Source organism: Megascapheus bottae, chromosome 34, assembly GCF_031878675.1.
Source record: "Megascapheus bottae isolate mThoBot1 chromosome 34, mThoBot2.hap1, whole genome shotgun sequence".
Lineage (NCBI taxonomy): Eukaryota > Metazoa > Chordata > Mammalia > Rodentia > Geomyidae > Megascapheus > Megascapheus bottae.
Genome location: NC_143542.1, coordinates 3970558 through 4239667, shown reverse-complemented (window position 1 = coordinate 4239667; position 269110 = coordinate 3970558). Strand labels below are relative to the sequence as shown.

Below are 269110 nucleotides of genomic sequence, written 5' to 3'. Positions count from 1 at the left end.
GCCCCCGCCCCGCGCCGAGCCCCCCCACTCCCCATTCCCGCATCGCCCTACCTGGCCTGCCGGGCGCGGGCCCCCCCATGCCGGGCTCCGCCCGGAGCAGGAGGAGGGAGGAGGAGAGACAGAGAGACAGCGGGGAGCAGAGCCGGGCCCTGCCGCAGAGACGGCCCCGCCTCCGGGCCCGCCCCCAGACCCGCCCCCGGCCCCCAGCCCACCCCTCCACACCGGGGAGGACGGCGCGGCAGCGGGGCGCCGCGGGCGAGCCCGGGAGGGCGGCGGCGGCGGCGGCGGCGGGGCGTGCGCGCCCCCTGCCCGGCCCGGGCGGGGTCCCCGGGTCCCCGCGCGGAGCCGAGGGTGGCGGAGCGCGCGTGCCAGCGGCCCCCCCCCCACGGCGGGCAGCCCGCGGCCCCCCGCGCCCGCCCCGCCGATCCGGCCCGCGCCCTGCGGCGGCGGGGCCCCCGCGTGCAGTGAGGCCGCGCGGCCCGCAGGGGGGGCTGCGCCCCGGGGCCGAGCGCTCGGCGGGAGCCGGGCCGCGCCCCCCCCACCTCCCCAGCTCCCGCCCCCGGCGCCCGGACCTTGTTCCATCGGTGTCCGGGCGCAAAGTCTTCCCCGCACGTCCTCCCTGCGGCCGGCTTGGCCTCGCGATCCGAGTCACCCGCGACCTTCGCTCCGCGCGCGGCCGGGCGTCGCCGGGCGGGACCCCCGCGCCGCCCCGCTTTGACCTTGACTTCCCCCCCCGGGGCCCCCCTGGACCTTCCTCCCCCCCCCCCCGTGCCCTGGGGTCGCGCCGGCGGCGGCCGGCCCCGGGGGGCCGTGGAGGACGGAGGACGATACCTCGGTGGCTGCGCTCGGGTCCCCGATCGCCGTGGAGGTGTTTGCAGAGCCCGGCGGGGGACTCGATCCCGCCCCGGGCCGCGAGCACCCGGAGTCCACGGGGCCCCCCGGGGAAGACAGCCGTCCACGCCGCTGCGGGGTCACCCTGCGGGGGTCACCCTGGTGCCTCCACCGGGAGGTCGTGTTACACCTAAGTGTGGGCGGATGCCCCCAGAGTCATTCAACACACATCCCCCCAGGCTCCCACCCAGGGTCCCCGGCCTCGACACGTGGAGGAACCCGCGTGTGGAGCTCAGGTCTGAGGCCGAGGAGGGCAGGATCCATCCAAAGGCGCCTTCAGAAAGTCGGGAGGAGCCCACCCCGAGGAAAGAAGGTCTGGGAGGGGAGGGGAGGGGTGGAAGGAACCAGCTGAGAATGTTTGGATGGGTGGGGGTGAGTCCTGAAGGGGGCGATGGCTTCCTGGCTAAAGGGGAGACAGGCCGGGCGTGAATGCATCTTTAACAGATGAAGGACAAACATATGAAGGAGGCAGGGTGGCATTGTTGTGCTTTTTGCCTAACCTTCAAAGAGTGGTTAGAAATCTCCTTGAGCTCAAGCAGGGGAAGAGGAGAAAGCTGTAGACTGATAGACCCACTGCCAGCATAGTGGCCTTGGGCAAATAACAGGATACTTTCCAGCCTCAGTTTTCCCCATTAGAGCTCCATCCACCTCTCCCTCTGGAGCTGGTTTATTGTGAAACGAGAGTCCCATAGACTTTTCTGCCTGCCTGGTTTCTAGCCTCAGTCCTCAGACTCCTGAAGAGCTAGGATTATAGGCATGACACACCAGTGCCTAGCTGAGGCCTTTTATTATACTCCAGAGTTGTTCCATTGGACAGAAAATTAATTAGAATCTGTCTCCTTCTGAGCTTGGGAGTGAAGGCAGACACAGATTTTCGGAGTTGGGGAACATCTGGGTTGCAGCTGTATAAGGCCCAAGAAATCATTTAGTAGATGATGGTATAGACTCCTATGTTTCTCGCATGCTTGCTATATGACTGAATGGCCCGTAATGCTGTTATAAATATACAAAAAAAAAAAAAAAAAAAAGCTTCCTCATTCCAAGTAGATTCTGCCATGGCTAAGAGTCTCTCTTCCAAAAGATGGGGGGAAATGGCTGGGTAACAGTATAATCCTAGCTGTGAGGAGACTGAAGTGTGAAAATTGTGGCTCAAAACCAGCCTAGGCAGAAAAAAATCCATTGATAATCTTATCTCCAATTAGGCATCAGAAAACTGGAAGTGGTACTGTGGCTCTAAGTGGTAGAATGAGCAAAAAGAGCTCAGGGACAAGCCCCATGACCAACCAACATACAAATAAACAATACAGCAGATTACTCCAGGCTTATACCTGTAATCTTAGTTGGAAGGCTGAGGTCCAAGGATTGAAATTTCAGTGAAGCTAAAGGAAGACAAAACTGTGAGACTGAGATTCTTATCTTCAATGTAGCAAAAAAAAAAAAAAAACAGTAGGAAAGATGTGGCTCAAGTGTTGGAGCACCAGCCTTGAGTGGAAAAGGTAGCACGAAAGAGGATCGGAGCCAGGAGTTTGGCCTAGTGGTAGAGTGCTTGCCTAGCATGCACGAAGACCCAGGTTCGATTCCTCTGTACCACATACATAGAAAAAAGGCAGAAGTGGTGCTGTGCTTCAAGTGGTAGAGCTCTAGCCTTGAAAAAACCCAAGGACAGAGCTCAAGCCCACAAATGGCCAAAGAAAAGGAGAGAGGAGAGAAGAAGGAGGAGGAAGAGGTGGAGAAGAAGAAGAGAGAGAATGTGAATATTCCTGGGCTGAGACTATAGCCTAGCAAGCCTAGAGTGCCTAACATGCACCAAGTTCTGGGTTCCATTCCTCCATATCATACACAAGAAAAAGCCAGAAGTGGTGATATGGCTCAAGTGGCAGAGAACCATCCTTGAGCAAAAAGTGTAGCTCCAGTACGGACATATATTCTCTCTCTCTCTGTCTCTCTGTCTCTCTGTCTCTCTCTCTCTCTCTCTCTCTGTCACACACACACACACACACACACACATACACACACACACACACACCACCCCTTTATCTGTAGGTCTTGGTAGGTATGTCTCTGCCATGTAGTTGAGCAAGAACTACACAATCTTCCTGTTTTACTACTAACACTTAGGATTTCCTGCATCCCAGTTTCCACATCTAAGAAGGGGAGTAACAGGATGTTTTAGATTTAATTTCAAATCCTATAGCAAAATCTTTTTCTTTCTTTTTTTGGTATTGCTCCTGAGCCTTAAAATCAGGGACTGGGTAATGTCCCTGAACTTTTGTGTTTAAGGCTAGTGCTTGGGCCAGGAGTGTGACCTAGCAGTAGAGTGCTTGCCTAGCATGCATGAAGCCCTGGCTTTGATTCCTTGGTACCATACATACAGAAAAAGCACTAGCCTGGAGAAAGCCCAGGGATAGTGGCCAGACCCTTAGTTCAAGCCCCAGGACTGGGGGGGAAAAAAAGGTTAGTGCTCTACCACTTGAGCCAAAGCTCCATTTCTGGCCTTGAACCAGCCTCGGATCTCAGCCATCTGAGTAGCTATGAGTAAAGGTGTGCGTCACCAACAGCCAGATCCTTATTTACTTTTGTGTGTCAGTTGTGGGACTTGAACTTAGGGCCTGGAGGTTGTCCCCAAGCCTCTTTATGTGTAAGGCTATGACTGTTGTACTGCTTGAAACATGAGTGTCACGGGACATTTCTGCCCAGGCTGGGTTCGAACTGTGATCCTCAGATCTCAGCCTCCTGAGAAGATTATAGATGTGGGCTACCTAGGCCCAGTTCATTTACTTTTTCTTTCTTTCTTTCTTTTTTTTTTTTTTTTTTTTTTGTCGTGGGGCTTGAATTCAGGGCCTGGGCTCTGTCCCTGAGTTTTTTCAGGTCAAGGCTAGTACTCTACCACTTTGAGCCACAGTGCCACTTCCGGCTTTCTGGTGAAAACCAGAGTCTCATGGAGGCCAAGAGCTGGTGGCTCATGCCTGTACTTCTAGCTACTCAGAAGGCTGAGATCTAAGGATTGCGGTTCAAAGCCAGCCTGGGCACCAAAGTCCTTGACACTCATCTCCAATTAACCATCAGAAAACCAGGAGTGGCACTGTGGCTTAAGTGGCCTTAAGCTGAAGAGCTCAGGAACAGTGCCCAGGCCCAAGAGTACAAACCCCACAACCTACAAAAAAAAAAAAGTCTCCTGGACTTTCATGCCTAGGCTGGCTTTGAACTGAGATCTTCAGATCTGAGCCTTCTGAATCGCTAGGATTATAGGAACGCGACTTCTTAAATTTTTTTGTTAAATTCTTTTTTTTTTTTTTTTGCCAGTTCTGGGTTTGAGCTCAGGGCCTGAGCACTGTCCTTGGACTTTCTCAAGGCTGGAGCTCTACCACTTGAGCCTCAGCACCAAGTCCAGCTTTTTCCTATGTATGTGGTATGGAGGAATCCAACCTGGGTCTTCATGCATGCTAGGCAAGTGCTCTACCACTAGGCCAAACTCCCAGCTCTTTTTTTTTTTTTCCTAGAGCTAGGGCTTGAACTCAGGGCCTGAGTACTGTTCTTGGGCTTTCTCAGGATTAGAGTTCTACCTCTTGAGCACCACTTTCTCCTTTTTCTGTGTATGTGGTATTGAGGAATTGAACCTAGGGCCTTGTGCATGCTAGGCAAACACTCCACCACTAGGCTGCACTCCCAGGCCAAATTAAAAAAAATATATATATATATATATATTAAGAGGGGCGTATTGGCTCAGGCCTGTAATCCTAGCTACTCAGGAAGCTGAGATCTGAGGATCACAGTTCAAAGCCAGCCGGGGGAATGAATTTCATGAGATGCTTATCTCCAGTTCACCAGTAGAAAAGGGGAAGTGGCTCTGTGGCTTTAAGGGGTTAGGGCGGTAGCCTTGAGCTGAAGAGCTCAGGGACAGCGCCCAGGCTCAGAGTTCAAGTCCCACCACCGACCAATACATACATACATACATAAATAAATAAAAATGAAAACAATGAAACATAGAAATAAAAATAAATCAAGTTAGAAGAATAATAATAATATAAAAGGAGGGAGGAGGTGGAGGGAGTGACAGTGACACTGGCCTCAGCTGGAGGCCCTGAGTTCAAACCCCAGAATCACCACCACTACCAATATAAGCATAAAATTAAAAAAAAAAAATAGGGGGTGGAGGGTGGGCCATTGCTCAGGCCCATCACCGGGAAGACCTGCGCCAGGGCATCCTGGCCCCGCCCCCCGCAGGCCCCGCCCCCGCAGACGCAGGCCCCGCCCCCGCAGGCCCCGCCCACTCCCGCCCGCCCCCGGGAAGAAGCGCGGCGCGGCCGGCAGGCGTGGGGTTAAGGCGGCGTTCGGGCCCCGGCGGCGGCCACTGCGCGCTCGCGGCTCGGCTTGGCGCGGCCCCAGCTGGCGGCGAGCCCGGGCGGGAGGAAGGAGGGGCGGAGGGAGGAGGAAGAGGGGAAGGAGGAGGAGAAGGAGGAGGAGGAGGAGGAGAGCGCCGAGCAGGCCCGCGGAGGCAGGACTTCCTGGTGTGGGGGTTGTCAACAGCCCCGACAGAGCAAAGCCCGAGCGGAGCGCAGCCGCGGGGCGCCCCGACCCCGACCCGCCGCGGCCACGCCAGCAGCCCCGGGGAGCCCGCACCCCACTCGGCGCCCGGACCGCGGGGCGGCGCCCGGCGGGGGGGCGGGGGCGAGGCCCGCGCGGGAGGAAGCGCGGGGTCCTTCTTTTTATTTTTGAATTTTGGACACCAAACTTCCTCACGGAGATGCCCGGCAGGGTGGGGGGCGCCTCTCGCAGGAGACTGGGGAGCTCCTGATCCGCCGCCTCAGCGGCCCGGACCCGGGAGGCCCCGGGAAAAGTACAGCCGGACATCTTGGTCCCCGGACCCCCCTCGTCTGGCTCCGAGCGGCGCCGAGGCCTGAGAGGTAGGACTTGGGGCTGGGCGGGGCCTGACCCCCCCCATGGATGTGGGGGGGCTGGGGGAGGGGAGCCCTCCGGGTCCCACAGACTCCCAGGGGCGGCCGGGCCGGCCGGGGTCCCCCCCGGGCCCCGGCGTTTCAGTGCTGTCGGGACAGTGGTGACCTGGGGAGTTTGCATTCCAGGCGTGCAGTGCCCAAACTTTGTGGGGCTCAGCTGCCACTTCCGGTCTTGTGCGTGCCCTCGGTGGGGGGGGGAGGCCCTTGCCGTCCCCTCCGTCCGGGTGTCTGTCATCTCTGCTGCTTGTCTCTTTGTCTCTGGGTCTCTGGTGGTTTCCCCTTCCTCCCCATTCTGCTCCCCTGAGAGGAAGCCCCAGAGGTGGCCTCTGGTGCGGGCGCGCTCGCTCGCTCTCTGTCTTGTCTCCTACTTTCTCACCACCACCCCCCCTTCTCTCTCTTTCTCTCTCTCTCTTTTTTTCTAGTTTGCAAACTCAGCTGTGGATTTCGGCAGCGACAGCAGCAGGAAAAACCTGCCCCGGCCCCCACCCCCCTGCGGCTGCCTCCCCTCCCCTGTTCTGTCCTGTCACCAGCCCGGAGACACCCCCAGCTCCCACAAGGCTTCTCCTGCCATGTCGCACCCAGACGCTGCCAGGGGTCCTGATGTCCCTGTCATGTGGCCCCCTTGTTCCAGGGGTGCCTGAACCCCTTCCACGACCCCAGCCCCTTCCCCCCACCCCGCCCCAGCCCACTCCTGCGCCCCAGGGACCATGAGTGGGGGCAAGAAGAAGAGTAGTTTCCAGATCACCAGCGTCACGACAGACTATGAGGGCCCAGGGAGCCCCGTGGCTTCAGACCCCCCTCCTGGATCTGTGCCCCGCGTCCCCAATGGGGAACCTAACCCAGATTCTGGGGGGCGAGGCACCCCCCGGAATGACTCCCCACCACCTGGGGCCCCTGCCTCTCGGTTCCGAGTGGTGAAGCTGCCTCATGGCCTGGGAGAGCCTTATCGCCGAGGCCGTTGGACTTGTGTGGATGTGTATGAGAGAGACCTAGAGCCCCCCAGCTTTGGGCGGCTCTTGGAAGGAATTAGAGGGGCCTCGGGGGGCACTGGGGGCAGATCTTTAGATTCCAGGTTGGAACTTGCCAGCTTGGGCTTGGGCACCCCAATCCCACAACCAGGCCTGTCTCAGGGCCCCACCTCCTGGCTCCGTCCACCTCCCACCTCCCCCGGACCTCAAGCCCGCTCCTTCACAGGGGGACTGGGCCAGCTGGCTGTGCCTGCCAACAAAGCCAAAGCCGAGACATCCCTCCTATCTGCCTCCCCACCCCAGCAGCGCCCCCCAGAGTCTGGCATTGGCGATAGCTTGGGCATATCCCTGGCAGCCACGCCCCTGCCCTCCTTGAGGGTAGATGTGGAGCCTGGGGGCTCAGCAGGGGGGACCCCTCCTCTGTCCCGAAGAAAGGATGGACCCATGCGGCTGAGGATGGAATTGCTTGCTCCAGAGGAGACAGGACAGGTAAGAGTTGGGATTTCAGATTGATGGAAGTGGAGGGCTGGTGGAATCCTGGTGGGCTGAACTTGGCCTTTTCAGTCCTGGTCTCAGGTCTAACACTTTTGGGGGGGGGGGAGCTTCTTGCCTCCACCACCATCCTCCATTCCCTACCTCCATTGTCAGTTGCCAGGTGGGTCACATAGTCCTCACTTTTCTTTCCCTGTTTTATCTATTCATCTATTTATCTATCCATCCATCTATGTCTTGTCATTGGGCTTGAACTCAGTGACTGGGCACTGTTCTTGAGCTCTTTTTGCTCAAAGTTAGTACTGCTCTTCCATTTTGAGCCACAGCACCATTTCCAGTGACTTCCCGGGTTGGGGCCACTGAGGCATTGGATCAGAGGCTCCCCAGTGTTCTCTGAGGGGCACCCCCCACCCTGTTAGGCATCTCCCTGAAAAAGTTTGGTGTCCAAAATTCAATTAACCATTTCCATGGTTGATTGGAGATAAAAATGTCATGGGCTTTCCTGCCTGCACTTGGCTTTGATCCTCAGATCTCAGCTTCCTGAGTAGCTAGAATTATACCCAGCTTGTCTCCCTGTTCGTGCGTGCTTTGATTGGTTTAGCTGTCTAGCTCCCTTTTCCCTTTTATATTCTGTGTGTGTGTGTGTGCACATGTGTGTGTACACATGTGTACATGCCTGTTAGCATTGGGGCTGGAACTCAGGGTACTCTTTTTTTTGCTCAAGGCTGGCACTCTACCACTTGACCCACACCTCCACTTCCAACATTTTGCTGGTTAATTGGAGATAAGAGTTTCATGGACTTCTGTCCTGGTCTGGCTTTGAATCACAGTCCTGTCATCTCAGCTTCATAAGTAGCTGGGATTACAGGCGTGAGCCACCAGTGCCAGCTACAACTTCTTTCTTCCTCTTTGGCCTTTCAGTTGTTGCTCTTGGCATTGACTCTTTCCATGATGTCTATACTATGTAAGTCCTGCTCACCTCAACCTTTACCTTCTGTCTCCATCACTGTCTCAGCCCCTCAGGCTGCAGGTGTTGAGAGTGAAGGCCCCAGTTGGGTGTCTGGCTGGGCCCCTGGCGGGAGGAGGAGTCACCGGTGTTTAGGGGTGGCCATAAAAGGTAGGCATTCCACTGCAAGTCTCTGCCTTATAGCCCTGTCCTGGGCCTTTGGAGTGGGGAAAGGAAGGTCTTTATTCTTCCATAAGCCACCATCCCAGCTCCATCTCCAGTTTGGTTACAAGCCAGGTTTCTGTGAGGAACTGAGAAATTGGGTGTGTGTGTGTTGGGGGGGGGGAATGCATTGCAAGGCCTGGGGGGGTATGAGGCAGCCTGGCTGGCTCGTGTTTTTTTCACACACACACCCCTGGTCCTCTCTTCAGGATTGCTGGCTAGGGGTGAGTTCATTTCAGTAAAGGAGGAGAAAACCGGGAAGCAGAAGGGAAGGGGTTAAATTGTCTGCCTTTTCTCTGTTTCCTGTCTCCAAAAGAGGAACGGGGCTGGGGGGGGCAGGATGCCTGGGTCCCTAGAGTGGGATGGGGTGAGATGAGGGGGTGGACAGCCAGGGATGTGAGAGTTGGATACTTTTACCCTGGAAGAGAAAATAACACCTTGGCTGCTCGAGGAAGGCCGGCAGTGTGAGGATGAGGGTTCTTCCCTCTTCCTGGCCATGGGATAAACCACAGTATAAAAATATCTTGAGCCTGAATGTCTGGACCCTGTCAGGACTGGTCAGGACCGGCTCTCCCACCCGGTCCTGGCTCCCAGTTCTCTTCTCATACCTCCTGCCCCCACTTTTTGGGAACTGTTTTCCTTTGGTCCCTAACCTTAAACAAGAAGCTGTGGTTTCCCAGGACCTGTCTTCACACCCTTTCAGAGCCAGCCCCCTTGACTAACATCTCTGATCTGCCCTTAAGCTACACATGAGCTTTCCCTTGGGTCTGGCAGACCCTGCCCCTCCGTCAGCAGTGGCCTGACCCCGCCCCCTTTTCCTACTGTGTTTGTGTGTATGTGTGCATGTGTGTGTGCTCTGATGCGTGTACTGTGGCTATTTCTCTTGGCTTAAAAGTTTTTGATTCTGTTATTTCCCCAGGGCCAGGGGAGATCTGACTGTGAGCTGGGACTATCACCTGGGGCCCCCTTCCCTAGCTCTGTTCCTCTGAGCCACCCTGGACTCTCTGTTCTTGGCTTTCCGAGAAACTGGGGCCTCCCGGGCCTCACAGAGGCTTCTTGTCTTGTTCCTGTCGCCCCCGCCCTTTCGCAGCCGCCCCTAGCGCCTGTTGGGCTCTGTGGGTCCACGCCCAGGCTTCGCCTCTTGCCCCCCTCCCCCACAGTACCCCACCCTACCCCCAAAGCCGGGTGGATGGAGAGCATTTGATGTTTTCACCTGAAACCCAGACAAATTTAAGAAGAGACTTAGAATGACAGGGGTAGTTGGGGTGTGGAAGATTAGTTTCTGAAGGTTCATTCATTCTACAAATAGCCGCAGATCAAACTTTCTTTACCATCTAGCAGGGGAGGCACAATAAATACTTTTAATTTTGGATATTAGGTGCTGTAAAAGAAAGAAGAAAAAAAAAGTTCAGTGGATGACCAAGTGATAGGGAATTGCTTTTGTAAGGAGATGACATTTGGATGGCCTTAAAAAGGCACAGATAAGAGGCCTGGAGTTTGGCTTAGTTTGGGTTAGTGGTAGACTGCTCGCTTAGCATGCATGTAAACGGGTTTGATTCTTTGGTACCGCAAACACAGAAAAAGCCAGAAGTGGTGCCATGGCTCAAGTGGTAGAGCACTAGCCTTGAGGAAAACCCAAGGCCAGTGCTCAGGGCCTGAGTTCATGCTTCAGGACTGGCCCCCCCCAAAAAAGGCACAGATAATCTGAATAATCTTTAATTTAGGATCCCTGGCTGAGGGCAAAGAGGGCTACAAGAATGTAGATTGAATCCCCTGTCTAAAACCCCAGTACTCAAATGACATTCCTGCTCAATGCTTTCAGTAAGGCTGAAGGCAGGACTCTAGAGGCAGGACTTCCTTAGGTCCCTTGGAAGAAGGTGGAGAAGGTGGGAAGGTAGAGATGACAGTCTAGGCAAGTTGTAAGGTGGCTGTATTCTCTGTCTCTTTCTCCCCCCACCTTTTTATTTTGCTAATCTTGGGCCTTGAACTCTGGGCTGGGCACTGTCCCTAAGCTCTTTTTGCTCAAGGGTAGCACTGTACCACTTGAACTATTACTATAGTAATAGCCACTTAGGGCACTTTCTGTGATTAACTGAAGATGATATATGCAGGGACTTTCCTGCCCAGACAGGAACCTCATATCTCAGCCTCCTGAGTAGCTAGGATTATAGGAATGAGCCACTGCCCCCCCCATCTCCCCTATTAGACCTTTTGATCTCTCTCTCTCTCTCTCTCTCTCTCTCTCTCTCTCTCTCTCTCTCTCTCTCTTTCTTCTTTTCTTTTTTTTTTTTGGCAAGTCCTGGGGCTTGAACTCAGGCCCTGAGCACTGTCCTTGGGCTTTCTCAGGGCCAGCACTCTACCACTTGAGCCACAGCACCACTTCCGGCTTTATCTGTATATGTGGTACCCAGGAGTTGATCTCAGGGTATGCTAGGCGAGCGCTCTACCACTAGGCTATACCTCTCCTTTTCCCTCCCTCTCCCTTCTCCCCCCCCCCCCAACAATTCTCAATCCTCTGCCTCCAGGTACACCCACTTGACTCTCGACCCAACTCCCCGGCCCTCTACTTCGATGCCAGCCTGGTTCACAAATCTCCTGATCCTTTTGGAGCAGCTGCAGCCCAGAGCCTCAGCCTGGCCCGCTCCATGCTGGCCATCAGTGGTCACCTGGACAGCGATGACGATAGGTAGGTGGGTGGGTTGGGTCCATATGGTTGGCACCTGGAATGGGCTTCCGGCAGGTGTGCCCCCCCCCTTCCCAGGGGAACTTGGAGAGGACTTCTGAAACTCAAGGGACCTGGCTAGCACATAAGCACTGGGCCACATTGATTTGGGACCCACTCCCTCTCTGTGGGAAGAGCTGGGTGTGACTGCCCTGGCTTAAGCTGTCAAGTCAAAGGCTTTTTTAGAGTTTGAAGGAACTCATTGTTGTCAGATTCCCAGAGCTCTTGTAGTTTGAGAGGTCACTTAAGCTAACTCTAGGAACCCACTTGGGCATGTGTGGCTTTCCTCTCAGCTTTGTCTGTCTTGCCCTCGCTCTCTCTCTGCCCCTACATTTAAGGTCCTCATGAGCTGTGAGGTGACATCTTTATAGTCTACACGGACTCCTTTAGGGCTGAAAGACATCTAGTACCAGGAAAGTGTTGCTCTAAAACTCTGTTGCCTGAGGGAACATGGTGAGTGCAGACCTGGCTAGGAACATCACAGGGGCAGCAGTGTCCGGGAAGGACTTAAGCTTTGTTCCCTTTGGGTGGCAGGGTGAGCAGAAATTTTCTGCTTCAGGGATGTCTCCACATGCATACGAATGGCAGCCTGCAGACAGGGGAATAACAAAACCTGAGACTTCTGGTGGCCGGCTGTGGACTGATAGGAGTTGGGAGCGGGAGCCAGTACTTCTGTGGGAGAGAGCTGTGAACTTCCTGTAGATGGCCTGGGAGGGGCGGGACTTCCTGTTTCTAAGGAAAAAGGGGTGGGACTTCTTGAGTGGGTGAGTGGGTGCTGGAGGGCCCCATTCCAGGTGTGTGTGTTGGGGAGAGATCAGTCCTTCTTGGCGCTTTCTACATGAGGCCATCCCTAGAATCAGGAACTGAGGCTCATGAGTGAAAGGAAATGGAAAGGCACTGGGGACAGTGGGTATCTACAGAAGAAAAAGAAGGGGGCAGCCAGGAGCCCATGGAGTGAACAAGGGGCTGGGGCCAGGCAGGACAGGGCAGGGCTGGGTGGCTTTTGCCCTCCCTCCCAGCTGGCTCCCAGGAATGTGTGAGGTGTGAGGTCGACCAGGGCCAAGGCCTGGAGAGTCACCTGCCCCCCCATGGCTGCTATTCTCAGCACTCCCCCCCCCCCCCCATTTGGGAGGTTCCTTGGCCAGAAATTGCCCTGCCCTTCCTCCACCCTGAGTTCACAGCCCAGCTTTCTCTGTCTGGAAGAGTTCTGCCTCCTGAGGCCTCTTTAGGCTTGTCCCCTCCTCTTTCCTCCCTCCTCCTTCCCTCCCTTCTGCTCTCCCTCTCTTTTACTCCCTCTGCACACTCTAGTCTGACCGGTCAGGCTCCCAGCCTCCTCTTGAAGCTGCCCTGTTGTAAAGCTTTGGGGCTCATGCCCCACCCTGCTAGGCTATCGGGTTTGTGTTGGGCCACCCCCTGACCCCAGGGATATGGAGCATGGAGTCCCCATGTCACCTGTCACCAGGGTCCAGATGGCGTGGGACCTCCCTTTTGAGAAGGAAGGTGGGCTGGAGGCATCCAGGGAACTGGAGGTGCCTTACCAAGTCATTAGGATAGCTGATGAATTCAGACTGTCCACCGAAGGTGTCCCCTACACCCCATGGGAGGCTGGGAGGGTTGAGGGATGAACTGGAATGTGGCTGGCCCAGCCGTGGGGTTGGGAGGTCCTTGTACGGAATGGATCTCCTGGTAGATTTCTCTTTATCCTGTGCCTTCCCAGGATCAGATGCTACATCTTATCTCCAGCAACTCTTAAGAGTCACAGGATTCTTCTCTTCCAGATAAACAAAAACAGAAAGAACAGACTCCTGAGTTTTAGAAAAATTTGTCCAAGGTCACTCAGCCATAAGTGCCCTGGAGTGCAAAGGAAATCTGATCCTAACTCCACCCCAGCCATACTTTTTCCTCTGTTGGGATTTGAAGACAGTTTCTAGTATGCCTTCTTCCTAGCCAGGCTGGGACAGCTCACCCACCCCCACCCGCAGTGGCAGGAAGCCAGCCCCTCCCCTCCTTGGCCTGGCCCCGCCCCCAGGCTCCACAGATCCGGGAGGGTGTGTATGTAGACTGGGCTCTTGAATGCTACTTTCTTGGCCTCCTGCCCATTCCCTGGGGGGCTCCAATGACACTTCCAGGGAGCTTGGCTGACCCCTGTCCTCAAGTTATGAACCTCCCTACTTCTCCTAGAAGTTCTGCATCTTTATCTGATCTTCAAATGGAAACTTTGATTTGACCTTTAGTTGACCAGTCTGTAGGGCTGTTCTCCCCCCTCACCCTGGAGCCCTTCAGAGCTGAGTTCTCCTTGGGTTCCATACTGCACTGTTCTAGGGGGTACTGTGTTCACATCTGAAGTCACTAGTGGGGTTTTTTTGTTGTTGTTGGTTTTTGTCAGTCATGGGCTTGAACTCTGAGCCACAGCACCACTTCCAGTTTTCTAGCGGTTAATTAGAGATAAGTTTCATGGACTTTAGTGCCCCGGCTGGCTTTGAACCGAAATCCTCAGATCCAAGGCTCCCGACTAACTAGGATTACAGGCATGAACCCCTGGTACCTGACTGCTAGTAGGTTTTTGTTTATTCATTTTTTGTGCCAGTAGTGAGTCTTGAATTCTGAGCCTTGGGCTGTCAGCCTTTTCACTCAAGGTTGGTGCTATCACTTGAGCCATACCTCCATTTCTGACATTTTGCTAGTTAGAGGTAAGAATCTGTCTGATTTGTCTGCCTGTACTGGTTTCCAGTCATGATCCTCCTATCCCAGCCTCCTGAGTAGTTAGAATCCTGGGTTCTTAAAGGGCAGTTATGGGTTGCTGAAGTTCTCGTGCTTTCAAGTGTTAATGCAGAATGTCACAACAAGGTAAGTGCTGTCAAAACTCTCCTGTGCTAGGCAAACCGGAGGCAGTTATCTGTCAACCACCCAATGTTTATTGTTGTAGTCTTCTTTTATTTCTGGCAAGGATGAAAAACTGTGTTGGCTTCTTTGCTCAAGTGTCTGCCAGAGGCAGGGCCTGTGTTCCTAATCTCTTGTGCCTGTCCTTCTTGGTCTGAGGGGGAGGGGCTTAGTTTTTGTTTATTTTGGTGCTGGCCCTGGGTCTTGAACCTCAGGGACTGCACTGTCTCTGAGCATTTTTGCTCAAGGCTAGCACTCTACCACTTGTGTCAAAGCTCTGCTTAAGGCTTTTTTGGTAGTTAATTGGAGATGAGTGTCACAGACTTTCCAGCCCAGGCAGGCTTCGAACTGTTACTCTCAGATTTCAGCCTTTTAAGTACCTAGAATTACAGGCATGAGCCACCAGCACCCTCCCCATTGAGTTTTCTTGTGGTGATCTGTCTCCAATCCTGGTGTCCAGGATTATAATAGCTGGAAGGTGGCCTTTCTTTCTTTGGTTGCTGTGGGGCTTGAACTCAGGGCCTGGGCACTGTCCCTGAACTCTTTCACTCAAGGCTAGAGTCACAGCTCTACTTCTGGTTTTCTAGAGGTTAATTGGAGATAGAGTCTTACAAAGGTGGATGCTGTAATCCTAGCTACTCAAGAGGCTGAGATTTGAAGATCACAGTTCTAAGCCAGCCCAGGCAGGAAAGGCTGTGGTGACACTCATCTGCAATTAACTACCAGAAAACTGGAAGTGACGCTGTGGTTCAAAGTCGTAGAGCACTAGCCTTGAGCACAAAAGCTCAGAGACAGTGCAGAGGCTCTGAGTTCAAGACCCATGACCACCACCAATAAAAAGAATCCCTGGACTGGCTTTGAACTGTGACTCTGAGATCTCAGCCTCCTGAGTAACTGGTATTACAGGTGTTTTTGACACATACTGTCCCACCCTCTCCTCTGACACATCGCAAGGCCCAGGTGTCCTTCTTTACTCTGTTCTCCCAGGTCCAGTCACCTCATTGGTTGCTCTACCTGTCACCCCAAGCTTGGACAGGCAATGGAAAATTCCCAGCTCTCTCACACTCCCTTCCCTAGTGGTAGGGCCTCCAGCAAGGGTCACCTTGGGCAGAGGGCTGATCCCCCTGCTGGGAGGCTGGCAGGCTGCCTGGAGGGAGGGGCCCACTGGGGGCTGTGGAGTATTGCCGGCACCTGGTGGGACCATGGCTCGGAGGCTGTTCTGGCTGGCACAGCCCACCACCCTGCTGGACCTTATGACGCAGGGCATGCTGGGCTGGGTGGTGGACCACAAGGTGGAACAGGGGGCCTGGGTTTGCAAGAGAGAACCTTAGAGGTGGGGCAGGTCCAGATGGCCTGAAGAAAACTCCGGAGGCTTGAGAAAAAGCCAGGTTCTGAGACCCAGAGCTGGGTATTCCTGGGCCAGCTGGGATCATAGCCCTGGGGAACGCTGAGCCAGGCCTCTGTTGCCCTCTGGTGGTCACTTAACAAACATCCAGGCCTGCTCCTAGTTTGGCTCCCTTAAGTTGTCCCCCTCCCAGCTCCCTTCAAAGCTCTCCTGGGATTCCCAGTGTCCTACGTCCAGCCTCACCTTAAAGTCCTGAGATCTTTTTAATGTTCTGGGATCCCTCCAAGACCCCAGACTCAGACATCAGGTCCATAGGCTGTCTTTGATATACAAGGCTCTGTTGCCATGGTAACCATTCCCATTCCTCCTCTCCTTTGTGGTGGGAGGTGGAGAGACACTCTTGTCCCGAGGGTCACCTGTGATGCGAGCTTTGTGTTCTGGAGGGTTCTCATCAGAGCCTCCCTTTCCCACTCTTGTCTGAGGCCTGGAGAGAGGCCAGTGTTAGTCCAGAGCAGGTAGACAGGGTGAGTGGTTAGACGAGGCTGTCTTAGGCCTCACCTTGACAGCTCTCCCCAGCCAGACCTCTTACCCCTCAGCCCCTCCCCTGTCTCAGGCCACCAGCTGACTTCCCTCTGTCACCCCCCTTCCCTCCACTCTGGGATTGGTGCCAGGGTGAAAAGGGGACACTGGCACAGACTGTGTGTGTCTGGGAATTCCCGCCCACCGTGGAGCCAAAGGAGGGGGGGGTCCCCGTGTCCCTGGGAAGCCAATAGCAGCCAGGCCTTCCCTTGGGGCTGGGGGGGGCAGTGTATATCTTTCAGGCCAGCACCCTGTAGATCCTGTCTCCACTCTGCCTGCCTGGTACCAGCGAGACTCTGCTCTGCCCAGGGGGGCTCTGAGCCCCCCAGGCACTGGCTCTGATACTGCAGGGGGTTGGGGGGGGTTGAGGACCCTTGGTCCTCAGGGATGACTCAACCAGGGGTTTCTGTCAAGTCTCTGGTGTCATCTTACGAGACTCGAGTGGTAGGGATGGCTCCAGGGCCATCCCGGAAAAGGGGCTGTCTCTCCTCCCCCTGCTCTCCACGGGGAGCTTCTCCCATCCGAGGGGCACCTGGACCCCCATCCCACCGAGGCCGAGGGGTGTCGGGCCAACGATCCTCACCTTGCCGGGGGATGGACAAAAGCCTCCTCCCTCTGATTCTCTACTGCCACAGGTAATGGTGTGCAGGCCAGAGGCTGAGCTGGAGGAGGCTGGAGGCTGCTCCTGGGAAAGCTGGGCTGTAGGGACCCTTGGCTCCTCCCTTTCCTCACCTGTCACCTTCCTCTGCCTCTCCAGTGGTTCCGGAAGCCTGGTTGGCATTGACAACAAGATCGAACAAGCCATGGTAAGTGGAAGCGTGGTCTCTGTCTACTTCTGTTTATCCTACTGCTTGGCAATGGTAACCCAGCCCTTGACCCCCTCCCTGGTCCTTTGAGCCCCTGTCCTGTACCCTTGACCTCCCCCTCCTATTTTGGAGTGGGCAAAGGAATCTTCCCAGGCACTGGGGCAAGGGATGCGTCAGCGTAGCCTAGCAGTTATGACACCTGTTTTTCTTTTGTTTTGTTTTTTTGCCTATCCCTTGCCCTGCAGGACTTGGTGAAGTCCCACCTCATGTTTGCAGTCCGGGAGGAGGTAGAGGTGCTGAAGGAACAGATCCGTGATCTGGCAGAGCGGAATGCAGCACTAGAGCAGGAGAATGGACTGCTACGAGCCCTGGCCAGCCCGGAGCAGCTGGCCCAGCTGCCTTCTTCAGGGCTTCCTCGGCTTGGGCCCCCCGCACCCAACGGGCCCTCTGTCTGAGCCTCCTTTCCCTCACAATGTGCCTTTGGGGGGCTGCCACAGCTGCTGGGCTTTGTACCAGCCGCCTGCCCCCTCTTTCTATGCAGCTTTAATGCCCCCTCCCCAAATTCCTGAAACTGAGGTTCAGGGCTCAATGTTGGCCTGTTCCCTCATCCCATCCCATCTCCCCCTACTCCCCAGACCTCAATGGAGGAGGAAAGGCTCAGGACAGAGTGTTAGACGGAGCCCCACCTCCACAAGAGGTCCTACCCCCTGTCGTCCCTCCCCCCCTCCCAGGTATCAGTGTTCTGGGCCCCCACCTCCCAGTAGATGGCTTTTGAGAGAAAGAATCAGAAGCTTCCTAGCAGATCCCCCTACACCTTGTTTCCTCAAAGTTCTCCCCCCACCTCTCCATTGCCCAGGGGAGGGCACTATGGACAGTATCTGGAAGTTCTGGGATTCAGGTTGTTATTAAAATAATAATTATAATTAAAAAAATCTGAAGAAACTTGAACTTGGAGGTTGGTATAGAACTGTTTGCCGGCCAGTGTGAACTTCCCTGCAGATCCTGTCCACTCCAGGATGGGGGGGGAGCAGTTGGGGAACACAGAGTGGATCCAGAGAGGTTTAGTACTGGATCCTGGGAAGAAGGGCAGGCAGAGAAAAGTGTGGTGAGGGCAGTGTCTGCCCACGTGCTAATGGGGGAAAGAGACACAATGAGGCCTTTGGTGAAAGTACAGGATCCACCCCAGCTTCCCAGCGTGTCCCCTCTGCAGGCTTGGGGGCAGGGTGGACGACCCTGAATGGGCCCCTTGTCTTCAGGCTGGGTGTAGGCCAGGCTCCTTAGCACATGGTGCCCTCGCCAGGCCTGGCTGGCCGCTGCTGTGGCTTCCCCCCACCCCCCCATCCCTCAGCTGGCTGAGGATGGGCCCTGTGGGTGGGCAGGCCCCTCCCTGGCAGCCTGGACTCCTGTCCTAGACAGTGTCATCCAGGAAGATCACCATCTAGTGGAAGGAAAGGGACCGTGGGAGCAGCAGCCAGGGCTCAGTCGGGACCTGGAGGAATGGTGCAGAAGCTGGTATTTGGTGGGCAACCTGAGTTGGAGCTCTTTCAAGCTCTCTAAATTTATGACTTTGGGAAAATTCTGTACTTTTTTTTTCTTTTTTTCTCCCTTGTCAGTCATGAGGCTTGAACTCAAGTTTGTTCTTTTTTTTTTTTTTTTTGGTGGGCCTGAACTTATGGCCTGAGCACTGTCCATGAGCTTTTATGTCCAAGGCTAAGCACTCTACCACTTTGAGCTACAGCTCTACTTCCTATTTTCTGGTGGGTAATTGGACACAAGGTCTTACTTTTCCTGCCAGGCAGTGGGACTGGCTTCCAATGGTGATCCTCAGATCTCAATCTCCCAAGTAGCTAAGATCTCAGGAGTGAGCTATTGGCACCTGGCTGAACTCAGATTTTCTTAGTCACCTTGTGGGTAGGGGGGTGGCACTGACCATAAAATGTATCTTGAAGGGAACTTACATGACATTATCATGGGAAAGGCCTGGCACATACAAGCGTTCAGTTATTATTCTCTTGGATTTGGGGCTGGTAAAATCAAAGCGATGAGTGATTGGCTCTGTGGGTGCTGGAAGGGCCGTGGGGGTTGGGGCCAGGGTCCTGGCAGCTCTCACAATGGGCTAGAATTCTCCCTTGCTGTAGGTTCTCATCCACTTGGACTCCTCTCCCTGTCCCAGGGAGGGGAGGAAGAGCCTCGGACGAGTCACTAGGAAATACAAGGGGGACCTTGTATTTCTTGCTTCTTCCTTCACTGTTGTTTGAAGCTCCTCAACTTCCACGAGCCCCCTTCCACTGGCAGCCATTGGCTTGTAGCCTGTCCCCTTCCTTGCTCCCAGTGCCGGCTCTGCCCCTACTTTGAACGCTTTATATCCAGTCATGGTCTCAAGGTTCTTCAGATGGGTTAGGCGTGTTTGGCAAAAGGTGAACAGTTGGGTGAGTTTCATACACATCCTGGAATAAGGGCTCTGGCCAGTGGCATCTTGGTTGTGGTATACACCACACACACCCATATCCCTTCACTCCGACAGGAGCAAAACAAAACAGTATAGGTGAGGGGGAGGATTTTAAAGGGCTGGAGGACTTTTGGGAGGGAGGCCAGTGAAAGTCACTCCTGATTTGTGTGTGTGTGTGTGTACTGGAGCTTAAACTCAGGGTCTGGTTACTGGCCCTTAGCGTTTGTTTTTTGTTGTTGTTTGTTTTGTTTTGTTTTTTTGCCACTCCCAGGGACTGAACTCAGGACCTGAGAACTGTTCATGGGTTTTTTGTTGTTGTTGTTTTTTTTTTTTTTTTTTTTTTTGCCGGTCCTGGAGACTGAACTCAGGGCCTGAGCACTGTCTATGGACTTTCTCAAGGCTAGAGCTCTACCACTTGAGCCATAGCACCATGTCCAACTTTTTTCTATGTATCTGGCTCTTTGTGCCTGCTAGTCAAGTACTCTACCACTAGGCCAAACTCCCGGCCCTGTCCCTTAGCTTTTTGTTCAAGGCTGGTGCTCTACCACTTGAGCCACACCTCCATTTCCAGCTTTTTTGGTGGTTAATTGGAGACCAAAGTCTCACGGCTATCTTTGAGCCATGATCAGATCTCAGCCTCTTGAATAGCAGGGATTTCAGGTGTGAGTCCACTCTGGGCCTGAACTCTGGACTCTGAACACTGTTTCTGAGCTCTTCAGCTCAAAGCTATTACTCTACCACTTGAGCCACAGCCCCACTTTCAGTTTTCTGGTGGTTAATTGCAGATAAGAATCTCAGGGGGGCCGGGAGTTTGGCCTAGTGGTTAAAGTGCTTGCCTAGCATGCACGAAGGCCCGGGTTCGATTCCTTGGTACCACATACATAGGAAAAAAGGCTCAAGTGGTAGAGCTCTAGCCTTGAGAAAGTCCAAGGACAGTGCTCAGGCCCTGAGCTCAAGCCCAGGACTGGCAAAAAAAAAAAAAAAAATCTCAGGGACTTTTTGTGCTTGGGATGGCTTTGAACCTTGATCCTCAGATCTCAGCCTCCTGAGTAGCTAGGATGATAGGTGTGAGCCACCAGCACCTGGCAAATTTAGAGATTGTTGTTGTTGCTGACGGCTACCTCTTTTCCGGGTTGTGTTTTGTAGGTTTTCTTCTGGAGGCACAAACCTGAGTCAATGCTGTTGGATAGATCTAGCTCCAAGAAACTGGCGTTGAAGAAGACAGAGCAGACTCCCCCGGAGCTTTCGACATCCAGATTAGTTGAGACCCCGAGTCTGAATGCATGTGCCAAGGTGCTTGAGCCTCGTGCGTTGTCTACTACCACGGAACAGTCAAGGGGAGTCCGTGAGCACCGCTCCTTGATGCGGTTGTCGCGCACAGCTGTCCAGTCCGTTTCCACCCTCATGTTGTCTACCCTGCAGTCTGGTTGGCAAATGTGTAGGTGGAAGGTGAGTACTTCACCAGTCTCCAGTGACGCCTTTCTCCCTCCAGTCACTGGTCCAGAAATTCTTTTTTGTGTTCTTTGTGTTGCCAGGCACTGCTGAACAGGGTTTGTCAAGGATGGGATAATAGGCCTTGCTGGTCCAGCATCTTAAGGGGGCTATATGGTGGAGGTAGAGGGAGCTACCTGTGCTTGATCACCTCATGAAGACCTGGGGACAGAGAATGCCCTTTCAGAAGAAGAGAGTGATATAATCCTAGCTACTCAGGAGTCTGAGATCTGAGGATTGTTGTTCTAAGCCAGCCTGGGCAAACTATCAGAAAACTGGAAGTGGCACTGGGGCTCAAAGTTGTAGAGTGCCATCCTTGAGTGAAAAAGCTCCAGGACAGGATTTGGGAGCGTGTCCAAGTTGGTGGAGTGCATGCATGAAGCCCTGGATTCGATTCCTTGGTACCACATACACAGAAAAAGCCAGAAGTGGTGCTGTGGCTCAAGTGGCAGAGTGCTAGCCTTGAGCAAAAAGTATCCAAGGCACAGACCTTGAGTTTGAGCCCCAGGACTGGCCAAAAAAAAGGAAAAAGAAAAAGCTCCAGGATAATGCCCAGGCCTTGAGCTCAAGGCCCCACAACTGACCAAAAACAAAAACAAAAAAAAAAGTCGGGCATGGTGACTCACACCTGTAATCCTAGCCATTTACGAGGCTGAGATCTGAGGATCAACAAAAGGACCCGAGTCTCATCTCCAATTAACCCCTAGAAAACAGAGAGTGGAGCATGGCTCAAGGGTAGGTCGGTAGCCTTGAGCTGAAGAGCCCAGGGACAGTGTTCAGGCCCAGTTCAAACCCCATGACCCACAAAAAAAAAAAGAAGTTGGAATAAAAGAGTTCACTTTATTTGGGTTTAGTTTGGGAGAGGATTGTTAAAGGGAGGTGGAAGGAAAGGTTCAGGAAGAGAGAACTGCAGGTGTGTACAGAGATGGCCTTTGGGGTCTCAGGGGTGGTGAAGCAATCCCAGAGCCCACAGATAGCTCATACAAGGCTGATAGATGGTCAGGTTGTAGAATCTGATGGTTGTTGTATCAGTCCTGGGGCTTGAGCTTTCACTTGGCTTTTGTGCTGAAGATTAGCTCTACCACTTAAATCACAGCTTTACTTTTGGCTTTTGGGTCTTGAACTCAGAGGCTGAGCCCTGTCCTTGGACTTTCAGCCACAGCACCACTTCTGACTTTTCTATGTATGTGATACCAAGAAATTGAAACTGGGTCTTGGTGCCTGCTATCTACTACTAGGCCAAATCCCAGCCCCACTTCTGGCGTTTTGATGGTTAATTGGAGATGAGTGTCCCCCACTTTGAGCCACAGCACCACTTCCGGTTTTCTGGTGGTTAATTAGAAATAAGAGTCTCATAGACTTTCCTGCCCGGGCTGGCTTTGAACGACTAAGTCTTCTGAGTAGCTAGGATTACAGAAATAAACCATCAGCTCCCAGCTATCATCTTTTATTTAGCTTAGTCACCATGAAATTCAAAGATTTGATGTGGAGATTCAAAAAGAGCAGTGTTCCAGGAGAGTTTTTGAAATAAACAGTACATAAAGTGTGTCACAATGGGGCAGATAGCAGAGGCTTTTGGAGGAGGTGTTTTTGAGTGAGTCTGATGGAGGAGGTGGAATGAAGCCCTCGGCCCTTCTCTGTCTCTGGGTGATTCTACCTAACATTTTGTCTCTGGACCCAGGGATTTGCATGCATGCATGCATGCCATCTTTTTCTCTTGCAGTCTGTAAGTTCTTCCTCAATTACCTCTCAAATGAGGGTCCGGTCCCCCTTGGATACGCCGGAGGCTGAGATGCTACGAGAGGTATACCTTGTGCTGTGGGCCATTCGGAAACAACTGCGACAGCTGTCCCGCAGGCAGGAGCGGCGCAGGCGACATCATATCCGGACCCACACATCTCCCCCCACTGACCCAGTGCCAGGCCTGAAGCAAGATGCCCAAAGTCCCCTCTAGGTGGGGGACCCCAGAACCTCAGAAATCCCCACCTTGCTCTTAGGTAAGGTGGATAAAGAGGGGTCAGGACAACAGGCCAGAAGTTGTGGGTAAGGAGATGACTTCCCACTGGGAGCCCCAAGGCCAGGCCTGGGGGGGTCCCACCTACTCCCCTTCTCTGTGTTTTTTCAAGTTGTAAAAAAGATTATCAAAGTATTGCTTAATAAATATCAGATATTTCTGAGTAGATGAGTGAGCTTGTGAATAGAAGACCTTTGGGTGGGCCCAGATGGGGTACCCCAGTTTGGAAATCCACATATACGATGGAATGACCCTGAGTCTGTGATGAAGCGGGGCTTAATTTCCTCCAGGCAATGCTGCCTGATGGGTAACCATAGCAACAAACAGCCATTGAATATCCTTTGCGCATCTGATAATGTACCAGGCAATCCGCTAGCTACTTTCTCTGGCAGTATTTCAAGACAGGTATTTAGGGTGGGTCCCCCACCCCACCCCACCCCATGCCCTTCTCAGGTACTCTTGGCTTTGGCCATGGTATGGACTTGGAGGCTGTAATTTTGGTTCCATTGTCCACATCCTGCCAAGAAGCTTAGGAAACTACACTTCCCAGAATGCCTGGCTGTCATGTGGGCTCTGGATAGGAAGCCTACCCATGGGGCTGCAGAAGTCAAGTGGGGGCTGTGCTGATTCAACAGAGATCCTGCAGGGATGGGATGGGGAAGTCCAGCTTGGCACCGGGAGACCATTTCTGAGGAGAGCCATGTTGATGTGGAGGTTGTGTTTTAGAAGCTCCAAGATGGGACATCCTGGAGCTGTCAGTCTTAGCCTGGCCTTTGGCCACATCTGGGAAGATTCAGAGCTTGTTTTCCAGGGTAAAACAAGCATTGGAGGATTTGAGGGGGTCACACAGTTGGGGGTGGCACCATTGTTGCTGGAGGAGATTGGGGAAGAGAGGAACGCAGAGAACCGGTACTACAGCTGTGTTAGGTGATGCTCAACTTGTGACTTGTTGAGGAGTGACAGGCAAGGATGGTTTTCTGGAAGTCATTAAAAAACTCACCCACCCCTCATAACTATGGGAGGGGGGGCCCTCTGCACCTGTCTCTCAGTACTTAAAGCAACAGTACTAGCACCCCCTACTTAGGAAGCCTTTATAATAAGACGGTGGTTGAGAGAGCTGCAGGACATGAAAACTTCCTGTTCCCTTCTTCCCTCCCTCCCCGCTTCCTTCCTTCCTTCCTTCCTTCCTTCCTTCCTTCCTTCCTTCCTTCCTTTTTTTTTTGTTTGTTTGTTTGCGCTGGTCCTAGGGTTTGAAATTAGTGTCTAGGCACTGTCCCTTATCTTTTTTTTGCTCCAGGCTTGACTTTCTACCACTTGAGCCACAACTCCACTTGCTGCTTTTTGTGGTGCTTGAGTAGAGAGAAGGGTCTCACAGACTTTCTTGCCCTGGCTGGTTTTGAATTTTGATCCTCACAGTAGAGGCATGAGGAAGTGAACTTCTGTGTTCAGCGTTTCCAGAGAGGCCGCACAAGGTAGACTGAGGCACAGTGACTCAATTTTGGAGTTTCCAACTGCCAGTCATTGGCCACATCTCCAGTGTATTCCAGAAACCATCCTGAGGTCAACCAGCATGGTGATGGTTCTAGGAACCCTGAATATTACAGATCCCAGGACTCTTGGAGTTGCATCCGCCATCACCATTGGAGAAATGAGCTTTGGTTTACTAAGAAGAATCTCAGTTAGAGTGAGAAGGTCAAAGCATGGTCTCTTGTAAATAATCTCACAAGTGGCTACAGGCCCAGGAAACAGCCAGGCCTGAGACGAGGGGCACATGGAAAGGAATCCTGCTCTCATTTTTCCTTGGCTTCTTCAACGTCATTGGAGTGGGAGGTGGAAAGAGGAGCGTGAGTTCAGCCAGCAGCCACAGCGAGCCACTGGTACACCCGACCTCTCCTTCCCCAGTCCTGTCTGGGCTTGGCCCAGGAGCTTGAAGGAAAACTTGTTGAAGGGCAAAGGTGGCTGCACAGAACTGTCTCCCTACTTGGCCTCCTTCCTGACTCGACCTGAGGAATCCTAGCCAAGAACTCTGGAGAAGGACTGTGGGATGACCAGAGCAGAAACTACCAGACAGGAAGACAACATGTGGAGTCTCCTGGGGTGAGAAGAGAACAGTACTCAGCGCTTAGGAGGTGGAGGCTGCAGGACTGCAAGTTCAAGGCCACAATGGGCTACAGAGACATAATTAGGGAAAAAAAAAAAACCCAAAACCCAAAACCCCAAACAACAACAACTGTATACCAGTGGCTCATATTTGTAATCCTAGCTACTCAGGAGACGAGATCTGAAGAACCTTTGAAGTTATCAGGGCAGGCTAGTCTGAGACTCTTGAGTTAACCACCAGAGAACTGTAAGTAGAGCTGTGGCTCATGTGGCAGAGCACTTAACTTTGAGCAAAAAAGTTGAGGGAGGGGCTGGGAGTTTGGTCTAGTGGTAGAGTGCTTGCCTAGCATACACGAAGACCTGGGTTCGATTCCTCGGTACCCCACATACATAGCAAAAAGCCAGAAGTGGTGCTGAGGCTCAAGTGGTAGAGTGCTAGCCTTGAGAAAGTCCAAGGACAGTGCTCACGCCCTGAGCTCAAGCCCAGGACTGACAAAAAAAAAAAAAAGTTGAGGGAGCAGGCATGGTGGCTCACACCTGCAATCCTAGCTACTCAGGAGGCTGAGATCTGGGAATCGAGGTTCAAAGCCAGCTCAGGCACAAAAGGACCTGAGATTCATCTCTAATTAACCTCTAGAAAATGGGAAGTGGGGCTTGGCTCAAGGTAAGGCAGTAGCCTTGAGCTGAAGAGCTTAGGGACAATGCCCAGGCTAAGTTCAAACCCCATGACAGGCACACAAACAAAAACCTTGCTTTTTGCCCAAGAGGTTTCTGAGCATGTCATTTCTTCATGGACTTTCCCCAGATCATGTGACCCAGAGATGGGGAAAACCCTCCTTGAACCCTACATGTCATGATACTTTTTTTTTTTTTTTCCTGGTTGTAGGACTTGGACTCTGGGCCTGGGTGCTGTCCCTGAGCTTTTCAGCTCAGGCTACACCCTACCCGTGAAGCCACAGCGCCACTTCCGGTTTTCTAGTGGTTAATTGGTGATAAGAGCCTCACAGTCTTTACTGCCCGAGCTAGCTTTGAACCTCAGCCCTCAGATCTCAGCCTCCTTAGTAGCTAGGATTCAGGTGTGAGCCACCATGCCTGATGATGTTTTTTATATTTTAATAGTCACTTGTACTGATATGATCCTATTTTACTAGCTTGTGTAAAATGTGAACGTTGCCAGAACAAAAATGGAGTCACTTTGTGCTGATCTTTTCTTTTTCTTTTTCTTTTGTTCCAGCATTGAGACTTGAACTCAGAGCCTCAAGCTCTTGCTTAGCTTTTTTAGCTTAAGACTGGCACTCTATCACTTGCGTCATACTTTGGCTTTTTGTTAATTGGAGATGAGTCTCATGGAATTTGCTGCCCAGGCTGGCTTCAAACCACAATCTTCATATCTCAGCCTTCTGAATAACTAGGATTGTAGGTGTAAGCCACTGATGTCTGGCTACATTGATGCGCGCGTGCGCTCTCGCTCTCTCTCTCTCTCTCTCTCTCTCTCTCTCTCTCTCTCTCTCTCTCTCTCTCTCTCCTTTACCAGTCCTTGGGACTTGAACTCAGGCCTGACCACTGTCCTTGGGCTTTCTCAAGGCTAGAGCTCCACCACTTGAGGCACAGCACCACTTCCGGCTTTTTCTATGTATGTGGTACTGAGGAATTGAACCTGGGTCTTCATGCTTGTTAGGCAAGCACTGTACCACTAGGCTAAACCCCTGGCACTACATTATTGGATTCTGAGTAAGGCGTTTGCTTTATGCCTGGACAGCCTGTTTGTTTTTTTTTTTTTTGCCAGTCCTGGGCTTGAGCTCAGGGCCTGAGCACTGTCCTTGGACTTTCTCAAGGCTAGAGCTCTACCACTTGAGCCTCAGCACCACTTCTGGCTTTTTTCTATGTATGTGGTACTGAGGAATCAAACCCGGGTCTTCATGCATGCTAGGCAAGCACTTTAACCACTAGGCCAAACTCCCAGCCCCCAGCCAGGGTTTTGATCTGTGTTCCTGAAGGGTGGTAGATGTACTAGCACCCAGCCATTGTGCTTCCCTCCTAGTTGGCTGAAAAGATATGTTGTTAGTTTGTGAGCTTTTATATCCAGGCTGGCCTCAAACCAGAGTCCCTTGATCTGTCTCTCAAGAAGGGAGCCTGCTAGCTGACAGTGGCCCACGCCCATAATCTTAGCTACTCATGAGGCTGAGATCTGAGGATCAAGGTTCAAAGCCAGCCCAGGCACAAAATAACCTGAGACTCTTACCTTCAATTAACCTCTAGAAAAGGGGAAATGGGGCTTGGCTCAAGGGTAGGGCAGTAACCTTGAACTGAAGAGCTTAGGGACAGTGCCCAGGTCAAGTTCAAGCCCCATGACCCACAATAACAACAACAACAACAACAACAACAACAACAAAGGAGCTTCCTGGGTACCCAGCCTTCTGGGTAGCTGGAATTATAGGCATGAGCCACTGGTAGTGTCTGGTTTGTAGGTGTCATTTTGTTTGTGGTTCTGATGACTGAACTCAGAGCTTCAGAGCAAGCATCCTGCTATGTGAGCCACATCTCCAGTTGCATATATTATTTATGAAGAAGGCTTCAGGGTGCAGACCCCAGGTAGGAGTAGCAATGTCTTTTGGAGATTCTTGGAAACGCAAAGGCTGAGGATACATGCCCCAAATCTCCTGGATCAAAGCGCTGGGTGTGGCCCAGCCAGCTATCTGTTTTAACAAGCCCAAGGAAGTTTTCGAACCACTGCCACATTGCATGGGAATGTGGACTGTCAGGATTTGGAAGCCAGGCCATATCACAGTTGCCTACAAGCTCATTAAAAATATTTCTAGCTGGATACTGGTGGCTCATGCCTGCAATCCTAGCTACTCTGAGATGGATTATAGTTTGAAGCCACCATAGCTGAAAAGTCCACTAGATTCCATCCCCAAAATAAGCAGGAAGAAGCTCAGTTATGCGGGGCACTGGTGACTCATGCCTCTGTATTCCTAGCTACTCAGGAGGCTGAGATCTGAAGATTGAGGTTCAAAACCAGCTCAGGTGGCTGGGAGCATAGCCTAGTGGTAGAGTGCTTCCCTAGCATGTATGAAGCCCTGGGTTCCATTCCTCAGTACCACATACTCAGAAAAAGCCAGAGTGGCACTGTGGTTCAAGTGGCAGCGCACTAGATTTGAGCAAAAAGTGTCCAAGGAGAATGTCCAGGCCCTAAGTTTAAGCCCTAGGACAGGTGGGGGGAAAACGAAGACAAAAACTCAGCTCAGGTAAAAGAAGTCCATGAGGGGAGTGTGGCCTAGTGGCAGTGCCTGCCTAGCATGCATGAGGCCCTGGGTTCAATTCCTTCCTTGGTACCACATACATAGAAAAAACTAGAAGTAGCCAGGCCTGTGGCTCATGCTTGTAATTCTAGCTATTCAGGAGGCTGAGATCTGAGGACCAAGGTTGAAAGCCAGCCCAGGCACAAAAGAACCTGAGACTCTTATCTCCAGTCAACCTCTAGAAAACAGGAGGTGGGGCTTAGCTCAAGGATAGGGCAGTAGTCTTGAGCTAAAGAGCTCAGGGACAGCACCCAGGCTGAGTTCAAGCCCCATGACCCACATACAAAAATAAAATAAAATAATAGAAAAAGAAAAGGCCAGATGTGGTAGAGCATTAGCCTTGAGAAAGCCCAAGGACAGTACCTCAGGCCCTGAGATCAAGCCCCAGGACTGGAAAAAATAAAAGTCCATGAGATTATCATCTCCAGTTCACCAGCAAAAAGCTGGAGCTGTGGCTCAAGTGATAGAGTGCCAGCCTTGAGCAAAAAAGCTTTAGTATCTAGGCTTCATGTTCAAGCCCCAGTATGGGGACAAAAAATAAAAAATAAAAATAGGAAGGGTGGAGGTGTTATTTAGCTAACAACAAGTTACCAGCTGGGCAAGCTGAACAACTGTGAGGGTGAGTTCAACACACACACACACTCCTGACCTCAAAGCCAGACACTGGGTGAACCTTGATCCTCAGTTCTCAGCCTCCTGAGTAGCTAGGATTGCAGGCGAGAGCCACCACTGGCAGGAATCTATATTTTAACCAGAAATACTTTGAATATTCTGTACCACTGTACTGAGGGAATGTCACAGAAGCACTTGGAGGCTCAGAAAGCTCCAGCCTTGAGATGTTAAGGTTGCCTCTTGGGTATTTAGGGGATGCAATACTAGAGAAGGTGGAGCCTCAAATTCCCACCCAAGGTGTATGTTGTTCTCACTGGGCGGACTTGAAAGATCTATGAGCACATTTTCCCATCAGATGGCAGTAAAGGGCTTTAAGAAAGAAGCACATGTTCTAGTTTGCTCCAAGCAGTTCTCCTGGCAGCTTTCCATGTTTCCTCCTCTCGCTAGTGGTGTGATTCCACACACAGCCTCAGAAAGCCTGGTTCAAGAATCTCTCCCTCAACTGGGGTGCGGGGTGGCTCCCACCTGTGATCCTAGCTACTCAGGAGGAGGCTGAGATCTGAGGATCGGGGTTCAAAGCCAGCCCGGATACAAAAGGACCTGAGACTCCTATCTCCCAATTAACCTCTAGAAAATGGGAAGTGGGGGCTTGGCTCAAGGGGAGGGTGGGAGCCTCAGGACAGCGCCCAGGCCCAAGCCGAGTTCCAACCCCGTGAACCCCCCCCCATAAAAGAATTCCCTGTTGGGAGATCCAGACAGAAAACGAACACGCTGAGGCCGTCGGACGGAGACCGGTGAGGGCGAGGACGAGGATGCCATGGAGGACTTTGTGGTGAGGGGAAAGCTGTCCTCGCCGGGACCCTCAGGACTTCCGCACCGGCGGTGCCAAGTCGTGGAGCGGAAGCGGGGGGCGGGACAAGGAAGTGACGTCACGCGCCGCCGCTGGGGCGGGGATAACGGCTTCCGGTCGTGGTCTCCCGGGGTGTGTGGGGGGGCGAGGCCGTGCGCGGTGCCCCTCGCCGCCCGCCCTCCCGCTGGTAGCCTGGATGATGGACTGCGCCGAGTCCGGGCCGGAGGTCCTAGGAGGCAGAGACGCCCTGGTGGCCCCAGGGCCACACCCAGAGCCCCCAGCCCCGGAACCTCGCGTCCCGGTGCCCGAGCCCGGTCTGGACTTGAGCCTGAGCCCGCGGTCCCTGAGCCCCGAGCCGCAGAGCCGCAGCCCGGGGCGGCGGAAGGGACGGGCGGGGTGGCGGGGCACGGCCCGCCGGGGGCGTCAGGTGAGCTGGGGTCCGAGCCGCCCTGGGGACCCGGACGGCCCTGAGCGCGGCCGCTCACCGCTGGCCCTGTGTCCCCAGGTCCGCTTCCGCCTGGCGCCGCCCTCGCCGGTCCTCCCCGAGCCTCCGCCCGCCGCCGCCGCCACCGCCACCCCGGGCGAGGCGCACGAGCTGGAGGCTCCCGCGCCGCTGAGCAGCCTGGCCTTGACCGCAGAGCTGCAGGCGGCGCGGGCCGCAGCCTCGGGACCCTTTGATGCCGCCAAGGCCGTGGAGGAGCAGCTGAGAAAGTCTTTCCAGACCCGCTGCAGCCTGGGGGAGAGCGTGGCCGAGGGTGAGGGGGGCGCGCGGCCCGGCGGGCGGGGGGCCCGGGCCGGGCGGAGCCGTTGATCGCCCGCCCCTCCCGCGCTCCCAGGACTGAACGTGCCGCGCTCCAAGCGGCTCTTCCGAGACCTGGTGAGCTTGCAGGTGCCGGAGGAACAGGTTCTCAGCGCGGCGCTGCGGGAGAAGCTGGCGCTCCTGCCACCGCAGGCCCGAGCCCCGCCCCCGAAGGTGAGGGAAGGGACCCGGCCCCCCTCCCGGTGTTCCCTCGTGCATGTGCGTCGCAGATTGGCCTCCACCCACCCCCACCCCCCCGTCCCAGAGTGTAAGCTTACTTTTGAGCCCAACTTCAACAGGAGCCGCCCGGGCCAGGGCCAGACATGACAATCCTGTGCGACCCAGACACACTGTGTTACGAATCTCCCCACCTGAGCCTGGACGGGCTGCCCCCTCTCCGACTCCAAGCCCGACCTCGCCCTTCGGAGGACACCTTCCTCATGCACCGGACGCTGAGGCGGTGGGAAGCTTAGACCTCAGAGCTCTCCGGATCGCCAGTGGATGATTTGTGTTCAAACCTTTTTTTTTTTTTTTTTACAGAATAAAGTGGTTGTCAGGTAAAGGGACTGTTCTGAGGAGCCACAAGCACAGCTAAAACCGCCCCAAGGATCCCTCCCAGGCTGGAAACTGCCCAGAAATGAACTTTTTTGGCCCTTACTCAGGCTATTACATAGCAAGATCTAAAACAAAACAAAAAAAAAAAAAATCCAGAAGCAAAAGCAGTATTTGTGGTAGGGAGCAGGTAGCTTTACACATGTTACCCTAACTCTTCAGGAAGCTGAGATCTCAGGATCTAGCTGGTTCAAAGCCAGCCAGACAAAAGCTCAGGGGCAGTACCTAGGTGAGAGTTCAAGTTCCAGGACACACACACACATACAAAGGTATCTCTAGCTGGGCAGATGTAGTTGAGTGATCTTAACATGTGCAAAAGCCCTGGACCCAATCCATAGCACAAACAGCTGAAAGTTCTTTGGTTTTCCAGTTGGTATATGTGGGGGGGGGGTTAGGGAGGGGGAGAAATGTAGCGGTTTGCACATGCTAGTTAAGTGCTTTACCATTGAGCTACAACTCCATCAATTTTTTTTTTTTGGCCAGTCCTGCGGACTGAACTCAGGACCTAAGCACTGTCCTTGGGCTTTCCTCAAGGCTAGTGCTCTACCACTTGAGCCACAACACCACTCCCAGCTTTTCTATTTATGTGGTACCAAGAAATCAAACCCTGATCTTTGTGCATGCTAGGCAAGCATATTTTCTACCACTAGGCCAAACTCCCAGTCCCTTGAAATGTACTCCTCCCTCACCCCCATCCCCCAATTCTGGGGCTTGAACTCGGCTTGGGCAGTGAGTTCTTTTGCTCAAGGCCACTGGTGGCTTTTTCTGCTTAAGATACTGAGGAATTGAACCCAAGGTTTTATGCATGCTAGACAAGCATTCTATCACTAAGCCACATTCCCAGTCCCTATCAAGCTTTTGTTGTGACTTGGCTTACTGAAGTTTTTTTTTTTTTTTTTTTGCCAGTCCTGGCTTGAACTCAGGGCCTGAGCACTGTCCTTGGGCATTCTCAGGCTAGAGCTTTGCCATTCAAGCCACAGCACCACTTCCACCTTTTTCTATATATGTGGTACCAAGGAATCACACCCTGGTCTTGGTGTATGCTAGGCAAGCACTCTACCACTAGGCTATACTCCCAGCCTAAAGATTTTTGTGTGTTTGTGGGTCATGAGACTTGAATTCAGCCTGGGCACTGTCTAAGCTCTTCAGCTCAAGGCCACCACCCTAGCCCTGGGCCTGGGCACTGTCCCTGAGCTCTTCAGCTCAAGGCTGCTGCCCTACCCTTGAGCCAAGCTCCACTTCCCCTTTTCTTGAGGTTAATTGGAGATAAGAGTCTCAGGTCCTTTTGTGCCTGGGCTGGCTTTGAACCTTGATCCTCTGATCTCAGCTTCCTGAGTAGCTAGGATTAAAGGAGTGAGCCACCACATCTGGCTTATTAAAGCTTAAAAAAAAAAAATCAGAAAACCAAAACCTTACTTTGTGATCACCCCAAAGGTGGGGATTGTAATTCAATATTGCTTAGCTTGAACTTGGGGCCTGGGCACTGACACCAAGATCCTTTTGTTCAAGCCTAGTGCTCTACCACTTTGAGCTACAGGGCTACTTCTGATTTTCTGGTGGTTAACTGGAGATGAGAGTCTCATGGACTTTACTGCTTGGGCTGGTTTTGAACCGTAACCCTCAGATCCCAGCCTCTTGAATAGCTAGGATTATAGGCGCCAGCCACCAATCAGTGCCCAGCTTGCTGTTTTTATTAAACATAAAGGGTTTCTAGTAGCCTTTGACATGTCACTGAAGAGCTTCCTGTTGCTAAACACATGATCTAACATCATAGAAAAGAGGAGGGTCCCCGAAGCAGGTTGGTGGCTCTCAACCAAAGTATTATTTTTTTGTTGGTTGTGGGACTTGAAATCTGAGTCCCACATCCTTTAGTGCTTGGGCTGGCTTTGAACTGTGATCCTCAGATCTCAGCCTCCTGAGTAGTTAGGATTATAGGTGTGAGCCACTGCACCTGGCTCAAGGTATTTTTTAAAGCTCTCAAATTCAGTTTAGCTAAGGCCTCAGCCCTCTTAAAGCTCACCACCCACATTCAAAAAGAACTGAAGTTTTCTGTCCAGGGAAGCAAGTTGGTAATCATATTGCAGGCTCAAATGGTAAAAATACTGCCTATAGTATGCTCAAAGTCTTGGGTTCAGTTCCCATTGCCATCAAAATACATCAGGGTGCTGTGTAACCAACCTGTGTAGATTTTATTAGCATTTTTTTTGGCCAGTCCTGGGGCTTCAATTGGGCCCGGACACTCTCCCTGAGCTTCTTTTGCTAAGGGCTATCACTTGAGCCACAGCACTACTTCCTGTTTATGTGACACTCAGGAATTGAACTCAGGGCTCAAGCATGCTCTGCATACCATTAGGCCACATTCCCAGCCAGCAGTTTTCTTAACCACTGAAAATTCTGTCCTCTTCCTTGAAACCCTAGGACGGACAAAGAAAGCAAGCATTTGTTCTGCCGAGGGGCTATCCCTTCCTCAGCCAGAAGGTGCCAGACACAGGTGTGGGGCCACTGCCCTAGGTATCAAGTTTATTGTGCTGTTCTTACATTCCAAACCCAGTCCCCTCTCCCACTGGGGACAGCAGCAGGAAGGAGTTTTACAGTATCTGTGTGCCTCCCTGCCAGGCTTCCCCCTCCAACCCTTAGTCCATGTATCTTGTGGTCCACTGAAATGCAGCTAGGGACAAAGGCCAAGAGGTGGGAATCTTTCTAGAAGAACAGGAGGAAGGGGCTATAGAATGACACTCCCACTTTCCCATGCCCAGGAGAACAAGAGTCAGCAAAACAGTCCATGCTATCCAGCCCAGCAGGCCAGGCGAAGAGGATGACAGTAACTTCAGCCCAGCTGGGCTTGCTGCTCAGGTGCAGGAGATGGGAGGAGGCTGGGGCAGCAACTTAAGAAAAAGCCTTCTTTGTAGAACCAAGGAAAGGAAACTTTGGAGTTGGGAAGGAAACACCTCATCACCCAGGTCTTCAGGAGCAGCAAGGGCAGCCTCTTCATGGTTTCTCTTCAGGGGGCCACTCAGTGGCTGGGGGAACGGGCCTTGTGGAACAGGTACACAGGACGCTGGAAGCCTGAGGGGCAGAGTACACAGGAGGCAGGTTGGCAGGTCCTCAAAACCCCGCACCCTCAGCCAGGGCCAGCCTCCCCCAGTCATGAGCCAAGCTTACCTTTGGAGGTATTGTGGGGTGTGGCCACAAGCTCATAGCTGGAAAAGCCCACCTCTGGGGATGTCAGATAAGAACTGAACTGTTCTGGCTTCAGCTGGATTCGATAGTAATTCTTGTAGATTGTTTCCTGGAGAGAAAGACAGAGAAACACATTAGCTAGCTGCCTTCTCCCCCGTCCAATGATGCCCACTCAAGTCTTTTCCCCCTGCTCAAAATATTTTTCTTGTCAGACAGAAGCTGATGGCTCATGCCTGTACTTGTAGCTACTCAGGAGGCTGAGATTTGTGGATTGTGGTTCAAAAGCAGCCTGGGTAGGAAAGTCTATGAGATTCTCTAACCACCAGAAAACTGGCAGTGGTGCTGTGGCTCAAAGTGGTAGGGTGCTAGCCTTGAGCAAAAGGGTTCATGGATAGTGCCCAGGCCTGAGTTCAAGTCCTATGAGTAGATAAAAAGTCTGTCTTCCTTCAACCAAAGAATGATTCCCCTTTTCCACAGAAGCCTACCGTGAGAGTCTTCCTCTTGCCATAGGAGGACCATGGCTGGGGCTCCAAGATCAAGATGCCCCCGGGGCGCAGGTGCTGGTAGATCCGGCGGAACATGCGCTTCAGCCCCTCGTCTCCCCAGTTCAGATGCACCCACTTGGTGAGGCTGAGGCAGAGCACCACGTCATACTCCGGGGTTTGGGCCTCCACTAGCTCATCTCGCTCCAGCACATAGTTACCCTGAGAGAGAGAGTTAGTGATGTCAACAGGACGTAAACACCCATGCCCCCAACTGTTCTCTGCCACTCCGCAGCCCCTTTCAGTTTAACTCTCTTCTTCCCTTCTTTTCTCTGCCTTTTAGGGTAAAGCCAAACTGAAAAAGGGAGCCCTGTGTTTTAAAACTGAGTAAATTAACCAAGAAAATTTCCCACTTGGAATCCAGACTGTAGCGAGCGAATGCCGGAGAACACCTGGACGTAGGGCAGGGCCTCCCTTTATACAAGGAGGGCTCGCAAATGACAGGCCTATTTTTTCTTCTTTCCTTTCTCTTAGAGAACTCAAGAGCCACCCAAGCCCCTCCCCCAGGAAACCTTTTCTAGACGATACGCTCATCACTGTCCTCGGTAAAGTCCTTTCTTCAGGTTCAATGCGGCCTAGCAGTGAATATTACTGCAGCCAGTCCAGCGACAGTTTAATGGGGAGCTGTATGCACTCAGGACGTACTCCCCCCCTCACACTACCCAGAGTCAGTGTGGAGAAGACCTAATGCTGAGCAGACCTGTGCCTGGCCCCTGACTCATCAACTCTATATTCTAAGGAAATAGAAGTGGCCTATGCAAACAGGGGCCTTACCAAAAGAAACTTCAAATAGTAGTCTTACTATGGAGTCTCCCCCAATACATTCCCTAACAGCCTCCTGTCACTTCAGTGGGTTTGAGGACAGGGTTCCATCAACTGAATCCCTTAGTAATGGTCACCCAGAAGACAAGGTGGGCCATCCTGGGTTGCAGTCAGTACTGGAGCAGGCAACAGGAGTCAGCTCCTAGATGAATCCTACCTCTCCAGGTCATAGGAGGAGAAATCTACCCAGGGGAAGAGATTCTTCACCTCCTGCCCAGGAGTGGGGGCAGGGAACTGCCTCTGGGGTCCTGACCTTTCCCTGACACACTCCTCCATTTCACTGCATCTTCATACCTGGCCCCTATTCCAAGAGCCTTCTGATATCCTTACCGTGACGAAGACGACATTGTTGGGGAAGACAGAGGTGTCCGCTCCATCCAAGGGCACTTGGGGTGCAGCAATGGGACCCCGGCTGGCTGGCAGTGAGGCTGGGAAGCAGCTTCTCTTTCGGATGGTGGCAGTCCCTTCCTCACCCTCTGCCCCTGCATCCCCCTCAGAAGTCTGGGGTGGGAGACGAAGCTCCTCAGAAAGGTAGTGACGGATATTTTGACGGGCTGCGTGAATCAGCCGGGCATCAATATCCAGTCCCACCATGCGCGATGGTCCCCACTTACAGGCAATACATAGAGTCAGATGGCCCACATTGCAGCCCAGATCTAGAACGTCCCGGCCCTTAAACCATTCAGGCTTCAGCACCCGCAGGCGCCCATCCTCACAGGAAGGATTTCGGTACCCATAGTACTTGCAATAATTCCCATACTGGAACTTGCGCTGTTGTTTCTTGAAGCCTGCAGCAGGGAGCGGGTGATGGTGGTGGTGACGGCCTCCCCCACTCCCTCGGCCCTTTTCCTTGGAACCCTGACCTCCACCCCTAGCCCCTGCCTCCGACTTGCTGGAAGTCCTGCGACGTTTGCGATGTCGGGAGGAGGAAGACGAGGGTGCAGAGGTAACTGAGGCAGCTGAAGGGGCTGAAAGGGAGCCTGAGGAACCCTGCAGGGCAGATGGAAGGGGAGACACGACCTCATCCCTGCAGTTGATGGCTGTGTTGAGTTCATAGGGCTGGGGGGCATCTCGGCTCTGGCCCTTGTGCCGCTGCTGTTGCTGCTGCTGTGTGGCGCCCTCCCCGTGGAATGAGGGGGTGAGGGGGGCTGTGGGCAGTGCGGCGTGGCTATCGCTCCCTCCAGACGCCTGCTGCTGCTGCTGCTGCTGCTGGTGGTGCTGTCCCCGGTGTCTGTGCCTCTTGCGACCAGTCTTGAGTGGCGAAGCAAGAACTACGTGGGCCTCATCAGTGCAAGTATTGAGACTGAGCGGGTCAGTGATATCTTTGGGGATGAGGATCTCCACTGGATCGCGCCCCTTGGCCGGAAGTGGGGAGGACTTGGGGGTCTCCGCATTGAGTGCACGACTCACTTCCTCATCCAGGAGGCTATTCAGGTTCAGTGGATCAAAGATATTGCCCCCCAGAAGGAAGTTGGAGGGTAACACAGAGTCACAGTCCGAGTTCACCCGCCGGCGCCTCTTGAAGGCCGGGTGTTTGAAGCCCCCCCCTACGTTACAGCTATTTCTCCTTTTGCCCCCGCCTCCCCCGGGGGGTCGGTGGGGCTGGTAGCCATTGCGAGGTCGAGGGGGCGCCGGGGGCCCCAGTTCCGTCCCGCCCCCCGCCCGGCGCTCCTCCCCCACGTCCTGGGGAGCGGCTCGCCCCGGGGTCTCGGACGAGCGGGCCTCGCCGTGCGCCGGCGTCGGGCCGCCCCCTCGGGGCGGTGGGGCCGGGCCGCCTCGAGGGCTGGCCGTGGTCCCCGCCGAGTGCGCGCGAGGCCCCGGCCCGCCGCGCTCCGCCCCGCCGCGGAGCTCCCGGGACCCAGCCTCCCGGTGCAGCTGCACCGCGGGGCCGCCCCCTCCGCCCGACTCATCTTTGAGCGGCGGCGGCGGGGCCGGCACCAGAAACGGCTCCTTCTCCGCCGCCATCTCGATCATTTCCTCCCCTTATTGCGTCCCGGTCGAGGGTACCGACGGGGGGGGGGGAATCGAGGAGGGGGGGGGCGTTTAGCGCCCCGCTTCCTTCCTAAACCCTGCTCCCTCCCCACCCCCTCTCCCGAGTGCGCGCGCAGCTCCGCTCGCCGCGAGCCTGAGTGCCTCCCGCTCCCGCACCCCCAGCGCGTCCCACTCGCCCGCGAGACCAAAACAAGATGCCCGCGAGACCCGGGCAAGCCGAGGACTCAACCGCGCGTGCGCCGACCCTCGTCTCCGCCGCCACTACCTCTCCGTCGCGAGCGCGCACGGCCGGCGCGCGTTCCGCTCAGCCCGCAGCCACGCATGCGCACTCGGCCGCCACCCTGGCTGCGCGCGCATCGGAGTACGAACCAACTTAACGGCTCCGGGAGTTTAAATATAGCCCCCCCATCTCAACCCCCCCCCAGACCCCCCCAAGAAGCCCACCACCCCAAATGGACACCTACTTCCCTTTGCAGCTAGGTCCGGCCCTACTGATATCCTTTGTCTCGGCCGCACGCTCCCACCCACCGTGGGCGAGGGACCGGGAGCTGGTGTGAAAAGGTCTCCTTGACACCCGACCCTTGTTCCAGAGGAATGAGTCTCAGCGGTCTCCACCCCGCTCCAAACCCAACAACCTCCCCACCCCGCCTCCGGCCTCCCCCTCCTGGGCAGCGCCTGCGCGGTACACCCTGTTAGGCTTGCGCGGGTAGCTGCAGCACGTGTTGGCGACGATCCCCGCCCTCCGTCCTAGGGGCGGGGACTGTGACGTCGTTTCCTCAGGTTAGAAACACGCAGAGTGCGTCAGCAGGCTCGGAGGGGGCGTGGCCTCCCCGGGAAAGGGGAGGGCCTCATGAATTATTCATGAGGGACTCGCACGCTTCCTCCTCCCACTCCGGAAGGGCTTCCGAGAGAACGGAGGGGACGGCGACCGTCACGAAATGTTCCTAGTGACATGCCGATAGGTCAAGTGAACACACACCCCCTCCTCGGGAATATTCTCTACCGAACTGAAACAAACAAAAGCACGAAAGCAGCGGAGGCTGTCCAGCTTGCTCTTTTCCCTCCGGGACCAGGGCACACCCCGCCTCTTTCTCCACCTCCACACCTCGCCCCGCGCCCCGCGCCTGCGCAGTGGGCGGCCTAGTCCCGCCGCGCGTCCACGGCCATAGCTTGTAAATGTTGGCCCTAGTCCGAGTCCACACTGCTGCGGCGCTGGGTGGCCTTATTTAAAAAGAAAAAAAACAATCACATAGGGACGGGGAAAGGCATTCGGTCAGCTTTGGGTTCCTGCTTAAGTTAAACGGACTCAGGAGCGGAGGATGTGGCGTGGTGGTAGAATGCGGTCCAGTCTGTCCAGCATGCAGTATAGCCCTGGGTTCGATTCCTCAGGACCGCATGCACAAAGCCTGAAGGGGCGCAGTGGGCCAAAGAAGCTCGGGGAGAATGCCCCGGCCCTGAGTTCAAACCCTAGGACTGGCTAAAGAAAAAAAAGAAAAAGGGAAGCGGGACTAAGCTGGTTTCCCCAGGATGATAACATGCTCGCATCATCTGGCTGAGGGGCGGTGGCGATGAAAGCAGGGCTCAGAGTAGTCTCGAAAGAGTAAAGGCGTGAAGAGAACTAGAAACAAGCGTAGGAATTACGGAAGGAAAAGGCAACCGACGACAGAAGAGCGCGACCAGGAACCATCAGGCACTGTTGGCGGACGCCTAAGGCCAGTGACGCCAGGAGGATTATGGGATATGTAGTTCTCCGGGCATTCGTTTACAAGATGGTGGAACTACTTCAGCCGCGCCCACGCAGAGGCGTCTAGCCTCTGCGCATGCGCCTTTCCCCTGCCGCCGCCCGCCCCCCCCCTCCCGGGGGCGGAGCTTCTCGGCGTCCTCGCGCCTTCGCCTAGTGGCGGGAAAAAGCAGGTCGAGGTTGCAGAGAGCTTCGCTGGAGGGCTGCGAGGACGCACGCTGCTCCTCGCCCTTAAGTTCCGGCTTCGCCTCAGAAAGCTGGCTTTTTCTTTTTCCTCCCACGACGGAGGCACAGAGTGGACGCGACCCATCCCCGGTACCTGTCGTCTCTAGAGGAAAAACTCCTCCTCCGAGGGACGACCAATATTTCACCTCAGAATCTCCAGCCGCCCCGCCGCACCTCGGGGGTGGGTGGGTGGGGACGCCCCGGTGCCCCGGCGGGAGAAGTGGCTGAGGGGAGGGACGGGGGAGCTGGCGGGGCGGGGAGGGTGGAGTGCCGGTGAGATGGTGAGCGCGGGGCGGAGCGGCCACGGTGGAAAATCCCGGGCTCGGGCTCTGAATTCGCGGGTTCTTTCCTGGAACGGAGGAGTGGAGTGTGCGCCGAGCGTGAATCCAGAATGGTGGCACTTGTGAGGGAAAGCGGGCTTGTGGTGGGCGGCCGCTAGCTCGACTCGTTTTGTTTTTTCCCTTTTTTTTTTTTTGCCAGTCCTGGGCTTGAGCTCAGGGCCTGAGCACTGTCCTTGGACTTTCTCAAGGGTAGAGCTCTACCACGTGAGCCTCAGCACCACTTCCGGCTTTTTCCTATATATGTGGTATGCAGGAATCGAACCCGGGTCTTCGCGCATGCTAGGCAAGCACTTTAACCACTAGGCCAAACTCCCGGCCCTGGACTCTCTTAAAGGAGTCTTTTTTCTCCTTCTTTTTTTCATTTTCTCCTCTCTCCCCCTCTCCTTTTCTCTTCTCTCCCTTCACATTCCCCCCCCCCAACACTACCTTTCCTGTCCCCTCTCCTCCCTCTTCTTCCCAATTCCTCCCTGTTCCTTCCATTTCCGTTTCCTTTCCCTTCCCTCTTCCTCTGCCCTTTTCCTTCCATTTCCTGCTTCCTCTTCTTCTTTCCCAGACCTTCCCCCTCTGTCCTCCCTTTCCCTGCTCCTCCCCTCCTTTTTCCTTTCCCTTCCATTTCCTTTGCCCTCTTCTCCTTTCCGTTTTTGCCCCTCCCTCCACATGCCTTCCCCATTTCCCTCCTTTTTCCTTCCATTTCCTGTCCCGCTCCCTCCATTTTCCTCCCTTTCTTTTCCCTCCCTTCCCCTCCTACTACCCCTCTTCATATCCTCCCTTTCTCCATCTCTTCTTTTTTTTTGGGGGGGGGCAGTTCTAGGGCTTGAACTCTGGGCCTGGGCACTGTCCTTGGGCTTTGTCAAAACCACTTGAGCCACAGCACCACTTCTAGCCTTTTCTGTGTATGAGGTACCAAGGAATCGAACCCAGGATTTCGTGCATGCTAAACGAGCACTCTACCACTAAACCACACTCCTGGCCTCTCGATTCATTTTACAGCCTAATTTTACTATATATTATATATATATATATATTTTTTTTTTTTGGTCAATTGTGGGGCTTGAACTCAGCCTGGGCACTGTCCCTGAGCTCTTCAGCTCAAGGCTACTGCCCTGCCCTTTGAACCACTGCATCACTTCTGCTTTTCTGGTGGTTAATGGGAGGTAAAGAGTCTCACGGACTTTAATGCCTGGGCTGGCTTTGAACCTTAATGTTCAGATCTCAGCCTCCTGAGTAGGCAGGATTATAGGTGAGCCACCACACCCGGCTTTTACTTTCTATTTTTGTTTAGGATTACACAGATGAAAGAGACCCATTTTGCTTCAGGGCTCTCTAAAATTTCACTCAAATTTTCATGTTTCTCACAAATGGAAACAGTGAAAAAATAATTATCTTTCCAGTAAAGGAAAAGTTAACTAAGCCAGCTCCAACCTGTAATCTTAACCATTTGAAAGGTGGACTTTGGGTTGTCATAGTTTGAGGCCAGTATAGGCAAAAAAAAAAAGTTTTGCTCCATAGTGATCAATGGATGCTCATGATGCCATGCACTTGCCATGTTGGCGACATAGGTCTATTGCAGTCCAGGCCAGGGTGGGCTTCATGTGAGACCCAATATTAAATATCACTAACCCCAGAAGGGTCTTATGGAGTGCCACAGGTGGTAGAGAGCCCATCTAGCAAACATGAGCTGAGTTCAAACCCCAGTAGCACCACCAAAGAAATAAAAATAAAGAGGAAGGCAAAATAGTTGTTTTAGAACAGTATGCCTGACTTGCTCATGTTTACAGAAGAAGCAGAAAAGAAAAATATCAAAGGATGCTGTAAGGGATTGAGAGTTCCAGTTAGCCTTGGCAAATCATTGAGGCCCTGCTTTAGAAAAAGGGGGCGTGGTCTAGGGATATAACTCATTTGGAAGACCCCTAGCATGAGTGAGACTCTGCGTTCAATCACTTACAAGTACCCCAAATAAAAAGGTGAAAGGGGGCCGGGAGTGTGGCCTAGGGGTAGAGTGCTTGCCTAGCATGCACAAAGACCCGGGTTCGATTCCTCAGTACCATATACATAGAAAAAAAGCCAGAAATGGTACTGAGGCTCAAGTGGTAGAGCTCTAGCCTTGAGAAAACCCAAGATCAGTGCTCAGGCCCTGAGCTCAAGCCCAGGACTGGCAAAAAAAAAATGTGAAAGGATAATTTAAAAATATTTTTGCATTTAGCTATTTCTCAGTACTCCACCACCCTGAGAGAGAGAGAGAGAAACAGACAGATAGACAGACAGACAGGCCAGGCACTAGTAGAGCACCAGTCCTATTTATTCAGAAGGCTAAGAGGATCACAGTTTGAAGCCAGCCTGGACAGGAAAGTCTATGAGACTCTCATCTCCAATTAACAACAATTAACACTGGAAGTGGTGATGTGACTCAAAATGATAAGAGTACCAACCTTGAGCATAAAAGCTCAGGGACAATGCCAGGGCTGTGAATTCAAGCCCTGTGACTGACCAAAAAAAAAAAAGTTTAAAATTACATTTAATCAGTCATAAAAGTTATTTTCTTGTTTTCCAACAGCAAAGAAAATAGAATTTCTTGGTGGAAAAATGGCAACATTGCAGAAAAAGGAAGGTGAGTGAAGAATAAGGGAGGTCTATTTGGTATATTTCTCTCTGCTTCTGAATAGCTCATTCTTCCCACCAAAGGGTATTTTAGATCACATATATTTCCCATTCACTTTATTCAGATTATTATTTTTCTAGATGCTTTGAGCAAAACAAATATAACTTAGGAACAATCCTGCTCAAGAAATTCATAAACTCATAGAAAGGGGAAAAGAAACTTAAAAATTTATAGCATAGGTCATCCCTGTAATCCTAGCGACTCAGGGTTCTGAGATCTGGAAGCCATCCTGGCCAGGAAAAGTGAGGCTCTTATCACTAAGAAATTACTCAGAAAAAGTCTGAAGTGGTGCTGTAGCTCAAGTGGGAGAGTATTAGCCTTGAGCACAAAGAGGCTCAAAGACAGTGCCCAAGCCCTGAGTTCAAACCTCAGGATAGAAAAAAAAATTACCTAAGGTTAAATGTGGTGGAAACACCATCAGAAAGGTTTGAAGTATTACGGAAACTCAGAAGAAAGACAAATATCTAGGAAAAAGTTGTATTTTTTTTCTTTACAGTGGAAGTGTCATGAGACTGGGTTATGAATGATTTGTAGGTTTTGAATAACTTTAAGCTAATTTCTTATAAAATTTTAATCCAGAGTTAAAGCAAATTAAACATATTCACAGTTGAATAATCACCTGCTACCTCCTTGTATTCTTTTTCCAACATAATCTGTTAGAATCAACTAGTCTTATAGAGTTACAGATTTCTCAGCCTCACTCTGAACTACTTTGTCATAATGCTGGTGTTAGGGGAGTGGATAGTAATACATAGGGAGAGGCCTAGGAATCTGAATTTAAGAGCTCTGAAATGGTGTGTGGTAATCTCTTGTTATGCTGTATGCTTTATTTGTTCAAATTTCTTTCAGAATGTGGAAAGGGTCCCAAGAAAAGCCTTGCTCCACCTACACAAAAATTGCATATGGTACCTCAAGGTCCTGATTCACCACAGGAGCACATGACACTAGGAATGAGACCCTCAGAGAACATAGCTGAGCCAATCAGGCTCAAGACCAAGTTAAAGAAGGAGAAAACAACCACAGAGAATGGGTCAAACAGTGGATGGGAGATAAAGGGCAAGGCCCAGGATAAGCCTGTGGTAAAGAAAGAAAAGGTATGAATTACAGTGATGAACTCTGGTAGGACAGTTCCTTCAATTCTGTTCCCACCCAGAATAGATAACAAACTTTTTCCAATGGCTAATTCATTCTGTAATTCATTCATTTTTAATAATTCTACTTCCTCCACCCTCTTTCCTCCTTCCTTATTCCTCTTTTCCTCCTTTTTGGTGTGATATGAAAATTAAATCTAGGATCAATTGAACATGCTATATAAACACTCTACAACTGTCCTGCACCCTGTTCCTCCCTTTTTTTTTTTTTGTCTGCATGTGCCATGCTAAGGTTTGAACTCAGAGCCTCATGCTCTGTTTACCTTTTCATTCCAGGCTGGTGCTCTACTGCTTGAGTCATGTCTCCACTGCACTGCCACTTCTTGAAACCGTTTTTTTTTTTTGTGTGTGTATGTCGGTTGTGGAGCTTGAATTCAGTGCTACATAAACAGCAAAAGTCAGAAATGGTGCTGTGGCTTAAGTAGTAGAATGCTAGCCTTGAGCAAAAGAAGCTCAGAGACATTGCCCAGACCCTGAGCATGACTGGTAAAATAGAGTGAAGTGGGATAGAGGTTGGTGTGGATACAAATAGAAACTTTATATAAACGATTTCTTTTTCTTTGATGCCTTTTATGTCCAGGAGATCTGGGATGAAGTTGATAGACCCCTTATTATGTTGTTACTGTGAGCCTAACAGCTTCATCTAAAGGAGGTATCTCAGGATAGGAGAAAACTATGGACAGACAAGCAGTTTTCCTTCCTTTCTTTTGTCTCTGCAGGAAAAAAACAGTCTTACCAACGCAGAATTTGAGGAGATTGTCCAGATTGTGCTACAGAAGTCCCTCCAAGACTGCTTGGGTATGGTGTATGGTGGGCAGTGTCACTGTACTCTGAAAGGTAGTGTCAGTAGATAATACTTTGAAATATTTCTTCTCCTATTAATACAACCATAGCTAAACAATCAGATTAACGGTACAGACTTTGAGGAAAGTAGAGGCATTAACTTTAGAACATTAGCCTCACTTAAAATTTAAAAATGCTTCGAATTAATTTTTATGTACTTATGGTTTACTTAGGGAAAATAATTGTTTTCTGAGATTTATTAGATTCTGCTTTTTGTTTTGGTGGGTCATGGGGCTTGAACTCATCCTGGGTGTTGTCTCAGAGCTCTTCAGCTCAAGGCTACAGCCCCTACCCCTGGGTGCTGTTCCTGAGCTCTTCAGCTCAAGGCTACCACCCTACCCTTGAGCCAAGCCCCACTTCCCATTTTCTAGAGGTTAATTGGAGATAAGAGTCTCAGGTTGTTTTGTGCCTGGGCTAGCTTTGAACCTTGATCCTCAGATCTTAGCTTCTGCTCAGGAGTTTTAGAATAAAGAACTCTTTCAGGCAGGGTGAAGTTGATAGCTCATCCTTGTAATCGTAGCTACTCTGTAGGCTGAGATCTGAGGATCATGGTTCAAAGCCAGCCCGCGCACTAAAGGTCCCTGAGACTATTATCTTCAATTAACCACTCGAAAACTGGAAATGGTGCTGTAGTTCAAGGGTAGAGCGGTATCTTTGAGCTGAAGAGCTCAGGGACAGCGCCCAGGCTAATTTCAAGCCCCATGACCCACAAGAAACAAAAACAAAAACTACTCAGAAAGGCCACAGTAGTGCTGTGACTGAAGTGATAGAGCACTAGCCTGGAGCACAGAGACTTAGGAATAGTACCCAGGTCTTGAGTTCAAGCCAAAAGTAATTATATATATATATAGAACATATAATTTTATATATAATGGGTATATTAATCTGGAAAGGCTTATAAACCCTGATATGGATTTGGAGCTTTATTGAATTTTTTACTATTTATTTTTATCTATTAATCTTTTTGTCCAGTCATGGGGCTTGAACTCAGGGCCTGAGCACTGTCCTTGGGCTTTTTCAAGGCTAGGGCTCTACCACTTTAGCCACAGTACCACTTCTGGCTTTCTCTATGTATGTGATACTGAGGAATCGAACCCAGGTCTTCATGCATGCTAGGCAAATGCTCAACTACTAGGCCAAACTTCTGGCCTATTTTTATTTATTTATTTAATTTTGTACTAGTCCTGGGGCTTGAACTTAGGGTCTGTGTGCTGTCCCTAAGCTTCTTTTGCTCAAGGCTAGCTCTCTTCCACTTGAGCCACAGCTCTAGTTCTGGCTTTTTTTTTTTTTTCTCAAATAAGAGTCTCCTGGGTTGGTTTTGAACCATTGTCCTCACTTAGAATTACAGGTGTGTGCCTGGCCTTTTTTTTTCTCCTAAATACAATTACAGATGGGTTACCTTTTCATAGTTTCCTGAAATTTTAAAGGTTTAAAATTCTGTCATATGACTAGAGGCCCTCCTGGGCAGTAAGGAAGAAATATTTTAATTATAGTATTATAATCAGTAAATACTGGAGAGATCATTTTTCTTTATTGCTTCTAATACTTTGTTTCAGGAGGGGTGGGATCTGGCCTTAATTTGACAGAGACTTCCTGTGCCCAATGCATAGTATGTACCCAGTTACACACAAAACAAAGAATTGCTTCTCCTACTGCTAATGGTAATGCCAATGGGTAAGTCTATGCTAGGAAGGTAAGTAGAACACAGACTGGACTTAACATTAGGGAATGGTGATCTATTTTTTTCTGTCTATCTAGTCATTTATCATATTTCTATTGATTTCTCTCAGCACAGGAAAAATACTAATTTGGATCTGGGAAAAATGATAAAAGTAAAAATAACTTCAATAGGTGTAATAGTTTTATTTACTTATTTTTTTTTTTTTGCCAGTCCTGGGCTTGAGCTCAGGGCCTGAGCACTGTCCTTGGGCTTTCTCAAGGCTAGAGCTCTACCACTTGAGCCTCAGCACCACTTCTGGATTTTTTCTATGTATGTGGTACCGAGGAATCGAACCCGGGTCTTCATGCATGCTAGGCAAGCACTTTAACCACTAGGCCAAGCTCCCGGCCCCTTATTTACTTATTTTTTTTGGTACTAGGAATTAAACCTAGTGCCTTGTGTATGGTAAGTACATGTTCTATCACCAAGCTATACATTTAACCTTAGTCTCAGGTTCTTCTATTTTCTTTTATCTTTGGAGTAGTTCAAAGTATAGACACTGCAAGTGTCTCCCTTTCAAAAAAATTTTTTTTGGCCATTCCTGAAGCTTGAATTCAGGGTCTGGGTGTTGTCCTTCAGTTTCTTTTGCTGAAGGCTAGTGCTCTACTACTTCCAGCTTTTTTTGGTAATTCTTTTGAGATAAGAGATTCATGAGGACTTTTTTTGCCTAGGCTGGCTTTGAATGTTAATCCTTAGATCTCAGCTTCCTGAGTAGCTAGGCTTACAATTGTGAGTGAGCTACTGGCAGCTGGCTTCCCTTCAATTTCTTTATCTAAGCAATATTCTTTTCAGGAATCCACAGATCTCAGCCTCTGAAGAAAATGAAGTTGTCCCTCAGATAGGGACATCTCAGGCAAGTCAACTAATTCCTGAACCTTCTGAGAAGACACTTAGTAGCTTCCCTGAGAGCAGTAGAAAGATGGAAGCTCGTAAGTATTGTCAGATATGTTTTGATGTTTGGCTTAAGTATTTGTTTTAGGAAATTAGGAGATTTTCAACAAGCTGATATTTTTTCAACCTAAGACTTGAAACTCTTGGGTAGTGATTTTCTTTTCTTTTCTTGGCTTTCGGTGTCTACAAAAAAGTGTTGTTGTTGTTTTTGTTGTTGTTGTTGTTTTTCCCTGATCATGGGGCTTATACTCAGGGCCTGGGCATTTTCCCTGAGCTTTTACATTGAAGGCTATCGCTTTGAGCCACAGCACCATTTCTGATTTTCTGGTAGTTAAATGGTGATAAAAGTCTCATGAACTTTCCTGCCTGAGCTGGCTTTGAACCATGATCCTCAGATCTCAGCCTCCTAAGTAACTAGGATTACAGGCATGAGCCACTAGCACCTGGCAGATTCTCTTCTTTAGTTCCACCACCTCACAGGTGCTTTGTTTTGCCTTCCTAAAGATGAAAAAAAAAATGGGCCGGGAGTTTGGCCTAGTGGTTAAAGTGCTTGCCTAGCATGCATGAAGACCCGGGTTGGATTCCCTGGTACCACATATATAGAAAAAAGCCGGAAGTGGTGCTGAGGTTCAAGTGGTAGAGTTCTAGCCTTGAGAAAGTCCAAGGACAGTGCTCAGGCCCTGAGCTCAAGCCCAGGACTGGCAAAAAAAAAAAAAAAAACAAGATGAAAAAATGGAGAAAATCCAAAGTGGACATGATCACAGGCAGAAAGACCAACTGAAACAAGTAATTCAGAATCATTCTCACAGCAAGGGCCAGACAAAAGGAGAGGAAAGTGGTTTTGGTGAGTTCAGCCATGTTGTGAAAATGTACTTGGGCTGAAAATTCAAGATGAAGAAGAGAGACAAGAGTTAGGATATTAGAGGAGAAAACAAAGACTCATTTTTTTTTACCACTCCTGGGACTTGAACTCAGAGCCTGGGTACTATCCCCAAGCTTCTTTTGCTCAAGGATAGCACACTACCACTTGAGCCACAGCACGACTTCCAGCTTTTTCTGTTTATGTGGTACTGAGGAATTGATTGAACCCAGGAATTCATGCATGCTAGGCCAACACTCTATCACTAAGTCACATTCCCAGCCCTCATTTAATTCTTATAGCTGCCTGTTAGAGGATATGCTACTAAGGAAGAAGGAGGAAGATTTCATTCATTCAGTTATTTACCTAATGTATAGTTGTTGGTACATATTGTGTTCCATGCATTTTAGAGAAGGATAATTGATGGTAGAGATGGTAGATAACAAAGTGGTAGAGAAATCAGGAGAGTGTGATATCATAGATGCCAGAGGAAGAGAGAATTTCAAGAGATAAGACATGTTCAACTATGTCACATGCTATTATGGGAAAGTTAAAGAGTATAAAGATCTGAAAATACTCAAGGTCATAATGGGAAGTCATTCAGATTTTGATTACAGCTACTCTATGGGCTAGTAAGGTAAATGACAGGCTATAGTTGTTTAAAGATTAAAAACTTTTGCAATGAGTCTAGATGTGAAAAGTAAGAGTGAGAAAATGGTAGGTGAAAGGGAATGAATGGAACCCAAGAGTAGTGGTTCATGCGTATAATTCTAGTTACTCAGGAGGCTGAAATCTGATGATAGAAACTTGAAACCTGCCCAGGCAAACAAATTTGAAAGACTTTGACCTTCATTTAACTAGCAAAAAGCCAATACTGGAGCTGTGAGTTAAAAGTCAAGCTGAGTAAGAGCTTGAGTCCTAGCCGGGTGCGGTGGCTCATGCCTATACTCCTAGCTACTTAGGAGGCTGAGATCTGAGGATCAAGGTTCAAAGCCAGCCCGGGCACTAAAGACTGAGAGACTCTTCAATTAACCACTAGAAAACAGGAAGTGAGGCTGTGCCTCAAGGGGTAGGGTAGTAGCCTTGAGCTGAAGAGCTCAAGGATAGCGCCCAGGCCTAGAATTCAAGCCCCATGAAGGTCAAAAAAAAAAAGCCCCCCGCCCCATACACACACCACACACACACATACCAAATGCATGGGTGCATACACATACACACACACAACTGGGGAATTGCGGAATTTTTTTTCTTTTACAGTTTTTTTTTTTGACAGTCATGGGGTTTTAACTCTGGGCCTGGGTGCTGTCTCTTAGCTCTTCAGCTCAAGGCTGTTGCTCAACCACTTGAGCCACAGTGTCACTTCCAGTTTTCTGCTGGTTAATTGGAAATGAGAGCCTCATAGACTTCCGTGCCTGGGCTGGCTTTGAACTCAATCCTCAGATCTCAGCCTCCTGAGTAGCTAGGATTACAGGTGTGAGCCACCGTGCCAGCTCTATAATTTTCTTTTAAAAGAGAGGATTGAAACAGGCACCTTGAGCGAAAAAGGAGCTCAGGGACAGGGCCCAGACCCAGAGTTAAAACCCTAGGACCAGCACCAAAAAAAAAGAGAGAATATTGGAAAATGTGATATATGTTTATACACACACACATATATCTAAAATTGAATTTTACTCATTCACTAGAAAGAATAAGATTTTATCATTTGCAGGGAAATGGATAGTCATAGAACAAATCATGCTATGAGGCAAGCCAAACTCAGAGAAACAAACAGCATGGTTTCTCTCCTATGTAGAAGATAGAACTAAAATATAACTTGAAATATCAATCTAAAATATAACTCATGATAACCTGTACAGGACTCTAGGCACTCACACTCCAGACTAAAGGAAGATACCTTAGAGGAGGAGCACAAAGGTGTAACTTCTCTGAACATTTAAAATATTATTTATAGAAATGAACTCCATAATTTTTTGTTGTGGTGGTATTTGTTCTTTCTTTTAGGAGTGGAGGTAGGAAGGGTGAACAAATGCAGTTACACTATTCAGTATACACTATGTGAAAAATGACCTATGTAACTTGTGAGCAGGGATGGGAGAGGGAAACTTGGGGAGAGCAAAGGGCGATGACATTATCCAAAAAAAAGAAATGTATTTATTACCAGACTTAAGAAATACTTTTCTGTGCAACACCTTAATAATAACAATAAAATGGTATATATTATGTTATGTATCTATGAATGAATGACAGGATTTTTTTTATAATTCAGTAATTGATTGCTTGCCTAACATGTACAAGGCTCTTATTGTGATGCCCAAGATGTCAAAAAAAAAAAAAGAAAGAGAAAAAAGATTCAAGCACCAGTGGCTCATGGCTGTAATCTAAACTATTCAGGGGACTGAGATCTGAGGATGGTGGTTCAAATCCAGCCCAGCCAGGAAAGTCTGTAAGACTCTTACCTCCAGTTAACCACGTAAAAAGACAGAAGTAGAGTTGTGGCTTAAGTGTTAGAGCACTAGTCTTCCCCAGTCATGAGGATTGAACTCAGGGCCTGGGCACTGTTCCTGAGCTTCTTTTGTTCAAGGCTAGTACTCTACCACTTGAACCACAGCGCCACTTCCAGCCTTTTCTGTTTATGAACCACTGGTATCAGGCTTGAACTAAGAAAACCCAAAGCAGTGAATAAACAGCTAGTGTCTCATATGTACATATATGTAGTATATAACTCTTAATTTGAAGGGTGGTACTGATGCTTGAACTCCTCCCTCTTACTGCTGAGCGCTTTTGCTCAAGGCTAGCATTCTGTCACTTTAGTCACAGCACCACTTCAGATGTTTTCTGTGTATGTGGTACCAAAGAATCAAACCCAGTGTTTCATGCAAGCTAGGCAAGCACTCTGCCACTAGGTCACACTCCCAGCCCCTTCTGGTTATTTTTGAAGTGGAATCATTTTCATTTTGGTCTGGGCATGTGCCTGCGGGGATTCCCCTGTGTTATGCTTCCTGGTAGCTAGGATAAGGGGCATGCACCACTGTGTCCAGCTCTTAGTTGGGAAGACATCTCAATTTTTTTTGGTCCAAGCTGACCTGGAGCCAACAATCTTAGCCTCCCAAGTAGCTAGGATTACTGGTGTTAGCTGTTAGTAGCAACTTAGTACATACATAGCTTTAATTATAAAAGTAAAAATGTGACACTTAGAGGAAAACTCTGTAAAGGCCTAACAGGTAGGTAGTCCAGATCAGTGAAGTCTTCTTATAATGACATCAGAACATTGTAATGAAGCTGGAAATATCTCAGTTGGACATTCAGCTGTCTGGAGCTCAGAGCTCCAGATAGGCTTTTTTTTTCTCAAAAATAAATATATATTTTTTGCCAGGCCTGGGCGAGAGCTCAGGGCCTGAGCACGGTCCTCGGGTTTTCTCAGGCTGGAGTCCTACCACTTGAGCCACAGCACCACTTCCCGTCTTTTTCTAGGTATGTGGTACCAAGGAATCGAATCCAGGTCTTTGTGCATGCTATTCAAGCATTCTGCCACTAGGCCAAACTCCCAGCCCAAAAATAAATTTTTTTTTTGCCAGTCCTGGGCTTGAGGTCAGGGCCTGAGCACTAACTACCCTTGGGCTTTCTCAAGGCTAGAGCTCTCTACCACTTGAGCCTCACTCAGCACCACTTTCAGCTTTTTTCTATGTATGTGGTACCGAGGAATCGAACCTGGGTCTTCATGCAGGCTAGGCAAGCACTCTACCACTTGGCTAAACTCCCAGCCCCTGAAAATAAAATTTTTTAACTGTAAATATATTTTTTTGTCTTTTCTTTTTTGGTACTGGGTATTGAACCCAGGACATTGCACTTGCTAGGCAAGCGCTTTGCCACTGAGCTACATCCTGGCCCTCGAAAATAATTTTTTATGAGAATAAGTAAACTCAGATGTTCCTTGTTGAGAACTCTGGAAATACTGCAGTTTCTTCCAGACTGATCTCTTATTAGCCAAAATAAGCTGGTGTCCTCAGGTTGATTTCACTTGGTCTACTTACTACACCTCAGTGTTACCCACAAGATGAGATTTTTAGATTGGCACGTGAGAATTTATTCTCTAGATGGCGCTCCTGAGTTATGATTGGAAGGAACGTCAGCCCTTTGCTAAACAAACCAGTTCTGTGTCTTGCAATTGCTGAGGAGAGATTACTGGAGTAGGAAGTAGAAAGGTGCATATACAGTACCAATAAATATGGCCTGCAGTAGGTACTGTGAAGGCAAAGCATCACAAGGGGGAATGATGGAAATAAGCTATGCCAGTCGGAGAATACAATTTTAAGGAAATTATGTTGAAAGTACTAAAGGAAGAGAAGTCCAGAGTTAGAGAGGTTTAGGGGCCAGGAGCTTGGCCTAGTGGTTGAGTGCTTGCCTAGAGTGCACGAAGACCTGGGTTTGATTCCTCGGTACCACATACATAGATAAAGTCAGAAATGGTGCTGAGGCTCAAGTGGTAGAGCTCTAGCCTTGAGAAAGCCCAAGGACAGTGCTCAAGCCCTGAGCTCAAGCCCAGGACTGGCAAAAAAACAAAACAACAACCCCCCCCCAAAACTTATGCAATCTTGTCATTGGAAATTCCATTCCAATCCATAAATGTCTAGTTAAATATCATTAGGGCAAGTTTCTTCCCACGTATTTTCTTTAACAATTTTTAATTGTTATAAAAGTAATGTACAGAGGGGTTACAGTTATGTAAGTCAGGATAATTGTCACACCTTCTCTCATTCCCAGTTTTTTCCTCACATCCCCGCCCACAAGTTGTATAGTTCATTTATTTATTTTTGGTCAGTTGTTGGGCTTGGACTCTGGGCCTGGGCACCGTCCCTGAGCTCTTCAGCTCAAGGCTGCTTCCCTACCCCTGGAGCCAAGCTCCACTTCCCATTTTCTAGAGGTTAATTGGAGGTAAGAGTCTCTGGTCCTTTTGTGCCCAGGCTGGCTTTGAACCTTGATTCTCAGATCTCAGCCTCCTGAGTAGCTACGATGACAGGCGTCAGCCACCATGCTCAGCTAAGAATGTTCTCCTTTTGTCTCACTGTGTGTGAATGCCTAGATCTACTCATTTTTTTTGTAGGAATAGGTATTACTTTTAGAACTCTCAATTTGTAGTGACCTCTGTATTATTTGTTATGGTTTTCTTTCTGTTCCCCACTCTTTTTTTTTTTTTGGTCAGTCATGGGACTTGAACTCTGGGCCTAGGCGTTGTCCCTGAGCTCTTCAGCTTTCTGGTGGTTAATTGGTGATAAGGGTCTCACAGACCTTAGTGCCTGGGTTGGCTTCGAACCATGATCCTCAGCTCTCAGCCCCCTGAGTAGCCAGGATTACAGGCCTGAGCCACTGTGGGAGGGGCAGTCCTGGACTTAGGCTCAGGGCCTGAACACCGGCCTTTGGTTTTCTCAAGGCCAGAGCTCTACCACTTGAGCCACAGCACCACTTCTGGCTTTTTTCTATGTATGAGGTACTAAGGAATTGAACCTAGGGCTTCATGTATGCTAGGCAAGCACACTACCACTAGGCCAAACTCCCAGCCCCAATCCCCACTCTTTTTTTTTTTTTTTTGCCAGACCTGGGCTTAAGCTCAGGGTCTGAGCACTGTCCTTGGACTTTCTCAAGGCTAGAGCTCTACCACTTGAGTTTCAGCACCGCTTCCGGCTTTTTTCTATATATGTGGTACTGAGGAATCGAACCTGGGTCTTTGTACATGCTAGGCAAGCACTTTAACCACTAGGCCAAACTCCCGGCCCCTCCCCACTCTTTTTAGTGCTGGTACAGGGGCCTAAGTTCAGGGCTTCAGTGCTGGCCTTTAGTCTCCCCCCCCTTTTTTTTCTGGTCTAGGGGCTTTAAGTCATGGCCTGGGTGCTGTCCTGAGCTTTTTCACTCTACCTCTTGGACCCATAGTGCCACTTCTAGTTCTGGTGGTTAATTGGAGATAAGAGTCTCATGGACTTTTCTGTTGGGGCTGACTTTTGAACTGCAATCCTCAGATCTCAGCCTTCTGAGTATCTAGAATTTCAGGCATGGGCCACTGGCACTTGGCTTCTGTTAGCTTTTTCACTCAAGTCTGATATGCGATATGCTACCATTTGAGCCATACTTCTTGCTAAGAAAAATGAACCCTAGACGTGGTAGTCTTGCAAGGCCTCAGAACTTTATGTGCACAACAGAGATGCTAGTTAGGCCTTCAAAAGAACTTTCCAGTAATATAATGCCAACAGAGAATGAGGTAGTATCTGGAAAGACAGCAGGAAAACTCTGTGTGTGTGTGTGTGTGTGTGTGTGTGTGTGTGTGTGTGTGTGTGTACATAAACTCAGTATAGCAGACAGTTTTAACAAATATCAGGAAGCTGAAATGGGTTTGAATGGAAGAAGGCTGACAGGAGGGGGCAGGAGGGGGCGGGTAAGTGGAAAAGGGAACAGTGAAGAAATACAGTCATAATACTTGGTGTAAGTGTGAAGAAGGAAGTGGGAAACGTTGTGACTGGCAGAGGAAGGGACTGTAGGAGGTGGGGAGAATGATTAAAGAAATGATTCTGATTACATAAATGGATATGTTAAATAGTAACATCCCCTACAACTCCACCCAGCCTGCCTGGTGCTGGTGGCTCAAGCCTGTAATCCTGGCTGCTCAGGAGGCTGATATATGATATGAAGATTGTAGTTCACAACCAGCCTGGACAGAAAAGTGTGTGAAACTATGTTTAACCAGTCAAAAGCACTAAGTGGCAATGTGGCTCAAGTAGTGCCAGTCTTGAGCAAAAAAGACAAGCAAGAGCTTGAGGCTCTGAATTCAAGCCTTAGTACTGACACCTAAACATATATACATATATATGTGTACACATATTTGCACATACACATGTATATGGAGCCTCCTCATATAACCATTAATGATAAACATTAAAAATTCATGTCAAAAGTGAAAATACTTCCTTCTTCCTGGTATAAGGAAAGATCAAGTGTGGACTAATCGAGTCCTAATGGTAGTTAGTGCTTCAGAAAGTCTCAGCCTGGATTTTACCATTTGTAATTCAGGGATTGGACTTCCTGTAAGGGTCAAATGGAAATGTGATTCAGATGGTAAGTAGGAAAAGTTTATTGATTTTAGTTGGACTGAAAAAGGAAGAACATATTTTTGGATGTCTTATTTTAATTTTTGTTCTGTTACAGGTCATTGTTTAGTCTGGGTCCAGTGTTCCTTGCCAAACTGTGAAAAATGGAGGCGGCTGAGTGGGGACATTGACCCCTCAATTCTCCCTGATTACTGGATCTGTGACCAGAATCCAGGTAAAAAAGAAGGGAATTGCTTTTTTTCTTGTGTTGGTCATGGGTCTTGAACTCTGGGCCTGGGCACTGTCCCTGAGCTCTTCAGCTCAAGGCTACCGCCCTACTCCTTGAGCTACAGCATCACTTCTGGTTTTCTATAGGTTAATTGGAGATAAGAGTCTCATTGACTTCCATGCCCAGGCTAGCTTTGAGCTGCCATCCTCAGATCTCAGCCTCCTAAGTAGCTAGGATTATAGGCGTGAGCCACTGCACCCAGCTAAAGATTGGAATTTCATGTTGATTTGTATTGATTTTCCTTCCCTTCCTCCCATCCTTTCTCCCTCCCTTCTTTCCTCCCTTCCTTCTTCCTTCCCTCCCTCCCTCTTTCTCTTCATTTCTTCCTTTTATTTTTTTTCTTTTTAGTTCCAGTCCTGGGACTTGAACTCATGGTCTAGGCATGGTACCTAAGCTTCTTTTATAGCTGGTGCCCTATCACTTGAATCACTTTTTGTTTTTGTTTTTGTTTTGGTTTGGTGGCTAACTGGAAAGAAGAGTCTCATAGACTTCCTGTTCAGACTGGATTCAAATCACAGTCCTCAGATCTCAGGCTCCTGCATCACAGGAGCTAGGATTACAGGTGTGAACCACTAGCTCCCAAAGATGGTATAAATGTAGTTACATCCAAAAAGGAGTCCTTGCAGTGACTAGAAGCAAAGAATGGTCTTCTTGTCATATGAATACAAATCTGTACATGAGTACAATCAACAGGAAGAGAGCTAGCCGAGTATGGTAGCTCATGCCTGTAATCCTAGCTACTCAGGAGGCTGAGATCTGAGGATGACAGTTCAAAGCCAGCCAGAGCACTAAAGACCAAGAGACTCTTATCTCCAATTAATCACTAAAAAACAGGAAGTGATGCTGTTGTTCAAGGAGTAGGGCAGTAGCCTTGAGCTGAAGAGCTCAGGGACAAGCCCCAGGACTCACCCCCCCCCCCCAAAAAAAAATAAAAGGAGGGCTTTCCCTTTCGTTCTTTTTTTCTCTTGTCAGACTTGGCTTATAATCGCTGTGATATTCCTGAGGAGGCCTGGACAGAATCTGAGAGTGAAGTGGCCTATGCTGCCTATGTCCCAGGATCCATGATCTGGGCCAAGCAATATGGCTACCCCTGGTAGGCATTCTTCCTGAGCATGGGAATGCTGGGTCCAAGAAAAGAGGGAAGGAAATGGAAAGATTTGCAATAGATACTCACTTGTAACAGGTACTTACTCTAGAGAAAACATAGGTGGTGGAGAGAGAAAAAATACAAAGTACTAAGCTTGGAGGTTTTGAAAGTGTGCCCTCTCTGGAGGTTTCAGAATAGAAGTGGTATCTGTCTAAGAAGAAAAAGTATCTGACAGTGACCCCATCAGTGGGTAAAATAAGGAAAGATCTAAGGCATTTCTGTTTACTTGTTTTTTGAGACAGAATTCTATTCTTCTAGCATATACTGGCCTCAAACTCACAATCTGTCTGCCTCAGCACCCTGAGTAAATGGTATTATAGGAGTGTGTCATGATGCCTCACATAAGGCATTTTTTAAATATTAAGGCATGAGAGCCATTTTATACTTAGCCCTAGCCCTAATTTTCCTTCCTTCCTTCCTTCCTTCCTTCTTTTCTTTCTTTCTTTCTTTCCTTTTTTAAAAGTGTGTGTGTGTGTGTATGTTCTTGGGCTTGAACTCAGATCCACTGTCACTGAGCTATTATGCTACCATTTGGGCCACATCCCCACTTCCAGCTTTTTTTTTTTCTTTTTTTTTTCTATGTATGTGGTACCAAGGAGTCAAACCCAGTTCCTCGTGCATGCTAGGCAAGCACTCTACCACTAGGCTAAACTCCTGGCCCTAGCTTTTTTTTTTTTTTTTTTTTTTTTTTAAAGTACTTTATTGGAAATAACAGTCCTATGGACTTTGCTGTCAAAGCTGGCTTGGAACCATGATTCTTGGCTTTCAACCACTTGAGTAGCTAGAATTATAGGTGTTAGTCACGGGCTTCTAGCTAACTCTTACCCTAATTTTAGCTCTAACCTTCTATCCCTAACTCTAACAAAGGAGGGTAGAATAGTTTTTTCTTGGTAAAGTAGAAGTCCTCATCAGAAGACTTTCTTCTCAGATTTGCTGGAGGGGGCCCATGAGGGTAAAACAGCTATAGTAGGAATATTGAACTTGATGGAAGTCACTACAGTTATTGGCACTTTTCTGTACATGTGTATCAGAGAGGTTGTTCTCTATTTATTTAACTCCTTCTTTCTACCCCTTACCACCCATCTGTCTTCTCCAGGTGGCCAGGCATGGTAGAATCCGATCCTGACCTGGGAGAGTATTTTCTTTTTGCTTCTCATCTTGATTGCTTGCCAGTAAGTTTTCTGGTTCAGATCCATCCATCCTAACAGATGTTTATAGAATTAGAAGAAAAAAGAAAAAGGACTTAGCCAGGAAACGAAGTGGAAAGACACGTGACTAGAGTGACAAATAATGGAGATAAGTACCTACACCGAGAAATTGTATCTAAGTGTTTTTACACTTACAGGCACTTTAAGGTTTTGATTAATATGCTTTGGCTAGTATTCCTGAGATCAGAGTGGAAGAAAAATAGAATGAGGAGGTGGGATAGATAAGTCAGGCTTCAGGAAACATATGAAGCCCAGCCCTTTCTGTATGAGTCTCCCTATTCCCCTCCCCCACTTCCCTGGTTAGAGGTAAAAAACAAGGACAAGGACAGGAATCAAAATAGGTCATATTTTATTACAGTCTAAGTACCACGTGACATTTTTTGGAGACACAGTTTCTCGTGCTTGGATCCCAATCAACATGCTAAAGAACTTCCGGGAACTGTCCCTGGAGCTAATAGGAGCGGTAAGAAAACTTTGAGTATCTCATATAGACAACTGGAAAGTGACATCTTCCCTTTATTAAAGCTGATCTGCTCTCAGAGGGAAACTGTTGGGAGAGAGTCCCATGTCTAATCATGTATACCAAGGGGGAGATTATTCATAAAGGCTTTATCTTTGTACTATAGGGTTGTATGGGATAATTTTTGTGTGTGTTTACCAGTCTTGGGACTTGAACACAGAGCCCCACATTCTTCCTTAGCTCTTTTTACTCAAGGCTGGAACTCTACAAGTAGTAGAGCCATGTTTCTACTCCCAACTTGTTGCTGGTTAATTTGGAGGTTAACATCTCTTGATTTAGGGGGCCAGGAGTTTGGCCTAGAGGTAGAGTGCTTGCCTAGCATGTATGAAGACCTGGGTTTGATTCCTCAGTACCACATACATAGAAAAAAGCTGGGAGGTCGGGAGTTTGGCCTAGTGGTTGAGTGCTTGCCTAGCATGCACGAAGACCCGGGTTCGATTCCTCGGTACCACATACATAGAAAAAAGCCAGAAGTGGTGCTGAGGCTCAAGTGGTAGAGCTCTAGCTTTGAGAAAGTCCAAGGACAGTGCTCAGGCCCTGAGCTCAAGCCCAGGACTGGCAGAAAAAAAAAAAAAAGCTGGAAGTGGTGCTTTGGCTCAAGTCGTAGAGCTCTAGCCTTGAGAAAGCCAAAGGACAGTGCTCAGGTCCTAAGTTCAAGCCCCAGGGCTGGCAAAAAAAAAAAAAGATTTTTGATTTGTCTGCTTGGACTGATTTTGAATCATGATCCTCAGATCTCAGCCTCCCAAGTATATAGGATTGTAAGTATGGGCCACAGTTGCTTAGGGTAATATTTTTATTTTCCTCCCTCCAATTTCTTTCCCTGCTCACAGATAGAGGGGCCTTTCTGAATCTGAACCAATTCATTGTGGCAGGCACGGGGGCACAATTTAATACAGGGTTTTTCAATCTTAGCACTGCAGACATTTTGGTCCAGACACTATTTGCACAGATTTAAAAAAAAAAAAAAAACAAATCAAGTTTTCAGTAGTAAAGCAAGCAGCTGGATCTAAAGAAACTCGTGAGAGCTGGGTACCTGTGGTTCATGCCTATAATCCTAGCTACTCAGGAGGCTGAAATCTGAGAATTATGGTTCAAAGCCAACCCAGGCACAAAAATCAGTGAGATTCTATCTCCAATTAACCACCAGAAAACTGAAAGTAACTCTGTAACTCAACATGGTACAGTGCTAGTCTTGAGCTGAAGAGCTCAGGGACAGTGCCCAGGCCCAAAGTTTAAGCCCCACGACTACCCCCCCCCCAAAAAAAAAAAGAAAGAAAGAAACTTAAGAAGTTCAAGAACTTTGTTTTTCTTTTCCATGTTGCCATTAAATTTACTTTGGAGAGTATACCAAAATGTCGGTTGAAAAAACTGCTAGGAATTGAGGGAAGGAGAGTACCTAAAGACAGTGTCAGTGTCCATACTAGGAACCAGAAGCAAATGTCTTTATGATAATGTCTGGTGGGTGGCCATATGTTGGAGTCACTTTTCTAATATTATTAATTAATCTTAAAGGCAGTATTTATCATTAACTCTAATCTTTCCCTATTTCAGAAAAAGTACAAGAACAAGGATTACAGCCAGAAACTTGGGGCAGCCATAATGATGGCTCACAAGGCACAACAAGTTGATATTCCGGTATAAGAGTATTCAGACCTCTTCTTTCTCCCCATCCCTTCCTCCCTTGCTCCTTCTTGGCCTCCTTTCCTGCCTTCCTTGTACTGTTTGAATGAACTCAGGTCCATATGCTCACTTTGCTTGCTTCCCTATGGCTGACCCTCTGTCACTTGAACTGCTCGTCCAGCCTGTGTGCTGGCTGCCTTTGAACTTAGATCCTCCAAACACCAGTTTCCTGCTTAGCTAGGATTACAGGCATTAGGCAAGGGTACGTGGCCAGACCACATTCTTGCATTAAACACACTACTCTTTCCCACTGGAGAAACCAGTTGTTTGGTTTCCACACTATACAGCCTTTTTCCTTCTAGACCAGATTCTCTTGACCCAAATCATTTGTTCCTGTCCATATCCTTGGATGAGTGGGATTTTCTCTCAGCTCAGAATGAAATAGTTTGCAATAGAGAGTATCCTGCCTCATTAATTAGTTTTCATGTATCAGAAATATGTATCCTAACTTCAGGGTGCGTGCGTGCGTGCATGCGTGCGTGCATCTGTGTGTGTGTGTGTGTGTGTGTGTACGTGCGTACGTACGTACGTGTGTACATGTACGCATGTGTGCATGTACAACTGGAATTTGAACTTAGGGCCGTAATGCTTGTTAGGTAGGCATTTTATCCCTTGAGCCATACACCCACCTGTTTCAAACTTGAATTATTTTTTTGGATAGAGTCTCCCATTTATTTTCCCAGGGCTGGCCTCAAATTGTGATTCTCCTAACTTTGCCTCCCATGTAGCTTGAATTATGGGCCACCACACTTGGTTAGTTGTTTGAAATAGGTTTCTGCCTAGGCTAGCCTCAAACCACAGTCCTATTGATTTTGATGTCCCAAGTAGGTAATATTATAGATGTACACCATTGTGCTGGGCAAATGTAAGGTTAGCGTTTACCTTCAAATTGCTTTAGTAGGAAGTGAGGGTAAGGTAGAGAATGACAAACCATGAATTACTCTTATCATGGTGGCTTGCTCAATTCTGAGTATATTAGAAAAAAGAGATTGTAGCTAATTTCTGTAAAAGTCCAGGTAAGGCAAATGAAATTTCAAAAGATTTTTCAAATGAAAACAATATGGAGGCTGGGAATGTGGCCTACTGGTAGAGTGCTTGCCTAGCATGAACAAAGACTCAGGTTCGATTCCTCGGTACCACATACACAGAAAAAGCTGGAACTGGTGTTGTAGCTAAATAGGTAGAACACTAGCCTTGAGAAAGCCCAAGGACAGTGCTCAGGCCCTGAGTTCAAGGCCCAGGACTGATGAAAAACAAAAAAAAAAAAACAATATGGAAAATGAATACAAGTATCATCATCATACATAAAAATCCAAAAGACAGGAGGATAGAGGATAATGCTTTTGTTTCTTGGTTTCCTCAGGCTCGGGTTAACTTGTTTGGTTTCTGGAATCGATACTGTAGATCTGACAATGGTGTGGGGAAAAAAGGTAGGAGAAGTGAATGGTGAAGGCAGGAGAGGGAGGGGGGGGAGTATCCACTAAGGTAGCAGCCCAAGCTCTCCCCTCCCCTCCCCCCTCCTCCCCCTCCCCTCCCTTCCCCTCCCCTCTTCTCTTTTCTTTCCTTTTTTTCTGCCTTTCTCTTTCTTTCTTTTTCTTCCTGCCTTCCTTCCTTTCTTTTTTCTTTTTTTTTGTTGGTTGTGGGACTTGAACTCAGGACCTAAGTGCTGTCCCTATGCTTTTGTGCTCAAGGTTAGTACTCCATGGCTCCATTTCCAGCTTTTTGGTGATTAATTGGAGATGAGAGTCTCACAGACTTCTCCTACTTGGGCTGGCTTAGAATTACCATTTGGAAATCTCAGCCTCCTGAGTAGTAGTAGTAATAGATTTTAGAAAGGATGGAGCTTGATGATCTGAGAAAATATTTTATGAGAAAAATGTCATTGGAGCACAGAGGCAGAGTGGAAATACAGACTCTCGGGGATCAACTCCATTAACTGGACAACTATGCTTTTTGATACGTACTATATGACTATAGTCCTTTCCTTTTTCTGTCTAGAAGTAATGCTATCTAAGGCTAACAATCCAGGGTCTGGCTTGAAGAAAAAGAAGAGACAGAAAAAAGTAAGATGATTTTTTTATTTAAAAAAATTTTTTTTGGTATTGGCACTTGAACCCAGCAGCCCATGTTCTTGCTTGACTATTTCACTCATGGCTAGCTTTTGACTTGACTGTTTTAGCCACTCACTCCTCTACTTTGGGCTTTTTGTTTTTGCTTTAGAGATCCTTCAAACCTCTTTCCCTAAATAATCAGCCTCATAAGTAGCTAGGATTATAGGGATGAGCTACCAGTACCTGGAGAGATGATGATGATGATGATGATGATGATGATGATGATGATGATGATGATGATTGTCGGTAGTAGGGCTTGAAATCAGGGCCTGGGCTCTGTCCCTGAGTTCTTTAGCTCAAGGCTACTGCCCTATCCCTGGGCCTGGGCATTGTCCCTGAGCTCTTTAGCTCAAGGCTGCTACCCTACCCCTTGAGCCACAGCCTCACTTCCTGTTTTCTAAGCCAAGAAGATTGATCCACAGTGTCACTTCAGTTTTCTGGTGGTTAATTGGAGATAAAAGTCTTAAGGTCCATGCTCGGGCTGGCTGGCTTTGGGGCTGGCTTTGAATCATGAGCCTCAGATCTCAGTCATCTGAGTAGTCAGGATTACAGGTGTAAGCCCCCCACCCCACTCTGCAAGATTAATTTTTTTTTAGTGGGTCATGGAGTTTGAACGCTGGGTCTGGGCACTGTTCCTGAGCTCTTCAGCTCAAGGCTACCATCCTACCCTTGGAGCCACAGTCCAACTTCCCCCTTTTTGCTGATTAATTGAAGATAAGAGTCTCTCAGTTTTTAGTGTTCAGGCTGGCTTTGAACTGTGATCCTCCAATCTCAGCCTCCTGAGTAGCTAGGATTACAGGCGCCACCCACCACACCACCTGCCTAAGATTATTATTTTTTTTTCCAGTCCTGGCACTTGAGCGCAGTCAGGGTCTGAGCACTGTCCTTGGACTCTCTCAAGGTTAGAGCTCTACCACTTGAACTAGGATTACAGGTGTGAGCCACTGTGCCTGGCTAATACTCAGCTTTTAATTTGTCTTTTTCATACTTTCTGTTCCATCTGTAGAATCCAACTTTACCTGGTCCAAAGTCAGACAAAAGGCAAACCAAAAAAGCCAAGCCTACAGGTAAGCAAGCCACCAAGTAATGAGACGGGCCTCACAATTAAGGAAGGGCAGAGGCAGTGAGTGTGAGGGATGCTGACTGACTTAGTTCAAGGAAATGGACAAGATTGCCTGATAGAGATAGGGAAGAAGAGCTTCCTCATTTGTATGTTTTCTTGCTTTCTTTTCTTTCTTTTTTTCTTTCTTTTTTTTGTGGGTCATGTGGCTTGAATTCAGCCTGGGCGCTGTCCCTGAGGTCTTCAGCTCAAGGCTACTGACCTACCCTTGAGCCAAGCCCCACTTCCCATTTTTTAGGGATTAATTGGAGATAAGAGTCTCGGACCCTTTTGTGCACAAGCTGGTTTTGAACCTGGATCCTCAGATCTCAGCCTCCTGAGTAGCTAGGATTACAGGCATGAGCCACTGTGCCAGCTCATTTCTCATTTATATGCTTCCTAAAAGCTTAGGTTCACTGTGGTAGGGGGAGTTTCAATTTTGGGTCAAAAAGGATGATGGTCCATTGGGTGAAAAAAAAGCCAAGAAGATTGGGAAACTGGAAGCCACTCAGAGACTAGACCAGACTGAGAGTGAGCGGAAGGTTGGAGTAAGGCATAGACTAGATGTGAGGAAAGCATTTGCCCTTGGCAAGCTGCTAATGAGAAACAAATTGTCTTCATGTTTGGGGTGGGGAGGTACAGGCATGGCAGATGAAGAAGATGGGCCCCTGAAAAAGAGAATGAAGCAGAGATCTCTGGACAATGAATTTGTAGATGCTCCTATACCCATAATCAAGCTGGAAGAAGAGCCAAAGGACCCCGACCAGCCAGGTGAGGCTTAGCTTAGAAAGAACTTGGGGACATGAAGCTCATCTGTGCATCTCCTCCCTCCCTTTTGATTATTTCTGAACAATTCCACAACCAAGAAGGAATGATAGGCAGAGTGAACAAGTCTCATATTGCATCCAGCACACACTGTTGATAATGATGGTTAATGATCAGATTGACTCTGGGTTAGCAGAACCACAGGGGGGTTTAAATATTGCCAAGGGCTGGCTACATGGATACTTCCATTGTTCCTTCTCATTCTTCCTTTTGCTCTATGACTCTGGGTATTGGACTTTTTAACTACAAGGAAACAAGGCTCTCAGTTGTTTGAAATTTGTTTAATACCCATATTTCACATGACTGATCCATAGCTAGAATCTGAACCTGTGTTCTTTTGTATTAAAAGGATGATTTTTTTTCCCTCACAGGTTTGGTTCTGTTTAGTTTTGTTTTCACACAAGACTTCGTGAATTTAGCTTGTAAGAAGTCAGGAAAGGCTGGGAGTTTGGCCTAATGGTTAAAGTGCTTGCCTAGCACGCACAAAGACCCGGGTTTGATTCCTTGGTACCACATACATACAAAAAAGCCAGAAGTGGTGCTGAAGCTCAAGTGGTAGAGCTCTAGCCTTGAGAAAGTCCAAGGACAGTGCTCAGGCCCTGAGCTCAAGCCCAGGACTGGCAAAAAATAAATTAATTAATTAATTTAAAAAAAAAAAGAAGTCAGGAAAGGCTGTCAGTGGCTCACATCTGTAATCCTGGTTACTCAGGAGCCTGAGATGTGAGGAGCATGGTTTAAAGGCAGCTTGGGCAGGAAAAGTCTGTATGAGACTCTTATCTCCAGTTAACCACACAGACAAATGGAGCTGAGGCCCAAGTGGTAGACTACTAGCCTTGAGCAAAAGAACTCAGAGACATTGCCTAGGTTTCCAGTTCAAGCCCTAGTATAAACACACACACACACACACACACACACACACACACACACACACACACACACACAAAGAGAAAAATAAGGATACACTGACTGTTACCTTCATTCCCTTTTCATTTAGGCTGTAAGAAAATATTTGAAGCTCCCCAAAGCAAAGCCTCAGCATCCAGAATGTCTAAAGAAAAAGAAGTTAGAATGGTGCCCCAAGGCCTGGCCCCAGCAGCTTGTCATGGGCCCTGTGTCTTGTTGGGGAAACCTTGGCCTACACACCAGGAGCTACTAGCTGAGGCGGTTATTCATGTTCCGCCTGAGGATGGCGTGTCCAGTGACCTGGACTTTGAGCAACTCATGGAAGATATTGGTAGAGAGGCAGTTGAGCAAGGGGAGCTACAACACAGAGATAGCACAGAGGACTTCCCCATGGCCTTCTTTGAGTAATGCTGTGCTTCTACCCTGCTGCTTTTCTCTGGAGCTGCAGGGAGAGCCCTGGAGCCCTGTCCTTGACCAGCTATTGAATGTTGGAGTTGTTGATTCCATACCAAGTCCTTGTCAGAGCTGTGCAGTTACTGTCTTAATAAAGCAGGTTCAGTTAGGTTTGTGTCTAACCAGGACTCCTTTTTAGCTTCTTTTCCCTCCTCTCCTTGTACTGGGGCATGTCACATGTGGTGGGAAGCTGGCCAGTATAGGAATGTAGGAAGGTCACTGAGGCCTGATCCTGGGAAAGAATATTCCAGAAGGGCAGGTCTGGGTTTATACTGTGGCTCAGCTCCTTCCTAGGCCTTGGAAAGGCTCTTCTTTCCCTGTCTCCTGGGCACATCATCTCCATTAAAGAGGCTCCATGCTAATAATCCCCATGCATGCCAGTTATGGCGAGGGAGCAATTATGGGTAGGTTCATACCCTGGATTCCTGCTACAAGGGTCCAACATTTGTGTTTCCTTCACCTAAAAATCCAAGAGAGGTCTTAAATGTGGCTTATCTAGGAGAGTTCATTAAAAAAAAAATAATAACCTGGGCCAGGAGTTTGGCCTAGTGGTAGAGTACTTGCCTAGCATGCACAAAGACCTGGGTTGGATTCCTTGGTACCACATACATAGAAAAAAGCCAGAAGTGGTGCTGTGGCTCAAGTGGTAGAGCTCTAGTCTTGAGAATGTCCAAGAACAGTGCTCAGGTCCTGAGTTCAAGCCCAGGACTAGCAAAAAAGAAAAAAAAACACCTTTCTTTAGCATATGCAGTACAGAAAACAGATAAGCAAAGAACTAAGTATTATTTCCATGAGCAGTTCAGTTGGACATGGCTGTCTAGATCTTCCATGTACACACACCAATCTCTTTTGGCTAACTGACATCGTATGGCATGTGTCACACTTTCTAGATGTGATGAATTCACCAATGCTGAGTTCATTTTTAGTAAGAGGAACTGAAATAGAAAGTCCTGCTGTTTTCCCTTAGATAAACCATTTGGTTAAATTGTGATGGTATTTTATTTTGTCAAAGAAGGATTAGGAAATTGAAACTGGCACTGGGGCAAATTCATTTCCTATGTGGCCTTCAAACTTGCTGACTTGAGTTATCTGCATCTGGCCTTGAGCCTTGGTCACTGGGAGCCATGAATTTTCCTATTGAAGGTGGATGACTTTTTTTGTTGTTGTTGGTCATAGGGCTTGAACTCTGGGCCTGGGCACAGTCCCTGAGCTCTTCAGCTCAAGGCTAGTGCCCTACCACTTCAACCACAGCATCGCTTCCAAGTGGATGACTCTTAAGGCTCCCTCATTTGGTCTTTAGGACAGAGTACACGGTCGTCTCCTCCTGGGTGTTTCCATGGAGAGGAGGGCTGGAAAACATCCTTGGTGAGGATGAATTGGAGAGGGTGAGCTGGGCATAGACAGTGCTCTCGTCCTGGGTGAGCACCAAAAGGAGGTTAGACAGGAGACAGAACTGTCCTTGACTTAAAGTAGCCTATGTCAAAAGTGCCCTGCCCTGCCCAGCTCTCCCTCCTCCATCCCCCCCATCTCATCTCCTTTCAGCCCTTAGAACTGCTTACCTTGGGACTCTGTTGGGACCCTGTATGTTGCCCTAAGGAGAAAATCAAGAGGGAGTATTGAGGAGGTGTGACAAGGTGGGCACACGGATGGCAAGGGACTCTTGAGGGATGGACGGCAGATGCTAGGTTAAGGTCAGAGTCACAGGAGTGGGGTGAGGTGAAGAATGGGAGGGAGGAAAGGATGAAAGGGGGTGATGTGCTGGGCGCCAATGGGCTCATGCCTGTAATCCTAGCTACTCAGAAGGCCGAGATCTGAGGATCAAGGTTCAAAGCCAGCCCAGGCACTAAAGTCAGTGAGATTCTTATCTCTGATTAACCACTAGAAAACTGGAAGTGGCACTGAGGTTCAAGGGGTAGTGAGTACCCTTGAGCTGAAGAGCTCAGGGACAGTGCCCAGGTCCATTGTCAAAGCCCCACGACTGACCCAAAAAAAAGGGGGTGGTGTGTAGAATGAAGGGCCAAGGATAGAAATGGGGGGAAAGATAGTAAAGAACTTACTTTTATAGCCAATATTTTCAGGATTTTCGTATTTCTCCTCCATATTTTCGGGGAATTCCCTGAAGGGGCACAGGAGCATGGGAAAGATATTAGAGGCTGGTCATGAATGAGTTCAGACTTAAGATCATGGCTGATTCTATTTGACACTGGTGTCTGCCACCTGCCCTAACACACTCAGGGTGGATATGATGGTGTTCAGAACAAGGCTGCCTGGACAATGAATGAGAAGCTCTTGGCGGCATGGCCTGGAATGTGGCTCTCACCACTAATCAAAGGTAGGTCATTTTACGAAAACTTTGTGTGACAGAGTGGGAGGCACACAGAAAAATTTGAACTGCCAATCCTGTTTGTGTCTGAATGCATTGTTTCTGCCAAAACATACACATACATATAAACACAGAGGTGACTTCGTTTTAAGTCCTCTGAGTAGGTGCACAGGTTGAGACCCTGGAAGGAGACTAGAAGAAGGGCTGCTAGCCAAAGAAGGCAAAGGGTAGCGGGGAGAGGCAGGATGGAGGGAGGCTTTGAGTAGGAAAAGTAGGATAATCTTTGTGTGTGTGTTCATATGTGCCAGTACTGGGGATTGAAGTCAGGACCCATGTCCTTACTTGCCTTTTTCAGATATTCAAGTAGCTGTGGCATTTTGTGGCATTTGGCTGGTTACTTGGGGCATTTGGCTTGGTTACTTGGAGATGAGTCTCTTAGAGGTTGGGTGCTAGTGGCTCAGGCCTGTAATTGTAGCCATGTAGGAGTCTGAGATCTGGGGATCAAAGTTCAAAGACAGAACAAAGGAAAGTCTGTTGGACTCTTATTTCTGTTAACCACAAGAAAACTGGAAGTGGCTCAAAGTGGTTGAGAGCTAGTCTTGAGCCAAAAGGGCTCAGGGACAGGGCCCATGCCCTGACTTCAAGCCCCAGGACTGACCAAAAATAAATCTCTTCAATTTCAGTTTGTCTGCCTGGTCTGTCTTTGAACCATCATCCTCAGATCTCAGCCTTTTGAGTAGCTAGGATTACAACACCTGACAAGGAATGGTAATAAGAAAGGGTAGGAGGAAAGAAAGTAGAGATGGGAGAAAAGGAAAAAAGAGAGATGGAAGAGCTGGAGCAGAGGATGCCTAGGGGCTGTGGCATGTTCACCAGGGGAAAGGATGCATGGGACAGAGAAAAGAAAGTATAGGAGAGATCGGTGGGTTGGAGACGTGGCTCAAGTGGTAGAGCATCTGCCTATCAAGCTTAAGTCCCTGAGTACAAATCCAGGTGCAGCCTTCTCTCTGAAGACTGCATACCAAAAACTAAAAAGAGATGAGTATAAGATGCACCAAGGAAGATGATCAAGACTGACAGGAAACATCAGAACTTCAGATACTTGGAGGTACAAGGAATGCAGATCCACAGACAAAGACTTTCTGATCAAGAGAGTTTCTAGAACTCTGTGCTGGTGTCATTATTAGGGAGTGTGGAGCTTGTAGGGGGGAAGAGACTGGAGAGCCCTAGGATACAAAGCTGGAAGCAGACTAGGTGAGTTATGAACCACAGAGAAGGGCCTCATGTGTTTCCTTTTTTTTTTTTTTAGCTAATTGACTATTTTAACTATAAATGTAATTTCATGAAGTTATTGTTTGCTATACAGATTTGTATTCATTTTCTTGAAAAGACCCATAAATCTCAGCAGTAAAACAATTGTACATAAATATTTCTAAAGCAAATGTAAAATACTTTAAAATAATCTACTGTGAATGTTATTTTTCACTTTCCTTATGTTACATCATTGAATATTCGGCAAAGATTTTCCCCATAAAAGACAAGTGGGAGATAACTCTGTGCTGCAAACACAATACAGTGTTAAAGAATCCTTCTTAAAATGCTTTTTTTTTTTTTTTTTTTTTTTTGGCCGATCGTGGGGCTTGAACTCAGGGCACTGTCCCTGAACTTTTTTTTTTTTTTTTTTTTTTTGCACAAGGCTAGAAATTTACCACTTGAGCCATAACTGTTTTTCTTTTTATGTCTTACAAAGGAATCGAACCCAGGGTTTAATGCATGCAAGGCAAGCACTATACCATTAAGCCTCATTCCCAGCCCACTTAATTCATTTGTATGGACTTCATTGACAAAAACTGTTGATAGTATGTCTCTATTAGAAAAAAATTCTAATCCTATTTATTTATATATTTTTTTATTGTGGGTCATGGGGCTTGAACTCTGGACCTGGGCACTGTCCCTGAGCTCTTTAGCTCAAGGCTATCCTTGAGTCATACCCCACTTCCCATTTTCTAGAGGTTAATTGGAGATAAGAGCCTCAGATCCTTTTGTGCCCAGGCTGGCTTTGAACCTCGATCCTCAGATCTTAGCCTCCTGAGTAGCTAGGATTACAGGCATGAGGCACTGTGCCTGGCAACCTTTATTTTTATTCATTTATTTTGCCAATCCTGGGGCTTGAACTCAGGGCCTAGGAACTATCCCTGAGCTTCTTTTACTCAAGGCTAGCACTATCACACTAAGCTTTATTCCCAGCCTTAAAAATATCTTTAAGAAATAAAAATTTAAAAAGGGGGTTTCAATTCATCATATCAGTTTGTGACTATCAAGCATCTTGACATCTTGATCAGCGTGCTCACATATACATTTATGTTTTGGTTGTTGTTGTTTAGGACTGTTCCTGAGTTTTTCCAGCTCTAAGTTAGTGTTATGCCCCCCTTGAGCCTCAGCTCTGCTTCTACCTTTTCTTTTTTTGGTGATGAATTGAAGATAAGACTTATTAGAGTTTTCTTCTCAGGCTGGCTTTGAACTTTGATCCTTAGATCTCAACCTCTTGAGTAGCGAGTAGCTAGGGTTATAAAAGTGAGCCACCAACAACCGGCTTGTTCATATATTTAAAAAATAAATTAAGAAAGCCAAGCCCGGTGGCTTACGCTTATAATCCTATCTACTCAGGAAGTTGAGATCTGAGGATAGAGGTTCAAAGCCAGCCCACTAGCCAGCCCAGCACAAAAGTCCATGAGTTTTTTTTTTTTTTTTGCCAGTCCTGGGCTTGAGCTCAGGGCCTGAGCACTGTCCTTGGGCTTTCTCAAGGTTAGAGCTCTACCACTTGAGCCTCAGCACCACTTCCGGCTTTTTTCTATGTATGTGGTACCGAGGAATTGAACCTGGGTCTTCATGCATGCTAGGCAAGCACTTTAACCACTAGGCCAAACTCCCGGCCCCAGTCCATGAGACTTTTATCCCCAGTTAACCACTAGAAAACCAGAAGTGGCACTGTGGCTCAAGGGGAAGGGCAGTAGCCTTGAGCTGAAGAGCTCAGGGACAGCGCTCAGGCCTAGAGTTCAGCCCAATACCTGAACAACAACAACCAAAATACATACATACATACATACATACATACATACATACACACACACACACATACATACACACACACATACATACATACATACAGTAATCAAAGAGTGGTGGCACATGTCTATACTTTTAGTTGCTTGGGAGGCAGAGATCAGGAGGAAAGTTCAAGGTCAGCCTGAGCAAATGTTAGCAAGAACTTATTTCAACAAACAAGATCGTGTGGCTCATGTCTGTAATCCCAGCTATGTGGGAGACAGGGCTAGAAGGATTTTTTTTTTGTGTGGGTCATGGGGCTTGAACTCTGGGCCAGGGCACTGTCCCTGAGCTCTTCAGCTCAAGGCTAGTGCCCTACCCTTGAGCCACAGCCCCACTTCCCATTGTCTAGTTATTAATTGGAGATAAGAGTCTCATGGCTTCGTAGTGCCTAGGCTGGCTTTGAACCCTCATCTTTAGATCTCAGCCTCCTGAGTAGCTAGGATTACAAGCGTGAGCCACCATGCCCAGCCCAGGAGGATCTTGATTAGAGGCAAGCCCCAGGACCAAAGCCTAAGATCCCATCTCTAAATAACTAAAGCGAAAAAGGTCAGTACCACCAAAAATACTAAGCCAATATAATAATGAATAATGAAGACTTTTAGCTAAAATATTCACTTATAAAATGTGGTGTGTGTGTATGTGTACATATGTGTGGCTTGAACTCACTGTCCCTGAGCTTATCATTTTTGCTCATGGTTAATGCTCTTTCATTTGAACCGCAGCCCACTTTTCGCTCAGATAAAATATGTTATTTATTAGTGCATGTTAATTGTACAAAGTAATTGGTTTCATTGTAATATATATATATATATATTTTTCCAGTTCTGAGGCTTGAACTCAGGGCCTGATCACTGTCCTTGGATACTTTTTGCTCAAGGCTAGTGCTCTGCCACTTGAACCACAGCACCACTTCTGGCTTTTTCTGTGTATGTGGTACCAAGGAATGGAACCCAGAGCTTCATGCATGCTAGGTGAGTACTCTACCACTAGGCTATGCTCCTGGGCCACCTTGTGATACTTTCTTCCTTTCCTTTCTCTCTTCCTTTCTTTCTTTCTCTTTCTTTCTCTCTCTCTGTCTCTCTGTCTCTGTCTGTCTGTCTGTCTGTCTGTCTGTCTCTCTCTCTCTCTCTCTCTTTTGTTGGTTGTGGGACTTGAGCTCTGGGCTTGGCTCTTCAGCTCAAGGCTGCCGCCCCACCCCTGGAGCCTCAGCACCACCTCCCATTTTCTAGTGGTTAATTGGAGATAAGTCTCATGGACTTCAGTGCCCAGGCTGGCTTTGCACCGCACTCCTCAGATCTCAACCTCCTGAATGGCTAGAATTACAGGTGTGAGCCACCATGCCTGCCTTCATGGTGATATTTTCTTACTTGTTCTTATAGGAAAACTTGTAAAGAAACCTCACAAACTAGCACCACTGTCTCACTCACCCTGCTTCTTGGGAGGACAGATACTCACCCTGCTGGGGCTTGGGTTGTAGTTGACCGCCCTGTAGAAGAAGCAGCATGGTGTAAGTATGACTTCCTTGTGAGTCTCTGTCCCCTTCTTAACTGTGCCCTATGTTCAGTCTAACCTTGAGGGGAACAGAGGCAAAAAGACACTCTGCCCCAGCCAGTCAGGGAGTGCAGCCATACTTGTTCTCTTGTCATCCACTGCAAGTCCTAAGACAATCCCATCTGGTCCATTCATCCCTGCCTCCTCCCCACCTTTACCTTTTTTTTTTTTTGTTGGTCTTGGGGCTTGAACTCAGGGTCTGGACACTGTCCCTGAGCCATTTGGTCAAAGCTAGCATTTTATCACTTTGAGGCACAGATCTACTTTCAGTTTTCTAGTGGCTAACTGGAGGTAAGAGTCTTAGGGACTTTTCCTGCCCAAGCTGACTTCCAAGTGGGCTCCTCAGAGCTCAGCCTTCTGAATAGTTAGGATGGCAGGCAGGCCACCACGGCCCCTGCACTGCCCTCTCTCCCTCTTTCTCACCTTGGTGACCTTCCTTATTGCCTCTACCCCCACTTTCCTCCTATTCCTTCCTCTGCATTCACCTCACTTCACTTCTTTCCATGCCCTCACCAAAACATCTTTGGCTTTCCTTCTGAGTCCCTGCTTTTTCTTAAACCACAGACTGAATTCCTTACCCCCACTGGGCTGGTCTTAACTGACCGACCTTCCTTCCTTCCTTTCTTCCTTCTTTCCTTCCTTCCTGTCATATGGTTTGAATGTGGGGCCTAAGCACTGTCACTGAATTCCTTTGCTCAATGCGAGTGCTCTAACACTTTGAGCCACACATCTTCTTCTGGCTTTCTGGTGGCCAACTGGAAATAAGAATCTGTTTGACTTTCCTGACTAGGGTGGCTTTGAATCTCATTTTTTTTTTGGGGGGGGGGGGAGCCTTAAACGCAAGGTCTGATGAGTACTGTCCTTGGGCTTTCTCAAGGCTAGAGCTCTACCACTTGAGCCACAGCACCACTTCCGGATTTTTTCTATATATGTGGTACCCAGGAATAGAACCCGGGTTTCGTGCATGCTAGGCAAGCCCTCTACCACTAGACCAAATTCCCAGCTCCAAGACCTCTTTTTTTTTTTGCAGTACTTTTTTTTTTTGGTGGGTCATGTGGCTTGAACTCAGCCTGGGTGCTGTCCCTGAGCTCTTCAGCTCAAGGCTACTGCCCTACCACTGAGCCAAGCCCCACTTCCCATTTTCTAGAGGTTAATTGGAGATAACAGTCTCAGGTTCTTTTGTGCCCAGTGTGGCTTTAGACCTTGAGAAATTTTAATGAAATCAGGCAGTACAAGTCCTCCATTCTTGACTATGAATTTCAGAAGATGAGTTATTCAAATGTAAAATGAAAACTGATTGAGCAAAAAGCTCTAAGACAGTGCCCAGGGCGTGAGTTCAAGCCCCTGACCAAATTCCTGTTCAGACTTTGATTAGGGTTTCATTAAATCCTCAGGTTGTTTTGAATGCTACATACATCTTGTCTATTCTATTCCAAGAACATGAAAATTTCCATTTCATTTTTTCTTGAGTTCCTTTCAATATTACTTTGTGCTTTTCATGTTAGTGTATAAATATTTCTCTTCCTTGGTTTAGTTTTTTCCTAAATGTTTTTATTTTATTGACTGTTGCTATTATGAATGGAATGATAATCTTGATTTTTCTCTTTGGATGGATCATTCATTATAAGCCATATAAGGACTCTTCTTGGCTACTCACTGTGCCTCTTGGATCTGATGTTCTTTTTGATTTATAAGATCCCCTTCTCACATCTCCATTTTCCCCTACTAGCCATGAACTGACAGTTCTTTGAATGTTTTCCTGTCTTTGAAAGCCAATGAGTATCTTCTTGTCTACCTCCAGCTTTTGCCTGTTTTTTTTTTTGTTTGTTTGTTTGTTTGTTTGAGAGAGGCAGTCCTGGAGCTTGAACTCAAGGTCTGAGCACTGTCCTTGAGCTTTCTCAAGGCTAGAGCTCTACCACTTGAGCAAAGGCACCACTTGCAGCTTTTTCTTTGTATATGTGGTACTGAGGAATCAAACCCGGGTCTTCGTGCATGCTAGGCAAGCACTCTACCACTTGGTCAAATTCCCAGCCCTGGCTTGTTCTTTTTATTCAGAGGTCTGGCTCCCTTTCTTTGCACTGACATTGTTTAGCACTACCACAGCTCTCCAAATAAATAATTAGCAACAAGACTTATGAGTGCAAAGTTCTTTGAAAAGCAGGCTCTGCTCTTGAGTTTTGATTGACTACGTTCAAGCCAGGCCTTGCACAGTGGGCCCTGGTTCAGTCCTTGCTGAACTTAGATAACTTCCTATCCTTTCTGCTCTGTTCTTACCTTTCCTCAGAGCAGGCTCTCTCTTGTCCAGCAAGCAAAAAGTGAAGATGGATGAGACAGGACTAGCTCAAATCTAGTACACTATCACTTGAACAATAACACCATTTCTCGCTTTTTGGTAGTTAATTAAAGAGAAGAATCTCATTGACTTTCCTGCCTTGGCTGGCTTGGAACCTTCCTGGCAAACCACAACCTTATGCACTATTGCTGGTTTGCACAAACCCCACTTGGGGAGGCTTAAATAAAATGTACAATCCTGAAGGGCACTGAGGGTTCAAGGCCAGCCTGGTCTATATTGTGAGATCTTATCTTAAAACAAAACCAAGCAACATTTCCAAGCACAGCCTCACAGCCTGATGCTTTGGTGTTTGAGGGACACCCCTCAGAACAGGTTTCTGCTTTCTTTCTTTTTTGGTTCCAGTTGTGGCGCTTGAACACAGTGTTTTGGTGCTGTCCCTGAGCTTCTTGTGCTCAAACCTAGTGCACTGCCACTTGACCAAACAGCTCCACTTGTGGCTTTCCTGGTAGTTGACTAGAGTTAGAGTCTCATAAGCTTTGCTGCCAGAGCTGACTTGGAGCTTTAAGGTCGTGAGATCTCAGTCTCCTGAACAGCTAGGATGATGGCACGAGCCATTGGCACCAGGCAGATACCTGCATCTCTAGTGAGCATCTCAAGTGTTTATAATGCCAGTGTGTTCTAAAACACGCTTATTTGGGAGCACAACGAGAGGCCAGCCCTGGGCACGTACCTTTCTTTCTCCACCTCAGGAATGCCAGCAGTCCTAGCACCCCAGTTATGAGCATAGCAGTGGCCACTGCCACCCCAACAAAGGCTCCCAGACCCAGAGGCTGAGACTCTGAGACTGTGATGCTGGCTGAGGTAACTTCAGAGGCCACGCTGGTGCTTCTCTCGCTGGTAGTCTTCGTCTGGGTGGTGGTCTTGATGGCTGGGGAAAGATCAGAAGTCAGCAGACTCTCCTGGAAGAGTGGGAGATGGGAGTCACACGGCAGATCTCATCTTGTGCAGAGGAATGGGGAGAGGGGAGCAGCAGTCCTTAGGATCCACTCACAGAGGAAGAGGGGGACGCTTAGACTCCAGATGACCAGAGCTGGGTAGAGGGACCCACGCCTTAGAGCACCTGCTTAGCAAGTGCAGGGCCTGGAGTTCAAACAAAGAAACATGAAAGGCTTCCAGACAACCAGTTTAAAGCCCGACTCTGTGCCATTTATCAATAGTGAGTAATAAGTCACCTCACTACTTGGAAACGGCAGGAATAAGCCATTTTTATCATAAATCTATATGACATAAAAGATACCCTTTTGATCATCCTGCAAGTGTGAATTTCAGTGGCACTAAGTATATTTATGTTATGAGGGTGACATTATTGACTGTCCTAAATGAGAACAAACTCTACCCATGAAGCCACTCCTTTTGTTCATGCTGATTTAGAAATTAATTTTCTTTACAGCTGTGTGTTGGTGGCTCGTGTCTGTCATCCCAGCTATCCAGGAGGCTGAGATCTGAGGGCCATAGTTTGAATCACTCCAGGCAGGAAAATCTGTGAGACTCTTAAGGATTTTTTTGTTTAGTTTTTTTTTTTTTAATTTTCTGTGAGACTTTTATCTCCAATAAAATACTCAGAAAAGACCAGAAGTGGTGGCCGGGAGTTTGGTCTAGTGGTAGAGTGCCTGCCTAGCATGCACGAAGACCCAGGTTTGATTCCTCCGTACCACATACATAGAAAAAGCCAGAAGTGGTGCGGTGGCTCAGGGTAGAGCACTAGCCTTGAGGAAAGCCCAAGGACAGTGCTCAAGCCCTGGACTGGCAAAAAAAAAAAAGAAAAGAAAAGAAAAGGCCAGAAGTGGAAACATATCTCAAGTGGTAGAGCACTATAAAAAAGCTCAAGAACAGCACCTGGGTCCTGAATTCAAGCAATAGGATCAGGAGGGAGAGAGAGAGAGAGAGAGAGAGAGAGGGGGAGAGAGAGAGAGAGAGAGAGAGAGAGAGAGAGAGAGAGAGAGAGAGAGAGATGAGAGAGAGAGAGAGAGAGAGAGAGAGAGAGAGAGAGAGAGAGACTTAATGAAATTATAAAACCCAGAGAAATACTGATTTTTTTTTTTGCTAGTCTTGGAGCTTGAACTCAGGGCCTGAGCACTGTACTTGGGCTTTCTCAAGACTTGAGCTCTACCACTTGAGCCATCACTTCTGGCTTTTTCTATATATGTGGTATTGAGGAATAGAACCCAGGCCTTTGTACATGCTAAACAAGCACTCTGCCACTAGGCCAAACTCCCGGCCCCTGATTTACTTTTTTAAAAACCCTTAAAATACAACTAAAGAAGTGTTCTAAATTCATAGTACTAAATTCTTGGTTTTTTCTTTCTTTTTTTTTTCTTTTGTGCAGATTCTGAAACTTGAACTCAGCGATGGGGCGCTGTCTCTGAGCTTTCCCTTTTGCTTAAAGCTAACGCTTTACCAACTGAGCAACATCTTTATTTCTAGCTTTGTGGTGTTGATTGGAGATGAGAGTCTTATGAAGTTTTCTGTTCTGGCTGGCTTTGAACTTCGATTTTCAGATCTTACCCTCCTGAGTAGCAAGCCTGAGAGGTATAAGCCATTGTATCTAAACTGGCTAAACACTTGTCTGTGTGTGTGTGTGTGTGTGTGTGTGTGTGTGTGTGTTGTACTTTCACTTATCTTTTTTTGCTAAAAGCTAAAGGTCTACCACTTGAACAATACTCCCACTTGTAGTTTTTCACTGATTAATTGAAGATATGAGACACTCTTCTGGCCATAGTGTTCCCTCCTTCCTTCCTTCCTTCCTTCTTGCCTTCCTTCCTTCCTTCCTTCCTTCCTTCCTTCCTTCCTTCCTTCCTTCCTTCCTTCCTTCCTTCCTGCTTTCCTTCCTTCTTTCCTTTTCTTTCTTCTTTCCCATGTTTTTTTTTTTTGCCAGTTCTGGGGCTTGAATTCAGGGCCTGACCACTGTCCTCAAACTTTCTCAAGGATAGTGCTCTACTACTTGAGCCACAGCACCATTTACAGCTTTCTTCCCCCTATGTATGTGGTACCGAGGAATTAAACCTGGGTCTATGCATGTTAGGCAAGCTCTACCACTAAGCCAATTCCCCACCCCTCTTTCTTTCCTTCCTTCCTTCCTTCCTTCCTTCCTTCCTTCCTTCCTTCCTTCCTTCCTTCCTCCCTTCCTTCTTCCTTCCTTCCTCTGTCTTTCCCTCTCTCTCTTTCTCTCTCCTTCCTTTCCTTTTCTTTTCTTTCTTCTTTGCCAGTCCTGGGGCTTAAACTAAGGACCTGAGCACTGCCCCTGAGCTTCTTTTGCTCAAGGGTAGTACTCTAACACTGTTGGGAGCTGAGTGCAGGGTCAGGCTGGCCCATGAATCTGCATCACTGCGTAAGATAACCACACAAACAAGTGAGCTGTCATGTATGAACGCCATGCCTAACTTTGAGCTATATTGTCGGTTTTGTGAATCACTTTCCACTGAGACTTATCAGTCTCTGCTGAGACCTCTAGTGAGAGTAAACACGTGGACCTCCCCCACCCTACCCACCTTTGTGCGGATAGGCTCCCGCACCCTATATCAGCTGAATGTACTTCCTCAATAAACGAGCTCCTGCTTTGACAAGTCTCCCTGACGTATCTGATTGTCCTCCAGTAAAGGAGGGCTGGATGCGGGTGGTCAGTCGGCCCTCTCCTTTCTCTGCTCCTCCTGGCCGGGGCGTGTTCTCTCTATCCCTCCTATGGGTCGGGAGGGACTGAGGACTAAAAACCCTGACATACCACGGAGCCACATTCTCAACCTGGCCATAGCATTTCTATTAGCACATGATCTTGTTGCTTTTGTAATGTGTGTCTGTGTGTGCAGGGATGGTGTAAGCAAGTGAGGCTAATTAATGCATGCATGGTACTAGGCCAGTAAGTTTCAGCCTGCACCTAAGCAGGTGCTACAAAGACATGTATCATGGTGGATAAGAGACACAGTGAGAGGCTAGGAGTTTGGCCTAGTGGTAGAGTGCTCACCTAGCATCCGTGAACACCCAGGTTCCATTCTTTGGTACCACATACATAGAAAAAGCCAGATATGGTGCCGTGGTCCAAGTGGTAGAGCTCTACCTTGAGAAAGCCCACGGACAGTGCTCAGGCCCTGAGCTCAAGCCCCAGGACTAGCAAAAACAGAGGGACAGAAAGACAGTGACTAATAGCATGAGGGTTTGTGTGGGAGAGGGGGCCTGCTGAGGGTCAGGAGAAGAGAAGAAGAGAGGGAGAGGTGCCCCTGGGGTAGGGAGGGCTGGGAGAGGTGTTCTGGGAGGGAGGGGGAGATGGAATGTTAGGATACAGTGATGGTGTGGGGATGGAGCAGGCCCCGAGACCAGGAGACCACCCCTCAGACGCCTGCTGTGGGCTCTGGACTGAGCTCAGGCTGTGGGAAGAGCAAGAGTCGATGCAGAAAACACAAAACAAAGGCAGGACATGTTCTAGCAGAGTCATCTTAACCTGCAGTGAGGGAGCAGCATGGCTGGAGTGGCTGGTGTTACTTAGAGCTTGGACTTTCGCAGCAGTGCTGAGCACAGGGCGTGGATTGGGGTGACTCTCAGGAGACACTGGGAGGCAAAAGGGGGCGGGTAGCGGCCCTTGTTAGGGATGGTAATTGGCAAGAGGAAACAGGAATGACATTGCCATGGTCCTGAGAAGAGGTCAGAAGTCAGGGAGATGAAAGTGAGAAGATGTGAAGCCTACAGGGCTGAGGGGCTGTGCAGCTGGGGTGGGGGCAGAGGCCTCACCTTCAGTGACGATGAGTTTGGTCCCAGGGATGGACTGCCAAGCCTGCGAGCCATCATCCTTCGTGTTCAGCTGCACTCTGCAGTAGTATGTGGTGCTGTCCCCCTGCCGAAGGTTGGAAATAGACAGGAAGCCCCACTTCCCATTCTTTGTGTAATTCAGGACCAGCCGGTTCTTGAAATGCGTATGGACGAAACCTGAGCTCATGTTGTAGATAAACTTCCCATGGAAGTCCTTCCATCTCCAAAGCAGATTTATCTTGGGATCTGAGGGCAGCTCCCAGGCGTGGAAGAAGCGAAAGGGGATTTGAACAGAGCCTCCCCGCACTGCAAAGATTTCTGCAGGCTGGACCATCCCATAGTCTGTGTCTGCAGGGAAGAGGAAGGAATGAAATCCCCGCTAGAGGAGAGGCAGAGCCTAGCCCTGATGCCCCTGCACCCCCACTCCAGGGCTTTGGTGGCACAGATGGCAGGGTTGGCCCTCTCCAGGCTTGGGAGAGGAAACTGGGGGAAGGGTTGGGGTCAGCTCACCCTGTGAGGCCCTGGCCACCTCCTCCCACACAGCCCTTGGCACATGCCCAGCGCCCAGGCTCCCTGTGGCTTGGGCACAGCCTGTGCCACGGTAGTTCTGGCCACTCACCTGCCGTCCAGACTCCTGCAGGCAGTAGCAGCAGTGCCACCAGGACCCACGCCATGGCTGGTCTCCTCTGGGGAATGAGGCCTGTGGAGAGCCGCAGTGTGAGAGGAGGGCCTGACAGAGCCTGGGGGCTCGCAGCAGTGGGTGAAGTGAGCGGGGAGAGTGGGGTGTCTGGTGGAGATTCTGGGTCAGACTCCTTCTCCCCAGGGCTGAGGGAAGATGGACGCCTTCCCATGCCACATCCTGTGGCCAGCAACTTCCTTCACCATGTGGCTTCTCCTTTTCTTGAACTGAAGAAGGGCCTTCCTTGTTTCCTAGTGAGGAAACAGTCCTCCCGCTCCCACCTCCCCTTTGGTGCTGAGAGACGGCCTCACCTTGCCCTTGACCTCACCTGTCCTGTCCTGACCCCCTGCCTTGTGTGGTCCTTCACGTTGGCCTGGGCAACCTCCGCTCCCTCTGTTCCTTTTCTTCCCTGATGTTCTCCCCCTCCCTCCCATCTCTGGGTGACTCTGGCCTTCCCTCTTGTCCCTCACTCTCTACCTGTCTCTCATCTGGGGGGCAGGGGCTGCCCAGGGCCTGCTGGCTCTTTCAGAGAGAGGAAGGTGGGCATGAGACTTTGCTCAGCTTGGTCTGAGACTCACGTGTTAGAAAGGGTGAGGAAGAGGATGGGCCTGGGACCCACTGGCATACCAAGACCAACTGATAGGAGCTTTTTCCTTGTGTTCCTCGCCAGGCTGACCCAGACCCTCCAGTCTCCAGGCAGAACCAACACCCAGGAGTCTCAGCCGGTCCCCTGCGACTGGCATCCCCTTCCTCAGGTGCACAGATGACACACTCCGTGACCTCGGTGTCACGCTGCCTTCTGGTATGTCTCTGCCCCCCTCCAGGTCCTGTGTCACATGGTGGCCTGGCTCTGGACTTTGGGTCCACTTGAGCCTTCTGCTGAGCTGAGGCTCTGGCCTGGTGCAGGGCACAATCTCTGGATGCCAAGTTTGGAATCCCAAGGCTCTAGCAGTAGGGCCCTGGGAGACCCCAGATCTTCACTTGGGTTGGGGACAGAGAAAAGTCAGAGCATGGCCTTGTTAGCAGTGTGCTGGTCCATGGCACACTGGGACACAAAGGCGGGGTTGGGGCGGAGGGCTGGTGATTCACTGACTGGCTCTGTGGGCGTCTGAGCCCACCCATGTGCAGGAGGAGCCTGGCGCCAGCTTATTGAGGGGACAGGGAAGATGGGGTTAGCAGGAGAAAGTGTCATCAGATTCCTGTCACTGTGCAGATCTGGCTTCTCCACTTCCCCTTGATCTTGCTGCCTCTTCTCTGCCGCCCCCATACTGGCCCTGCTGGCCCTGCTTTTTCTCCCCATCTGCTTTCTCTTCCTTCTTCCCACAACTCAGAGGTTCGGGGTTCTTTGGAAAAGAAGGCTGGGGATCATGTCCATAATCTTAACTACTTAGGGAGCTGAGATCTGAGTGAGTATCCAGGTTCAAAGTTAGCACAGACAGGAAAGTCTGTGTGACTCATCTCCAATTAATCACAGGAAAAATGGAAGTGACACTGTGGCTCCAAGTGCCAGAGTGCTAGCCTTGAGCAAAAAGAGCTCAGGGATAGTGCATAGGGCCTGAGTTCAAGCCCCAGGACTCAGTAAAAAGTAAAACAAAACAAAAAAGAATCTATTCACGGGCCAGGAGCATTGCCTAGTGGTAGAGTGATTCCCTAGCAGGCACAAAGCCCTGGGTTCAATTCCTTGGTACCACATGAACAGAAAAAGCCAGAAATGGTCCTATTGCCCAAATATTAGAGTGCCAGTCTTGAGAAAGCTCAAGGACAGTGCCCAGGTCCTGAGTTCAAGCCCAGGACTGGAAAAAAAAAGTCTCTTCAATTTTTGTCTGGGCTTTGAACCATGATCCTCAGATCTTTATATTTTTATTTAGTTATTTTTTTGGTCATGGGGGTTGAACTAGGCCTGGGCGCTGTCCCTGAGCTCTTCAGCTCAAGGCTACCACTCTACCCTTGAGCCAAGTCCATTTCCCGTTTTCTGCGGGTTAAATGGTTTCCCTCATTTGTCATAGTTAGTATAAACCTTGGACTCTTCTAGCAGAAGTTTTCAATAGGGCAAAACCTAGATACATAAGGCCATATAGGATGAGGCTAAATGAAAGGACCTCCAGGATATGGAAACAAGAACCATATAATGTGTGATTGTTCTTAATGAACTATGTTACTTCTCATCTCTTTTGTTATCCCTTGGTTATCTCATATTGGTACAGTATCTTACCTTGTTATCTGATAGATTGTATATATGCTTATTTGCTTATTTGAAATAGGATAGGGAAGGGGGAGAAACAAGATGAGGGGAGGGGTGGGATGGGCAATGGGGACAGAAACATGAGAAGAGGTAGCAATGTTTGTGAAGTAATGCACCTTCTATCTGGCGGATATAATGTAACTCTTCTATTTATTACAATAAAAATATACTAAAGGAAAAAATCTTAACTTTCACAATCTTTTCTAAGAATGTCATGGTGAAGAAGAAATTTTAGAGTTAACAAAAGCTCATAACTTTTCCAAGTCTTTTTATTTCCTCATGGATTGTATAGTATCATCCCTTTTGATGAATGAGTAGAATTCCCTTGTGAATTTTCTTGATCCATCCATCCACTGAAGGACATCTAGACTGATTCCATATCTTGGGTATGGTAAACGATTCTGCAATAAACATGGTTGTTCTCGTGGCTTAAAGAAAAAAAAAAGAAAAGAGTCTGAGGTCCTTTTGTGCCCGGGCTGGCTTTGAACTGCAGTCCTTAGAACTCAGCCTCCTGAGTAGCTAGGATTACCGGCGTGAGCCTCGGAGCTGGACTCCTCAGATCTTTTGTTTTGTTTTACCAGTCCTTGGGCTTGAAGTCAGGGCCTAGGCATTGTCCCTGGGATTCTTCTGCTGTCACGGTTAGTGCTCTACCCCTTTGAGCTACAGCATTCTAGGCAAGCACTCTACCACTAGGCCACATTCCCAGCCCAGATCATCATCTTGGAGGAGACCAGGAAGAGGATCCGGAGAGAGTGATTTTCTGGCAAGGAGAGGTTCTGAAATTCTGTGCTGGTATCATTAGTAGGGGATGGGCCTGAGGGGTGAGGAGACTGGAGCAGTAGGATGTAAGGCTGGAAGCAGCTATGAAACTTTCTTTTTTCATTTTTTTTCCCCTTAGGTACTGGGGATCGAGCCCAGGACATTGTACTTGCTAGACAAACACTTTACCACTGACCAACATCCCAGTCCTCGTCTTTTTTTTTTTTTAGCTAATTTTACTATTTTAATAATAAATGAATTTTATAATTATTTGTGATGAAAATATTTATATTCATATTTTTAAAAACACACATAAACCTGAGCAAGAAAACAGTTCTGAATAAAAGGCATCTTGAACAATGTGCCCATTTATACATATATATATATATATTTGTTTTTATTATTTATTTTTGGTGGGTCATGGGGGAACTCTGTGCCTGGGTGCTGTCCTTGAGCTCTTCAGTGCAAGGCTACTGCCCTGCCCCTGGGCCTGGGCATTGTCCCTGACATTGCTTCTGCTTTTCTAGTGGTTAATTGGAGGTAAGAGCCTCACAGTCCCAGATCTCAGATCTGAGCCTCCTGAGTAGCTAAGATTACAGGTGTGAGCCACTGTGCCCTGCTTTATTTGCTCTTTTTTTGTTGTTTTTGGCTTGAACTCAGGGTCTGAGCACTGTCCTTGACCTTTTTCAGCTCGAGGGTAGTGTTCTCTCACTGAGCCCTAACTCTATATGAGATTTTTCTTTTTTTTTTTTTGTCATTCCTGGGGCCTAAACTCAGGTCTGAGCACTGCCCTTGAGCTTTCTCAAGGTTAGCACTCTACCACTTAAGCCTCAGCACCACTTCCAGCTCCTTACCATGTATGTGTTACCAAGGAATCGAACCTGGGTTCCTGCATGCTAGGCAAGCACTCCACACTAGGCCACAATCTAGCCCCAGATTTCCTTTGTTTTAGGGTTAATGATGAGTCTCTATTGGACTTCCCTGCCAAGGTTGGTTTTGAATTCTGATCCTCAGATCTCAGCCTCCAGAGTAGCTATAATGTATAATGATGATGGCAGGAGTCACTGGTAATCCTCATGTCCTTATATATTTTTTTTTCTGATTTCCTTTACTGTTGTTTTAGAGGTGATATACAGCGGGGTTAGCTTTGTCCACATCAGGTAATAAGTGCATTTCCTTTTGCAGAGTATCACCGTTCACTCGTTCTCTCCCATTCCCTCCCTCCCGTCTCCACCCATGAGCTGCATGGTTTACTTTCATCAAAGTCTAGTGCGTCCGCTGCTGCACTTTCCCACCCCCTTTCCTAGGATTCCGTGCCTTCCCACAGACGTGCACCTGAATGCACGGTACATCAGGTAAAGAATGCAAAGTCATCAGAAAAAGAAAACCCGACCTCTTTGGTGTTCGTTTCGGTACGTGTATCACTTTGGCCCTGGGTAGAGTGGTGGGTGGCATGGCCTCTGACTTGTGCACACGTGTGCATGCACCTTGCCAATCCAGACAGGCAAGCAGTCCACCAGGGCACATAGACCTGTCTGTTGCAGAGGGCTGGGGAGATGAGGCTCAGGCAGGGCTCTGGGATGGCTGTGCGGCTCCCACCACAGCCCAGGCTTTTGTCTTTGTTGTTTTCAGATGGGCCTGGTTTCCCTGCTGATAACCAGGGCACCCGTGGATGCAGGGACCTAGTGCCCCAGTATGTGTCCTGCTGGCCTCCTGCCGGAATCCAGCAGTGGAGGAATCTAGAAGTAGAGCGCTGAGGAAGAGCTTTGGACTCTGTCCTCTTCCCCTGTGGAGACTACTTTGGTTTGGGAGGGAGGAGCCTGGGCCAAGCTCAGTGGGTCACCACAGCCCTCGTCTCCCATGGGGGTAAAGGGTCCCCAGCATAGTACAGTAGTCCCTGCATTGGTTGTGGGCTGACCAGTGGCTGTGGGGATCTCTGTGTGGATGCTGTAGTCTCGCTGGTGGGGTCTGCAGTCGTGGGCAGTGCAGCCGTGTTGGTTGAGCTGAGCAGTGGTGCCGTGGCAAGTCTCTGGCTCTCGTGTTGTGCTGGCTCACCGCTGGTCTCTGGCCTTTTCTGAGCTGTCTGGGCTGAGCACTGTGGGAGTTTTCTGAGTCTGGACACTGCAGTCCTCTGGTCAGTCCTGGAGTCCAGGCAGCCACTGGGCTGCTTTTGGGGCTTAGCCTCAGGGCCAGCAGGGGATGGGGGAGGACAGGTTGTGATTTTTGGTCCTTATGTGTACAAGTTATGAGTTTTCCCAGTTCCTGTGAATCGGTGGTGGTTCATGCATTTGTTGTTGATCTGTTGGGGGGAAGCACGTGGTAGGACCCCAAATCTCCTTGTGGTTAGGGAGAGCTAGGTGGTTCCCTGTTGTTTCGCTGTCATCTTTGTCCCCACTCCCTTTGCTTTCAGCCCTTAGAGCTGCTTACCTTGGGGCTGTGTAGGGCTCTGTACTTGGTCCTAAGAAGAAAACCAGGAGAGCTTTTGAGTTGAGGTGAGACAAGGCAGGCACACAGGTGGCAGGCTTCTCTAGAGGGACGGATGGCAGCTGCTAGGTTAAGGCCAGAGGCACATAGGGGGGATGGGGTGAAGAATGGGAGAGAGGAAAGGGTGAAAGGGGGTGGTGTGCAGATAGGGGTGTTTGGAGAGGAAGATGGCCGAGGGAAGCAATGGGTAAAGGATCGTAGAGGACTGACTTTGGTAGTCAGTATTTTTGTATTTCTCTTCAGTGTTTTGGGACAGTTCCCTGCAGGGGCACAGGACAGGGAAGTATATGAGAGGGGAGTCATGAATGAGTTCAGACATGAGCCAGGGGCTGATTCTATTTGAGGGGTGTCTGCCGCCTGCCCGACACATCAAGGAAAACCCGATAATGTTGGGCCTTCGGAACAAGGCTTCCTGGAAGGTGAAGGAGGGAGAAGCCCGTGGCGGTGTGGCCTGGAATGTGACCCTTACTTCCCATCAAAGGTAGGTTTTTTTTATGAGAACTGGTCGTGGGCAGTGTGGGGGACACAGGCAAAATGTGACGGGTCAGCCCTGTTGTCATCTGACTAGAGGAATGGCTGTTATGGTCCTAGAAGAAGACTAGAAGAATAGCTGCTAGAGAGGGAAGGGAAAGGAAGGATGGAGGGAGGCTTTGAGTAGGAAAAGTAGGGTAGTGTGTGTGTATGTGTGTGTGTGTGTGTGAGAGAGAGAGAGAGAGAAAGAGAGAGAGAGAGAGAGAGGGAGGGAGGGAGGGAGGGAGGGAGGGAGGGAGGGAGGGAGGGAGGGAGAGAACTGAGGACTGGAGTCTGACCCCTGGCCTTGCTTGCCCTCTTCAGATTTCCAAGTAGCTGGGACTGAACATGTGACTTGCTCTTCTAAGTGACACCTCACCATGGCAGCAATACCTGCACTTGCAGCTTTTGGCTTTTGGCTGGCTAAATGGAAAGAAGAATGTCTTTGACTATGGGTGCTAGTGGCTCAGGCCTGGAATCCTAGCTGCTTAGGAGGCGCAAATCTGAGGATTGGGGTTGAAAGGCGGCACAATCAGAATAGTGAGGCTCTTATCTGTGAGGCTCTTATCTCCAATTGGCCACCAGAAAAGCAAAAGTGGCGCTGTGGCTCAAAGTGGCAGAGAGCTAGCCTTGAGCAAAGGAATTCAGGGACAGGCCCTGAGTTCAAGCTTCATCACTGACACCTCAAAAAGAATACTCTTCTTGTCTGCCTGGGCTCGCTCTGAACTATGATCCTTGGGTCTCAGCATATTGGTACCTAGGATTACAATGCCTGGCAAAGAATGGTAATAAAAAGGGGGAGGAAGAAAGGAAGAAAAGATGGGAGAAAAAAGGAGGTTGTATAGGGAAGAAACATGCAGAGGCTGGAGCCGAGGATGCCTACGGGGATGTGGCATGTTCACCTTGGGAAAGGATGTATGGGACAGAGAAAAGAAAGTATAGGAGAGATCAGTGGGTTGGAGACATGGCTGAAGTTGTAAAGTATCTGCTTATCAAGCTCAAGTTCCTGATACACACCAGGAGGGGCCGGGAGTTTGGCCTAGTGGTAGAGTTCCTGCCGAGCATACTTGAAGACCAGGTGTGATTCCTCGGTATCACATACATAGAAAAAAGCCAGAAATGGTGCTGAGGCTCAAGTGGTAGAGCTCTAGCCTTGAGAAAGTCCAGGGACAGTGCTCAGACCCTGAGCTCAAACCCAGGACTGGCAAAAAAAAAATAATAATACATACCAGGAGCTTCAGGAGCTCAATTAGTTAGTGCACAGTAGTTATAAGAATACACACAAAAAAGAAAGAAAGATAGTAAGATACACCAAAGATGATGATTAAGGGATTAAGGTTAAGATGAAAACAGATAATCAGAAGCTCAGAGACTGGGAGCACACAAGAAAAAAGAATCCAGGGAGAGTGGCTTTCTGGCCAGGAGAGTCTCTGAAACTCTGTGCTGACGTCATTATTAGGGGATGGGTCTGCAGGGGTGAGGAGACTGGAGTAGTAGGGTACAGGCTGGAAGCAAACTATGTGAGTTATGAAACTGAGAATTATGAAACTCTCTGTTTTTTTCCTTTTTAAAAAAATTACTTGCATATTTTAAGAAAAAATGTAATTTCATAGTTATTATTTGGTGTAAATATATAGATTGTCATCCATTTTCCTGAAGAGAACCACAAATATCACCAAGAAACGATTATACATAAAAATGTGCAAAGCAGGGGCTGGGTATAGCTCAGTGGCAAAGCACTTGCCTAGCAAGTGCAACATCCTGGGTTTGATCCCCAGTACCCCCAAAAAATATGCAAAGCAAGCCTGGCAGGGTGGCTCACACCTGTAATCCTAACTACTCAGGAGGCTGAGATCTGAGGATCACAGTTCAAAGCCAGCCCAGGCAATAGAAGCCAAAGCTGTCAAACTCTTCTCTCCAATTAATCCAATTAATTGCCAGGAAACAAAGTGGGGCTGTGGTTCAAGGGTAGAGTGGTAGCCTCGGGCTGAAGAGCTCAGGGACAGGGCCCAGAGCCAGAGTTCAAGCCCCATGACCTCCCCCCTCCAAAAAAAAACCCCACAAAACACAACAACAACTGTAGATTACCAGGGAGGGTTTGTGGCACTGATAATCTGGCACTGAGGGCTCAAGACCAGCTGGTCTCTATTGTGAGGTCTTGTCTTAAACAAACAAAAACCAGGTAATATTTCCAAGCACAGGTCTCACAGCCTGAGGCTTTCAGTTTTAAGGGAGGACCAGCAGGTATCTGCTTATTGGCTGTTTTGGTGTGGATTATGGGGTCTGGTACTCAGGGCCTAGCCGCTGTCCCTGAGCATTTTTTTGTTTAATGCTAGTACACTATCACTTGAACAGCACCACTTCTGGCTTTTATTTTTGGTCGGTTGTGGGGCTTGAACTCTGGGCCTGGGCACTGACCATGAGCTCTTCAGCTCAACAATAGTGCTCTACCACTTGGAACCACTGTGCCACTTCTGGTTCTCTGGTGGTTAACTGGAGGTAAGACTTTTTTCCTGGACTTTTGTGTTGGGCTGGCTTAGAACCATGATCCTCAGCTCTCAGCCTCCTGAATAGCTAGGATCAGAGGCGGGAACCCCCAGCATCTGGCTCACTTCTGACTTTTCTCCTATTTTCTTGAAGATAAGAATCTCATTGACTTTGCTCCCTGGGCTGGCTTGGACTTTGATCCTGAGATCTGTCTCCCAAGTAACTGGGACAACAGCTAGAAGCCACTGGCACTCTGCAGGTATTTGCTTTTTTCTTTTCTTTTTTTTTTTTTTTTTTTGGCAGTCCTGGGGTTTGAATTTGGGGCCGGGGTACTGTCCTTGGACACTTTTTGCTCACAGCTACTGCTCTGCCATTTGAGCCATGCATAGCACCACTTCTGGCTTTTTCTGAGTATGTGGTACGAAGGAATCGAACCCTGGACTTTGTGCGTGCTAGGCGAGCACTCCTGGCCCCATTTGCACATTTAGTGAGCATCTTAAGTGTACAATGCCAGTGTGTTCTGAAACACACCCATTTGTGAAGCAGGATAAGCAATTATAGGCCAGCTCAGGGCCAATTACCTTTCCTTCTCCACCTGAGGAAGACTACCAGTCCCAGCACCCCAGTTTTGCATAGGGCAGTGGCCACCACCACCCCAACAAAGGCTCCCAGATTCAGAGGCTGAGACTCTGAGACTGTGATGCTGGCTGAGGTAACTTCAGAGGCCACGCTGGTGCTTCTCTCGCTGGTAGTCTTCGTCTGGGTGGTGGTCTTGATGGCTGGGGAAAGATCAGAAGTCAGCAGACTCTCCTGGAAGAGTGGGAGATGGGAGTCACACGGCAGATCTCATCTTGTGCAGAGGAATGGGGAGAGGGGAGCAGCAGTCCTTAGGATCCACTCACAGAGGAAGAGGGGGACGCTTAGACTCCAGATGGCCAGAGCTGGGTAGAGGGACCCACGCCTTAGAGCACCTGCTTAGCAAGTGCAGGGCCTGGAGTTCAAACAAAGAAACATGAAAGGCTTCCAGACAACCAGTTTAAAGCCCGACTCTGTGCCATTTATCAATAGTGAGCAAGAAGTCACCTCACTACTCAGAAATAAGTCACAGGAACAAAACATTGTTTTTAGTCATGGGGCCTGACTTCAGCCTGGGCGCTGTCCCTGAGCTCTTCAGCTCATGGCTACCGCACTACCCCTTGTGCACAGCCCCACTTCTGGTTTTCTGGTGGTTAATTGGAGATAAGAATGTCTCGGTCTTTAGTGTCGGTCTTTAGTGTCAGGGCTGGCTTTGAACCTGGATCCTCAGATCTCAGCCCCCTGAGTAGCTAGGATTATAGGCGTGAGCCACTGGCCCAGCGTTTTTGTTTTGTGTTTTACTCACACTAATGCTCCCCCCTCTTGAAGAACAGCTCTAAGTCTGGCGTTTGCTGTTAATTAGAGGGGAGGAGCTGATGGACTTTCCTGAGGAGCTTAGCTTTGAACTCAGCTCTTTTCGTCTCCAGAGTAATAATGCTGAAAGATGTGAGGCCCTGTCACTACCCTGGCTAAATAAACCATCGCGTGTGTGTTACTATTCACATTTAAACTCAGGCCTTGACCTCAAACTAGCATTTTTGCTGACGGTTAGCACTCTACCACTTGCATAATACCCCACTTCTATTATTCCCTGATTAATTGAAGATAAGATCCGCTATTCTGCCCACAACATTTCTATCTGTGTGAAATGAACATGCCTCCTGCTATTGTAGCAGGGGTGAACACAGGAAAGGGGCAATTAACGCGTGCATGGTGCTAGGCCAGCCTTAGCTCCTGCACTTGAACAGGTGCTGGAAAGGAGTTTATTATGGTGGATGAGACACAGTGACTCTAATAGCATGAGGGCTTGTGTGGGAGAGGGGGCCTGCTGAGGGTCAGGAGAAGAGAAGAAGAGAGGGAGAGGTGCCCCTGGGGTAGGGAGGGCTGGGAGAGGTGTTCTGGGAGGGAAGGGGAGATGGAATGTTAGGGTATAGTGATGGTGTGGGGATGGAGCAGGCCCCGAGACCAGGAGACCACCCCTCAGACGCCTGCTGTGGGCTCTGGACTGAGCTCAGGCTGTGGGAAGAGCAAGAGTCGATGCAGAAAACACAAAACAAAGGCAGGACATGTTCTAGCAGAGTCATCTTAACCTGCAGTGAGGGAGCAGCATGGCTGGAGTGGCTGGTGTTACTTAGAGCTTGGACTTTCGCAGCAGTGCTGAAGCACAGGGCGTGGATTGGGGTGACTCTCAGGAGACACTGGGAGGCAAAAGGGGGCGGGTAGTGGCCCTTGTTAGGGGATGGTAATTGGCAAGAGGAAACAGGAATGACATTGCCATGGTCCTGAGGTCAGAAGTCAGGGAGACAAAAACTGGGCGGGTGCCTCCTGCCTGTCATCCTAGCTGCTCAGGAGGCTGAGATCTGAGGATCAAGGTTCAAAGCCAGCCCAGGCACAAAAGGACCAAAGATTTTTAGCTCCAATTAACCTCTAGAAAATTGGAAGTGGGGCTTGGCTTAAGGGTAGAGTGGTAGCCTTGAGCTGAAAAGCTCAGGGACAACACCTGGGCCTAGTTGAAGCCCTGTGACCCCCCCACCCTCCACCACCAAAATAAAAGTGCAGGAGAAGATGTGAAGCATACAGGGCTGAGAGGATGTGGAGCTGGTGGTGGGGGCAGAGGCCTCACCTTCAGTGACGATGAGTTTGGTCCCAAGGATGGACTGCCAAGCCTGCAAGCCATAATCCTTCGTGTTCAGCTGCACTCTGCAGTAGTATGTGGTGCTGTCCCCCTGCCGAAGGTTGGAAATAGACAGGAAGCCCCACTTCCCATTCTTTGTGTAATTCAGGACCAGCCGGTTCTTGAAATGCGTATGGACGAAACCTGAGCTCATGTTGTAGATAAACTTCCCATAGAAGTCCTTCCATCTCCAAAGCAGATTTATCTTGGGATCTGAGGGCAGCTCCCAGGTGTGGAAGAAGCGAAAGGGGATTTGAACAGAGCCTCCCCGCACTGCAAAGATTTCTGCAGGCTGGACCATCCCATAGTCTGTGTCTGCAGGGAAGAGGAAGGAATGAAATCCCCGCTAGAGGAGAGGCAGAGCCTAGCCCTGATGCCCCTGCACCCCCACTCCAGGGCTTTGGTGGCACAGATGGCAGGGTTGGCCCTCTCCAGGCTTGGGAGAGGAAACTGGGGGAAGGGTTGGGGTCAGCTCACCCTGTGAGGCCCTGGCCACCTCCTCCCACACAGCCCTTGGCACATGCCCAGCACCCAGGCTCCCTGTGGCTTGGGCACAGCCTGTGCCACGGTAGTTCTGGCCACTCACCTGCCGTCCAGACTCCTGCAGGCAGTAGCAGCAGTGCCACCAGGACCCACGCCATGGCTGGTCTCCTCTGGGGATGAGGCCTGTGGAGAGCCGCAGTGTGAGAGGAGGGCCTGATAGAGCCTGGGGACTCGCAGCAGTGGGTGAAGTGAGCGGGGAGAGTGGGGTGTCTGGTGGAGATTCTGGGTCAGACTCCTTCTCCCCAGGGCTGAGGGAAGATGGACGCCTTCCCATGCCACATCCTGTGGCCAGCAACTTCCTTCACCATGTGGCTTCTCCTTTTCTTGAACTGAAGAAGGGCCTTCCTTGTTTCCTAGTGAGGAAACAGTCCTCCCGCTCCCACCTCCCCTTTGGTGCTGAGAGACGGCCTCACCTTGCCCTTGACCTCACCTGTCCTGTCCTGACCCCCTGCCTTGTGTGGTCCTTCACGTTGGCCTGGGCAACCTCCGCTCCCTCTGTTCCTTTTCTCCCCTGATGTTCTCCCCCTCCCTCCCATCTCTGGGTGACTCTGGCCTTCCCTCTTGTCCCTCACTCTCTACCTGTCTCTCATCTGGGGGGCAGGGGCTGCCCAGGGCCTGCTGGCTCTTTCAGAGAGAGGAAGGTGGGCATGAGACTTTGCTCAGCTTGGTCTGAGACTCACGTGTTAGAAAGGGTGAGGAAGAGGATGGGCCTGGGACCCACTGGCATACCAAGACCCTCTGATGATCTGGAGGCTCAGCAGGATTCGTGGTCCATATTTTAGGGTGTGTGCATCCTCCCTCGCTGGCTCAGATCCCCTGGTCCAAGGCCGAGCAGGCATGTTTTATTTCCTGGAATGCAAGAGAGGACCCAGGCCCTAGGACCAGCTCAGGTGGTCACGATGTGAGCCTCCAGGGCCTGGGTCTTACACACTATGGGTCACTGTGGCCCTAGGGTCTAGGTTGGCACAAGCTGAGCCTAGGGAGGGAGACCCCACCTGAGAAGGGTGGAGTTGGCCCAGGTGGAGGCCTGACCAGGACACCAGGTGAGGCAGGCCTGACAGAGGCGCAGGCACCCAGGACTGGGGGTTGGTTGCCTTAGGCTGCAAGGGGTAGAAAGAGGAGGGACTGCAGGGTGGGGTGGGTGGTAGGGGGCAGGGCCTGAGGTGAAGGCGGGACCCGTGTCAGGGGCAGGCAATGGAGGCTCAGGCTGGGTCCCCTCTGTAAGTAAAGTGGGTCCAGGTGTAGCTTCCAGCCAGTGTCACTGTCCACTGGGCCGCTGCTCACACTGGAGGCCTTCCTTCCCCCAGCTCTGCACCCTGCTCCCCTGGGCTCTGGAGCCCTGAGTGCCCTCCGCTGTTCCAGGACACCTGGAAAATGCCTAGTTCTGGCCAGGCCTAACCAAGTCAGCCTCAACCCAGTGCCTTGACCTGGGGGAGTCCTCTGGTTTGCAACCTTCCGTGCCTCAGGCCTGTTGCCCTTCTTAAGTAACCCACCAGCAAAGGGAGAGGCCACTGAATCCCCTAACCCCACCTTCCCTGTCCCTGCCACACCAAGACTTCCTCGTCTCCCCCTTAGCCCCAATGCCTATCTCCTCTGGTGCCACCCCAACTCTGGCCTCAACGCTGGGTGTTGGGGCAGCGTGCAGAACTGAAACCACCTGACAGCTGCTTTGGTTCGCCCACTACTCACGCCTGTGGCCACTCACAGGTCCCAGCTTGGGCATGGGGACATCTTCCAGAGGCCTAAGAATAAAGTGCTGCACAAAGATGCCAGGGGAGGAGTCCTGAGGCCTGGATGGGAAAGGAGGACTCGCACATGCCTGTCCAGGGTGGGAAGAGGTGGGGTCAGGGGCTGCCAGCCTCAATCTCCCTTTCTGGAAGAATCCATCTCCCACCTACTTTGTAACCCTGCAGCCTGAGGGGAGCCCAGGTCACAGGAGGAAGGTGACCAACCACCCTGGGGGAGGAGAGGCGGGAGGCTCCAGAGGAGAACTCCAGCCCTAGAGGAAGTCTGCCTTAAAATACATTTACAATTAAGACTTCTACAAAGGGAAATAATGTACTGTTTCCATACATGAATATAATATACTTTCATCATATTCATTTCTATTACCTTTTTTCTTTTTGGTGGTACTGAGGTTTGAACTCAGCACTTGACGTTTGCTAGGCAGACAATTTACCACTTGCAACACAACCATAGCTTTTTTGTTTTCTCTCTTTTTTGGCCAATCCTGGGGCTTGAACTTAGGGCTTGGGCACTGTCTCTGAGCTCACAGAACTCTACCAGTTGAGCCACAGTGTCACTTGACGTTTTCTGTTTATGGACCACACTGAGGAATCAACTGCAGGGCTCCATACATGCTGGGCAGGCGCTCTACCACTAAGCCACATTCCCATTTTCTTGATTTTTCAGCTAGGTTATGTTTTTGCCCAGGGCAGCCTCAGACTTCAATCATCCGACCTCAGTCTCCTGAGCAGCTGGGAACACAGGTATGTGTCACTCTGCCCAGCTAGCGCTCTTCCTGGAGCTTCTTTGGAAACAGAGCCGACACTGTGTCCATCAGAAGTCCTGACTGATGTCCCCAGCCTCCTCTGGGAAGAAACCAGCTCAGTCATGGCAGCAGCAGCCAGGACTAATGCAGACTGACAGACAGGCAGCCTGGAGGACCCAGCTTGGAGGAGAAAATGAAGCGAGTGCAAGAACCCACTGTGTGTGGAAGTAATTTTTGTATGCTGGTCTTGGAGCGTGAATTTAAGGCTGGGCACTGTCCTTGCGCTTTATCAAGGCTGTTGCTCTATCTATATAAAAACTATGGGCTGAATCCTAGGTACTCAAGAGGCTGAGATCTGAGGATCAAGGTTCAAAGCCGCCTTGACAGGAAATTCTGTGAGACCCTCATCTCCCTTAAGCACCAGAAAACCTGAGGCGGCACTTTGGCTCAAGTGGTAGAGCAATAGCCTTGAGCAAAAGCAGCTCAGGGACAGTGCCCAGGCCCAATGGAACAACATCCCCCCTACCCCACCCCATCCCCCCCAAAAACAGAAAAAAATTACTACAGGCCTAGAAGGATTTTTTTTTCCCCCTGGTTTTGGGGCTTAACTCAGGACCTGGGCTCATCTGTCCCTGAATTTCTTTTACTTAGGGCTAGTGTACTAAAACACTGAGCCACAGTGCCACTTCGGGCTTTTTCTGAGTTGTTTATGAGATAAACCTGCTCTGACTGGCTTCAAATCGTCATCCTCAGTTCCCAGCCTTCTGAGTAGCTAGGATTACAATTATGAGCCACCAGCACCAGCCTTGGAGTTTTACATATATACATATACGTATACATATACATGTACATGTACATATACATGATGATAGCTGGTGGCTCATACCTATTATCCTAGCTACTTAAGAGGTTGAGATCTGAGGACTGTCATTAAGCTGGTCTGGGCAGGAAAGTGTGAGACTCTTGTCTCTAGAATCTCCCAGAAAGCCAGGAGTGGAGCTGTGGTGCAAGTGGTAGAGTGCTAGCCTTGAGCAAAATCGCTCGGGGACACCATCCTGGTCTTGCCTGAGTTCAAGCACCAGGAACAGCACCACAAATAAAATAGTAAATAGCAATTTCAAAACCCCAGTTATGTCTCCCAACCCCAAACACAGTATTTTTCCTCCTCTTGCTTTCAAGCAGTACTGAGGAACAGCAATGAGTTAGTAAAGGACAGACTTGGTCTTCTAGAAGTGAGTTGATTTTATAAGGAACGTAAGAAAACTCAGAGAAAACTCATGGGAACCACGGGGGGAAAGGGGAGAGCCCATCACACAAGCAGTGGGCAGGGCGCATGGGCTCCTGGCCCAGCCTGGGCACATCCTGCAGCCACATCTGGCTCAGGGACACAGAGCGTTCGTGCTCTGTGGGACTGCCCAGAGGCAGTCCATCTCCGCCGCCCCCCGCCCCGCTCCGCCCCCCCCACTTCTACCCCAGACCTTGGCACCACCTTAGGGGAAAGGAGGGAAGCTGGAAGACTCAGGAATTAAATTTTCCACCCACCAATTTTCCGTAAAGGAAAAGAAGAGTCATTTCTGAGGTTATAGTTGACTCAGTAACTGCTGCACTTACTTTACACACATGCTTTCTCTGCACTGGTCCCGGGACTTAAGCTGTTTTTCTGTTTTGTTTTGTTTTGTTTTGTTTAACTCAGCCTGGGTGGTGTCCCTGAGCAATTCAGCTCAAGGCTGACAGGCTATCACTTTGAGCCACTTCTGGTTAATTAGAAATAAGCATCTCAGACTTGTGTGCAGACATGGGAGGGAGGGCTTTCCGCCTTAAAGGGGGCCACGAGACCAGACAGGGCACTGCACTTTTAGGATACCATGACTGTTTAGTGTATTCCCGGCCTTAATCACTTACTTTGGCTGTGTCCTGTGTCCTGTGGTCTTTGCTGCGACACTTTGTCCTCCTGATTCTCAGTAGCCTTAGCTTTGCCAGTGTCCAGATTGCATTAGAAGGCTGCCCTCTCTGCATTGCCCAACCCAAACACAAGGCTAGGATTTCAGGGCACTGCCAGGCTGCCTTTCCCACCTCTTCCTGCTGTTCTGAGGGTGAGGAGGCGGGAAGGGAGTAACAGCGGGGGGGGGGGGGGGGGGGGGAGGGGAAGTGGCAGAAATGGGGCTGGTGAGGTGGCCTGGTCACTAAAGTCATGGTTGTGTTTGCGCAGCACTGGCTGGCAGTGTTCAGCCCGGAGGGACCCAGCAAGAACCTGGAGTTAGAGGGGTCTGGGGTCCAGGATGGGAAAGGCCTGGAAATCTTATCTACCGAGAGGGGAGGCGGAGGCGGAGGCGGGGGCGGAGGCCGCTCTGACCAGGCTGTTTTGCAGCAGTGTGAGAGGGCTGGTGGTCACTGGTGAGGGAAGGAGGCCGGCGGCCGTGTCTGGACTTGGGTTTGGGAAGGCTGGACATGGAGGTGCTTTCTGCTGCCTCTTGTTAGCCATTATACGATGATAAAAAAAAATTACAAATTAAAACAAATGCTTTTGGGATGAGGGAGTGAAATTCCCCGTAAAGAGCTGCTGGGTAATGGCTGCCACCAGCCAGCCTCAGAGGGTATGACAGCCCCACCCAACTGCCTATCAGTGCCCCCTTCCCACCAGCTCAGCTGCTCAGAGACGGCCAATCTCGCCTAACTTCTGCACCATCTCCCTTTCCCTGGCCGAGCCATCCATCCTGGAGGGCCTACAAAGGCCCCGACCACAGGTCTACGGTGCCAAACAGCAACGACTCCGACCAGTATCAGTGTGCCAATCTCAAGCCACACGGAGGAGTCAGCTAACCGGAACATGTTTATTAATCTCCCCACTAAGGCTTGGAGGAGTCTGGGAAGAAGGCGCAAACCAACAATGACCAGGGCTTTGTTACCAGTGCCCCAGCTCCCACCCCACTCCAGCAGCAGAAAGCAGACTGTGGAGACCAGGTGCTCATGGCTTCCCCGCCCTCCACCCGGAGAGAATGGAGGCCTGAAAGGCAGGGCTGCCTCCTTCCTCTCGAGCCAGGCTGGGACTGGAGCCATGTTTCATGTGCTCCTTCCTCTTGTTCACCGTTTCCAAGTTCTTATGTCCTTGAGTGGAATGAGAAAGGGGAGGAGAAGAACATGTCAGAATCCTGCAATGAGGGTAGAAGGAAGATGCAGAGTCACAGCTACAGCCCAGGGGCCGGCAGAAGAGCCAGGTACCCTCTGCTGGTGAGTCTGTTTCCCCTCTCCACCCCAAAGCTCCAGAGCAGCTATGGAGATACCCAGGGCCTTTCTCTACGTGACAGCTGTGGTGGCCTGTGGGCATCTGCCAGGCCCGGCACTCACGTCGATGCTGAGCTCCGTGGTGTCCAGGAGGTCCAGGCCATGCTCGCTGAGGGAGGAGGGGCTGCCAGCCTCCTACAACAAATGGGGCAAAAACTACGTTAGTCTCTGAACCCCTGTCCATTGCCAACAGAAATATGGTTCCAGTTGAGTCCCAAAGAACAAGCCCAGGGGCCACCCCACTGTCCACCGCAGTGTCCCCTCTCTCGGCTTGCTGAGTCCCTTAAAATGCATTCAGCTTTGGCACCAGCGGACGGGAGTCTCTTTAGGACAGACCAGAGATTTTGCTTCCTGGTCTGCTGTGAGTGGTGTTATTTGCCTCTCCTTCCCTCTGGCGAGAGCACAGCAGAGAGGAGCACACAATGTCTGTCACTCCCTCAGATCTGCACGTCCAAATCCACCACCACACTGGGAAAAGCAGCAGGACGTGGGCAGGCCCTTCGGGAGGTGAGGAGGTGAGAGGGATTAATGTCTAAGAAGCCAGAGAGCTAGCTTGCTCTTTTCTACATGTGAGGACACGAAGCATGAGGACTTGAAGTGGTAGTGGCCCTCACCAGAGTTTGCCGTGCTGACCCTGTTTACCTGCAGCTAGGCTGCAGTGCTGTCATGGCAGTCCAGGTTGCTATAACCAAGGGTTTTTGGTTTGGACTTTGTGTCAAGATGAGAAATAGGCTGAGAAGGGACAGGGACCGGCAGTCTTGTCAGAAGGGAGCAGGGAAACAGGGCAAGGGAGGGGAGTGGAAGTGGATGTGTTGCAAGGGTGCGTGGATGAGCCTGAATCCCTGGCTGTAGGAAGAACCCAATCTTACTTATTTGGGGATTAGGAGGTGGAGTGCTATTTCAAGTCTTTGTCATTTTTTAACTTATTTTCCTATTTCTTTCATAAAAGTAGAATCCAAGCCAAGTCAGCAGTAACTCGTTGCTCTTTTCTTGTCCTTTGTGATTCTTTCCAACTGCTGTCCTAAGCAGCTCTGAGAGGAGAACTGCTGCATGCCTCTGGCCTGTCAGCCCCCAGGTCTGGAGGAAGAGGGGGACACTGGGTACACATACCTGGTCTGCCTCTTGCCACTCCTCACTTGATTCATTCAGGATTCTTAGCTCTTCCTCATCCTCTTCCATAAGGCGGAGACTGCTAGGAGTGGCAAAAAGTAGATTTCAAACTGTTATTTCAGGCCCAAAAGTTTCTTACAGATACCCAGGAAAGGATGGGCAGCAAGGGAGCTGGGCTCTAAGTTCCCACACCTGCACCAGTGAGCGCTGCTCTTTACACAGGAGAGCTGGCTCTACACTGTGCTGGGACAAAGGCAAATCCAGGCGGCACTGGCAGGTTCCTGCTCTGGCTTAGGTGAGAAGCTCTCAGGGTGGTGGACGTGCAATGGAGTCACATGAGGATGGGAAACTCACCAAGTTAGCGGACTGCCGTGGCCAGGGCTCGGAAGGTCTGGTGGAACTCCCAAATGCAGAGCACCTGAGTGCCTGTTTCTCTGGCTTCTTGAGATAGGCAGACTGGTGAGAATGAGACAGTGACAGGAGAAGAGTAAAGGAAACACGGCTCACTCTTGTGATCCTACAGGCTCAGGAGGCTAAGACCTGGAGGATCTCTGTTTAAAGCCAACCTGGGCGAGACTTCACTTTCAAAGTAACCAACAAAAGGCCAGTCGTGAGGAGTGGCTCAAGTGGCAGCACGCCAGCCGTGAGCAATCAAGTTCACTCGGGGCTTGCTGGCACTGGAAACAATAAATGAAAGGTAAAAGAGGTAAGGTGGCTAGTGTTAAAAGCCAGAGTGTGTAGGTAACCATAAACTGCACACCATGTTTCTAACAACGACAGAGTGTGGGAGAGACATTCTGAAGCTATAAAAGGGAACGTAAGAACACCCAGGGTCCACAGTATGCTGCAGTGGAACCAAATGAACACCAAACCAAGCCTAAATCAAAACAACGAACTGGGGACGAGCTGGCCTCCTTTCAGCCTCACCGGTAGACGAGCTCCAGGCTTGAGCCCTCTTCTTCCTTCTTGCCCACCACGCGCAGTGGCTGCCTGTTCCTCAGCACCGTGGAGGTGAGGGTAGGAGTGGGTGGGATGCTGCTCAGCTGCAGGCTCTCTTCCTGGGAGGAGGATGTGGAGGACACGCTCTCTTCCTGGGGGGAGGGGAGGGAGGGGAGGGAGGGGGAGGAGGAGGACGAGGAGGGGGAGGAGGAGGAGGAGGAGGAGTCCTCTTTCTGATGCTGATAGGAGCCTACAAGAAAGCAGATGGGATCTGCTCTATGCACCTTTACTTTTCCCAGATCCACCCAGGTTTGGTAAGGGGAGTTAAGCAGAAGAAAGTGGAAAACTCACATGACCTGTTCCCCTTAAAACTGAGCAGAGTGCGGAACACACAGCCCCGCACTCCAGAGTCCACACACTAAAGCTACAACTCTATACAAGTCTATGTTCAATGGGAGACTAGCAGGGCTCTACCTAGGCCTTGTTTACACAGCTCAGAAAACAAGAGGGAGAGACAGAGAAACGGTAACATTCACAGATGAAAGTAAGACTTCATAGAGACCCTAAGCTTGAGAGGTCTGCAATGAAGATGTCAGAGGACTTGTAATTCCAGATTTCTGAGAAAAAAATGCTAAAACAGCCAGATGCAGTTGCTCACGCCTGTAATCTTACCTACTCAGGAGGCTGAGATCTGAGGATCATGGTTCACAGCCAACCAGGAACTAAAGCCTGTGTCTGTGAGACTTGTATCTCCACTTAACCACCAGAAAACCAGAAGTGGCCTTGTAGTTCAGCCTTGAGCTGAAGAGCTCAGGGACAACACCCAGTCCCAGACTGGGTGTTCAAGTCCCACGACTGACCCTACCCCCACCCCCCAAAAAAAAGCTTAAAATTGCTGCTGATTTTTCAGACCACAAGCTGGAGCAGATGCAAAGGGGCCAGGAAAGAACAAGAAAGCAAAAGATGGAATTTTCTGAAAGCCAAGAAAGAATGACATGATGGCAATGTCAGTGACGTGACAGGAGGGCTGAGTAGAAGGGCTCCCTTCGACAGGGAGAGGACCAAGGAGGGCAGATGAAGACTGCTGCCTGAGATGCCCATTGACTGAAAAATTCTATTTCAAAACATCAGCCAAATGGCGATGATTTTTAATGATCATTATCAACACCCCCATTTATCCATTGAAACCAGCAACCCAGAACTGACCTCAAACTGACTTCTGCTCTAAACTCCAGCTTCTGACCCCCAGCTGTCTGTCTGGTTTCTGTATTTGGACAAGTGCATCAAAGCCAAAGTCTCAATCCTCCCACAACTACTCCACTCCCTGCTTTCCCCAGCTTCAACTAATCACTGCAGGCACCCTCCACTTTTCTGTCTTACACTCAACATCTAGTTTGTCGAGATTCCTTGGAAATGCATCTCGAATCAGCCTTTTGCCCCCCACTTCCATCCTCCTCCCATTTGGATGTGCTCACTACATAGTGGTGGGGTCCTCACCGGTCTTCTTACTTCTAACCTAATACCGCCACCTTGGTAGTCACAAGTAGAGCTGTGTCTCCTCTGGGATACTGTGACACCTGATCTCAAACCCAACATTCTAGCCTCATAGTCTCTGCTATTCCCTGAACATCTTTCATGTCTTTGGATTTGCTGCTCCTGGTGTTCTGATTTTCTCCTTAGTGACTATTAAAAATAAATTAGGAGGCAGCCAGGCACTGATGGTTCACCCTCATAACCCTAGCTACTCAGGAGGCTGAGATCTGAAGATCACAGCTCAAAGCCAGCCTGGGCAGAAGTCTGTGACACTCTTACCTCCCAATTAACCCCAGAAAACTAGAAGTGGTACTGGGGCTCAAAGTGGTAGAGCACTAGCCTTGAGTGAAAAACCTCAGAGACAGCCCTGAGTTCAAGTCCCACTACTGACAAAATAATGAAGTCACATTAAAAAATTAGGCAGTTTCAATGTCCTAGGTCTTGACATCAGCAAGCCTGAATGCAAGTCAGAGTTAATGGCTTAGAGGCTGAAACTTCAATCAGAAACCACCAAATGAATCTCCAACCTCTAACTAGAGACTTTCTACTTCAACCAATCAAATATCTACTTTGTCTTATTTCAAAAACACCTTACAAGCCAGGTGCAATGACTCACTCCTGTGATCCTAGCTACTCAGGAGGCCAAGATCTGAGGATCACAGTTCAAAGTCAGCCAGGCACTAAAGTCTGTGAGATTCTTATTTCCAATGAACCACTAGAGACTCTGAAGTGATGCTGTGGCTCAAAGATAGGGTGGTAGCCTTGAGTTGAAAAGCTTAGGGTTCAGTGCCCAGGCCCAGAGTTCAAGCCCCACAACCAGGGGGTGGGGATGGGTGGAAGGAGAACACCTTACAAAGCCCCTGCCTAGAGTCCTAGTTAACCTAGGAGGCTGAGATCCGAGGATTGTAGTTCTAAGCCAGCGCTGGCAAGAAAGTCTGTGACTTTTCTCTCCAGTTAATCACCGAAAAGTAAGGTACGGAGCTGTGGTTCAAGTGCTAAGAGCCCTAACTTCTAGGTGAGAAAGCTAAGGGACAGTGTCCAAGTGAGTTCAAGCCTTAGAACCAGTGCTCACATGGATTCCAGTGCATACTCACAAAACAAACCAAAAGTAACTGCCCCACACGTGCAGTCCAGCGCTGCCCAATTCAAATAAGCTCTTTAAAATGTCAATGTGCCTTTTTTTTTTCGGCTTTTCTTTCTTGGTACTGGGGATCAAACCCAGGATGTTGCATTTGCTAGGCAAGTGTTTTGCTACTGAGCTACACCCCAGCCCAATGCCTACATTTTTAACACTATACTCTAGGGTTTGTTTTTGTTTTTAGCAGGGTTCACATTCTGTGAAGACTTCCCTGTCACTTCCCCTCCATAAGACTACAAACCTGGGCCAGGAGTTTTGCCTAGTGGTAGAGTGCTTGCCTAGCATGCGCGAAGACCCAGGTTCGATTCCTCGGTACCACATGCATACAAAAAGCTAGAAATGGTGCTGTGGCTAAGTGACAGAGTGCTTGCCTTGAGGAAAGCCCAAGGACAGTGCTCAGGCCCTGAGTTCAAGCCCCAGGTCTGGCAAAAAAAAAAAAAAAAACAGTTAGCTTTTTTTGCTCGTCTGGTACTTTACCACTTGAGCCATACTTCAACTTCCAGTTTGGGGCTGGCTATTTGGAGATAAGAATCTAAATTGATTTGTCTGCCTAACTTGGCTTTAAACTGCAATCCTCAGGTATCAGTCTCCTGTGTAGCTAGGATCAGGTGTGAACCCCTGGCACCTAGTGCTGTGCTCAGTTTTCCTATTTTTTTTTCCAGTCCTGGGCTTGAGCTCAGGGCCTGAGCACTGTCCTTGGACTTTCTCAAGGCTAGAGCTCTACCACTTGAGCCTCAGCACCACTTCGGGCTTTTTTTATGTATGTGGTACCATGGAATCAAACCAGGTCCTCGTGCATGCTAGGCAAGCACTCTACCACTAGGCCAAACTCCCGGCCCTCATTTTTCCTATTTATCCTGCACAAACCTTATACTTAAAAAAAAAAAAACCAAAACAATTCTAGGTTAAATTCTACCTAACTGGGGAAGCCTACATAGATCAATTTAAAATGATATGACCCTTTCTCTTACAAGTGTTTATTTGTACAAGCCTTCAGGCAATTATTTGTTGGCAAGTATTCATAATTCAGACTTCCTGCTGACTTCTCACATGCTGGTGGGAAGCAGAGGTCATTCCTGAGTTTCAGGACAGACGGGGAACTTTCCTATCTAAGTCCATACTCTTCCGTCTCCCGCATTTCATTTCACAGTTCTCTTTGAGTCACGCACTCATTGTTTCAGCGTGCCCGATGGTGAGAGGCTGAGTCCATAGCCATACCCCCTGTGCTCTTCCCCCTGTGCTCTACCAGGAACACGGTGGGAGTGCTGACCACTGCAGACTGTGAGATCATTTACCCCATCGTGTACGCTTCCAGCCGAGTCCTGTCCTCTGCTGCAGGGGAGTTTCTGTACTGGAGGTGAGGAGGGCCCCTACCACCACCCAACATGGTATTGTTTTCTCTCCCTCTCACCCACTGCTGCTCTGCCTGAGGACTCCTTAAACATACTCAAGTCTCCACTGGTGTCTCTTTCCTTCCTCAACCCAGGGGACTTTCCTGTCCCTCTGTCCTCTCTTGGGGCCATTCTTTCCCTCCATTGTGATTACTGTTTCCTCAAGTCCCTCCATTCTGTGTTTTCCCCATGTGTCCATTGCCTCTGTCCTGAGGGTGAGGCAAGAACAGGGGCCACAGCACCACTTCTGGATATTTCTGAGTTTGTGATACTGAGGAATAGAACCCAGGGCCTAGTGCATGCTAGGTAAGCACTCAGGCCACACTCCCGGCCCCCTATTTCATTTTGTACAGAAGTTCGCTGTTTTTAGTTGTTTGGTAAAACCTTGAAGAAAATGAAATCCCTTAAATGAAGTGTTAGACAAAATTAAGTGTAGGGGAGGCCTAAGACCACCCCTAAGCAGAGGGATCCACCAAGTGTTGCCAACCCCTTACCTCCAATGTGACTCTTCTCGGACTGGAGGCGGTTCTGAGGGCTGGGCTCTGCTGGGTTCTCCACAGGGCTAAGTGAGTGGCAGTAGGTGGTGACTGGACCCCATGGAGGACCTGGTGCCTGGGAGACCTGCTGCAGATACTTGTCCAGGTAGGAGAGTCTAGAGAGGGGTCAAGAAGCTGACATGACTACTGAGCCCTCTGGAGCCCATGGCTCTGCTTGGCCACCCCCTAACTTACACGAGTGGCTTGTCCTGATGGAAGAGGCGAGGGGAGAACTCTGAAAGGAGTTCCAGGAATGCCAGGTTGGGGGGTTCTCCGGAGGAGCCAGCTGGAGGAAGCTCAGAAAAGGAGAACTTGATGCCTTCCCTTGGTGGGGCAGAATTAATTCATTCTGAAATTCCCTCTTGTTGCCCGGAGCATACCCATCCACCACCTCAGGGCAACTGCTGCCCCTCCACAAAACCCCTCTCCAGGACTCACTGCCCACCCTCCCTGTACCAGGCCTCCAACCAGCACATCCTCACTTGTGAAGCTTGACCACAACATATCGGTTCTGAATCTGGTGGGGTCCAAAGCTCAAGGCAAACCTCCGGGCTAGGTCTCTCATTTCCATGAAGGCTGGCTGCTCACTCAGGCCCTGGGGCCCCTGCTCCTGAAGAAGTTCTGTGTACAGCTGTGTCAGGAAGGCATGGCATTATTGGAAAGGGAGGAATAATGTGGTTCTAGCAAAGAAAAATATTCCCTCCTCTGCCCAAAAATCCCACGGGGCTCGGAAGGACATCTACTATTGCTGTTTTTATTCCCAGGACACTGCCCCAGTGTCTGACTCCTGCAGCAGACCTTTTAGCCCTTCTCTGTTACAATAAATAAAAATGCCTGGCAACTAAAGGAGGCTGTGAGAAAATAAACTAAAATTGAGGAATTCCAGACTGCTTTATTGTTGCTCCTTCTAAACCCTGATGGTAGGACTGGGATAAAACTACCGAGTCACAAACATCTTTCCCTTATTTTCTTGTCCTCTCTCTCCCTACCTCCTTTCCCCTTTTCTTTTTCTTTTTTTTTTTTCCGTGTGTGTGTGTGTGTGTGTGTGTGTCTCATGGGGTTTGACCTGGACCTGGGCTCTGTCCCTGAGCTCTTCAGCTCAAGGCAACTGCTCTACCCCTTGAGCCACAGCACCACTTCCAGTTTTCTTGTAGTTAATTGGAGATAAGAGTCTCATGGTCTTTTGTGCCTGGGCTGGCTTTGAACTGTGATCCTCAGATCTCAGCCTCCTGAGTAGCTAGGATTACAGGCACAAGCCATCTTGCCTAGCTTCAGAAACATTTTCTAAGGGACATCAAGGCAAGAAGGACCTGTCATGTGAAGGGAAAGTCAAAATAAGAAGGTTCCTTCTCTCAGGGGGCTCATGGCCTAAGCCACTGATGGGAGATAGAGTGTGGTGGGGACCTTGGAGAGAAGGCCACAGATGTGAGGGAGCACCTGCTTGAGGCTGAGCAGCAGGATTCGGGAACAATGACTTCGGTCAATCTGCCTTGCTCTTGTCAATGTTTCCTTTATAATGTCACCATAGTCCTGGTAGAACTGAAGAAGAGGAAACAGGAAGAAAGAAAATGTTTAACCATAGGCAAAAAAACCTTTCTCTTTGATATGTTTATATCCTTAACCATGCCTCTTTCCTGAAGAGCATCAGATCAACATGAAGCAGCACGAATCTCAGACAGGACAGATGTCATCCCCAATGGGTAACCGAACTCAAAAGAAATCAACAGGGGCTGGGAGTTTGGCCTAGTGGTAGAGTGCTTGCCTAGCATGCACGAAGACCCGGGTTCAATTCCTCGGTACCACATACATAGAAAAAAGCTGGAAGTGGTGCTGTGGCTCAAGTGGTAGAGCTCTAGCCTTGAGAAAGTCCAAGGACAGTGCTCAGGCCCTGAGCCCAAGCCCAGGACTGGCAAAAAAAAAAAAAAAAGAAAGAAATCAACAGCTTAGGTAAAAACACAAAGGAAGGACTGTTACCTGAGCCTATTTCTTGGGCGGCATCAGCCTGCCAGTGCCCACTCTCACACGGCACTGCGGTATGCGCAAGCCCCTCTCCCCACAGACACAACCCACTGAGCAGAAGTTTCTGTGTGGTGTTCCCTGCTGGCCGGGAGCCTGCCTGGCAGGCCTGGTACACTGAGGTGCTCATTACACAAAAATCAGTTCAGATGCAGGCCAAGGTGCTAAGCTACACATCTAGGTATCGTGCAAGGATTAGTCCCTTCTTTATTCTTTTTTTTCTTCTTACATCATCCCATTACATAAAAATTCAGTTTGGAGGAAAAAAAATAGGGAGGAGAAAGAGGAAAGGAAGAAGGCATTTCGCCTCTATTTTCACCACAGTGATCTACTACTTAAGTCTTTTTTCCCCATCTATCCATCCATCTCTTGGGTACTGGCAGCTGAACTCATGACTTTGTGCCTGGTAGTCAGGCAGTCAGTCTACCATTGGCTGCACATCTCCAGCTCCCTAACCTTTATTTTAGCTTCTGCCGTGGCTTCCTCTTATTTCTCCTTTAAGCCTGAGACCCTCACACTCCTCCCCTCCCCCCCTTCCTTTCTATGATGCGGTAGTGTTTGAAGCCTCACCATACCTTGTGGTAGTGCTTGAAAACATCTGAGGCTGCATCTAGTTCTAGCACTCCATAAAGCAGTAACTTGCAAAAGCCAGAGAGGAGGCGGCGCCTGTGGTGCAGCTGCTCGATCTGCTCATCGTCCTCAAAGTAGGAGTGACCTGCCCATCAAAGGCAGAAGCAATCACAAGCTTAGGCCTATTGCCTTTAATACCTGAGCCCAGCCCAGCCCCAGATCCCTCCTGAGTCCCCAGGCATAGTCTGTATACCACTGCTCGTGTCTTCAGGCTGGAGAAAGACATGGTCCATGAGGAAGCTGGCTAGCTCAGACTGGAGAGCAGTTTCTGGAAAAAACACAAGGGGCCGAAGGAACTCTCGGCCCTCTACAATCATCTGAGGACTGAAGATGATAAGCAGATCACTTAACACGATAAAAGCCTGTTGGAGGTAATAACAAAAAAGCAGAATCTTTACCAAGATTAGACATATAGCTAACATCCCTATGACACAGGGTCTCCTCAGACCATGGAACTTTATTCTCCCTGCTCCCACCTTCTCTTGTATCTTAGGATCTACATCAGAGAGGCAGCTCTGGCAGAGTTCACAGAATGCCACCATTCTGTCCTTCAGACTCAGCAGCTGATTCTGTGGAGACAGTAACTTGTGAGAGGCATGAAGACTCATCACTGAATATCCGTCCCCTCCTTAGACCTAGCCTTACCTTGGAAGCAGCTGACTCAACAAAGTGGGCTAATGTCCATAGAATGGAAAAATATCCAAGAGTCAAGGCTGGTTGGACGACCTGGAACCATGAAATGTCAGCAAAATGAGGTTTGAGGCAAGTGGCATGAGCAAGCAAGGGAGAAGAATGGGGTGGACTGATATACAAAGCAATGAAGAAGGGAGAAAATGAAACGGGGAAAACAATTCTTTTTCTAGGGGAGGAGAAAAAACCCTGGCATTTCAAAGAAATAATATTCCAGACAATCTTTAGAAGCTTCCATAGAAACAGAAATGTTCCATCTCTCTAATTCAGTGACCATCTCCTGGAATCCCTCAGTATTCTCCTAGACCCTGCGGGGCTCCGGAAGATGGCTGCTTTTGAGCACTGAGGCACAGGGAGCCTTCTGAAAGATGAATGAAGAGAGAGAGCCCACCTGATCTTCCTGTGTGTTCATTCCACACACTAGGTCTGGACATGGGTAGGAGAGATTGCCACACAGAACACAGGCTCTAAAGAATGCCTTCCTGGGGTCTACCTGCCTGGCGGGGAACCTCTCCTGTATCCACGGCCTTTTGGAGGAGCCTGTAGCATGGCTCGTAGAGCTCCCATCGAGTCAGGTCATGAGCACTTTGTGGCAAAAGAGAGACATTCTGCTCAAACACAATGAAGAAACCAATGAACAGCCCAGACACCCAGAGAAGTGAGATGAAGAGGTGATGCTTACGTGTAGAAGGCAGAAAGGCGCTTCATTGTAGTTGCCAGACTGTATATCTCGTCCTCATCAAGTAAAGATGTCTGAGAGAAGGAAAAGGTCCTCACAGGATTTGCCCAGGAACTCGGTTACCCACCTTCCTGACTTAGAGGCCCTCTGCATCTGATTCTGGTGTCCTGCCATTTACCCCAGCTCCTACCTGCAGCAGCTCATTCAGATCTTGCTTGAAGTGGTCGGTGAGCAGCTCCATCAGTTGGCTGCGGGTGAAGTCCACGCGGGTGAAGAAGGTGAACTCGGGCTTGCAGAGCACATGGAGGGCGTGCGCGCTGGCCTCCAGCACGGCTGGGTCTGAGTGCTTCATCACCACCTCCTGAAGCTGCTGCAGGAGCAGCTCCAGGTGCTAAGGAAAACGGTGGGAGAAGTCAGGGTGGAACAAAGGTTGACCAGGGAAGAAAAAGGGTTGGAAGCCATAACTCCAACAATAAGACACCTAAAAGGGGGGAGGCTTAGGAATCCTAGTCCTACAGCAGAGTAGTCAGGTACAGAACACAGATCTCATTGCTTCCTCACCTTCTCCAAGCGCCCAGTGCAGAAGATGCTAAGGTCAAAGTAGTCAAGAAGCTGGAGTAGAGGAGCAACTTTCTCTGCATCTGCTGAGAACTGTGGGGTGCAGGCACAGCCCTGCCTTTACCTAGCAGGCTGCTATCCCCCTCCTCCCTGCAGGCTGTACCCTCACCGCCTCGCACCCAGGCCAGATGGAGAAGCAGTACCTTTGTCAGGAGCTGGGGCAGCAATGGGATGAGCTGCTCGGCTAGCTTCACCTTGTCATTGGCCTGGAGCTTGCGTTCCTTAGCAGTTAGGCCCTACAATTGGAGTCACTGAGGGGTGGACAAGTGTGGACAAACATAGCCCAGCCCAGTGTATCTGTGTGTCCTTCCTCCTCAGTGACCCCTCTCTACCCAGAGAGGAAAAGAAAATACAGCAGCTCACTTCAGAGTTCCTTTTTCTGGAGATGGGAATCTTAGAGGGGTGAAGCTATGCCCTAGCCCAGAACCTAGTTCAAATGATGCCCACGGGCTGTCTGGTTTCAATACTTCTCACCTACTGCCGAACCTACTTCTCATACCATACCTTTTTCCCAGTGACCCGTCCCACAGGTGGCTGAACCTCTGCAGCTTGCCGGGCACTGGACACAAGGATTTCTATCAGTGTCCTCTCCTGTACACTGCTCAAGTCTGGGTTGGCAGCAGGATCAAAAAGAGAAATACACATTATCTACCTTCTACCTCTTTAGGAACACATGCCACTTTTCTGCCCTTTTTTTTTTTTTTTTTTAAATCATGGGGCCTGGGTGCTGTTCCTGAGCTCTTCAGCTCAAGGCTAGTGTTCTACCACTTGAGCCGCAGCACTGCTTCTGGTTTTCTGGGGTTAACTGGAGATAAAAGTCTCACAGACTTAGGGCTGGGAGTTTGGCCTAGTGGTAGAGTGCTTGCCTAGCATGCACGAAGACCCGGGTTCAATTCCTCAGTACCACATACATAGAAAAAAGCCAGAAGTGGTGCTGAGCTCTGGCCTTGAGAAAGTCCAAGGACAGTGCTCAGGCCCTGAGCTCAAGCTCAGGACTGGCAAAAAAAAAAAAGTCTTACAGACTTTAGTGCCTGGGTTGGCTTTAAACCGAGATCCTCAGCTCTCAGCCTCCTGGATAGCTAGGATAACAGGTATGAGCCACCAACACCCAGCTACTCTACTGCTTCTTAGGTCAGGAAAGAAATCTTTCCCAATGTTACAACAGAAGAGGCAGAGTGCCTATCCCCAGTTACCACAAGACACTCACTCAGCTTCTTCTCCAGTAGCATGCCTGCCAGGTTCTCCCAGTCCTTCAGCCGAAACCCTGCACAGTCCCATAGGCTGTCCACTAAGTAAGCAGCGTGTTCATGGAGCTGGGGAGAAGAGGCAAAGTGAATGAGTTACCCATGCCACATCAAACTGCTCCAGGAAGCAGTTGCTGACACTCAGGGCCTGCCTTCTCACACCGCTCGCCCTGTCTTCTACTTGTAGATCTTAGGCACTCTAGCCATCCATCCCCATCACCTCACTCTCCACGAAGAAGGCCGTCAGAAGGTAGAAGAAATTCCTCTGGGCATGTAAACTCCAGTGTCGCTCCTGTTCCCTTCCACCCCCTGTTCTTGCCTCATCCTCAGGACAGAGGAGCCTGTGAAATGGACACATGGGGAAAATACAGAATGGAGGGACTTGAGGAAACAGTAATCACAATGGAGGGAAAGAATGGCCCCAAGAGAGGACAGAGGGACAGGAAAGTCCCTTGGGTTGAGGAAGGAAAGGAGACACCAGTAGAGACTTGAGTATGTTTAAGGAGTCCTCAGGCAGAGCAGCAGTGGGTGAGAGGGAGAGAAAACAATACCATGTTGGGTGGTGGTAGGGGCCCTCCTCACCTCCAGTACAGAAACTCCCCTGCAGCAGAGGACAGGACTCGGCTGGAAGCGTACACGATGGGGTAAATGATCTCACAGTCTGCAGTGGTCAGCACTCCCACCGTGTTCCTGGTAGAGCACAGGGGGAAGAGCACGGTATGGCTATGGACTCAGCCTCTCACCATCGGGCACGCTGAAACAATGAGTGCGTGACTCAAAGAGAACTGTGAAATGAAATGCGGGAGACGGAAGAGTATGGACTTAGATAGGAAAGTTCCCCGTCTGTCCTGAAACTCAGGAATGACCTCTGCTTCCCACCAGCATGTGAGAAGTCAGCCAGTGTCAGAGAGAGACAGGGCTCTGGAGGAACCTGTTTGATGCCAGAAAGGCTCATCTGGGAGGCCACCGTCCATGTTCCAGGACTCACTTGAGAATAACAGTCAGCAGCCTGATGGCCTCCACCGCCACATCGTACTCTTTGTCCATGGCCATGGCCACCATCCGGTCCTGATGGGAAGAGGACATGCCCATTAACCCACCATACCTGCTCTCAAGCATCACGCTCTCTTAGAACTTGAAAATTCCTAAAGACAGAGGACAAGAGTAGATGATGGGAACAGATCTATCCGAACAGGGAGAGAGACCTGAGGTGGGCAAATGTGAATCCATCACAGCCAAGGTCAATCCTGGGAGTACTGTCCTCACCATACCTTAAAGCGGCTGGTGAAGAGCTCTAGTCGAGCAATCAGCTCCCGGTTGCTGTACAGCTCTTTTAGAGCCTTCAGGCACTTTAGGCGAACTTCCCCCTGCTGTTGGAGAGGGACGTAAGGGAACAGAAACAAAGATGATCCTTTACTTGATCTCTCCGTAGCTTCTGCAATCTCGCCTAGGTAAGCATGAAGGTGAGGACTCTGAGATATAAGAAGACACTGAACAGCTATCTTGTCAAAGCACAAAGAAGTCACAGAAGACTAAGGCAATTATCATACGAAGATCTTGAGGCTACCATTCTGTATTTGTGCTATCAATCCATCAATAACTTGTTTCCTTTTTCACAAGGGAAGTCTTTCTTCCTGATATATCAGCTGTGAAAGCATTTCATCTCCTGTATATACCCTCCTTTCTTCCACCTTATGCTACCTTCCTCAACACTGGGACAGTCACAAGGTTCAGTGCTTTGATGGGTTGATCACTGCTTACTAGGTGAAATGCCTACATGACATGATCAGAAGAAGCTGTAGTGTCCTTGGGCAGGAAGAAGAGGACAGTGACAGTGAGGAGACCAAGTGGACTCTACCTTATCATGCAAGGTCCAGCCAATGTACTTTAAATAGCTGTCAGTGAGGAAAGAGGTGCTGTAGGTTTGCATCCAGCACCCAAGCTCCTCCATACAGATAGCACGGATCTCAGGAAGGATGTCCCTGCATGGACAGACACACCAACTCATCACCTTCTCTCCTAGCTCTCTCAAAGGCCAAGTCCATGCTTCTCATTCCCCCTCCCAATGCCAACACAAAATGTAGAACATATGATACACAAGTACATGAAAATAAATGTTTTCTTTCTACAGGATCTCCAAGGTAACTGAACCAGTCCTATACAAACTTGTCCTCCATTCCTACCTCCAAACTCCTACCTCCCCCACCCCTCTTTAACATTCATACTAGGACTTGAACTCAGTGCCTGTATGCTGTCCCAGAACCATTTGAGCCACAGTTCCATTTCTGGCTTTTAATGGCTAACTGGCAATAAGAATCATGGACTTTCCTACCTGAGCTGGCTTCTAAAGATCCTCAGATCTTAGCCTCCTAAGTATCTAGTATTATAGGCATGAATCACTGACACCTGCCCTCCATACCCTGTAAAAACTCAATTTTAAAAGTTCATTTATGGGAGGCTGGGAGTTTGGCCTAGTGGTAGAGTGCTTGCCTAGCATGCACAGACCCGGTTTGATTCCTCAGTACCACATACACAGAAAAAGCCAGGACTGCTACTGTGGCTCAAGGAATAGAGCACTAGCCTTGAGAAAGCCCAAGGACACTGCCCAGGCCCTGAGTTCAAGGCTCAGGACTGGCAAAAAAAAAAAGGAAGGAAGCAAGGAAAGAAAAGAAAGTTCATTTAACTATTAGCTAAGGGATGTGTTATATTTTCATTTTACTTCAAGGAAAGACAAAATCAGGCTGAAGGTGAAGGAATTGAGTAAAGCAGACTCTGAAATTAGAAACTACTGTAAATACTTTTTTTTGTCACTTCTGGGACTTGAACTCAGGGTTTGGGCCCTGTCCCTGAGCCTCTGTGCTCAAGGCTAGAATTTGAGCCAAAGTGCCACTTCTGGCTTTTTCTGTTTATGTGGTACTGAGGAATCAAACCCAGGGCTTCATGTGTGCTAGGCAAGCTCTCTACCACTAAGCTACATTCCCAACCCATAAACAGTCTTCTTTAGGACAAAGTAAAACCATAGGAAAAGTTTGATAAGCTTTACAAATGACTCAGAAAAGCCACTTTTTGTTTATTTTCTCATGTCCAATTGCAGAAAGATTGAAGGCAGAATCAGATTTGGGGCAAAATTAGAACAAAACATTCTACAATACTTTATCTGCTCTTATTTTCTCTCCTCAAAGATTTTATATGGTCCTTTGTGAAGATAAACAAAACCTTACTAATTTGAAACATTTTCAGTTTTTACTCCAGCTGCGTTAGTTCTGGGATAAACTACATAACTAAGGTTTGGAAAAGCGCCATGTCACTTCTACATATGCCGAAACCAAGATACTTCAGTAAAAGGAGAAGCCGTGAGCTCATCACCTGTATCGGTGGATAAAGACGCCCCTGAAGATGGCGTTCATCATCCCCTCTATCTCCTCTTGATGCTCGTGGAGCTGAAGGACGAGAAGAAACAAGTCAGTTCACCTTTCTTGTTCCTCTAAAATGTAAGGCCACAAAGACATGGAAAAGAGAAACTTCCACCCACTTTCTAATACTAGAAGACATAGAATAAATTCCTGGTCTTCTCTCCTATGTTCTCTTAAAAACTGTCTCATTCACCAGGCACGGTGGCTCATGCCTGTAATCCTAGCTACTGAGGAGGTTGAGATCTGAGAAGCCGATTCAAAACCAGCTCCTCACTAAGTCCTCACTAAGTCTGTGAGATGCTTATCTCCAATTAATCTCCAGAAAACTGAAGTGACACTGTAGCTCAAGGAGTAGGGTGAAGTCCCGTGACAAAACAAAAAAACTGGGGTTGGAAGTTTGGCCTAGTGGTAGAGTGCTTGCCTAGTATGCCCAAAGACCTGGGTTCCGTTCCTTGGTACCACATACGTTGAAAAAAGCTGGAAGTGATGCTGTGACTCAAGTGGTAGAGCTCTAGCCTTGAGAAAGTCCAAGGACAGTGCTCAGGCTCTGAGTTCAACCTCCAGGATTGGCAAAAAAAATTTTTTTAATTAAAAAAATTGTCTAATTCTACAAGAAGTAGTATACTCAAATATGTCTCAGTGGTTTATTTCTCTTTGGTAGAACATAATATCCCCTGTGCAATTAGTCCACTCAGATGCCCTGGTACTTGTATTTTTCATTGCAGTTCTTTGTAGTTGCTTGGCTTGCTTGCTCAGCTAGCAGGGTATTACCTGAGCCATACTTCTAGCTCATACTTTTTGCTACTTATTTTGAATATGGAATCTCATGGACTTTTCTGCCCTAGCTGGTCTCAAACCACAATCCCCTATATCTTAGCCTCCTGAATAGCTAGAATTACAGATGTGAGCCCTGACACCCATCTAAAAGTTTTTTGGTTATCTGTCATTAGAAAAATAAACTTGCAGACCAGGTGATTGGCCTAGTGGTAGAGTGCTTGCCTAGCATGCATGAAGACCGGGGTTTGATTCCTCAGGACCACATACATAGAAAAAGCTAGAAATGGTGCTGTGGCTCAAGTGGTAGAATCTTGAGAAAGCTTGAGAAAGCTCAAGGTCAGTGCTCAGGCCCTGAGTTCAAGCCCCAGGACCAGCACAGGAAGTAGATCCAGGGAAAAAAATTAAACCTGAACTAGACCGCAACATTTGTTATCCAGTAACAAAGACCAGGGATGCTGTTAAGTATTTTACAAGGACAGAACAGCTCCTGAATGTCAATAGTGCTGAAAACCATAGACAGATAAATGATACCAAGAAAAAGGAAAAAGGGATAATCCTAGAGACTCAGGAGGCTGAGAACTGAGGAGCACATTTCAAAGGCACCCTAAGAAGACTAATCCAAGAGACTCTTATCTCCAATTAACTAGCAAAAAAGAAACAAAATGCCAACAAAAATGGAGGCATGAGCAACTGGTGTGGCCTGGTGGTAGAGTGCTTACCTACCATGCACAAAGCCCTGGGTTTGATTCCTAGGTACCATATACACAGAAAGGCTGGAATTGGTACTGTGGTTCAAGTGATAAGAATGTTAGTCTTGGGGCTGGGAGTTTGGCCTAGTGGTTAAAGTGCTTGCCTAGCATGCATGAAGACCTGGGTTCGATTCCTCGGTACCACATACATAGAAAAAAGCTGGAAGTGGTGCTGAGGTTCAAGTGGTAGAGGTCTAGCCTTGAGAAAGTCCAAGGACAGTGCTCAGACCCTGAGCTCAAGCCCAGGACTGGCAAAAAAAAAAAAAAAAAAGGTAAAATTACCACCACCATCCTTATTTGGTGCCAGTCCTGGAGCTTGAACTCAGGGCCTGGGTACTATCATGGAACTTTTTTGCTCAAGTCCAATGCTCAACCACTGAAGTAGCAACTCCACTTCCAGCTTTTTGGTTGTTAGCTAATTGGAGATAAGAGTCTCCTTGATTTTCCTTCTCAGCTAGCTTTAAACCATGATTTTCAGATCTTAACCTCCTTAGTAGCTAGTAACTGGTGCCATCTCTTTCTATTTCTTAACAACATTACCTTCTCTGTCAGTGGCTGGCTTTCAGTAATCTTGTGATACCTTCCACACTATATATTTAACATATTGGTCAAAACTATATATATATTTGTGTGTGGGGGGGGGGGGGTCATGGGGCTTGAACTCAGCCTGGGCCCTCTCCATGAGCTCCTCAGCTCAAGGCTACTGCCCTACCCTTGAACCAAGTCCCACTTCCCATTTTCTACAGGTTAATTGGAGATAAGAGTCTCAGGTCCTTGGGGCCGGGAGTTTGGCCTAGTGGTTAAAGTGCTTGCCTAGCATGCGTGAAGACCTGGGTTCGATTCCTCGGTACCACATACATAGAAAAAAAGCCGGAAGTGGTGCTGAGGCTCAAGTGGTAGAGCTCTAGCCTTGAGAAAGTCCAAGGACAGTGCTCAGGCCCTGAGCTCAAGCCCAGGACTGGCAAAAAAAAAAAAAAAAAAAAAAAAAAAGACTCTCAGGTCCTTTTGTGCCCAGTCTGGTTTTGAACCTTGATCCTCAGATCTCCGCCTCCTGAGTAGGCAGGATTACAGGTGTGAGCCATAGCACCGGCTTTCAAAACTATATTGTTTGTATGAGATGCAGGTACTGCATTGTAAGCACTACTGACAATGAATGAAAATGGAAACTGAACAAAGAGGAAAAGCAAAAATCTCTTGAAATCAGACATGGGATGGGTGCTGGTGGCTCACACCTGTAATCCTAGCTACTCAGGAGGCTGAGATTTGACGATTGAAGTTCAAAGCCAGCCTGGGCATGAAAGTTCATGAAGCTCTTATCTCCAATTAACCACCAGAAAACTGGAAGTGGTGATGAGCACTAGCCTTGAGCTGAAGAGCTCAGAGACAGTGCCCTGGCCCAGAGTTCAAGTCCACGACTGACCCCCCCCCCAAAAAAAAAATCAGATATCATTTCTTTTGAGTGATATTGGGATTTGAACTCAGGATCTCATGCTTGCTAGTCAGGTACTCTACCACATAAACCACTCTGCCTGCCCTGAACATAATTTTTGAACCTACAATGAGTTCTGACAGAATGGCCTAATAAGCTGCTACCAGACTCCATAATTCCTTATCTGAAAGACTGCTCATGACCTGTACTTACCTAGAAAAATACTGAGGTGGTCTACAACAGCAGATTGAAGCTGGGAGGAAAGGAGAAAGGGAGGGAGGAAGAGGTAGAAAGCACTCTTTCCTCACCTCTTTGCGTTTCTTTTGCAGGCTTTCAAGCCGCTCAGAGGCTCTCTGTTCTGGCCTCTTGTTTCTTTCAGCCTCATACTGACGTTGATTGTTGTCTCTGTGCAAACTCAGTTGGAGGGCAACTTTTACTAAAGAGGTCATCAGCTTCATGGCTTTGAGTCAAGAAAAATACAATTATGTATTATGTAAGTCAGAGAAGAGAACATGAGCTGGAAAGAGAAAGAAAAAGGGCAAAGACATTGAAGAGCTAGCATAGGTGATTCTCAAGTCCTAAGAGTACTTGTCCTAGAGTAAACTTTCCCACTTCACTAGTTCTTCTTTCTTGGTCAGTCATGGGGCTTGAACTCAGGGCTTAGGCACTGTCCCCGAGATATTTTGTTTAAGAGCTCTCCCACTTTGAGCCATAGTACCACTTCCAGTTTTGTGGTGGCTAAGTGGAGATAAGAGTCTCATGTAAGGCCAGGAATTTGGCCTAGTGGTAGAGTGTTTGCCTAGCACGCATGAAGACCGGGGATCAACTCCTTGGTACCACATACATAGAAAATGCTGAAGTAGTGCTATGGCTCACGTGGTTGAGCTCTAGTCTTGAGAAAGCACAAGGCCCTGAGTTCAAGCCCCAGGACTGGCCAAAAAAAAAAAGTCTCATGGAATGGAATTTCCTGCCCTGACTGGGCTTTGAACTTTGATCCTCAAATCTCAGCCTCCAGAGTAGCTAGGATTATAGGTGTAAGCCTGATTGCCCCTCTTTACTCTTTTGGATTTCTTTTAACCCTTAATATATATGCAGGGATGAGCTATAAGATACTAAGGCCAGAAAATCAGTTATATAGTCCTTTTCATGCATTGAGAAAAGCATAAATGTTTAAGATAACAGTGCTAAGACACTAAAATAGTTAAGATGTATGTGGGAAAAAAGACCTAGAACCAATGACCCCCCCCAACCCCCACGCCAAAGATCTCACAGCACAACAAATGCTCACCAGCCAAGGTGCTAGTGTGGCGGAAGGCTCGGACCTGGGAGTCTGAGAAGCCAGTGAGCAAGGAAATGAGCTCATCCATAGGAAAACTGTCGTAGAGGAGGCTGTACTGGCATTGATAGACCAATGTCTTTATAAACTCACAGAAGCTTCCCTGGAACTTCTTCCAGGATGGGCCAGGAGCTGTCAGGGGATATTCCCCTGAATCCTACAGAAAGTTGTTTAAAAAAAAAAAGTTATTATCAGATCCAAGAAGCCATACAAAGTTGGATATGAAAATCTTACAGCAGGGTGAGGAGGGTGGCTTAAGTGTAGAGAGCTCACCTAGTAGAGTTCAAATCTCAATACCACCAAAACAAATAAACATGCCCCAAAATATAGTAACTATGGAATCTACAATTTGATTTTTGTTATTCTCCCCAACTCCAGATTATCTGAGGTACCACATAATTTTATGGGTATCTTTTAGTCCCAAGAGATTAAGCATATCCGTCTAAAAAGCTGCCTCATTTCCCAGAATCAGAAAGAAGATACTGGAGAATAGAATTCCAATCTTCTAGTCCACCTCATTAAACTGTTCAGTCAGGTGCTGGATGATTTCTGAGTTGGACATCTTCTTAAACATCGCAGGGGTCACCATGCCTAAAGAATGAAGAAAATAAGACACTTTAACAGAGGACACTAGGATATTGGAATCATTTACAGACCTATTGGAAAAGGACCGAGGGAACACTCAGAAACAAGCTTAGGTGAGGATTCTAATCAAAAGCCTGTCTCTGGGGCCAGGAGTTTGGTCTAGTGGTTAAAGTGCTTGCCTAGCATGCATGAAGACCCGGGTTCAATTCCTCGGTGCCACATATAGCAAAAAGCCGGAAGTGGTGCTGAGGCTCAAGTGGTAGAGCTCTAGCCTTGAGAAAGCCCAAGAACAGTGCTTAGGCCCTGAGTTCAAGCCCCAGATCTGGCAAAAAAAAAAAAAAGTAGGAGATTGCCAGGCACCATGGCTCACGCCTTTTATACTAGCTACTCAAGAAGCTGAGATCTGAGGATCTCAGTTCAAAGCCAACCCAGGCACTAAAAAGTCCCAGATACTCTTATCTCCAATTAATCACCAGAAAACAGAAGTGGCTCTGTGCCTCCAGGGGTAGAGCTATAATCTTGAGCTGAAGAGCTCAGGGAGAATGCCCAGGCCCAAAGTTCAAGTCCCATGACAAGAAAAAAAAAAGTAGGAGATTATTTCATCTATAAAGATTAAGAGGCACCTGATAGTTTACCTTCAGATTTGTCAATTTCTTTCTTTCTTTTTTTTTTTTTTTGGGTCATGGGGCTTGAACTCTCGGCCTGGGTGCTATCCTTGAGTTCTTCAGCTCAAGGCTACCACCCTACCCCTGAGCCACAGCCCCATTTCCCATTTTCTAGTGATTAATTGGAGATAAGAATCTTAGGGTCTTTAGTATCTGGGCTGGCTTTGAACCGCAATCTTCAGATCTCAGCCTCCAGAGTAGCTAGGATTACAGGCCTGAGTTACCACACCCGGCTAGGTTTGTCAATTTCTATTATTCCTTACATAAGCATGAGTGTTTTCCGTCTAAGAGGTCTTACCTCAAGTTCCTATATAGTTCCTATATAGTTCCATACTGAGTAAAATTACTCATCAAAAATGTAATAAAATAAAGGCTGGGAGTTTGGCCTAGTGGTAGAGTGCTTACCTAGCCTGCACAAAGACCCGGGTTCGATACCTCAGTACTACATACATAGAAAAAAGCTGGAAGTGGTGCTGTGGCTCTAATGGTAGAGCAAGAGCCTTGAAGAAGCCCAGGGACAGTGTTTAGGCCCTGAGTTTAAGCCTCAGGACTGGCAAAAAAAAAAAATAGCAAAATAAGTAAAACTCTTCACTCCTCTGTTCTTTATTTTCTCCCTCAATTTAGAAAATGTCTACTACTGTTCATTTAATTGGGGAGAAAATTTAGTAACACATGAGTAAAAGACTGGATATTAGAAAAGGATAGGAAATCACCTTTACATCCACAGGACCGGACGAAAAAGTTAATGAGCTCCAAGAACCCTTTACTCTCATCTTGCTTGTAGTTATCCAGCCATTCATCCACCAAAGACTAGGGGGAAATGTAGATGATTTCTGGTAGTATAACAAGGAACAAAAATCCTGTTTCATCTTCTCAACTGAAGCATTTGTGCCTCTGATTAAAACATGCAAACATCTTTTTAAACGTATTACTGAACTAGAGTGAAAGGCAGAATTCTATATGCAGGCTGAAAATGAGATGAAGGCGGCAATATTGACAGGTTAGAAGTTGACTTATTGCCTTGACATGTCATTAAACCTGGGAACCCTGACTTGGTGTCCAGATTATAGCACGGGTACACAGCACAGGACTGTGAGCCTGTCTTTCCAACAAATATAGTCTAAGAGGAGGCTTCTATACAGAGCTGGGTCTTACAATGACACACGTTTATGAAGGCAAAGAATGAAAAATAAATTCATAGGGCAGATGGGGATAACAAAGAAAAGAACTCTCTCTTGAGAAGACAACCACACTAGCAGCTTCAGATTTGGACTTGAAATCCAATTTCACATTACCTATCATACCAGAATACTCTCAACTAGAGATTTTATGAAAATTATTCTGTGGGATTTCCATTTAATTATCATAAGCATACAGATTCAATTATTTAAAACCCACCTTTCATCCAGGACCCAATACATAGCTGCAGGAAAAATGAACAGAGTGACAGTAAAAATCTAATAAAACATATAAAGAGACAAGGTACTGACAGTAATAACTGGAAAAAACAGACAATAGAATATATTCATGAAGGGGCCAGGAGTGTAGCCTAGTGGAACCTAATATTCATGAAGCCCTGGGTTCAATTCCTCAGTACCACACACACAGAAAAAGCCAGAAGTGATGTTGTGGCCCAAGTGGTAAAGAGCTAGCCTTGAGCAAAAAAGTGTCCAAGGACAGTGCCCAGGCCCTGAGTTCAAGCCCCAGAACTGGAAAAACCAAAAAACCAAAAAACATGAAGTCTTTGGACACTAAAGTTATTGATTAAACAAATGATTGTGCTGATACTATGATTAAAGAAATAAAGAAAGAAAGAGAAAGACAGAGAGAACTCAACATTGTCAAAGAAAAAAAAAAAAGTTGCTCTTGCTGGACACTGGTGGCTTACACCTGTAATCCTACCTAGTCAGAAAGCCGAGACCTGAGGATTATGGTTCATGAAAGTCTGTTATACACTTACCTCCAATTAATTACCAGAAAACCAGAAGTGGAGCTGTAGCTCAAGGGGTAGAGCACTAGCCTTGAGCAGAAAAGCTCAGGAGAAGCACCAGGCCCTGAGATCAAGACCCGTAACCGACCAAAAAAGAAAAAAGAATCTCAAGAGACTTTCCTACTCAGACTTGCTTCATTTAAACCTTGTTCCTCAGATCTCAGCTTCCTGAGTAGACAGGATTACAAGTGTGAGCCACTGGTGCCCAGCTAGTATTTTCTTTGTTTTTTTAAAGTTTCTTTTCTTCTTTTTTTTTTTTTTTTTTTTGCTAGTCCCAGGCTTGAACTCAGGGCCTGAGCACTGACTGTCAATGGGCTTTCTCAAGGCTAGAGCAGTACCACTTGAGCCACAGCACCACTTCCGGTTTTTTCTATGTATGTGGTACTGAGGAATGGAACCCGCGTCTTTGTGCATGCTAGGCAAGCACTCTACCACTAGGCCAAACACCTGACCCTAGTATTTTATTTTCTAAAGTATATGTAAGTTTTATATATGTTAAGATAATAGACATGCAATAAAAAAACAGTAAAAAGAGGGCTGGGAGTTTGGCCTAGTAGTAGAGCACTTGCCTAGCATGCACGAAGACCCAGGTTCGATTCCTCGGTACCACATACATAGAAAAAAGATGGAAGTGGTGCTGTGGCTCAAGTGGTAGAGCTCTAGCCTTGAGAAAGCCCAAGGACAGTGCTCAAGCCCTGACTCCAAGACCCACGACTGGCAAAAAAACAACAACAAAAAAAAATGTGGGGCAAGGGGCTGAGGGGCTGGGATTTTGGCCTAGTGGTAGAGTGCTTGCCTAGCATGCACAAAGACCCAGGTTCGATTCCTCAGTACCAAATACATAGGAAAAAAGCCAGAAATGGTGCTGAGGCTCAAGTGGTAGAGCTCTAGTCTTGAGAAAGTCCAAGGACAGGGCTCAGGCCCTGAGCTCAAGCCCAGGACTGGCAAATAATAATAATAGGGCCAGGAACTTGGCCTAGTGGTTAAAGTGCTTGCCTAGCATGCACGAAGACCCGGGTTCGATTCCTTGGTACCACATATATAGAAAAAGCTGGAAGTGGTGCTGAGGCTCAAGTGGTAGAGCTCTAGCCTTGAGAAAGTCCAAGGACAGTGCTCAGGCCCTGAGCTCAAGCCCAGGACTGGCAAAAAAAAAAATAATAATAATAATGAAATGTGAAGTGAGTGACAGTGGCTTATGCCTGAAAACCTAGCTACACAGGAGGATGAGCTCTGAGAACTGTGGTTCACAGCCAGCCTAGGCAGGAAGGCTCATGAGACGATCTCCAAGTAACCACAAAAGAAGGCCAAAGGGGAGCTATGGTTTGAATAGTAGAGTGCTAGCCTTGAAGACAAAAGCTCTGGGACAGTGCCCCCAGCCCTGAGTTCAAGCTCTAGACCCAGTATGTTTCCTTTCCCAAGTTATCTAGTGCTTCTTCTGGCCTATTTGATCAATCAATAAAGGCAAAATTGTTCCCACTCTATGATAACTTTAGGAAAAAGAGCACTGTCTCTTATCTAAGTCTCTCAAATAACTCCAAGGACTCAGTCGGGGATATTTTTTAAGTAAGTAAATTCGCTATAATGTCTACAACAAAACAAGTTTGGGATTTGAAGACATGGCTCAATCATGTCAATGAGTGAAAGCATCAGATACTGAGTTCGGTTCCAGATCTCAAAGGAAAAAAAGAAAGCAAGTTTCCTAACACTTTTCCTTATTTTCCTTCTACTCAGAGTGAGATAGCATGAAAAAGCAGGAAATGCTTTACCTGCATGTCACTTTTGGCAGCTTTTACAGCATCAAAGAGGTCATTGGCTGATGATGGTTCTGCCTCTCTCTGGCCATTACAGCAGTCAGTCTGGAACCCCTTCTTTCGATGTTTTGGCATCTAGTAAATATAAAAAGACCAGGCATGAAATAAAAGTGAAAGTGATGTTGACACTTGACCTAATCATTATCAGTGAGCTTAAGCTGCCCATTGCACTGCACTTTACATTACTGATTTAAAATATATATATATATTTATTTACTTTAAAAAAAAAACACCAATATTAGCCTGGCGCAGATGGCTCACATTTGTAACCCTAGCTACTCGGGAGGCTGAGATCTGTGGATTGTGGTTCAAAGCCAGCCTGAAAAGTGCCTAAGACTGGTCTCCTATTAACTACCAAAAAAAAAAAGGCAAAAGTGGAGCTGTGGCTCAGATAATAGAGCCCTAGCCTCATAAATAAAAGCCCTAGCAAAATAAAAGCTCAGAAACAGCTCCCTATCCCTGAGTTCAAACCTCAGGATCAGGGGAAAAAAAGTAGAAAAATAAATAACCAGGCACCAGTGGCTCACACCTGTAATCCTAGCTCTAAGGAGGTTGATTTAAGGATTGAGGTTCAAAGCCAGCCCTCAAAGAAAAGTCTGTTATCTTCAAGGACTCTTATCTCCAATTATCCAGCCAAAAAAACACCAGAAGTGGAGATGTGGCTCAAGTGGTAGAGTGCTAGCCTTGATCAAAAACACAGCATATAGGCCATGAGCTCAAGCCCTAGTACTGGCAATAAATAAATGGGAAAAAATAACTTGTTCTGTCTTTAGTCACAGATCAGATAACCATGTATAAAGGGAATCCTGATTAAAATTACTTAATTCATAAATAACAATAACAAGATTACAGGATCTGAGCTGGGTGCTGATAGCTGACATCTGCAATCCTAGCTACTCAGGAGCCAGAGACCTGAGGATCGAGGTTAGAACACAGCCTGGGCAGGAAAGTCTGCAAGACTCTTATCTCCAATTAACTTCCAGAAAACTGGAAGTGGTGCTGTGGCACAAAGTGGTAGAGCACTACCCTTAAGTGATAAAGTTCAGGGACAGTGCTCAGGCCTTGAGTTGAGGCCCCACAACCAACAACACAAGCAACAAAAAGATTATAGAATCAAAGTGAACATATAAAAGTATCTACCTAGGGGCCAGGAGTTTTGCCTAGTGGTAGAGTGCTTGCCTAGCATGCACGAAGACCCAGGTTCCATTCCTCAGTACCATATACATAGAAAAAAGTCGGAAGTGGTGCTCTGGCTCAAGCTGTAGAGCTCTAGTCTTGAGAAAGCCCAAGGGCAGTGCTCATGCCCTGAGTTCAAGGCCCAGGACTGCAAAAAAAAAAAAAAGACCCATATTTCTACAATAAATCTGCAGTCGGTTTTTTGTTGTTGTTGTTGGTGATCATGGGGCTTGAACTCAGCCTAGCTGCTCTGAGCTCTTTTGCTCAAGGCCATTGCTCTACCACTTTGAGCCACAGTGCCACTTCTGGTTTTCTGGTGGTTAATTGGCAGTAAAAGTCTCATAGAGGCCAGGAGTGTGGCCTACGTAGAGGGCTTGTTCAGGATGCACGAAGCCCTGGGTTTGATTCATCAGCACCATATGGACAGAAGAAGCCAGAAGTGGCACTGTGGCTCAAGTTATAGAATGCTAGCCTTGAGAAAAAGTGCTCAAGAACAGTGCCCAGGCCCTGAGTTTAAGTCCCAGGGCTCGCACACGTACGTGAGCGCGCGCGCGCGCGCGCGCACACACACACACACACACACACACACACACACACCTCATAGACTCTCCTGCCTAGGCTATCTTCGAACCTTGATCTTTAGTTCTCTGTCTGAGTAGCTAGGATTACAGGTGTGAGCCATCAGTACCTGGCTAAAATCTGAATTTTTTTTTTTTTTTTGCCAGTCCTGGGCTTGAGCTCAGGGCCTGAGCACTGTCCTTGGACTTTCTCAAGGCTAGAGCTCTATAAAATCTGAAAATTTTAAAACGCCATTTAAAACAGCACAGACACAAAATATTAAGGAATGCATTTAAGCCAAAGATATTCAAGATTCCAGGAAAATTAAAGAACATGGCTCTGTGGGGTGCAGTGGCTCACACCTGTAATCCTAGCTACTCAGGAGGCTGAGATCTGAGGATCTGGGTTCAAAGCCAGCCTGGGCACTAAAAAGACTGTGAAACTCTTAGCGCCAATTAACCACTAGAAAACTGGAAGTGGGGCTGTAGCTCAAGGGGTAGGGTGGTAGCCTTGATCTGAAGAGCTCAGGAACAACACCCAGGCCTAGGGGTAGAGCTGAAGAGCTCAGGGACAGTGCTCAGGCCCAGAGTTCAAGCCCAATGCCAGACTAGGGGGAAAAAAAAAAAGAACATGGCTGGGAGAAATTTTGTGTGCCAGTACTAGGATGGAACCTGGGTGGGGAGAAGCTCTAGTTGAAGCTCCAGCTGGGTCATAAAAGAAAAAGAAAAGAAAGGGCTCAGAGCATAGCCTAGTGGTAGAGCAAGCCTAGTGCCTTGCATGCACAAAGCCCTGGGTTTGATTCCTTAGTACCACACACACACACACACACAGAAAAATCTGGAAGTGGTGCTATGGCTGAAGTGGCAGAGCGTTAACCTTGCGCAAAAAGTGTCCAAGGACAGTGCCCAGGCCCCAAGTTCAAGCCCAACTGCCCCCCCAAAAAAAGGAAAAACAAAATCTGTGAGTGTTAGGTACGATAGCTCCATTTTCTTATTACGGAATTGGGAGACAGGTACTGGAGCCCTGTAGTTCACAGTCAGCCTGAGAATAGAAAGTCTGTAAGATTTCCATTTCACCCAAGAGCTGGGAACAATGGGTACGTGCCTTTATCCTCAGTACCTTGAGAAAACCCAGGCTGGCCTGGATATAAAATGATGCAAAAATGGGCTAGAGGTATGGGTCAAGTAATAAGAGTCTAACTAATAAGCAAAGGCCCTGAATTCAATCCCCAGTACCACCATTCACCCCCACCCAAAAAAATCTGTGCAACTAATTCCTGTATCTCTATAATCTAATATCTTCATCTCTTCCTTTTTTTGTGTGTGCCAGTCTTGGGGCTTGAACTCAGGGCCTGAGCACTATTCTTGGGCTTTTTCCTCAAAGCTAGCAGCATTCCCACATTCCCACATTCCCACATTCCCAGCCCTGGTTTTGGTTTTTGTTGTTTGTTCATCTAATTCTCACACCAGGCTCAAAAACAACAAAACTGACTCACAGGGGTTATTCTGAGTGGTTGTTTTGCAGTTCTCTTCTTTACATTGGGTTGTAGGCTGTCTTCAAAGTCACTCTCCTCGTCAGAAGACACAGAGTATAGATCCCTGTATGAAGAACAATTCTTAAGGCTTATGTAAAGGTTTACCAAAGTTATAACTTTTCTTTGTTTCCAACTGTACACCATCTCTGTGAGAAAAACACATTCAGATTTTAAGAGATAAGCTTACTATTAGAAGAAAGTAGGGGCAAGGGTAACTTCCACTTGGAAGCAATGGAGAGTCTTTCTGAATATGGAAATCAAATGGCATTCACAAAGGGGCTACTATTCTCTGTGGAAAAAAAACAGCAGGGTGCAGAAAGTCGTTTATGATAAATAAAATACGCACCTGAAGTTTTATTTTACCTCATGTCCAAGCAATTAAAGTTTATTAACCTGATCTAATCTAGCAACCAACAGTTGAACTGACAATCACAGAGAAAACCAATTAAAATAAAAGAGACATAGTAGATCTTGTATGAGAATTATGAGGTTTTTTGTTTATTTTTCCTAGAAAGATAAAAATCACCGGGCCCAGAGTTTGGCCTAGTGGTAAAATGCTTGCCTAGCATGCACAAAGACCGGGGTTCCATTCCTCAGTGCCACATGCTTAGAAAAATCTGGAAGTGGTGTTGTGGCTCAAGTGACAGAATTCTGGCCTTGAGAAAGCCCTAGGACAGTGCTTAGGCCCTGAGTTCATGGCCCAAGATAAATAAATAATAATAATAATAATAAAGGCAAGTTACACCATTGAAACCTTCACAGAATAACTCATAAGACATAATAGTTAAGGGTAGATGAATTTGTTCACTAACTCCCAATAAGAACCACAGGAAGGGTAATGAGCATGGCCTAGTGAAACAGTGTTTGCCTAGCCTACATGAAGCCCTGGTTCAATTCCTCACTACCACATACACAGAAAAAACTGGAAGTGGTGCTGTGGCTCAAGTGGTAGAGCGCTAGCCTTGAGAAAACCCAAGGACAGAGCTCAGGCCCTGAGTTCAAGCCCCAGGACAGGCCAAAAAAAGCAGAGAACAGGAAGCCAGGCATCAGTGGCTATTTAGGAGGCTGAGATCTGAGGATCTCGGCTCAATGTCAGCCTAGACATGAAAGCTGTGAGACTCTTATCTCCATTTAACCACCAGAAAACCAGAAGTGGGGCTGTAGCACAACTGGTAGAGCACTAGCCTTGAGATAAAGAGCACAGGGACAGCACCCAGGTCCAGAGTTCAAGTCCCATTAAGTGACAAAAAAAAAATCCAACTAAACGGCAAATAGTATTCTACATTTGCAGATCCCTAGCCTCTAACAGTGTGTCTGCTGAACACAGGAATGTTGTCAACACAAGTTAAGACAGCAAGCTGGAAGACAAATTTTAAATGAGACATTTGTGTGTGTGCTTGAACTTTTAGCTCAAGATGTTGAGCTTTTAGGTAAACACTCTTCCACAGAAATAGGCATCAGCCCATTTGTCCTTCAGAGAGGTGTGTGTGTATGTACTAGTCCTGTGGCTTGAACTCAGGGCCTGGGAGCTGTCCCTGAGGTTTTGTACTCAAGGCTAGCACTCTATTTGAGCTATAACTCCATTTCTGGTATTTTTCTGTGGTTTACTGGAGGTAAGAATCTCATGAAGCTGGGGCATGGTGGCTCACTCCTGTACTAGCTATTCAGGAGAATGAGATCTCAGGATCTGGGTTCAAAGCCAGCCCTGGCACTAAAGACTGTGAGACTCTTATCTCCAATTAACTACTAGAAAATGGGAAATGGGGCTGAGGCTCCAGGGGTAGAATAATAGCCTAGAGCTAAAGAGCTCAGGGACAACGCCCAGGCCCAGAGGTAGGGCAATAGCCTTGAGATGAAGAGCTCTGGGACAGAGCCCAGGCCCATAGTTCAAGCCCCAAGATCCAAAAAACAAAACAAACAAACAAAAAACATTCTCATGGACTTTCCTACCCAGCAGGCTTGATACTGCAATCCTCAGATCTCAACCTCTTAAGTAGCTATGATTACAGGTGTGAGCCACCTATCTGGTTGCTTTAGTAGTTTTACTTAATACTTATTATTTTTAAGGTGTGCTATTCTTTTTTTGTAACACCGAACAATTTGCTTAGAAATTAGTATTTATTTTATCCTACTGAACAACAAAAGTGATAGAGAAAATTATCTCATAAATTCTCAATAAAACCCATTAGATCTGTGGTGTGTGCAAGGTAGGTAAGACCCACAGAATTCTCACAGATTGGACAGGGTCACTACTCTGAACTAGTAGAGCATTTCTGATGTTTTTTCCCACCATTTTATATTACTACAACCAGCACAGAAGTTATGAGGAGAAAGCTGCTAATCCTCCAGACAAAGGCCCCACAACAAAACAACTTCTCATCAATTCTACTCACCCCTCTGATGCCTGCTCTGAATCTCTTTCCTCAGATGGCGGATTGATGGAGTGAACAGATGTAGACAAGGATCCCTGTGTGTCACTCTGGGCCTTTTGTAAGGGGGAAGATTCACTGCTTGGGGAAGAAGAGCTGTGAGGCCGTAATGAGGATCGCAGGGTAGGCATGGTGCTCTATCTGGAGGAAGAGAAGGGAAAGTTCCTACATTCTCACTTGTCCAATTTTGACCATTCCCATTCCCTCCAAAGGAACTCATCTGGAATTGGGAGGCAGAAACCCCACCAGCAAATAAGGTGGATGATTCAACCACATTAGGGTTATCAAGAACACCAGTGCAAGCTGGGTGCAGTGGCTCACACCTGTAATCCTAGCTACTCAGTTGAGATCTGAGGGTAAGGGTTAAAAGCCAGTCTAGGTAAGAAAGCCTGTCAGACACTTATCTCCAACTAAGCACCCCCAAACTGGCAAATGGTAGAGTGCTAGTCTTGAGTAAAATATAAAATAGCTCAGAGACAGTGTCCAGGCGTTAAGTCCAAACCCAGGGAACAGCATGCACGCACACATACAGTCTGGTGCTGTTAGCTCACGCCTGAAATCCTAGCTACTGGGGGGGGGGGGGGGGGATGGGGACGTTGAGATCTCGGAAGTTACAGTTCAAAGCCAGCTCACAAAAACCAATCTGGGAGACTCTTCTCTCCCGTTACAAAGCAAAAACGCAGAAGCAGAGCTGTGACTCGGGCGGCTGAGTGCCAGCCTTGAGCAAAATAGCGGTGCAAGATTGGGACGCCTTGACAGTCAAGCCCTTAGTACTGACACGCATAGAATAAAAGGAAATTTCAAAGCCGGGCGCGGTGGCTCCGGCCTGTTAACCCCCTAGCTACTCGGGAGGCTTAGATGTGAGGTTCGCAGTTCAAAGCCAGCCTGGGCACTAAAGTTCATGAGACTTTTTTTTTTGGCCAGTCCTGGGCTTGAGCTCAGGGCCTGAGCCCTGTCCTTGGGACTTTCTCAAGGCTAGAGCTCTACCACTTGAGCCTCAGCACCACTTCTGGCTTTTTGCTATGTATGTAGTACCGAGGAATCGAACCCGGGTCTTCGTGTATGCTAGGCAAGCACTCTACCACTAGGCCAGACTCCCGGCCCCTTCAGGAGACTCTTATCTCCAATTTAACTACCAAAAAAAAACCCCAAAACAAAAACAAAACCAGAAGTACCCCTAGAGGGGGGTAGGACGGTAGCCTCGAGCTGAAGAGCTCAGCGACGGTGCCCAGGCCCAGAGTTCAAGTCCCACTACCGACCAAAAAAGAAAGAGATAGTGAAGTTCTATGGCCCACATGGAGGCAAGGGTCAGGGAGAGCAGGGGGGGGCCGAATCCTAGCCAGAGGTTCCTAGAGGTGTTTTCCCAAATACCAGACAGGGCGCAGGCCACCGCGAACCCGGGGAAGGCCAGGCTCGCGCAGGAGGGCTCAGCTCGGGAACCAAGAAAAGAGAAGGAAAGGAAGGGCCACCGCCGGGGCCCTTCCGGGTGTGGAAGCCATTTTCCTGACTCGGCAGGGGTGGCAAACGGGCCCGTTTGGGGGGTGGAGACGCCGTGTCGGGCGGGCGCTGGAACTTGCTCTGCTTTTTCTGGAAGGTGCGGCGGCCTCCGAGGGCCCTGGGCGGCCTCCTCGGCCTGGCCGGCCGCTCGCTCGCTCGGCCTAGCGCGGGACGGGGACGGGGTGGGCGGAGGCCGCGGAGGCCTCGGGTCAAAGGGGGGGAGAAGCTCACTGAGCCCCGAAGAATCTCCGCCTCGAGCCCTTCTTCGGGTCTCTGTGGTCACCTCCACTTCTGAGACCACACTCGCCCCGCCGCTGCCTTCCTGTGGTGCTGGAAGCGTCTGCGGGAGGGTGGGAGGAAGGAAGGAAACGCGGGAAGGCACGAGGAACGCCGCGCGCAGGCGCGAGACCAACGTTCGCCTCCGGCCTCCCAACTGTCGCGAGGCTTGGGAGAAGGCGAGCTCGTGCTCGCCACGTTCCAGTCACGCCGCTCCGGCGGCGGCCTCGTGCGGCCGCCGCGAGCCGGCGGTCCGGGTCACGTGAGGCTCCCGTCAGCGTGCGCCGGCGGGGGCGCCTCTTGTAGCCAGGCTTCACTCTGGACCCGCCCCTTCGGCGCCTAGTAAACCCCCTCAGCCGGTCCGACCTCGCACTAGTCACCCCTTCAATCTAGTTCCTGGACTACCATAGGCTGAGTTGCGCCCAGACCCCGCCTCTCGGGCGAGAAGGGCCACGCCCCCCGGAGGAGGACCACGCCCCCCGCCCCGCCAAACCTTCGGCTGGCGATAGCGTCCCGCCCCCCTGCCGAGCTTCCCCACCGCATTGGCTTAAAGTCTCCCTTGGCCCCGCCCCCGAGGCCGATTTCTTATTATCATTGGCAGGGCCCCGCCTCGGACCCCGCCCCCTGTCCGGCTCCCTGCTCCCATTGTCTCCTCAGATGCCTCCTGGTCCAGCTATCGTGCTGGGTGTTCGGTTTTCGGGGGTCGTGCTCTTTCTCTGGCCAACAGAGCGGTCCCGCGGCCGAGAACCGGATTCTAGAGTTCTGGCGCCTTTTCTTTCTCTCTTAGGACCCACTTTGCTGTCCCAGGGAGGCTGCAGCTATGTCTGCGCTGCGACCTCTCTTGCTTTTGCTGCTACCTCTGTGTCCTGGTCCTGGACCGGGACCTGGGAGCGAGGCAAAGGTCACCCGGAGTTGTGCAGAGACCCGGCAGGTGCTGGGAGCCCGGGGATATAGCTTAAACCTAATCCCTCCCGCCCTGATCTCAGGTGAGAAGAAAAGAAGACGCTCTAAAATCGGGGGTGGGAGGGTGGAGGTGGGCTCTCCCTATTTCACAATAACTCTTACCTTGCAGAGTGCCCATTATAATAATCTTTTCATCCTAGAGTGATCTCTTTCCTCCTCCAATAACTTTCCTTTACCCGGGATGGAAATATTGTCCTGCTCACATAATAGCTTTTACTCCACCACCACCCCCCACACCAGAAATCCCTCTAATAACACACACAGTGTGTTTCTTCATTACTAGGTTTCCTTTGCTATTTCTGTGAGGTTCTTCTATGACAATACTCTTTTACTCACCAAACAACCCCACCCACTCCAACAATCTGCATTATTCCTCTCATGGAAGCTACTGGGGGGAACACCTTCAAGGTTTGGGGCGACCAGTGTTTGGGGAGGGTCATCTGAAGAACTTGACCCTCAGGGCAGCTGTCAAATACATGATCCCCTGGCTAAGGAAGGTAGGCTCTGGGAATGGAGACAATAAGGAGGGAGCAGACAATAGAAAAAGAGCCCCGATACGTGAGAGGGAGAATATACATAAATATATATATATATATTTATGTATATTCCTCAGAGATAGGGAAGAGGGAGGGAATTTCATAATATCCTTTGCCACCCTTCATTTCCTATCTCCTTCTGTCCAGGTGAGCACCTCCAGATCTGTCCCCAGGAATACACCTGCTGTTCCAGTGAGACAGAACAGAAGCTGATCAGGGACACTGAGGCCACCTTCCGAGGTCTGGTGGAGGACAGTGGCTCCTTTCTGGTTCACACACTGGCAGCCCGGCACAGAAAGTTTAATGGTGAGGATGGGAGATTCCCCCCAGTGCATTTCACACCCCAGCCAGATTCCTGTGCCCTCTCCCTCCTCCAGTCCTAAGGCAGACCAGCCCTGTTCATCACTAGTTCTCATCCCAGACTTTCCCTGGGACCCCTACCCTCCCTCATTCTCAGTCTTCCCAGGTCTCCTAAGAGTTGCAGTAATTCACTTCTCTCTTTCCCTCCTCCTCCCTTCCTGTCTCTGCTCTCTCACTGTTCCTTCTCCTGTCCTCTGGTTCAATCCTTGCCTTTGCTAGAGTTTTTTCGGGAGATGCTCTCCATATCCCAGCATTCCCTGGTCCAGCTCTTCTCACACTCCTATGGCCGCCTGTACGCTCAGCACGCCCTCATCTTCAATGGCTTCTTCTCTCGCCTGCGGGACTACTATGAGAAATCCGGTGAGGGGTTAGATGACACCTTGGCAGATTTCTGGGCACAGCTCCTGGAGAGAGCCTTCCCCCTGCTGCACCCACAGTACAGCTTCCCCCCTGACTTCCTGCTCTGCCTCACCCGACTCACTTCAACTACTGATGGCTCTCTTCAGCCCTTCGGGGACTCACCCCGCCGCCTCCGCCTACAGGTGAGGGGTCCCGAGGCCTGAGTTTCAGTTACCTCTGACCTAGTGACCTTCGAACTCTACACCACTCACCTCCAAACCAGTAGTCTTTTTATGTCCATGTCACCCCTGATTTCCTGATTCCCTCACCCTATATCAGAGGCCTCAAAGCCTCTGTGACTTGTGCCTGACCCAATGCCCTTTGATCTCTTCTCATTGGGATAGCCTTCACCCCCATTCTTTACCCTGCTTTTGTACGCTCACTCACCTGCCCTCGGCAGGTTCCTTGTCTAACTCTTCCCTTTCTCCTAGTTCATCTATGCATGAATAAGTCAATAGTTAAAGAGCATTTTATTGATAGTGTCTCATTTGTGTGATCATAATTTTTTTAGACATTTTACAGATGAGAAACATGGAGCTGTCAGATGTTTGGCTTTCACGACAGTAAGTGGTAGTAGCACTTACTGTCTTACTGGAGTGTCTCCCCACCCTGTGTTCTGGATTCAAGTTCAGTGTCCTCATACATAGTCTATCTGCAAGCCCTGTGCAACACAAACCTTCTAGCTCTTTCCAAATCTAGTTCCCTTGGAGCCCCCCCCCCCGCCTCTCTACACCACCTAATAACATTCTGCCCACCACCCCAAGATGACAACCCCATAAACCTTCTCCCTTCCCACTGCTCATGCCTTTATATCATTGCTCATCTTGACTGATGTGTACCTTTGTGGGAGGGGTTCTCACCTTCTCTTATTTTCCCCAGATAACTCGGGCCCTGGTGGCTGCCCGGGCCTTTGTCCAAGGCCTGGAGACGGGAAGAAGTGTGGTCAGTGAAACGCTTAAGGTTAGAAGGGGACCAGAGTGTGGGCAGGGTCTAGGGAGGGAGATCTCATGAGGAAGAGATAGGTACCAGCAGGCAGGAGAAACCTCACCCTTCTCCTGTCAGCTTCCATCCAGGTCCTTGACATTCCACAGTCAATCAGGAAGGAGCAAGGCTGGATTCTAGTCTCCACTGGGTCATTATATCATCACCTGTCACCTCTGGCCCTCTCCTGGCCACTGCTCACACTCCTTGCCTGAGGGCTCCATTTATCTCTATGGTAGTCCAAGATTGGAGTAACTCCACCTCATCCTCTAGGGCCCCTCGGTGGCTCCGCCTTGCCTGGTGCTAAAGGCCCTTCCTCTACCACCTCACCCTGATCTAGTTTTACCTCCTCCCTCCCCAGCTGTGATGGGCTCTTTGTTGTCCTTGACCTTTTCTTTCCTCATATCCCCCAAGAGCGCCCCCATCCCCCTGCCTGCAGTGGGATTGGTGACCTGGTCCCTTAAGGACTTCCTGCTTACCTCCATGATAGTCTTGTGGCACACTCCCATCAGTCCTCAACACTCACATCTCCACACGTGGCCTGGGGAGGTGGCCACAGGGTGGTTGGCTTGTCTGTGCCCTGCACCAGGTTTGGCAGAGAAGGGCCACGGTGTCTATGGATGACAGCTTGTTCTCTGCTTCCAGGGGTCCATGTCGGAAGGCTGCAGGAAGGCTCTGATGCGTCTGACCGGCTGCCCCCTTTGCCGGGGAGTCCCCTCCCTTATGCCCTGCAGGGGCTTCTGCCTCAATGTGGCCCATGCATGTCTCAGTAGCAGGGGACTGGAGCCTGACTGGGGCAGCTATCTGGGTGAGTGGGCTCCGGATCGCTTGGAATGGAGGAGGGCCCCAAGTAAGATTGTGGGTTTGGGGCCCAGACTGGTGAGAAGGACCTACAGCCATATGGAGGGGAGAACAGGAGGGAGGGGCTCTTCTCCATATGCCAGCATTTTCCTGCCTCCCACCAAGACCCCAGTGAGGATCTGAGGGATCATCCTGATGCCCGCTGTGCACCCAGCTTCTTAGTCCTCCTTTTCTCATTCTCCTCCTCCCTCAAGATGGTCTCCTGCTGCTGGCCGAGAAGCTGCAGGGCCCCTTTTCCTTTGAGCTGGCTGCTGAGTCCATCGGGGTGAGGATCTCAGAAGGTTTGATGCACCTGCAGGAAAACAGCGTCAAGGTGTCAGCCAAGGTATGGGGGGAAGGAGAGGGGGCCACAGTGTGGGGCCCTGGGCGAGGGGAGGATGGGGGAGAGGCCTGCGGCGGTGGCGGACAGTGTGGGGACGCGGTGCAGGTGAGTCTGTTCCTTTGCACAGGTGTTTCAGGAATGCGGGACCCCCCACCCGGTGCTGGCCCGCAGTCGACGAGCACCAGCGCCCCGGGAAGAAGCCAGCAGGCCATGGAGGGCGGCTGCGGACGAGGAGCGCCCCACGACGGCGGCGGGCACCAACCTGCACCGGCTGGTGGGTGGCCGCGGTGGCGGGCGGGCAGGGCGGGGAGGGCGCGGGTGCGGCGCCTCCCGATCGCGCTCTCTCTCTCTCGCTCACGCCCACAGGTGTGGGAGCTCCGGGAGCGGCTGGGCCGGTTGCGGGGCTTCTGGACCGGGCTGCCGCTAACGATATGCGAGGACTCCCGCATGGCGGCGGACGCCTCGCAGGAGGCGGCGCCTTGCTGGACGGGACTTGGACGAGGCCGGTGAGAGCCGAGTGTGGGGCGGCGGTGGGGCAGGAGGGAGGGCGGGCGGACAGGTGAGCAGGGGGCCCGGGGATGCAGCGATGGGGGATGCTGTGCTCGCAGGTATACGAAGCCTGTGGTCGGGGGCTCCCTGACCGAGCAGCTCCACAACCCCGAGCTGGAAGGGGATACCACGGGCCCAGACGTCCCCACACGACGGCGGAGGTTGCATCTCCGGGCGGCCACCGCCAGGATGAGGGCGGCCGCGCTGGGACAGGACCTGGACATGCGAGACGCCGGTGAGGCTCAGCGCCCCGCCCGCCGCCCCAGCCACGCCCACCATCTCCCCGGTCACGCCCTCTCTTCCCCAGCCACGCCCCCTCTTCCCCAGCCACGCCCACCGCCTCCCAGCCACGCCCACCGCCTCCATAGCCACGCCCACCACCCCTCCAGCCACGCCCCACTTTCTCAGCTGACTTCATCCATATGGGTTCACTTAGGCCTTTGTGGAGAGCCTTATCCTGGAGATAGAGTTGTGGGAGAATGTGGGGGGCCAGGGAAGCCAGCTGGGGCGACTCCGGGCAAGCACCCTAAAGTGGAATTAGCCATAGTAACAAAATACATTCACTGTCTGTCTCCCGTCTTGTCTGTGTCACTCCTCCCCAACACTTCTCTCTCTACTTCTGTTTTCTGTCCTGAGTCCATCTGTCTCTGTTGTTGTGGGTTTGTTTGTTTTTCTATTTCTTCCTCTTTGTCTCTTTTCTGTCCTCCCATTGCTGCCTCTGGTCCCTGTGTCTGGTGTCTTGATGGGGCTGTCTCTTTTTCCTGCCTCTGGATATCCTTGTATTTTACCCCAATATCTCTCTCTCCCTTGCCACTTTCTCTGTTTTTAATTGGTTTCTTCCCCTCTCCCACCCCCTACTCTCCACTCCCTACGCTCCCACCCCATCTGTCTGTCTCTGTCTCTCGCCTCACAGATGAAGATGGCAGTGGCTCAGGAGGGGGACAGCAATATGCCGACGACTGGAAGGCTGGGGCAGTACCTGTGGCTCCACCTGCCCGACCTCCAAGGCCTCCTCGTCCCCCTCGAAGGGATGGTCCTGGGGGCAAAGGAGGAGGTGGAAACACCCGCTACAACCAGGGCCGGAGCAGGAGTCTAGGGACATCTGTTGGCCGTCACACCCCACCCATCCTCATTCTCTTCCCCTCAGCCTTGGCCTTGCTTGGACCTCGATAACAGGAGAGGGGGGCCCTAGCATCAGAAGGGTGAATGGCCTTTCCCCTCATCCCCACTAACATGGGCCTGAGGAGGGACTAAAGGGGCTATAGAGAGAGTAGAAAAGGGACTTTGTTGGTGAATGGCTGGGGCCCCAAATCCAGGAGATTCTCATGGGTGGATTTATTTTTTCATTTGGCAATGGGGGGGTATTTATTTAGGAAGGAGGTGTGGGTCTCAGCCCCATAAGGCCGGGGCGGTTTGCTGATCAGGCTCATCAAGGGGAGGGAGGATTAGAGTTGGCATTGAGGAATGGGCTTGAAAAAAGGTGAATGCGGGAAGGGTGGGATTCTAATCAGGTGGAGTGGGGTATCTGGTCTTAGAAGTGGGAAAACATAGCTGGATGTGATAATCACATACCTACAATCCTAGCACTTGGGATTCTGGGCCAGGAAGATGGAGCATTCCAGGCAAGCATAGGCTACCTAGTGAATTTGAGGCTAGCTTGGACTAATAGTGAGACCTTTTATGAAATATATAGAGAAAAAAAGAAAAGAAAGGAGCTGGGTGTTGATGGGGGCAGGGCAAAGGGGTAGAGTGTATGAGTAGCTGTGGGCCTTGATGGGGCTGGGTTATGTTTGGTTCAGTGTTCACTTCTTATGTAGAAGGGGCGGGGGGGGGGCTCACCTCATGACCTCTGTCACCCATATTCTTCACAAGCACCCATCTCACTTTCCAGTGTTGGAATCACTGTTTGTTCATAAATAAATGATCCTTTATTGGACTCTGGGTGTGTGTGTGTGTGTGTCTTTCTGACCTTTTGGTGGCCTTCCCTGATCTCTGTCTCCTAGCAGAGGCCTCAGGGTGTCCACAACTAGCCCAGTTTCTGCCTGCTACTTGGCTTCCTGTCTTGAAACCAATCCCCTGGGAGCAGGCTGGGGAATGACCTCAGTCTCCAGGTTACCCTCGCTGGATCTGAGCATCTTCAGGGAGCAGAATGAAGACTAAACAAATTGGGCAAGACTCGTTTTGTCAACTTGCAAAGGCATTAATGCCATCACAGTCACATCTCTGCCTTGAGAGTGAGGGACCTTTTTTTTTTCAGGTCTCAGCTGCTGGCCACCTTGTCCCATCTCTGAGAAAGTTTGCTTTCAATTTCTTCTCTCCCTCACTCCTTTTCTTCCTCCGCTCACTCTCCTCTCACCCCCCCACCACCACTTGAATGAATCTTTTGTTCTAGAGAAAAAGCGATATAATTGATTCCCAGATGAAAGAATGCCAAAAATGGTGTCTTCCAAGGGCAGGCTGGGTGATCTTTCCTCTGACAAGAAGAAAAGATGTTCGGGAGGGAGGGAGGGAGGGAGGGAGAGAGACCTAAACACAATCAAAGTTGGTGGAGGAACGGCGGCAGGGAGGCCTGGCTGGCGGGACAAAGGGAGGGGAGGGGAGGAGGAGCCTGGGTGCTGAGAAAGTTTGTGGGGAAAGTTGAGCTGAGCTGAGAGGGAAGGAACGGGGCGGTGGCTGAGGCGGGCTCAAGACTTTAACGCGATTTCCCTGCTGCTCCCCTCATGGCCTGGTGAGTGAGTGTGCAAAGGAAGATGATCAATAAGAGGGGCTTTTGAATTTACAGAAGGAAGTTTGAGGGGCTCACAAGGGAACCCACAAAAGGCTTAGCAACAGACTGAGCTGTCACCAGAGCTGGAGGGGATGGAGGGCTGTAGTGGTGGTGAAGGAATGGAAAGAGAGATGGCTAGAAAGAAATAATAATTGAAGATAGAAGGGTCACTGTATACTGAGGAGCTGTGCTGAAGGAGGCAATTGGGGGTGATGCCAGACAGGGTAGGCCTGGGGGTAACTGTGCCTGGGGGTCACCCTGGCTCGTTAGGGAAGGGGTTTGTCCAGGCTTGTTGTGGGGTGTGATCTGAATAGGTGGAGCTGTTATGCCCAAGTCTCAAGACGACCACCAAGAGACCACTGAGAGTCAGACATTCTGAAATGCAAAAGCAAGGCTTTATTCAGATGGGCTGCAGCTCGGCTTCCCCAGCCTAGGAGGAAGCCCCGAACAGTTTTTCTACCCGGCTTTTAAAGACAAAGGCTACAGATTTACATTAACACAGCAATTCAGCAGTTCTGCAATTCAGCAATTAATTGGAGTGAGATAAGGTGGGGATTAGGGACAGTTCAAGGCAGAGGGTGCTGAGGGAGATTCCCATGCCGGTAGAGTCCTAATTTGCTGTCTGAGGGTAAGTTTTATGGTATGGTTCTAGAAAACAAATGCCATCCCCTGAATTTACATGAATTCTGGTTAATTTTAACACAGACAGGTCAGTTCCTGGGACTTAATGGCACCACAACTCTGTTTCTTTCATTTATGTGCACTTTTGGGTCACTCACAGTTTACATAAACAACGAGCCGGTTGCTGCTTCAGAATGGGGGCACTTTTTTAGCTCTTCAGAGCCATACTTCCAGGTGATTAAGAAGCTTGGACCTGGGAAAGGAATGCCAAGGCCCAGTGTTTGGGTTTTTCTTCGGATCTCTGTTTCCTACTTTCTCTCCCTCCTTGTCTGCCCTCTCCTCAAGCAGTGATGAGGTTAAAAAGTAGGATGGGGCTGTCTCCACAAGGGATCCCATTTCTCCCTAGGCCTCCCCCTCCATCCCCCTTATACACTGGGGTCTGCTTGTGCTACTGCGAGAGTGGGGGAAAGGAGTTGCCTTTATTTAGGTCACAAAGTTTTATTCTCATTAGCAAATCACTTCGAGGCAGTCCTCGTGGCTTATCCAACCTGTTCTTATCTGATCTTCATTTCCATCTTATGGGCACCCCTCCTAGACACAGAAGGGGGCGCTCTTGATCCCCATTTGTGACCCACAAAAGGCTCAGGGACTGGGCAATGCACTGGCCAGTTGGTCTGACCTCCTTTGCAATCAGAGCTCTGCCTTTCTCTCCTTTTCAAACCAGTTGACACTCGGGGGAGACTCTGGGGCTGAGGGGGTGCTGGGGGATGGTAGGTAAGCAGGGGACAGGAGTTGTGGAGCCACCTTTAAGGATTGGTGGAAAGACCACCCTGGCTTCTCCTCTGCCCCAGTTTGGATTCCACTGCAGTCCCAGGAGGAAAGTTCAACCCCTCTCCTTAGACTCCCCTCATCCCCCTCATTTCCCTTCTAGACGCTGACAGAGGCAAAAATCTGCTAACTCAGTGGGCAGACTCAGCCGGGGCTGCAAGCAGGCCTGGGGAATGACCCCCGATCTCCACACAGCGCCTTCCACGGCTGTCTCAAGCTATCTCCACTGCTCCTGGCCCTGGCTCGGTCCCGGCCCCTTCCCGGTACCACATGGGCCCTCTGTCTCCTGTCAGGACTTTGCGGCTTTGGGGGCCTCGGAGCCTGGGGGTAGCTCTGGGCATCTTCATGACCATCGGCTTTGGTCTCCAGCTCTGGGGGGGACCCTTCCAGAGGAGGTGAGTATCTACCTTGTCTGATAGCTGTCCCCTTCCCTCGTTTGCTTCTCCACGTCCTACATGGGGGTTGTGACTCTTGGGGATTCAGAGGAGCGTCTGGACTTTTTTTTTTTTAAACAAAAATTGACCTGTCTTAGCCAGGTATGCTAGTGGCTCATGTCTATACTCTTAACCACGCAGGAGGCTGAGATCTGTGGACGATAGTTCAAAACTAGCCTGAGCAGAAAAGTCCTTATGACACATTTTTGTTTTTCATTTGAACTCAGGGCCTGGGCATTGTTTCTGAGCTTCTTTTGCTCAAAGCTACTGCTCTACCTCTAGAGCCACAGCGCCACTTCTGGCTTTTTCTGGGTATATGATACTGAGGAATCAAACCCAGGGCTTCCTGCATGCTAGGCAAGCACTCTACCACTAGGTCTGTAAGCTTCTTATCTCCAATTAGCCACAAAAAGCAGGAAGTGGAGCTGTGGCCCAAGTGGTGGAGTGCTAGTGAAGGGGCAGTGCTCAGGCCGTGAGTTCAAGTCCTAGTACTCGTACAAAAAAAAATAGTTACTTGCTCTGCTAACAGTTCCGGGCCACTTGCCTTTCCCTCTGCTATCTTCCCAGGCTCCCTGGGTTGCAGCTTCGGCAGCCCTGGGCCCCATCGCTGGGAGCAGACGTGCAGTCCTGCGTCCCTCGGCAGCACCTGGTGTTCCTAAAGACACACAAGTCTGGAAGCAGCTCCGTGCTGAACTTGCTTCATCGCTATGGGGACCGGCACGGGCTGCGCTTTGCCCTTCCTGCCCGCTACCAGTTTGGCTACCCAAGACTTTTCCAGGCCTCTCGGGTCAAAGGCTACAATCCCCAGGGTGGGGGCACCCAGCCCTCCTTCCACATCCTCTGTCACCACATGAGATTCAACTTGAAAGAGGTGAGGGGTGCAGGGGTGGGAGGGGGTGTAGAAAGAGGTGCTCCACCTGGAAAAGGAGGCCCAACACCCGGACCCCCTCTCCCGGGCATCCCAGGAGCCACAAAGATGGGATTCAATGATGCCACCTCTGCAGGTGTCCTTTGTCCAAGTGATTTCTAGAAATGCATCTTCCCCTCCTGTGTGGGATTCACCTCAATCTCTTTCCCCTAGGGTCAGTTCCCTGACAGCCTGGAATCTCCTCCCACCCCACCTCTCCCCTCCCCCCCACCTCTCCCCTCCCCCCTCCCCCCTCTCCCCCCACCCCAGATCTTCCTCCCCCGGCCTTTCATGGTGTCCCTTCTATAACACTACCTGGGCCCTTGTTCTGAGACTAGTGTCCCCTCACTAAAGGCCTCAATACTGAGGCCTCATGTCAGCTCTGTGTCAAGTCCTCAGGTGGGGACAGCAGAATAGTAGGACAGAAAGCTGTGATGCCAGCACTCAGGCTGAGGCTGGAGGAATTATGAGCCTGGGCTGTATAGTAAGACCTTGTCTCAAACAAGCAAGAACAAGTAGGACAAGGTTGGTCAGGGTGGCTCATGCCTATAATCCCAGCGATTCAGGAGCTAGAGATCAAGAGGATTGAGGTTTGAGGCTGGATGTCAGGGGGAAGAGTTAGCAAAGTCCCATCTCCACCAATAAGACAAGGGTGGGGCATTGTACCTGTAGTGTCAGTTACTCCGGAGGAATAAGTAGGAAGATGGTTGTCTGAGACTGGACCCTGGCAAAAACATGACGCCTAAGAACTGGTCAAGTGGTAGAACACACGTGCAACAATTGAGAAGCACTGGGTCCAAATCACAGTATGGCCAAAAAAAATAAAAAATTTCGGGGCCGGGAGTTTGGCCTAGTGGTTAAAATGCTTGCCTAGCATACATGAAGACCCGGGTTCGATTCCTCGGTACCCCACATACATAGAAAAAAGCCGGAAGTGGTGTGAGGCTCAAGTGGTAGAGCTCTAGCCTTGAGAAAGTCCAAGGACAGTGCTCAGGCCCTGAGCTCAAGCCCAGGACTGGGAAAAATAAAAAATAAAAAATAAATAAAAAATAAAAAATTTCAACAGAGGTGTTGATTCAAAGGATCCTCAGTCCTTTAGGGGCCATGAACACACGCATTCTCCTGCTTCAGTGGAAGTTTATTCCTTCCCTACATGCACATATTTGCGCACAGGTATACCTCAACCTGATTCCCACTGGCCAAGAAGTAGAATTCCAAGTTCCAGCCTCAGGGCCGCATTCTACCAGGTGTACAGAGCTCCCTAGTACCCTAGACCAATAATGTGTGTGTGTGCCATGTGCTTGCACGTGTACATCCACACACCATTACTGGAATTTGAACTCAAGGCCTAGTGTTTTCCTTTAGCTTTTTTTTTTTCTTTCTCTCAAGGCTGGTGCTTTACTACTTGAGCTATCAAGCTCCAGTTCCAGTTTTTAATCTTCCTCTTTTTCTCCCCCAGTCCTGGGGCTTAAACTCAGGGCTTGGGCACTGTCCTTGAGCTTTCTCAAGGCTAGCACTCTCCCATTTGTGCCACAGCACCACTTCTAGCTTTTTCTCAATGTATATGGTAGTGAGGAATTGAACCCAGGGCTTCATGCATGCTAGGAAAGCACTCTACCACTGGGCTATGCTCCGGGCCCAGCCACCTCCAGTTTTTGAGTGACTAATCAGAGCTAAGAATCCCCCAGACTGGTTTCCTCAGATCTCAGCCTCCCGAGTATCTAGAATTACAGGTGTGAACTACTGACATCTGGCACCTAGAAGTCTTGTAAACTCTCTTCCCAAGGCCATGTAGCTAGCTAGGGAATCTGGGATTTCCCAGCAGAACTGTGAGAAGACTGGAGGATCAGCAGGACTTTGACTAAATGGGGCTTACCTTCTCAGTTCTCATCTGATCTTGACTTCTCTCTCCCTATGTCTGCCTTCCCTCTTGTGCAGGTTCTTCGGGTCATGCCTTCTGACAGTTTTTTCTTCTCCATTGTCCGAGACCCAGCAGCTTTGGCTCGCTCAGCCTTTTCCTACTATAAATCCACTTCATCAGCCTTCCGCAAGGCGCCCTCTTTGGCTGCCTTCCTCGCCAATCCTCGAGCCTTCTACCGACCTGGTGCCCGTGGAGACCATTATGCCCGCAACTTACTCTGGTTTGACTTTGGCCTGCCCTTCCCACCAGAAATGAGGATCAAAAGAGGAAGTCCCAATTTCCCTAAAGACCCCAACAGCCTCCATCTACACATCTTGCCTTCCAGTGCTGGCTCTAGAGCCCACGTCCCGGATCCTAATGCTCTTTCCCAGCTTGCTCCCACGGTGGCTGATGGCCGCAGCCAGCCAGCCAGCCCTGCCACTTTAGATTTGGAGACCTCATCCTTCATCCAATGGGGTATAGCCTGGCTAGATTCTGTCTTTGACCTGGTCATGGTGGCTGAATACTTTGATGAATCACTGGTCCTGCTGGCAGACGCCCTGTGCTGGGGTCTGGATGATGTGGTAGGTTTCATGCACAACGCTCAGGCTGGAGGTGGACAAGGCCACAGTGCTGCCAGCCACGGTGAACTGACTGCTGAGGATCGGCAGTTGACTGCACGCGCCCGAGCCTGGAACAACCTAGACTGGGCTCTCTATCTCCACTTCAACCGCAGTCTCTGGGCACGGATAGAACAGTACGGCCAGAGCAGGCTGCAACATGCTGTGGCAGAGCTCCGGGCTCGAAGAGAGGCCTTGGCTAAACATTGTCTGGTGGGAGGCGAGGCCTTAGATCCCAAATACATCACAGATAACAAGCTCCTTCCCTTCCAGTTCGGATCCGCTAAGGTTTTGGGTTATGTACTTCAGAGTGGCCTGAGCCCCCAAGACCAGGAGGAGTGTGAACGTTTGGCTACCCCCGAGCTACAGTACAAGGACAAGTTGGATGCCAAGCAGTTTCCCCCTACAGTCTCACAGCCCCTCAAGACTTCAAGGCTATTTTCCCCATAGGCATCAGGCTACAAATCACGTGCGACCATAGACCATGGAGGCGGCCAGAAACAACCTCTGCTTCCCTTACAAGGGGCTAGCACTTTGCCCCCATGCAGGACTCCAGTCTTCTGGCCCAGGCATGAGAATCGCAGCCGCATCTCTCTCCTGGATGTCCACTTCGGTCCCTTCTTCTTCCCAACCCCCTAAGGCAGGTCCATGTGGTGCTCCCCAAAGCCCCCAGGAGGGGCAGAAAGAAAGATGGCGTTCCCCAAAGAAAGTCTGGGGCATGGGGACCCATTGCAAAGACACATCCGTTTCCCTCGGAAGTGATTGTTGTGTTCATTTCACTGCGAAACGTTGAATGAATAAATGACATGAAACTTCCACTTGATTTATGGAGGGCCGGACAGGGAGGGATAGTGAATCTTCCCGACAGCAGCAAGGTTGGAATGGTGGGTTTTGATTTTGTTTTTTGTGGGTCATGGGGCTTGAACTGTGGGCCTGGGCGCTGTCCCTGAGCTCTTCAGCTCAAGGCTACCATGCTACCCTTGAGCCACAGCCTCACTTCCCATTTTCTAGAGGTTGATTGGAGATACAGAGTCTCAGGTCCTTTTGCGCCCAGGCTGGCTTTGAATCTCGATCCTCAGATCTCAGGCTCCCGAGAACGGCTCCTTTTAAATTCTTCTTCCCAAGGAAGCCAGCCTGTCCTCCTTCGGCCTCCAGACCCCGTCCACCTCCACGGCCCATCCTGCAGCGCCCCGGCCCCGCCCATGCGCTTCCGCTTCCGGCGTTGCTCCGTCCCGCCCCTGGCTTCCGGTGTCGCCGGCTCTGGGTTCCGGGTTGGTTGCCCGGGTTTCCGGACCCGGCTGGTTTCTGGGGCCGAGCGCTGCGGCCTCGGGGTGTCGTCCCGGTCCGCCTCGGCCCCGGCCCGGCCCGGCCCTGGTTCCCGCCCCCCGCCCCCCCCCCCATGGAGTCCCAATGCGATTACTCGATGTACTTCCCGGCCGTGCCGCTGCCGCCCCGCGCGGAGCTGGCGGGGGACCCGGGCCGGTACCGGGCGCTGCCCCGGCGTAACCATCTCTATCTGGGGGAGACCGTCCGCTTCCTGCTGGTGCTGCGCTGTCGGGGCGGCGCGGGGCCCGGCACCGGGGGCGGCCCGGGCTTGGGCTCCCGGGGGGCCTGGGCGGAGCTGGCGACCGCCCTGGCTGCCCTGGCCTCGGTCAGCGCGGGAGGCGTGCTGCCGGGAGGCGGGGGCACTGGAGACCGGGAGCCCGAGCAGCCCCCCGGGGGAGGGGACCCGGGGGGCGGGGGCTTGTTCCGAGGCTGCAGCCCCCTTCTCACCCACGGCCCGGGCCCTGCTACCTCAGGGGGAGCGACCACGGTGAGGGCCCCCCCCCCCGGAAAGGGCCGGAGGCCGGGTGGGAGATGGACGCTGGGAGTCTAAGATGGGGGTTGGGGGGGGCGGTGGAAGAGAGGGGGCCGCAGATGACAGCGGTGGGGTGGACTCCTCTGAGCACTGTTGAGCCCTGGAGTCTTCTTAAAGCCAACGGTGCTAGACTCACCTCCTCTTTGGCTCCCTCTTGACCTCTCTGCCCCTTTGCACAACCCCAGCTGCCTGTGGAGGAACCTATCGTGTCCACAGATGAGGTCATCTTCCCACTTACAGTTTCACTGGATAGACTGCCGCCAGGGACACCCAAGGCCAAGGTAAGATGGCGAGGGAGGAGCTGCTGACCTAATTCAGACCGCCTTTGAGACGCGGCTCTTCAGCATCTCAGGACTTGGAGGTATGACCGAGGTCTCCCGCACACTCAAGATTGTAGTGACCGTGTGGAAGCGGGAGGTTGAGGCACCAGAGGTCAGAGACCAAGGCTACCTGCGCTTGCTGCAGACACGATCTCCTGGGGAGACCTTCCGGGGAGAGCAGAGCACATTCAAGGCCCAAGGTAGGAAGGAGGCTACTGATGGGAAAAGCGGGGTTCTGGGCTTCCAAAGGCAGAGTGGAGAGTCGACCCTGGAAGGTGCGAAGGGTGACGTGGACATGGGGTCCACATCAGACTCTCTTTCTTCTTTTTCGGCTGGGTCCTCTGCAGTGAGCACCCTACTGACGCTGCTGCCCCCACCAGTTCTGAAATGTCGGCAGTTCACTGTGGCTGGCAAACACTTGACTGTGCTCAAGGGTGAGTACAGCAGGTCGCTATTGGTGCTCTGGGAATTGCAAAGGATTGGGTGGCAGTTATGCAGAGCAGGCTGGTAGGGACCAGTCGTTTACTGGGCGAAGGTGGGGCCTGGCTACCTTCTGAGCAGGACCTGTCACCTCCAACAGTGCTGAACAGCTCCTCTCAGGAGGAGATCTCCATCTGGGACATCCGAATCCTCCCCAACTTCAATGCCAATTATCTACCTGTCATGCCTGATGGCTCTGTGCTGCTGGTGGACAACGTCTGGTGAGATCCTGGGAAGGGGCAGGGCTGTAAAGCCCTGGGGACTAGAACGGGAGCATGGTGAGACCACGGCCCGCCCTCCTCTCTCCTAAACCAGTCACCAGTCCGGAGAAGTCTCCATGGGCTCCTTCTGCCGGCTCCCTGGTACCTCTGGCTGCTTCCCCTGCCCACTTAGTGCCCTGGAGGAACACAACTTCCTGTTTCAGCTGCGAGGGAGTGAGCAGCCCCCTCCAGGGGCCAAAGAGGTGAGCACAGGGGCTGGGGTATTTCAGGAAAGGCAGTAAGGCAAGTGGGGGGACAGGCCAGAGGAACTGTGGTACACGTGAAGTTTGCCTGTGCGTGGTCCCTAGGGCCTCGAGGTTCCTCTGATTGCCGTGGTCCAGTGGTCCACCCCGAAGCTGCCCTTTACCCAGAGCATCTACACCCACTACCGGTGAGTGCGTGGCAGGCCCGCCAGCCATCGTCCCGCTCACATCTCTGCCTGACACATCCGGCTTCCCTCTCTCCCTGCTCCCAGCCTGCCCAGCGTTCGCCTCGACCGCCCCTGCTTTGTGATGACTGCTTCTTGTGAGTCCCCCGTCCGGACCTATGAGCGTTTCACTGTCACCTACACACTGCTCAACAATCTCCAGGACTTCCTTGCTGTGAGGCTTGTGTGGACCCCGGAACATGCACAGGCCGGTGGGTCAGCTGCCGGGTCGGGACCTTGTCCCTGGGATGGGAGAGGACAAAAAACACAAGGAAGTAGGGCAGAGAACCGACCAGATGGCCCCCGTGGGTGCTTTGTGGCCCTGCACTGGAGCAGTCTCCCCAGCATCATAGATGGCGTTGAGAGGCCGCTGGGTAGAGACCTGAAGGTGTATTTATTTGGTGTATGAACCTCTCAAGTCTTGGTCCTCACCTCTACTTTGGGCAAATAACACTTCATGGGTTCTGTATGTCCGCAGTCATTTCAGGCCCCAGCATACAGTATTAGCCACTGCCACCCGAAACTCTCAGCCAAAGGTAACGCTTCCTCAGTTTACTCCACAGAATGGCTTTTGGATCTCCTTCAGCCGAGCTGGAAAAGGCTGTCCGGTGCTCACGGCTGCTGTTTCTGCCCCCAGGGAAGCAGCTGTGCGAGGAGGAGCGCAGGGCCATGCAGGCCGCCCTGGACTCCATCGTCTGCCACACGCCCCTCAACAACCTGGGCTTCTCCAGGAAAGGCAGCGCCCTCACCTTCAGTGTGGCCTTCCAGGCCCTGAGGACGGGGCTCTTCGAGGTGGGCGAGCAGTCTGGGTCCCTCGCTTGTTCTCAGGAAGCGCGATGGGTGGCGTTAGAGGGCTGGGCCTGGAGTCCGCCTGGAGCCTTGCTGACCTGCATCTCCCCACCCAGCTGAGCCAACACATGAAACTGAAGCTGCAGTTCACGGCCAGTGTGTCCCACCCCCCGCCCGAGGCCCGGCCCCTCTCCCGCAAGAGCAGCCCTAGCAGCCCCGCCGTGCGGGACTTGGTGGAGAGGCACCAGGCCAGCCTAGGCCGCTCTCAGTCCTTCTCCCACCAGCAGCCTTCCCGCAGCCACCTCATGAGGTAGGAGCCCGGGAGGCCCCCCGACTGGGAGCGGGGAAGGGGGCAGAGTGGGCGGAGCCTTGCACCTTTGCCCTTTCCCAGGTCGGGCAGTGTGATGGAGCGCAGGGCCATCACACCCCCGGTGGCCTCCCCGGTCGGCCGCCCCCTCTACCTGCCCCCGGACAAGGCTGTGCTCTCTCTGGACAAGATTGCCAAGCGCGAATGCAAGGTTCTGGTGGTGGAGCCCGTCAAGTAGCTTGGCTCTCTGCACGCTCGCTCCAGAACCCCAAAGCCCCCGGAGGGCTCCTCACTTCCCAGGCCGTGCCTCCCGCCATGGGGGAAAGCCTGTCTGTGTCTTCTGATGAGGGACGGGGCAGAAGCTGTGAAGTGGACCTGCTGCAGGGCAAGGCCAACAGTGTTTCCCTGAGGTCCTGTGGGGGGCTGGCCCCACCCCAGGCAGGGCAGGGCGCCACAAACTCCCTCACCCCTGCCCTTCACCCCTCTTCTCAGTTTACAGAGTATTCTCATTCCCATTACGTTCTTCCCACCTCCCTCTCACTCCCCCCCACAGGGCTGAGATTAGAGGGTGGTGACGGCAAAGAGACAATAACCTCCTGCCTCAGGGGTCAGGGACACAGCGAGGTGGCCTCCTCCTTCTGCCCTTATGTTTACGTTGGCAGCCTGAAGCACTTTAAGTTGTCTTTTTTTTTTTTTTTTTTTGGTCTGTCTCTGTAACTTATTCCAACTCCAGCTTCCAACTGAAATAAGACTATTAAACGCTGTTCAGGAGGAAGAACGACTTAACTCTTGTGTTGTTGAAGGAGATAAACCATACTGTCTTTCCAGTGCTCAGCATGGCCCTGCTCCATGCACTCTGAGCTAAGAAGGTAAAAGATGGCCAGTTGTGTCACAAACTTATAACTCCAGCCACTTGAGCGGTGAGGATAGTAGTTGTAGTTCAAGGCTCACCTGGGCAAACGTTAGCAACACCCCATCTCAGAAAGCAAGCTGCATGTGTGGTGCATAGCAGAGGAAGGAGGACATCCGTTCAGAAGCCTTTGCAAAGTTAGCATCATCAATATGAGGTTCTCTTAGCAAAACAAAAACAAGGGGCCAGGAGTTTGGCCTAGTGGTAGAATGCTTGCCTAGCATGCACGAAGACCCAGGTTCGATTCCTCGGACCACATACATAGAAAAAAAGCTGGAAGTGGTGTTGTGACTCAAGTGGTAGAGCTCTAGCCTTGAGAAAGCCCAAGGACAGTGCTCAGGCCCAGAGCTCAAGCTCCAGACTGGCAAAAAAAAGTGGGAACATGGCTCAAAAGCTGGTAGAGACCTTTGGTTCAGTCCCCAGCGCCACAGGAGTAAAGTCCAGAAACATCCATCAGACTGGTGTTTATTAGGAGGGAGAAGACAAATCCCTTTGCTTTTGTTCCCCTTAACCTTGCCCGGCCCATCAGGTGGGGTGGGAAGGTGGGTGAACTGCACAACCTGCTTCCAGCAACAAGCCAAGAAAGAGGTGGAGCCTGCAGTGCTCCTCATGCCAGGGCCCAGACCCAGTCACTCAACAGCAGGCTCAGACATCAATGGGCTCCCGGCCTCGATTCTGCCTCTTCACCACAAACACCCTCTGTCCTGACACCGTCACCAGCAGCGTGTGTTCTCCGAAGACCACTGGAGGGGAGATACACCTCCCGCCACCGGGCCGGGAGAAGGAAGAGAGCACAGCATCAGTGGGTGTCATGGCTTCCACTGGGTCATGTAGAAGCTAGCTGGGCTCAAAGGCCAAAGATAGAGTCTCGGGGAGAGGCCACTGTGAAATCTTCCTTTTCTTCCTGATTTCCCTTTGATACTGGGGGGCTACCAAAGGGAAGACAGTGGCGGAACCAGGGGCCTCAGGAAGAGTTGGAGAGAGTCACGGGAAGAAGACAGGTTTGTTTCTAGGCAGAGAAGCCTCTGGAACACCCTGACACAAACCTGGAGCAAGAGCAGGGACTCACCAGACAGGCGCTTGAAGGGGACATTTGTGCCATGATGTAGCCGGAAACCACAGGCTGTGCTGACCAGCTCAGAGATGGCACTGGCTGCCTGCTCGTCATTCTCCAGGTCCCCAGAGGACTGCATGGGGAGGGAGGAGGGAGGCGTGGAATGAGGATAGCAGTTAAGGAACCCCATCCCAGGCCCTCTGGTTGTCACACAGGTTCATTCTCTGGCAGCCCTAGGTCACCTAAAACTTTGTTTCTTGTGCCATACTCAAGACTGCCTGCCTCCGCTGAGCTCTTTCCTCTCTTCCATGATGGCTGTTTGCCTGAGTGTCTGCCCCCTACTGGCTCACTCCACACTTGGCGGCCCTGCCTGCCTGCAGACCTGCAAACAAGTATCTCCATGTTCTTGGACCCCTTCCTCTGATGAAGAGACATGGCTTCATGCCATGCTTCCTTTTCTTGGTGATTGCTTCAGCTTCCTCTCCCCACTTCTCCAACTAGATCAAATTCCCTTTCTCTTCAGTCTCAAGACATTCTGAACTTCAGGTTCCTCATCTGCATAAAGGGAGAAACAGCACCTGTCTGTGGTTGCTGTGAAGGCTGTGTGAGACAAGGGGGGGGGGACCCTAGAATGCCTAGATAACTACCATTGTACCTCAATCTCAGCAGCCACAAAAATTCCCCTAGCCACCTTCCCAGTCAACTTTCTGTCTTCATTTCCATATTTTTCTTTTTTTAGCAAGTCCGGGGGCTTGAACTCAGGGCGTGAGCACTGTCCTTGGACTTTCTCAAGGCTAGAGCTCTACCACTTGAGCCTCAGCACCACTTCCGGCTTTTTTCTATATATGGTACCAAGGAATCGAACCTGGGTCTTCATGCATGCTAGGCAAGCACTTTAACCACTAGGCCAAACTCCCAGTCCTCATTTTCCTTATTTTTCCAGGCCTCTTACTTCAAAAGAGAAGTACCTACAGAAGTACCTTGATTTAGTCATTACCAAGATATGTTATTCTTCCTTTAAAATCTCTTTTTTTTTTTTTCTTCTGGCCAGTCCTGGGACTTGAACTCAGGGCCTGGACTGTGTCCCTGAACTGCTTTTTTTTTTTTTTCCTTTAAGCTGGTCCTTGGGCTTGAACTCAGGGCATGGGCACTATCCCTAAGTTCCTTCGTGCTCAAGGCTAGCGCCCCGTGAGGCTTTTTCTGGGTAGTTTATTGGAAGTGAGTCTCAAGGCCTTTTCTGCCGGGCTGGCTTTGAACTGTGATCCTCACGTGGAGCTGCAGGGGAGGGGATGGAGGGGAGGGACGGGAGCACAGGCCGGGGTGGGGGGGCAGTGCCGGGCGGGGCCCCGGCCCCCTCCCCTCCCCGGGACGCACCGCCAGCACCGCGCCCTCGCTCAGCACCAGGTAACCCAGCTGGTCCGGGATCCGCTCCAGCCCCTGGGTCAGCGCGGAAGTCTGGTGGGTGAGAGGCGGGCAGTGAGAACGTCTCCCGGCCATGGCCTCCACCGCCACCGGGCGCCCTCGGCCTTCCGCTCCCCACCCGGAGGTCCCTCGACCACCCGCGGCCCTCCACCCCTGCCATCTCCAGCCGCTCGCCGTCCCGGGGCGGGGCGGGGGAGGACGGGGAACCGGGCAGTGCAGGCCTCGCGGGGACAACCGGAGACTGGGGAGCCGGGACGCGGAGCCCCGGGCGTGCACTCCCGCGCATGCGCCCTCACTCACCATCGCGGCCTCGGTGGCTGGGGCAGCGCCTTCCCAGGGAAGTAGCTTCCGCGAGCAAGCCTGGGTCACGTGCTTCCCAGCGGGGGGCCGTCCGGATCGTCGGCTACGCGACAGCCTGTAGCCACGCCTCCTGCCTGCCGATTGGAAGGTAGCTACGTCGTTTGACTGAATCAGCCAATGAGGAACAAGCTCTCCCGGGAGACACTCGTGGATTGGTTGCATCGTCTCGCCCTTCAGTTTCAGAGCCCCTCCCCTCAGTAGGCGGGGTTGTGGCTGTGCGCCTGCGTGTGGAGGGCTGTCTTCTCCCATTGGTGTGGTTGAGCATGTGCTTAGCATACATGAGGTCTGGGACACACACACCCACACCCACACCCACACCCACACCCACACCCACACCCACCCACCCACACACACACACACACACACACACACACCCACACACACCCACACACACACACCCACACCCACCCACCCACCCACACACCCACACACACCCACACACACACACACACACACACACACAGTCCTTCTCTAGATCTGGTTTGGCCTCTGGCCTCCTTTGGTTTGCTTTGACTCCCTTTGTTTACTTTTCAACTAGGTTCTTGTGTTTTGAGTGGGGGCACACATGGACTTTGAGCCTCCTATATAGGCCTCCTGAGCAGGTAGGGGTATAGACACATTACATCCAGTTTATTTTATTTATTTATTATTATTATTTTTTTTTTTTGCCAGTCCTGGGCTTGGCCTCAGGGCCTGAGCACTGTCCTTGGACTTTCTCAAGGCTAGAGCTCTACCCCTTGAGCCTCAGCACCACTTCCGGCTTTTTTCTATGTATGTGGTACCGAGGAATCGAACCCGGGTCTTTGTGCATGCGAGGCAAGCACGCTACCATTAGGCCAAATTCCAGGCAGATTACATCCAGTTTATTAATATGAGATCTTGTTCACTTTTTGGCCAATGTGGCCTTGAACTGTGATCCTCTCAATCTTTATCTCCTGAGTAGGGAGGATTTAGGTGTGAGCCATTGCACCTGGCTACTATTTTTTTTAAGTTATTAATTTGCTTTATTGTTATTATAAAGATAATGCACAGCGTGATTGTAATTGCATGAGTCAGGTAATGAATACATTTTCTTTTTATTTTGGCCAGTCCTGGGGCTTGAACTCAGGGCCTGGACACTCTCCTTGGACACTTTCTGCTCAAGGCTAGTGCTGTGCCACTTGAGCCATGAAGAGACGAAAAACAATTGCCCCCAGACTCAGATTTATTCCCCACTCCCAACACAAAATAGAAACCCTGCTTGACTCATAGCTAGGAGTTTCAGAAAAGTTTCTGAGAACCCAGAGGTTGCACTAACAGCCCATGAGTCACCTTATCTGAAGAGACTGCAGAATGTTCCCTCCTTTAACTTGCCTAGCAACAGTTGTGGTTTTTGCCCTTAAAAAAGGACTGTGTAAACCCTAAAGAGCAACTCCTCCCTGCCTGGCTTGTATCCTGCAATAAACCTTGCTGTTGCATTCTGGATGCCCTGGTATCGGTGGTCTTTCTTGAGGGACCACTTCTCCGGGCATCACAAGCCACAGTGCCACTTCTGGCTTTTTCTGTGTATGTGGTACTCAGGAATGGAACCCAGGGCTTCAGGAATGCAAGGCAAGCACTCTACCACTGGACCACACTCCTGGCCCATACATTTCCACCACGTGTGTGTGTGTGTGTGTGTGTGTGTGTGTGTGTGTGTGTGTGTGTGTGTGTGAGAGAGAGAGAGAGAGAGAGAGAGAGAGAGAGAGAGAGAGAGAGAGAGAGAGAGAGAGAGAGAGCATACTGGAGCTTGAATTCAGGTCCTCACTTGGCTTTTTCACTCAAGGCTAGGGCTCTACTAACAGTGATGAGCTCTGCCACCTGAGTGATGGGAATCTGCCTTGCCCTCAGAACTCAGTGTCCCCCCCTTCCCGGGGCTCACTGATCTCCCCCGCCCCAAATCCTGGCCCTATCTGGAAATACAAGCTGGACCTCACTGGCACCCTATCAGGCAGGAAGTACACTCCGCACCTCACCTCTCAATCCCCGCCCCTAATCTGGAAGTGCACTTGCCCCAGGCAGCACCAGGAGCTGCCAGAATCCACAAAGCAACACTTCCCTGAAACCCCGCCCCCATCATCCCCTGCCTCTAGCACCCCTTTATCTCCCACTCTCTTGGATGTCCCTTGACACCCCTCCATAACATTCTTCAGAAGTCTTACCCATTGGTTGAGGTCTCTGTCCCTTTATTTTCATCTCCTTGATCTTTTCTAACATTGAGGCACAATTCCTCTTTTGACTTTTTGTTGGTTTAAAAAAAAAAAAGTCTTTTCTGTCAAACCAAAGTATATCTTGAGATTTCCTGTTATTTTATTTTTATTTCTGACTTCCATTACTTTTTTTTGTGTGTATATGTGGATCATGGGTCTTGAACTCAGCCTGGATGCTGTCCCTGAGCTCTTCAGCCCTTGAGCCAAACCCCACTTCCCATTTTCTAGGGGTAGGTTGGAGATGAGAGTCTCAGGGATTTTTGTGCCTGGGCTGGCTTTGAACCTTGATCCTCAGATCCTGAGTAGCTAGGATTACAGGTGTGAGTCACCATACTGCTCTGATTTCCATTGTTTTATCTGTACAGTGTGTGACCAGCCAGCCATGTTAGGAATATGAATCTTGTATCAAAAGAATAAACTGCAACTACTGGTGTGATTCTTGACCAGCTAGCCATGTTAGCAAGATAAATATTTATCAAAAGAATTATTAGCCGGCCAAGAGTTTGGCATAGTGGTGAGAATGCTTGCCTACCATGCTCAAGTGGCAGAGTGCTAGCCTTGAAAAAAGCCCAAGTGTAATGCTGGAGTTTGGAATCCTTACCCAGAAGACCACCAGAGACTGGAACCAATGTAAAAGCAAAGGAGTCTTTTATTGCAAGCTCCAGCTTGTTTCCCCGAGTACATGCCAGCAACCAATGACGCTGAGAGCCCCGAGCCCAGAGTTACAGCACTTTTTCTACACTTCTTTGGGGAAGGCAGGGACTTTGCATACATCATAGCATCTTATAGCAAATTATTACACACCGTGGGAAAATCATAAAACAACTCTAAAACATGACTGGCATATCACAAAGGGGGAAAGGACCCAAAACAAATCATTGGTTAAATCAAGGGACCGACATACTTCAAACTGGTTGGTTTGCACTGCAAGAATGTCTCAAGAAGATGCTAAACTACAGGGCTTCTAGTTTTGATAGTGGTCACTGTGCCTAGGAGGGGCCATCTGGAATTTCAGACATTTTGACATCCTGCCTGGAGCAAACACTATCTGTGGTTCTTTTCTAGAATTGTTTGTGCAAGGCTTTCTATTGTATCTCCTGGTATTAGGACTGCAGTGGGTCAGGGGTTAAGTTTCAGAAAGAGGTCTCAAGTAAAATGGGGTTGCTCAGGTCTCTCATTCCCCCCATTTCTTTTTGGGTACCTTGGAAGGCAATCATGGATTCCTCTGAGAAAGTTCATAGGACTCAACCTTGTCACCTTTGTTCAGGGGCTGAGATTGTGTTCTCAACACCTGGTGGGCTTGTTGAAGGACTTTTAGAGAACGCAAACGATCAGAATCATCAAATTCTACAAGCAAATGTTCGGAGAGACAGGGGATGATAGGAGGGGGTATGTCAAACATAGTTTCAAAAGGAGTAGCTTCCAGTTTGTAAGGGGAGTTGCGAACCCTATATAGGGCGTAGGGAAGGACGGCCACCCAGTCTCAGCTCTTGCACATCTGTTACTACTCTTTCCCATGCCTCTAATTTATCCTGTCTCACTTTCCAAAAATGACTCTGGTCCCTTCAGCTTAAGGGGGTCCATGGGCAAAGATCCATCTTCTGTATCTCCTTCAAGCTGACTCAGGGGCATTGTCTCTATACTTAGCTGGGGACCCTAAAAGCTTAGCCTAATTTACCAAGAGGTGGCCAGGATTACATATGAGGAGCGATATTTTACTCCAAATGGGGGATCATATGAAATTTTTAACAACTGCACAAGCCTTTTCTTTGGTTACAACAGTGTAGCTTCCTTAGCATCCATTTGCAAAGGCATTTTCTTGATTGTCTGGGGAACTTAATCTCTGTGATCCTAACAATGCTTCAGTTGCCAATGTAGGCCTAGACAGATCAATAGAGATACAGCCTCAGGTCCACAAACTTTCCTGAATTTGTGTCTGGTGTCAATTCAAAATTTGCTCAGTTAAGGCTTTGAGCAAATACGGGGCGGGGGGGTGGCGGTGGATTGTGAACTACCCACATGAAAGGCACGGGCATTAGTAAGGCATGCTTACAAACTATTCTATGACCCTCCCGTCTCATTAATTTTGAATGGCCAAGCACAAGTGACTCTAGGATCGGACACCATCTCTGCCATCTAAGCAGTGGCTTACTGCATCTGGATGCTTCATTGCTTTTGTCCTAGGAGTGTCTCTTCATATAGAGATAAATGTCCCACTGGCATTTCACTTCGTTGGTTGCTGGGCTTGAACTCAGGGTCTGGGCACTGTTCCTCAACTCTTCAGCTCAAGACTAGCACTCTGCCACTTTGAGCTCCAAAACAACTCTGCCTCACCAGCATTCTGCTAGCAGATTAGACACCACAGTCTCACAGGGACTTTGCTTTGCCTGGGCTGGCTCAGAGCTGCAGCTCTCAGATCAATGAGTCTTAAAAAAAAATGGCCACTTTACTCCAATTAAAGCAACAAGGTGGTCAACACAGACATGGTCTCTAAGCATGATCTTACCTGAAACTTGGTAAGGGCCAAAATTATATCTGAGTAAGGATCTGCTGTCCTTCTCCATAAACCTGCTGGAAATTGCTATAAAGAAACTTACAAGAGGCGGCGGGAGTTTTGCCTAGTGGTAGAGTGCTTGCCTAGCGTGGACGAAGACCCAGGTTGGGTTCCTCGGTACCATATATAGAAAAAAGCCGGAAGTGCTATTGAGGCTCAAGTGGTAGAGCTCTAGCCTTGAGAAAGTCCAAGGACAGTGCTCAGGCCCTGAGCTCAAGACCCAGGACTGGGAAGAAAAAAAAAGAAAGAAAGACAGAAACAAGAGCAAGCTGAAATAGCAATTCAGCAATCATTTTGGTAGTCCTGATTTTCCTATTTTCTTTTTTTTGAAACAAACATTTAGGACAACTTCGCTTCGAAATTTTGTTCAGAAACCCATTTCTAATTTTCTTTAAAACTTTTACTGATCTTTGTTTAAACAGTTAACACTTTAGCCTTTATTTTCATTTGTTAGAACACCGAAAAACCTCAAGGGGTGAGTCAGAACCAGCTAATCTTGGCGCCCGTCATACCAGACGGGAAATGAGAGAGGGGGCCCGGTTGTTAAGTTCCAGTGTCAACACTAGCAAAAAAAAAAAAAAAAAAAAGAATTATAAGGACTAAGCTGGGCTGTGATGTAGCTCAGTGGTAAAGTGCTTGCCTGGCAAGTGCGACATCCTCTGCTGGATCCCCAAAACCCAAAAAGAAAAGACAACACTAAATAAATAAAGTAAACAAGAAGTCTTTTTTCCTGGGCACCCGTGGCTCATGCCTGTAATTCTACTACTAAGGAAGCTGAGGTTGCTCCAGCAGTGGGACAGCAGCAGGGAATAACAAGAAAAACAAGGAAAGAGTGAGGAAAAAGCCACTGCGCGAAAGAGACAATTAACAGGGAGAGCTTGTGGAGGTCTATAAGGCTTTCACGCCACCCGAACTATGGAAGTCCCAGCTAGGAAGGTCCAGCCCAGAACTCAGTAAGCACCCATGTCCACCAAAAATGATACTGACCTACCTGCAACCAGAGTTGTCACCTTTGGCGCCTGCATGGTAATACGAATGGATGGGGCCAGGAACCCAGGGCCTCCTCAGTCTTCAGCTGCCACTCCCAGCAGGCTACCTGAGGACACTGGGGCCTTAGTAGATGGCTGCCGTCCTTGAGAGGAAAATGGACAATTCACTGCCCAGTGTTCCCAGCCCTGGCACTTAGGGTATAGATTACTTGGGTCCCATGGCTACTGGCAGTCTGCAGCTCAATGACCCCGCCAGCCACATCTGTAGCACAGCCTGAGGGCCTCTAGTGTGGAGACCTCACCCTGTGCAAGGGGGTCAGGATCCCCTCCAATGCCCCCCGACCACATTTGTAGCAAGACCCAGGTGGTCCCTGTCGGAAAGGGGCTGGTTGTGAGGCTTGTGGCTGGTGGATCTTTGCCAGCATCTGTTACTTGAGTTGCTGGGCTATTTCCTCCTCTCATGAACTACTTTAAAGGTCACCTCCATGGTCTGAGCCAGGAGTGTCAGGTCACTCTGATCTAGCCTCTGTAGTTTAACCCGGATGTCTCACCGGACCCTCAAATAGGTTACAGAGCGGTCCCGGCTTTGGCACCAGCCTGGGAGTTGTTCCAGTGAGGCTTCTGATCAGGCATAGCCACAGCCATCAGAGGGTGATGCCTGGTCCACAAGGCAGCTGGCTTTTCCCCAAACCTCCCTCTGCTCTTCAGGCAGTAGTGTGCTACTTAAGATTACATAGGTATCGTGCCAGATTACCTCCTAAGAGGTAATGCCATAGCTCCTTAATACAGGTTGAAGGATGTTTTGAGTATAAAGATGTGAAGGTAGAACAGGGGATAATGGTATGAAAATACTAATATAATGAATATGATGTGAAAATAATGACAATGGATATGATATGAAATACTAAATGAATATAATTGGAAAATACTAATATAATGACTATGATTAGAATGAAAAACAATGGGGCAGGGAGTTTGGCCTAGTGGTAGAGTACTTGCCTAGCATGCACACAGACCCAGGTTCGATTCCTTGGTACTACATACCTAGAAAAAAGCCAGAAGTGGTGCTGAGGCTCAAGTGGTAGAACTCTAGCCTTGAGAAAATCCAAGGACAGTGCTCAGGCCCTGAGCTCAAGCCCAGGACTGGAAAAAAAAAAAAAAACTCCAATGGAGAACTATATTGCCAATACAAACTTGTATCTAAAGGCATGTGGATATGGGACATAACAACCGACGCAAGGACACATATAACCATAACCCTAGGCACTGTCAGGAGCATGGCTTACAAAGAAGAATAATCATAAAATACCTAAGAGCACAGACCCCTGGCATGGGAGACAGAACAATAGCTAAAGTGCCAGCACAGCTCTGGGCCAAGGATCCAGAATGAGGGATAGCAGTTCTGCTGGCCTTCATTGAGACTGTGGTTCGAGGATCTTTGGCCTGCAAAAGCTGCTCCTTGCCCAAGAGGACCGTCGAGGACCGAGTCATGCAGCCCCAGAGCTCACACTGCAGCAGGGCTGGGAGCTGCATCTAATGTCCTGTTCTATTTCCTGACTAAGAGATGTCAGAGAGGTTAGTCCAGCGGGTATCCTGGATTGTCAGGACAGAATTAGGCAAGTTAGGACTAGAAGATAGGAATTAGAATATAATGTCAACTCTGCTAAGCTATGTTAAATCAATAAACTATGTTACATTATATTACCTGCTGACTGGTGAGTTACTTTGCCAGCTCATGACAAAGGATTAGAGGAAAAAGACCCGAAAATGACCCGAGGCATGCCTCACTCTGAGATAGGTCAGATAGTGAAAATAGGACAGGAACCCAAACAATTCCTTCAGGGCCCCCACAAGGGGAGACAGGGAGCTGAGGCAGAGCCCAGGCAGGAGTCAGACCAGGACCTGGACCTGCGCCATGGTGTCTTTGTGAGATATTGCACAACTGCCTCCAGAGCTCTACTGAATCGTCTGCTTGGCCCTTTGTAGTGGAATTCAGTGTCTGCAAGCCATAAGGAGGGGAATTGTTTGGTAGGAAAAAAAAGAGTCTAGCAGTTTCCTAGTCAGTAAGAAGTGTGCAGGAGAGCATGAAGAAGAGAGTTTAGAGAAAACAAAGATGAAAGATTCTACACAGGTGAGTTCCATACACTTACCTGAGTGCCTGCAAAAGGTCCCGTAAAATATCGTGATTCAGTGCCCTGTAAAAGGGCCACTTGGACTCATTGTCTGGAGAATTCTGGGGCCAGGTTTGATACATAGCATAATATGAGTTTATGGGGCTTTAGTTCTAAGAGTTTCAGTGACCCCAGGTTAAGCAAAAATAGCTAAAAGGAGAATCCTGGGGACTCTTACTTTGCATCGTTCCCATGGTGAGCGCACAGAAAAGAGAGAGTTGACACTAGCGAGTTGCAAGGGAGCAGTCGCCTGCAGTTGTTGGGGCCTGAACACTTAGGGGAAACCACAAAGGGGCCATCACCCACAATTGCTGAGTCCCCGGCCTACAATGACTGGCTAATGGCCCAGGCCTCGTAGGGGAGAAGATCAGAACTTAGTATCAAGCTTTTACCTTGAAATCCAAGCAGCCACGATCTCTCACCACTGAAGAAGGGGTGGACCCGCCCGTGTGGGATGCAGAAAATGGCACTCAGTTAGCAGGAACTCTCCTCAGTGGTTGTCTGGGTGGGTTTGAGCCATGGGCTGGGTCCCCAGGACAGCTCAGATTCCCCTGAGGGGAAGAACAAAATTCCCCCAGGGGAGCCCAGGCCCCCCGCAGTGGGTGGCAGATGTAAGCACTGATCCAGAAAACCTCACCGACACAGTGTAAAGCTAGAAAAAAGCAAGATTTAATGTCCAAAGGGACAGGCTGATCGAGCTGCTCTCAGGCAGGGGGAGCAGTGATAGGGTGTATGGGGTTGAAGAACAGAAAAGGGGCTGGGAGTATAGCCAGGAAAACTTCCAGTATCTGGCCCATAGCAGAGACAATGCATTCTATAGGTAGTTCGTAGCCAGGGAAAACATTCTATTTTGGGGCACGTAGTCAAGTCTAGGCACCTTCCAACTGGACCCTAGAAAGAGCGTGGAACTGGGAATGGGCGCCTGATCCATGGCAACAGCATGTCATTGACACAGTTGGGGCTTGGGGTATGTGTAGTTATGGGTGGAAATGGGCAACTGTGGCCAGGCCTGCCTGTAGATGTCCCAAGATGAAAGCTGTATGCCTACAGCTTGTTTGTTGATTTTGCCACGCATGCGGCTTGAACGCAGCCTGGGCACTGTTTTTGTCCTTCTTTTTCTCGAAGTGAACAGTCTACCACCTGAGCCAAGCGACTTCTGGCTTTTAGTGTTTTCCTTTAAAGTAAGGTTCTTTCCCCTCTGGGCCCAATCTTTTTTTTTTTTTTTTTGAAGTGGGTCATGAGGCTTGAACTCGGCCTGGGCGCTATTCCTGAGCTCTTCAGCTCAAGGCTACTCCCCTACCCCTTGAGCCTCGGCCCCACTTCCCATTTTCTAGAGGTTAAGAGTCTCAGGGTCTTTAGTTCCTTGGCTGGCTTTGAACCACGACCCTCAGATTTTAGCCTCCTGAGTAGCTAGGATTACAGGTATGAGCCACTGTGCCCGGCTGGGCCCAATCTTTTGATGGATCTAAAGATGGAATATGAAGGGTTAACCCCTCACTTTACCCCAGGCATGTTTAGACATCAGGCAAAAACCACAGGTGCCCTAGGCTGCAGGTGAGACTTTCCCAGCCAGGCCTAACCACAAGTTCCTGAAACCTTGGGTGGGGTATTCCGTTGTGAGCCTCATCAAAAGGCCCCACCACACCAGATCTAAAAGTCTTTCGATTTCAAATCATTTCCCAGACCCAAACCCCATAAGGCTCCTTCCTTGCTCACTTGCTCCACCTTCCTTGCTCAATTTCCTATCCCCACTAGATGGCTGGTCCCCCTTCCGGATTATAAATAGTCATCAGCTGCTTTTGTTGGGGTTTTTTTTAGGTCACTTGTGGGCTTGATGGGCCTGGACGGTGTCCCTAAGCTCTTCAGTTTAAGGCTACCATGTTTTGTTTTGTTTTAACAGCATTTTTTTTTTTTGCCGGTTCCTAGGACTTGAACTCAGGCCTGGCCACTTCTGAATTTTTCTTACCACTAGGCTATGCTCCTGATCCTTTTTTTTTTTTTGCAAGTTTTGGGGCTTGAATTCAGGGCCTGAGCACTGTCCTTGGGCCTTCTCAAGACTTGAGCTCTACCACTTAAGCCACAGCACCACTTCAAGCTTTTTCTATGTATGTGGTACAGAGGAAACGAACCTGGGTCTTCGTGAATGCGAGGCAAGCACTCTACCACTGGGCCAAACTCCTGGCCCCAGGCCATCTCTTTTATCAAGGTATGTTTGGGGGAGAAGAGATGATTAAAGTGAGATCTGTAGCAAGGGCAGATATGTCTGTCAGGGGGAAAGAGAAGCATTTTAAATTGAAGTGATTTTCTATCAAAAGTAAATTGCTAGCCAGGCGAGGTGGCTCATGCCTATAATCCTATAATCCTAGCTATTCAGCAGGCTGAAATCTGAGGATCAAGGTTCAAAGCCAGCCAGGACACTAAAAAAAATCCATGATACTTTTATCTCCAATTAACCACCAGAAAACCGGAAGAGGCACTGTGGCTCCAGGAGTAGGGCGGTAACCTTGAGCTGAAGAGCTCAGGGACAGCGCCCAGGTCCAGGGTTCAATCCCATGACCAAAAAAAAAAAAAAAAAGTAAATTGCCAGTCTGGGAATGTGGCTTAGTGGTAGAGTGTTTGCCTAGCATGCATGAAGCCCTGGGTTCGAGTCGTCAGCACCACACATACTAAAAGTCAGAAATAGGGTGCTGAGAGTTTGGCCTAGTGGTGGAGTGCTTGCCTAGCATGCACAAAGACCCAGATTTGATTTCTCGGTACCACATACATAGAAGGCTCAAGTGGTAGAGCTCTAGCCTTGAAAAAGTCCAAGGCCCTGAGCTCAAGCCCAGGACTGGCAAAAAAAAAAAAAAAAAGTAAACTTCCTAATGAAATCATTTATATCTCCGGTATAGCTACACCTGTTCATCTGTGACACTGGAGAGTCCACGCGTTTCTTACAGAGATAAGAATCTCATACACTTTTCTGCCCAGGCTGGCTTCACACGTCAATCCTCAGATCTCGGCCTCTTGAGTAGCTGGGATTACAGGTGTGAGCCATTTTTTTTTTCCTGGTCTGCATATACTTCTGAGGTGTTACCTTGCCACGACTCAGAAAACAACCTCTGTGGACCAAAGCTTCACACATAAATTCTTCCTCTAGATTAAGGTTATTTATCTTAGGTATTTGGCTATAATGAAGATCATTTGGCTATCATAATCCTTGAATGTCACACAAGCTCTAAACTAGAACATTTATGGGTATAAAAGTATGGGTGACAGATGTCAATGTAGATGGAAATGGTAAAGTTGCCAAAGTAAACCACACCTTTTGTGATAAGGAGAGACTTGCGCTCTGTCTGCCTCAGCACCTGATTTATTCTTACAATGAAGAAGAACTGCTCGACTATGATTCAGTGGCAGAGCATCAACTTGGCGAGCATGAAGGCCCGAGTACAAACCCTTTAGTACCCACAGCAAAGAAGAGTCTAGCTGCCCAGACCCCATGGAGCAACTGAAGATGATCAAGATGCTGGCTCTGGGACTAGCCTTTCTGGCTTTGGTGAGTACTTCTCTTGCCTCTTTACTGGCTCTTCTTCTTCGCTTGGGTCTGGATTGCTTGAATGGTCTTCTTTAGAAGAGGAGACCGAGAAAAGCTCAGTCTTCTTGTTTCCACCCCTGGGTGGTTTCAAGAACTGTAAGTACACAGTGATATGTTAGCCTCAGAACTAGGGTAAGCAGGTTCGATCTGGAAATCTAAGATATAAACCCAGAAAGGAATTTTTTTTTTTTTGCCAGTCCTGGGCTTGAGCTCAGGGCCTGAGCACTGTCCTTGGACTTTCTCAAGGCTAGAGCTCTACCACTTGAGCCTCAGCACCACTTCCGGCTTTTTTTCTATGTATGTGGTACCGAGGAATTGAACCCGGGTCTTCGTGCATGCTAGGCAAGCACTCTACCACTAGGCCAAACTCCCGACCCTCAGAAAGGAATTATTGCAAAGAAATCACAGTGGAAAAAATGAGTTAGGGATTGACCTCACTTTTTTTATTTCTGTTTTTCCTGGCCCCAAATTTTTCTTTAAGTAGCTAAAATGAACCTTTGTTGCTCTTTTCAGAAAAAATAAACAGCCGGCCCCGTGGCTTACACCTGTAATCCTAGCTATTCAGGAGGCTGAGATCTGAGGATCAAGGTTCAAAGCCAACCCTGGCACAAAAGGACCTGAGACTCTTATCTCCAATTAACCTCTTGGAAAATGGGAAGTGGGGCTTGGCTCAAGAGTAGGGTGGTAGCCTTTAGCTGAAGAGCTCAAGGACAGGGCCTAGGTCAAGTTCAAGCCCCATAACCCACAAAAATAAATAAATAAATAAACAAACAGAAGCCTTCTGGAAAAGAACTCTCCTGATCATTAGTCAAAGCTAATTTCAACTCATATTTTAACAACTAATTGAGTAATTAGTATTTAAACAACAGGATGTTTTTCCTTAAAAATAAATAGTTAGAAGACTGGGTGCTGGTGGGTCAAGTTGTAATTGTGTAGCTAAGATCTCAGGATCAAAGTCAGTTGACCAGGAAAGTTGGTGAGAGACTCATTTTCAATTTACCAGCAAAAAATAAAAGAAACAACAACAACAAAACAGAAGTAGAGGGCCAGGAGTTTTGCTTAATGGTAGAGTATTTGCCTAGCATGCACGAAACCTGGGTTTGATTCCTTGGTACCACATACATAGAAAAATGCTGGAAGTGGTACTGTGGCTCAAGTGGTAGAGCACTATCCTTGAGAAAGCTCAAGGACAGTGCTCAGTCCCTGAGCTCAAGCCTAGGACTGGCAGGGAAAAAAGCCAAAAAACAAAAAACAGAAATAGAGCTATGGCTCAAGAGATAGAGAGCCAGGGACCAGAAGTTTGGCCTAGTGGTAGAGTACTTGCCTAGCATGCACAAAAACCAGGGTTGGATTCTTCCGGTACCACATACATAGAGAAGCCAGAAGTGGTGCTGTGGCCTAAGTGGCAGAGCACTAGTCTTGAGGAAAGCCCAAGGACAGTGCTCAGACCCTGAGTTAAGCCCCAGGACTTTTGAAAAAAAGAAAGGGGGGGGGGATGAATGAGAGAGAAAGCCAGTTGAGCAAAAAAAAAAAAAAAAGCTAGGGATAGTACCTAAGCTTGAATTCAAGCCCCAGGACCAGACAACTATCTATCTATCTACATATATACATATATATACACATATGACTTTTCTCTAAAGTAAATGGGTTGAGAACTTGGACTTTGAAAGTAGTGAGTTTAACAGGAATATTTTAATACCTTAATCCCAATGTGCTATGAAACGGAGTCATTTTCCACATCTCTGTCAGAAAACTGAGTCGTGAGTACTAGGACAACAGGAGAGAATGAAGGCAGAGACATCCATAGATCTGGGCAGGCTTTACTCGTTACTGCAGAAGGACTCCACGTTTCACTGGAGCAGGGGTGGAAAAACAAAGAGCAAGGAGGGGGAGGAGGGAGCTATGGTTTTTCTACACTGGAGGGAGAGAGTTTCTTTTGAAAGTCCTTGTAGTTGTAGCAGACTGGCTAGTGTCCTCGCAGCTAGGGCGTACGGTGCACTTTCAGGCAAGTACATTACCACTAGGCCCAATCCCGGTCCCCCAGCTATGTGCTTTTGCCTTCTCAAGGGCAGCTCCCCCACCCCCAGCAGGGAGCTCTCACTGATAGCTAATGTGCTTTCTGATCTCCTTTATTACTCCATCATGCTGATAACCATGATGTTAAAATTATTGTAATCCTGGGCTAGGACTTTGGCCTAGTGGTAGAGTGCTGGCCTAGCATGCACAAAGACCCGGTTTCTATTCCTCGGTACCACATACATAGAAAAAAGCTGGAAGTGGTGCTGTGGCTCAAGTGGTAGAATTCTAACCTTAGAAAGGTTCAAGGACAGTGCTCAGGCCCTGAGTGTAAGCCCCACGACTGGCAAAAAACAACAACAAAAAATTATTGTGAGTCTAATTCTTTAGCAACAAGGAGAAGGGTCACCATCACCCCTGGGCGTCATGGATAAATCTTGCCTGGCATGTCCGACTAGGTCTTCTGCCATCTTCTCTGTCTCTGTGAGTCTATTCACGTGGACACCAGAGGCCCCTTCGTGTTTTCCACTGTGTAGTGACGGATCTCTTCCTCTTTTTAGACATTAAATGATAACTATTATGGGGCCGGGAGTTTGGCCTAGTGGTTAAAGTGCTTGCCTAGCATGCATGAAGACCCGGGTTCGATTCCTCGGTACCACATACATAGAAAAAAGCCAGAAGTGGTGCTGAGGCTCAAGTGGTAGAGCTCTAGCCTTGAGAAAGTCCAAGGACAGTGCTCAGGCCCTGAGCTCAAGCCCAGGACTGGCAAAAAAAAAAAAATGATAACTATTATATATCAAAAGCGCACATAAAAACTGTAAGTACTCAATAAAAATCCAATAAACCACACCTGAGCATCATAATGCATATAAGGAAGTTGAAGTAACTAACAAGAACCACCTCTCAGGCCCTAGTTTCCAACACTAGACCTTTTTTTCCTTTCCATTTTAAATGCTCAATAAAAGTAAAATACATCATACCTAGGTACTATATGCAAATAAGGAAACTGAAATACCAACAGGAGCCTCCTGTCAGGCCCTCATTTCCATTAGACCTTTTTTCCTTTTCATTCCAAGGTGACAATACCTGACTTACCAGACTAGTATAGTTAATCTTCCTTTTTTTTTGTTTTGTCAATCCTGGGGCTTGAACCACTAGAAAATCAGAAGTGGCGCTGTGACTCAAAGTGGTATACTTTTTATGTACCATATTTTGTGATGTTTTTCTATGCTATTGTGTGAAGTTAGTCATCACATGAGAATGAACAGATAGTATTTCCATAGATGTACTTCAAGTACTTTATCTATTACTGTTTATCACTTGTATTGTTTGTGAAGATGTGTGTTGTTTTCAATTTGGGCATATATATATATATATATATATATATTTTTTTTTTTTTTTGTCACTCATGGGGCTTGAACTCTGGGCCTGGGCACTATCCCTGAGCTCTTCAGCTCAAGGCTACTGCCCTACTCATTGAGCCACAGCCCCACTCTCCGTTTTCTAGAGGTTAATTGGAGATAAGAGTCTCAGGTCCTTTAGTGCCTGGGCTGGCTTTGAACCTTGATCCTCAGATCTCAGCCTCCTGTGTAGCTAGGATTATAGGCATGAGCCACTGCGCCTGGCTATTTTTTTTTTTTTTGCCAGTCCTGGGCTTGGGCTCAGGGCCTGAGCACTGTCCTTGGACTTTCTCAAGGCTAGAGCTCTACCACTTGAGCCTCAGCACCACTTTCGGCTTTTTGCTATATATGTGGTACCGAGGAATCGAACTCGGGTCTTCGTGCATGCTAGGCAAGCACTCCACCAGTAGGCCAAACTCCTGGCCTCATGGCTATTTTTTTTTTAATACCAGTACTGGGGTTTGAACTCAGGACCTTGCATTCTCAATTGGCTTTTTTTCACTCAAGGCTGAAGCTCTACCACTGGAGTCTGACCTCCACTTCCAGCTTTTTACTTGTTAATTGGAATAAGAATCTCACAACAGCCAGATAAGGGGGGCTCACACCTGTCATCCTAGCTACTCAGGAGGCTGAGATCTGAAGATCATGGTTCAAAGCCAGCGAGAGTGGGAAGGCCACAAGACTTGAAAAGACTAGAAAACCAGCAGAGCTGTGGCTCAAAATAGTAGAGCACTAGCCTTGACCACAAGAGCTCAGGCACTGTGCCAACACCCTGAGTTCAAGGGCCAGGACTGACTAAAAAAAAAAAAGAACCTCATGGACTTTCCAGGCTGGCTTTGAACTTCGAGCCTCAGATCTCAGCTTCGTGAGTAGCTAGGTCGTGGTGACTCAACTGTCAGTTAACGGCAAAGCAGTGCTGGGCAGGCCGGTGACCTGGGTGCTGAAGAGTGGACAGGACTAGAGGAGGGCACTGGAGGAGGAGGGCACTGGAGGAGGAGGGCACTGGAGGAGGAGGCCACTGGAGGAGGAGGGCACTGGAGGAGGAGGGCACTGGAGGAGGAGGCCACTGGAGGAGGAGGGCACTAGCTCTAGTGAATGAAGTCTCCTTCCCGGGAGGGAATGTGGGAACCTCAAGCCCCTCACGGCCCCCTCTGCTCACAGATGGTCTACGTCAAGCTGTCCTGGCCCGACGCCACCGTCTATCGACCCCCCCGGCCCTATCCCGCCTCTAAAAACACCTTCAGGACCACAGAACCTCCGTCCTTCTGGACATCGCTCCCTCGGGAGCTCGCCAACCTGACCAGTCTTCTCTACTGGCCTCGAACCCCTGGAGATGGGAAGGATCTTTTGGCCTCCACCAGCCCCCAGACCTCCACCTACTACCTGAGGGACCCTACCCAGGCCACCTATGTCCTAGGGGACCAGCTAGAGGCCACCCTGGTGGCCCGGGACCACAGGGGCAGGCCCAAGACCCATGGCGGGGACCTGTTCCAGGCACGGCTCCTGGGTCCGGAATTAAGAGCAGGGGTGCCAGGGGACGTGAAGGACCTGGAGAATGGCACCTACCTATTGACCTTTCCCCTGCTGTGGGCTGGGAGGGCTCGGGTTCAAGTCCGACTGATCCATTCCAGCGAGGCAGTCGGGGTTCTGCGGAGAATCTGGAGAGAGAACCGGGCCACCGTTAATTTTCGAGGCTATTTCCGGGGTCTGAAAGGGATGGAAGAGGTTACCATTTGTAATGTTGACCCCCATGCAACCGGAGCTAAAGGCTCTACGTGTCAATACAGAGATGAGGTTTCCGGTGAGCTCTGGTTCTGTGCTGTGCCCCCTACTCTCCCCTGCAGCTCCTTGGTTGGTCATTCAAGTGGAAGTTACCTGAAGGTGACCACACGCCAAGAGGACCAGTTGCTGGCATGGTGAGACTCAGAGAATCTGTGATAGGTCAACCCTAAACCACACCCTGCCCTTTGCAAGCCCACCCTCATGCCCACTGCCATTTATTTATTCATCACATGTTGGTTGAGCACCTACTTTGTCAAGTTAGAGCTACACAGGCTATTTATTCAGAGGCTCAGCTTCTGTCGTCATTGATCTCAGGCTTAAAGGACTAGAAGAGATAGCAGTCAAGATACAGCAAATCGTCTCAGGGCAAATATGCAGGCTGGAGAAGTGACTCAGAGGCTGAGATCTGAGGATCATGGCTAGAAACTGGCTTAAGCACAATGTCCATGAGACGTCTATTTTTGTCAGTTTTGGGGGCTTGAACTCTGGGCCTGGGCACTGTCCCTGAGCTCTTCAGCTCAAGACTACCACCCTACTCCTGGAGCCACAGCCCATTTGGAGCTAAGAGTTTCTAGGTCTTTTAGGCTGGCTTTGAATGGCGATCCTCAGATCTCAGCCTCCTGAGTAGCTAGAATTACAGGCGTGAGCCTTGGAGCTTAGCTCTAGGAGACTCATCTCCAGTTAATCACCAAAAAGTTAGAAATGGAGGTGTGGCTCAAGTGATAGAGAGTCAGCCTTCATAGAAAAAGTCAAGCAAGATGGTGAGGCCCCGAGTTCAAATCACACACATACACATCACAAACTCTGGTGGCATGGTTCAAATGGTAAGAGTTGAGGAACCAAAATAATGACAGTTAAGCATAAGACATTGAGCCAGGTGCTATGGCCTCACACCTTTATTTCTCAGGAATAAATGCATGAGTATAATTTCTCAGTTTTGTGATTGGTGGATGTTTAGTTTTATAGGAAACAGCCATTTTTTGGGTGGTGAGGAAACCAGGTGGCTGTATTGTATTATAGTCCCAGTAGTCACGTTAAAAAAAAGTTCAGTTTCTCTCAATTCTGCCTCGCAAGGCCATGAGTTCAAATCCCAGTACCACCAAAACACAACAAATCTAGAAACTATTTTACTGGATGCCCTTCCCTGCATCTTACCCCAGGAATGTGACGGATAAGCTGCTTCCCGAGGGCATCTCTCCAATCCTGATCAGACCCTCCGCCACTGAGAACATCAGTGTGGGTAAGAGGCCTGGGAGATACTGGGGGGAGGGACATGGGAGATTGGGCAGTGTTAATGATTTTGATTAATTTTATTTCTCTAAATGCCATTTCAAGTTTGGCCTCTCCCTGCAGAACAGTGTTTTATAATGTTTAGTGCCATGAGCTATAAAATCAGACTTCTCCATTCCAGTGCTATCCCTGTTACTCTTTTTTTTTGTGTGTGTGTGTGCCAATTCTGGGGCTTGAACTCATGGCCTGAGCACTGTCCTTGAGCTTTTTCCCCAAGACTAGCACTCTACTACTTGAGCCACAGCACCACTTCTGGCTTTTTCTAGGTATGTGATACCAAGGAATCAAACCCAGGTCTTTGTGCATGCTAGGCAAGCCCTCTACTACTAGGCCATACTCCTGGGCTCTCAATATGTTTTTTTTTTTTTTTTTTTTTTTTTTTGCCAGTCCTGGGCTTGAGCTCAGGGCCTGAGCACTGTCCTTGGACTTTCTCAAGGCTAGAACTCTACCACTTGAGCCTCAGCACCACTCCCAGCTTTTTCTATATATGTGGTACCAAGGAATCGAACCCAGGTCTTCATGCATGCTAGGCAAGCACTTTAACCACTAGGCAAAACTCCCGGCCTCTCAATATGTTTTCATGTGGCTCAAGTGATAGACTGTTTGCCTTGATTAAAAAGGCCAGGCAAGAATGTGAGTCCCTGATTTCAAGACCCAGGGACAAAAAGGTTTTATAAAAGAGGTGAAATGATACACAATGAGCAGGGCGCAGTGGTGGCTCAGGCCTGCAGTCGTAGCTAATCAGGAGGCTGAGATCTGAGGATTGTAGTTCAAAGCCAACTGGGGCACTAAAGAACATGAGACTCTTATCTCTAACCTCTAGAAAAGGGAAAGTAGGGTATGGCTCCTGTGGTAGGGTGGTAGCCTTGAACTGAAGAGCTCAGGTACAGCACCGAAGCCCAGAGTTCAAGTCCCATGACCCACAAAAAAAAAAAAAGAGAGAGAGAAATGGTACACATCAGAGCACATAGGAGAAGAGATCTAATCTATCTAATCTATTATTATAAGACAAGATATATTTGCTCTTGTTTTTGGTGGGTTTTTTTTGTCCCTAATTAGTTTGGCTGTTCTGTTTTCCTCCTTTCCATAACAGCTCTGCTCCCTCAGCAACCATGCCACCCAGGCCTCCCGTCTCCAAAGCCCTCTGGCTTCTATTACCAAAACAAATGGCAGTCACTGGCCTGCTCTGCGCGCTCCTTCTCCAGTGTAGACAGCATCCTGAGCTGCCTGGCCGGCCACGTGATCCACATGATGGGAGACTCCACGATGCGGCAATGGTGGGAGTATCTGCGGGACACGGTGCCCTGTGAGTGGTGGCCGGGGGAGGCACAGGAGATGGGGAGAAGGGTGGCTCGGTGGGCCCGAAGAGCCTGGGCCCAGCCCTGTGATCAACAGAAAAAGAGGGCTGCACAATCTGATATGAACCCCGGATCCTTGTCTTTCCTGTCACCACAGCGCTGAAGCCAATAAATCTACACTCTACGTATCAGGTGGGACCCCTGATGGCTGTGGAGACTGCACGGGGCATTGTGCTGCACTGGCGTGCCCACGGCTGGCCCCTGCGCTCCTCCCGCACGCCCGTAGCTTCCCTGCACTCTGTGGCCAAGGAACTGGACGGCTTGGCTGGGGGTCCTCGTGTGGTGGTGGTGTTTGGTCTCGGAGCCCATTTTACCACTTTCCCTCCATCCATCTTTGTGCGACGTCTGGTAGGGATTCGAGAAGCTGTGATGGCCCTGCTGGCCCGGGAGCCCCACACGCTTGTGGTCATTAAACTAGCCAACACTGGCTATAAATCTGTGTACGGCAGTGACTGGTTCACCCTGCAGGTGAACCGGCTGCTCCGAGCTGCCTTCAACGACCTCCCTGTGGCTTTTGTGGACGCCTGGGATATGACTTCCAGCCTGGCTGTGCCTGACAACATTCACCCAAAGAGGCTCATTGTCCAAAATGAGGTAGCCGTCCTTCTGTCCTTCATCTGTCCTTCCTGAGTGCTCCGGAAAAGACTGGCTCTGTGCTGGCAGAGAGCCTGGGGCCTGGCCATTAGAATGACGAAGAGCTATTGTGAAGCACTGAACAAACCATTAATTCAGGGAAGAGTGATTTTCTCAGATGGACTGCCTCTGCCTGGATGGGATTAACCACTCACATTTTGGTGAACACCTTTCTATGTATGTGATGTAGGTGTCCATATATACATCTATCTATACATACGCAATACATAAATGAGATTTTTATATGTTTGCTGTTATTGTTCTTGTATCAGAGCTTGAACAACTCACAGCCTCAAGTTCTTGTTTAGCTTTATTGTTTTTATTTTTTTTTGTGGATCATGGGGCTTGAACTTGGCCTGGGTGTTGTCCTTGAGCTATACAGCTCAAGGCTACCACCCTACCCAAGAGCCAAGCCCCACTTCCCTTTTCTAGAAGTTAATTGGAGATAAGAGTCTCAGGTCCTTTAGTGCCTGGGCTGGCTTTGAACTGCAATATTCAGAACTCAGCCTCCTGGGTAGTTAGGATTACAGGCTTGAGCCACTGCACTCAGCTGGCTTTTTTTTTTTTTTGGCTCAGTGTAGATGCTGTGCCTCTGGCCCAGATTTTTGCTGGCTGATTGGGAGATGGAGTCTTCTCAGATTCTTTTTTTTTTTTGGCTTGAACTCAGGGCCTGAGCACTGTCCTTGGACTTTCTCAAGGCTAGAGCTCTACCACTTGAGCCTCAGCACCACTTCCGGCTTTTTTCTATGTATGTGGTACCGAGGAATCGAACCCGGGTCTTCATGCATGCTAGGCAAGCACTTTAACCACTAGGCCAAACTCCCGGCCCTTCTCAGATTCTTATATTGGCTGGCTTTAAACTTGGATCCTCAGGTCTCCAAATTTTTAGTAGCTAGGATAAGAAATGAGCTACTGGTGCCCGCCAGTATGGGGTTAGAACTCAGGTCCTGGGCACTGTTCTGGAGCTTTTGTACTCTAGGCTAGCATTCTGTCATTTGAGCCACAGCCCCGCTTCTGATTAATTCTTGTCTAAAATGGCTCTGAAATCCTTAAACCTCAGCCTCCAGATTAGCTAGGATTACAGGCATGGGCCACAGGTGCCAGCTTCAGTAAACATTTTCTGTCTGTGTGCTGGACCTGGGGCTTAAACTCTGGATTTGTCACTGAGCTTTTTTTTTCTTTTCTTTTTTCGGTGGGTCATTGGGGCTTGAACTTGGGGCCTGGACACCGCCCCGAGCTCTTCAGCTCAAGACTCCCACCCTACCCCTGCAGCCACAGCCCCACTTCCCTGGCTTCATGCATGCTGGCGGAACACTCTACCACTAAGCCACCTTCCCAGTCCCCTGTTTGTTTTTTAATGGTCTAGGAGTCAAGCTATCTGCCCTCCACAGGATTCTAATGGCTGTCCTCATGCCTACAATGTCCTTCTCCCAGATCTTCGCATAGCTGGCTTTTCTTTTCATGTCTTATCTAATGAGACCCTTCTCTCACTTCTGGTGTAGATAATCTCTTCATCTTGCTCTGGAACTCCTCACTTCTTCCTCTCAGCTTGCTCACTGCTTAAGCCATGCCTACAGCACAGCATAAGGCTAGTTAATGGAGACAGAGCCTCACGGACTTCTGCCCCAGCTGCCTTCCAACTCTGAACCTCCAGATCCCAGCCCGGATTATAAATCACTACCCCTATTTATCACTGTTACCACTAACCACAAGCTTAACTATTTGGCTGCTCCCATTTTTTTTTTAAATAATCTCAACAGAAGGGGATTTCCATTGAACAGGGAGGTGACCTGGCTCACTACTGAATCGCACGACTTATGACAGAGCTTGGGATGTTGCAGGTTAAATACCCACTGAGTGGCTCAACATCAGTGGCTGGCACCTGTAGTCTTAGCTACCCAGGAGGCCAAGGTCTGAGGATCGAGGTTTGAACCTAGCCCAGGTAGGAAAGTCTGTGGCACTCCTGTTGCCAGTTAACCACCAAAAAAGCTGGACGTAGGGCTAGGTGGTTCAAGTAGTAGAACACTAGCCCTGAGCTAAAAAACTAAGTGACAGCACCCAGACCCAGAGCTCAAATTCCACTATAGGCGCTGGAATTAAAAAGCTCCTGTAAACAGGTGAATGAACTAAAAATCAGCTGAGCTCTGAGCTCTGAAGTCTACAGCACCCTAGGGAAAACAGCTATAGGCCAAAGTGATCCCTGATCACTACTGTGAAATCGTGTGTGTGTGTGTGTGTGTGTGTGTGTGAGACTACCACCATGCACATCTCACATCTACATCTGAACAGCACGATTTCCAATGCAACGTGTCTCTTTTTATTTCGGAGGAGGCCGGGGAGAGCGTCCTTTCCTTTTCCGGAGGTGCACAGAGCTGAGCCAGTCCTCCTCCCTGGTGCGGATGGGGAGACAGGCAGGGTGATATCGGTGGCCACCGAGGAGCACTGTGTCCGTTTTGGAGCTGTCCGCAGGAAGACCAGAAGAACCACGCCTGCTTGCTCTGCCTCGGGCTGGCCACGTGCCGGCCAGGGGGCCCTCGGGGGCGGAGGGTGGGCGGCGGCCCCTCCCCGGCGGCCTGCTGCGGGTCAGGTCCTCAGGTCCGGCCGGGAGTCCCCGCACCTCCTGGCCTCCGCCGCTTCTCGGACTACCCTGAAGGGGGGTCCGTGGCCGGGCACCACCACGTCCGCGGTGGCCAGGACCCTCTGCCGGCTCCGCTCCTGGGCCACGGGGTCCTCGCTCAGCTCCCGCCACACGTCCTCGTCCCGGGCGCGCTCGAACACGTCGCCCGCCAGCACCACGGTGCCCAGCGCGGTGCCCGCCACCGCCACGCTCACGTCGCGCCGGCCCCCGTGGCCCGGCGTGGCCCACACCTCGAGGCCGGGCCCCAGGCACAGGGGCCGCTCCTCGCTCAGGCCGTGGGGCAGGTAGCGGCCCCCGGGGAGGCAGAAGTCGTGCGAGACCAGCAGAGCCGCCCCCGGGAACAGCCCCAGGTTCCCGATGTGGTCCGAATGCCCGTGCGTCCCCACCACCAGAGTCACGTCCCCCGGGCCCACGCCCTGGGCCGCCAGGGCCCCCAGCAGCGCCTCCCGAGCCCAGGGGCCCCCGGTGTCCACCAGCACGGGGCCCCGCGCCGCCTCCTCCAGGGCGGCCTCCGCGCCGCAATTCGCCGACAGCGTCGCCCCGCGGCCGGAGGCCGAAGCCCAGCACCGGGGCAGCACCAGCGTCACCGAGCCGTCGGCGCACACCGCGGCGCCCGCACCCTCCCGCTCGGCGTAGCCCCGCCGCAGGACCACCACGGAGTAGGGGTCGCCGGGCACCAGCCAAGGGGGCTCGTCCCTGGGCAGCGGCTCCGTCCTCGCCACGCTGCTCATGGCAGCGCTGAGAGAGAAAGCGGGGCTGCGGGCGATCGCCCGGTCCCTCGAGTCTCCGCCGCTCTCGGCTCGGCGCCAACCGTCCCGCTCTCACGGTGGTATCGCCCACAACGCCAGCAGTCCCCGCCCCTTCCGCCTCCGCCAGGCCCCGCCCCCGTGGCCCCGCCCCTTCCGCCTCCGCCAGGCCCCGCCCCCGTGGCCCCGCCCCTTCCGCCTCCGCCAGGCCCCGCCCCCGCGCGGCCCCGCCCCCTCAAGCACGGCCTCTCCCTTCCTTTTCCTTTCCTCCCCTCCATCCCCGGCCGCCGTTTACCTCGGACCTGGTCGTTCCGCCACGTGAGACCTGGCGCGGGAGCGCGGGGGTGGGGATGAGGTCTTAGGTTTGTCCCGTGCGAGCTCCTGTAGACTCGGCGTGGCGGCCAGCGCGGCGCCACGTCCCCCGCCCGCCCGGGCGGAGACCCCCCCCCCCCCCCCCCCCCGCCACCTCCGCCGGCGACACCGCCGGCCGCCCCTGGCCACCCGAGGGGACCGAGGCCGCCGCCTCACCTACCAGTTATGTGCGCACGGCCCGGCTCATTGGTTTTTTTTGTTCTCAAAGTTTAATAGCGCTCTAGAAAATATGGCACTTGGTGAGTATGAAGTGGACGCAGCCCCGCCGGCCCGGTCGGCCCCGCCCCACCCCGGGCCCCGCTGGCCCCGGGCCTGGACGCGGCTGCTCGGCCTTCTTAGCTGGGTCTCTCGCCAGATCCCTTTAAGGGATCTCCCCAGGATGTGCTGTCCCCACACAGGTGACAGGGGCCCGAGGGCGGGCTGAGGGCTGATCTACGAAGGCAAGCCGTGGATGGGGCTCCCACCTTCCCAGTCCTACTGTCCTGAACCCGCAAGACCCTGCCTGAGGTCAGGTGGGGCCCTTCACACGGACACACACACCCTTAAAGCTGTGCCACCCCCCTTCCCCACGACTCTTACCCCCACCCCGGGGCTAAAAGGCAAGGGTCAGAGATCCTCAGGGTCATGCTTGGCAAGGCCTGGCGCCTTAGTCATTTCTTCTTCCTCCTCCTCCTCCTCCTCTTCCACATCTTCTGGTCCATCTGTGGTCTTCTCCTTTCCTGTCCAGGTTTCCTGGAGACATGCTTGGTGGGATGAGAGAAGGTAGTTTGAATTTTGGCTTTGGAAATACAGGAGAGATGGGGGGGGGGGGAGAAAGCCCAAACCCCACACTTACCAGTTTCAGCAGCGGGGAGCACGTGACCTTCACAGAGGAAATGCTGTAAGGGCTGCTCTTGATGGTGGAAGTACCAGTCTCCCACGACATCTTCGTATTCTTCCAGCATGGTTTCACACTGGTCAAGTGGAAGGGCAGAAAGACCTTTTTGCTCTGTTGGGCTTTGGACACCCTTCTCTCATCTTCACTCTGTATATCTCAGCTATGGCTGACCTTGGTAGCCAGGACTTACTAGATGTGGGATGGTTATTCAACAAACCTTTAACAGCACCTGGTCTGCTGAGCAGGGAAACATATGGTCCATCTGCCTCCAGTATTTTCTTTGATGCTGACAGTGGGCCTTGAACTCAGGGCCTGGACACTTTTCCTAAGGTTTTTTTTTTTTTTTTTTTTTTATCTCAGGGATAGCTCTCTGCCACTTGGGTCACACTTCCACTTAACAGCTTTTTGCTGGTTAATGGAGATTAAAAAAAAAAAAATCACATTATTGCCTAGGCTGGCTTGGAACTTCCATCCTCAGATCTCAGCTTCCTGAATAAGCATGAGCCATGGTGCCTGGCAGTATTAGTTCTTGTTGTACTTGGATATATGTATATATATTTGGGGGGGGTCAGTTGTGGGGATTGAACTCAGGGCCTGGCCATTGTCTCTGAGCCTCTTTGCTCGAGGCTACTGCTCTACCACTTGAGCTACAGTGCCATTCTGTTTTTTGAGTGGCTAGCTGGAGATGAGAGTCTCACAGCCACTTTTCTTCCTGGGCTAGCTTCAAACCATGACCCTCGGATCTTAGCTGCCTGAGTAGCTAAGATGATAGGTGTGAGCTAAGCCTTGGGTGCCCGGCTAGTTGGGTGTGCTTTAATCAGTGTCACAGCCCTCATTCCGCCCATGCCCCTTGCTCAGAGGTGGACATCCCTACGGTCAGATCCCCTTTCAAGTCCCCTCTCACCTCCCTAGGACAGTGTGGTAATCTTACCTGCTTCTTTAAGAAGGTGACTTCCACGCTAGGCTCATCCCACAGCTCCAAAGGGATCCCCAGATCCACCTTCACTCCCTTTTGTACTAGGCCTTTCAGGGTTGCCATGGTCTGACTCTGACCCTAAGGGACAGAGAATTTGGAATCAGCGCAGACCATCTTTCCACCTCTTCCTTCCTCTTCCATTCATATCAGCTTTGTTAACTACTGAAGACGCAGGGGTGAGCTTGTGAGGGCGAGATGAAGGAGCCGGATTGTAAAAAGGGGGTATACCACAACTCAGGGACACCGGCAGATATCCCCCTCAAGGTAGTCAAGGGATAGAGAGCTTTGCTTCAAAGAGTTTGCTTCAGAGTTGTTCCTTGGGAAAGGATCTGACCTTGGCATATCTCAGCGATCCCTTGCGTTCAGCATGAACACTATAATCCAGGATCCGCTCACATAAATTCTCCAAGGCCTCTTCTAGCCTTGTCTCTCTGTAAGAAGAGAAGAAATAAGACTCTGTTGCTTTAGGAACTGGCAGTTCCGTGGAGGGTTGGAAGGCGGATGAGCACAAAGAAGAACTCACGAAACACTATAAGGCACATGTTTCTTCCTCTTGCCTGTGTCTAGTACCTGCCCCAGCTCTAGCACCTCTCGAGACCGGCCTGTGCGACTCAGCTCCTCCTGCAGCTCCCGGCTCAGCAGTTTACACACTGATAGTGAGGAGAGATGTGAAAAGGGATGAGAAATAACAAATGAACACATCAACACCTCATCCTGCAGTGGACCACAAGGCAGCAGAGCATGTCAGGACACATCGAAGCCAGACTGTCTGGGTTGGAATCTAGATTCAGCCCCTCAATCGCTGTATAATAACTGTGCTGTGTGTTGGTTTCTTCACCTCTTAATTTATTTCATAATGGTGCGATGTGGACTTAACATATGTAAAATCTCTAGAATAGTGTCTGGCACAAAGTGAACACTGAAATAAAAAAGGTGAAGAGACTTAACCAAAACACGAGGAAATGTAAAAAATCAAAGGTGTGTATATGTGTGTGTGAACTGGGGCATAAACTCAGGGCCTGGGCACTGTCCCTTAGCTTTTTCTTTTTTGTTAGACATGGGATTTGAACTCTGGGAAGTGGGGTTTGGCTCAAAAATAGGGCAGTAGCCTTGAGGTGAAGAGCTCAGGGACAGAGCCCAGGCCAAGTTCAAGCCCCATGACCCCCCCCCCACACACACAAAAGTCTCACAGACTTTTGTGCCCCAGCTGGCTTTGAACCTTAATCCTCAGATCTAAGCCTCCTGAGTAGCTAGGATTACAGGCATGAGCCACTGCACCCAGCAAAATCTTCAATTAACCAGCAAAAAAGCACAAAGGAGTGGTATGGCTCAAGTGGTATTGCACTAGCTTTGAGCAAAGTAAGCCAAGCAAGGGCTGAAGACTGGAGTTCAAGCCCCACAGTACTAGCACATAAAAAATAGCTATCCATTCTGCACAGGCTTTGGTTTCCATTAGTGTCTATATTACTGACCAACACATACCATGTGACCTGGCCTATGGTGGCTTCCAAGAAAAGCAATCGCGCATTCAGAAGTGACAAGGTGCCAGTAGTTCATACCCATATTCCAAGTTTCTCAGAAGACAGAGATTTGAGGATTGCAGTTCAAACTCAGCTAGTTCAGGAAAAACCAAGAGACTCCAATAAATCATCAAAAAGCCAGAAGCGAAGGTGTAGCTCAAGTGGCAGCAGAAAAAAATAGGCAAGATCACAGGCCTTGAGTTCAAGCCCTCAAACACACATTTAACTGTTCATTTTGATATTTAATGATAATTTTACTATTTTTTTTTAAAAAGGAAAGAAAAGAAATCCCCATAAAAAATTAAAGTCGGGCCAGACGTGTGACCGAGTGGTAGAGTGCTTGCCTAGCATGCACTAAACCCTGGGTTCGATTGCTCAGTGCCACATACACAGAAAAGGCTGGAAGTGTTACGATGGCTCAAGTGGTAGAGCTCTAGCCTTGAGGAAAGCTCAAGGACGATGCCCAGGCCCTGAGTTCAAACCCCAGGACTGGCAAAAGAAGAAAAAAAAAAAAGAAAGGTCACAAAGAAGTCAGGCAGTTAGGAACCACAGGGCGCCCATCTCCCGTGCGCCTCCTCCCTCGTAACCGCAGCTCAGTGCAGCGTCCACGCAGCACACCCCGCTGCGGAGCCCCGCGGATGGGGCGCTTCCAGCTGGCTTCCCGGGTGAGTCACCCCCAGAGGCCCCGAGGGGGGCGGCTAGCCTGTAATTGGGGAGCGTCTCTGCCGAGGCTGGGCACAGGATGTCCAGGAGATGGGAGCCTCAGCCCCGCCCCGAAGGGCTCCCTAGATGTGGGTCTGGTGGGGAACACCGGGCGGACCCGCTGAAGACACCGGGCAAAGTGGTCCAGGGCGGCGGGTCCGGAACTACATTCCCCACAATGCACCGGGGCCCCCGGGGACGCGCCGCGCAGCGCCGACACCCGCACGGGGCGGGGTGGGGGGGTGATGCTGTGCGCCCTCCCGGCGGCCCCTTCCCACCCCGCCACGCCGCGTGAGGCCGAGCCCCGCCCCCACCCCGGCCCCTTCCTCCGGGCCGCGAGCGGGGCTCCGGCTCGGCTACCTTCGCATCTGCTAGGCAAACGTTCTGTGTCATCGTCCTCCTCTTCTGGCGTCCCAGCCCCGGCACCGTACGCCGTCAACGTGAACAGGAATATCCCCAACCGCACCGGCCCCATGGCACAGCGCCGCCGTCCCCAAACAACCACCGCTCGCCCTCCAGCCAACTTCGGTGGGGGGGGGGGGGAGCGGGCCCTTTAAATTCAGAGGCGGGCGGCGGTGCCTGGGGAGAGGGCGGCGCGCATGCGCGCGCGCGGTTCGGCGCATGCGCAGCGCCGGCGGCGGGGCGGGGCGGCGCCGCTCCGGGCTCCCCCGCCCGCCGGGGTTCGGTGGCGCCTCTGACAGGTCCTGGCTGCTAGGTAGTGAAGGGCACCGAGAAGTCAGTAGACGGGAGAGCGTCCTCGTTCCTCGGAGCTGCGGGGAAGAATCGTCTGTCTGAGTCCGAGCCGCGAGCCTGGCCGGTGTGTCGGCGCTCGGGGCCGGGACGGTGCCTCGCCCCGGTGCTCTGCCAGGACCCGCGCCCGGGAGGGGGCGGGGCCAAGATGGCGCCCGGCGCCGGGTGAGCGGCGCCCCGGCTGCGGTGAGAGGCTTTCGGCCGTCGGGGCCGTGGGGGCCGGCGGGGGGCGGATCCGAAGGAGTCCCCGAGCGGGGACCGTCGGGAGGGTTGGCGCGAGGGGTCGGTGCGCGCGGCCGTGGGGACCCGGTGCGCGCGGGCAGGGGACGGGAGGATGTCGGGGAAGATGAGGAGGGCTTGGCGCTGAGCGGGTCTGGGGGGCTCTCCAGCCCGGGAGGGAGACACTGAGGCGCCCAGCGAACTCCCCCCGGCGCGGCCGAGGAGCTCGGGAGCCTTTGACTCCACTCCTCTACTCAACAGTACACACTCCACCCCCTGAGCCATGCCTCCCTGCCCACACAGTCATTTTGCATCTTATTTTAAAAAAGAACATCTTGGGCTCTTGCCTTGGTCAAGCCCCAGGCTCTGATCCCCCTTTACCTCTGCCTCCCAGGTACGAGGGATTTATAGGCTTTTGCCACCATTCCCTGGCCTTAAGTTAGATCTCAGCAGCCTGGCCCTAGGTGTAGATGAGGAATAGATCAGGAAAACTGAAGACAAATAGGAAGGCCTTGTCCAGAGGTGCTTGGAGCTCTTGTCCAGATGTTGGTGATCTGGGCTAAGGATCAGGTTGGATTACCCGGTGGAATTTGAGGTGAGGTCTCAGATACAGAATGAGCTGCCGATTGGGAGACTGCAGCAGGCCAGAAATTCAGTTTTAGTGAGATTGTGTGTGTATGTTGGCAGCAGGAGTGGAACTCGGGGTCTCCTGTTCTCACTCGGCTTTTTTCACTCGAGATGGGTGCTCTAACACTCAAGCCACGGGTCCACTTCCAGCTTTTTGGTGGTTGACTGGAATTAAAAGAGGTTCATGGACTTTGCTGCCCTGGTTGGCTTTGAACCAAGATTCTTAATTATCAGCCTTCCTGAATAGCGAGGATATTAGGTGTGAGTCGCTAGTGTTCAGCTTAGGGGAGGTTTGTTTTTGTTTTTTTTGTCGGTCTTGGGGCTTGAACTCAGTGCCTGGGTACCGTCCCTGAGCTGCTTTTGCTCAAGGCTGGAGCTCTACCACTTGAGTCACAGCACCACTTCTGGCTCTTTCTATATAGGTGCTACCAAAGACTGGAACCCGGGTCTTTGTGCATGCTAGGCAAGCACTCTACCACTGGGCCAAACTCCCGGCCCGCTGTTTCTTTTTTTTAAAAATCTCTTGCCTGACCTGTCCACAGATAGAGTCCCCGCCTGTCCACCTTGGTGTGGCAGGGAGGGGCGGAGGGGCTCCAGCATGGCTGAGGAGAAGAAGCTGAAGCTCAGCAATACTGTGCTGCCTTCTGAATCCATGAAAGTGGTGGCTGAATCCATGGGCATCGCTCAGATTCAGGAAGAGACCTGCCAGCTGCTGACGGATGAGGTCAGCTACCGCATCAAGGAGATCGCCCAGGTAACCGTCCTCGTCCAGCTCTGCTTCACACTGAGGGGCTTCCCGGCAGTCGTGGGTTAACGTCTGTTCCCCCTCTTCCCCTAGGATGCTTTGAAGTTCATGCACATGGGGAAGCGGCAGAAGCTGACCACCAGTGACATTGACTATGCACTGAAACTCAAGAACGTGGAGGTGCTCGGAGGGAGGGCGCCAGGCACCAAGACTGGGAGCAGGGTGGCGAGGTGCTGCGGCTGCCTTCGGCCTGGTCTCTCTGGGCCCCTTTTCTTACCAGGGTCCCTCTCGCATCACAGCCACTGTACGGCTTCCACGCTCAGGAGTTTATTCCCTTCCGTTTCGCCTCTGGTGGCGGCCGGGAGCTGTATTTCTATGAAGAGAAGGAAGTGGATTTAAGCGACATCATCAATACCCCTCTGCCTCGAGTGCCTCTGGATGTCTGCCTCAAAGGTGGGGGAGATGAAGAGTGGGCCAGCGGGGAGGAGCAAGGCGTGGGAGTGTGGCGAGTCCCCTGTCCCCACGAGGTTCCCTAGTGCCTGGCAAGGAGGGGACATATGCCTTCCTTAGTAGCATCTGTGTCCAGAGGTTCAACTTGGCCCCTTCCTTCCTCACAGCTCATTGGCTGAGCATCGAAGGCTGCCAGCCAGCTATACCAGAGAACCCACCGCCAGGTAACCTCCACCCCACCCCGGGCTCCCCCAGCCATCCTTCCCCCCCTCGCCCCGCCCCACTCAACACTCCTGTGGTCACTGCTTCCCAACCAGCTCCCAAAGAGCAGCAGAAGGCTGAGGCCACGGAGCCCCTCAAGTCAGCCAAGCCTGGCCAGGAGGAAGATGGACCCCTGAAAGGCAAAGGTCAAGGGGCCACCCCAGCTGACAGCAAAGGTCAGTACCGAGCTCTGCTTCTACCTCATGCTTAACCCCAAGCCAGCTGGTCTTTTTTTTTTTTGGTTACTTGGAGACAAGAGTCTCATGGACTTTCCTGAACCTCAGTCCCCAGATGTCAGCCTCCTGAGGAGCTAGAACTTACAGGTGTGAACTACCAGGGCCCCATAAGTTGTTTCTGGGGTTTTGTGCTGGTGCTAGTGTTTAAACACAGCCCCTCCCAGGCAGGTTTTGTATCACTTGAGCCACGCTTCCAGCCCCAGGTTGTCATTTGTGACGTGATCAGGGCCAGAAGGGTGAAAAAGACTGCTACTGGGCCCTCTTCTAGACCTTTTTTTTTTGCCAGTCCTGGGCTTGAGCTCAAGGCCTGAGCACTGTCGTTGGACTTTCCTTAAGGCTAGAATTCTACCACTTGAGCCTCCTTGTTCTATATATGTGGTACCAAGGAATCGAACCCGGGTCTTCGTGCATGCTAGGCAAGCGCTTTAACCACTAGGCCAAACTCCTGGCCCCTCTTCTAGATCTTTCTTTTTCAAACCTGTCTTCCCCAATTCCCACCAGGGAAAGAGAAGAAGGCGCCACCCTTGTTGGAAGGGGCTCCTTTGCGCCTGAAGCCCCGTAGCACCCACGAGCTCTCTGTGGAGCAGCAGCTGTATTATAAAGAGATCACAGAAGCTTGTGTGGGCTCCTGTGAGGCCAAGAGAGCGGTGAGCCCTCCCCCTTGCCCCCCCTCCATCCTAAGGCCCTTCCAGTAGAGAGCGTGTACCCTCCCCTAACCGCTGTGCTCCCCCGCCAGGAAGCTCTGCAGAGCATTGCCACGGACCCCGGGCTCTATCAGATGCTGCCTCGATTCAGCACCTTCATCTCAGAGGGGGTGAGGGGACCTGGCCAGCCAAGGGCCGTGGGGATGGGGAGAGGCGCTGAGGGACGCCCGTCTGAGTGGTCTCCCCTCCGTAGGTCCGCGTGAACGTGGTGCAGAATAACCTGGCCTTGCTCATCTACCTGATGCGCATGGTTAAAGCGCTCATGGACAACCCCACCCTCTACCTAGAAAAATACGTGAGTGCTCTGCGCCCCTTCTCCGCCTCCCAGGGCCCGCAGACTCCCACGCCACCTGCACAGGAAGCGAGCATGGCCCGCCCCAGCCCGTCTCTGCGCCTTTCCACAGGTGCATGAGCTGATCCCAGCCGTGATGACGTGCATCGTGAGCCGACAGCTGTGCCTGCGGCCCGACGTGGACAACCACTGGGCCCTCCGGGACTTCGCCGCCCGCCTGGTGGCCCAGGTCTGCAAGCATTTCAGCACCACGACCAACAACATCCAGTCCCGCATCACCAAGACCTTCACCAAGGTGAGAGGGCAAGTGCTCCCTGTCGCCAGGGCAGTGCGAAGGCTGAAGCTAGGGGAGATGACACGGGGAACAAAGCGACAGGGAGACCGGACTGGTGGGTGAGACTTGTGCATCTCAATAAATGTTACTTTTTTATGTGTCTCTGTTGGTCTTGGGGCTTAAACTCAGGCCCTGGTCACTGTTCCTATTGCTTAAGGCTCGCCCTCTACCACTTGAACCACGCTTGTGCTTCCTTGGGTATTTAATTATTCGGTGTTTTGATGCCCCTTCTGGGCTTGAACCTAGAGCCTGGGCACTGTCCCTTAGCTTATTCCCTTGAGCCACAGCCCCTCCTTTGGTTATGTAGTTGTTCACTGGAGATAAGTCTCATGGACTTTCCTACAGGGGTTGGCTTTGAACCACAATCCTCAGATCTCAGCCTCAAGTAGCAAGGGTGACAGGCCTGAGTCAGTGGCTTCCAGCTTCTGAGTGATTTGTAAAGACAGTTTGGGGAAGACGACATGGGTCTTTAGCTGTTAGCCTTTCCAGGCCCCTTTATCTGGGTTGATTTTCTTCCCTACAGAGCTGGGTAGATGAGAAGACTCCCTGGACAACACGTTATGGTTCCATTGCAGGCCTCGCAGAGCTGGGACATGACGTGAGGACCCCAGGGAGGAAGGAAGGAGGGAGTCACTCATTCATTCTAATGTCTCCCCCCCACACACACCCCCGGCAGTCCTGCTCTTCACACTCTCAGCCCTCCTGGTGACCTGTGGCCCTGGCTTCTCCCCAAACTTCCCAACAGGTGATTAAGACTCTGATCCTGCCTCGGCTGCAGCAGGAAGGGGAGCGAATCCGCAGCGTGTTGGACGGCCCCGTGCTCAGCAACATTGACCGAATTGGCGCCGACCACGTGCAGAGCCTCCTCCTGGTGACCAGAGCCCCAATCCTGCCCCAGCTCCCCCCCCACACACACATACACAAGTTCAGTGCTTAGTCAAACACCCGCACACAATTTATTCACTCATCTCCATCTGCCCTGTTAATCCAGGCCAGTGTGGTTAGTGGACAGAAAGGCAGGCACGGATTGGCTCAGTAAGAAATGGAGTCTCACCACTCAGCTTGTGACTTAGATAAAGTCCCGCGGGCGACGGCAGTGGCTGCAGCAGGCCTCCCTCAGCCCAGCAGAGGGGTCTCCAGCAGGGACGATGGCTAAGCTTTTACCCCGCTCCCTAACAGCTCACCCTTTGCCTTCTCTGCAGAAACACTGTGCCCCAGTTCTGGCTAAGCTGCGCCCACCACCTGACAATCAGGATGCCTACCGGGCAGAATTTGGCTCCCTCGGACCCCTCCTCTGCTCCCATGTGGTGAAGGCCCGGGCCCAGGCCGCTCTGCAGGCACAGCAAGTCAACAGAACCACGCTGACCATCACGCAGGTCAGCCACGGAGGAGGGGGAAGAGGGAGGAAATGAGAAGGACCACCAGAGCCAGGCATGTGCAGACCCCGTGTCCCTTCCGTGAAGGTGCCCCGACCCCAAGAACCAGAGCAAGAGCCACCACGAGCCCCTCCAGCTCTTTAGGCTGCCATGTTGAGGTTTCTTCCTGCCTCTTCCCCCTGCAGCCTCGGTCCACGCTGACCCTCTCACAGGCCCCTCAGCCTGGCCCCCGGACTCCAGGCTTGCTGAAGGTCCCCGGCTCCATAGCACTGCCTGTCCAGACACTGGTGTCGGCTCGGGCGGCTGCGCCACCTCAGCCGTCCCCTCCACCAACCAAGTTTATCGTGATGTCGTCGTCCAGTGCCGCCTCCACGCAGCAGGTACAAGCAGCCCAGGCCAGGGGAGGCGGGAGTGCACTGCCCGGGCCCTCAGGAAATGGCACCGACCAGGCTCCTGGGGCTCCTGTGGTCTGGGGATGGAAACTAACCATTCTTGGGGGGACAGGAGGAGTAAGAGTCAGGCACAGGCTTTGAGGGGGAGCCAGCACGCTGTCACCCCGGCCCTGGGTGGCACAGCCTTCCTCTCTCCCCAGGTCCTCTCACTCAGCACCTCAGCCCCTGGTTCAGGCTCCACCACTACCTCTCCCGTCACCACCACGGTGCCCAGTGTGCAGCCCATCGTCAAGCTGGTCTCCACCGCCACCTCTGCGCCCCCCAGCACGGCCCCCTCTGGTCCTGGCAGTGTCCAGAAATACATCGTGGTCTCACTTCCTCCCACAGGGGAGGGCAAAGGAGGCCCCCCCTCCCACCCTTCTCCGGTCCCGCCCTCCTCCTCGTCCCCCTCTCCACTTGGGGGCAGTACCCTCTGCGGTGGAAAGCAGGAAGCTGGGGACAGCCCCCCTCCAGCTCCAGGGACTCCGAAGGCCAATGGCTCCCAGCCCCCTGGGCCTGGCTCCCCTCAGCCCGTTCCCTGAGCACCACGGGCCTGCTGACCTCATGCACGGGTTCCCGCGCAGGCGCGCCAAGTGGGGAGAGCAGGCTGCCTCCCGCGCTTGACTTTGTTTTTAGATATTGTACAGTCAGATCCTTAGAATAAAAGTTGGATTTGTAAGTTCTGAGCCTTCCACGTCACCTGCCACGGAAGGGACGAGTCTACAAAACCCCCTGGGCTTCTTACGATTCGGAATCTTTGTGCCCTGATGTTCCATGGCAGGCCAGAAGCCTGGAAAGAAAACATCCTTCCTTTTTCAATTGCTACCTGCGTCTCTGTCTGGGCAGCCTCAGATCCGAATGACGTAGGCATCACTGTGGCTTAGGTGGCGCACCCACTTGTGGGGATTGGCGTTTCCACAAGGGCTGAAGGACAGTCTGAGGAATCGAACCTGGAGGCCGGAACATGTGTGCCTGGGGAGTTCAAAGGAGAGGCTGGCTGGGCCCAGCCCCAGGGGGGGTGCAGAGGTGGAGGGCCCATGGCTGGGAGGCCCTGGCAGGCTAGGAACATCCATCTGTGAGGAAAGAAGACAAGGAGGCCGTGAGGCTGGTAGCTGCCCGTGCCGGTGGCAAAAGCAGAGCAGCTACGCTGGGAGGGCTGGTGCGGCATTGGTCAGGGGCCCAAGCGAAGGAGGAAGAGAGTGCGTGCATGCGTGCGTGTGTGTTAAGACAGCGAATACCTGGAAGAGGCCTGAGAGCTGAGATCCTCCTTGAACCCGGGGCAGGTCCCAGTGCAGGGCCCCCTCTCCCAGCTCTGCCTTCTGCTCCGGGCTGCTCAGCTCCTGAGACATGCTGAAGGAAGGGAAGGGAACGAAAGGGAAGGCGCTGAGCTCAACTTCGCCTTGCTTGGCATTCGCACTCCACCCAAGGGAAGCTAGCACTAACCTCACCACCCCTCTAGGCAGTGGAAGGTGCAGTCGGACGTTGAGAGCTTGGCTGTAAAGAAAGGCATAACCAGAGTCATCCCTGAGGGAGGTAGTGCTCCATTAGTTTGTTCGTGCTAGTGTTGAGGCTTGAACTCGGGGCCTAATGAACGATCCCTTAGCTTTATCACTAAGGCTGGCGTTCTTAATCACTTGAGCGCTGGTGTTTTGCTGGTTAATTGGAGATAAAAACTTAAAGGCTGGCCGGGCATGGTGGCTCATGTCTGTAATCCTAGCTACTCAGGAAGCTGAGATCTGAGGACTGTGGTTCAAAGCCAGCCTGGGCATGAAAGACCTTGAGGATCTTATCTCCAGTTAACTATTAGAAAACCGGAAATAGCACGATGGCTCAGGGGTAGAGCGGTAGCCTTGAGCTGAAGAGCTAAGGGACAATGCCCAGGTCCAGGGTTCAAACCCCATGACTGGGGGGGTAAAAAAAAGTCTCCTGAACTTTTCTGGCCATGCTGGCTTTGAGCTTTAGTTCTCAGATCTCGGCGTCCTGTTAGCTCACTTTGCATTGTTCCACTGTGCGTAGCACAGACGCAGCCCCACCCGCATCCTTCCCAAAATGCTAGAGCCTCTGATTCTAGTGGTCTGTGAGGCCTGTGGTTAATTGTGAAGGAAAAAGCCAGTTGCTGCTGCTGACCTGGCTTTGGCTGGCCCTCTTACCTCTTTACAGGCAGGTCACACCGTAGCTTCAGATAAACCTGGAGCCTGTTGCAGAGAATAAAATACCAGCATTTCGGCCTCATGCGATAGGCATCTCTCCCCTTCTCCCCCGGGGTCCCCACGGGAGGCTGTGTAGGTCGTATCTCTAGGAGCCAGGCGAAGCCGAGCCTTTCCAACTTCTACCCCATCACCTGCCGCACGAGGCTTACTCTTGGGAGCCTACATGCTTGGCCTAGCTTCCGGAATAGTTCTAGAATACAGGAAATAGTCTCACCGGCCTGAGCCTCTGTCCCACTGCACAGAGGGAAAGAGCCGGAAGGGGAGCGGGGAAGGAAGGTCATCAGAGAGCTGGTAGCGCATCACAGTCAACTGAGATCAGAGAGGAAGGAGGTCAGCTGGGCCTCACATGCGCACTGCCTCCTGTCTCGTCCCTCCTCCTCCTTCCCCTCCCCTAGCCTGACCTCGCCCTGAGGAGGCTGCAAGCGCAGGATCCGATGAGACTCAAACTCATCCAGGTTTACTGAGCTGTGAAATGAGACTTCATCCACCCGGATTCCTGGCCCATACCCTGCAGAGAGATAAAGACTCTTCGGACTCACACTTTGGGAGAAAAGAATGGGAGGAGGAAGGGAGAGTTTGAACATTTCTGTTTTTCTCTCTCTCCTGGGACTTGAACTCAGGGCTGAGCACTGTCTATGAGCTTTTGAGCTCAAGGCTAATGTTCTACCACTTTGAGCCACAGCGCCATTTTTGGCTTCTGGGTGGTCAATTAGAGGTAAAGAATCTCTCAGACTTTCCTGCCTGGGCTGGCTTTGAACCGTGATTCTCAGATCTCAGCCTCCTGAGTAGGGAGGACGACAGGCGTGAGCCACCCTGCCCAGCTGTTTCTGATTGTCTCCATGAAACCTAGTCTCAAGTTCTCACCTCTCAGTTCTGACTTGCCCACACAAAATTCTTCTGTCAACCCAATGCGTATCTCTGTTGGAAGAAACAATATTAGGGAAAGGGCAGCGAATGTCACGGAGGCTACCCCACGGCCTGGCCCACACGCAGTCCCCAGTCCATACCAGAGCCACTGGGCAAGAAACTCTTGAGTCGGATCTCTCCTTGCACGTCCACCTTCAACTGGGAGCCCTGGAAGTGGCAGGGAGGTTAGACCCAGGCCTGACCTCCCCTACCTGCCGCCCAAGTGCCAGGTAACTGTCTTCAGCTCTGGGAGCTCAAACTTACATTAGATGCTATCAGCACAGACAGTCTCTCCACCACATCCAAAAAAACTTCATTTTTTTGGCTCTGAGGAAGAGAGAAGATTTGGTGAGTACAGGGTAAGGGCCTGTGATCCAAAATAAATAGTGGAGGCTGAGATCTGGGGTCAAGGTTCAAAGCCAGCCTGGGCAGATACAAATCTAAGAATTTTTTTTTTTTTGGGTGGGGGGGTGTAGGTTGTACGGCTTGAACTCTTGGCCTGGGCACCATCCCTGAGCTCTTCAGCTCTAGGCTACCACCCCATCCCTGGGCCTGGGTGGTGTCCCTGAGCTCTTCAGCTCAAGGCTATTGCCCTACTCCTTGAGCCACATCACCACTTCTTGTTTTTCAGTGGTTAAATGGATAAGAGTCTTGCATGGAAAAAGCTAAATAAGAAAGACTGAGTTTAAACCCAATATCATCACCAAAAAAAAAAAAAAATTAAGGCAGAAAAGACCTATTGAAGCAAGACTCTGGAGAAGGAACACAGGGGGAAGGAGGGTGTCCGGGATGTGGAATGATAGGGCAGCATATTATTCTCTGGGGTCCTAGAAAAAAAAAAGTAAAAATGAGAAAGCCTGACTCCCTCCCTTACCTGGTCAGAGCGACTGGACAAGACCGGGCGGCCAGCTGCACTGCTGGGGGCCACTTTGCTCTGTTGGGTCTCGGCCCCAAACTGTAAAACAGCCAAAGCAAGCCATGATCAGCTTCTTGTGGTTGGCTAACCTTCTCGTGGTCGTCCCTTCTTTCTGTCTACTGACCAAGCCAACGCTGCTGAGGTCAAAGAGGCTGAAGGGCTTGCTGACCACAGCTTCTGTCTGAATGAAGTTCTTCAGCATCTCTGTGGATGTAGTCTGAACGTAGCCATAGTCCTAATGTAGGGAAAGGGTGGAAAAGGAGTGGATTTAGCTTCCCAACTACAGAACCCCACAGAGGAAGAACGAAGAGATACGTCAGAGAATAAGGGAAGAAGTCCTCAGGCCTCACCAGAACCTCATCTAGGATTTCATAGACAAGAGCGACGTTGCGGGAGATGGTCCCCTCACTGAGGGTGCCACAGTAATCACCCAGGAGAGAGGCTAACCTGAGAAAACAGGGAAGAACGTGCACATGCTAATAATCCTTCTCTCCAGTTCTACTCCCCACATGCCTGACCCGGCTCTTCTCACCTGGAGAGCAACTCCAGCAGGCCAAAAGGAGAGACGTTTTCAAAAGTAGTGGCCACCAAATAGAGGCTGCTGTGTCTGATGTGAATGAAGTGCCGGTCACCATGATGCTGGTGGAGAGAAAAGGTAATAGGAGAGGGATGTAATTAATGATCAAAGGACCCATGAGAGAACTGGGTTCGGTGATTCACTTCTTCCTGGCTACTCAGCGGGCTTGAGGAATCGGAGGACTGAGTTTCCACACCAACTTGTTCAGGAAAGGCGGTGGGATTCTCCGATTGTCTGTGTTATTATAAACCCAAAAAAGTTGGCAGTGGGGCTGTGGCTCAAGTGTGGCCTTGAGTGAAACAGCTAAGGCCCTGAGTTCAAGCCACAGTACCGACACCTTCGCCATGCCCCCGTGAGCTCTGAGGTTGGGCTCTGATGTCCCTGCCAATAGGAAGAGCAGGGTGACTAACCCATTCCTGACACCTCCCTTAGGCCGGGCTTCCCCTCTGTGTCAAGGGAATGAAGTGGAACCCAACCCCAGAGCTCTGGCGGGTCAGGTGGACAGCCCGGGACTGCCCAGGGCTCGGGGGGAATGTCTGTCCACGCCCCCCAGCCCCCCCACCGCACCCCCGGCCCCGCAGGAGGGCGAGAAGGGGCAGCCCCCCCACCCGCCCCTCCCGCGGTTACCATGACAACCGGGGACTCATCCCCAGGCAGTCCCGTCAGCTTCCGGTAGAAGAGCTCGGCCATATCCAGACCACCAGTGTCCCCGCGAACTGGGCGGGCAGGCGGGGGGATCGTTAAGGAGGAGGCGACACCCGCGGGCTCTTGGCTCCATTTTCCACCCAGCCACTCCACCGCACCCCCCCCTCCCCGCCCCGCACACCGAGGATACAGTCTTTATAGATGAGCGGGTCGCCCTTGGAAGACAGGATGAAGAACTGGGAAATCATGGCTCTAGCTCTCGAGACCAGACCGAAGGACGGTGAAGAGTAGGGCCGGCCCCGCCCGTCGGGCCGGGAACAAAAGGACGAGCGAAGGCTGGCCCTTTAAGAGCGACGCCTCCCCCCGACCGCGGGAAACCCGGCGCAGGCCCCGCCTCCTCGGGCCACGCTTTCCCGCCCCGCCCACCGCTCCTCTGTCACTCATCCCGAACTCTCCCCGCGATTGGCTAAGACTGAGGCCGGGGGGGCGGGCGGGAGAGCGCGGAGGTCCGTCCATTCCCATTGGACTGCGCGCAGCGTAGCCGGTCACATGGGAGGCGACGTTTCGCGCCAATTTCGGTTGGCCAGCCACAGTCCACCGCACGAACCTCCTCGGCTTCCAGCGAGTCGGGCAACCGATCCCGCCAACTCCTGCCACACGGCCCCCCGGCGGCGATGGCACTGAAGGACTACGCGATCGAGAAAGGTAGGGGTCTGCTCGCCTCGGAGCGCAGTCCAGTGCGGGGGAGCCTCCCAGCGAACACCTGTTAGCGTCGGCAGGGGTCGGGTGGGGTCGGCGGGCTCCGGGGCAGCCTCAGGCCCCGGCGGCACCGCGAGGCCCAGGGCTCCTGGGAGGCTGGCGGGGAGCGGCCTGGATCGGAGAAGACCTGGTGCTCCCCCCCCTCCCGCCCAGGAGGGTGTGGGGCCGTCAGAGGGGCTGCACCGGAGGGGAGGGCCGCGCCCGCAACGCCGGGGGGGGGGTCCGCCCTGAGATCTGAGCGCCCTCGAGCTCAGATGGGGGACCCGGGGCCTGCTTCCCTCCGCTTGGCGCCCCAGTTGGAGGGCTCGCAGGTTCCCGCGACCCGCGGAGACGCGCGGAAGCCCGGTGGGCGGGCGGACCCGGACCGCTGAGCGCCGTGATTGGCTAGCTCCGGCCCCCCCGAGCGGAAGTCGTGGCGGGCGGAAGTGACGCGGCGCGGAGGGAGTGTAAACAGTGTCCTTCCGCGCGGGCGGCGGCGGACTCGGGGAGGAGGGCCGCCGAGGCGGGCGGCGAGGCTGGGGCCGGGAGGCTGAGCGCGTCGCCGCGAGCGGCGGGTGGGGGGAGGCTGGGGAGGCGGGGCGGTGTGGGGCCGGGCTCGCTGGCCAATGGCTGGGCGGACTCCCGCGCCGGGCGCAGGGATCCCGGGGCGGTGAAGCGGCTGGAATCTGGGCCCATGTGCTTCTTTGTTTACTAAGAGCGGAAGCCGTGGCGGGGGGCGCGGGGAGGGGGGGGAGGACGGTCCGGCGGCCGAGCTCCGGGCGGGAGGGGACCCGGGGACAGCGGGATCGTGCAGGTGGGAGAAGGCGCCAGGGTCTTGAGGGGTGCAGAGGATGTTGGAGTCAGGTCCTTAAACTAAGGCAGCCTGTGATTCTCCTGATGGAGGGAGGGAGGCTCGGAGGAAGGTAACTGTGTTCTTCCCCGGGTGAAACAATTGTGGAAAGGCATCGCTCCCGGTCTGGCAGAGAACTGGGTTGGCTTACTTCCATGCCCGTAGGATTCATTAGTTCCCTAGGTCCTATCTGAAATGTAAAGTGAGTTTCTTAAGAGTCTAGGGACTAGGGATGTGCAGCGGAGAATTTAAAAAGCACTGAGACGTTTTGTTTTGGGACTTAATGTAGAAAAGGTGAAGAAGTTTCTGCAAGAATTTTACCAGGATGATGAACTTGGGAAGAAGCAGTTCAAGTATGGGAACCAGTTGGTAAGTCCAAGATTGCCTGAAAGAAATGGAAACTAGGCTGGGAGCTGAAAGAGCTGTAAGAGGTGTTTGCCTTGTTTCTTCAAGGTGTTGGCCTGTTTGGCAGGGGACCGAGTACTCAGTTACCATACTGTACTCATAAAAACCAGGGTGTTTGAGGGAGCTGGGAAGTCATTGGCTTCTGTTCTGCTCTGGGAAGTGCCCAGACCTCAGCATTAATAGCCTTTGTGCTGTGAATAAGGTAAACTTGGCTCTGGACTGTCTCTTCCTACCCCAGGTTCAACTGGCTCATCGAGATCAAGTGGCAATGTATGTGGACCTGGATGACGTAGCCGAGGAAGACCCAGAGTTGGTGGATTCGATTTGTGAGAATGCCAAGCGCTATTCCAGGCTCTTTGCTGACGTTGTACAAGAACTGCTGCCTCAGTATAAGGAGAGGGAGGTGAGTGGCTGCAGGGCTGAGCCAGAAGCTAAGCTTCTCACATCTCAATAGAAAAGGGGGCTGCTGATGGCTTAGTCCCCTTCTCTTTACTATGCTGCCTGTCATCTCTACTTTTTCTCCTTCAGGTAGTAAATAAAGATGTCTTAGATGTTTACATTGAACACCGCCTGATGATGGAACAGCGGACCCGGGACCCTGGGGCTACCCGGAGCCCCCAGAACCAGTACCCTCCTGAGCTCATGCGCAGATTGTGAGTGTCTTTGTGGGGCAGATGAGACTTGTCCCAAAACCAAGATGTTGCTGATTATGATTCTCCTCCCTTAGTGAGCTGTATTTTCAAGGCCCAAGTAGCAACAAGCCTCGTGTGATCCGTGAAGTTCGGGCTGACTCTGTAGGAAAGTTGGTGACGGTGCGTGGAGTTGTCACTCGTGTCTCTGAAGTCAAACCCAGGATGGTGGTGGCCACCTACACTTGTGACCAGTGTGGGGCAGAGACCTACCAGCCGGTATGTTGGCGCATGGAACAGGATCGTGGTTGGCTGCCAAGTCATTTTGTCCACTGGTAATGATTTGTCTCTTTTTCTAGCCATCGGGAAAGGTGATCTTTCGTCCTCAATGTATAGGGATCTTCTTACCTAATCTATTTTTGTTTCCTTGGTTTGGTCAATGCTGACCCAGATTTGAGGGCCTCTTCTGATTTCCTTTATGCTTTCTTCTATTCCTAGATCCAGTCTCCCACTTTTATGCCTCTGATCATGTGCCCAAGCCAGGAGTGCCAAACCAACCGCTCAGGGGGGAGGCTCTATCTGCAGACACGAGGCTCCAAATTCATCAAATTCCAGGAGATGAAGATGCAGGAACATGTGAGCTTGGGGTTGGTGGCCCAGGGCAGGTAGAGCAAGGAGTCCCTTACTCACGGGGGCAGGAAGAACGGGAGAGGGAAGCCAGAGGACGCCTGTGCTCTTCTCCCTAGAGTGACCAGGTGCCCGTGGGCAACATACCTCGGAGCATCACGGTGCTGGTGGACGGGGAGAACACCAGGATCGCCCAGCCGGGGGACCACGTCAGCGTCACCGGGATCTTCCTGCCACTTCTGCGCACTGGCTTCAGACAGGTAGTGCAGGTAAGAGGACTTGGAAGTGGTTATTTAAAACAGTAAAGCAATACAGGGTGGAGGTGGTGGGGTTATTCTTCGCTGCTGGGTTTTCGGCAATCATCGGGTCACTGGGTCATTCACGTCCTGCCTGGCGTTTTCCTTTCCAGGGTTTACTCTCGGAAACATACCTGGAAGCTCACCGGATCGTGAAGATGAATAAGAGTGAGGATGATGAGGCAGGGAGCGGAGAGCTGAACCAGGAGGAGCTGCGGCAGATTGCAGGTGAGGGCGGGGAGAGCGGAGGGTGGGCTTGGTTCCCGGGAAGCGTGCTCATGTGCGCTCCCCCACAGAGGAGGACTTCTATGAGAAGCTGGCCGCCTCTATTGCCCCCGAGATCTATGGCCATGAAGATGTGAAGAAGGCGCTGTTGCTGTTGCTGGTGGGCGGCGTGGACCAGTCTCCTCGAGGCATGAAAATCCGAGGTGAGCTGGGAGGGAAGACAAGGTGGCTTGGGGCAGGGTCTGTAGGTCCTGGACAAGGGTTGGCATCTTGGCTCCGTGGTTGCAGGAAAGGCTTGGAAGCGGTAACGTGGGGTGTGTGGGGAGCAGATGTGCGCGGTTCTGTTACGAGATGGTCATTCCATGACTTCTTTGGCTTCAGGCAACATCAACATCTGCCTGATGGGTGATCCTGGGGTGGCCAAATCTCAGCTCCTGTCTTACATCGATCGTCTAGCCCCCCGAAGTAAGTGGGAGCCTCTATCTGTAGGATGCAGGCAGAGTTGGTTGGGCTGAAGATCTGGGGGGGGGGGTGAAGTTGCAGCCCTGGTCTTGAGCTGCTCTGTGCTGAGGCGAGCACTTCCAGCCCTGCTCATTCCCTCCCATCCTCCTCAGTGTCTTCTGCCTTCTTCCTCCCCTCCAGGCCAGTACACCACAGGCCGGGGCTCCTCTGGAGTGGGGCTCACGGCGGCAGTGCTCAGAGACTCTGTGACGGGAGAGTTGACTTTGGAGGGCGGGGCCCTCGTGCTGGCTGATCAGGGGGTGTGCTGTATTGATGAGTTTGACAAGATGGCAGAGGTGGACCGCACAGCCATCCATGAGGTCATGGAGCAGCAGACCATCTCCATTGCCAAGGCGGGCATTCTCACCACCCTCAATGCCCGCTGCTCCATTCTGGCCGCCGCCAACCCTGCTTACGGGCGCTACAACCCCCGCCGCAGTCTGGAGCAGAACATACAGCTTCCTGCGGCGCTGCTGTCCCGATTTGACCTCCTCTGGCTAATCCAGGACCGCCCTGACCGGGACAATGACCTCCGGTGAATGTGGCTCAGCGCCCGTGGAGGGAGGGGGACCGTAAAGCCCTCCACCTGGGGCTCCTGGGAGCTTTGGGCAGCCTCTTCACAGCCGTGCGGGGTGGTGACTGGGGCGCATGCTGAGCAGGTCTTGCTTGCATTCTCGCCAGGTTGGCTCAGCACATCACCTACGTGCACCAGCACAGCCGCCAGCCCCCGGCCCAGTTTGAACCTTTGGACATGAAGCTGATGAGGTAGGGAGCGGGCACAGGGTCGAGTTTGCTTGGAGGCAAGTCTAGAGCACGGCAGTTCTCGTTAGGGAGGCATCCGTTTTCATTGCTCTTACCCCTTCAGACACGGGAGACCCTGAATCTGTGCCTGAGTGTGATGAGTGTCTGAGTCACTTGGTCTCCAGGGAACCACCAAAAAGCCAGAAGTGGAACTGGCACAAGTGGTAGAGCACCGGCCTTGTGCAAAAGCAGCTCAGGGACAGTGCTCAGGCACTGAGTTCCAGCTTCATGCTGTCGTCCCCTCCCCGAGTGTGGCACCCACCTTCCACACAGACATCTCCAGCGTTCTTTCTCTGTGTCGCTTATTCAGAGCGACGTGGCTTCATGTCATGGGCCTGTCCGGAAAGGTCCTTCCCCTGACTTGCTGAGCCCTGGTAGAAAGCCCTCTGCTATTCAGTCAGGTCAGGGCCCGCCACACTCCCGAGCACTTGGAGGACTCTGAGTGAGAGCTCCACGGCAGAACCACCGCTCCCCTCCCGCAGGCGGTACATCGCCATGTGCCGGGAGCGGCAGCCCACGGTGCCCGAGGCGCTCGCGGACTACATCACGGCGGCCTACGTGGAGATGCGGAGAGAGGCCTGGGCCAGCAAGGACGCCACCTACACCTCTGCCCGGACCCTGCTGGCCATCCTCCGCCTGTCCACTGCTCTGGTGAGTGCTGGCTCGGTGGCGGTCTGTCCTGACCCTGGCCGGCAACCTTCCCCGGTGAGTGGCCCCACGCCGCCCGCCCCTCCCAGCAGCCCTGCCGGGGCTAAAGTGCTGACAGTGCAGATAGCGTCCTCTCTGTGCTACCGCACTGTGGGTACTTGCTGCTCCGGCAGGGCACGTGCAGCGCCCGAGAGGGGAAGGAAGGAGGCCCAGCCCTGGGAGCTGGGGTCAGGGGGTCCTCCCTAAACCACGAGCCTTCGCTTCTGTGTCCCCTCCCCCAGACCTTTGTCACGGGGGCTCCAAAGTGCTGTTCGTGCAGGTAGCGTGGTTACCAGGCCTACTGCTGAGCTAGCACTTCCCGAGCCCCCAGGACACGAGCCGGGCCCCATCTGTCATGGTGGGGAGCCAGTGGAGCTTAGGGGGTCTACTCCCCCGCAAGACAGCTGAACTCCGGGACTGGCCAGTGTTGAGAGGCGGAGACTTGGGCAATTGCTGGACGCTGCCCGGGCATTGCACTTGTCTCGGTCTGACAGTGCCGGCCCAACACTGCGATGTAGGGGCCCAGGGGCCCAGTTCCTGTTCTCCTGAGTAGGCCACGCCGCGTGCCCAACCTTCAGGTTGGAACAAGGAGGATCCCTGACTGCCTCCTTCCCCCCCACCTCTCCCTTGCTGCCCTCAGGCGCGCCTGCGCATGGTGGACACGGTGGAGAAGGAAGACGTGAATGAGGCCATTCGGTTGATGGAGATGTCCAAGGACTCCCTTCTCGGTGACAAGGGACAAGCAGCCAGGTGAGTACTTGGTGCAGGGTGAAACTGGGCCACCCTGACCTGATCCTGGGCAGGTCGAGACCTGCGGCTTCTGTGTCCGGATCCTTACCCTCAGGACCCAGAGGCCAGCAGATGTGATCTTCGCCACTGTCCGGGAGTTGGTCTCTGGAGGCCGGAGCGTGCGGTTCTCGGAGGCAGAGCAGCGCTGTGTGTCCCGGGGCTTCACGCCCGCTCAGTTCCAAGCCGCTCTGGATGAGTACGAGGAGCTGAACGTCTGGCAGGTCAACACTTCCCGCACCTGGATCACCTTTGTCTGACAGTGGCTCGAGATACTGCTTGGGGCACTGGGGGACTATTGGGACAATGCTGCCCTGCCCTGCTCTGCTTAGAAGCTAGGGTGCCCTCGAGGGGAAGGGACCCGCTCCCCTTTCCCACGCACTTGACTTACTCTTTTTGCTAATAAAGTATGTTATCGCTGGCTTATGCCTGGCTTATAGACACAGCACTGTGGAGTCTGTAGTTATCGCCTTACACCAGCACTGACAGACTTGAGGCCTAAGATACCCAGCGGTGCCCACAGGACACTTCCCATTTATCCACGTGCAAAACGTGTCATGACAGCTTGGAAAAAAGACGTGTCATGTTTCTAGGGATGGCCCGTGTAAACTGATGTCAGATAAGTGACCATTTAGGTAGAATGAGGCAGGCCTGACTCCATATAAAGATGGTTCTGTGACTGAATAAGGAGCTATGCCAGAGTCACCGGGGAGTCAGGAAGAGCGGGTAACAAGGCTCTGGCTCTGACTGAACAAGGCTGGAACTGAGGGACCGGGTGAGACCAGGTGAGGGTAACAGAGGACAAAGCCACAGGAAGGTGCCGAGGGCTGCTCCCCCTTTATTCATGACAGCAGTTTCTCAGGAGGGAGGTAGTGCCCGGCCCCTCTGGACATTACCAGTGTCCTGGGCGCAATCCCTTAAGTGCCCTCTTCAGAAGAAGAGGCCCCGCATCCGCCTGCCGATGCCCTGGCGGTCATAGAGGACGTTGAACTTGTTCACGAACTGGTTCATGGTGTTGCAGGTCTTGGTGATGGTGCCGAGGTAGGCCATGAGCCCCACGTCGTTGCATTGCTGAGAGGGAACAGAAAAAAAAAAAAGTTTCCCAGGGGATCCTTCCCGTGAGGCGGAGGGGACAGCAGTCCGCGACTGCATGGACGTCCATGCCCCCGCAGGGGCTTCGCACTCACATCGTAGAAGTCTGTCTTGAACTTGTCCGTGCTGAGCACTGGCAGGCAGTGGCACAGGGCGTAGGCCTCCCGCAGGATCTCGTGATTGAAGGGTACCTCTCCTAAAGGCACAGAGAGGCTGCAGTGACATGAATGCAGTCACCTTCCCAGGGCACAGGAAGCACCTGTCCTACCTGCTTCGGAGGCCTTCACGTACTCCAGGATGAGCTTCACGCGGCTGTGCAGCATCTTGATGGCGCTGTGCTGTGCTATCAGGTGTTCAGCCACTACAGGGCACAGGGGCGGATAAGGGCGTGTGCTCACGCGTGTGCTCACACCCTACACTCCCAAGGCGCCACCCTTACCAGTGGAGTTCTCGCCACTGCCTGTTGCTGTCATCCGGGCTACGTGGTCGACACCAATGCGCTCAGCTTCCTCGGTGGCCAGGGTGTAGGTCAGCTCAGCAAACAACATTGTGGCCTGCAGGACACAGGTTCCCAGACAGAATCAAGAGCAGGAAACAGCCACGTGCTGGTGGAGCATGGCTACTGCTCAGAAGGCTGAGACCCGAGGAACATGGCTCAAAAACAGCCTAGGCAGAAAAGAGCCTCTATAGTCAACTAGCAAAAAGCTGGAAGTAGAGGTGTGGCTCAAGTGGTAGAGCACCAGCCTTAAGCAAAAAAAGCCAAGTGAGACCCAGAGGGTCTGAGTTCAAGTCCCAGAACTTGTGCGTGCGCATGTACACACACACACACACACACACAGAAATCATGAAACAGGCCAAGAGCAGGATCTGAAGGCTGAAGAGTAAGATATTACCTCTCCATTGATTATATCTATGACGGATTCAAAAACGCTGACAGGAAGCTGCAAAGAAAAGGCCAAGAACAACTCAAACTTGAGCAAATGCACCCGAACCTCTATAGCATGGGCCACATTGTATGTCTTAGACACATTTCCTTGAGAAGCAGTGGGATTATCCCCATTTTACACATTCAAATGCCTTGCTGAGCTTAGAAGACAACCCCAAGTCACACAATGGTGGGTGGACAAATGACAGGGTGCAGCCCCTCTCAAGAGAGATGTTGACACTCAGCAAAATAGGACATGGAATGAGAATTTAAAAGGGGGAGGGGCAGGGGCCCATACCAGTGATACTCACATCTGTGTGCTTGGTCATAGGATTCAGCTTAAGAAACAGGGGACTCTCAATTATCTCGCACACCTAGAAACAAGGCACAAGAAAGGCAATGCCCATCCTCTTCCCCTTAGCCTCTGTTCTCCGCCCGAGCATGCACACGTGTGAGTGGGTATACCTGCTTATGCACGTGGATGTCGGAGGGGTCAGGCGGCCCCCCTGTGGTATACCAACCCAGAAACTCCAGCTCCTTGAACACCTGTTTAACTGGAGAGGAAGGGGCCAGAGCAGAAAGTGTTTCTTGAAACCATCCTTCCTTAGTCTTGAAAGTCTCATGGGTTTGTTGGTTTTACCATCATCCCATCTCCTCCCTCCTCAACTTAGAATACTCCTTTCTTTCCTGTCTCAATTTTTACTTGCTTGGGAGTAGAGGGGAGAGATCGACATAGGCTATTTTTTTTTTTTTTCTGGGATCTGCCTCAGCTATTCTCCCTAGACTTTCCCATCTAGTGTTGTTTTTTTTAAATGGGGCGGGGGTGACGCCGACCTCCCACCCCTCCTCCCCTTTTCCATCCCCCTCACACTGCTCCTCCTTGGTGTAATAATATTCCTTGTCAATAATAATCTTCTCTTCCACGGTGTGAGACAGCAGCTCAAAGGAGTTCATCACCTCGATATTTCGCCCCTCCTGCTTGCCGATCAGAGCCCCTATCACTGGGGGGAGAAGAGATGGACACGGGATGCTGACAGTCGTGAGGCTGGGAAACCCACAACTTTTTCCTTCCCTGTTCACGTTCGAAGCAGGAGTCGGGGCCGGGGCCGGGCCAGGGCCGGGCCGGGGCGGCAGGGGTGCGTGCCCAGCGCAGGCCGGGCCCGCGGGGCGCCCGGCGTGGGGGGCGCCCGGCCCCCACTCACCCTGCACGGGCCGCCCCTCCTGGGAGCGCATGCGGATCCAGTGGTCGGAGATGTTGAGGATGACCAGGGGATGGAGAGCCACGGAGACACTGCCGGTCACGCCGGACGCCATCACGCTGGGGACGACTGAAGACGGAGGGACAGGGAGGACGGTGAGGCTCCGGACCCCACGTCCTTCCCAGCTGATGGAAGTTGAGGACGGCAAGCAGCGCGGGCCCGGACACCCTTCCCCTAAGTTCCCGGGAAGGACCGTGACGCACCCTGCACCGGCGTCTCCAGAAGCCGCCCCCCCCCCGCTTGACCCGTTACCTGCGGCGTCCACCTCCATCCCGCTGCTCCCTCCGCTCCCGTTCGCTGCAGTCGCCGCCGCCGCCGCCGCCGCCATTTTCCCCGCGCCCGCCAGCCCCGGACCCGCCCCCTTCCTTCTCGGCTTCCGTCGGCGGGCGACGAGCTGCGCATGCTCAGTGTCGGCCGGGGCTCCGGGAGCGCTCGCGCGGGGGATGCTGGGGGCGCGGGGGATGCTGGGGGCGCGGGGGGCCCCGGAGCCGCCTGGCTCCGTTGGGATCCTGGGCCTTGAACTCGGGCCCTGGGCGCGGTCCGGGCTGGCTTCGAGCCGCGCTCCTCGCCGTCCTGAGCAGCCGGGGTGCCGGTGGGCGCCGCGGGGCCCCTCCAGCCGGCAGGGCCAGCCCGGGAAGCCCACTCCGCTGGGGACGTGCTCCGCCTCGGCACCGCAGGGAGCTCCGGACCCAAAGTCACCACGAGCCCGGCTGGATGGGACCAGGACCGTTGTCGCTGTTCGCTCCTGCTCAGCCTCGGAGCGCCTCGATCCTCTGGGTCACCTCTGAACGGACTGATTGTCGGTGCCCATCGCCGCTGGCATCTTTAATGGGTATCTAGACAAGCCTCGTCTGCCTGGGGACCCCCCCCCACCCCCCAGTACCTTAGAGAGGGGGTGACCTGGAATTCCAGGCTCACGGAGACACTGTTTCCTCCTTGAGAAGCCTGGATTGGAGGTTGGCCTTCATGATCCTCCTGCCTCTGCCCTTCATGTACTGGCATTACAGGTGTGAACCACCATACCTGATCTCTCTCTGGGTTCTTTTTGGTTTTGGAGGGAGGGTCATGGGGCTTGAACTTGGCCTGGGCCCTGTCCCTGAGCTCTTCAGCTCCAGGCTGCCACCGTACCCTTGAGCCAAGGCCCCACTTTCTCATTTTCCAGAGGTTAATTGGAGATAAGAGTCTCAGGTCCTTTTGTGCCTGGGCTGGTGGCTTTGAACCTCAGATCTCAGCCTCTTGAGTAACTAGGATTACAGGTGTGAGCCACTGTGCCCGGCCTTCTCTGGATTTTTTTTAAAGTTGTTTTTTTTTTTTTTTCTGTACCATCTTGGGAGAGGCTAGAGGGGGACTAAAGTGGGAGAAGAGAAGGGGAGTTGTGGGTTAGGCTAAGTGGCTGCCCCTATAAAGAGATAACCTGAAAGATGCTTATCAGGTGGGCATCTGTGCTTCACACCTGTAATCCTAGCTCCTCAGGAGGCTGAGGTTAAATCAAAGTTCAAAGCCAGTTCCAAGAAGAAATTCTGTGAGACTCTTACACTGAATGAATCCCCAGAAAAAAACAACCAAACAGCATACAAAACAACTAGAGCTGTAGCTCTAGGGGTAGAACACTGTCCTTGAGCAAAACTCAGAGAACAGTGCTAGGGCCCTGAGTTCAATCCCAAGGCCTAGCACAATAAAAATAAAAGATGATTTTGTTGGGCCCTGTGAATAAACTAAAGTCTGGACCTCAACTTTTCTCAACCCTCTTTGATCTAAGCTGTTCTCTGCCTCAGTCACTTTACAATCACTTTGGGGTCCTAGAAAGATAATATCTGTGACAGAAGGCAAATTGCTCCTCAAACAACCAATGCCATCTTATCATCTGACAAACTCAACCACAAACTCAGGAGAGCATTTGCCAGGCAACTTGTTCCTGCTGCAAAAGAAAAGTGCTGGGGCCGGGAGTTTGGCCTAGTGGTAAGCGTGCTTACCTAGCATGCACAAAGACCCGGGTTCGATTCCTTGGTACCACATACATAGAAAAAAGCTGAAAATAGTGCTGTGGCTCCAGTGGTAGAGCTCAAGCCCTGAGAAAACCCCAGGACAGTGCTCAGGCCCAGGACTTGGAAAGAAAAAAAAAAACAAAAAAGTGATACCAAGTTCTCAGGGACTCCTTCCCACACTGAACTATTGGATCAGTGGGTTCACGTGTGTGACTTGGAACTGTTTGGAGGACACATACCTTTGTCACTGTCTGCCCCCAATTCTATTTCTCTAGTCAGAGGCCAAGGTCAGTACCACTGACTAAAGATGTGCTGAAGTGCAGTCACCATGTTATTACATCTTTCTCTGCCCTTCACCCTGTCTCTCTGCTTCACTTATAGGGGTAAATGGCCAGACCTAATGTGGGACTGCTGGACTTTGGGTCTGAAATTTTTAAAAACCTACTTTCAATACTGGGCATAGTGACTCACACCTATAATCCTAGCGACTCAGCAGGCTGAGATCTGAGGATCACAGTTCAAAGCCAGCCTGCGCACTCAAGTCCGAGACTCTTATCTCCATTTAACCTTTAGAAAACTGGAAGTGGTGCCGTGGCTCCAGGAGTAGCGTGGTAGCCTTGAGCTGAAGAGCTTAGGGACAGTGTCCAGGCCCAGAGTTCAACCTCTCACTTGGAAAACAAAACAAGTTTCAGTTTCTATGGAAGAGAGTTATTTCAAAACACTAGAAGGACCAGAAAAGCCCCAGCATATGCCTCACCAACATCTAGTGTCTGTGTGCATGGGAAGGCAGAGAACTCATGCAGACCACAGGCACTGGTGGCTCAGCTACTCAGGAAGCTGGGATCTGAATACTGTGGTGTTCAAAGCTAGCCTGGGAAGCAAAGTCTGTGAGACTCTTAGCTCTATAACCAACCAGCAAAAAAGCCAGAAGTGGAGCTGTGACTCCAGTGATAGAGCACCAACCTTGAGCAGGAAAAGCTAACAGTGCCCCATACTAGCGTAGGCATGTACACACACACACACACGCACACACACACGCTGATTTTGTTGGCATTATTTAAAAAAGGATGGAAACTAAGCACCCAGACCCCTTACTTTGCATCTGTGCTTTTTGATGGGAGCCATTCTCTCCTGTAGTTAATTGCAACCTATCACTTTAGGCTCTGCTGATTCACTGATAATCTTGTTGCAAAAGTCTGAATGTCAGAAGCCCATGACAGACCACCTGCCAGGCCTCCAGAGAGGAAGCCATTTTCCCCTAGGTGTCAAATAGACATGATGAAGGGCAGAGGAAGAAAATCTATCACATCTTCCAGCGTGCTTCAGGTTAAGAAGGGAGAACTGGAGACACAGGATAAGGGAGGTGGGTGTAATTCAGACACTCCCAGGGAAGGTGTCTGTGACACACACCTGTCATCCTAACTACTCAGGAGGCTGAGATCTGAGGATTGCCGTTCAAAGCCAGCGCAGGTACTACAAATCCATGAAACTGTTATCTCCAATTAATTACTACAAAATGGGAAGTGGGGCTGTGGCTCAAGAGTAGGGTGGTAGCCTTGAGCTGAAGAGCTCAGGGACAGTGCCCAGGCCCAGAGTTCAAGCCCCATGACACCCCTCCCCCACAAAAAAAAAAAAGAGAAAAAGAGAAAAGAATGAAAGCAGGCAGAGACACCAACCTCAACAGAAGCAGATCAACTTTAATGGAAAGTTGGAGGGATGCCAAGGTGACCTGAGAAGAGTCAGGAGAATCAAGGTGCAGTGAGGGGAAGGAGAGAGAAGGGTCTTAAATAGAGTTCTGGGTAAAGGTGGTGGTGGCTGGATGGTTAAAAAAAAAAAAAGTTTCCAGGGCCGGGAGTTTGGCCTAGTGGTTAAAGTGCTTGCCTAGCATGCATGAAGACCCAGGTTCGATTCCTCGGTACCACATACATAGAAAAAAGCCAGAAGTGGTGCTGAGGCTCAAGTGGTAGAGCTCTAGCCTTGAGAAAGTCCAAGGACAGTGCTCAGACCCTGAGCTCAAGCCCAGGACTGACAAAAAAAAAAAAAGTTTCCAGGTGGGCTTTGCAACACTGTGATTTGGAGGAGGTGAAATAATTTGTGCAGGCCTGGCTCAGGGAGCCTGAGGCTTGCAAGGTTGTGTGCAAATGCAGTGAGCAGGTTGGGTTTAGCTTTATTTGGGGGACTCAGGGACTTGTTGCTTGGGGGGTGGAGGGTGGGAGAGTGGACTTGGACTGCAGATTCCCACCAGACTTCTCACCTCTTCCTGACACTCAGTCCCTTCCCCACGCCACGTGGCAGGGCTTTTCTTTTTCTTCTTTGTCACGGTTCTTGAGCTTGAACTCTGGGTCTGGGTGCTCTCGTCTAGCCGTTCACTCAAGGCTGGTGCTCTGCCGCATTTTTCTCTCTGTTAATGGATTCTCCTGTTGGGACTGGCTCGGAAGGAACCGTGATCCTCGGATCTCTGCCTCCTGGGCAGTCAGGAGTACAGGCGTCAGCCACTGGTGTCTGATCGAGGGGCGTTCTCCCTGTGAACGAGTTCTTCTTCTGCTTTACGACCTCCCCGCGGGGCAGACACGTGGCGGCCTCCGGCCCCCCCCCCCCACCCCGGGCTGGCCCTGAGCCCCGCGCATGCGCACTGCGGCCCGGCGCCCTTCCCCAGTCCGGCCGGGAGGTGGCGCCGCCGCTGCCCGCCCGACCACCGAGACGCGAGGCCCTCCGGGGGGTCCTAGAGAGACCGCGCGGACTCGGGGCGGTGCGCAGGACGACCCGGATGCGAAAGGCGGGGGCGCTTCCGTTCTTTGTTCTGTCCGGGTGCGTGGGTCCGAGGCGGGGGGACCTGGGTGAGTCCGCGCGTCCCCGGGGGTCCCGGGTGGCCGGGGGGAGGCGCTGGCGTGGCCCGGGCGGCTCCCCGCGGGGACCGTGCGCGTCGGGGCCCCGGCTCCGGGTCCCCCGGGTGCGGCTCCGGACGCGGGTCCGCCCCGAGCCCCCGAGCCTGGGGTGGGGGGGCTGCGGGGTAACCCGGCGCGCCGGGCCCCGTCACCCCGGCCCTCCAGGGGAGGAGCCGACGGTGAGCCTGAAACCGGGGGTAACGCGGGGCGTCGGGGACGACAGCTGTCGAGACGGGGGGTGGCCGATCCTTGAACTCGGAGCCCGGGCGCTGCCCCTGGGCCCCCCAGACTTTCCCGCCCTGGCTGGCCTTGAAGCGCCAGCCTCCGGTGTCGGCCTCCTGAGTGACGAGGGTCTCAGTGTGGACTCCTCTGTGTGGCCTCCACTCGTGGGACAGACTGCCGCGCTGGGGCTCCATTCGGGGGTTTCGGGTGTCGGGTACACGCAAGCAAGCAGAGTCACAGAGGCAGAAATCTGCAGTCATGCTTGGCTGCCATCCTTGTTTGCTTCTCAGAATGGTGCAGCCTTAGCCGGGGGGTCTTCCCACGTCGGAACTGTCTCATGCTGACGGGACTGCTTGTGGGGCTCCTTGCAGACACAGTCATTCCTTTCTTTTTCTTCTCACTTTCTTTGATACAGTATTGGCATTAACCGAAGTGCCAGGAAGCGGGCAGGGACTGCCAGATTCCACTTTGGCCTTCCGGGGACTGACTCCAAAGGAAGGAAGGACAGGGTCCGGCAGGTAAAGCTCTGCACTGCGCTGTTCACTTCCTGGTGGGTGGTCCTTGGTCCACTGCAGCAGCTCTAGACTGTGGGCTTAGCTGCAGGGCAGGGGAAGGGCCTTGCCTGGACCTGAAATGGAGGTGGGTGACATTGTTTTCTCATGCTAACACTAGTGTCTTGTTCCCAGCTTGGCCAGCTGTGAGGGGCCTTGGCCTGCCTTTCTCTTGCCTCTCTGAAGAGGGGGTTCTTTCCCTTTCTCTTTTTTTTTTTTGCCAGTCTTGGGGCTTGAACTCGGGACCTGAGCATTGTCCTTGGACTTGCTCTATCACTTGAGCCACAGCACCATTTTCGTATTTTCTGTGTATGTGGTACCGAGGAATGGAACCCTGGTCTTGCTGCATGCTAGGCAAGCACTCTACCACTAGGCCAAACTCCTAGCCTCTGTATCTTTTTCTGTGCTTGTTCTAGGGCTTGACCTTATATGTTCACTTAGCATGTCCCTCTCATAGCTGGTGCTCTGCCACCAGAGTCAAGTTCCTTCAGATAGGCTTTTTGCTGGTAAATTGGAAATAACACTCATGGATTCTCAGATCTCAGCCTCCTGAGTAGCCAGGAGGCGAAGCTGCCAGGGCTTGCCAGAGACTCCGTGCTTATAGTTAGCAAGGTGTTGGCGTGGGCCTTGTCATGGTCAGTGTTTTGTGGTCCCCTTTTACAAGACTAGCCCCTGCCGCTCTCTTCTAGCGGCCTGTTTCTGTGTTTACAGGGTGAATTTAAAGGACCTTTGAACTCTCGCTTCTGCAGGGCTTCCTCCTCCTCTGAGGAGCTGCTTCCTTCCAAGTCTGCACGCAGGAGGTGACGGGCAGGCAGCCCGGCCCATGGAAGCACAGGCTGACCATGTACCTCGGGCATCTCAGGCTGACCATGTACCTCGGGCATCTCAGGCCTTGCTGGAGAGTGGTGAGAACAGGGGGGCATTTTTTGATTGGTGGGAGGGTGGGGGATGGTTGCCCCAGCCCTCAGCTCTTCTTCTTTTGCCAATCCTGGGGCTTGAACTGGGGGCCTGAGTGTTGTCCTTGGCCTTTACCTAGTAGGACTTGAACTCTGGGCTGGCTGCTGTCCCTGGGTTCTTCAGCTCAAGGCTGCGGCCCTCCCCCTGGGCCTGGGTGCTATCCCTGTCCCTGATCTCTCCAGCTCAAGGCTACCACCTTACCACTTGAACCCCTGCGCCACTTCTGGTTTTCTGATGATTAGTTGTAGGTAAGAGTCTCACGGACACTATATGCCTGCGATCCTCACATCTTAGTCTCTTTTGAGTAGCTAGGATTACAGGCATGAGTCCTTGCGCCCAGCTTGGGGGTGGGGTCATTCTTTTAAACAACTCTCCAAAGAAAAAATTGTGAGAACTCTGAATCCTTCTCTCTCAGCTTCCCAAGCGCCGGGGTGGCAGGCTTCGTCCACGCTAGGGCAGCCGCCCTCCTGGAATCCAAGCGTACCGAGGCGCTGAAGTGACTCGATTTAGCCGGAGCAGACTGGCTCTGTGTAACCCTTTCCTCTAATGAGTGCGAGCCTGCTGGGTTTTTAGAACGGGCACATTTTGGAAGACTTGTGGCTTCTTATAAAAGATAAAGGAGAAAATTGAGGGGTTGGTGGCGTGTCTCCGTTGGTAGAGCACTAGCAAAGCGTCAGGTACTAAGGTCGAATCCTGGTCTTAGGCCTGAAAATAGAAGAGTTTTTTCAGGAATTCTTCAGGAGCCAAGTTAAATGGCAGTAGTCTTCTGTCGTGGGAGCGTGCTGTGACTTTAGGCTGTGGGATTGCACTGTGGGCGTTGTGCTTGCTACTCAGAGGCTCTACGACTTGAGCCGGTCCCCAGTCTCCAGTTTGGCAATCACCTGGAGAAGCCAAGCATGAAAAGCCCTTTTTGGCAGATCTAGTGTGGTCTGGTGGTTTCGTCTTAAAGACAGACATGTGAACTTAAGAGCTGGTGGAAGCCTAGAGGTTAATTGCAGATAAGAGTCTCAGGTCCTTTTGTGCCGAGGCTGGCTTTGAACCGTGATCCTCAGATCTCAGCCTCCTGAGTAGCTAGGATTACAGGTGTGAGCCACTGTGCCCACCCATGAGTCTTGCCTACAATTAATCACCAGAAAACCAGAAGTGGTACTGTGGCTTAAGTGGTAGGGTGGTAGCCTTGAGCTGAAGAGCTCAGGGACAGTGCCCAGGCCCAGAGTTCAAGTCTCACTACGGACAAAAACAAGCAAACAAAAAAACTGGTGGATTTGTCTGCTCTGTCACAGAAGTAGATAACACTTGCAGAGCATATACTTGGTCTGGAGACAGAGCAGAGGGATAAGAGTTGTGGGCTTTCTAGCAGGGCTGGGATAAAAGCACTGCTGTTGCTACTGTTTTTTTTTTTGTGCTGGGACAGGAAGGGTAACCTGTTCTGGCTCAGCTTGTGGGGGAGTGGCCAGAATACAGGAGGCACTGTGGTTCACACCTCCCAGCTCCTCAGGAGGCTGAGGTCTGAGGATTGAGGTTCAAACCCAGCCTGTGCAGCAAGGTCAGTGAGATGCTTATCTTCAGCTAACTGCAAGCACAGGTGTGGCTCAAGCGTCAGAAACCAGCCTTGAGCAGAAATGCCAAACACGGTCATGAGCCCTGAGTTCAAGGCCCCGTCCCAGCACACTGCAACCAAAAAGAACCCAGGAGTCACGAAAGCAGAGCCTCAGGGCCTCGGTCTTTGCGTGGAGAGGTGGAGAGGCCGGAGGATCCAGACTCATCCCCGGCTCTGTTGTCCTTTAGCTCTTCCGCCCTCCAAAGTTCCCGCCTTTCCCGACAAGGACAACCTTGGGGACAAAGTGTTGGCAGCCGCACTCTTGAAGGCCAAGTCTCAGGTGAGCCGTGGGCCCCTGGCGGTTTCCTCCCGTGCTGTGGAGCGTCCTAGATGGATGGCGCCTCCGCCCCGAGGGCCTTCCCAGTGGAATCCGTGTGGGCTCTGCCTCCCACCTCTGACCTCCTCTACCCACTTCCTGCCGAGGGCTGGTCCCTCCCACCCGGACACCGTACGTGTGACTGTGTCTCTAGGAGTTGGTGACATTTGAGGATGTGGCGGTGTACTTCATCCGGAAGGAGTGGAAGCGTTTGGAGCCTGCGCAGAGGAATCTTTACAGGGACGTGATGCTGGAGAATTACAGGAACGTGTTCTCGCTGGGTGAGGAGCTGAGGAGCGCGCCTTTCCCCCCAGCTCCGCCGGCGGCGGCCTCCTCCCTTTGCTACTAACAGTCCAGTCTGGACAGTCTGGGAACGTCCCAGGAAGAACAACTGCAAGCCAGCACGGCACAGCACAGTGGCTCACGCCTGTCATCCTAGCTACTCAGGAGGCTGAGATCTGAGGATCAGGGTTCAAAGCCAGCCTCGACACAAAAGGACCTGAGACTCTTATCTCCAATTAACCTCTAGAAAGTGAGAAGATGGGCTATGGCTCAAGGGTAGGGTGGTAGCCTTGAGCTGAAGAGCTCAGAAACAGTGCCCAGGCTCAGAGTTCACGCCCCACTGACTGACCAACAAAAAACAAGTGCCAAGTAGGGTGTGGTGGCTCACACCTATAATCCTAGCTACTCAGGAGGCTGAGATCTAAGGATCAAGGTTCAAAGCCAACCTGGGCACAAAAGGACCTGAGAGTCTTGTCTCCAGTTAACCTCTAGAAAACGGGAAGGGAAGTAGGGCTCAGCTCGAGGGTAGGACTGCAGCCTTGAGCTGAAGAGCTCAGGGACAGCGCCCAGGCCGAGTTCAAGCTCCATGACCCCCGTCCCACACACACGAAAGTGCAGCCTAGGTTTACTTGGAGTTACGCAGTAATTAACGGCTTATAAAGAGCTATCATACTCTCATTCAGTCCTTACTGCATCATCATCCTTGAAGTAGTTTAGAATTAACTTTTTTTTGGTCCATTGTGGGGCTTGAACTCTGGGCCTGGGTACTGTCCCTGAGCTCTTCAGCTCAAGGCTAGCACTTGAGCCACAGTGCCACTTCCTGTTTTCTCCTGGTTAATTGGAGATAAGAGTCTCTTGGACTTTGTGCCCAGGCTAGTTTTGAACCATGATTCTCAGATCTTGCCTCCTGAATAGCTAGGATTACAGGATTACAAGCATCAACTGGTATTCTGCCTTTTTCTTTTTTTTTTTTTTTTTTGGCCAGTCCTGGGCTTGACCTCAGGGCCTGGGTGTTGTCAGTGAGCTTCTTTTGCTCAAGGCTGGTGCTCTACCACTCGCTCCCCAGCCCTTGGGGCTTTTTCTGTGTATGTGGTGCTGAGGAATCCAGGACTTCATGCATGCTAGGCAAGCACTCTACCACTAGGCCAAACTCCCAGCCCCTACAATTAACTTTTTGTTTGTTTTTGTTAAAGCAGTCCTGGGGTTTGAACTCAAACTTTTGAGGCACGTGTTGTACCATTTGACCCACTCCTCTAACAATCCCCCATTTTTCTTTTTCTTTTTTTTTTTGCCAATCCTGGGGACTGAACTGAGGGCCTGAGCACTGTCCTTGGGCTTTCCTCAAGGTTAGTGTTCTACCGCTTGAGCCACAGAACCAGTTCTGGCCTTTTCTATGTATGTGGTACCAAGGAATGGAACCTGGGTCTTCGTGCATGCTAGGCAAGCACTCCACCGCTAGGCCACACTCCTGGCCCTTAATCCCCCACATTTTAAATTGTCTTCAAATATTTGTACAGGGGAGCTGAGTGCCAGATCTGTAGTCCTAGTTACTCAAGAGGCCTGAGATCTGAGAACCTCCATTCAGATCATCCTGAGCAGACAGCTCTGAGACTCTTAGCTCCACTTAACCAGCAAAAGGCCCGAAGTGGTGGTATGGTTCAAGTGATAGAGCACCAGCTGTGAGTAAAAAAGCCAAGCTAGAGGGCAAGGCCAGAGTTCAAGCCCAGTACCAACACACACACACACACATACTTACACAAGTTGTTGAGATTGGGGTCTTGCCCTCTAGGTGCCTTGGCTGGCCTTGAGCTGCAGCCCTCCCCATCCTTGCTTCCTGTAGGTAGGGTTACAGACATGGCGCCACTGTGCTGGCCCTGTTCTCATTTTACAGTTGAGGAAGGGAGGTCAGACCATCCTGTACATAGTCTCAGCCTGGCAATCATGAAGCCCCAGCCTGGGCTTTCAACTGAAAATCTAGTTACTATTCCCATGTAGTGTAGTGTAGTGTGTGTGTGTGTGTGTGTGTGTTGGGATTGCTGAACAGGTGATGTTCTGCTCTCTGCAATGAATGTTCTAAAACTCTTGGGTTCTCTCTTTTTTTTTTTTTTGTACTGGTCCTTGAACTCAGGGACTGGGTACTGTCCCTGAGCTTGTGTGCTCAGGCTAGCTCTTTTATCACTTGAGTTTTGTGGCTTTTTTGGTAGTTAATTGGAAATAAGAGTCTTATAGACTAGGGGCTGGGAGTTTGGCCTAGTGGTAGAGTGCTTCCCTAGCACACATGAAGACCTGGGTTTGATTCCTCAGTACCACATACATAGAAAAACAAAAAGGCAGAAGTGGTGCTGAGGCTCAAATGGTAGAGCTGTAGCCTTGAGAAAGTCCAAGGACAGTGCTCAGGCCCTGAGTTCAAGCCCTAGGACTGGCAAAAAAAAAAAGAAAAAGAAGGATAAAAAAGAAAGTCTTACGGACTGCTCTGGCTAGCTTGCCTGCTCTGGCTAGCTTTGAACCACAGTCCTCAGATCTCAGCACTTTTGAGTAGCTAGAAGTCCAGGTATTCCAGGTGTGAGCCTCTGGCACCTGGCCTTCCTGATTCTTTAACCCAGTTGTCTTACTTTGTCCTAGCACTGGACATAAGCCTCTTTGCAGATCTACAAGAGGCGGCACGCGCTGTTACCTTTACACACGCCAGTCACGTGAGCCTCCCGTCCACTGACACCTGTTCATTTTCCTGCAAGGACCGAGTGACATTTCCACTTCTTCTTATCCAGATGGCGAATCGAGAAGTGAAAATGCTGAAGGAGTCTCGGAAGCCGCAGGATCCCGTGGGATGCTCTTGGGAAGATTCCAGAAGGATATTGCTCAGGGTCTTAAGTTTGAAGAAGCTTATGGACAGGAACTCAGTCTCAAGAGGCAGCTGGGGAACTCCACCGGCGGGAGGCTGAACAGGAAAATGCAGGAGTTGGGTCGTGCGGCACTGGAAGCGACACTGAGCCCCGAAGGGGAGAGAAGTGAGAAGCAGAGGGAGTTGGGGAACGGCCTCTCACAGCAACGGCTTCCCGTGGGGGACAGACCCCACAAGTGTGACGAATGTAGCAAGAGCTTTAACCGGACTTCCGACCTCATCCAGCACCAGCGCATCCACACGGGCGAGAAGCCGTACGAGTGCAGCGAGTGTGGCAAGGCCTTCAGCCAGAGCTCGCACCTCATCCAGCACCAGCGCATCCACACGGGCGAGAAGCCCTACGAGTGCCAGGACTGCGGGAAGACGTTCAGCTGCAGCTCAGCGCTCATCCTGCACCGCAGGATCCACACGGGCGAGAAGCCCTACGAGTGCCACGAGTGCGGCAAGACCTTCAGCTGGAGCTCCACGCTCACGCACCACCAGCGCATCCACACCGGCGAGAAGCCCTACGCCTGCAACGAGTGCGGGAAAGCCTTCAGCAGGAGCTCCACGCTCATCCACCACCAGAGAATCCACACTGGAGAGAAGCCCTACGAATGTAACGAGTGCGGCAAGGCCTTCAGCCAGAGCTCGCACCTCTACCAGCACCAGAGAATCCACACTGGAGAGAAGCCCTACGAGTGTATGGAGTGCGGGGGCAAGTTCACCTACAGCTCAGGCCTCATCCAGCACCAGAGGATCCACACGGGGGAGAACCCCTACGAGTGCAGCGAGTGTGGGAAAGCCTTCAGGTATAGCTCAGCGCTGGTCCGCCACCAGAGGATTCACACTGGAGAGAAGCCTTTGAGTGGAACAAGCCTGAGCCTGAGCAAAAGCCCTCCCGGGGTTCCTGCTGAATTCAACGTCCGAGCGTCCACATGAAAGAGAGCCACGCGCCTAACTGCCTCGCCTCCCAAGTCACCAGGGCTGTTGCTGGATGAAAATCTTCGGGCAACCCTTCTGCCCCACCTTTTACTTCAGAATGAAGGGGGGGCGCTGGGGGGATCCTGGCCCACTTGATTGGCAGATGATGCCAGCCTTGAAAAGTTGTGAGACAAACGGCAGATCCAGGGCTGGGGATGGGAGGAGGTGTGGGGAGCACCACCCCCTTTCTGGAAGGGTGTTTGCACTAAACCATTTTCTTCACATCACAGAAGCCTTCCTTTCCAGGGTAGCGATGCAAGGGTACTAGAAAGGAGATGTCAAAGATTGTACGAGTGGGAGTCAGCAGAGTGAGCACAAAAGGCAGTGGGGAGTCCTGACTGTCAGGCAGGGGAGTAGAGGCTGGATCTCAAAGCCATTGTCCTCCATGTAGCTTCAAGATTTGGCAGGGAGCATGCTGCTTTGTTTCTCTGTAACAGTACAAACTTGGTGCTGAGGGATTTAATGAGAAGTCTGTGATCGTTGTATCTTTACAGGCTCTTGGAGAGGAAGACCACATTTCCAAGATCGGGCTGGAAATCCCCTAGGCTTTGTCCTTCCTGTTGTGTGTCTGGCGATCCAGATAAAACCTGAGCAGGGTCAGAGCTTTACCTATGGCCTCCCTCCGTCCTTCCTGCCTGGGATGAAAAGTGATTTAATGGTGACCTCTTCTTACTAAGGATACTTTCAGAAAGCCCACTCATCCAGCATTGCCATGCCGTCCCTTCTAACACCTAGCTGCAGCTCAGCCTCTTCTGACCTCATCAGCCCCGCCCAGGATAGTGCAAATAGAGCAAATCCCAGAGAAGGGGGGCGGCTGGGCAGGCTCTGGCTGGGTTAGGGCAGTGCTTCTGGAGTGCTTCTGACCCAGTTCACCCGCCACCTCCTGTTTTCCACTTGCTCCTGTAGCGCAAATGAAGTGCACTATTAAAATGATAGTTTTTCAGAAGATGAGATTTGAGTGTGTTTTTTGTGCAAGGGCCAAATCCCAATTGAAACATTACTGACAAATAGATTCTAAAAGCCTTTAGAAAACCATTTATTTTACAGATAGCTTTTAATAACATATGATTTTTAAGGTCATAGACGTACCTCAAATTATCTACCTAGTTTTTTTTGGTTTTTTGTTTTTTTTTTTTTTGCAAGTCCTGGGCTTGAGCTCAACCACTTGAGCCTCAGCACCACTTCCGGCTTTTTTTTTCTATGTATGTGGTACCAAGGAATCGAACCTGGGTAGTCGTGTATGCTAAGCAAGCACTCTACCACTAGGCCACATTCCCGGCCCTTATCTACCTAGTTGTACTCACTTCCAAATCACATTTAGGAGTTTGTGGTAGCAAATAGGCATTCTGTACGATAGAGTAGGAAAGACAAGAAAAAATACTTGAATGCAGTTGGGTACCAATTCAGATTTTTTTGGTTGAGTCTGGAACTCACCTTTCCCCAAGTAGCCTGGATTGCATGCATGAGCCACTAGTGTACTGGAAGGCCAGCTGGGTAAGTCCCCGTTCTGGTCACTGAACTGAGTTTTAACTACTTCAAGTCTTGGCAAATACAGTTTCTTTTCTAGTCCCCATTGTTAGGTTTTCTTTTTTCTTTTTGCCAGTCCTGGAGTTTGAACTCAGGGCATGGGCACTGTCCCTGAGCTGCTTTTTGCTCACTTGTGCCACAGCGCCACTTCCAGCTTTTTCTGCTTATGTGGTACTGAGGAATCAGACCCACTGCTTCCTGCGTGGTAGGCAAGCACTCTACCACTAACCGGCATCCCCTGCCCTCCATTAGTTACTTTTGAGGCAGCCTGGCTGCCTTCCTCTCACCTTCCTTCCCCATGTTGCTTCAAGGCCTGTCAGACACGTCCCACCACATTGTGAGTGCTAGTTGAGTCTTGAACCTTTCGCCTGGCCTAGGCTCCAGCCAAGCTCTCCATCTCCACCTCCCCTGAGGCCCGAGGCACTGCAGAGGCATACTGTTCTTTTTGGTCTCCAGCTCAAGGCTTGAGCCAGTGTCACCTCCAGGTTTCTGGCAGTTAATTGGAGATCAGAGTCTCCACGGACTTTAGTGCCTGGGCTGGCCTTGAACCAAGATCCTCAGATCTCAGCCTCCTGAGTAGTTAGGGTTGCAGGCCTGAGCCAGCGGTGCCCCGCTGCCGTTTAACAGCTAGCATGCATGCATGCATGCATGCACACGGTGGAGCCCGCCGGTCAGCCCCCGCTGGCAGCACACGATACAGCAGCGGGTGCTCAGGGCCCTTTGCTAATCGAATCCTTTAACAGAGCCCACAAGTGCCGGGTCTGGGAAGGAGGCTCAGTGGTGCCGTGGGTGCCTAGCCAGCACGAAGCCCCGGGTCCGAGTCCTCACCACTCCACGGGGGAACACGAAAGCTCCTGCCGCTCAAGAGGCAGCGGGGGCGCCGGCCTCCGGCCCCGCCCACTTCCGGGAGGGCCGTGGACTTCCGGCCCCCGCGGGCCCCTCTAGGACCTGGGAGGTCTGGACGACTTGGTGGTCCTCGGGTCGGGCGAGGAGAAGGGAGGGAAGCCAGGGAAGCCAGGGAAGCCGAACTCAGTGACGCACACGTGGCCCTGGGGCCGCAGGATTCCTTCTTTCTCTTTCTTTCTTTCTTTCGTGGATCATGGGGCTTGAACTCCGGGCCTGGGCGCTGTCCCCGAGCTCTTCAGCTCAAAGGCCATCACCCTACCCTGGAGCCGAGCCCCACTTCCCTCTTTTCTAGAGTCTCAGCCTTCTGGTTATCTAGGATGACAGACATGAGCCACCCCTGGCTCATAAACCTCTGGTTTATCAAAGAATCTCAGACTTTCCCTGCTAAGGCTGACTACAATCTACAGTCCTCAGATTCCAGCTCCCCAGGTAGCGAAAACTTGTAAGGTTTTAGGTGAGAAATTGAAATGGGGTACACAAGTCATTGTTTTAATTTGTTCCAGTTTTTAGTATTGCAGTATTATTTGTAATACCAATATTATTCTACGGAGATGCTAGAAGTTTTCCAGCTCGCCCCTACCGAAAAGCTCTGTAGCTATACTTGTCAAACTTGGTTTGAGTTGGTACTCGATCTCAATCTGCTTTGCTCTGTGTGACTCTCACTTGTAAGATGCCGGGTATGATTAGGTATTTTTCAGAAGGCAACGAGCCACATCCTTTCCCAGAAAAAGCCGGCACTGTTCTACTGGTGTAGGGTTTCACACAGGCCTGCAGTGGCTGAACTGGCTTCGTCCTGCTTGCACCTGAAGCACCCTCAGGAGGAAACTCCTTCTGTACTACCCAATCATTTCCAACCTGTTTCCTGCCTTGCTTTCCAGGTTTCCAATTAGCAAAACACTCCAATTTGGCAGGAGGGGAAATTCCTGTGGTTTTCAGGGATAAAGGAGCCCACAGAGACAGCCTTGCCTGGCATTCCAAGATCCCAACCTCCACCATCATCTAGATGCATTCGTGCCATGAGTGCTCTCGTTATTCCATTATTCACTCAACTGGCCCCCAGAACAAAGAGCATGCGGGGATAAGTAAGGCAAGTAGAAGGAAGTTTATTGGGGTAAGCTCCCAGCAGCCAACACCCCTCCCCCCCACCACCACCAGAGAGGTTGCTGCAGGGCTTTAAGGGCTGGGGGAAAGTGGAACTGGTTGCCAGTGGGAATTCTTAGCAAGGGCTTGTTTTGCAAATTTGGGCAATTCCTATCAGCACTGCCCCAGACCCCGGGAAGGGCTGGGCAGGTGGTGGTCTGTGCAGGGGAATGGGTCCCTCTGCCTCCCCGTCCCCCAGTGGCCTGACCAGGACTACAAGGAGAAGCTACCTGCTGTCTGCCACTTTGTTTAATAGACTATTTTTTTAGGGTAGTTTAATTTGTGTGTGTGTGTGTGCCAGTCCTGGGGCTTGAACTCAGGGACTGGGCACTGTCCTTGGGCTTTCTCAAGGCTAGCACTCTACCACTTGAGCCAAAGCACTATTCTGTGTATGTGGTACTGAGGAATTGAACCCAGGGCTTTGTGCATGCTAGGCAGGCACTCTACCACGAAGCCACACTCCTGGCCTGGCAATTTAACATTTACAGGGTTGTGATTGTTGAGATAATTTTTGCAAAATGCCTAATATCTGTGCCTGTCATGGGACGTGGGTCTTGCAGGAGGAATAGCAGCAGTGGGTTTATTAATGCAGAAAGCAGAGTAAAAGCGTGCTGTCCAGAAGGAGAAAGCAGGCGAGAGGTCCCAGTCTTGGGAAACTGGGCTAATGTGTCATTAACTTCTGGAAATTGGATGGTGCCAATTTTCCCAGGCTTTGGCACATACAACTGAAACCCACACAGAGCTGACAGCCTCATGGGCAAGAGTGCACTGGTGTATAGGGAAAGCAAGCCATCCCACCTACCACAGCCACCTGGAAGGCCCCAACACGTGCAGGAATAGAGAGCAGTCCGTAGCAGCTGTGTCCCCATCTCTAAGAACAGAACATTCAGTCACCAGCACACCACTCTTCACAATAATGGTCCCGAGACATGACCTATGTGTTATGTTTATTCTGAATGCAATAAACTGTCTTTAGTGTGGCTCAAGTCTGTACAAATACACTTGTGGTATATACAACATTGGAACAGTTTAAGTTTTCTCCTTAAGCTTGATTCACATCAGACTTCAACTACAGAGGCAGAGGCCGGCAAGGCCAGCTGGGGCCTGGGGCACGCAGGCGGGGGCGTCGGGGCAGGCTGGCCATGGAGGCCACAGAGCCCTGCAGGCCTCCTGCTGAAGCCGCCACCACAGAGCACAAGCTCCCAGGCAGTCCTTGCCACCAAGTGGCACAAAATCTATCACCAGAGTTGTTACTGGGTTACAGGGCTTCTCTAGTATTAGCTTTCTAAAACTTACAAAAACACAAGAAACGAGGCTCCGGGCAGCTAGAGCGCCTGCCCCTCCCCGGAGTGGACCTTCTGGTGCTTGGAGAGGTTGGACTTGCTGCAGAAGCTCTTGCCGCAGTGGCCGCACCAGTAAGGCTTCTCCCCGGTGTGGATCCGGTGGTGCTTGTTGAAGTTGGAGCTGTGGTTGAAGGCCTTCCCGCACTCGTTGCACTTGTAGGGCTTCTCGCCCGTGTGCAGGCGCTGGTGCGAGCTGAGGCCTGCGTGCTGACTGAAGCTCTTCCCGCACTCGTTGCACTGATACGGCTTCTCGCCCGTGTGGATTCGGTAGTGGCGGATGAGGCTGCCTTTGCCGCTGAAGGCCTTGCCACAATCTTTGCACTGATAGGGCACCTCCTCCGTGTGCATCCTCTGGTGTTTCATGAGGTCTGCGCTCTGCCCGAAGGCTTTCCCACACTTACAGTCATAGGGCCGGTCCACCAAGTGCGTTCTGTAGTGCAGGGTCAGGTTGGAGCTGTGGCTGAAGGCCTTGCCGCACTTGGTGCACACGTACGGCTTCTCCCCGGTGTGCGTCCTGCGGTGCTTCGTCAGGTTGGAGCTATTGCTGAAGGCCTTGCCGCACTCAGCGCAGATGTACCGCCGCACCCCAGGGGCCGGCTTAGGAGAGGCCGACTCCGCCCCTTTCTTGGACCCTGCATGGTGAGGGGGGGCTTTTGCTCCTCTTCCCCTTTCCGGGTTCACCCACTGCCTCTCTGCCCTGGCCTCACACTTGTTGGCAATAATCATAGGGATGAAATCCCCTGTGAGTCCATCTTCTTCCCAAGTTTTCTGCTCATCTGCTGACTCCTCATTCTTGGGGTTCGATTTGCAACCTGGAACAGGGAGCAGAGTGAGGTGTGTCACGTGTGTGGTCTCATCCTGAGCAAGGAACAGGACCGCCGGCCAAGGCAGACTGACTCCGAAGGGTGGTGAAATATGGGGGAATCCAGCATGGCTATAGAGAAATCACTGAATCATCAAGCTCAGGTTCTGTGCAGGCCGTCAGTTCAAGCTCCAGGACCGGCAGTCACACAAGGCAAGAACAGATGCAATAGGATGGAAGCCACAAGAGGCCAAGCTGCAAACTCACAAACCCCGTATCAAAGCCATATCCCCCAGAACCAGATGTGAAAGCAACCAGAGCAGGCCTCAGCTGCAGCCACATTCGCCTGACACGCTCAAGACCTCAGGGTCAACGCCCAGCACCGCACGCACGCACGCGCACACGGGCGGACACGCTCTCTGTGTGATGATACACAGGATCAGACCTGAGCACCCACACGCTCTCGCCTCACCCAACTGTCTCCTTCCTTCCTTAGCTAACAGGGGCTTCCGGGATCACCCCTTCTCTCTGGCTGCCAGTGATTGATCAGAGCCCCGCCAGAGCTCTCTTCCATTCTCCCTAATGAGGCACCCCTCGAGCCCCTGCTGAGCCACGGGCCTCACGTTGTGGGAGGAAGTAACGGGAAAGGCTAACATTTAAACCATTCTGGGGAAGAAGTTGAAATCTTTCTTTTTGTGCCAGTCCTGCGTCTGGAACTCAGGGACTGAGCGCTGTCCTTAAGCTTTTAGGTTCAAGGCTAGCATTCTACCACTTAAGCCCCTTATGAACTTTTGCTATTTTAAATAGGTTTGTTTCCCAGACTTTCCTATCTGGGCTGGCTTGGAACCATAAACTATAATCCTCAGATCTCAGTCTTCTAAGTAGTGAGGATTATAGATATAAGACACAGGTACCTCTTTTTTTTTTTTGGCCAGTCCTGGGGCTTGAACTCAGGGTCTGAACAGTCCTTGGGCTTTCTCAGGTTAGGTGTTGGAGACGGCCTCTGGGTCTCTTAACTTGTTGCCTAGGACTTTTAATATGATAGGCTTAGCAAATAGCTTTAAGCTGCTCTGCTGTGTTAAGAAACATCTGGACTGTTATCTTGACAGTTGATTTATAGACTATTCTGATTTATGTTAAGAAATGTTTGAAGTGTTATCTCGACAGGTCAACTTGCCCCATGTCCTGTCTTCCCAAGCCCCGTTTCCTGCTTATAATGAGATTTCTGCAAACCCCCTTTTTTCCTGCTTATAATGAGATTCTTGAAAATTAAAAATTACACTGCGCTAGCCCCTGCTTTAGAGCCCTACATAAACCCCCTCTGACTTTCAGTAAACAGACCTTGATCAGAACACTGTTTGTCTGTCCCACTCATTTAGGTATGGTTCCCTCTCGGGTCTCAGTTGACTGAACCCCGCGGGCCGGGGCAGACTGTCACCCAACGTGGGGCTCGAGGCCCGGGAACCCCAACCTAAAGCGTCGCCACTGAGAAGGACTGCCCAGTCAAGCCACCCCAAATTCAGAGGACGAGGAGTACCTGCCTGCGTCCGCTGCCAAGGTAGGAGAAATTCGACGAAATGGGACAGAAACTTAGTAAGTAAGCAAGAGTTGTTTGTTCAAGGCTTAAAAGCTTCATTCAAAACACAAGGATTGAGGGTTAAGAAAAAGGATCTCACCCAATTTTTTGTTCTCCTAGGAGATATATGCCCGGGGCTCCCTCAGGAGGGCACTATCGATGAGGCCCGGTGGAAGCGTGTAGGGGACTGTTTGCAGGATTATTATAAGATGTTTGGACCAGAGAAAGTCCCTGTAACTGCTTTCACTTATTGGAAATTAGTGAGAGAAGTTCTTGAGAGGAGGCGTGTTCAGCCTGAGGCTTCACAGGTCATAAAAGATGGAGAAGATTTTTGCAAAAGCATTGAGTCGTCGAGGCCGCATACCCCCGATATTAAAACTACTCCTGATGTTAAACCGATAGCTGCTGCTACCCGTCCCCCATCCCCCGTCCCTCAGTTGCTATTCCCACGCCTGTGATAGAAACCCTACTTCCCATAAAAAATCCCTTTATCCTGTTTTAACAAGTTTAACAGCTCCCCCAGAGGACCAGACTTCCCTAGAGGAAGCCGCTGCTACCTAAGAGCCACCGATATGGTGGCTACCGCCCCCCTCCCTATGCCTCTGCGCCTCCGTTCCTTGGTCCTGTCAGTACTGAATTAACTCCACCCTCTCAGACTTTCCTTGACACCACCCAACGAGCAGTACAACAGTTAACGGAAGAAACACCTGTTTAACGCCAAAAAAGATCAAGCTAATTTATTGCAGGCCTTGCGTCAGCTTGATTTAGATGTCTCCTCCCAGTTAAAAGTTAGGCCCTTAAAGAACCCATACAAATCTCGTGTAAAACAGCAGGCCCCTCCCTTACTTGCCTTTCCAGTCACTAGGTCTCAAGATAAACTACCCCAGGGTGGCAATACCCAAAATGAGGAACCAGGAATCCCGGAACAGAATGGAGAGGAATCAGGGAACTATTCCCCTCAAGAAGATCAAATAGGGCAATCTGATAGTCAGAGTGAGGAGGAGTCAGAAGAAAAGGGAGGGAGAGACCTCCGAGTAATCATCAAAGCTCCAAATTATTACCGGCCTTTTAAATTTAAACAAATTAAAGAAATGAAGAGCGCTGTTTCCTCCTACGGGCGGAATGCCCCCTTTACTGTGTCTCTGTTAGAAACCTTATGCTCACAATATCTCACAATTAATGATTGGGAAACCTAGCAAAAGCAGTTCTCAGCCGAGGTCAATATCTTTCCTGGAACTCCTGAAGCGGGAACCCAGCTCCTATCCACTGGAGTATTTGGGACCCTGCCGCCAAATGTATTTGGCCTTGTTTTAGGAAGAGGCAGCTCAGTTATTCAGGGACTTAGTATTTCACCCGGCATAACTGATAATGATTACACAGGGGAAATAAAAATCGTGGCTTCTGCACAGGACGGCCCTGTCTCCATTTATCTAGGACAGAGAATTGCTCAATTGGTTTTACTATCCCTAAATACCAATAACCCCAGCTTCTCAAAATCTAGAGAATCCTCTAATTTCAGCTCCTCCGATGCCTATTAGGTCCAGGCCATTACCCCTTCTAGACCCCTATTACATTTGAAATGAGAAGGATATTCTGCGAGGAGACTCTGACCCCTCCTCCCTCCGCAAGCTTACAGCAGGACTGTCTCCACACCCTGTCCCTGAGGAGCTACAATCTGCCTGCCTCTCAGGCAGTTTCTAGGCAGTTCCCAGCTCCTGGGTGTAGCTGGCCTAGCAGCATCTTAGCAATTGGCACGCCCAGGGAGAGACAAGATACGGATGTTGTGACATTCCATGATGACTCCATTAGTTATAAAAAAAAAAAAATGGCATAGAACTGCTCCCCCAAGTCTAGGGGCCACAGTCTAAGCGCATGGGGAGCAGTGGCCTATTGGCCGGAAAAACAATTGGGGCTACTAAAATTAATAAAGATCAGGCAGATACAAGTTTCAAATACAGGTTTCTTCACGATCTCCCCGCAGTAAATATGCTCATGGGAACCACCCAACCAAGGCTCCCAAGTCTTTCACCAATTCCTAATAATTTGTATATTTACGCTATTGAGATAAAAAGATTGCTTTTTCCTAGAAACAGTGGTTTTCCTTTAACAACCTTTTTTGTAAAAGATTCCCAGGTGAAAAGCAAAGGCCTCCGGAGGTACGTAGAAATCGGCCGACCCCCTGTATGTCTGTGTTTTGTTTTTAAGAAAGTGCACTGTGGTCCTAAAACAGAGAGAAAAGAAGGCTGGACGCAGCATGCTCTCTAAGGCGTAGGTGGTCAAGAGACGCCTTGACCCCCCTTCTGAGTTTCTTGTGGATAACAGGGCATGCCTGAGAGTCCCACCAGCAAGACATGTCTAAATCTAAAAACAGCTGTTTGGTGAAAACATTCATCTGAGCTCATGTTTTTGTGTTAAGTGTATCTGATTAAGTCCAATTTTCTTGTTATATGTCAATGTTTGATTCTGTTTCAGAGCCTTTTGTAGGTAGGTTAGGATGGCCTCTGTCTGCCAGCTACCAGGGGATGGAAATCTCTTTCCGTCACTCTGGTAGTTTAAGGCCAGGCATGCCATAAAAAGTTTAGGAGTTACTTAAAAGTCTCTGCTTCTCTGTCTTGTTCGTGTTACATATTTTTCCTTGTCCAGTTTTGTCTTTAAAATTGGTACCAGTTCTAAATATGGATCCTTGTGATTTTTATGTGTGTATATGTCTTTGTTATTTATTTCTGGGCCTGGTATGGCCGCCCCCGCGTGTCTACAGTTGTAACAAGCCCTGGAAAAATAAATTCCAGCTAAGTTGCCTTGCAAAAAGTTTTGTTTTGAACCTGGTTCTCACCTGCAAGAGTAAAACTGGCAAAGCTCTCTTGACACAAACTTCCGGAAAACGAACGAGTTCAAGTCCAGCAATCAACAGAGTGAAGTGCCAATGGGATGTTCATCCCTTTGTGGAGAGACACTACTGGGACAAAAGCAATAAAGCATCCAGATGCAGAAAGCCTCTGCTTGGATGGCAGAGATGGTGTCAGATCCTAGAGTCACTCGTGCTTGGCCATTCCAAATTAATCAGAGCCGGGAGGTCATAGAATAGTTTGTGAGCATGCCTTACTAATGCCCATGCCTTTCATAACTGGGCAGGAACTTGTCAATCATCTGTGAAAGTGGCAGTTTAAAGTTCTAACTGAGTAAGTTTGATTTGACACCAGCCACAAATTCAGGACAGTTCGTGGATCTGAGGCTTGTGTCCTTACTATCTGTTTAGATCTGGCAACTGAAGCATAGTTAAGAGTTGCAGGGATTAAGTTCCCCAGACAATCAAGAAAATGCCTTTGCAAATGGTGCTAAGTAAGCTAACCTATTTTTTTTTAATTAATTAATTATTTTATTTTTGCCAGTCCTGGGCTTGAGCTCAGGGCCTGAGCCCTGTCCTTGGACTTTCTCAAGGCTAGAGCTCTACCACTTGAGCCTCAGCACCACTTCTGGCTTTTTTCTATGTATGTGGTACAGAGGAATCGAACCTGGGTCTTCATGCATGCTAGGCAAGCACTTTAACCACTAGGCCAAACTCCCGGCCCTAGGCTAAACTTTTTAAGGTCCCTGGTCAAGTACAGAGACAAAGCCCCTGAGTCAGCTTGAAGAAGTTACAGAAGCTGAATCTCCGCCCATCAATCCCCTTTAGATAAAGGGACCAGGGAATCATTGGGAGAATTCACCGAAGTCAGGCCTTAGGTTAAGCTTCTTTAACCAGTTTGTGCAGAAATTTGCAGGCAATCCAGCAGGAGGTGTGACATTCCATTGGAGTTCCTGAGAGATGAAGCTGCTGCCACATATTCTGCCCTGCCTGATTCCACCACCACCGCGCAACTGTTTCCTGAGAGGCCTGGAAAAACTCTTGGTGATGGGAATTGGAGATGTACAAGCATTATCCAGTACTGTCCGAGATTTACAGGACCAGCTAGATTCCTTGGCAGAGGTAGTACTTCAGAACAGGAGAGGGTTAGATCTGTTAACTGCAGAAAAGGGAGGTATCTGTTTGGCTCTACAGGAACGATGTTGCTTCTACGCAAACAAGTCTGGCATCGTCCGGGACAAAATAAAAAATCTTCAGGAAGATTTGGAAAGAAGGCGAAAAGAGCTGGCTGATAACCCCCTCTGGAGTGGGCTCAATGGACTCTTACCTTATCTCTTGCCCCTGCTAGGACCCTTGCTTGCCTTATTACTAATTGCTATGGTTGGTCCATGTATTGTTAATAGGCTTGTTTCATTCATAAGGCAGCAGGTAGATACCCTGACAGCAAAACCCATACAAATCCATTACCACCAACTGGCTCTTAAAGACCCGGATGTGCCATATGGCTCTCCTATGGAGACTACGCCTTAGTCCCACATGGCGCACACCCTCTGGGTGAAGGCATCTGCTTAAGAGGTGCACTGCTAGTGCAAAGGGGCTAGTAAAGCTAGCATGTGGGACCCCTTGAGACACACGCGATAGCATAGGGGTTGGTGTCACATCATCATGGATCGCGGCCTTGTGAGTACAGGACCGTTTCCCCTGACAACCCCCTCCTTCTCAAAATGACACCCGAGGCTTTAAATAAGGGACACGACTGCCAACCAACAGTTCGCTCCCCTTGTTCCACCTCCAAAGTGCATGAAGGATCAGTGCCTCTGTCTCCCCTCTCAGATTAATGCCTATCATCACCAATGACGCCATATGAGGTCATTTATAAAAACAAAAAGGGGGATTTGTTGGAGACTGCCTCTGGGTCTTAACTTGTTGCCTAGGACTTTTAATATGATAGGCTTAGCAAACAGCTTTAAGCTGCTCTGCTGTGTTAAGAAACATCTGGACTGTTATCTTGACAGTTGATTTATAGACTGTTCTGATTTATGTTAAGAAATGTTTGAAGTGTTATCTCGACAGGTCGACTTGCCCCATGTCCTGTCTTCCCAAGCCCCATTTCCTGCTTATAATGAGATTTCTGCAAACCCCCTTTTTTCTTGCTTATAATGAGATTCTTGCAAATTAAAAATTCCACTGCGCTAGCCCCTGCTTTCGAGCCCTATATAAACCCCCTCTGACTTTCAGTAAACAGACCTTGATCAGAACACTGTCTGGTCTCATTTCTTTGTGTTTGTCTGTCCCACTCATTTAGGTATGGTTCCCTCTTGGGTCTCAGTTGACTGAACCCCGTGGGCCGGGGCAGTTAGGGGTCTACCACTTGAGCCACAGCACCACTTCCGGCTTTTTCTGTGTATGAGATACCAAGGAATGGAACCTAGGTCTTGATGTATGCTATAGGCAAGCACTCTACTACTAGGCCAAACTCCCGGCCATCCCACACATTATTATTTTTTTTTTAATTTATTTTTTTGCCAGTCCTGGGCTTGATCTCAGGGCCTGAGCACTGTCCTTGGACTTTCTTAAGGCTAGAACTCTACCACTTGAGCCTCAGCAACATTTTCAGCTTTTTTCTATGTATGCGGTTCCAAGGAATCGAACCCAAGTCTTCGTGCATGCTAGGCAAGCACTCTACCACTAGACCAAACTCCCGGCCCCCCACACATTATTTTTTAAGAACACTGTTTTAAGCCGGGTGCTGTGGCTCACACCTGTAATCCTAGCTACTCAGGGGGCTGAGATCTGAGGATCACAGTTCAAAATCAGCCCAGGCACCAAAGAAGGTAAAGACTCTTATCTCCAATTAACCTCTAGAAAAGGGGAAGTGGGGCTGTGGCTCAAGGGGTAAGGTGGTAGCCTTGAGCTGAAGAGCTCATGGACAGCACCCAGGCCCAGAGTTCAAGCCCCATGACCCGCACAAAAAATAAAAACATAAAACACTGAAGCAGTTAAAGAGATGGAGAGCCCACCATCTTTGAACATGTCCCAAAAGCAGTGGCACTAAGAACTAAGAGATGGCCCTTACCTTGACTCTTTTTTGAATCTTGAGTGAAAACCTGCTCCTCACCAGTCTCCTGGATATACAGAGGCCCCCAAGAATCGTATTTGGGACTGCTGTCCCCGGACTGTTCCCTGCTTGGGGACTCCTCTGCCGTTCCTGAAGGTGACATCTGCTTTTGTTCACTTGGAGAGGTTGAGATCTAGAGACAGTAAGAAATGGCTGAGTTTGTGCGCAGTTTAAGAACAAGATGAAAAAATCTAAGAAGGGCTATGGAGAACCTCTAGGAAAGGGGAAAAAATTCACCCATTCCACTGGATTCTGGGACTAAAGGTGGTACAGGATGAAGGGAAACATGGTCTGACTCTAGAAGCTTCCATGCAGCTAGCCTTACTGACTGGCCAAGCCCACATTGCTGCCCCCAACCCATTGGCAAGAGTGCCCCCTGCCGACCTGTAGTCCTGGTTCGTCCAGCTCCCGCTCCAGGTCTTCCAGGAGAGTGACAGCCTCTTCTGCACTCTCCGGGCAGTGCTCCTGCACCCAGGCCCGCAGCTCCCGGGGCAGGATGGTCAGGAACTGCTCCAGCACCAGCAGCTCCAGGATCTGCTCCTTGGTGTGGATTTCAGGCCTCAGCCACTCACAGCAGAGCACCCTGAGCTGGCTCAGCGCCTCGCGGGGCCCTGGGGTGTCATGGTACCCAAACTGCCTGAAGCGCTGGCGGAACATCTCCAGGCCAGGACGGCACCTCCTTTTGTCTTCCTCCTCCTCCTCCACTTTAATAGCCATAGGCCCCGCATGCTCCTGAGCCAGCCTGGGGCCCAGAAACGTGGCCATGCCCACCACCTTGGTCATCACAGACTCTAGGACACACTTCTCTAAGGTGGGCTCTGAGGAACAAAAGGACTGGTTCCTTTAGGGTTCTGGTTCTTAGGGCCACACACATTAAACCTATGAAAATACGGTTGTCATAATATTACCAAAATGGAAAATGTGGGTTTTGGTCTTTATAGCCATACCTTTTAGCATACTCAACTGTGGAATCTTTAGCCCCCATAAAACTACCACCTAAAAATAATTCTGACAAAAAAAAAAAAAAGTAAGCTGACCACTGGTGGGTTATGTCTATAATCCTAGCTACTCAGGACACTAAGATGTAAGAACAGAGGTTCAAAATCATCCCAGGAAGACAAACCTAAGACTATCTCCAATTAATCAACAAAAAGCCAGAATTGTAGTCATGGCTCAAAGGGTAAGGTGTCAAGCCAAGTAAGCAAGCCCACAGAACTCTTTCTCATTAGCCAGTACAATGCCAGCATGGAGGCGTGGCTCAAGTGATAGAGGACCAAACAAAAGATCTTCCTTTTTTTTTTTTTTTCTTTTGGCTGGTCCTGGGTTTTGAACTCTGGGCTTAGGCACTGTCCCACAGCTTCTTTTACTCAAGGGTATATAGTTTTACTACTTGAACCAAAGTGCCACTTCCCACTGTTTCTAAGTAGTTTGTTGAAGATAGAGTCTCAAGGGGCTGAGTGTAGCCTAGTGATAGAGTGCCTGCCTAGCACAAAGCCCTCAGTACCACATATACAGAAAAAGCCAGAAGTAGCACTATGGCTCAAGTGGTAGAGCATTAGCCCTGAGAAAGCCAAGGTCAGTGCCCAAGCTCTGAGTTCAAGCTCCAGGACTGGGAAAAGGAAAAAAAAAAAAAAAAAGGGAGAGAGCTTCTCAAGGATTTTTCTGACGTGGCTGGCTTTGAACTGTGATTCTCAGATCTCAGGCTCCTGTGTCTAGGATTACAGGAACGAGCCACTGGCACCAGGCTCTTCCTTGGTCCTAGTACTACACACACAGAGTATAATCAGCAATACGATTTGGGGCTTCAGTTGATTTACATTTTAACTAGCGTATATTCAAGTTTTTGTGGGTTTGAACTCAGGACCTTATGCTTGTTAGGTAAGTGTTCTGCCATTTAAGTCACATCTCCTAGCCCTTCTTGCTTTTACTAGTTTATCATTTTTGTGCCAGTAACCGGACTTATTTTCTGTGGTTGTTCGGTGGTGGGGCTTTATCTCGGGTCAGGTCCAGGGCGCCGTCCCTGACCTTTTGTGCTCAAGCAAGGCTAAGGGCTTTACCACTTGAGCCGTATCTCCACGACTGGCTTTTTGGTGATTAATTGGATACGTGAGTCTCGTGGTCTTTTTCCTGCTCACGCTGGCTTCCAACACAATCCTTCAGAGCTCGGCCTCCAGGGTCACCGCGATGCCGGGGCCCGGGGCTAGGCCGAGGTTTGGCTCTCAGCTCAGATCTGCTGGGATGGGGAGGGCAGGGGCTGCAGCCCGCTCCGAATCGCTCTCTCGCTCGCCTCCAGTCGGCCGCGGCGGCCGCCGGCTCGCGGCCCCGCCCCGCCCCGCCCCGCCGCCCCGCCCCCCGGGCCTTTTGTTTCTATTTTGTTTTCGCGACCCGGTCCGCCGCCTCGGCCTCCTCCGGTCCCCAGCGCCTCCCCGGCCCCCGGGGATGCCACACGCAACCCCGCCACGCCCGGCCGGGAGGACTGCCGGGGTCACGGAGGCGGCCAGGCGGCGTTCGTTACCGCCCCGCGGGTGGAGGAGGCTCCCGCAGGGGCCGACGCCGCCACGGCCGGGCCGCCTCTCGGCCTTCCAGACCCGGCCTCGTAAGGGGGCGGGGGGCCCTGCAGGCCCCGGCGGCCAAGCCCACGCTCCCCGCCCCGAACCTCCGGGGCCCGAGCTCCCTCCTCCGCCCGCTCCGCTAACCGGGGACCGGCAGGCTCACCGTGACTCAGAGCCGCGGGCGCTCGGAGACCGCTGCAAGCACCGCGGGGCGGCGCAGCCGGAAGTGCGTCACCGCCCCGCCCCGCCCCGCCCCGCCCCGCCCCGCCCGGACTGGACGGGCGCCGCGGCCGCTCTAGGAAGGCGGGAGGTCTCGGCCGCTGGGTCGGCGCGGAGGGGCATCGAGGCGGGAGGGCGGCCCCGCCCGTCAGCCTGGCTACTCAGGAGGCTGAGCGCTGAGGATCGAGGTTCACAGCCAGCCCGGACACAAAGGACCCGAGACTGTCATCGCCAGGGAAGTGGGGCTTGCCCTGCCCTTGCGCTGAAGAGCTCAGGGACAGCGCCAGGACCCCCAACACACAACTATATAGATGTATTTTATATTCTATTACAAATATATTATGTGAAGTGAATACATACTTTAGTATACAATAGATAACAGCATATAACATAGTTATATATATTATAGATGAGATCTGTAGTATAGAACAGCATATATACCATGTATACTCTCCATGTACAGTTATATAGAGTATCTCCTGTGTATAGTGTTAGGTCCACGGGGGGTGGGGCGATGGCCCCTTCCCCTGACTCTCTTCCCCCCCCTACTCTAGAAGACCCCACCCAGCACCTGTAACCTAGGCAACTGGCAAGCCTGGAGGGCGGTGGGAGGTCATCCAGACTAAGGTCTTTCCCCTTCCTCTGAGGTCACCCCGGCTTTCTCTGCCGGACTCCGTCTTGGGCTGCTGGAGTTCTCTCCCTCTTCTCTTGAACTACCGTGGTGCCGTGACTCGGCCGGGGAGAGGGGTCTGGAGTCTCTGGATCGCCTCTGTTTCTCCTACGGCTATGCGGCCTTCTGCCTGCCCGCCCCCCCCCCACACCTGGGAAAGGAAGGCCACTGCTGGACCCCTGCCCTTACTGCCGCTGGCTGTACATTTGCTACAAGATTTCCTGTCTATCTAGGGGACCCCTCTCTTCAGGATCTTTCTGCTTAACTTGCCCTCCCACTCCCAGGCTCTGTCTAGTTTAACCCTCTCCCCAATCTGCTACTGTGAGTTGGTATCCCTCTCCTCCTCCACACTCAACTTGGCTGCTCTACCTCCTGTGTCCTCACTGACTCCCCCACCCCCATCCTCACTAGACTTCCTCCCTTCCTCTTAGGGCTTCTTATCACAGTGGAGTCTCATCAGTCTCTCCAAAGCTGGAACATGTCCTTGGGATATCTTTTACAGCTCTCTAGATATCCCCCCCCCTCCAGCCCCCTTCACTGGTTGTGGGGCTTGAACTCTGGGCCTGGGCATTGTCCCTGAGTTCTACAGCTCAAGGCTACCACCTTACCCATGAGGCAAGCCCCATGTCCCATTTTCTAAAGGTTAATTGGAGATAAGTCTCTCAGGTCCTTTAGTGCCTGGGCTGCTGGCTTTGAACCTTGATCCTCAGATCTCAGCCTCCTGAGTAGCTAGGATTACAGGCCTGAGCTACTGCGCCCAGCTCTAAATGTTTTTTTTTACTTAGGGACTCCAGAAAGCCAACACAGTTCATTTTTTTTCACTTTTTTTTTTTTTTGCCAGTCCCAGGCTTGAGCTCAGGGCCTGAGCACTGTCCTTTGGGTTTTCTCAAGGCTAGAGCTCTACCACTTGAGCCACAATACCACTTTGGCTTTTTTCTATGTATGTGGTACTGAGGAATCAAACCCCGGTCTTTGTGCATGCTACCCAAGCACTCTACCACTAGGCCAAACTCCCAGCCCAACACGGTTCATTTTTTATTGCCGTCGAATCTGACCAAAGCATAGGCTAGATAATTGGTCTCAATGGCTCAAAAATGGGACTTTTGATTATAATACATAGCCTCAGGAATGGGGACAGTTGCTGCTGATGCTATGGTAAATGGCCAGAGGTTCTATATGTGCAGCTTTCTTGTCTCTCTGTGTTTGCCCTTCTCTCTGCCAATCCTGCCCAACTTTCCCTATCCTGGCACAGAGGCAGCCTGTCCCTGCCAAATCACCTAAGAGCCTGGAGCCTCTTCCTAAACCTACAGTACCGGATCTCCTCCTATTCAACATTGAAGACTCTGCTCCTCTCCCCAAGCTGAACCCTCTATGCCTTCTCCCCCTTCATCTCCTTTTTCCTCACTTTCCCAAGCTCACACCCAATCCAGAACTGGTAGATCACAGCCTCCAGCAGCTCCCCTATTTCCTCTGCAGGAGTTAGTGGGTGCTGAGGGAGTGTTCAGTGACTGAGATTTCCCGTATCAGAAAGCGCCTGGGATCATACTCCCAAGACCCTAATAATTATACCAAGAGTTTAACTACCTCGTTCAGATGTATGACCTTGGCGTGACCTATATGCAGTCCTTACTGTGAGGAAAAGGAAAGAGTTTGGGTTGCAGCCCAGGCACATGCTGATGAAATTCACTGCCTACACAGTGATAGGGGCAACAGCCATGCCCAGGGAAGAGTGCTCCTGGAAGGGCTAACAGAAAGAAGGGTGGTAAGCTGCCTGATGGCTGGCTCCAGAAGGCAGCCCTCCACACAGTCAACTAGGATAAACTAAAGGAGGTTTCCTAGAGACCCACTGAAAACCTGGCCGATTTCTCTAGCAATGGCACTCCAGCATTATACTAAGCTGGACACAGAGTCAAAGGAAGGTATAGTGGTCCTTAATACCCATCTTATCTCCCAATCAGCTCCCAATGTTGTTTTTTTAAAAAAGGCTGAAATAGGCTGAGGACGGTTCTCAACCCTGTGCACTACTTTCAACTTTTTCTAGGTTTGTGGTACTAAGGAATCCAACTTGGGTCTTAGTGCATGCTAGGCAGGCACTCTACCATTAGCCAAACTCCCAGCCCCTAAATCTTTATTTTTTATTTATTTTTTGTGGGTCATGGGGCTTGAACCCAGCCTGGGCACTGTCCCTGAGCTCTTCAGTTGAAGGCTACCACTCTACTGTTGAGCCAAGTCCCACTTCCTGTTTTCTAGAGGTTAACTGGATATAAGTATCAGGTCTTTTTGTGCCCAGGCTGGCTTTGAACCTCGATCCTCAGATCTCAGCCTCCTGAGTAGCTAGGATTACAGGCATGAGCCACCACACCCGGCTTTTTTTTTTTTTCTAAACTATTCCTGGGGTTTGAACTCAGGGCCTGAGCACTATTCCTGAGTTGCTTTTGCTGAAGATTAATGCTCTACCATTCAAGCCACAGTGCTACTTCTAGGTTTTTCTGTGTATGTGGTACTGAGGAATGGAAGCCAGGACTTCATGCACGCTAGGTAAGGACTCTACCACTAGGCTACCTTTCCAGCTCTGTCCTGAGTTTTAATGATAGGACTCTAACCATTTAAGCCTTAGGTTCACTTCTGGCCTTTTTTGGGTTTTTTTTTGCACGCATTTATTTATGTATTTATTTATTTTTGCCAGTCATGGGGGCTTGGACTCAGGGCCTGAGCACTGTCCTTGGGCTTTCTCAAGTTTGGAACCCTACCACTTGAGCGACAGCATCACTTCTAGCTTTTTCTTTATATGTGGTACCAAGGAATCGAACCTGGGTCTTGGTGCGTGCTAGGGCAAACACTCTACCAGTAGCCCTAACTCCCGACCCACTTCTGGCCTTTTTGTGAGGAGTCAATTGGAGATAAGTCTCCTGGACTTTCTTGGCAGGCTTCCTTTGAACTGCAATCCTCAGATCTCAGGCCTTCTGGGTAGCTAAGATTAAGGGATTAGCCACATGCGAAAAGTGGTAGTCGGACTTACTGAACTGCCAGCCCCACATCTCGCTTCAGGATCCAAACTACTGTATTTCATGTGTTCCTCCCACCCTTGGGGTAACGCTCTAATTTTAAATGTTGTACCCACAGGACAGAGGCCAGTACCACATCAACTCTGTCACACCCAGGAACCACTGAAGCCAGGAATAATGCGGCAAGAAGATAACCTCCCACGCATGCCACCTTTTTATTTACCTCTTTATTCTACCCAGCCCTGAAAGAGCAGAGCAGGGTTGAGTTTTGACTTAAGGACACGCAAAACTCACGCACAGAAAAGAACAGCAAACCACATCTGTTTGGGATTTCTAAATAGGCCAAATACATCCATTATTTAAATAAGACAAAACAGAAACATTAACGAGTTTTATGTGAGAATATTGTGGCTCACAGCACTCTATCAACTTTAGGTTCTTGTACCCTGTCAACTCATTGTGTTCTGACCAAGGGTGACAGAAAAACCAGGTCTAAATGTTGCCACCTAGAGATAGTTTACCATGACCTAGGAGAAAATGACAGAGTATTTATATAAATTCCCACAGCTGTATCCCCAAATATCGCTACTCTAACATTAGGTATCACCATCCTAAGATGAACCACTGGCTATAAATTTTATTTTGCTGCCATTTTTCTTTTGATGAAGTTTAGTTCCTGATCAAGGTTTGGAATTACGGTGTTTTCTAAACTAAAATAAAAAACTACTTTTCCTCTAAGACTCCATTATTAAGTGAAAGAGGCCTTTCTAGAAATGTCAGTGAGGATTTTAAATACTATTTAAAAGAAATGTATTGGTCAGGCACTGGTGACTCACAACTTACAATCCTAGCTACTCACACTCAAGAGTTCTAAGGATCAAGGTTTGGAGCCAGCCCAGGCAGACAAATCCTCCAAACTTATCTCCAATTAACTAGCAAAAAGCTACAAGCAGAATGCCAGCTGAGAGTACAAGGCCCTGAGTTCAAGCCCCAGTACTGGCACGCCCGAGTGTGCACGTGTACACATACACTGAAAAAACTAAACATCTGGACATTTGTGCAAATGACAAATTTGGGACCAGGAGTTTGGCCTAGTGGTAGTGCTTGCCTAGCATGCATGAAGACCCAGGTTCAATTCCCTGGTACCACATGCATAGACAAAAAAAAAGCCAGAAGTGGTGCTGTGGCTTAAGTGCTAGTGCTCTAGCCTTGAGGAAATCTAAAGACAGTGCTCAGGCCCTGAGCCCGGTCCCAGGACTGACCAAAAAAAAAAAGACTAACCCATTTTCTTTTTCTTTTTGGTCTGTTGTGGGGCTTGAACTCTGGGCCTAGGCATTGTCCCTCAACTCCTCAGCTCAAGGCTACTGTCCTACCCTTTGAGCAACAGCCCTACTTCTGGCTTTCTAGTGGTTAATTGGAGATAAGAATCTCATGGTCGTTAAGTGCCAGGCTGGCTTTGAACCACAATTCTCAGATCTCAGCATCCTGAGTATCTAGGATTACAGGCGTGAGCCACCATGCCTGGCTGACAAATCCAGTTTTTAACAGCAATAAATTCTGTGGATATACAAAGACAAGCAAGTTTCTTCGTTTTTGTCTAATTTATTCTTTAAAAAAAAAAAAGCTGGGAACTGACAAAAACAGGACAGATTTCTTCTAGTCCACAAATAAGACAATGCCTGAGTTCACTCTCGATATAGATCTCTAGGCTTATCATGTTGGCCTGGTTTTAATAATCTGTTTAACTAAACGTTAATAAAAATACATATGCTCATTTTAAAATAGTGATTTTGCTTGCATAACTCACTCTTTGCCCTCCACTGATAGGATTTTAGATATTCCTGCATTGATCACAGCTCTGCTTCCTCTCTCCTCCGCTCCTTGTGTTCAGCCAAGAACCTGCTCGGGACAACATCTCCAAGCCCAGCTTGCTTTGTTCTCCTAGATGAGACCATGAGGATGTGGAAGGTAAATAAGCACAAACTCCAACATTCTCCAAGTTTGTCTTCTCTCCCTCCCTCTGGCCTCTTCCTTTCCCAATGCACCTGACCTTGCTGGGAGACTATGACCTTGACTCAGAACCCCAGTAGCTGGTCTGTCTGTTCCCTGGCTCAAAGAAACAGAAAAGCCTAACCTGAAAATGGAATGCAATGCCAGTGTCGGGGCCGCCTCTTTCCCACTGCTTCATGTGTAGTCTGTAGTCTGAAGTGAATCCTAATTCTGTAAGTAAATGGAGGTGTGAGAATCTCTAAGGTTTCAAAAGAGAATGGAGGCTGTATGGAAAACAACAAAACCAAACCAAACCTCAGCGCAGACCAGAGTTTAGAATTAACAGAGCAAAATGCAAGACTAGTGGTGGCCACTAGAGGAACAGGGCAGAAGAGGTGAAAGCAAGTTCTTAAGACATTCTGCAGTTCTGGGCTGCCCAAAGTACATCCTGAACTTTCCTTTGACTTGCAGAGTCGGAGATGGCTTACCTCCCTGTAACTTCAAGTTTGCTTTACAAAGCTTTAAAAAGTAAAACTGACCATTTCATTGTCAGCTGTCATAAAAAAACATTAATCTGAATAGCAAAACAAGTAGGCGCTTTTAGAAAAAAAAATCAAACAGTAATTTTTTTTTCAAAAAAAATTCTCCAGTAGCTGAAAGAAAAATCCACCCTAAGAAACTATTTATACACTTGATTTGCTTTCCTTCTTCTCTACTTCATCTGTATCAGCATCCTCAAGTATTTCTGAGCAGCTGCAGAGAGCAGGACACATGTCACCTGAAAGGGTGGCACAAGGACTGTGGATAAAGCCACCAGTGTGCCTACGGAACAGAGATGACCAATTCCACCATACAAAATTGGAAACAAAACAAAATAACAAAGCAATGAATCTTTGCCAACCCTCTCCTCTCCAGCCCTACGAGGGAAAGGTGGAGCAGCGACTTCCAGAGGACTCCTTGAGAGCGCCAAGGGGCCCTGTGTCCACGTCTTGAGCTCACAGCCCAAGCTTGCTACTAAGTGTGAAGATTTACAACCTGGCAGGCTGACAGAATGTGGTGGGTCTGGCTACGCTGTCCCATAGCCGTTCCAGTCCATTTTCTATGTTCTACTCACGGCGCAGGTACAGCAGCTCAGGTCAAGGTCCTGGTTTTGAAGAGGCTCCAGGTGCGCACGGAAATGATTCCACTTTAGTGCCCCGGGAAACTCACGAATCTCCTGACCTCTATTCTCGGTTCAGTAAGCACCAAACTGCTGGATTTTTTTCTTTTCATCGACCCCCTACCCCTACCCATTGATTTCTTCACTCCAAAGATTTCATTGGTTTGGAGTGATAGGTTCGGTCAAATAGATTTAAAATAAAATACATTGTTTACAGGAATATACAGGACGACAGAGGTGGGAAGTACAAAACGCACACATAGAGGAGGTTACGGTTCACAGAAGGACCCAACATTTGCAGTCTCAGGAAGAAGTGTACAATCTTTGCTCTTCAGCATCTCCCTAACATTTTCTTCTGTGATTCTTGAGTTGAGTTTGAGCTCCCTCTGCAGTGTTTATCCTAATAATGACTGGGACACACCAAGCGAATTCACTTTCTGTCCAAAGCATTGAGTGTTAAGCTTGAACGTTCTCACATGTTAACCAGGTTTATTTACAGTGAAGGCTTTCTGATGCTATGGAGTGAGATGTGATTAAAGGCTTTGCCACATTCAAAGGGATTTCGTTTTTTGGAATAAATTCTCTAGTGACTACAAGGCATGTACTGTCTCACGTCACAAATGCGTCAGTCTCTCCACACATTCAGCAGTCTCATGTCTGTGCCCTTTCTAGGAAGTGCCTTATGTCTATGCTTAGTCTTGCCCACTAGGCTGGAGTAGAAACGTTTACTCTGTGAGCTGAAGAATTTGACTTCTCTTCTTTGCAAGATTAAAATGTTTATTTATAAACTGTTAAACTGTTAACAGATGTCAGCAGTTCAGAACTTCTGAATAAGTATCCTGGGTTAGGTAACATGTAATTTTTGACTACGCCCTGGTGACATTCTGCTCTAGGCAATGGTAAATGAATGAGCTGAGAATGGTTTGTGACCAGTAGAGCCTGCCTTCCTTAGAAAACATACATTCTGCCAGGTGCTGATGGCTTGTGCCTTTAACGCAAGCTACTCAGGAGACTGAGATCTGGGGGTTATGGCTCAAAGCCAGTCAAGGCAGGAAAGTCTGAGATTCTTACTTTTAATTAACCAGTGAAAAAAGACAAAAGTGGAGCTGTGGCTCAAGTGGCAGAGCAATAGCCTTCAGCAGGAAAGCTCAGGGAGAGCACCAGGCCCTGAGTTCGAGTCCCATGACTGACAAGCACACACACACACATACACACAAAGGAAACACACCTTCAAAGTGTGTCTGCAAACACCTAAAGCAATTGCAGTGACTATCCAGGTTAGTAAGGTGTCCTGATCAAAGGAGAATCAAATGTAATGGCAGGGGCCATATTTCAGTTTAACTAGAAACCAAACCCCCAAATAATGGGTGATTTATGCATGTACTTGTGACTTTTAAAAAATGGAATATAGAACTGTCTGCAGTGCTTCTGAAGAGCAGAGTCAGTGCTGCGATGGCTCCCTTGAGTGATGGTCCGCTTTTAGTCGTGTTCTTCTTTCAAACACAATAGCAATCTTACATTTGACTGCCACTGTGGTTCACCAAGAGAAATCCTTAATGCATTTCACTAGAGAAAGCAATCACATTTTCTGCACTATCTCTTCTGTTTCTCTGAAGCTGGAGAAGTCTCTGGTAACAAGCTGGCTGGCTCATGATGACATTCTCCCAGGCAACCCTGAAGAAACTATAAAGGCGACCATCGAGGAGCTGGGGTTAGTCCAAGTATTAAAGCCAAAGAGAGGCCAAAGATGACAGCTCTGCAGAATCTGATGCCACAGGGGCCCCCAGTAGAGTGGCCCCACCATGCTGTCCTATGAACTTCTGCTGTGGGTAAGTGAATGAAGAATGGAGAGAGATCTCAAACTGTATGGGGGGAGGGCAGGTATTCATGCCAACAGCCATTAAGTGTGTTTCTAGGTGTCTTCGAGGTTGCGACACCACACCATCTCAAAGCTGTTATGGACAGAGCCTTCTTTACTGCCAAGCCCTTGATACCTGCAAGGCCTGTGACAAATACGTTTCCTGTGTGGGTGACTGGCCCTGACACCTTGCAGGGAGTACCCTGCACCCTCCTGCAGAGAGATTGGGAAAGATTCAAGTTCCCTAAGCTCAATTCAGTCTTAGTGATCTGGCGATCTGGCCCCACGTACTGTCTCCATGACATAACGAATCATGTCTCAGTCTGGTGGGGAACTTGTTAAACAAAGCGACGAGGTTCCAGTTACCCGCGGCAAATGCCTTTGCAAAGTTTCCGGCGCAGATGGGGAAGATGCTTCCCCTCTAAATTTCCTTTTCCTGAAAAGCATAAAAAAAAAAAAATCACATCATCTGAACTAAGTTTCAAATGACTGTGAAAAAAAAAGTGCCCAATTCATTACACCGTTTAGCAGCTGAAGAGAATTCTGATTAAGATCTAAGCTATGGAGAAGCCAAAAAATGACCTTAGTCAGTGTCCATATTACTCACGAGATGACAACATTTCTGACATTCTGTGGTTCACATTTAGGAAAAGTCTGTGTATGCAGCCAGCCACATCATTTGCAAACATTTGGGAAAAAATAACATGCTCTGGGTTCCAAAGAGCCTCTAAACGCTGCACCTGGCCACTGTAATTCAGATACTTATGATCCACAGGGCTTTATCCTAAGTGCACAAGTCCTGCTAGGGGTCAGTCATACAGAGGGCCTTGTGTTCCACACTAAGTCCAGTGCTGGGCCGTTTCCTTGACAACCAAAGCATTGTGTGGGGGGGATTAAGAGCCAGTGTACAATCAAGTGCTCACTCATGGAGAAGTGCATTCTGGACGTGAAGACACATGTTGAGTCTCTGCTGCTGTTTCAGCAGAACTGAGGTCCGCGCGGACAGGACCAGCTACACTGTGGCAGTCCTTTAGAACTGTAGATGCGTGCCTCTCCCTCTCTTCCTGGAAGAGACAGAAATCTTTGGTTTGATACTGGTCGGCACAGTCCTAGATTTCTACAGCTTTGGCAGGCTACCAGTGGTCGGATAATGTAACTAGCCTGGGCGGCACGGCCCAGTGTAGTTCTTGCTTGTCCCTCTTTTTGAAGTAAGAGATAGGGCGCTTGCGGCAAATCCCTCCCTGACCTCAGTATCCTGTCTGCAAGGCTGATTCTCATCTGTCCATGACATGCTGTGGTTGCTGTCCAGGGTCTTCAAAAGTATTTTACTGTGTGTGCTTTTATCTTGTGTGGAAACAGCCCCGTGGCCACACTGGAGTAACTTTTCGGGCAGCTTTTCCCTGCCAGGGGTGTGGCTGCGCCTATAGACCACACAAAGGTAGAACACTGCTGGTCTCTCTCGAAGGATCCTTCCCTGGAACTGAAAAAAACAAGTCACAAAAACAATCTGTCCAGGCTGAGTTGTTTTTGTTTTCTCCTCCATGGGCACACACCTCTGGCAGAGTTTTACACACGATAAGGAGGGAATGGCTTGATGACGCTCTTGTCTTACACGCAACTTTTGAGGAAAGCCCCAAACGCATCCAGGGAGGCGGGGCTGTACTCGGAAGCACGCTCCCGTGCGTGGATCCTGTGGTGCAGGGTGAGGGTGGAGCTGCGGGTGAAAGCCTTGCCACACTTGGTACACTTGTAGGGCTTTTCTCGGGTGTGAATTCGCCGATGCAAAATCAGGTAGGAGTTTCGGTTGAAGGCTTTGCCGCATTCGCTGCACTCGTAGGGCTTCTCGCCCGTGTGGATGCGCTGGTGCTTCGTGAGGTCTGAGCTCTGGCTGAAGGCTTTCCCGCACTCGTTGCACTCATAGGGCTTTTCCCCCGAATGGATGCGCTGGTGCAGGATAAGGTTGGAGCTGTGACTGAAGGCCTTGCCGCACTCCTGACACTCATGCGGCTTCTCCCCTGTGTGGATGCGCTGGTGCAGGACGAGGTTCGAGTTGAGGCTGAAGGCTTTCCCGCACTCCCCACACTCGTAGGGCTTTTCTCCCGTGTGGATGATTTTATGGCGGATGAGGCTGGAGCTCCGGGTGAAGCACTTTCCACATTCGTCACATCTGTGGGCCTTGGCTCCTGGCGGGATATCTTCAGGGGTCTGAAAGTTGGAACTCAGGCTGAAACTTCTTCCCAGCGCTTTGCCCTTCTCCCGGGGCCCTCTCTCTCCCATGCTGGTCTTCCTCTCCTTGGCTGTAGCTGGCCTGGTCTCTCTCTTCTCTTTGCCTGTTTTATCGTCAGGGTTTCTCTGCGGCCTTTCGACTACTCTAGCCTGATATTCACGTTTTTGTTCTAACTCTTTCTGGAGTCGTCCTGTTGTGTCCCCCTGTGCTGCGGAGGTTTCTGTGACTTCAGTCTTGGAAGTTGATTCCTGACTGTTGGTCTTGTTTTCACAACCTGCGAACAATAAATCATAAAACAATAAAATCTTTGCCTAAGAGGTTTAGATCTGAGGATCACTGTTTAAAACCTGCCAGACAAGAAACTCTGAGGCTTTCATCTCCAATGAACCACCAGGAAACTGGGAGTGGAGTAGTGGCTCTAAGTGGTAGAGGCTAGCCTGGAACAGAAAAACTCAAGGACAGTGCCCAGGCCCTGAGTTCAAGCCCCATGACTTACAAAACAAGACTTCCTTTTATTTATGTATGTTAATTGAGTAACATTATTTTCTAAGAGGCTTCTATATAGTTGCAAAATGACTTCATAGTATTCATCAAAGAAAAAAAATGGGAAAAACTTAGGCCACTGATGGCTGGATCTGGGATGGAGTTAGAAGATGTCCAGTCTGGTCAACAGAGTGGCAGGAAAGACAAAAATAGCAGAAGGTATGTGGAAAGGATGCAGATAATCAGGCATGGTGGGGAAGGGGCTAGAGAACCAGTAAGAAAGAAGGGACTGCCAGGTACCAGTGGCTTATACCTATCATCATAGCTACTCAGAAAGCTATGTGATCTGAAGATCACAGTTTAAAGCTAGACCAGGCAAGAAAGCCCATAATACTCATCTCCAATTAACTGGTTAAAAAAAAAAAAGCCAGAAGTAGAGCTGTGGCAAAAAAGCTCAAGGACAGCACCCAGGCCCTGAGTTCAAGCCCTGGGACTGGCACAAAGAAACAGAGGAGGGCGGGGGGTAGGCAGAGAGAGAAAAAAAAAAGGAAGGAAGGAAGGAAAAGAATGAAAGGATGTGGGCTGGGAGTTTGGCCTAGTGGTAGAGTGCTTGCCTAGCATGCATGAAGACCTGGGTTCGATTCCTCGGTACCACATACATAGGAAAAAAGCCAGAAGTGGTGCTGAGGCTCAAGTGTTAGAGCTCTAACCTTGAGAAAGTCCAAGGACCATGCTCATACCCTGAGCTCAAGCCCACGACTGGCCAAAAAAAAAAAAAAAAAGAATGAAAGGATGTTTAATAGGGCACTAAAGAACGGTGAGATTCTTATCTCCAATTAACCACAAGAAAATGGGAAGTGGAGCTGTGGCTCAAGGGGTAGGGTGGTAGCCTTGAGCTGAAGAGCTCAGGGACAAGTGCCTAGGCCCAGAGTTCAAGCCTCATGATCCACCAAAAAAAAAAGGACGTTTAGTATCACAAACCTATTGTATGATCCAATGGATAAGTAATTTTAAGGGACATATATACACACTCAAAGAGTCTTATTTCATATGCAGCAAATGTCTGTAAGCTTAAAAAAAGTAGGGCTGGAAGTGTGGCTTAAGTGCATAATACCAGCCTAGTTCAAAGCCTAGTACAATCTCTCTTCCTCCTGCCCCCCAAAAAGGTCTTTGCTAGAAAATGGTAATGATACGGGCAGAAACAAATACAGTATAAAAAGAAACAAATAAATCAGTCCTTTATTCTTCCAGCTTTATTAATATTTGACCCACAAGGTGAGGGTTAACAGGCAGAATGAGGTGGTCTGAACTGGGAGGTTACAGAGTGCTGCAGATGTGGAAGGAAGAGCCACAGAGGCCTAGACTTGAGTGACAGACACAGGATCAAACAGCTGGTGCTTTTACTAAAGGCATTCAGTAGGGATATAGCTCTACTCCCTGGCAGTGGAGGATAGCAGGCAGAAAAGGATATGAAAACAATTCCTGAAGCAATTCATGGAGAGAAAAGAAAACACGATTTTCCAAATGTAGCGTTGAGCTGAATTTCGGGTATCAGAGGTTTTGCCTGTACATTGACTGTTACGTACGAGGTACCACCTGTTTGCTTATGTTTCAGTTCTGTTCCACTTGTCTAAGAAAAAATAAAAACAAAGATACCCGGCCTTAAGAGACCCCTACAGGGGTGAGGAGTGTGGCCTAGTGGTAGAGTGCTTGCCTAACTAGCAGGCACCAAGACCAAGGTTCAATTCCTTGGTACCATATACATAGAAAAAGCCTTGGTGGCTAAAGTGGCAGAGCTCTAGCTTTGAGAAAGCCCAAGTTCATTGCTCAGGCCCTGAGTTTAAGCCCCAGAACTAGAAAAAAAAAGAAAAAAGAGGCCTCTGTCCTCTGTAGGAGGTTTGTGCATGATCCTGGCCAGGCTCCTGAATGCTATGCCTGGAGTTGCTGAGGAATGTTGAATCCCAACTTTCCTGATGACATCATCACGAAGGTTCAACAGCTGCAAGGAGGGGGCATCTGGTCTACTTCTCAATTCCAACTCACAGTCCTTCCCTCTTTTTAATTATTTATTTATTTTTGTCCATCGTGGGGCTTGAAGACTGGGCCTGGACTCTTCAGCTCAAGGCTAGTTGCTCTACCCGTTGCGCTATATGGCCACTTCCGGTTTTCTGGTGGTTAATTTGAGACAAGAGTCTCATGGACTTTGGTGCCCAGGTTGGCTCTGAACCTCAATCCTCAGAGCTCAGCCTTCTGAGTAGCTAGGATTATAGGTATGAGCCACTGGTGCCCAGCCCCCTTTTTAAAAATTCGCTTTTAAGTTATTAGAGTATTATAATCATAGCTTATAACCACAGATGGCTTCTTTGTTTTAATTTCCTCCTAGTACAATGAGCTAAATACTCAAGAGATCACAGAGCCATGTACACCTAGGAGAGTTCCTCAGTAATGTCATTTCTCTGCATCACTCTCTGTTCCCCCCACCCCACCCCTCATCCTTCTGAGTGGAAATCCTGCTGTTACTGTATAAGGACAAAGTGGTGGTGGTACCGTCTCCCAGGGGCTAAAACCCAGCAGAGGTCAGGTGGTGGTGTCAGCGGGGAGGTCACTGAAGCCTCTTGAGCTCCCTCATTCTCACCACTCTTAGCACCCAGAATGCTTCAAGGAAGATCACTAGTAAGCTTGGAAACAGAACTGACCCGAAGCAAAGCGTAAGTGTATGGAATTTCACAGAGCTGTGAGGAGCGCTCACCCAGGATAGAAGAACAGAAGACGTCCCCATGGAAAGACGCCTAACAGGTTCAAGAGCAGCAGGCTGGGGTGAGATGGAGGATCAGGTCACCCAGCCATCTTCATCTGGAAAGAGGCTCTCCTGCCATGGGTACAGAGGTACCCAGGGGAGGGGAGCAGAGGCAAGAATCAGAGCACAGGGCGTATTTCTGATTTCAAAAAGAATCTGGGAGGCCTGGTACCATGATACTGGAGCTCCTCTCTCTGTTCTAGCCCTTACCAGCACTATTGCATCCGTCAGATCATACAACTAGCTGAAGCACAGCACTCTCATCAGATGGGACCCCTGCATTGTCTTACCCTGGGAAAACACCTTCCCACAGCTCTCCTGCCTGCTGTCCCTACTCAGAGTCCTCCGAGCCAGCTTCTGACAGCCCCATTCCTCCAGGATGAGGGACACAGCCATGTCCTCGATCTTCACCATTGCCTGAAAACACAGGAGATCCCCACACTCAGTTCTCCCCAGGCTTGAGATCAGGGATAAAGCTGACGTCAGGCTATAAGGCACTGGGCAAGGACGTATGATAGGAGCCTGGTGGCTGAGGGGGTTGTGGGTGGGTGGGGCTGGTGGAGGCAGCAAGGGGAACTCTAGGAGGAGGGCTCCTCAGGGACTTGGGAGGCAGAGGGGCCCATGGCTCACCTGGGAATCTGCTGTCAACAGTGCAGATGCCATCGCCTGGTCTCTGGGGCTCCCCTGGGGGTGAGGGGCAGGAACATGGGTGGCAGGGAGAGCTAAGGGAGGAGAAAGAGCTGTGGGTCAATCAGCTCTGGCCTGAGTCTCCCTCACAGGAGGCCCAGCCCCTCGCGGTCCTGCACAGTGTGTGCACTGCGCTGCTGCTGTTTATCCAGGGGAGAGCCAAGCGCCCAACAGCATGGAGAAGCAGGACTCATGGAATCCACAAAATAAAACAATCCTTAAAAATGCCTCCTCTGCTGGGCATCCGTATCTCACGGCTATTAATCCTAGCCTCGCAGGAAGCTGAGATGTGAGAATAAAAAATTGAAGCCAACTTGGATAGAGAAATCTGTGAAAATTTTATCTCTAATGAGAAAAAAGCTGGAAGTGGAGCTGTGGCTCAATTGGCAGAGCATCAGCCTTGAGAAAAGAAGCTAAGGGACAACACCCAGGCCCTGAGTTCAAGCCCCAGTACTGATACAAAACCAAATTACCTGCTTCAACCTTTTGCTTTTTAAGTTCTAGCAAGGAGATCTCAGCTTAACATGGAAAAGAGTAACACTACCTGCTCCCCACACAAAACATGGGAACCAAGACTCCAGCTCTTTAAAGAGGAGAAAACTGTGATCCCCAAATGGCAGCTGATTGTGGCCCCTGTTACCTAGTTCAGAATGGCAGAGTCAGATCCGGAAGCCTGGCTCCTATTCTCAGCTACAGAATGGGAACATTCAGCTGTGCTTCAAGCCTGGCTCATATCTTCTGTAGCCCACACAATAGCACAGGAGAACGGAATCCCACATATGTGCTCACACTGTGAAAAATGGGGCAGAGCTGAGGAGGAGGAGGAGGAGCTACCTGATCTCTAGTTCTTGCTCATTATGTCCCTTTACTTTTCTCCCATACTTGGCCACAAAAGGATTTGTGATAAGATGTATAAACGGTTTAAATGGTGATGTACACAAGATATTTGAAGACATGGCTTGACACTTAACCAAAGATTTCTATAGCATACTACATGATTACATCAATAACATGCCATGTATAGAAACAAACACAGAAAAATTAAACTCTGAGCTGGGGGCGTGGCTCATGCCTGTAATCCTAGCTACTCAGGAGGCTGAGATGTGAGGATCAAGGTTCAAAGCTAGGGAACAAAAGGACTCTTATCTCCAATTAACCTCAAGAAAAGTGGGGCTTGGATCAAGGGTAGGGTGGTAGCCTTGAGCTGAAGAGCTCTGTGCCCAGGCCCAGAGTTCAAGCCCCTGACCCACAAAAAAATGAAATAAAATAAAATAAAAAACTCTAATTTAAGCCTTCTTCTCTCTCCTAGTCAAGTGCTAGACGTGGAAATGTTATTGGTAGCCAGATGATGGTAATGAGTAGCAAAGGTTTAGAGAAATGAATTTGAAATGGAATTACTAAGCCTTGTGACTATTTACAACTGGTAAATAAGAACGATAAAACCAACTCTACACAAAGATCCAAGAATTTTCTAGAATTAGAAAATACTGGAAGATGAATAAAGAGGAAACTGAAGCTGAGTACTAGTGACTCACATCTATAATCCTAGTTAATGAGGAGGCTGAGATCTGGAAGATTATGGTTCAAAGCCAGCTCTAGCAGAAAATGCTAGCTGCTAGACCCATGTCTAAATAACCAGCAGAAAGCAGGGCTAGAGACGAGGCTCAAGTGGTAGAACCTCTGTCTCACAAGCATGAATGCTGAGCTCAAACTCTAGTACTCTTCCCCCCCACACACAAAAAATGAGAATGCATATGTTTCAATTTACTCATAACCAACTACTCTTTCTGCACTATATATTGCTCACCAAAGCGGGAAAAAAAAACACCAAGAGAAACAGATATTTATTAATATGACCCTGAACTGTTATTCTCTTCAACCAAAACATTTTTTAAAATTTTATTCCCATTGTTTGAAATTTCTAAAAATAGCCCAGAAAAGAGTAATGTTCTACCACAATTTTATATTATTTACATAAAATGAATCGGTAAAAAGATTCATAAACCTTTTAAAGATGATTTCAGGCATACCCAAGCATTCTAATTCCTAGGGCTGGAAGGTGGACATGGTGTTACATTCCTGAAATCCCAGCACTCAGGAGGCTGAGGAAAGAGGATTCTAAGTGTGGGGCCAACCGGTTATATAGTGAGACTTTGTCTTAAAACCAACCCCAAACAAGACAAAAACAACCCACCGAAACCAACCAACTCACCAGGCTGGAATAACCTATCATCTAGTCCCACCTTCTCCTAACAGATGATGTGGCTGCCGATGAGCTCATGATGAGCTCATGGGGCTGTGCACAGAGCACTGACCATAGCCACACTCATGTCATTCAGCTCCTGGCTGCTCCAGGAGTGCTGTTTTCCTAGTAGTGGTAACGATGACAATTATGCAGGCCTCCTTCTCACAGGCACCCCCACCACATGACTGACTTCTTTCCCCAGGAGTCCTTGCTTCTTACCTCGGGACTGCAAGAGGCGAGGTTTCCGAGATGAATGCTTGAAGTGAGACTGCGTGGCCTCGGGGTGAAGGTCAAAACTTGAGGACTCCTGAACGGGATCCAGAGGCACCATTCCCCGGGCTAGCATCTCAGGCCCATGCACTTGACCTGGGACCTGCAGACAATCAAAGGATGATGGGTAAATCACCAGCTTGATTTTATTTATTTAATGTTTGATGGGGGGCAGGTGGAGATGTACTAGGGTTTGAACTTAGGGCACTCTTGCTTTTTTTTTTCTATATAGCCTAGGCTAACATCAAACACACTGTCCTCTGGCCTCAGCTTCCTTTGTACTGGGAAGGTGTGTGCTACCTCCCCAGGCTTGATAAATCACTTTTTAATTAGGAATTTAAAATATTAAGAAAAAATTGTATATATGTCATCAGGGCGAAGCCAGATGCATTTTTTTTTGAAGGGTGTAGGGGTTTAATATGGAGCCCTGCATATACCAAGCACAGGGTCTACCACTGAGCCACCCCTCCCCCAACACTCCCTAACAGAGCAGAACATCCAGCCCAAAGTAACCTATTACTAGCTCTAAATGAGTGACTTTCTCCTTGCTCCAAATCTCGCAGCTTTCTCACAAAGCGGCCTGGCCACATCCTACCTGCTGCCCAGACAGATCAAGCTCCAGGTCTTCCAAGAGGGTCACCGCCTCCTCTCCGCTGTCTGGCCGGTACTCCTGCAGCCACACCTGGAGCTCTTTGGGCAGGATAGAAAGGAACTGCTCCAACACCAGCAGCTCCAGGATCTGCTCCTTCGTGTTGACTTCTGGTCGAAGCCACTTATGGCAAAGTTCCTTCAGTCGACTGAGCGCCTCTCTGGGGCCAAAAGTGTTCTGGTAACAGAAGCGCCGGAAACGCTGTCGGAACACCTCTGGGTCGGGAGGAGGCGCGTCCTGCAGGCCCTCCTGCCCCCACGCGTGCTCCTCCACGTCATCCTCTTCCACCTTCACGATGACGATCCCATCCTTCTCCTGCGCGGCCTGCGGGGACAGACCCGAGGCCTCCCTCGACTCTGCGGTCATGGCTCAGGCTGGCAACGGGACCAGTGATCCAAACAGGCCCAGGCCAGCCTCTCTGTGTCCGCCGTTTCTGTACTGTTCCTAGTGCAGAAAGAAGCATGAGGACTTTTGTAAGCAGCTGAGAATGCTTCATCCAAGGCGATGCACTGAAAAGTACCAGGCAGGCCTGAAACCCTCCCTAGCTACTCGGGAGGCCGGGATCTGAGGATCGTGGTTTGAAGCCAGTCCAGAAAGGGACGTCAATCATACTCTCAAGTGGTAGAGCTCTAGCCTTGAGAAGAAAGCCCAAGGACAGCGCCCGAGTTCAAGACCCAGGACTGGCAAGAAAAAAAAAGTAGCAAAATGCTTAAAGTTACAGCTCTCACTAAGAATAGTATGAACAGTTCTAGTGGAAATCATGTACATGTAACCAAACATTATATTCAAAGTAACACAATTTCAAGTTGTTTTATGCAAAGTATTGGTTAGAACAGAGTAAGTAACTTGTACAGCTGTTCTAATAGGCAGGGATATATCAGCCTCCCTTTGTCCTTCAGCTCAGTGCCAAACAACATACAAAGTCTGCATAGTACTGCTCAAGTATGCTTCTGGTTGTTAATTAGCCCACGTGAATCCCTGTTAGTTACTATTCTGAAGTTCAAGGGTGTTCACCTTCACAACACATTCTACTCTTTTGGCTTCCTGTCGTCATTTTTCTTAGTGGTAGCCCTCCAGATTTCTGCTTCTTTGTTTTCCTCCTCCCTGAAGCATGGGCTACAATCTGGTCCCAACTCCTTTTCTTTTCTTTCTTTTTTTTTTCCAGTCCTGGGGCTTGAATTCAGGGTCTGAATACTGCCCTTGGGCTTTCTCAAGGCTAGAGCTCCACCATTTGAGCCATAGCACCACTTCTGGCCTTTTCTTTGTGGGTCATACGACTTGAACTCTGGGCCTGGACAGTCCCTGAGCTCTTCAGCTCAAGGCTACCGCCCTACTCCTGGGCCTGGGTGTTGTCCCAGAGATCTTCAGCTCAAGGCTACCACCCTACCCCTGTAGCCACAGCACCACTTCCTGATTTCTGGTAGTTAATTGGAAGTAATGAGTCTCATGTTCTTTAGTGCCCAAGCTAGCTTTGAACAGTGATCTTCAAATCTCAGCCTCCTGAGTAGTTAGGATTACGGGCGTGAGCCAATGCCCCCAGCCAGCACTTCTGGCTTTAGTTCTATGTATGTGGTACTGAGGAATTGAACCCAGGTCTTCATGCATGCTAGGCAAGCACTCTACCACTAGGCCAAACTCCTGGCCCCCAACTCCTTGTTATATCAATTGTAGAAAATTTGAATTCACTTTTCCAGATGCATAAATCTCTCCTGATTAAGATACCTGACCCCTCCCTTCTCTCTGCCAGCATGATAAGAGATGTCACAGGCAACGAGTAGATACTGGAAGTATTTTACTAGGCTAGGTGCTGGTGGCTCACGCTTGCACTCATAGCTATTCTAGAAGCTGAAATATGACAGTCACAGTTCTAAGCTAGCCAAGACAGAAAAGTTTATGACTCTTATCTTCCACTAACCAGCAAAAAGCTGGAAGTAGAGTGCCAGAACTCCAACTTGAGTGAAAAAGCAAAGTGACAGCATGAGGGCCCAAGTTCAAACCCCAGTACCAGCTCAAAAACAAATATTCTGCTAGTACCTTAATCACCAGGGAAAATTCTTTGCTGGCACTTACTGTCTTATCCAGTCTCTCAAGACTTTGTTTTTTTTTTTAAGTGCTAGTCCTGGGGCTTGAACTCAGGGCCTGGGCAGTGTTCCTGAGCTATTTTGCCCAAGGCTGGCACTCGGAGCCAGCTCCACTTTAGGCTTTTTGGGTGGTTAAATAGAGGTAAGAGTATTATACTTTCCTTCCCCAGAATGGCTCAGATCACGGCCTTCTGAGTAGCTAGAATGGCAGGCAGGAGCCACTGGTGTCCAGCTCAGTTTCTCAAATCCAACTTCCTCTTTGGTTAACGTTTTCTTTTATTTTTTGTCAGTCACTGGGCTTGAAGTCAAGGCCCGAGCACTGTCCCTCAGCTTTTTCACTCAAGGCTAATGTTCTACTACTTTAAGCCACAACAGTACTTCAAAGTGAAGAATCTCAGAGTTGGGGCCGGGAGTTTGGCCTAGTGGTAGAGTGCTTGCCTAGCATGCACGAAGACCTGGGTTCTTTCAAATTCCTAGATGATTTAGCAATATTCCTGGCCAAGCATTACTTGAAAAAAAATCCTTGGTTGCATTTACAATGTTACTATTTTGTCCATTCATTCTGCATTTACTCTAGCCCTCAGATTTGTTCTATGAGCTACATGGAGGTTTCTTTCAGTTATGAGTTGATGACTTTGGGCAAATCTCTGTATGCATCTGTATAACGGGAGTAAAAACAAGTATTTGGTCCATGAAGTTGTGGTGAGAATTAATTTCATATATACAAAGCATTTAAAAATGGCTGGCAGCCAGGCACTGGTAGCTCATGCCTGTCATCATCTCAAGAGGCTGAAATCTGAGCTGCAGTTCCAAACCTGGACAGAAAAGTTTGTGAGTCTCAGCTGGGCGAGGTGGCTCACTCTTGTAATCCTAGCTTCTCAGGAGTCTGAGATCTAAAGATCAAGGTTCAAAGCCAGCCCAGGCACAAAAGGACCTGAGACTCTTATCTCCAACTAGCCTCTAGAAAATGGGAAGTGCGGCTTCACTTAAGAGTAGGGTAGTAGCCATGAGCTGAAGAGCTCAGGGACAGCGCCCAGGCTGAGTTCAAGCCCTACGATCCACTCAAAAAAAAAAAAAAAAAAAATGTGGGCAAGGAAGAGGAGTAAAAAATTACCACAGGAATCCTGAAAAACATTCTGACATACCATCTACTTTAGATAAGCAATCTAAGATTAAAACCAAAACCTATTTTCTGACCAAAAAGGCTTGGAATGACAAGCTTAATTTATTTCAAAGGCTTGGGAGTTACAAGCTTAATTTATTTCAAAGGCTGTTTTTTTTCAAACAATGCATAATTTTGAAGTTTAAGTTGCCTCGACATTACTTTTTTTTTTTTTTTTTTGCCAGTCCTGGGGCTTGAACTCAGAGCAGTTTTCTTGGGCTTTCTCAAGGCTAGCGCTCTACCACTTGAGCTACAGCACCACTTCCAGCTTTTTCTGTGTATATGGTACCCAGGGATCAAACCCAGGGCTTCGTGCATGCTAGGCAAGCACTTTTCCACTAGGCCACACTCCTGGCCATCAACATTCCTACTTTTTAAGAGATGTTTTCTCCTTTTCCTTTGTGCAAGTCCTGAGGCTTGATGTCAGGGCCCACCGAGGTGCTGTCTCTAGCTTCTTTTTCATTCAAGGCTGTTGTTCTACTGCTTGAGCTACAGCCCCACTTCCAGCATTTTGGTGTTTAATTAGAGATAAAGTCTTACAGACTTTTCCTGTTCAGGCTGGTTTTAAGCCTCCATCCTCAGATCACAGTCTCTGGAGTAGCTAGGATTACAGGCACAAGCCACTGGCATCTAGCCTCAGAGATGTTTAAAAATATACATTATATATAAATATAAAAATGTATATTATATACATATATATATTCAAAGCTTCCCTTGTAAGACATCCAGGCAGCTAGGAATTTGGCCTACAAGTAGAGTGCTTGCAATTATGCATGAAGACCCAGGTTTGATTCCTCGGTAGCACATACAAAGAAAAAGCCAATTTGGTGCTGTGGCTCAAGTGGTAGAGCTCTAGCCTTGAGAAGGCCCAAGGACAGTGCCCAGGCCCTTAGTACAAGCCCTGGGACTGGTGGGAGTGTGTGTGTGGGGGGGACAAAAACCCCCAAAACTCAAAGACTGGCCAAAAAGCTGCCTGAAATAATAAACAGGAATCTGCTGTGTAAGTCAAAATGGGGAAATATCCCAGGGCAAATCTTCATTATCACTCCCTATGTAATAAAGCTATCGCTCCACATTTGGGCATGTATACAGTTAATAGGGCTTTGATGATGTGGCTAAAATGAATTCACCACAATAAAATAAGCATTTATTGAACACCACCATCCACCTAACACTGGCGGGTACAATAAATGCTTTCTTTGGTTCTGGGCCATGGAACAGCTACTCTCTGTAATGACAAGTGTCTTTTTGTGTACTGGAAGCATAGCAGGAAAGGGCAGGGAGGGAAGGAGGAGTGTTAGGCCAAACTGTAGTTTTTTTTTTTTTTTCTTTGTCCCAATTACATCGACCATATCCAAGCACTTCCAAGTTTGGAGGGATTTTAAAGAAAATAATTGATTTTTACATATAATGAAACTGACAGTGGGTAAGTATGTCTTTTTCAAGGTCGCTATTGGTCTCCTATTGGTCCAGTGTTAAGTTCCACAGATTCCCTTTACTCCTCACTCACTCCAAGCATAGTGTACAGAAAAGCTCATGTATTCCTTCAGGCAGTTCATTTAAAAGAGACTTAAAAAAAAAATAAAGAGGAAAAAAAAATAGCTTTCAGAACTTCCCACAAAACTAAAAGAAAGTGAGCATCTATACTTTCTGCAATGGATCTTGATCCCTCCTATGACCAGGCTTCAACTGTTTTAAAATCACCATACAGTGTGGAGAGGGGGAATGGAGGAAGGGAAAAATGTATGCACACCCCCCGCCCCCCCAAAAAAAATCAACGCGTTTTCGGTCTCAAGGTCCAAAAGTATCCAGAGAAGGGGAAAAAGGGAGGGGGGGGGAAATCCGTTTACAACCAGATCAAAAAATGGGGAAAAAAAAAAAACCCCAAAACCTCCTAAGGATCAAAACCAATGGCGACAAAGGGAGAGCAAAAAAAAAAAAAAAAAGAAGGTAAAAATCAGTGACGGGGGACAGGTCGCTGGCGACCCCGTTCTCAGAAACGTCAAACGCCGGGGGGCCGTGATGACGCCATCGCGGGCCGGGGGTCCGCAGGGGACCCGCACCCCGCCTCCTCCCCGGCTCCTCCCGGCCCGGGCCGGGGCCTCCGCGGCGGGGCCCGCCCTCGCGCACACACACCCCCTGCGGCCCGCCCGCCCTCCCCCGAGGCCGGCCCCAGAGCTCACCGTGTGCCCCGAGCGCGGCCGGGGGCGCCGGCGAGAATGGGGAGCTGAGCGCGGGGGCCTGAGGGCGGGCACCGGGCACCACACACGGACTTGGGCCCTCCGGACGCCTGGATACAGACACAATGAGTCACAAAGGCCGGAAGTGCGTCATCGCCCCGTCTTCCGGGGCCCGCGCCGCGCTTCCGGTCCTCTCTAGGAAACCCGGGAGGACTGTGCGTCTCGGTGCCCGAGCCCGCTCTGTCCAGGCTGGGCTTTGGGACCTCGGGGGTCCCAGTCCAGGCGGGGACGGACCGGGTAGAGATGCAGGCTTTCCTGACTCTTGAGTCATAGGACAACTAGATTTCTTCTTTTTCCTCCCCTCCTCCCCCGCTTTGGGCAGTCCTGACCATAATTACAGTTATTACCAGGCGATAATGATCCTTAGTGGCTGGATGTCTGTGGCCCAGGAGCTGGAGCCAGGGTGTAGACAGAGGGAGACCCCGGCCAGGTCAGCGGGGGCTGGCGAGCTATGCCAGCCGAAGGGGGGGGGTATTTTCCAATACTTGGCCCTTGGACCAAGGACATTCTTCTACAAACAGGCTTGTGTATACGATTTTTGACTCTTGCTCATTTGACATACTGCCATAATGGAAGCTTAAGAGGAGTTTTCAAAATCACAGATGCTTTGGCCTTTCAACCATGATCACTTTTACCTTAAGGGGTAAAGAGGGAATAAGGCTGCAACCTTGAGCAAGACTGGTGGCTATCTGTCTGTGGAGGAGTCGCCTGGCTGCATCACTGCCAGTTCTTGGAGAGAGAACGGTGTGTGATCTTGGAGCTTGAATTCAGGGCCTGGAATTGTCCCTTAGCTTCTGTTGCTAGAAGTTAGTGCTCTACCGCTTGAGCCACAGCTCCATGTTGTTTAGCTTTTTGGAGATTAGAGTCTTACCAGACTTTCCTGCACAGACTTGGCTTCAAACTGTAATCCTCAGATCTCACCTCCTGAGTAGCTAAGATTACAGACATGGTTCACTAGCACCAGGTTTGGAGAGATAACTTTATTTAAAAAAAAAAAAGAAAGAAAGAAAAAAACCCTAAAACTAAAAAGCAATTACACCATCATTAAAGGAAATTTGCAAAATGGAGAAAAATAATCACCTGTAATCTCTTCATCATAACAATGGTTTTTCTTAATTTTCTTTTCTTGCCAGTCATACGGCTTGACTGTTTCTGAACTTCTTTTGCTGAAGTCTAGTGCTCTACCACTTAAGCCATAGACCCATTTCCAGATTTTCCTGTATATGCGGTACTGAGGAATCGAACTCAGGGCTTCATGCATGCTATGCAAGCACACTACCACTAAGCCACATTCCCAGCCCACACAATGGCTTTATTTCATCCTTTTCCTGTATGTTTTCATATATATATATATATGTATATAAACATTGATTATATATTCATATATAAATCATAATGTAACTACATATAACATATAATACACACATTGTTTGAAACCCAGAAAGTTGACTGTGTTGTAGCTACTTCTCTTTCTGTTGTCCTCCAATGTTTGCTTAGCCACAGTTTATCTTGAGGCCCACACCTAGGATTTTGCTTGGTATCAGCTCAAAGTACACACACACACACACACACACACACACACCCTTACCTTATCGCCACCTTAAGCTGTCAAACATCTAGTCCAATCACAAGTAACATCTTGTGTCCTAATCAACCACAAACTACATCCTTAGATGCCACCCTAGCAGCCCTGTCCCTAGGGCAGAACCCTTCTCTTCTTCCCCTTTCCATTCCATCATCTGATTCTTCAGGTAATCCACTTGCCCTCCCCTATAAAACTCTATAGTTTGTAAGTGGCTGGGTTCTGTCTGTGTGTACCTGGGTGCTTTCCACTAATTTTTTTATTTTTTTCCATTCTTAGGGTTTGAACTCTGGGCCTGGGCACCATCCTTGAGCTTTCTCAAAGCTAGTGATCTACCACTTGAGCCACGGCACCACTTATAGCTTTTTCCGTGTATGTGTTACTGAGGAATTGAACCCAGGGCTTCATGCATACGAAGCAAGCACTCTACTACTATGCCATACTCCAGGCTCTCCATTAACTTTAAATATGGGCTAGTATTCTATCAATTGAGCCACACTTTTATTTCCAGTTTTTGCTAGCTCATCAGAAATAAGAGCCTCATGGTTTTGTTTGCCAGGCAGACTGTGAACTTCAGTCCTCAGATCTCAGCTCCTGAGTCCCTATGATTACAGGTGTGAGTCACCAGCACCCAGCTGACATTTTTCCCCCCCTCTGGGCCTTGGCATTGTCTCTAAGCTCTTCAGCTCAAAGCGAGTCCTGTACCATTTTGAGCCACAGCATCACTTTCTGACATTCCTATTTATTTTTTCTTTTCTCTCTTTTTTTTTTTTGGTCAGACTTGAACTCTGGGCCTGGACACTGTCCCTGAACTCTTCAGCTGAAGGCTAGCGATCTACCACTTGAGTCACAGCACCACTTCCAGTTTTTTGGTGGCTAACTGGAGACATTTTAGTGTCCAGACTGGCTTCGACCCTCGATCCTCAGATCTCAGCCTCCTGAGTAGCTAGGCCACCACACCTATCGTGACATTTTTTTTTTTTTTTTTTTTTTTGCCAGTCCTGGTTTTGAGCTCAGGGCCTGAGCACTGTTCTTGGGCCTTCTCAAGGCTAGCACTCTGCCACTTGAGTCACAGCACCACTTCTGGCTTTTTCTATGTATGTGGTACCAAGGAATTGAACCCGGGTCTTTGTGCATGCTAGGCAAGCACTCTACCATGAGGCCAAACTCCTGGCCAACATTCCTATTTCTTTTTTTTTTTGGCCAGTCCTGGGCTTGGGCTCAGGGCCTGAGCACTGTCCTTGGACTTTCTCAAGGCTAGAACTCTACCACTTGAGCCTCAGCACCACTTCCAGCTTTTTTCTATGTATGTGGTACCGAGGAATTGAACCCGGGTTTTTGTGCATGCTAGGCAAGCACACTACCACTAGGCCAAATTCCCTGCCCCATTCCCATTTCTTAAAGATAGATTCTAAGTAATGAGATTTGCTGATCCCACAAGCTTCCTAATAACTACAGGAAATGGTGTTGAGGATGCTATGTGACCAGGTAACTTCTACCTAAGAGTTTTGAAAGAACTCAAGGTAAAAGTATTGAAAGAATCTTAAGATACATGATTTACAATTACAAACAGATAAGGTGCTTAGTGGCTGGCAGGCTGCCCAAATAAACGAGTTCCTGAAAGGTAACCTAGCAACGGAGATCTCTCAACTTTTATGCTGCCAAAGATGGCAGAGCTATTATTGAAGAGAAATGTCCTTGGCTTTGTTGCCCAGTCTCGTGTGGTATACTAGAGACTTCATGCAGCAAGTGACTTTTTTTTTTGCCAGCCCTGGGGACTGAACTCAGGGTCCCAGCACTGTCCTTGGGCTTTCCTCAAGGCTAGTGCTCTACTGCTTGAGCCACAGCACCATTTCCGGCTTTTTCTATGGATGTGGTACTGAGGAATCGAACCCGGATCTTTGTTCCTGCTGGGCAGTCACTACACCACTCACTAGGCCAAACTCCCAGTCCTTCTAGTGACTTTTTCTTTATGAGTTCCTTGGGGTTCTGTGTGAGCCACTTGAGCCTCAGCATTATGATCAACCCCACGAGAATCATGTTTATTATGCCAGGGATGTAAACAGGCATGTTCACTGTGTGTTTGTGTGTATGCATGTATCGCCTGGCATTGGGACTTGAACTCAGAGCCTCACTCCCTCTCTTGACTTTTCACCTCAAGGACTGTGCTCTCTCACTTGATCCACTCCTTTGCTTCTAGCTTTTGGTGATAAGAGTCTCACAGACTTTACAGCCTCACTGGCTCCGAACTGTGATCCTCATACTTCAGCCTCCTGAGTAGCTAGAATGACAGGTGTGAGCCACCAGCAGCTGGCTGAGGACACTTTTTTTTAGTCTTTTGAGGACATAGGTATAAAATTATAGAAACATCTCACTTGCTTGCTCATCTCATTGCTTTTTTTTTTTTTTTTTTGTGGGGCATGGAGCTTGAACTCTGGGCCTGGGCACTGTTCCTGAGCTCTTCAGCTCAAGGCTACTGCCTTGCCCCTTGAGCCACAGCACCACCTCCTGTTTTTTTTTTTTCCCCCCAGTGGTAAGAGTCTTGTGTTCTTTAGTGCCCAGACTGGCTTTGAACAGTGATCCTCAGATCTCAGTCTCCTGAGTGGCTAGGATTACAGGCATGAGCCACCTCACCAGTCTTCATTGCTCATTTTTAATGACAGACTACCAATCTCGTGTATTATGGTTTGGGATCAGGCTGCCATTTCTTCTGTCTTTACGTTTTGAGCACAGAGAAAAGGAGACACAGTGGCTGGGCTGCAGAAAGGTGACCCAAAGGGAGGAGGAAATGAAGTTCTACTTGGCTTCATTTGGCTAAAACCATTGGTGGTCCAGCTACAGGTGAGACCTATATATGCAGGCCCATCTCCATCACTGACTTCTGTGTGTGACCACCAGGTTTATCACCTAAGAGTCTCAAGAGGATTTTTCTACTTGGGCTGGCTTCTGTTCTCAGATGTCAGCCTCCTGAGTAGCTAGGATCACAGGTGTGAGCTACCTGGCACATTTCTTTTTATTTGTTGTTTAGGTATGACTTAAATGGGAAGAAAGTAAAAAGTAAAAAAACAAAACAAAAATCCCCCAGACAAAACAAATTTTCAACAAAATGTTCCCACATTGTCAACTCTGCCTCTCAAAGCCGGAGGAGCCTCCAGAAACGGAGCAGGCTGGGGCAGTGCAGAAGTGGAGGCTGGCCCTGTATTCCCATAACTGCGCATGTGCAGATCTCTCCCACCCAGTCAAATAAACAGCCCAGACACCAAGAGTGGTGCATAGGGCTGGGGACCTGTGCGGCATTTTCAACCCTGCCCGCACCCCAGCCGGTCACCCATCCTAGTCTTCGTTTTGGCTCTCAGGTCCTTCTGTACATGGGACTGGGGGACCCCCGGGGTTGAGTACAGTCAAGCCCCAATTCTTATACAATCTACCTCCAGGAAACCCATTACAAAGAATCTTTGTAAAGGTTCCAGGCTGTCCTGGTGCAAAGGCCCATCAGGAGGTGGGGAGGGTAGGAAGGGAGTGTCAAGAGTAGGAAGGTGATTTCCCAGGGCCCCAACCCCTTCCTACCTTAGCAGTAAATGCAAAGAACTAAAGTGTTCTCTCAAGCAGGGTATTAGCCAGGAAAGTCTTGCCTATAATCCTAGCTATTCAGGAGACTTTGATCCCGAGAATCCAGGTTCAAAGCCAAACTGGGGGAAGGAAACTGTTCAAAGCCAGTCAGGGCAGTTAAAATCCAATTAACCAGCAAAAAGGTAGAAGCAGAGGCATGGCTGAAGTGGTAGAACACCAGCCTTGAGCAAAATATCAAAGCAAGAGCACAAACTCAGGTCCTGAGTTCAAATCCCGATATCCTCATAAAAAAAAAAAAAACAATATTAGAACAAAAGTCAAGAGTAGAAAATACACTCCAGCGTCCAGATTGATCTTTTTATTTTTGGCTGCCTTAACCAGTCTCTATTTCCCTGCCAGATAAACTAGAATGCCACTGTCTGTCATTTGCTGGGCTCCTTTGATGTAACAAGGAATCTCCCTCATCTGTCTGTCTATCTGTACTGCACTACTGGGGATCAAACCCAGAACTCAGACATGAGCTGTACTATTGAGCTACCCTTGCTTTCAAGGGCTACACCCTTTTCTTTTTGTTGGTGGTGGTACTGAGGTTTGAACGCAGGGACTTGAACTTGTTAGGAAGGCACTCTACTGCTTGAGACAGATCCCTAGCTAAATTCTTCAGCTTTCTCTGTTATTAATTCACACAAATATGCATCTTTGTGTTTTGTTTTTGAGACTGTCTTGACAATATCAAGGCTGCCCTTGAGCTCACGGCCCTTCTGTCTCCACCTCCCAAGGGCTGAGGTTACACCCAGTTTACAAGTATTCCATTTAGCAGTTATTATACCCCTTTGAGAGACACGGAGGCTTTATTCATAGCACTGACTGGTCCCCAAATACGCATTTCTTAGTGGCACAAACCACTTTTGTCCATCCCAATTGTCAGTTCTGTTTCTTCTGTTTCTTGAAACAAGAATATTTTCTTTCTTTCTTGGATTTGAAAGTGGACATTAGACAGGGCCTAGACTATAGGCAAACAATTTTTTTTTTCCCAGTCTTGGGCTTGGGCTCAGGGCCTGAGCACTGTCCCTGGATTTTCTCAAAGCTAGGGCCCTACCACTTGAGCCACAGCACCACTTCTGGCTTTTTGCTCCGTATGTGGTACTGAGGAATCGAACCCAGGTCTTCGTGCATGCTAGGCAAGCACTCTACCACTAGGCCAAACTCCCAGCCCAGGAAAACCAATTTTTATTGATGGCAGAGCTCTGCTTTGGAGAATGGCCTGCTGGGAATTACCTCTTCAGATAGTTCTACTACCCACTGAACTCTTAGCACTTGGGTTAAAATGCAGGGAAAGGCCATAATTGGCAACTTGTACTACCAGGAGAGAGGGTGGCAGCAACTAGAACTGTTGTTATGGCAACTTTTCCAATCTGAGGCCATCTATGAGTGCCTAGACTTACAGACAGAAAGCAGTGCTGGGAGGTGTTGCTGGAGAGGTTAAGGAAGATTCAGAGGCAGCTGGACATAGAGTGTATGCCTGTAATCCCATCCCTTAGAATGCTGGGGCAGGCAGTTCATGAGTTCACGTTCTTCTCTTGAGAAACAGACAAAATTCAGTTAGTTGACGGGTGTGGCGTGCACACTTGTAATCCTAGTTAAGTGGAAGGCAGAGGGAGGTGGATTTTGGTCTAAAGGCCCCATCTGGGGAGACCCAATCTGAACACCGACAAAACTCCAATAAAGCCAAAGCTGGGTGCTAGTGGTTTAAGATTGTAATCACAGCTACTCAAGAGGCTGAGATCCGAGGAAGCTAGTCCAAATAGCTCCCCTTAAAACAGCAAAATGCTGGAAGCAGAGGCATGGCTCCAGAAGCAGAGTGCCAGTTGTTGAGAGGGGAAAAAAAAAAGAGCACAGGGCACAGGACTCTCAGTTAGACCACAGTACATACAAATGCACACATACTCCCTTTACTTCAACAGGGACAACAAGGCGGAGGTTTAGTGAGACAACTTCTGTTGGCCTGTCACCCAAGCCACTGGGCTTGGCACTGGCTCTCTCCCTCCTTCCTCCTTCCCTCGGCCTCCCCTTTCCTCTCCCCTCTCCCCACCTCTGTCATGGACCTTGAAATCCAGATCCTAGGATGCTGTCCCGGAACTTTTTCGGTCTAGACTAGCGCTCTGCTACTTTGAGCTGCAATGGTGGCGGTTTTCTAATGGGAAGCCTCGCCTAGACACAAAGGCCGGAAGTGGGCCGAGGCTCCCGCCCTCCCGCCGGCCGGCACTTCCGCCCCCCGCCGGCCGGCACTTCCGCCCCCCGCCGGCCGGCACTTCCGCCCCCCGCCGGCCGGCACTTCCGCCCCCCGCCGGCCGGCACGTCCTCTCTAGGACCCCGGAGGCCTCCCGTCTCGGTGGTCGCAGACCTCCAGGGACTGGGGAAAAGAGAAGGAAGGGGAGCGGAGGGGAGGGGAGCCCCTGCGTGTGAGAACCCCGCCGAAAAGGCGTCTAGGCCGCAGGGTTAGCGGACAGCAGGCAGCGGCCAGGCTCATTCACCTCCCGGCTCCCTCCATCCGAGAAGCCAGCAGGCTTGCTCAGGGCCACACAGGGCCCAGAACCCAGATGGAGTCGGTGGGGATGGGGGGCTGGCCTGGGGGGGAGGGGAGAGGGGATCCTACTGGGCAGCTTTCCTTTTTAAAGGGGAGAAGAGATCTGTGCTTGTGCCAGGTTCCAGCACATAATGTAAATGTACGTATGGCTCCTGTGCAGGAAATGTCAGCAGGTCTTTTTTGGTAGGGGTCAGGCTGTCTGGGTTTAATTAACCTCATGTTTTCCTACAGAGAAGTCCTAACCAAGACTAACCAGACGTTATCACCAGGAAGATGGGCAGTAGCTGAGGGGGACCTAGGGAGGGGACAGAACTCAAGGGTGTTCCTCAGGGAGTGACAAGGAGCAGGACTGGTTGTTCTTTCTCTGGTAGCTACCTTGCCTCATTTAGAATGGTTCCTTTAAAACTCTCCCAAGACATGAGAAAGGGTATGGGAAGTAATGCACCTTCTGTCTGGTGAATAGAACGTAACCCTTCTAGTAATCAAAATTAAAAATATATGGGGGAAAAAAAAATAAAACTCTCCCCTCCCCTGTACTGGTAAGGATGTGGAGAAATTAGAACTTTTTGTTGTGGTGGTGGTGGAGCTTGAACTCAGGACCTGGGTGCTGTCCGTGAGCTTTTGTGCTCAAGTCTAGTGCTCTACCACTTTGAGCCTCAGCTTCACTTCCTGTTTTCTGGTGGTTCATTGGAAGTAAGAGTCTCAGGGACTTTCTTGTCCCAGCTGTCTTTGAACCTCGATCCTCAGCTCTCAGCCTCCTCAATACCTAAGATTCATTTACGAATGTGACCCACCTGCATCTTACTGAGAAAGTAGGACTCTAGTGCATGGCTGGAGAGAGTCCCTGTGAAAAATCAATATGGTGCTTCCTAAAAAGTAAGAAAATAAATAAATAAATAAAAATAATGCTTAGTGATGGTGACTCACACCTGTAATCCTTGCTACTCTGGATGCTGATATGTGAGGATCACAGTTCAAAGCCAGCCCAGGGAACACTTATCCAAGAGACTCTTATCTATAATTTGCCACCAAAAAGTTGGAGTGGAGGCGTGGGATCAAGCAGTAGAGTATCAGCCTTGAGTGAAATAGCTCAGTGAGAGTATGAGGCACTGAGTTCGAGTCCCATTACCCAGAACAAAAATAAATAAACTAAAAAATTAAAAGAGAGACTTCTGGGCCAGGGTTTGGCCTAGTGGTAGTGTGCTTGCCTAGCATGCATGAAGACCCAGGTTCAATTCCTTGGTACTACATACATAGAAAAAAGCTGGAAGTGGTGCTGTGGCTCAAGTGGTAGAGTACTAGCCTTGAGGAAAACCCAAGGGCAGTGCTCAGGCCCTGAGTTCAGTCACTAGGACTGGCAAAAAAAAAAAAAAAAAAAAAAAAAAAAAAAGGGACTTCTGTGACATGAATGAATTTTGCTGTTGACAGGACTGGTTTTACTTAAGGCCTCTTGGTTTGTAAACAGCTGTCTACTCTGTCTTCAAGTAGTATGCCTTCCTACTCTTTAAAATAAATTAGCATAAAGTATGTACAAGATTTCAGTTGGACATGTTCATATAGGCATACAATGTACCTTGATCAGACTCCCCCTTTATCATAACCAGCAACCAGTAGCAGGTTTATGTGCCCTCTAGTGGTAGTAGTACAAAACTGCAACAGCGCCTAGCAAGGTCATTTTCTTTCTTTCTTTTTTTTTTTTTTTTTTCCCAGTCCTGGGCTTGAGCTCAGGGCCTGAGCACTGTCCTTGGATTTTCTCAAGGCTGGAGCTCTACCACTGGAGCCTCAGCACCACTTCCGGTTTTTTTTCTATGTACGGGGTACCGAGGAATCGAACCCAGGTCTTCGTGCATGCTAGGCAAGCACTCTACCACTAGGCTAAACTCCCGGCCCTAGCAAGGTCATTTTTAGGAATGAATTCTGAAAATGACAGTTATTTTCTGTCCCTGCAGCCTAGGAAGGAAATGTGATGTTGGCTTGTACAAAGTGTTAGAAGAGTGTGCATAATGCTTAGATGCTCAGGTCTGGAGAAACCCACTGCTCTGAGCCTGGAAAGGTCTTGATGGACAGGTCAGTAGAAATAATCCAGGAAGGGACGGGAGCCTGGTTTAGTGGTAGAGTCCTTGCCTAGCCTTGGGTTCAATTCCTGGTACCACATACACAGAAAAAGCCAGAAGTGATGCTGTGGCTCAAGTGGTAGAGTGCTAGCCTTGAGCAAAATGTGTCCAAGGACAGTGCCCAGGCCCTGAGTTCAAGCTTCAGGACTGGCAAAAACAAACAACAAAAACCCCACGAAGCTAGGCTCACATCTGTAATCCTGGTTATGCAGGAGGCTGAGGGTCATGGTTTAAAGACTGGCGGGGCAGAAAAGTCCATGAGATTCTTGTCTTCAGTCAGTCACCAAAATGCCAAATGTGGACATGTGGCTCAAGTGACAGAGCACTGGCCTTGAACAAAAAAAATCTCAGGGACAGTGTCCAGGCCCTAAGTTCATGGCCCAGGACCTGCACCCACACACAAAAAAATTGCCCACTGATTGCCTTGGGTGTGTGTGTGTCAACTTCTGGCTGCATTGTTCATAAACAACTTGAACTTGGTCTGGCCATTTCGTTTCCAGATCTCTGTTTGTGACCTGTATAACAGGAATTATCTCATGTTGCGAAACTTTCCACTTTCTTTGCTGAGCTTTTCCTGTTTACTCAGGCTTCTGTCCACAGATTCATGATCTAGATATTCTCTCTCTCTCTCTCTCTCTCTCTCTCTCTCTCTCTCTCTCTCTCTCTCTCTCTCTCTCTCTCTCTCTCTCTTTTCAGGCATGTGCTACTATACATAGATCTCAGTGGGTTTTTGGTTTTTAAAGCCGGTCATGGGGCTTGAACTCTGAGCATTGAACTCTGGGCATTGTCTCTGAGCTTTTCAGCTCAAGGCTATTGGTCTACCACTTGAGCCCCAGCACCATTTCTGGTTTTCTGGTGGTTAATTGGAGATAAGAGTCTCACAGACTTTAGTGCCTGGGCTGGCATTGAACCCTGATCCTCAGATCTCAGCCTCCTGAGTAGCTGGGAGGACAGGCGTGGGTCGCTGGTCGGGACTCCAGGGTGGAGCATTCGTTAATGGTATGAATGTAGTTCTTCGTGCTAGAAGAATCTGTCCGTGGTACTTGGTTGGGTGGGAAGGAATCCACATTTTCTGGATTCCTGGATGTCTCTTCCAGACCCATGGTCCATCCTGACCCCCCACCTCACTTCTCTCAAAGGTTAGAAGCAATCTTTGAACTTTTCTTGACAAGCTGTCTGATGCTTTCTCACCTCCCCAGAAATTGGACACAGTCTGCCAAGTTTGCCTAGGTTTCTGAGTGGTTTAGAGTCTTTTTCTTCTTCTCTCAAGTCTGTGTAGAACTTGATCTTCTGAGAGATTTCCTCTCCCTGTTTCCAGCCCCCTTTCCATGAGCCAGAGCTCACATTCTAATCTGCCCTGCCCTGGCCTGCTTGTGTTGACTTGGCTTTCCTCTTTTATCCAAAATGTTTATCCTGTTACGTTTTATTTGTCCAAGGCATTACTTTATTTTGAAATCTCAGTCACTGTATTTTACTCTCTGCTTCCCTGAAGCTATTTTCTCCTGCACCTCTCGCTCAGGAGAGGGGATTGTGCGTTTTGTATGCCCTGAGGAAATCACTTCTCATGCTTATAATCTCAGCTACTCAGGAAGCAGAGATCTGAGGATTGCAGTTCAAAGCCAGCCCATGCATCCTCTTATCTCTAATTAATCTCCAAAAAGCCAGAAATGGAACTGTGGCTCAAATGGAAGAGTACTAACCTTGAGCAAAGAAGCTCAGGGACAGCTCCCAGGTCTTGAGTTCAAGCCCCAGGAGCAGCGCTCGCTCACTCTCGCTCTCTCGCTCTCTCCCCCCCCCTCTCTCTCTCTCTCTCTCTCTCTCACACACACACACACACACACACACACACACACACACACACACACACATACACAGTGCAACCTTTGAATTTAGACTTTCAAGAAAGATGATTTTTTTCTTTTTTTGGTACTGGGGTTTGAACTCGGACCTGGCTAGACTGGCACTCTACCATTTAAGTTACTCCTCCAGCTCCTTTTTGCCTTAGTTATTTTTTCAGACGGGATTGGCCTCTCGATGTGATCCTCTTCATTTTTGCCTCCTGAGAAGCTGGGCTGACAGGCGCGACTTCCATTCCTGGTCCTCAAGACTGACGCCGTTAACTCACCGTTCGGAAAGCTGGAAATGGTTTCTTAAGCATCTCAGGCAGAGGGATTGATTTTGGGGTAACCCCGGGTGGGAGCTGGACTGCTTCTATTCTTATTTCTTGACAGGATAGAAAGGAAGAGCTTGTGTAGGGCAAAGAAACCCAAGCATAGGCAGCTGAGGTTACTAGAAAAGCCAGGTGCCAGGTGCGAGGGCTCTGCTCTGGGCATTTAATCCTGCGGATAGCAGTATGTGAGGTAAAAGAACTTAGATGGATTTGGGGGGGGATCCCCAGAACACCAGGGCTGGTTCTTGACTTCTTGGAGATGGGCTCGGAATGGTCTCAGACCCAAGCAGATTGGGAAACTGGTGGAGGGTGGTATCTCACAGGGAGACGGGGACGGGGGTGGGGGGTGAGGCTAGGGAAATAGAGGCACAGAATATGCTTGGGTTGGAGTTTTCTAGGACCCCCCCCTCCCTCCAGCTACCAGGGTGATGGCCACATCTGTAGACATCGATAGTAGACTCCCAAGCCATGACCAAGGGAGATGGGAGCCATGTTCAAGGTCAAGACCCATTCAAGGTCAAGCTGTCCCATGCAAATACGTTGCTTCAAGGAGACACAAAGAACTCTTGGTGAGCCCAAGGGGATGAGTGACAAAATGGATGTATTCTTTCACAGCATTTCAGTTTAATGATGGGTTTCTCTGCTAAGCTGGGCAAAGGTATGATTGTTTAAATTTATTTTTGTGCTAGTCCAGAGGTTTGAACTTAGGGCCTCAGTGCTATCCCTGAGCTTTTGTGCTCAAGGCTAGTGCTCTGCCACTTGAGCCACAGCTCTATTCCCCCGGCCCCCACACTTTTTTTTTTTTTTGCTGGTTCCTTGGAGATAAAAATCTCACAGACTTTCCCACCAGCCATGATTCTCAGATCTCAGCCTCCTGAGTGGTCAGGATTACAGGCGTGAGCCACCAGTGCTTGGCCAAGGGAATGATTCTGAGGGAGGGTTACTATTATTATTATTATTATTATTATTATTATTATTATTTTAAACAAGGGGGCGATTTGGCAGAGTGTGAATGCCAAGCCTTCTGACTCCAAATCCATCACCTGGATTGGAGACATCCTTTGTGCTGCTGCCCCAGGGACCTTGGTGACATTTCCTGGAGGCCAAGGCCCCCGTCGGCCCTCAGCCCTGGTTCCCTACCTTCCACGCCACTGTGCCGTGAGGGGCTGGGGCAGGGCGGGGTGCTGCACGCTGCACACACGGGGTGCTGTGTCCTGGAGGCCGATCCGCATTAGCACCCAGGCCTGGTAAGTGCCATTCCCGCTGGGAAGAAGGACCCTCTCCCATACAGACTCCTGGGCCTGGGGGGTCTGCTTCCAGTGCAGGCTGATTCCTTGTGGGTAGAAGTTATAGGCCAGGCATTTGAGGGTCCTGTGACTTCTGGGGACCACATGGCTTGTGACCCATACAGAAGGAGGGTCTGTGGAGGGATAACATGAGAAACTGAGGTCTCGAAGTAGTTTCTTTCTCCGTACCTTCCCCCCACTCAACTTCCTGGATGGTGTCCTCACACAGCTGGGTACCTGCTGCCCCTTGGAAGGTGGGGTTGGGTTTTCCATTTGGTCCTCCGTATTTGATCATCACATGTCTGGTTTTTTTTTTTTTTTTTTACAGTTCTGGGCTGAACTCAGGGCCTGAGCACTGTCCCTGGACTTTCTCAAGGCTAGAGCTCTACCACTTGAGCCTCAGCACCACTTCCAGTTTCTTTTTATGTATGTGGTACCGAGGAATCGAACTTGCGTCTTCGTGCATGCTAGGCAAGCACTCTACCACTAGGCCAAACTCCCAGCCCTATGACCTTTTTTTTGTGCTCAAGGTTGGTGCTCTATCACTCGAGCCACACCTCTACTTTTGGCTTTTTGTTTTTAAACAACATTTTTTTTTTAATGCTGGTTAATTGGGGGATAAGAATGAGTCTACTGGATTTATCTGCCCAGGCTGGATTCAGAACTCAGTCTTCTGAGTAGCTGGGATTACAGGTGTGAGTCACTGTACCTGGCCTAAGTGAAAAAATTATTATTATTATTTGTGGGTCATGGGGCTTGAACTTGGCCTGGGCACTGTCCCTGAGCTCTTCGGCTCAAAGCTACCACTCTATCCCTGGGCCTGGGTGTTGTCTCTTGAATTCTTCAGCTCAAGGCTACCGCTCTACCCCTCAAGCCAAGCCCTACCTCCCACTTTCTAGAGGTTAACTGGAGATAGGAGTCTCAGGTTCTTTTGTGCTCGGGCTGGCTTTGAACCCTGATCCTCAAAGCTCAGCCTCCAGAGATGCTAGGATGACAGGTGTGAGCCACTGTATCTGGCTAAAAAAATATATTTTTAGTTATGGGACTTGAACTCAGGACCCGACTGCTGTCTCTGAGCTTTTATACTCAAGGCTGGCACTCTACCACTTGAGCCATAGCACCACTTCTGGTTTTCTGGTGGCTCATTACAGATACGAGTCTCATGGACTTCCCTGCACGGGCTGGCTTTGAACTGTGATCCTCACATCTCAGCCTCTTGAATAGCTACTGGTGCCTGGCTGAAAAACTACTTTTTTTTTTTTTTTTGAGGGACATTCTTTTGGGACACTACATTATGTCCTTCCCAGGTTAGAAAAAATCTAGGGAGGAGAGTCGAAGGCATTTGCAGGGGTGGACAGAAGCAGCCTGGGTGCTCCCTTGAGCTCCCTCCCTGAGAGAGCACCCTTTGAGCGTTTCCTGCTCAGTAGTGGATACAAGCCACACAGCTCCCTGGGTCCCTACCTTGCCGGTCCAGTTGTGTCCTGCTGTGGTTCAGGTACCTCCGCAGCATTCCAGGACACTCTTCCTCCAGGTAGGCCTTGGCACGCTTCACGTAGACCTTCTCTGCCTCCCATTTCTTCTTGGTTTCCAGGGCTACTGCCTCCAGGGGAACCCAGGCTGGGATGTCTTTGTTGAATGTGATGAAGTCCTCTCCATCATACGCATAACTCCAGAACGCTCCACTGCTTCCGTTACTCCAGAACTCGCAACCGAACCTGCCCTGGAAGGTGTGAGACCCTGACGCCTCCCCACCCGCCAGGGGAGCTGATGAGCCTGGGGCCAGCTGCGCCTGAAATCCCTCTGATTCCCTACTCACTCTAGAAAGGTCCTCGAAATCTCTGCACTCTACCCATCCCTCTCTCTCTGCAAATAAAGTTACCTGCAGGCAGAGGGGCAAACTCTGGCAGTCTGAATGAGAAGGATTTCCTCAGGGCTGGCCGGTTCAAATCTCCAAGCAGTACACACTTGATTATTTGGTGTTGGCTCTGTAAACTCTCCGGGTTCTTGGGCTCCAAACCCCCGAATACTCCCTGTCCAAGCTGGCTGTGGTGTGCACTTGACTGTCGTCTCACTATACTTCCTATTTCTTATTTCTGAAGTGGCAACAATAGTACTGTTTTCTTTTTCCTTTTTGCTTTTAGCCAGTCCTGGGACTTGAACTTGGGCTCGGGGGATGGGCTGTGTCCCTGAGCCTCTTTGTGCTCTAGATGAGCACTCTACCAGCTTGAGCCACTGCACCACTTGTGACTTTCTGTGAGTAGTTTATTGGAGATAAGCCCCTCATGGTCTTTCCTGTCCAGGCTGGCTCGGATCCCTGATCCTCACATCTCAGCCTCTTGAGCAGGCAGGATGATGGGCTGTCCCCTGCCTCCTCTTGAGGGAGGCTCTCTGTGCATCCCGTGGGCCCCTTCCCACATGGGGCGGCACTACCACCCCCTCCCCGCAGCTATGTGGGGTCCACTGACCTTCGCTGTCCCGGTAATAATCCATGATGTCTCTCAGGGTCCCCAGGAACATCTCCTCCCTGGCTTTCTGAAGCCGGCTCTCCTCCTTCCAGTCCTCCATTCCTCTCACCTGGCTCCACGGGCCCAGGGGCTGTGCTCGCTGGCTCTCACTGTCATAGCGGAAGAAGGCCTGGTCATCGAGGAAGGCCAGAGCCTGGAACCTG

At 50.2% G+C, this 269110-nt stretch overlaps 24 protein-coding genes and 1 long non-coding RNA gene across 37 annotated transcripts in view; 12 read left to right on the top strand and 13 right to left on the bottom strand.

Annotated features, from left to right (window-relative positions):
- Positions 1 to 126, bottom strand: part of Nyap1 (neuronal tyrosine phosphorylated phosphoinositide-3-kinase adaptor 1) — a 10294-nt gene extending 10168 nt beyond the window's left edge. For both annotated transcript variants that reach the window (XM_090324117.1, XM_090324120.1), the window contains exon 1: positions 52 to 126. The gene's annotated coding sequence lies outside the window, so the exon portion shown is untranslated. The remainder of the gene's footprint in view (positions 1 to 51) is intronic.
- Positions 127 to 5360: 5234 nt separating this feature from the next.
- On the top strand, positions 5361 to 17765 carry Tsc22d4 (TSC22 domain family member 4). The gene is made up of 5 exons (XM_090324374.1): positions 5361 to 5795; positions 6269 to 7303; positions 11000 to 11160; positions 16758 to 16806; positions 17052 to 17765. The coding sequence occupies exons 2-5, from the start codon at positions 6554 to 6556 to the stop codon at positions 17259 to 17261; spliced, it is 1170 nt and encodes a 389-aa protein (XP_090180500.1). The 5' UTR covers positions 5361 to 5795; positions 6269 to 6553; the 3' UTR covers positions 17262 to 17765.
- Positions 17766 to 19033: 1268 nt separating this feature from the next.
- On the top strand, positions 19034 to 22926 carry Spacdr (sperm acrosome developmental regulator). The gene is made up of 3 exons (XM_090324376.1): positions 19034 to 19235; positions 20402 to 20704; positions 22470 to 22926. The coding sequence occupies exons 1-3, from the start codon at positions 19179 to 19181 to the stop codon at positions 22698 to 22700; spliced, it is 591 nt and encodes a 196-aa protein (XP_090180502.1). The 5' UTR covers positions 19034 to 19178; the 3' UTR covers positions 22701 to 22926.
- Positions 22927 to 29687: 6761 nt separating this feature from the next.
- Positions 29688 to 31204, top strand: Ppp1r35 (protein phosphatase 1 regulatory subunit 35). The gene is made up of 4 exons (XM_090324052.1): positions 29688 to 30051; positions 30130 to 30379; positions 30461 to 30597; positions 30723 to 31204. Exons 1-4 carry the CDS (start codon positions 29821 to 29823, stop codon positions 30894 to 30896), a joined length of 792 nt encoding a protein of 263 aa, XP_090180178.1. The 5' UTR covers positions 29688 to 29820; the 3' UTR covers positions 30897 to 31204.
- A 2323-nt stretch (positions 31205 to 33527) lies between these two features.
- Mepce (methylphosphate capping enzyme) lies at positions 33528 to 37983 on the bottom strand. The gene is made up of 4 exons (XM_090324067.1): positions 35910 to 37983; positions 34701 to 34919; positions 34198 to 34324; positions 33528 to 34101 (listed from the first exon to the last, which is right to left on the bottom strand). Exons 1-4 carry the CDS (start codon positions 37551 to 37553, stop codon positions 34049 to 34051), a joined length of 2043 nt encoding a protein of 680 aa, XP_090180193.1. The 5' UTR covers positions 37554 to 37983; the 3' UTR covers positions 33528 to 34048.
- A 1481-nt stretch (positions 37984 to 39464) lies between these two features.
- Positions 39465 to 65418, top strand: Zcwpw1 (zinc finger CW-type and PWWP domain containing 1). The gene is made up of 16 exons (XM_090324038.1): positions 39465 to 39718; positions 42433 to 42486; positions 43387 to 43631; positions 44408 to 44486; positions 46088 to 46205; positions 47044 to 47180; positions 55193 to 55309; positions 56336 to 56456; positions 57607 to 57682; positions 58077 to 58181; positions 59790 to 59873; positions 61282 to 61348; positions 61917 to 61981; positions 63036 to 63096; positions 63771 to 63899; positions 64948 to 65418. The coding sequence occupies exons 2-16, from the start codon at positions 42462 to 42464 to the stop codon at positions 65262 to 65264; spliced, it is 1746 nt and encodes a 581-aa protein (XP_090180164.1). The 5' UTR covers positions 39465 to 39718; positions 42433 to 42461; the 3' UTR covers positions 65265 to 65418.
- Positions 65419 to 66284: 866 nt separating this feature from the next.
- Positions 66285 to 80235, bottom strand: LOC150042684 (paired immunoglobulin-like type 2 receptor alpha). 2 transcript variants are annotated; one of them, XM_090324102.1, is made up of 7 exons: positions 80001 to 80235; positions 79364 to 79729; positions 75315 to 75512; positions 72196 to 72226; positions 67367 to 67425; positions 66869 to 66900; positions 66285 to 66723 (listed from the first exon to the last, which is right to left on the bottom strand). In XM_090324102.1, the coding sequence occupies exons 1-7, from the start codon at positions 80230 to 80232 to the stop codon at positions 66595 to 66597; spliced, it is 1047 nt and encodes a 348-aa protein (XP_090180228.1). In that variant the 5' UTR covers positions 80233 to 80235; the 3' UTR covers positions 66285 to 66594. The 2 variants fall into 2 exon arrangements, with proteins under 2 accessions (XP_090180228.1, XP_090180227.1); XM_090324101.1 differs by lacking the exons at positions 66285 to 66723; positions 72196 to 72226 and having other exon boundaries at positions 66836 to 66900.
- Positions 80236 to 85262: 5027 nt separating this feature from the next.
- On the bottom strand, positions 85263 to 92111 carry LOC150042683 (paired immunoglobulin-like type 2 receptor alpha). Its single transcript, XM_090324156.1, has 4 exons — positions 91878 to 92111; positions 91241 to 91606; positions 89124 to 89321; positions 85263 to 85519 (listed from the first exon to the last, which is right to left on the bottom strand). Exons 1-4 carry the CDS (start codon positions 91930 to 91932, stop codon positions 85485 to 85487), a joined length of 654 nt encoding a protein of 217 aa, XP_090180282.1. The 5' UTR covers positions 91933 to 92111; the 3' UTR covers positions 85263 to 85484.
- A 5031-nt stretch (positions 92112 to 97142) lies between these two features.
- Stag3 (STAG3 cohesin complex component) lies at positions 97143 to 130439 on the bottom strand. 2 transcript variants are annotated; one of them, XM_090324344.1, is made up of 34 exons: positions 130312 to 130439; positions 128548 to 128724; positions 126116 to 126218; positions 122842 to 122961; positions 119799 to 119895; positions 118350 to 118426; positions 117788 to 117992; positions 116808 to 116959; positions 113498 to 113571; positions 111990 to 112113; positions 111403 to 111501; positions 111120 to 111199; positions 110714 to 110821; positions 110352 to 110472; positions 110095 to 110200; positions 109392 to 109495; positions 109031 to 109123; positions 108831 to 108920; positions 108460 to 108660; positions 108273 to 108343; positions 108088 to 108175; positions 107546 to 107626; positions 107377 to 107469; positions 107094 to 107262; positions 106846 to 106985; positions 105692 to 105793; positions 104737 to 104885; positions 104450 to 104578; positions 104213 to 104370; positions 99645 to 99906; positions 99072 to 99173; positions 98718 to 98799; positions 97671 to 97742; positions 97143 to 97430 (listed from the first exon to the last, which is right to left on the bottom strand). In XM_090324344.1, the coding sequence occupies exons 2-34, from the start codon at positions 128712 to 128714 to the stop codon at positions 97407 to 97409; spliced, it is 3843 nt and encodes a 1280-aa protein (XP_090180470.1). In that variant the 5' UTR covers positions 128715 to 128724; positions 130312 to 130439; the 3' UTR covers positions 97143 to 97406. The 2 variants fall into 2 exon arrangements, with proteins under 2 accessions (XP_090180470.1, XP_090180471.1); XM_090324345.1 differs by having other exon boundaries at positions 98718 to 98796.
- Positions 130440 to 131013: 574 nt separating this feature from the next.
- Gpc2 (glypican 2) lies at positions 131014 to 137145 on the top strand. The gene is made up of 10 exons (XM_090324096.1): positions 131014 to 131342; positions 132003 to 132161; positions 132435 to 132757; positions 133494 to 133574; positions 134241 to 134403; positions 134651 to 134781; positions 134906 to 135052; positions 135145 to 135284; positions 135387 to 135562; positions 136241 to 137145. Exons 1-10 carry the CDS (start codon positions 131177 to 131179, stop codon positions 136498 to 136500), a joined length of 1746 nt encoding a protein of 581 aa, XP_090180222.1. The 5' UTR covers positions 131014 to 131176; the 3' UTR covers positions 136501 to 137145.
- Positions 137146 to 137963: 818 nt separating this feature from the next.
- Positions 137964 to 143854, top strand: Gal3st4 (galactose-3-O-sulfotransferase 4). Its single transcript, XM_090324095.1, has 4 exons — positions 137964 to 138055; positions 139647 to 139938; positions 140545 to 140848; positions 142823 to 143854. Exons 2-4 carry the CDS (start codon positions 139814 to 139816, stop codon positions 143852 to 143854), a joined length of 1461 nt encoding a protein of 486 aa, XP_090180221.1. The 5' UTR covers positions 137964 to 138055; positions 139647 to 139813.
- Positions 143855 to 144669: 815 nt separating this feature from the next.
- Trappc14 (trafficking protein particle complex subunit 14) lies at positions 144670 to 148631 on the top strand. The gene is made up of 11 exons (XM_090324410.1): positions 144670 to 145217; positions 145448 to 145543; positions 145653 to 145782; positions 145930 to 146016; positions 146163 to 146283; positions 146378 to 146525; positions 146631 to 146713; positions 146798 to 146961; positions 147387 to 147541; positions 147655 to 147848; positions 147930 to 148631. Exons 1-11 carry the CDS (start codon positions 144804 to 144806, stop codon positions 148081 to 148083), a joined length of 1746 nt encoding a protein of 581 aa, XP_090180536.1. The 5' UTR covers positions 144670 to 144803; the 3' UTR covers positions 148084 to 148631.
- Positions 148632 to 149386: 755 nt separating this feature from the next.
- Lamtor4 (late endosomal/lysosomal adaptor, MAPK and MTOR activator 4) lies at positions 149387 to 157413 on the bottom strand. Of its 2 annotated transcripts, XM_090324411.1 has the most exons (5): positions 157365 to 157413; positions 151532 to 151665; positions 151184 to 151264; positions 149825 to 149942; positions 149387 to 149498 (listed from the first exon to the last, which is right to left on the bottom strand). In XM_090324411.1, the coding sequence occupies exons 1-5, from the start codon at positions 157396 to 157398 to the stop codon at positions 149401 to 149403; spliced, it is 465 nt and encodes a 154-aa protein (XP_090180537.1). In that variant the 5' UTR covers positions 157399 to 157413; the 3' UTR covers positions 149387 to 149400. The 2 variants fall into 2 exon arrangements, with proteins under 2 accessions (XP_090180537.1, XP_090180538.1); XM_090324412.1 differs by lacking the exon at positions 151184 to 151264.
- Positions 157414 to 162799: 5386 nt separating this feature from the next.
- On the top strand, positions 162800 to 171830 carry LOC150042677 (NXPE family member 3-like). Of its 2 annotated transcripts, XM_090324172.1 has the most exons (5): positions 162800 to 163071; positions 167688 to 168442; positions 169469 to 169548; positions 170692 to 170904; positions 171054 to 171830. In XM_090324172.1, the coding sequence occupies exons 1-5, from the start codon at positions 163015 to 163017 to the stop codon at positions 171584 to 171586; spliced, it is 1638 nt and encodes a 545-aa protein (XP_090180298.1). In that variant the 5' UTR covers positions 162800 to 163014; the 3' UTR covers positions 171587 to 171830. The 2 variants fall into 2 exon arrangements, with proteins under 2 accessions (XP_090180298.1, XP_090180296.1); XM_090324170.1 differs by lacking the exon at positions 162800 to 163071 and having other exon boundaries at positions 167578 to 168442.
- Positions 171831 to 173883: 2053 nt separating this feature from the next.
- Mblac1 (metallo-beta-lactamase domain containing 1) lies at positions 173884 to 175088 on the bottom strand. Its single transcript, XM_090324055.1, has one exon. It carries the CDS (start codon positions 174956 to 174958, stop codon positions 174173 to 174175), a length of 786 nt encoding a protein of 261 aa, XP_090180181.1. The 5' UTR covers positions 174959 to 175088; the 3' UTR covers positions 173884 to 174172.
- Positions 175089 to 175435: 347 nt separating this feature from the next.
- LOC150042675 (uncharacterized) lies at positions 175436 to 178151 on the top strand. The gene is made up of 2 exons (XR_016533584.1): positions 175436 to 175584; positions 177766 to 178151. It is a non-coding gene; the product is annotated as an uncharacterized LOC150042675 (long non-coding RNA).
- On the bottom strand, positions 175936 to 179985 carry Cnpy4 (canopy FGF signaling regulator 4). The gene is made up of 6 exons (XM_090324301.1): positions 179781 to 179985; positions 177722 to 177848; positions 177533 to 177629; positions 177154 to 177276; positions 176181 to 176298; positions 175936 to 176088 (listed from the first exon to the last, which is right to left on the bottom strand). The coding sequence occupies exons 1-6, from the start codon at positions 179893 to 179895 to the stop codon at positions 175952 to 175954; spliced, it is 717 nt and encodes a 238-aa protein (XP_090180427.1). The 5' UTR covers positions 179896 to 179985; the 3' UTR covers positions 175936 to 175951.
- A 97-nt stretch (positions 179986 to 180082) lies between these two features.
- Positions 180083 to 186524, top strand: Taf6 (TATA-box binding protein associated factor 6). Of its 3 annotated transcripts, none has more exons than XM_090324245.1 (15): positions 180083 to 180335; positions 181559 to 181770; positions 181855 to 181941; positions 182061 to 182214; positions 182379 to 182435; positions 182529 to 182648; positions 183210 to 183355; positions 183445 to 183522; positions 183606 to 183707; positions 183817 to 183999; positions 184562 to 184636; positions 184784 to 184909; positions 185241 to 185414; positions 185600 to 185794; positions 186007 to 186524. In XM_090324245.1, the coding sequence occupies exons 2-15, from the start codon at positions 181615 to 181617 to the stop codon at positions 186385 to 186387; spliced, it is 2034 nt and encodes a 677-aa protein (XP_090180371.1). In that variant the 5' UTR covers positions 180083 to 180335; positions 181559 to 181614; the 3' UTR covers positions 186388 to 186524. The 3 variants fall into 3 exon arrangements, with proteins under 3 accessions (XP_090180371.1, XP_090180370.1, XP_090180372.1); XM_090324244.1 differs by having other exon boundaries at positions 180083 to 180356; XM_090324246.1 differs by lacking the exon at positions 180083 to 180335 and adding an exon at positions 180543 to 180984.
- A 100-nt stretch (positions 186525 to 186624) lies between these two features.
- Positions 186625 to 191398, bottom strand: Ap4m1 (adaptor related protein complex 4 subunit mu 1). The gene is made up of 15 exons (XM_090324313.1): positions 191290 to 191398; positions 191082 to 191170; positions 190410 to 190516; positions 190228 to 190324; positions 190002 to 190112; positions 189836 to 189916; positions 189226 to 189288; positions 189063 to 189129; positions 188920 to 188973; positions 188457 to 188563; positions 188270 to 188364; positions 187996 to 188040; positions 187289 to 187339; positions 187084 to 187195; positions 186625 to 186918 (listed from the first exon to the last, which is right to left on the bottom strand). Exons 1-15 carry the CDS (start codon positions 191345 to 191347, stop codon positions 186694 to 186696), a joined length of 1362 nt encoding a protein of 453 aa, XP_090180439.1. The 5' UTR covers positions 191348 to 191398; the 3' UTR covers positions 186625 to 186693.
- Mcm7 (minichromosome maintenance complex component 7) lies at positions 191379 to 198087 on the top strand. Of its 3 annotated transcripts, none has more exons than XM_090324236.1 (15): positions 191379 to 191804; positions 192977 to 193056; positions 193331 to 193495; positions 193621 to 193745; positions 193820 to 194000; positions 194220 to 194357; positions 194468 to 194617; positions 194758 to 194872; positions 194941 to 195072; positions 195251 to 195334; positions 195512 to 195905; positions 196052 to 196135; positions 196654 to 196822; positions 197499 to 197608; positions 197703 to 198087. In XM_090324236.1, the coding sequence occupies exons 1-15, from the start codon at positions 191774 to 191776 to the stop codon at positions 197902 to 197904; spliced, it is 2160 nt and encodes a 719-aa protein (XP_090180362.1). In that variant the 5' UTR covers positions 191379 to 191773; the 3' UTR covers positions 197905 to 198087. The 3 variants fall into 3 exon arrangements, with proteins under 3 accessions (XP_090180362.1, XP_090180364.1, XP_090180363.1); XM_090324238.1 differs by lacking the exon at positions 191379 to 191804 and adding an exon at positions 192357 to 192412; XM_090324237.1 differs by lacking the exon at positions 191379 to 191804 and adding an exon at positions 192591 to 192651.
- Positions 198088 to 198462: 375 nt separating this feature from the next.
- Positions 198463 to 201286, bottom strand: Cops6 (COP9 signalosome subunit 6). The gene is made up of 10 exons (XM_090324287.1): positions 201173 to 201286; positions 200864 to 200989; positions 200531 to 200662; positions 200127 to 200215; positions 199973 to 200035; positions 199630 to 199677; positions 199176 to 199290; positions 199005 to 199097; positions 198832 to 198932; positions 198463 to 198715 (listed from the first exon to the last, which is right to left on the bottom strand). The coding sequence occupies exons 1-10, from the start codon at positions 201246 to 201248 to the stop codon at positions 198575 to 198577; spliced, it is 984 nt and encodes a 327-aa protein (XP_090180413.1). The 5' UTR covers positions 201249 to 201286; the 3' UTR covers positions 198463 to 198574.
- Positions 201287 to 206278: 4992 nt separating this feature from the next.
- Znf3 (zinc finger protein 3) lies at positions 206279 to 214523 on the top strand. The gene is made up of 5 exons (XM_090324270.1): positions 206279 to 206530; positions 207313 to 207468; positions 209309 to 209400; positions 209591 to 209717; positions 212487 to 214523. The coding sequence occupies exons 2-5, from the start codon at positions 207387 to 207389 to the stop codon at positions 213539 to 213541; spliced, it is 1356 nt and encodes a 451-aa protein (XP_090180396.1). The 5' UTR covers positions 206279 to 206530; positions 207313 to 207386; the 3' UTR covers positions 213542 to 214523.
- A 3563-nt stretch (positions 214524 to 218086) lies between these two features.
- On the bottom strand, positions 218087 to 229608 carry Zscan21 (zinc finger and SCAN domain containing 21). Of its 3 annotated transcripts, none has more exons than XM_090324268.1 (4): positions 229556 to 229608; positions 227225 to 227719; positions 226799 to 226973; positions 218087 to 219311 (listed from the first exon to the last, which is right to left on the bottom strand). In XM_090324268.1, the coding sequence occupies exons 2-4, from the start codon at positions 227621 to 227623 to the stop codon at positions 218482 to 218484; spliced, it is 1404 nt and encodes a 467-aa protein (XP_090180394.1). In that variant the 5' UTR covers positions 227624 to 227719; positions 229556 to 229608; the 3' UTR covers positions 218087 to 218481. The 3 variants fall into 3 exon arrangements, with proteins under 3 accessions (XP_090180394.1, XP_090180395.1, XP_090180393.1); XM_090324269.1 differs by lacking the exon at positions 229556 to 229608 and adding an exon at positions 228898 to 229074; XM_090324267.1 differs by lacking the exon at positions 229556 to 229608 and having other exon boundaries at positions 227225 to 228462.
- An 8639-nt stretch (positions 229609 to 238247) lies between these two features.
- Positions 238248 to 253183, bottom strand: Zkscan1 (zinc finger with KRAB and SCAN domains 1). Of its 2 annotated transcripts, XM_090324255.1 has the most exons (6): positions 253077 to 253183; positions 247597 to 248094; positions 246951 to 247104; positions 244430 to 244521; positions 244090 to 244216; positions 238248 to 240793 (listed from the first exon to the last, which is right to left on the bottom strand). In XM_090324255.1, exons 2-6 carry the CDS (start codon positions 248014 to 248016, stop codon positions 239901 to 239903), a joined length of 1686 nt encoding a protein of 561 aa, XP_090180381.1. In that variant the 5' UTR covers positions 248017 to 248094; positions 253077 to 253183; the 3' UTR covers positions 238248 to 239900. The 2 variants fall into 2 exon arrangements, with proteins under 2 accessions (XP_090180381.1, XP_090180382.1); XM_090324256.1 differs by lacking the exons at positions 244090 to 244216; positions 244430 to 244521.
- Positions 253184 to 266117: 12934 nt separating this feature from the next.
- Positions 266118 to 269110, bottom strand: part of Azgp1 (alpha-2-glycoprotein 1, zinc-binding) — a 5133-nt gene continuing 2140 nt past the window's right edge. Inside the window, exons 2-4 of the mRNA XM_090324317.1 lie at positions 268908 to 269110; positions 267904 to 268179; positions 266118 to 266576 (exon numbers count right to left, since the gene is read on the bottom strand). The exon at positions 268908 to 269110 is cut by the window's right edge and continues 61 nt beyond it. Of these exons, the coding sequence (XP_090180443.1) occupies positions 266293 to 266576; positions 267904 to 268179; positions 268908 to 269110 (763 nt within the window). The 3' untranslated portion in view covers positions 266118 to 266292. The remainder of the gene's footprint in view (positions 266577 to 267903; positions 268180 to 268907) is intronic.

Excerpts from the sequence above, each read along its gene's own strand:
- Tsc22d4 (XM_090324374.1), top strand. The coding sequence starts at position 6,554 with ATGAGTGGGGGCAAGAAGAAGAGTAGTTTCCAGATCACCAGCGTCACG. Across the intron at positions 11,161-16,757 it reads CTGGACAGCGATGACGATAG|TGGTTCCGGAAGCCTGGTTG; the intron begins GTAGGTGGGTGG and ends CTGCCTCTCCAG. Across the intron at positions 16,807-17,051 it reads ACAAGATCGAACAAGCCATG|GACTTGGTGAAGTCCCACCT; the intron begins GTAAGTGGAAGC and ends CTTGCCCTGCAG.
- Spacdr (XM_090324376.1), top strand. The coding sequence starts at position 19,179 with ATGGTCTCAAGGTTCTTCAGATGGGTTAGGCGTGTTTGGCAAAAGGTG. Across the intron at positions 19,236-20,401 it reads GGCAAAAGGTGAACAGTTGG|GTTTTCTTCTGGAGGCACAA; the intron begins GTGAGTTTCATA and ends TGTGTTTTGTAG. Across the intron at positions 20,705-22,469 it reads GGCAAATGTGTAGGTGGAAG|TCTGTAAGTTCTTCCTCAAT; the intron begins GTGAGTACTTCA and ends TTTCTCTTGCAG.
- Ppp1r35 (XM_090324052.1), top strand. The coding sequence starts at position 29,821 with ATGATGGACTGCGCCGAGTCCGGGCCGGAGGTCCTAGGAGGCAGAGAC. Across the intron at positions 30,380-30,460 it reads GGGGGAGAGCGTGGCCGAGG|GACTGAACGTGCCGCGCTCC; the intron begins GTGAGGGGGGCG and ends CCGCGCTCCCAG. Across the intron at positions 30,598-30,722 it reads CCCGAGCCCCGCCCCCGAAG|GAGCCGCCCGGGCCAGGGCC; the intron begins GTGAGGGAAGGG and ends CAACTTCAACAG.
- Mepce (XM_090324067.1), bottom strand. The coding sequence starts at position 37,553 with ATGATCGAGATGGCGGCGGAGAAGGAGCCGTTTCTGGTGCCGGCCCCG. Across the intron at positions 34,920-35,909 it reads ACAATGTCGTCTTCGTCACG|GGTAACTATGTGCTGGAGCG; the intron begins GTAAGGATATCA and ends TCTCTCTCTCAG. Across the intron at positions 34,102-34,197 it reads ACCCCACAATACCTCCAAAG|GCTTCCAGCGTCCTGTGTAC; the intron begins GTAAGCTTGGCT and ends TCTGCCCCTCAG.
- Zcwpw1 (XM_090324038.1), top strand. The coding sequence starts at position 42,462 with ATGGCAACATTGCAGAAAAAGGAAG. Across the intron at positions 47,181-55,192 it reads CAGTAGAAAGATGGAAGCTC|GTCATTGTTTAGTCTGGGTC; the intron begins GTAAGTATTGTC and ends GTTCTGTTACAG. Across the intron at positions 56,457-57,606 it reads AAGCAATATGGCTACCCCTG|GTGGCCAGGCATGGTAGAAT; the intron begins GTAGGCATTCTT and ends TGTCTTCTCCAG.
- LOC150042684 (XM_090324102.1), bottom strand. The coding sequence starts at position 80,232 with ATGGGAAGGCGTCCATCTTCCCTCAGCCCTGGGGAGAAGGAGTCTGAC. Across the intron at positions 79,730-80,000 it reads TGCAGGAGTCTGGACGGCAG|ACACAGACTATGGGATGGTC; the intron begins GTGAGTGGCCAG and ends TCTTCCCTGCAG. Across the intron at positions 67,426-72,195 it reads ACAACCCAAGCCCCAGCAGG|GGAATTCCCCGAAAATATGG; the intron begins GTGAGTATCTGT and ends GTGCCCCTTCAG.
- LOC150042683 (XM_090324156.1), bottom strand. The coding sequence starts at position 91,932 with ATGGCGTGGGTCCTGGTGGCACTGCTGCTACTGCCTGCAGGAGTCTGG. Across the intron at positions 91,607-91,877 it reads TGCAGGAGTCTGGACGGCAG|ACACAGACTATGGGATGGTC; the intron begins GTGAGTGGCCAG and ends TCTTCCCTGCAG. Across the intron at positions 85,520-89,123 it reads CCTCAGGTGGAGAAGGAAAG|GACCAAGTACAGAGCCCTAC; the intron begins GTAATTGGCCCT and ends TTTTCTTCTTAG.
- Stag3 (XM_090324344.1), bottom strand. The coding sequence starts at position 128,714 with ATGCCTACCCTGCGATCCTCATTACGGCCTCACAGCTCTTCTTCCCCA. Across the intron at positions 119,896-122,841 it reads CTGCCAAAAGTGACATGCAG|TCTTTGGTGGATGAATGGCT; the intron begins GTAAAGCATTTC and ends ATTTCCCCCTAG. Across the intron at positions 112,114-113,497 it reads GTCTTTATCCACCGATACAG|GGACATCCTTCCTGAGATCC; the intron begins GTGATGAGCTCA and ends CTGTCCATGCAG.
- Gpc2 (XM_090324096.1), top strand. The coding sequence starts at position 131,177 with ATGTCTGCGCTGCGACCTCTCTTGCTTTTGCTGCTACCTCTGTGTCCT. Across the intron at positions 134,404-134,650 it reads TGACTGGGGCAGCTATCTGG|ATGGTCTCCTGCTGCTGGCC; the intron begins GTGAGTGGGCTC and ends TCCTCCCTCAAG. Across the intron at positions 135,285-135,386 it reads ACGGGACTTGGACGAGGCCG|GTATACGAAGCCTGTGGTCG; the intron begins GTGAGAGCCGAG and ends CTGTGCTCGCAG.
- Gal3st4 (XM_090324095.1), top strand. The coding sequence starts at position 139,814 with ATGGGCCCTCTGTCTCCTGTCAGGACTTTGCGGCTTTGGGGGCCTCGG. Across the intron at positions 139,939-140,544 it reads GGGGGACCCTTCCAGAGGAG|GCTCCCTGGGTTGCAGCTTC; the intron begins GTGAGTATCTAC and ends CTATCTTCCCAG. Across the intron at positions 140,849-142,822 it reads TGAGATTCAACTTGAAAGAG|GTTCTTCGGGTCATGCCTTC; the intron begins GTGAGGGGTGCA and ends CCTCTTGTGCAG.
- Trappc14 (XM_090324410.1), top strand. The coding sequence starts at position 144,804 with ATGGAGTCCCAATGCGATTACTCGATGTACTTCCCGGCCGTGCCGCTG. Across the intron at positions 146,962-147,386 it reads CCCGGAACATGCACAGGCCG|GGAAGCAGCTGTGCGAGGAG; the intron begins GTGGGTCAGCTG and ends TTCTGCCCCCAG. Across the intron at positions 147,849-147,929 it reads TCCCGCAGCCACCTCATGAG|GTCGGGCAGTGTGATGGAGC; the intron begins GTAGGAGCCCGG and ends GCCCTTTCCCAG.
- Lamtor4 (XM_090324411.1), bottom strand. The coding sequence starts at position 157,398 with ATGCAGGCGCCAAAGGTGACAACTCTGGTTGCAG. Across the intron at positions 149,943-151,183 it reads GCGAGGGCGCGGTGCTGGCG|TCCTCTGGGGACCTGGAGAA; the intron begins GTGCGTCCCGGG and ends CTCCCCATGCAG. Across the intron at positions 149,499-149,824 it reads CCCCTTCAAGCGCCTGTCTG|TGGTCTTCGGAGAACACACG; the intron begins GTGAGTCCCTGC and ends TCTCCCCTCCAG.
- LOC150042677 (XM_090324170.1), top strand. The coding sequence starts at position 167,622 with ATGAAGTCTCCTTCCCGGGAGGGAATGTGGGAACCTCAAGCCCCTCAC. Across the intron at positions 168,443-169,468 it reads GAGGACCAGTTGCTGGCATG|GAATGTGACGGATAAGCTGC; the intron begins GTGAGACTCAGA and ends ATCTTACCCCAG. Across the intron at positions 170,905-171,053 it reads TCTGCGGGACACGGTGCCCT|CGCTGAAGCCAATAAATCTA; the intron begins GTGAGTGGTGGC and ends CTGTCACCACAG.
- Mblac1 (XM_090324055.1), bottom strand. The coding sequence starts at position 174,958 with ATGAGCAGCGTGGCGAGGACGGAGCCGCTGCCCAGGGACGAGCCCCCT.
- Cnpy4 (XM_090324301.1), bottom strand. The coding sequence starts at position 179,895 with ATGGGGCCGGTGCGGTTGGGGATATTCCTGTTCACGTTGACGGCGTAC. Across the intron at positions 177,849-179,780 it reads TTTGCCTAGCAGATGCGAAG|TGTGTAAACTGCTGAGCCGG; the intron begins GTAGCCGAGCCG and ends CCTCACTATCAG. Across the intron at positions 176,089-176,180 it reads GCTCCCCGCTGCTGAAACTG|CATGTCTCCAGGAAACCTGG; the intron begins GTAAGTGTGGGG and ends CATCCCACCAAG.
- Taf6 (XM_090324245.1), top strand. The coding sequence starts at position 181,615 with ATGGCTGAGGAGAAGAAGCTGAAGCTCAGCAATACTGTGCTGCCTTCT. Across the intron at positions 181,942-182,060 it reads TGAAACTCAAGAACGTGGAG|CCACTGTACGGCTTCCACGC; the intron begins GTGCTCGGAGGG and ends CTCGCATCACAG. Across the intron at positions 184,910-185,240 it reads ACGTGCAGAGCCTCCTCCTG|AAACACTGTGCCCCAGTTCT; the intron begins GTGACCAGAGCC and ends CCTTCTCTGCAG.
- Ap4m1 (XM_090324313.1), bottom strand. The coding sequence starts at position 191,347 with ATGATTTCCCAGTTCTTCATCCTGTCTTCCAAGGGCGACCCGCTCATC. Across the intron at positions 190,325-190,409 it reads CTGCTGGAGTTGCTCTCCAG|GTTAGCCTCTCTCCTGGGTG; the intron begins GTGAGAAGAGCC and ends CTGTTTTCTCAG. Across the intron at positions 186,919-187,083 it reads AGCTCTCAGGCCTCTTCCAG|ATGGATGTTCCTAGCCTGCC; the intron begins GTATTCGCTGTC and ends CTTTCCTCACAG.
- Mcm7 (XM_090324236.1), top strand. The coding sequence starts at position 191,774 with ATGGCACTGAAGGACTACGCGATCGAGAAAG. Across the intron at positions 193,746-193,819 it reads CCTGAGCTCATGCGCAGATT|TGAGCTGTATTTTCAAGGCC; the intron begins GTGAGTGTCTTT and ends CTCCTCCCTTAG. Across the intron at positions 195,335-195,511 it reads CGATCGTCTAGCCCCCCGAA|GCCAGTACACCACAGGCCGG; the intron begins GTAAGTGGGAGC and ends CCTCCCCTCCAG.
- Cops6 (XM_090324287.1), bottom strand. The coding sequence starts at position 201,248 with ATGGCGGCGGCGGCGGCGGCGGCGACTGCAGCGAACGGGAGCGGAGGG. Across the intron at positions 200,663-200,863 it reads GGAGGGGCGGCCCGTGCAGG|TGATAGGGGCTCTGATCGGC; the intron begins GTGAGTGGGGGC and ends TTCTCCCCCCAG. Across the intron at positions 198,933-199,004 it reads CGTGAAGGCCTCCGAAGCAG|GAGAGGTACCCTTCAATCAC; the intron begins GTAGGACAGGTG and ends CTGTGCCTTTAG.
- Znf3 (XM_090324270.1), top strand. The coding sequence starts at position 207,387 with ATGGAAGCACAGGCTGACCATGTACCTCGGGCATCTCAGGCTGACCAT. Across the intron at positions 207,469-209,308 it reads TCAGGCCTTGCTGGAGAGTG|CTCTTCCGCCCTCCAAAGTT; the intron begins GTGAGAACAGGG and ends GTTGTCCTTTAG. Across the intron at positions 209,401-209,590 it reads TCTTGAAGGCCAAGTCTCAG|GAGTTGGTGACATTTGAGGA; the intron begins GTGAGCCGTGGG and ends CTGTGTCTCTAG.
- Zscan21 (XM_090324268.1), bottom strand. The coding sequence starts at position 227,623 with ATGACCAAGGTGGTGGGCATGGCCACGTTTCTGGGCCCCAGGCTGGCT. Across the intron at positions 226,974-227,224 it reads TGGACGAACCAGGACTACAG|ATCTCAACCTCTCCAAGTGA; the intron begins GTCGGCAGGGGG and ends TACTGTCTCTAG. Across the intron at positions 219,312-226,798 it reads AGATTCAAAAAAGAGTCAAG|GTTGCAAATCGAACCCCAAG; the intron begins GTAAGGGCCATC and ends TCCCTGTTCCAG.
- Zkscan1 (XM_090324255.1), bottom strand. The coding sequence starts at position 248,016 with ATGACCGCAGAGTCGAGGGAGGCCTCGGGTCTGTCCCCGCAGGCCGCG. Across the intron at positions 247,105-247,596 it reads TTGATCTGTCTGGGCAGCAG|GTCCCAGGTCAAGTGCATGG; the intron begins GTAGGATGTGGC and ends GATTGTCTGCAG. Across the intron at positions 244,522-246,950 it reads TCGCCTCTTGCAGTCCCGAG|CTCTCCCTGCCACCCATGTT; the intron begins GTAAGAAGCAAG and ends CTCCTCCCTTAG.